Raw genomic sequence first — 288,358 nt, 5'->3', positions numbered from 1 at the left:
TCACTATTGTGCCGAAATTTCAGCTTCCTAGCTCAAAGGATGGCTGAGATATCGCCCGGACAAACAAACAAACAAACAAGAAAGAAAGAAAACAAACAAACAGAGTGAAAACTGAGTACTCCCTTTCAGCGTGCGTCACTGCGGAGCCCACTTCGGTGCCCTGCAATGACGATTTGCAATACCCGGAGATGGCATAGGAAAGGTGCGGTGCACAATACAATCGCAGTCAACAAAAAGATTTAAATCAAGGCACAGTTAGACATGAGATTAATTAGAGCACCACAAAAAGTTCATCTCCCTCCACCTTACACAGGACTTCAGCTTTGCACCATTTTTGAACAAAGTGATGAACCCGAGAAGTCTCTCGGTAAAAGTGAAATTCAGTTTTAAGACGGGCAAACACAAAGCCTTGGAAGGCCAACAAAACACTGCATTCCTGTGAACTTATCCCGGAAACCCTTCTCTCCCGTGTAATATATATCGCGAGTTTCGCCTCAGCAAGCAAGAAATTTACAATTTGAGATCCGACATTCTCATTAGATACAGGCATGCAGTACACAAAATGATAGAAGGAAAAACAAAAACCGAAATTCCGGAAAGTATATTGCAGGAGTTGAAAAAGTGGAGCCAGCCTTTGGCATCCGAAATATGTGTGGAAAGTGTCCTCGGGTGATGGCAAAAAGGGCATTCATCAGATAACACGAGGTTCATTCTTTTGAGAAACACGTTGGAAGGCAAGGAATAGTGTGCAAGCCTCCACTGTATGTCTCCGGCACGTTTAGACACAGGTGACGTGCACATCGAGGACCAGGTAGGAGGAGATGGAGCCCCTGCAGGCAGAAGACCTTTCCAATGGGTGGTCAGTGGGCTATTGGGGTTGGCAGACATAACAACATTAAGACATTGCACGTACAGAGTAGCCTTTGCACAGGCTTGTCGAGGCTTTGTGGAAGGAGCGCCAGAAAAACAACAATCAGGGAAGTCAGGGTGCATCGTTTTTGTGTTTTGAACATCGTGTAGTGGAGGCCACGATAAATTAAAAGAGTTAAACACTTTAACAATTGAACGAATAAGTTGTCCAATTAGTCGAGCTGAGGTAACATTGCAAACTTCCAAAATCTGGTTTGGGGTCTGCCATCCAGAACAAGTATGGTTAACAAATTCCCTGACAAGGGAAAAACCAGATTCACTAAAGGATTCTGAGTATTGCGCTGCAATACATGTCCCTACCAAAGTTCAAAGTGCCATAACTTTGTCAAAAATGATCGAATATGTAAATTTATGCATGGCTGATGCTGGTTTTCAACCTTGATCTGAGGTATGCTGAGACACATGTGTGTCATGCCTGGCCTCGTTGATAAGCCTGCAAGGTCGCTCCGTGGAGCAACCTGCACGTGTTGCACTGTGTGAATGATAGGTTCATGCTTTAAAACGTCATAACTCTGAAACCATGTGATGCATGACGTCATGCTCGCTGCCTTTTTTTCGTCATGGGTATGCGATTCTGCCTGCAAAGTTTGGCCTCGATCTGTTCAGCCGTTGCAGAGAAAAAGGGGTTTTTGTGTTTTCACGAAAAACAATATGGCGGCCGAACGACGTGACCTGTGACGTCATAATTACCATTAAGATATTCTACAGACCGAGTCCCTCCAGCGGTGAAAATTTGATCTCAATCGGTCCTATTATTGCGGAGAAATTTCTTTTTTGAAGGAAATTAAAACTTAAAATGGCACTGAGTGAAGGATCATCAGAATTATCAGAATTCCCAAAGTTCAAAGTGCCATATCTTTGTCAAAAATGATCGATACGTCTTGAAGTTCGAACTTGATCTGTAACTTATCATGAGGAAACCATATGCCAAGTTTGAAATTATTTGCATTAAGAGTTTAGAAAAAAAGTCCGGAAAACTGTTCTTTGCGTGACGGACTGACAGACTGACAGACTGACAGACTGACAGACTGACGGACAGACGGACAGACGGACAGACGGAGGGACGGCGTGTCAACCTATAGTCCCGTCCGGTGTACACCGGTAGGGGACTACTAAGATACAGTACAAGTCATTGATTATTGGGATTATTGCTCACATGCCCAGCAAGGATCAGGACATCACTTGCGTTTTTGAGGGTTGTTCGAATTCGAAACTGAGGCTGGAGGTTCCTTGAGGATGAGCGATGAGGATGAGCCAGCTTGATGACCAACAAGATGAACGATACAACCATGGAAACGGATCAACCGTTCGGAATCCAATATAAAAGCTCCCAGGTAATCGGGTGTATTTTCCTTTTCATCATTGCCAGAGTTCTCAAGTTTCATTTTATCCTTTCACAACACTCACAAACATTATTCTGTGTATAACTGAGAATGCGGAAAAGAGCCGATCAGGGTTGAGAGCCGCACTCTTAATAAAGTCCTTATAAAGATCCGCAGGTTCCAAACCACTGTTCTGACAAGACACCTGAAACAAGACCAAAAGTCTAACAGCGGCGTAGACGGGCTTGTAAAATATTATCAACCACAAACACATATGTTTAGCTTTTTAAACAGTCGCTAATGCCGTGTATAACATTAAACAAAGAAATTTGGAGGATCCCGACATCCGTGAGGGAGGTTTTCTTACAGAACTGTGGGAAGATCTACTGTACTCTAGATTATACCCCACAAGGTTTGGGTAAATAACATGACCGTTCCTGGCGCTAATGTGGCGTTTTTCGAAGCGAACTTTTGAAACTCGCTCCTGCTGTTTAACACTAAACTGAAAGGGAGAAGCCCGGGTTGTGCTCATTTACCAAGCAGCTAGCTAGCACTTGCCAAGCCAGCCGTTCCTTAACGGGTTTGAATGGAGTGCTTGCTCGAATGCTTAAACCACTTGGCGATCTCTCCACAAGAAACTTGGTAAATGAACACACACCCAATGTTCTTGAGACCCGACCATAGGTCGACTGTAATCTATATACCCAATAAGACGAATGACTCTTCCTGCCGCTCCCGTCGTGAGCGGGTGTACGCCAACTAATAAATTAAAATGTCGGTCGGTTGACTCGGTGGAGTCAGCCGTCGTCATGACATCATAGACGTAATGACGTAACGGACATACAACTGACAGAACGGGTTTTTCAACTTCCAGTACGTTTGCAGTCGCGACGAAGAGATTAGTGTTATAAATAGATTTACTGTAATATTAGCGTTACGTTATCATTATTTCAAAAATGATTTTACCATTAAAAAACCGAGGCTAATTCCTGACTTCCTTGGTTATTAGTATTCGTGCTGAACACCGCTCATCATTGATCATGAACCGCACACCGCTTCAATCCATCAACCTTCCTTTCACGACATTGGGATTAAAGTATTATGGTTATATTTTCTATATTATTATAACGAAAACGATACAACTGAAACGACACACTACTGTATGAAGAAACCTGGGCTAATTTGTCCGAAGCGGTCCGAAGGTGAAGCATAACGCCTGAGGCCTATACGTGCCGTACGGTTTTGTTGGAAGAGCGGAAACGCCGATGCTTTCGATATCTGATGGTCATTTTAACAATCGGTTTGTTTGTGGTTCACACTGAGTGAAAAACATCAAGGTAGAGCATGGCGATTGTGACATATGACAGGTTCGACAATAAGTTCGGCCTGAACGGCATATAAATCAAAATGGCGACGTGTGTCGAGTCAGCTGCCATACCGCCGTAATAACATCAGACGTAATTACATCACCCTGTCATGTGAAGTGACCAGATCCTCAGCTCTGATTGGTATAAGTTTGAGGGGACATACATACGGACGGACAAACAGTTCGAGACGGCTTCGACCGATAGGCGACACATTAAAAACATGAAATTATATATTACGCCCGTCCGTCAGTCCGGCAGCAGACTTAAAATCGACACTATAAGAGAACCTTTAAACCTCGACTCTGATTCTGCAACTGGACCAGACGGCATCAGCCCACGGGTCTTAAAATCCTGCTCTGCCGCTCTATCTCACCCTCTCTCTGTTCTTTTCACCCTATCTTTTGCTCAAGGTCATCTGCCAGCATCCTGGAAATCAGCTAACATTACCGCTTTACACAAAAAAGGTGCAAAAACAGATCCTTGCAACTACAGACCAATCAGCCTGCTCCCAATTTATCAGCAAAGTCATGGAATCCATCATTGCTTCGGATATGAAATCTTTCCTCTTCTCCAATGGCTTGATCTCTGATCATCAATTTGGTTTCAGACCAGGTCACTCTACTCTGGACATGCTGCTTCTGCTGTCTCAACAATGGATGGAGGTCCTCAATGCCAAACAGGAAATCAGAGCTGTCTCCCTTGACATATCAAGGGCCTTTGATACGGTCTGGCACCCAGCTCTGCTCACCAAACTCTCCTCCTATGGTATCCATGGAAATCTCCATGCATGGCTTGCGGACTTCCTCTCTGGTCGTAGTCAACGTGTGGCCCTGAATGGATTTCTCTCATCTCCCCTTCCTGTTCAGGCTGGAGTTCCCCAAGGAAGTGTGCTGGGCCCTGTGCTTTTTCTGGTCTTTATCAATGATCTCTCTGACTCTCTGGAAAATCCTCTCTATCTCTTTGCTGATGACTCCACTCTCTGCCGCTCCATTCCTCTTCCCTCAGATCGGCAGTCTGCAGCCTCCTCACTCTCTGAAGACCTGGACAAAATCACAGACTGGTCAAACAAGTGGAACATGTCTTTCAATCCTGCCAAATCTCACTCTCTTACTATGTCTCTCCGAAAAGATCGACTGGACAACCCTCCCATCTACTTTCTCAACAATCCTCTCCAAGAAGTTCTGTCACTCAAGCTTTTGGGTCTCACTATCTGCCATGATCTTTCTTGGGAAAACCACATTTCCAAGCTGGCCTCCAAAGCCAGTCGCCGACTGGGCATCCTCCGTCGTGCGAAGTCCTTCCTCGGCACACCTGAGCTCCTCACCACTTACAAGGCTTTCATCCGCAGCTCAATGGAATACTGTTCTCCCCTATGGGCTGGTGCTCCTGCCTCACACCTGGCTCGGCTTCACGCTGTTGAATCCAAAGCTTTCAAAATCATTGGAATCTCCCGCGATGAAGCTATCTCTGAGGGCCTTTCACTCACTCACCGCAGGCAGGTAGGTGGTCTTTCTGTCTTCTACCGACTCCTCTCCGGCCTTGCTCCCCCAGCTCTCTCTGTGCTCTGTCCCCCAAATATTCCTACAGGTCGCACAAGATCTGCCAGCAACCCTCTGATGGTTAAGCTGCCGAAATCTCGGCTCTCTGCTCACCTTCACTCTTTCATTCCTCTTTTCTCCCGCCTGTGGAACAAACTCCCACACTCCCTTCAATCCCTCTCCTCCCTCCAGGTCTTTAAAACAGCTGTTCACCACCATCTCTTATCTTCCCCCATCCATAACCTTGATCTTTTCTACCCCCACTAATTCACCCCAGATCCACCTTGTTTGAAATTCCAACTTATTTCCTGGAAATCCTGGCAGTGTCCATATGTTTATACCTCTCCCACCCCCCCCCCCCCCTTCACATGCCTCCCCCCCTTCACATGCCTCCCCCCCTTCACATGCCTCCCCCCCAAAGCCCTCTCCCTCCCACAGATCTCTCGATGTCTCCATGTCTCTCGGTCCCTGCTCTCAAATGTTGTGTTTGTGTCCTTCCCCCTCTCTCCCCATCTTGTCTACCGCTCCCGATGTTATTTGTTTTATGTGTCTGTTTGTCTTTCTGTGTGATTAATGTTCGCTCTTTCACGAGCCTCGATCTTGTATACAAAAAAAAAAAAAAAAAAAAAAAAAAAAAAAACCTTCTGTGTGTGTGTGTGTGTGTGTGTGTGTGTGTGTGTGTGTGTGTGTCTGTCTGTCTGTCTGTCTGTCAGTGTGTTTGTCTGTATTTGTATGTGTGTGTGTCTTTGTCCTTGTGTGGATGTGTGTCTGTCTGTGTGTGTATGTGTGTGTGTGTGTGTGTGTGTGTGTGTGTGTGTGTGTGTGTCTGTGTGTGGATGTGCATCTGTCTGTGTCTGCCTGTCTGTGTGTATGTTTGTGTTTGTGTGTGTGTGTGTGTGTGTCTGTCTGTGTGTGGATGTGCGTCTGTCTGTGTGTGTGTGTCTGTCTGTGTGTGTATATGCGCGTGTGTGTGTCTGTCTGTGTGTGTATGTGTGTGTGTGTGTGTGTGTGTGTCTGTGTATGTATGTGCGTGTGTGTGTCTGTCTGTGTGTGTATGTGCGTGTGTGTGTGTCTGTCTGTGTGTGTGTGTGTGTGTGTGTGTGTGTGTGTGTCTGTGTGTGGATGTGCGTCTGTCTGTGTGTGTGTATGTCTGTATGTGTGTATGTCTGTGTGTGCATGTGTGTGTGTGTGTGTGTGTGTCTGTGTTGCTATTTTTCTCAGAGATGGCTGAACGGATCTTTGTCAAACTTTCAGAGGTTTATCCGTGAGTGCCGGAGAGTGTTTTAAGGGGGAATTAGTTTTGAAAAAAAAAAATTAGTTTTTTTTGGAATTCTTTTTAAATCACTTTATAGTACCTGAGCCTTTATATAGCTGTATAAAAGGTGATATTAAATTGTCCCCAATTGGGGTGCGTGTGTGTAATATCATATTAAATAATAATTTTCCTTATTAGGTGCAGGTAGAGAAGTGTTTTATGCACGTGCAAAAAAAATAGAAAAAAAAATCAAATATATTTCTTCAAAACGCCAAAAGGATCAGAACATCACCGGGAAACGTCGGGTATTCCTGCTAGTTCACAATAAATAAAGGATTATAATATAAAGTAGTTGATACTTTTGCGTCAGTGCACGTTGCGTCTTCGAGGTACCTGCGTCGTTACCCAGCGACGACATCAACAAATTGACGTCGTAAACATTTACAGTTGGCACACTTTGCCGACGCTTTTTGGAAACCTCCTCAAAGACAAGCGAGACGTATAGAGGAAGAAAATAACGGCGGAGAACGGGAAAGTCTAATCTCGGTGGTGGAAAGGAATCCGAGTTCGACAGAGGGAGATAAACGGCAGGTGCATTTAATATTTTGTACAGGTCAGTATCGCTGTCATGAGTGTCATGTGCCTTTTTCTCAGGGATGGTTTCTGTCTGGCCACGTTCCCATAAAGCCTAGACTTGTGAAATGCTGCAGAGACTGTTGTCCTTCCGGTAGGTTCTCCCATCCCAGCAAAGCAACTCTGTAGTTCTGTCGGTATGGCCATCGTGTTCTATTTTTACTCCCGCCAGGGGGTAATGCATTCGATGTGTCCGTCCGTGTGTGTGTGTGTGTGTGTGTGTTCGTGTGTTTGTGAACAAGATATCTGGAAAAGTTCTGAACGGATTTGGATGAATGTTGGTGGGATGATTGCCCTTGGGATAAGGAAGAATTGATTAGTTTTTGGTGAAGCTCAGGATTTTATTCCGGATCCAGGAATTTTTTGAAGGATTTTTTACCATTGGAAGATCGGGCTCCAACTTGACCGACGGCGGGAGTATGCGCTCTACTGAGTGGCGTTCTAGTTTTATTTTGTGTACAAGATCGAGGCTCGTGTAAGAGCTAACATTAGTCACCTAAAAATAAACAGACACAAAAAACATATGATCAAGGGAGCGGGAGACAAGATGGGCAGAGAGAGGGAAGAACAGAAGTGCAACAGGAGAGAACAGGGACATCGGGAGATCTATGGGAGGGAGAGGGCGTGGGGGGAGGGGGTGGGAGAGGTTAAAAAAAAAACACATGGACACTGCTAGGACTTCCAAGAAAGAAGTCGGTATTTCAAAAGAGTGGATCTGGGGTGAATTAACGAAGGTAGAAAAGATCTAGGTTTTGGATGGGGGAAGATAAGAGATGGCAGTGAATAGATGTTTTAAAGACCTGGAGGGAGGAGGAGGACCAAGGTCCTTCTTGCCCAGTTGCTCAGTTTGGTTGGACGCCTCGCTCTAGGAAGAGTCAGGGTCGTTCCATATTTTTTCCATTAAGTAATGATTTAGCTTACCATGCTCTTGGGAACTTTCAACACTCCAGAAATTGTTTATACCCTTCCCCAGATCTACGCCTCCTCACAATTCTATCTCGGATTGCTCCAAACGGTTCCTTGGACTTCATGGTAGAGTTCCTGCTCTGACATGCACTTTTTATATTATATTATATATTATATTATACACACATATATAATATCTAATATATATAAAGCATATTGCATTTCGACCTCTCCTGTCAACTTTTCCATCAATTTCAATCATTCTCCTTATCCCAGCAGCTGAGCAGATCGAGATGCCGCCGATTCGTGGCCAGAAAGAGCACATCAAGCGACCAATGAATGCATTCATGGTGTGGGGACGTTGTCACCGCAAGCAAATGGCCAAGGAAATGCCGGGAGCGAGCAATATCGAGGTGAGCAAGGCCCTGGGAGCAGCGTGGCGTTCCATCACGGAGCAGGAGAAACGTCCATACTATGAAGAGTCCCACAGGCTGAAACTTGAACATGATAAGATGTATCCGAGTAAGTTCTTATTCATTAATTTCGCCACCCAAGGTGGATGGACGTTATGTTTTCACCCTGGCTGTTTGTTTGTCTGTCTGTGAACAGGATATCTCAAAACGTTGTGGACGGATTCGAACAGAATTTAACAGAGATGTAGCACATGTCACAAGGGCGAAATGATTAGATTTTGGTGAAGATCCGGATTCGCATCCGGCTACTGGAAAATTTTAAGTAATTCTTCACCATTGGGAGATTTGGCCAAAAACGATACACTGCAGGATATCTCAAAAAGTTGTGGACGGATTTGGACGAAGCTTGGTGGACCGTTTGGGTGTCTGACAAGGACAAATAGATCCGGGCTTCTGGTTGGCCATGGAACATCTCCAAATCGTGAAATGTTTTCATTTTCATACATGAATCATGTAATGCTCCAGAAATGTTTCTCGCAGTTTCCTGAAATCTCTTGGCATATAATAATATTGTGTTCCTGGAAGGATATTTTGCGGCATTGTAAATTAATTTAGTCTCTTTGGGCCTGCATTATTGAACCTGATTTGAAGTGGAGTTTCCAGGATTCTTGTTCTTTCGATATTTGTCAACTTGTCCATGTTCATAAATTGTGCTGGAATCCTTTATCATTTGCAATGTAATAAATAAGTAAATTCGCATTTCCTCGGATTTTACTTGAATTTACTATGTATCAGGTATATTTTGGCATGTTCTATGTACGTTATATGTGATTGCACAGTAGAAACTGTTTTTCAGTCCAACAGTTTACATCGAATGATATTCCGCAGCTAATCTCTCGATCGTATCGTTTCACTTTCAGATTGGGTCTACAAACCAAGACAATCTCGCACTAAACTCTCCAAAAACATTGTCGACTGTCATAACGTTGAGAAAGTGCAGGAGGATAGTCAAGGTATTGAACACTCAAAGTGTGGTAAGTGAGTGTCAGATACCAGCTTGACCTCAAGGTGAATTTGTTAAATTATTTCAAGGTTTTCTCCACTGGAGTATGAGTTTGGAGATAACCTTGTATGTATACCACCACTGACCGTTTGTTGTATTTCCATAACATTCATCCAACTTGCGATTTTTCTTCCCACAGCTCATTCAACGCCATCTCATGATAATCACATCACCTGCAACAGTGATGAAAGGGAGATATCATTACCTGTCCATCAGTTCCAATTCTATATGACTTGCCCTTCGACAAACTCATCCACGGTGTTTGCGACATCTGTGTTTCAGAGTGTCGCACAAGATAACCCATGTAGTTCTGTTCCAGTCTTGTTTCAGGACAACTTTGAAAATATTGAGAAGGGTCAATCCTTATGGCTGCAGGAACCTTCACAGCCAGTCCCTCTCGCTGTGCTGGGAAGTCCTCCACTGGAGCACGAGATAATCCCGTCGCAGTTGCAGAACCTTTTAGTTGTCCTCCAACCACAATACCATCAGGTTTATGGAGCATCTCCTGAGTGCACACATCGAGTGAATAATATAAGTCAGAACGCAGGAAACATTTTACCAACTATTCAACCCCAAGGTCAACATGGGATTGACAACATTGCACTGGACAACGATCAGCACCAGCCCAACAGGTAAGTTCACTGTAAAAACATCATAGCCTTGGACAACCTGAGGCAGGAATAAATAGCTCATTAACAACCTCTCTATTTTGTTTTCACAGTGGTACCTGCAATTTCAGCCCTTGCCTTTTAAATGAAGTTGATCGACAGCATGAAATGTTGCACTTTATGAACCACAATGTCCTTCAGACAAATGAAAATACCAACCAAGAAAGCACGGCGGCACTCAACTCCCACCGTGAGGCTAACCTCGCAACAGATTCTGAACTTCTAAACTCAGTCGAATTGATGGCAAGCTCTTTGCTATCTGATGTTGATTGGCACAAGTCAGCTGAACTGCCTGAAGAATATTTGCCAGCTGACTTTCAACACTTGCTGGAACTGCCTGCAATGTCTCTGCCAACCGACTCAAACGAGTCCGTGAGGCGGCCTGTGGACTGTTTCAGTTTTCCAGCTGAGCTCAACTGGTCAGCAGAACTGTCAGACCTTTTGCTATCTGAAACCATATTCATGAGTGAACTTCCAGAATGAATACTAGCTGACTGATTCCTTCGGTTATCTTCAGGATTCGAATGCTCAGGATTCGAATTTCTTCTTGGATTTTGAATTGCTGACAAGCATCGAGACCTGTACCGAGCCTGATTTAGTTGTTTATTATATTGATGTGTGCATGCAGATTCAGCACTGCAGATTCCATGTTAACAGCTCTGAGTCCATTTGGCAATAAATAAAGTTTCTGTTTTCCAAGATTTTGACATCTCAAGTCTCTTTTGCTTCAATAAAATTGGCATAATCGGAACATTACAATCGATGGGCATTTATGGTCTTTTTGTAAAACGAGAAACAGCCGCTCCACGCGGAGGTAGCCACGGTGGGTCATTATTACCTATATTATTTTTGCCAAAAGTGGATGGAGTTTATGTTTCTCCACCTGTCTGTTTGTCTGTGAGCACAATACCTCCAAAAGTATTGGACTGATTCAGACTAAACATGGTGGATAATTTGGATGTCTGACAAGGACGAATTGATTTGATTTTAATGAAGATCCTGATCTAGATATGAGAATATTTTAATTTTTCAAGTGATTCTTCCCCATTGAGAGATAAACCCAAAAACAATACTGAATAGAGCACGATATCTCAAAACGCTATTGACGGATTAATACAAAACTTGGTGGATGAGTTGGGTAAGTAACAAGAACAAGCCGAAGAGATTTTTGGTTCAGGTCCGGATGGTCAGCGCTCTACTGAGTGTTGTTCAAGTTGTTGTTGTATAGCCCTGGACAGTTCTCTCGAACAATCCCACGTCATGGAGACAGCCGATCGATCTCACCGGAGTGACCCAGCGATCCCCCACATCCAGGATGGTGTACCCTCCACCATCACGAAGTCAGGATCACGACAGAGTTAGAGACAGTCAGAGAGAGAGAGTTAGAGAGATAGAAAAGGAGAGAGAGAGAGAGAGAAAGGGAGAGAGAAAGAGAGAGAGAGAGAAAGAGAGAGAGAGAAAGGGAGAGATAAAGAAAGGGAGAGAGGGAGAAAGGGAGAGAGAAAGAAAGGGAGAGAGAGAGAAATGGAGAGAAAGGGAGAGAAAGAGAGAGAGAGAGAGAGAGAGAGAGAGAGAGAGAGAGAGAGAGAGAGAGAGAGAGAGAGAAAGAGAGAGAGAGAGACTGACTGTTTCTTCCTTTTATTACAAGAGTACAAAAAATCAGTTATGTTCAGTCATAAAGAAACAAAACACAATAAAAATGGTCTCAAGGAAAAGTTATTATCAAATCATCATCATCAAGTGTGCATATGACATCATTAAAAACCCACTTTTCTTTAAAACATGTTAAATTCTTGTTCATTTTAAAAAACCGGTATTCTAGCTTTAGTCTTGCATTTACAAGAGCCTTAAAGGTGAGCAGTACATCATATGACGAGTCAGAAGCGTTTCCCATTTTTTTCTTCCTGGATTTATAAATTGCAAACTTGGCCTGGCCAATTAAAAAATTCATTAAAACCACATTTCTAAGGGAAGACGGTCCTAAAACACCATAAATAAAAACATTGTGATTGAAGAGGGAACCAAGCTTCACAAAGCGTTCCTGAAGGAATGTAAAAAGAGGTTGCAATCGTTCACACTCAAGGTATATATGCGGTAGGGTTTCAATGGATGCACAGAAAGGGCATAGATTAGAGTTAGCAGTAGAAAACCGGTTCAGTAAAACATTATAAGGTAAAATCCAGTGTACAAGTTTCCATTGAATATCTCCAACATACTTTGGAGTAGGCAAGAGATAAAAACTTCACCAATTGGGGTAATTGGGGGGTATTGGGGGTAAAACATCCCGCCATCGAAGCCTCGGGTGCTCAGAAAATGTTTTTGCGTATAAAATTTTAACGTACGCGTTGTACAAAGTTTTCTTTGGAAAGGCGGGAAGGGATAATGCAGTATCATCAGGGCTGTTCAGGCCAGGGGACAGATTAAGTGGCGGGCTGAAGACTAGGAGTTTGGGGAAGTCACCCGCTGTTTCCTCGGGGGAAGGGCCAAGTTCCTTGCAGGTATTACGATACGTTGTGGATATCCCTTGAAGGAACCGAGAGATGATCCTGACAGATTTTATTCCGGTTTTTTGTGCCACAGCGGCAGCACTCAGCCGGCAGCTCCCAGACTCTGTCATGAGGTCTTTCACTCGCAGCAGCTTGGCATCAACAAAACGTTGAACGAGTCCCCTATTATTCAAGCTGTTTTCCAGGAAGGGGTTGTAGCATAGGGGCTCATTCAACAACATTTCCATGTTGTATGTTGCCATTTCACGGGAAAAGGACAGGGCTTGCCAGGCGTTCATCACCCCTTGGTAAAAGGTGGGCAGCAAGGATGAATCGATTTGATGAGGGTTCATCAAGAAAAGTTCTCGGTCGTAACCCAGCTTGCATGTAAGTTGCAATATGCAGTTAGCCAGAGGCCTCCAGAGTAGGGCTTCATCTCCATATACAAGTTGGCGCACGATATGAAGCCGGAAGACCATAATCCGGCTGCGGATATCAATAAGACCTTGGCCACCTTCAGTGAGTGGTAAGTATGCCACGGGGGGTTGGAGCCAGTGTTTCCCGCTCCAGAAAAAGTCGACAATGCTCTTTTGCAGTGTAATAAGAAGGCTCCCGGGCGGTTGTAGGCATATCATCTTATGCCATAGCATAGAGGCGACAAGATTGTTAATGACGAGAGTTCTTCCGCGGTACGAAAGTTGAGAAAGAAGTCCTTTCCAGTGGGCCAGTTTTGCCATTACCTTGTCCGGTAATCCCACCCAGTTCTGCTGCTCAAAGGTGTTGTCTCCTAGGAAAATACCGAGGTATTTAATGCCACTTTTCTGCCAGTTCACTCCTCCTGGTAGGACAATTGGCGGGCAATCTCCAGGTCCTATCCAAAGGGCTTCACTCTTCTTCCAGTTTACCTGGCCTGAACAAGCCTGACAATATGTTTTTAGTGCCTGAGCCACCGCAGTGACGTCAGCACTATTTTTTATATAAATACAGACATCATCTGCATAGGCAGAGACTTTTAGCGGTGTGGTAAGAATTGATCCAGTGAAGCCAGAAATGTGCGTACGTAATTGGAGCAGAAGAGGTTCGATGGCAAGAGAGTATAAAAGTCCAGATAGCGGGCAACCTTGCCGTACTCCCCGTTGTACAGCAATGGGGCTACACAATAGTTCATTAATTTTAAGAACACTGGATATATTACAATACAAAAGTTTAACGTACGAGATAAAAATAGGTCCAAACCCAAAATTCTCTAAAACTCTAAAAAGGTACATGTGGTCAATACAGTCAAAGGCTTTTCCTTGGTCAATAAAAAACAGACCAACATTCATATTAAAATTGTTACAAAACCGAATGGTATCACGGATAAGAAAGATATTATTAAAAATAGTACGTCCAGGAATACAAAAGGATTGATGTTCTCCTATTAGTACATTCATAAAAGGTTTCATTCGATTAGACAAGGCTTTGGCTAAAATTTTATAATCCGTACATAAAACAGAAATAGGACGCCAGTTCTCTATAAGTTGAGTGTCCGCTTTCTTAGGAATTAAGGTGGTGACTGCTCTCCGGCAACTCCACGGCAGTTGTCCATCCTCTAAACATTCATTCAATACCCGCAGTAGGTGAGGTCCAATGGCGTCCCAAAAAAACTGGAAAAATTCACTAGTCAGCCCATCCAGTCCAGGGGCTTTATCAGGTTCCAAGGCCTTCAAGGCAGCGGTGAGCTCAGGTAACCTAAGAGGATCCTCCAACTGCTGCTTCTGATCCTCCGCCAATGTTGGAAGGTTAGAAACAAGTTCCGATATTGCATCCTGGTTAATGTCATGCCGCATAAACCGTTGTTTAAAATGTTTCCGGGCACATTCCCTGATTCTGCCATCTTCATAAAGGAGTTCCCCATCATGGAGCAAGCGTGTAATCATTGACGAAGAGGCCCCCCTTTTAAGGCTGAAGAAGAATTTGGTTGGAGCATCAAGGTCGTGTATGTACCTCATCTTCAGGCGCAATAAAGCATTTTGTGCTCGCCTTTCGGATATGGAATTCAGTAAGGCCGTTTTTCCATGGATTTGTTGCCTCTCCCTGGTAGCTCACACTTGCAGTTCCCTGAAGCTGTTCCTGTAATTCCAGGATTTCATCTTCAAGTAAGGTTGTGGTTTTTCTTTCCTCTTGAACACCATACGCACGATATTGTTGGCAGAACAGTCTGATGTGCGTTTTGGCATTATCCCACCATTGTCTGAGGTTTGAGAAATTCCCTTGGGAGGCAACCAGAATATTCCAAATTTCCAGAAAAATGTCCTTAAAGGTACTATCATCAAGTAAGTTGTTATTAAATTTCCAAAAAGCACTCTTGTGTTTCGGGCAGGGGGCAGAAATTTTGAGAAATGTTGCGCTGTGGTCCGAGAATCCTGATGGGCAAATTTTGGATGACAGAACGAGGCGTTCAAGTGGAGGATTAATATAAAACTTGTCCAAGCGAGCAAGTACAATATTACCCTGAATGCATCGACACCATGTGTATTGCCTGATTGATGGGTGCTGTACCCGCCATATATCTGTCAAATTCATTTGTTTTAAAAATTTGGTGAGAGGGATTGTGGAGGCAGGATGGGGCTCTCCACTGTTCCTGTCTAGTTGGGGTTGGAGGGTGCAGTTAAAATCTCCACCAATACAAACATGATTGTCTTGGTTTTTTAGGGCGTTTTGGCTGTCGAGGGACGTTAGGTGTGTCCCAAGGTCATTAAAAAAAACTCGCCGAGCTACAGGCGTACTTGGGGCATAGATATTAAAAATAGTATAGCATTTTCCACAGTAGTGGAATTCTAGGGATGCTAGGGATCCCTTGTGTATTTCGTCGAATTTAAGCGATGAAGGCAAAAAGGATGGGCTAAGAATTATTGCGACACCGCCTTTGCGGGAGTCACCGTTACTAAAGAAGGACAGGCCGAGGAAGAGCCTACACCACTCTGCGACACAGCAGTCGTTGGCATGGGTCTCTTGTAAGAGGGCAATGTCAACTTTCTTCTGTAATAAAAAATCCCTTACTTGAACTTTACAGACAGAGCTACATCCTCCGTTAATATTCAAGCTACAAATGGAAAAACTCATTACAGCTATAAGGAGGAGTGACCACAACTCAATTTTTTGATAGCAGTTCATTCTTAGCTTTTTGCAACCACTTCTTTAAACAGTGACGTTGGGAGTGTAGTGGAAATGGTGCGGGAGACTCAAGACTCCAATGACCGGACACAGGTTTTACAAAAGGTCATGACTTTATTATTAACTGGTTGTTCACTTTTATTCCAATACCAAATAACTACCGTTTAACTCAATGGACCAGGTCACTCTATCCGCATGGTCCTTCTCGTTCGGCCGATGTTCCTCCGCCATTCCCGTCGGGCAGAGGTTCTGAGTATGAGTGCTCTCTCTCAGCGCTGTTCACAGGGTTCCGTTCCGTTCCGTAGGTCAGAGCTTCTGGTCACAAGTCTCCTGACTCATCGTTTGCCCTGGTTTTTATGGGTCTTGTCGCGCTAATCCTTTCTCCGCTAATGCCCCGAGGTCATGCATGCACCGAGTCCTGGCATCAGCTCGCTCCCCTCCTGCTGCGAGTTCCGTTTACCAAACGATAGGGGGGTGCTCCAGCCTGGGGCTGTGACCAGGTGGACAAGAGATTACCATGTTCATGCACATTCTTGGCATCCATTTACGAAATCGTTACCAGTCTTTAATCAATGAGTTACCAGTGCCAATCAATAAGTTACACTGAGTTACACTTCCACAATTCCCTCATCTTTTTGTTTTTGTTTATATTAACCATTAATCTAAACATCAATATAAGTAAACAGTCAATCACTACAAGTAAACATCATTACAAGTATAAGTAAATAATCAATCACTGCAAGTAAACATCATTACAAGTATAAGTAAATAATCAATCACTGCAAGTAAACATCATTACAAGTATAAGTAAATAATCATAACTTTGGTAATCAAATTCCCTTAGGCATACACCGTCATCCTGCAAGAATCACAAAACATTTCGTTGGTCATTGACTTCTTCCATATTGTTCAATCTATTGCATTTGCATCACAAATATATTTTCAAAACAACACTTCACCATCACCAAGATACAACAATTTCACTTCATTTTCAAGTTTTGTAAAGCATCTGCACCCTCTGGCAAAAACGTTTGCCTCCACACAAATGTTGACTTTGTTTGAAAGGAAGGGCTGATCACTTGTGTTTGAATCCAGGTATGAAACATTTTCTCCTAATGTCTTCATAGCTCCTGCACTACTTCGTGTAGGATTTCGCTGTTGTGGTAACATTGCGGAGTCATAGACTGACCCTGCTCTCCTTGTAGCATTCTTGCCACTTTTTGCTGTAAACCATTGTAATTCCTGAACAAGGCCTTCACCCAGTTGTAGTCGACTTGCCTCCTCCCTCATTGTGAGTGGGCAGCAAGTATTGGTGTGACGTTGATTGGCCAGCAAGATGTGGAACAGGGATGCCGGATGCATCCACAATGATGTTGGGACCATGGTGTTCAGGTCATCCATGGTCCATACCAGGAGTGGCCCGCAGAATCGCGCACAGCTGTTGTGAAAAGGCACAGCCATTGGTTTGCAGCTCCATGCTGGCTCCCCGGAAGTTGGTGAAGTAATAACATATGTCCCCGCATTTCACAGAGGTTGCGGGTCAAATGTCGTTGTCCTGCAACTTCTGATGTGATGAATGTTCGAAGCCTTCGAACAAGAGTAAGTGATCGCCTTTCTTTCATATGTTGCAGTGTGATCCAGGCAAATGGTCACATAAATTTCCTTGGTGAAGGTAAGCATTCATCTCCAAGTTACACGGGAGAATGTCTTCATCATTCTTTGAGGAAGAGGGTGTATGCCATGATTAACTTCATTTTTTAGCCACAAATTTTCTTTCTCGAACTTCTTCCCAATTCCGTTAGCACTTCCTTCAAAATGTGATCTCGTCTTATCCTTATGCTCAGTCACATCTGAATCTGCTTTCCGCACACACTGAATCAGATAGGGTACATCTTACCATGAAATCAGCATAATCATGTATATCTTCCGACAGTTTCACATTCAACAATTTGTTGTTTTTCCTTAACACAAAAAGTTATATTCATTTATATGCGTCACACAAATAATATTCAATCAGGTATGTATTTTATTACTAAACTAAGAATAGCATCCACAATTGCTTTCAGGTTAATATAGTTCAAAAATTAACTCATGCAGGTATTTAACACTACTCTAAGAAAATAAATTGTATATGATTACAATCACAAACGGGAATACCTAATTCCCAACAACAATTTTCCCAAACCAACAAATTAAGCATAATGTGTTATTACCATAATTCCTCTCCACTTTTTTTCTTTTCCCTCTTTTTTTTTTTTCCTAACAGTGTGTCACTCGTGGTGATATGAGTTCACTGATATTGTAATTGACACAACTCATAACATTGTCGTTATGCCATTATCTTAATTCTACTGTATTCATTTGCAACATCACTTGATTTAATCTTTTAATCTCAGTATTTATGCCGCCATAAAAGTCTTCCTTTTCTGGTTCCACATTTCTTTCCTCATTTGTCACTTCATGCGTTATCATCGTGTTGTTGGTTACCTTATTCAAATACACCGTCACTAAGGCTTTCAAGCAAGCCACCACTAAAACAATTGCCAATATAACTACTAAACCAACAAACAAGTCTGCTACTCCTTGTATATATTCATACCTATGACATAATTATATGTTGATGACATTCAACATTATATACCTCGATTCAGTATACAAAAAAAAAAAAAAAAAACAAAAAAAAAACTAACAAGCTTCCTAAAAGGTAAATAAAGAAAATCCCTTAATATGTAACATAAATCAGATTATTTGTCTTACCCTGATCCCCCTATCTCCCGGGGTTGAACTCAATCCCCTGATCATGAGTGTAGTTGTGATACCTTTTTCACTCATGTTGTATTAATATCAGCAGGTAATTGTATGTCATGTAGGCAAATAAATGTCACTATCCCAAGTAGGAATATCACATGTTGAAAATGTAATGTTTATCAATGCAAGGGGTGTTAAAATGTAATTCAAATGACTGTAAATCACGACTATCATTTATCTGCCACTGAATGTTCTGCTGGGCTGCTAGGTGCAGCCTCATTTTCTGTGGGATCGTCCACCTTAGCCCCATGTGCTTTCTTGCAATGAGAGGTGTTGAAGAATTTGTAGCTGAGAGACTCAAGACTCCAATAATCGGAAACAGGTTTTACAAAAGGTCATGACTTTATTAACTAGTTGTTCACTTCATTCAAATACTAATAACTACCGTTAACTCAATGGACCAGATAACTCTATCCGCATGGTCCTTCTCGTTCGGCCGATGTTCCTCCGCCATTCCCGTCGGGCAGGGGTTATCGTGGCAAGTCCTGTCGACTCCACGTTTGCTCTCGTTTATATGGACAAACTGGACTTAATCCCCTCTCCGCTAATGCCCCGAGGTCATGCATGTACCAAGTCCTGGTATCAGCTCGCTCCCCTCCTGTTGTGAGTTCCGTTTACCAAACGATAGGGGGGTGCTTCAGCCAGGGGCTGTGACCAGGTGGATGAGATTATCATGTTCGGGCGCATTCCTGAGACACTCATTTACAAACTCGTCTTTCACAGAGTTTGTATGTAAAATGTATCTGCTTCGTTACCAGTTTAATTAATAAGTTACCAGTGCCAATTAATAAGTTACACTGAGTTACACTTCCACAATTCCCTCATCTTTTTGTTTTTGTTTATATTAACCATTAATCTAAACATCAATATAAGTAAACAATCAATCACTACAAGTAAACATCATTACAAGTATAAGTAAATAATCAATCACTTTGGTAATCAAATTCCCTTGGGCATACACCGTCATCCTGCAAGAATCACAAAACATTTCGTTGGTCATTTACTCCTTCCATATCGTTCAATCTATTGCATTTGCATCACAAATATATTTTCAAAACAACACTTCACCATCACCAAGATACAACAATTTCACTTCATTTTCAAGTTTTGTAAAGCATCTGCACCATCTGGCAAAAAACGTTTGCCTCCACACAAATGTTGACTTTGTTTGAAAGGAAGGGCTGATCACTTGTGTTTGAATCCTGGTATGAAACATTTTCTCCTAATGTCTTCATAGCTCCTGCACTACTTCGTGTAGGATTTCGCTGTTGTGGTAACATTGCGGAGTCATAGACTGACCCTGCTCTCCTTGTAGCATTCTTGCCACTTTTTGCTGTAAACCATAGTAATTCCTGAACAAGGCCTTCACCCAGTTGTAGTCGACTTGCCTCCTCCCTCATTGTGAGTGGGCAGCAAGTATTGGTGTGACGTTGATTGGCCAGCAAGATGTGGAACAGGGGTGCCGGATGCATCCACAATGATGTTGGGACCATGGTGTTCAGGTCATTCATGGTCCTTACCAGGAGCAACCAGCAGAATCGTGCACAGCTGTTGTGACAAGGGCACAGCCGTTTTTTGCAGCTCCATGCTGGTTCCCCGGACGTTGGTGAAGTAAAAACATATGTCCCCGCATTTCACAGAGGTTGCAGGTAAAATGTCGTTGTCCTGCAACTTCTGATGTGGTGAATGTTCGAAGCCTTCGAACAAGAGTAAGTGATCGCCTTTCTTTCATATGTTGCAGTGTGATCCAGGCAAATGGTCACATAAATTTCCTTGGTGAAGGTAAGCATTCATCTCCAAGTTACACGGGAGAATGTCTTCATCATTCTTTGAGAAAGAGGGTGTATGCCACGATTAACTTCATTTTTTAGCCACAAATTTTCTTTCTCGAACTTCTTCCCAATTCCGTTAGCAATCCCTCCAAAATGTGATCTCGTCTTATCCTTATGCTCAGTCACATCTGAATCTGCTTTCCGCACACACTGAATCAGATAGGGTACATCTTACCATGAAATCAGCATAATCATGTATATCTTCCGACAGTTTCACATTCAACAATTTGTTGTTTTTCCTTAACACAAAAAGTTATATTCATTTATATGCGTCACACAAATAATATTCAATCAGGTATGTATTTTATTACTAAACTAAGAATAGCATTGTATGTGATTACAATCACAAACGGGAATACCTAATTCCCAACAACAATTTTCCCAAACCAACAAATTAAGCATAATGTATTATTACCATAATTCCTCTCCACTTTTTCTTTTCCCTCTTTTTTCCTAACAGTGTGTCACTCGTGGTGATATGAGTTCATTGATATTGTAATTGACACAACTCATAACATTGTCGTTATGCCATTATCTTAATTCTACTGTTTATGTCGCCATAAAAGTCTTCCTTTTCTGGTTCCACATTTCTTTCCTCATTTGTCACTTCATGCGTTATCATCGTGTTGTTGGTTACCTTATTCAAACACACCGTCACTAAGGCTTTCAAGCAAGCCACCACTAAAAGAATTGCCAATATAACTACTAAACCAACAAACAAGTCTGCTACTCCTTGTATATATTCATACCTATGACATAGTTATATGTCGATGACATTTAACATTATATACCAAACTAACAAGCTTCCTAAAAGGTAAATAAAGAAAATCCCTTAATATGTAACATAATCAGATTATTTGTCTTACCCTGATCCCCCTATCTCCCGGGGTTGAACTCAATCCCCTGATCATGAGTGTAGTTGTGATACATTTTTTTCACTCATGTTGTATTAATATCAGCAGGTAATTGTATGTCATGTAGGCAAATAAATGTCACTATTCCAAGTAGGAATATCACATGTTGAAAATGTAATGTTTATCAATGCAAGGGGTGTTAAAATGTAATTCAAATGACTGTAAATCACGACTATCATTTATCTACCACTGAATGTTCTGCTGGGCTGCTAGGTGCAGCCTCATTTTCTGTGGGATCGTCCACCTTAGCCCCATGTGCTTGTTTGCAATGAGGGGCATGAATCCAACTTTCTATTTTGGGTCCATATTTTTTCTATTCTTATCAATCTCCTATGGTTTATCATTTCGTTCCAAGATACCGCAACCAAAGGTTTTAACCAAAGCTCTACCAAACTATTTCCAATTTGAACAAAAAATGCCAGTGAAACAATGATTCGAAGAATTAACTTCAAGGGGTCAATAAATTTATTCTATAGCCAGATCTAATTTTCCCATCCAATAGTTTGCCTTGCCACATGTCATATTATAACACCTTAATAAACCTTCGAAAAATGTTTCCCATCTCAACAAATTTCCTTTTTTCAAATAGCCATGTGTAACTTACGTATTTAACTACAATTTCCTCTCAATTTGTTTGGCCTAACTGGCCGCAAAAGTGGCTGCCAGCATGCACTACCGTTTTTTATCTACCAAGGAAGTGTTCCACACAAGACCTCTACCAAAATGTTGTTTGTAAAAAACAAATCTGGGATTTCTGATTACATGGATGCACACTCTCAGGACATTTTCAGGCTGCTGTTAACAATCCACTACGATGACTTAATTCCTTTACCCACAATCAAATAATTAGTACAAATTGAGGATATTATCCCTATCACATTCTTTTATAGATTCATTATGTTGGATCTAATTTTTTCCCAATAATTTTCCACTGCTGTAAGGCGGAACAATAGCTCTCATAAGTCTTAGTAATATCGTACTTAATTTGCCCAGCAGAGAATAATTTATTTACTATCCTTTCTCATCTGTTAACCAGTGACTTTGTTTAAACTCCAGAACTGAAAACCCACAATAGTTCAAACCAGCAAAATTTTCTTTACTATTTTCCCATATCATCTATGCCTAAAACACATCCATACATACAGCACAATTTATATGCTGATAAAATTCAAGTTTATATATATAAAAATCCATGAGCAGAGTATTCTGGGAAGTCAGTGTAAGACCTCTCCCAAATTTGGATGATTTTGTACTTCCTCATTTCCTTTTATGAAGCTCATATCCATAAATAGATGTTATTCTCATACACATTCTATCAAAAATGGAATCCCAAAATTACTCACAATTTTACTATTAATTAATGGCTGCTCATAACCCAGCACATCAAATTTTTATATTCCATTTCCCTTGACAAAAGAGATAATGTTCATAATCAAATTATATTTCTATTTTATTTTACGGATTCTCTGGATATTTAATCCCATCCACATATCCCAATCCCATCCACATAAAACTATCCATTTCCAGACAGGCACACTGTCGGTGTCAACAATCTTGTAAGATTGATATACAAAACAACAAAAACAAAAAACACTAACATTGACACACATAAACACACACACACATACATTATGCGTATTTGTTTGCGTTGGAACCATTATTTACAGATCAAGATGGGTGTCAATTTTATTTCAATTTCATAAAATTTGTCCTTCAATTTTATAAATGCTAATACACAAATAGACCAAAAAGTTTATTCTTAGAAAACCCCTATAATGTCACATTGAAATTACCCTTTCAGTTCCCACCATAATTTATCCTAATTTGACTACACACCCATTTGCATGTCAGTCGACCACTGACCTATCAATCATGCGGAACACTAGTCCGAAATTCCCACCTGATCATCATGTGACTCTTGTCACTTAGTTTCAAAAATTTGCAAAGCAATTGTTCCAACTTTGTAAATTTAAAATTGTGTGTCCAACATAAAAGATCCAATTTCGGCATTTGATCAATTAATTACTAATTTGTTTACAAGCAAAAGAAAGAATGAATAATTCTTGCTCCGAAAACTTTTCAGACCCAAAAATCATCGACAGTTATTCATGTTTGTCCAGTAATCGAATCTGTTGAGGCCAATCATAATTTGGGATTTGCAGCAATGAAGGCCTAATCATTGTCTGAGGTACCGGTACGCACTGGTACCCTTGATCTTGGTTTGCCCCATGACCTTGTCCTCCTGTTGACGTACGGACATCTTCTTCTCCAATGTCCCATCTTTCCACACTCGAAACACCGGTTTCTGTCGTTTTCTGGTCTGTGCACCTGTGCATTTGTATTGCTGGGCTGCATCTCTACATCCCTGAGTTGCCACTGCAATCTCTCGTTGTCTCCTGAAACACGAAAAAATTCTCTGTACCGTCCTTTTTGGGGAGACAACTGGAAATCAGATGGGACAACCATCACTTTCATTCCTAATTTCGAGGGCAGTTGTGCATTTGTCTCCTCCACTGTATCCTGTATCCTTTTTATTTTAAGTTCTAGATCCGTTATCCGTTCTTGCTGTTCCCGTTGTCTGGATTCACCATCCCAAAGATGGAATGCAAGCCAGTCTACCGTTAGATTCTGTCTCTTCCTGGCTTTCAATCTTTGTTCCAATCTTTCCAATCGACTTCGCTCAAATGTACCATCTCTTGGAAACTTCTCATCATGTCCCTTTGTCCACAAATACCAATTCTCGACCTGCCTTATAGCTTCGGCACCATAACGGTCGTACATATGATGTGTACAAGTATCTTTTTGTGGAATCTCTGGTTGTCCTTGTGTATTCTTGCAGGCTCCATTTCCCATTCTGCCTTTTATCAAAGTAGCGTTGGATGTGTTGTAGCTTGTTCCAGGTTCCTCTAAAGCTTCACTCGTACCTCCAGGAAGGATCTCTCTACCTGTTCACACGGTGATTTCCAGAGAGTCTCCCTCAGTTGTGGCTTTTGCACAATCCAATCTGACAGATCAGTATTTGCAGATGAGCCGGAGGGTCAGTATGAAATGGGTGAATCCTCAGGTGTCCGCTCTGTTGACGGGGAGATCACACAATGGTAACCGCACATATATATCTGTATATAAACTCACCACCTTGCTCATTTTCCCAGGTTGTCTCCACATTGTTAATATCTCGCAAAGATATCAAAGCTTCTTTCTTGAGACCGCATTTTCATCAATCAAACAATCAATATATTCAATTCAATTTATTTAGTTCAATTTATTCAGTTAAATTTATTCAGTTAAATTTATTCAATTAAATTTATTCAATTAAATTCAATCAATTAGATTCAATCAATTAATAATTCAATCAATTATTCAATTTCAATTAATTCATCAATATTCATCAATAAATCAAATTAATCATTTTGGATGACTCCTTGCATAAGCCCTTTCCCCAATGATGTCAGGACAGGTCCATCCATTGTCCGTCACCTCTGGTTCGTACCTCATGTTAATTGATGAATCACCGTCCTGTCCTAGGGTCATATCTGACATATTTCCCCATTTTGCCTGGTCTCCACAAATTTTCTTTGCAACCACTAAAGGCAACTCATCCTTCATTCGTGAGACAGCCAAAATGGATGGCAGATATGAAAGTTCTTTGGGAAAAATATCTCATCATTTTCCTTTTAATAGTACCCAAAATCTCTTGGCAATATAAATTTCGTAAAACTCCTGAAATGGGACTGTCAAATTCCTTCAATCATGCTAAATTTTGAAACTCCATCGCTTGTAATACCCAATTTATCCCATAGGGCTTGAAAGTTCTTTCCCAAGTTCATGCAGCATTCTGCATTTGAACCCTATGATATCATTCATAATAATCATCATGATTTTATAGTCATGGTCCTATCATAATCATCTATTTAAACGAACATTTCCTTTATCACCACAGCTATGTGGTATAATCAACAATAGAATAAAACTGTACATAGCAACAGGCTACCTCATGGCCACTTAGTATACCTATTGACAATAAGTCATAACAATATCGAATAATCATTGAACAATTCAAAAATCGCTTCCACTGCTCTAGCCGCAGCATCCGTGATATTTGTTTGCTCATTCACTATTCCTGATTCGTCATCAAGGATCTCCATCATCACACAGCGTACTTAATTCCGCATTTTAATGAGAATTCAACAGGAATTTACGACTCAAAGGAAAAAGAACGAGCAGACCTTTTGCAGGATGATCGTTACAAAAATCGTTACATATTTTAAAGTATTTATAATGTCGACAAATCATATCTTAATTCTTACAAGATTTTGTTTTGGTTCTTTGAATAAATCACAGCACCGGGAGAACCAGCTCCAAAAAATGGATCTTTGTGTTTATTCAGCACCCTAGTAATTGGCTCTTTGTGTACTAATTACACAGCACCCAGGCCCCGCTCATATGGATCTTTGTGCAGCGCTACACAGCACCTGAGCAAAAGGGGTTTCATCTACATTTTCCCTATCCGGTGTACCATCCGTGATATTTGTTTGCTCATTCACTCTTCCTGATTCGTCATCAAGGATCTCCATCATCACACAGCATACTTAATTCCGCATTTTAATGAGAGTTCAACAGGAATTTACGACTCAAAGGAAAAAGAACGAGCAGACATTTTGCAGGACGATAACTGGAATTAGTCGTGAAAATATATCCAAATACACAAAAATACACATCCACACAAATAAACAACATTTATTCCGTTTAACAGAACAAACATTTCCTCTATCATGACATGCATGTCTTCAAAATTATATGACCAAGAGAAAAAGTAAAATTAATTAAAAACTGCGAGCAGTGATAATCCGGGGACCATACCGCTCAATCCTGATTGGACGAGTGCGTGCTAGAGTCGTTAACAGCGACAGTCCAGATCCGATTGTTCAAAATTTCAACTCAATCGATCGAAAAATGAACGCAGGGATGCATTTTAAAGGTGCAGTGGCACTAACTGAGTTGCCACGAATATGGCCACGAAATTGCCAATATGGCCATCACAAAATATTTTCCTTAATCAATTGGCTCATAGCATAACCAATCTGTAAGTATTTCATCCGAAGATGTATTTCTGAGGACTTTTAATTAAATAAGTCATTTATAAATCAACGAGTTAATTTATTAAATGATTAATCAATAAATCAATATTTTCCTTGACAGCCACATCACTTGGTCAGTGTCATATCCAAATATCAGCTTCCTTACTCAAAAGGTGCCTGAGTTAATGTAATGTAATTACTGTAATAAGATTACTGCAATTACTGTAATGATTACTGTAATTTAATAAGAAATGTAATTAATTAAATAAGTACTTCATTAATCGCTCATAATTCACCCTTTGCATTGTTGAAAGCAATTAATTCCATACTCAATATTACCTCAATTTATATATACTAGGGCGTGCCCGCACGTACGTGCTTGCAAAAAGAAACATGCGTGCAAACAACAACAAAAACTTTGAAACCACGTGGCAGTAACGACCACAGAACCCCCCTTCTATTTACATGCAATGGTTTGGTCCATTCGCAAAGCCAAAACGAACGACCACAGAACCCCCCCCCCCCCTCTATTTACATGAAATGGTTTGGTCCATTCGCAGAGCCAAAGCGAACGGCTTGCGAGTACGGTGACCATACCTTGGGACCCACTTGTCCGATTAATTTCAAACCTTAACAAATTTTCCATTCCTTCCCTTCCTGATTTTTCGATGTAGGGATGGGTTCTTTTTAGGATCATGTTGCATCGAGCATTATTTTCCAAAACAGTGTGAACATTAACCCACACCAAAACATCTGACATCCCACCATTAACACCTATTGTAAGCGTGCCGAATCAGTAAGCATCACCCCTTCTATGAGCCTCGACCAGAGGGTGGTTGTTACTTACAAACACTCGTCGCTAGCTGTTCCATTGTCTGCCGATTCCCACTCTGCTGTTTTTGTCTCATAATCACCAAACAAGAACAGTACACATTTCCTGTAATTATCTCTCATAATCAGGATAAATTTGGAACAGCCCTTAAACTAACACCAAGCAGATCAATTTTTATATTTAGGTTGAGGTTTCACACAAACTGGTTAACCAAATAATACAGAATTATTTTATTATTATTATTATTATTTTTCAAAAGCACTTGTTCACCAATTTCCCCAAATTTCAGCTTCCTATCTCAAAGGATGGCTAAGATATCGCCCAGACGAACAAACACACAACTAGAACGACGCTCACTAGAGAGCATATTTCCGCCTTGGTGAACAGTTTATGTTTTGTATCCCACTGATAGGCCGGATCTGGATTCGGACCTGAACCCAAAATGGAATCGGCGTGTTTTTGTCACCTTTTTTAATATATGAATAATATTAAAATAATAACATTAATAAGTATATTATGTTAAATATCATGTATATCGCTTTTCACCCGATTTCTTTATGGTGAAGAATCACTTTAAACAATTCTCGTAGCCGGATTCGCACCTGGGTCTTCACCAAAATCCAATCATTTTGTCCGTGTCACCCATGCTATTTATCTGGCAAATTTCGTCAAAAAAAAAACAACAGCACTGGTTCCGTGTCACCCATGCTATTTATCTGGCAAATTTCGTCAAAAAAAACAACAGCACTGGTTTTGTTTCCTGGAAGCGTCCTGCAAAACGCTTTGCTTCTCGCAAAACGTCCGCCAATGGGAAGTAAAGGGAGGGAAAAAGAGCGGGAGCAAGAGACAGGGTGCCGGAATGGACATGAGGGACAATGAGGGACAGTGAGGGAGTGTTGGTATGCAATTTTTTATCCAATCGCCATCTTTCACAGTAATTCTGGACCGGCATGAGGTGGGATTGTCTGTCATGAATTTATTTGTTGATCGAACGAGTTTTAATTTGTCTAAATCCGACCAGTCGTTTCCAAAGATATAAGCCTTTTTGTCGCAATACCATAAATTGGAATGAGGTAAAATATTTATATAAATATAATTCCCTTTCCCGGTTCCCGCTCGCTCGCCGAGCAAGTCGAGTGCTTTGACCAAGTGCAAAAAAAAGAAGTACTTTATACGTGTACGGGTGGGTAAACGAGTGTACCGGCCTTACACGTCCTGGAAGCAAATGGTCGCAAGGTGCACGCTTGCTCCGTTTGCTCCCAGGTCACAGTAAGACCCTTAATGACCAGCGCAAAAATACGTATTTACAGAAATCATTTAGAGAAAAAAAAAACACGAATAAATTGCTACAGTCGTTTAACACGTTTCATCCTTGTATTTCCTATGGACAATCGCCAGTCCCACACACCAAATCCTCCATCTTCAGAATTCATATTTCATAATGGACAGATCCCCAAGAGGTCATGCTCACCTTGACCCTTGACGACGTCCACTCGAAATTCCAGCGGTGCCTCCAGATTGTTGAAGAATTTGTAGCTGAGAGACTCAAGACTCCAATAATCTGAAACAGGTTTTACAAAAGGTCATGACTTTATTAACTAGTTGTTCACTTCATTCAAATACTAATAACTACCGTTAACTCAATGGACCAGATAACTCTATCCGCATGGTCCTTCTCGTTCGGCCGATGTTCCTCCGCCATTCCCGTCGGGCAGGGGTTATCGTGGCAAGTCCTGTCGACTCCACGTTTGCTCTCGTTTATATGGACAAACTGGACTTAATCCCCTCTCCGCTAATGCCCCGAGGTCATGCATGTACCAAGTCCTGGTATCAGCTCGCTCCCCTCCTGTTGTGAGTTCCGTTTACCAAACGATAGGGGGGTGCTTCAGCCAGGGGCTGTGACCAGGTGGATGAGATTATCATGTTCGGGCGCATTCCTGAGACACTCATTTACAAACTCGTCTTTCACAGAGTTTGTATGTAAAATGTATCTGCTTCGTTACCAGTTTAATTAATAAGTTACCAGTGCCAATTAATAAGTTACACTGAGTTACACTTCCACAGAGGCATGAATCCAACTTTCTATTTTGGGTCCATATTCGTTTCTATTCTTATCAATCTCCTATGGTTTATCATTTCGTTCCAAGATACCGCAACCAAAGGTTTTAACCAAAGCTCTACCAAACTATTTCCAATTTGAACAAAAATGCCAGTGAAACAATGATTCGAAGAATTAACTTCAAGGGGTCAATAAATTTATTCTATAGCCAGATCTAATTTTCCCATCCAATAGTTTGCCTTGCCACATGTCATATTATAACACTTTAATAAACCTTCGAAAAATGTTTCCCATCTCAACAAATTTCCTTTTTTCAAATAGCCATGTGTAACTTACGTATTTAACTACAATTTCCTCTCAATTTGTTTGGCCTAACTGGCCGCAAAAGTGGCTGCCAGCATGCAGTACCGTTTTTTATCTACCAAGGAAGTGTTCGTCCACACAAGACCTCTACCAAAATGTTGTTTGTAAAAACAAATCTGGGATTTCTGATTACATGGATGCACACTCTCAGGACATTTTCAGGCTGCTGTTAACAATCCACTACGATAAATTAATTCCTTTACCCACAATCAAATAATTAGTACAAATTGAGGATATTATCTCTATCACATTCTTTTATAGCCACACACATACAAATACCCACACACACGTGCATTATGCGTATTTGTTTGAGTTGGAACCCTTATTTACAGATCCGGATGGGTGTCAACTTTATTTCAATTTCTCAAAATTTGTCCTTCAATTTTATAAGTGCTAATACACAAATGGACCAAAAAGTTTATTCTTAGAAAACCCCTATGACGTCACATTGACATTACCCTTTCAGTTCCCATAATAATTTATCCAAATTTGACTACCCACCCATTTGTATGTCAGTCGACCACTGACCTATCAATCATGTGGAATAATAGTCCGAAATTCCCACCTGATCATGATGTCACTCTTGTCACTTGGTTTGCCAAAAAATTGCAAGCAATTGTTCCAAACTTTGTAAATTTAAAATTTTGTGCCCAACATAAAAGATCCAATTTCGGCATTTGATCAATTAATTATCAATTTGCTTACAAGCAAAAGAAAAAATGAATAATTCTTGCTCCGAAAACTATTCAGACCCAAGAATCATCGACAGTTATTCATGTTTGTCCAGTAATCTAATTTGTTGAGGCCATATCGTCATTTGGGATTTGTCGCAATGAAGGCCTAATCATTGTCTGAGGTATCGGTCAGCACTGGTACCCTTCATCTTGGTTTACCCTATGAACTTGTCTTCCTTTTGGTATACGGACATCCTCTTTTCCAATGTCCCATCCGTCCACACTTGAAACACCGGTTTCTGTCATTGCCTGGTCTGTGCACCTGTGCACTTGTATTGCTGGGCTGCATCTCTACATCCCTGAGTTGCCACTGCAATCTCTCGTTATCTCCTGAAACACGAAAAAATTCTCTGTACCGTCCTTTTTGGGGAGACAACTGGAAATCAGATGGGACAACTGTCACTTTCATTCCTAATTTCGAGGGCAGTTGTGCATTTGTCTCCTCCACTGTATCCTGTATCCTTTTTATTTTAAGTTCTAGATCCGTTATCCGTTCTTGCTGTTCCCGTTGTCTGGATTCACCATCCCAAAGATGGAATGCAAGCCAGTCTACCATTAGATTCTGTCTCTTCCTGGCTTTCAATCTTTGTTCCAATCTTTCCAATCGACTTCGCTCAAATGTACCATCTCTTGGAAACTCCTCATCATGTCCCTTTGTCCACAAATACCAATTCTCGACCTGCCTTATAGCTTCGGCACCATAACGGTCGTACATATGATATGTACAAGTACCTTTTTGTGGAATCTCTGGTTGTCCTTGTGTGTTCTTGCAGGCTCCATTTCCCATTCTGCCTTTTATCAAAGTAGCGTTGGATGTGTTGTAGTTTGTTCCTCTAAAGCTTCACTCGTACCTCCGGGAAGGATCTCTCCACCTGTTCAAACGGTGATTTCCAGAGAATCTCCCTCACCTGTGGCTTTTGCACAATCCAATCTCACAGATCAGTATTTGCAGATGAGCCGGAGGGTCAGTATGAAATGGGTGAATCCTCAGGTGTCCGCTCTGTTGACGGGGAAATCACACAATGGTAACCGCACATATATATCTGTATATAAACTCACCACCTTGCTCAATTTTCCAAGGTTGTCTTCACATTGATAATATCTCACAAAGATATCAAAGCTTCTTTCTTGAGACCGCATTTTCATCAATCAAACAATCAATATATTCAATTCAATTTATTCAGTTCAATTTATTCAGTTAAATTTATTCAATTAAATTTATTCAATTAAATTCAATCAATTAGATTAAATCAATCAACAATTCAATCAATTATTCAATTTCAATTAATTCATCAATATTCATCAATAAATCAAATTAATCATTTTGGATGACTCCTTGCATAAGCCCTTTCCCCAATGATGTCAGGACAGGTCCATCCATTGACTGAGATCGAATCTCATCGGTCGTCACCTCTGGTTCGTACCTCATGTCAATTGATGAATCACCGTCCTGTCCTAGGGTCATATCTGACATATTTCCCCATTTTGCCTGGTCTCCACAAATTTTCTTTGCAACCACTAAAGGCAACTCATCCTTCCTTCGTGAGACAGCCAAAATGGATGGCAGATATTAAAGTTCTTTGGGAAAAATATCTCATCATTTTTCTTTTAATAGTACCCAAATCTCTTGGCAATATAAATTTCGTAAAACTCCTGAAATAAGACTGTAAAATTCCTTCAATCATGCTAAATTTTGAAACTCCATCGCTTGTAACACCCAATTTATCCCATAGGGCTTGAAAGTTCTTTCCCAAGTTCATGCAATCATTCTGCATTTGAACCCTATGATATCATTCATAATAATCATCATGATTTTATAGTCATGGTCCTATCATAATCATCTATTTAAAACGAACATTTCCTTTATCACCACAGCTATGTGGTATAATCAACAATAGAATAAAACTGTACATAGCAACAGGCTACCTCATGGCCACTTAGTATACCTATTGACAATAAGTCATAACAATATCGAATAATCATTGAACAATTCAAAAATCGCTTCCACTGCTCCAGCCGCAGCATTCGTCATTTTGTCTGCTCATCCGCGTGACCAAAACGAAATAAAGGGAGCTCAACCATTACACAGCGCTTTTAATGGCGCATGCCATAGGAACTCAACGCAATTTCGACTCGGCCAGAAAACGAGCAAATTTTGCAGGATGTTAACTGGAATTAGCCGTGAAAATATATCCAAAATACACAAAAATACCCACCCACAAAATAAACAACAAAACCCAAACAAACCCAAGGTCGACCATATTACACAATTAAATTACACATTCAATTACTCATTAAATTACTCATTAAATTACTCATTAAATTACTCATTGAATTACTCATTTCAGCATCGTATTGATTGCTGAACTGTTCATGGGTTTATACACACCTTAAAAGAGGTATGCTTTGTGGTGTTGCCCACCTACCACGTTTAATTAAATTAATTGATTGCTGAACTGTTCATGGGTTTATACACACCTTAAAAGAGGTATGCTTTGTGGTGTTGCCCACCTACCACGTTGAATTAAATTACATCATTTCAGCATCGTATTGATTGCTGAAATGTTCATGGGTTTGAACACACCTTAAAAGAGGTATGCTTTGTGGTGTTGCCCACCTACCACGTTGAATTAAATTACATCATTTCAATTAAAAAAAACATCGCTTCTACTGCTCCAGCCGCAGCATTCGTCACTTTGTCTGCTCATCCGCATGACCAAAACGAAATAAAGGGAGCTCAACCATTACACAGCGCTTTTAATGGCGCATGCCATAGGAACTCAACGCAATTTCGACTCGGCCAGAAAACGAGCAAATTTTGCAGGATGTTAACTGGAATTAGTCGTGAAAATATATCCAAAATACACAAAAATACACACCCATAAAAATAAACAACATTTATTCCGTTCAACAGAACAAACATTTCCTATATCATGACATGCATGTCTTCAAAATTATATGACCAAGAGAAAAAGTAAAACTAATTTAAAAACTGCGGGCAGTGATGATCCGGGGACCATACCGCTCCATCCTGATTGGACGAGTGCGTGCTAGAGTCGTTAACAACGACAGTCCAGATCCGATTGTTCAAAATTTCAACTCAATCGATCGAAAAATGAACGCAGGGATGCATTTTAAAGGTGCAGTGGCACTAACTGAGTTGCCACAAATATGGCCACGAAATTGCCAATATGGCCATCACAAAATAGTTTCCTTAATCAATTGGCTCATAGCATAACCAATCTGCAAGTATTTCATCCGAAGATGTATCTCTGAGGACTTTTAATTAAATAAGTCATTTATAAATGAACGAGTTAATTTATTAAATGATTAATCAATAAATCAAAATTTTCCTTGACAGCCACATCACTTGGTCAGTGTCATGTCCAAATATCAGCTTCCTTACTCAAAAGGTGCCTGAGTTAATGTAATGTAATTACTGTAATAAGATTACTGCAATTACTGTAATGATTACTGTAATTACTGTAATTACCGGAACTGTAATTACTGTAATTAATAAGAAATGTAATTAATTAAATAAGTACTTCATTAATCGCTAATAATTAAATAACTCGTGAATTCTTATCCGATTTACTTAACATTTGAGTGTCCCCAAAACGTTGGAGCAAAACGTTGCAACAACGAAAGTGAAACGTTGTAGCGACGTTGTGGAAACGTCAGCAAAACCCAACATTTGAATGTTCCCAAAACGTTGGAGCAAAACGTTGCAACAACGAAAGTGAAACGTTGTGGCGACGTTGTGGAAACGTTAGCAAAACCCAACATTTGAATGTTCCCAAAACGTTGGAGCAAAACGTTGCAACAACGAAAGTGAAACGTTGTAGCGACATTGTGGAGACGTTTTACAACAACATTATTTCAATGTTGCAGGAAAGTAATGTGAAAAACGTTCCCAAAAATGTTCTCTCTCTGTCTGTCTCTCTTTCTGTCTGTCTGTGTCTCTCTCTCACTTTCTGTCTCTCTCTGTCTATCTCTCTCTGTCTGTCTGTCTGTCTCTCTCTATGTGTCTGAATATCATCTTTATCTCTGTCTGTCTCTATGTCTCTCTCTCTTTCTTTCTGTCTCTCTCTCTCTGTCTGTCTGTCTGTCTCTCTCTATGTGTCTGAATATCATCTTTATCTCTGTCTGTCTCTATGTCTCTCTCTCTTTCTTTCTGTCTCTCTCTGTCTCTCTCTGTCTATCTCTCTCTGTCTGTCTCTCTTTCTCACTTTCTGTCTCTCTCTGTCTATCTCTCTCTGTCTGTCTGTCTGTCTCTCTCTATGTGTCTGACTATCATCTTTATCTCTGTCTGTCTCTATGTCTCTCTCTCTTTCTTTCTGTCTGTCTCTCTCTCTCTGTCTCTCTCTGTCTATCTCTCTCTGTCTGTCTGTCTGTCTCTCTTTCTGTCTCTCTCTGTCTATCTCTCTCTGTCTGTCTGTCTGTCTCTCTCTATGTGTCTGAATATCATCTTTATCTCTGTCTGTCTCTATGTCTCTCTCTCTTTCTCTCTCTGTCTATCTCTCTCTGTCTGTCTCTCTTTCTCACTTTCTGTCTCTCTCTGTCTATCTCTCTTTGTCTGTCTGTCTGTCTCTCTCTATGTGTCTGAATATCATCTTTATCTCTGTCTGTCTCTATGTCTCTCTCTCTTTCTTTCTGTCTCTCTCTCTCTGTCTGTCTGTCTGTCTCTCTCTATGTGTCTGAATATCATCTTTATCTCTGTTTGTCTCTATGTCTCTCTCTCTTTCTTTCTGTCTCTCTCTCTCTCTGTCTCTCTCTGTCTATCTCTCTCTGTCTGTCTCTCTCTGTCTGTCTGTCTGTCTCTCTTTCTGTCTCTCTCTGTCTATCTCTCTCTGTCTGTCTGTCTGTCTCTCTCTATGTGTCTGAATATCATCTTTATCTCTGTCTGTCTCTATGTCTCTCTCTCTTTCTTTCTGTCTCTCTCTCTCTGTCTGTCTGTCTGTCTCTCTCTATGTGTCTGAATATCATCTTTATCTCTGTTTTTCTCTATGTCTCTCTCTTTTTCTTTCTGTCTCTCTCTCTCTGTCTGTCTGTCTGTCTCTCTTTCTGTCTCTCTCTGTCTGTCTCTCTCTGTCTGTCTGTCTGTCTCTCTCTTTCTGTCTCTCTCTGTCTATCTCTCTCTGTCTGTCTGTCTGTCTCTCTCTATGTGTCTGAATATCATCTTTATCTCTGTCTGTCTCTATGTCTCTCTCTCTTTCTCTCTCTGTCTATCTCTCTCTGTCTGTCTCTCTTTCTCACTTTCTGTCTCACTCTGTCTATCTCTCTCTGTCTGTCTGTCTGTCTCTCTCTATGTGTCTGACTATCATCTTTATCTCTGTCTGTCTCTATGTCTCTCTCTCTTTCTTTCTGTCTGTCTCTCTCTCTCTGTCTCTCTCTGTCTATCTCTCTCTGTCTGTCTGTCTTTCTCTCTCTATGTGTCTGACTATCATCTTTATCTCTGTCTGTCTCTATGTCTCTCTCTCTTTCTTTCTGTCTCTCTCTCTCTGTCTGTCTGTCTGTCTCTCTCTATGTGTCTGACTATCATCTTTATCTCTGTCTCTCTCTATGTCTCTCTCTCTTTCTGTCTGTCTCTCTCTCTCTGTCTCTCTCTGTCTATCTCTCTCTGTCTGTCTGTCTTTCTCTCTCTATGTGTCTGACTATCATCTTTATCTCTGTCTGTCTCTATGTCTCTCTCTCTTTCTTTCTGTCTCTCTCTCTCTGTCTGTCTGTCTGTCTCTCTCTATGTGTCTGACTATCATCTTTATCTCTGTCTGTCTCTATGTCTCTCTCTCTTTCTTTCTGTCTCTCTCTCTGTCTCTCTCTGTCTATCTCTCTCTGTCTGTCTCTCTTTCTCACTTTCTGTCTCTCTCTGTCTATCTCTCTCTGTCTGTCTGTCTGTCTCTCTCTATGTGTCTGAATATCATCTTTATCTCTGTCTGTCTCTATGTCTCTCTCTCTTTCTTTCTGTCTCTCTCTCTCTGTCTCTCTCTGTCTATCTCTCTCTGTCTGTCTCTCTTTCTCACTTTCTGTCTCTCTCTGTCTATCTCTCTCTGTCTGTCTGTCTGTCTCTCTCTATGTGTCTGACTATCATCTTTATCTCTGTCTGTCTCTATGTCTCTCTCTCTTTCTTTCTGTCTGTCTCTCTCTCTCTGTCTCTCTCTGTCTATCTCTCTCTGTCTGTCTGTCTTTCTCTCTCTATGTGTCTGACTATCATCTTTATCTCTGTCTGTTTCTATGTCTCTCTCTCTTTCTTTCTGTCTCTCTCTCTCTGTCTGTCTCTCTTTCTCACTTTCTGTCTCACTCTGTCTATCTCTCTCTGTCTGTCTGTCTGTCTCTCTCTATGTGTCTGACTATCATCTTTATCTCTGTCTGTCTCTATGTCTCTCTCTCTTTCTTTCTGTCTGTCTCTCTCTCTCTCTGTCTCTCTCTGTCTATCTCTCTCTGTCTGTCTGTCTTTCTCTCTCTATGTGTCTGACTATCATCTTTATCTCTGTCTGTCTCTATGTCTCTCTCTCTTTCTTTCTGTCTCTCTCTCTCTGTCTGTCTGTCTGTCTCTCTCTATGTGTCTGACTATCATCTTTATCTCTGTCTGTCTCTATGTCTCTCTCTCTTTCTTTCTGTCTCTCTCTCTCTGTCTCTCTCTGTCTATCTCTCTCTGTCTGTCTCTCTTTCTCACTTTCTGTCTCTCTCTGTCTATCTCTCTCTGTCTGTCTGTCTGTCTCTCTCTATGTCTGTCTCTATGTCTCTCTCTCTCTATGTCTCTCTCTCTTTCTGTCTGTCTCTCTCTCTCTGTCTCTCTCTGTCTATCTCTCTCTGTCTGTCTGTCTTTCTCTCTCTATGTGTCTGACTATCATCTTTATCTCTGTCTGTCTCTATGTCTCTCTCTCTTTCTTTCTGTCTCTCTCTCTCTGTCTGTCTGTCTGTCTCTCTCTATGTGTCTGACTATCATCTTTATCTCTGTCTGTCTCTATGTCTCTCTCTCTTTCTTTCTGTCTCTCTCTCTCTGTCTCTCTCTGTCTATCTCTCTCTGTCTGTCTCTCTTTCTCACTTTCTGTCTCTCTCTGTCTATCTCTCTCTGTCTGTCTGTCTGTCTCTCTCTATGTGTCTGAATATCATCTTTATCTCTGTCTGTCTCTATGTCTCTCTCTCTTTCTTTCTGTCTCTCTCTCTCTCTGTCTCTCTCTGTCTATCTCTCTCTGTCTGTCTCTCTTTCTCACTTTCTGTCTCTCTCTGTCTATCTCTCTCTGTCTGTCTGTCTGTCTCTCTCTATGTGTCTGACTATCATCTTTATCTCTGTCTGTCTCTATGTCTCTCTCTCTCTTTCTTTCTGTCTGTCTCTCTCTCTCTGTCTCTCTCTGTCTATCTCTCTCTGTCTGTCTGTCTGTCTCTCTCTATGTCTGTCTCTATGTCTCTCTCTCTCTATGTCTCTCTCTCTTTCTTTCTGTCTCTCTCTATGTGTGGTTCTCTCTCTCTGTCTATCCAAATATCATCTTTAAGCTAATGTCCTTTACTGGGACAAGCAATCTCATAGCGATTTTATATTATAATAAATAGTATTTCATTTCTCTTGAAGCAATCCAGCCCCAACTTTCTTTGGAAGTCTTTTGCTGTCTGTCTCTCTCTCTCTCTCTGTCTGCCTGTGTCTCTCTCTGTCTGTCTCTCTCTCTCTGTCTGTCTATGTCTCATAATCACCAAACAAGAACAGTACACATTTCCTGTAATTATCTCTCATAATCAGGATAAATTTGGAACAGCCCTTAAACTAACACCAAGCAGATCAATTTTTATATTTAGGTTGAGGTTTCACACAAACGCTTTGCTTCTCGCAAAGCATCCGCCAATGGGAACTAGAGGGAGGGAGAAGGAGCGGGAGCAAGAGACAGGGTGCCGGAATGGACATGAGGGACAATGAGGGACAGTGAGGGAGTGTTGGTATGCAATTTTCATCCAATCGCCATCTTTCACAATAATTCTGGACCGGCATGAGGTGGCGTTGTCTGTCATGAATTTATTTGTTGATCGAACGAGTTTTAGACATGGCGGGAAAACTGAAAAAAATTATTTATTTAAAACGGGTGTACACGATTGTACACGTGTACGGACCTTACCGAACCTTACCGAACCGGCAAACAAATCGCCTCATGGTGCACTTCATGAGCCGATTTGCCTGCAGACCAGAGCACGGCTTTCAATACCCAGCGTATAATGTCCTCGCAAGCTCACGAATAAATAGAATCATTTAAAACGTTCCATCCTTGGATTACCTATGGACAATCACAAGTCCCACACACCAAATCCTCATTTTATATACACATAACTATTCCCAAGTTCGTAAATCATACTGGACAAAAACAAGACACACTCACCTTTAAAGGTCTTGTATGTGTCCAATTGATCTCAGCGGTGCCTCCAAATTGTAGTGGAAATGGTGCGGGAGACTCAAGACTCCAATGACCGGACACAGGTTTTACAAAAGGTCATGACTTTATTATTAACTGGTTGTTCACTTTCATTCCAATACCAAATAACTACCGTTTAACTCAGGGGTCAGGAACCTTTTTAACTGGGAGAGCCATAAAAGCCAAATATTTCTAAATATATTTCATTGAGAGCCATATAGTATTTTTAACGTATAATAAATTAAATATGTCTTACTTTTAATGCGACTTCTGGTGCTGCATGGTTTTGCTGATGGCCTTGTAGTCTGGTTCATACGTGGTGAGGTTGAGCTTCATGCAGGCGTTGAGGCTTCCATCAGTTAAACGTTAGCGTAGGTTGGTCTTAATGTTCCTCATATGCGAGAATGACTGCTCACATGCATATGTAGAGCCAAACATGGTCAATACGGCAATACTCACACGCTGCATTGTGTGGTATGTCACAGGAAGCTCGTTCCAAGTTTTAAGAATCAGCTGGTCTTCAGGTTGAAGATTTTTCATTTCTGTCCACTTGTGTTCCCTCGCCAGCTCTGCTCGCTGTCGCGCAAGACTTTCCAACTCTCCATTAAGTGACTTGAACTTACTCATCCACATGTCTGATGCCTTCAGGTCAGCAACTTCCAGCTCAAAGTCTCCGATAGAGACCCCGGGGATGCATGTCAGGTCGATTTTGTCCACTGCACACTCATGTGGATGAGTGATGAACTTGAAAAGACCAGTGCGCAAGAAATATCACAAGTATTTTAAAATCAGTTCCAAACTGTTTTTTTTTTTTTTTTTGTTTTTTTCAACTCAAAATTGTCTGGGAGCCATATGCCGTCCCCGGAAGAGCCATATATGGCTCGCGAGCCATAGGTTCCCGACCGCTGGTTTAACTCAATGGACCAGGTCACTCTATCCGCATGGTCCTTCTCGTTCGGCCGATGTTCCTCCGCCATTCCCGTCGGGCAGAGGTTCTGAGTATGAGTGCTCTCTCTCAGCGCTGTTCACAGGGTTCCGTTCCATTCCGTAGGTCAGAGCTTCTGGTCACAAGTCTCCTGACTCATCGTTTGCCCTGGTTTTTATGGGTCTTGTCGCGCTAATCCTTTCTCCGCTAATTCCCCGAGGTCATGCATGCACCGAGTCCTGGCATCAGCTCGCTCCCCTCCTGCTGCGAGTTCCGTTTACCAAACGATAGGGGGGTGCTCCAGCCTGGGGCTGTGACCAGGTGGACAAGAGATTACCATGTTCGTGCACATTCTTGGCATCCATTTACGAAATCGTTACCAGTCTTTAATCAATGAGTTACCAGTGCCAATCAATAAGTTACACTGAGTTACACTTCCACAGGAGGAATTGAAATAAAAAACGTGGGGCCGTTTTACCATCAGTCTAGCGGAATGTATAAAATCAGGTAGCTCCGGAAAAAAGGTTTCTATAACAACATTCCTTTTTCGGAATGTGTCCTTAAGAAACCTTTTTATCTCGGAGGGAGGGATTGGAGGGGTTTCTTCTTCCTTAAGGCTACCACATTCACTAACAGAGTCATCTATATCAGATGGCTCAGATGGTGTGTCACACTGGTTTTCATCATTTATCTCCTCACCGTCATCACATCCCTCCACGTTATCGGATGGGGCATAGTCCATAGAGGGAGGGGATGGGGAGGGAGAGAAATGAGCCATCTTCAGGGGATGGGGGGAATGGGGGGGGGGTACTAATTTTTGCGGTTCAACCATATCAGTTTCTAGGTCAGTAGACAAGGGCAAGGATTCAGCCACATCTATGTCCTCCAATACCGAGAAACGATTTTCTGTGACGAGGGACAAATCTAGGGCAGAGAGGAGGGGCTGTCGGTTTTCAGTTGTAGGTTTTTTAAAGAGATGACCGTTTTCATCTGTTGTTTGCAGATGTCTTTTTCCTTTTGGGCAGACTAATTGAAACTCATCCTGGTTAGTGGGAAGAGATTGCAAGGGTTTGGGGGGAGGGGGGGGGGGAGGGAGGACGTGATCATCGGGAGGGGATTCCCATCGGCTACCACGGCGAGAGAGGTAGGATCAGTTATAGCAGGCAACAAGCTGTGATTGGACGATGTCGCCTGGGGGATGAGATCTATCGTTAACAGACGATGGCTGCAATTAGATCCTTCAGTAGAGGGAGGGGGCCCTGTTTCAAGGGGAGGGGAAGGGGGTACGGCGGGGGGGTTTGGATTGGTGGTAAGAGGGCTTGGGTCGGTGGTGGACAGATTGGGATCAGTGGTGGTAAGGCTTGGGTCGATGGTGGGAAGGTTCGGGTCGGTGGTGGGAGGGCTTGGTTCGGCGGCGGGAAGGCTTGGTTCGGTGGTGGGAAGGTTTGGTTCGGTGGTGGGAAGGCTTGGGTCGGTGGTGGAAGGGTTTGGATCGGTGGTGGGAAGGTGGGGGGGGTTGCTTATTCCCGGTTCGGAGGGGAGGTTGTACTTGTGGAGAATTCTCTTTTCGGGGGCAGTCATGCTTAACATGCCCAAATTGTCCGCAGCCAAAACATTTTAGAACGTTGGTGGACACGTACACTGTATATTCGTTCTGTTGATGTTTTAATTTTATTATAAGGTTTAAATCTTTCTGGGAATTTTTTAAAATCATAAACACTTGCCGCCGGAATGAAACCACGTGCCTTAAATCGTTGTTTCGTGACCCGAAGGGAATCATGGAGATACGAGACACGATGGTACCGTATCGGGACAACTCTTTAATTAGTACATCGTCGGATACAAATGGGGGGCAATTTGATATCACGACTTTTATCGCTGGGCTATCTAGTGGGGAAATCATTACAAATAAATCTGGATCGATTGTCAAACCCTGTTCGACAATTTGTGGGACACAATCCGCGTCGGACAAAAAAATAACGATCCGCTTGTTCATCCGCGAAGCGGCAACAACCTTGTCGATCCCGACAACACGACCGGTTGCGAGGACAACGTCCTCGACACTAACCTCACGTTCCGGAGGTACACAAAAGAACCCGTGCTTACGGGTCAGGCTCTGAAAGGCTGTAAATCGAGATAGTGCAGCTGCCATGCTGGAACAGCTGCACTTACAACCCCTCCCCAACTCGGGGAGGGTGAATATGTAATATAATCTTCCCTACCCGAACTCTGGGAATGGGAAGTAATCAGACCTCTCAGATTTCCCTAACTTCGGAAAAGGGAGGCAACAAAACAAACTGAAGGAAAGATAAACGAAAGGAAAAAAAGGAAATAGAGGTTTAAGATGAAGGAGCAAACACCGATCGGGCGACGCCCAAAAACGGCGAACCCTTACCAGCGATCACCCTGTGCTCTCCGGCTCTCTCTCCCGTCTCAACGTATATGGGAATCACCAGGACGACTCCACGAACAGGCACAAGGACACGGAAGGGGGAGAACGGGGGGGGGGGGGGGGGGGAATGGAGCAACAACACAGAGCACTCACAGGCCTCCACAAGCAGACGCCATGACAGCACAACCAGCATACAAGAGAGAGAGACAGAGACAGAGAGAGAGATTTGAATTTTAGGGTCTTTTATTACAAAAGTATAAAAGAAAAACAAGTAATACAATAGCAGTCAACAAAAGTAATTAAATCAAGGAACAGAAAGACATGAGATTAATTAGAGCAGCAAAAAAAGTTCATCTCCCTCCACCTTACACAGGACTTCAGCTTTGCACCATTTTTGAACAAAGTGATTAACCCGAGAAGTCTCTCGGTAAAAGTGAAATTCAGTTTTAAGACGGGCAAACACAAAGCCTTCGAAGGCCAACAAAACACTGCATTCCTGTGAACTTATCCCGGAAACCCTTCTCTTCCGTGTAATATATATCGCGAGTTTTGCCTCAGCAAGCAAGAAATTAACAATTTGAGATCCGACATTCTCATTAGATACAGGCATGCAGTACACAAAATGATAGAAGGAAAAACAAAAACCGAAATTCCGGAAAGTATATTGCAGGAGTTGAAAAAGTGGAGCCAGCCTTTGGCATCCGACATATGCGTGGAAAGTGTCCTCGAGTGATGGTCAAAAAGGGCATTCATCAGATAACACGAGGTTCATTCTTTTGAGCAACACGTTGGAAGGCAAGGAATAGTCTGCAAGCCTCCACTGTTTGTCTCCGGCACGTTTAGACACAGGTGACGTGCACATCGAGGACCAGGTAGGAGAAGATGGAGCCCCTGCAGGCAGAAGACCTTTCCAATGGGTGGTCAGTGGGCTATTGGGGTTGGCAGAAATAACAACATTAAGACATTGCACATACAGAGTAGCCTTTGCACAGGCTTGTCGAGGTTTTGTGGAAGGAGCGCCAGAAAAACAACAATCAGGGAAGTCAGGGTGCATCGTTTTTGTGTTTTGAACATCGTGTGGTGGAGGCCACGATAAATTAAAAGAGTTAAACACTTTAACAATTGAACGAATAAGTTGTCCAATTAGTCGAGCTGAGGTAACATTACAAACTTCCAAAATCTGGTTAGGGGTCTGCCATCCAGAACAAGTATGGTTAACAAAGTCCCTGACAAGGAAAAAAACAGATTCACTGAAGGATTCTGAGTATTGCGCTGCAATACATGTCCCCTACCAAAGTTCAAAGTGCCATAACAGTAGGTGATAAATGTTGCTTCTGGGACACCTCCGTTTAACATGGGAAATCCCTATCTAATGTCATTTACCCCCCTGTCTTTTTCAAAAACCATAAACACCTCTATTTCTCCCTCTATGAACCTATAATCCTTCTCACCTTATGAACCTATAATCCTTCTCGCCTTATGAACCTATAATCCTTCTCACCTTATGAACCTATAATCCTTCTAGCCTTATGAACCTATGATTTTCTTCCTTTATGAACCTATAATCCTTCTAGCCTTATGAACCTATGATCCTTCTCACTTAGATGTAATTTTTACCCTATTCCCCCCACTACCCCCTTAATGTAGTTCCTTAGACCACTCTACTAATGAGCCTATAAATATATTATCTCTTTCTTACTTTTTAAAGAGTTCCATTCTCCTATAGAACTCATCCCCATCAAGTATATTTATAAAGTATACAGGTTCCTTAACCTTTTGTTGTGAAAGTATAAAGTGGTATGTTTCACAGAGGGTTCTTGTTTGACCTCCTCCTCTCCCACATACCATTTTAAAATTATAATATTTATTATCCGATTGATAACCATTAAAGTTTCACTCCACTCTAATATATTTTTCTTCCCGCCCTCCATTACCCCACTTAACAAATGAATACGTTTATCCGTCTTGAGAACCTTCTGACCAGTGATTCTCTCAACCTCTTGAATCTGATATTTTTCACATTCGTTATGTTTTCCATTTATATACCAAGGTTGATTACACCTCCACTCATTAGTCTGGTTGATACTTGGTTCTATCATTTATATAATCGTAAAAAAGGCGGCGGTAGCCCGTTAAAATCCCTAACCCCCCCTTTTTAGCTTATCACTTATATATATATATATATATATATATATATATATATATATATATATATATATATATATATATATATATATATATATATCTTATCACTTATATATATCTTATCACTTATATATCTTATCACTTATATATCTTATCACTTATATATCTTATCACTTATATCATATCACTTATATATCTTATCACTTATATATCTTATCACTTATATACTTATATAACCATAAGGGAGACTATCAATTCCATTTTCTAAAATAAACCTCTTATCATCAAAAGCCCCCAATGCTTTCATATTCACCTCTTCTGAATATAATTGATGTTTATAACTTCTTATTCCATTAATCTTTCTAAACTCTTCTTTCTTTGTTGTTAAACAGTTATAATAATCCTTAAAGTTTATTGTTTCTTTAATGACATTTTTATTTACACCTTTTAACTTCTTATCAGTCTTTTCAACGTTATTCACAATGTATTTATAAGCATAAGCCTTCGACCTCAATCCCACAAATTCACTCATAACATTTCCTCCCAATTCATCCTTGAACTTTCCAATCACCTTTTTATTTTTAGAAGAGAACAACTCACTCTCTGGACTGTAATTACTTGTATCATAGATATTAATGTCCTTTTTCATGTCTGAATAAACATCATCAGTATTAATTTTCAAAATAAAACTATCAGTATCCATATACAACAATGACACATTATCCTTATACTTTGATTTTAGATTAATATAAAAGTAATCATACATTAATGACTTTGACAAGTCAAGAATTGATGTTCCAATGTAAATAGGTTTGTCCATTTCAATACTCTCTTTAACCAAATGGATCGCACAAAAGTTCTCAGGAAAGACCTCAGCTCTAGTAAAACTCGGTCTATTAATTAATTTTGATGCTTGTTCCCAAGATGTTGCTAGTCTGATATTTTGTCTTTTCCTCACATTCTCCATGGTCTTACCAAAGACCGCATTATTCATCAATTTATAAAAGTCTTTCTCAAAATCTGTTTGTGACTCTGTTCTTCTTTGTGTATTAAAATCAATGTACCCCTTTAACCAATGACTTTGATTGAACTTTAGAACCCTGTGGATCTTCTCTACTCTTAGACCTTTTGATAAATATTGTCGCAAATTTCTTTGGTGTAGTACATAATTTTTCTTGTTATATAATGTAGTAAGTAATTTTTCTGTTGATTCACCTATATCAAACGATCGTTGATAATCACTCAACCATTCTTTCTTTGGACTTTCTTTCTCACAAGCAAATGGAAGATCTTTATGTTTGATATGAAGTTCTTCAGGATATTTTAAATCGACCTCAAAATAATAACCAACCTTTGAATCATCCAATTCTTTTTGTGTAGAGATACATACATATTGTAAAACCTTTGTGTAGTCTTTTTCCTTTACCCATCTTAGTTTCCTATAAGGAAGAGCTTGAGACATTGCCCAGCCATACAAGTTGTTTGCGTCATAGTACATCAAGTAAGAACTCTCTTTCGTTGAATCATAATTTGGAAGATATTTGTTATTTGCTTTTGCGTATCTGCTCGAGCATACTTGTGAAATTCCACCTCTTTTTGCCTTTTCAATCATCAAAAGCATATCGACATCGGTTATCAAATCCAAAGCTTGTTTTGTCATTTTCAACATCACGCTCCAAGCCAATCCAGGTGCTGTGTAGTAGTGAGCAGGATCCAATCCATATCCAGTGCGACAAACAGATCTAAAGGCTGCAAATACATCGGCCAATAAAAGCACATCAGTTTTGAGATACAAATCGTGATACTCGCCAAGATTCTTGATGTTATATTTTTCCCAAACATTTTGTGCGTGTACATAATCTTTATCAGATATATGACTGTTGTTTAATTTGTTATAGAAATTTTCTTTTAAAGGAAGTTGTGTTTCATTGAATCTCTCAAATGAGTCCATATAGTCATAGGGGTAAATTCCCTTTTGTGTTAGAAAATCTTTATCTGAAAAATACTCTGAAAGACATGGAAACTCTTTTAGATTTTGAACCAAGTTAGCCAATGGACTTGCCATGAATTTAAATGTATCAAGAAATCTGATATGAGTAATAGGAGATGTGTGAATTGTTTTTGTGAATGAAATGTATTTCTGATCCGTGTTAGGAATTGCTGAAATGTGTCCAGATGTCTTTGAAAGTTCATTAATAAATAGATGCGTATCATAATGAGCGTTGTTATGAAGAAAGACAGGAATGAAAGAGGGGGGTTTATAATTAATATTACAACTTTGATGAGCTGGACCTCTATATTTACCAGTGAGATGACAATGATCTCTAACCTTTAGACCTTCACCAATGTTTTCCTCACAAATATGACAAACATTGTTTTTTCTAAATTCCCTTTTCTGTTCACTCGTCAAGGACATTGGTTTATTGGTTTCTCTCATTATCTTGGTTAATCGGACACAGTCTTTTTCTAGTCGTTTCACAAACTCCTCTGGGGTATTTGAGCCTCTATACTCCTCTAACTTGTTATATTTATCACCAACGGATGATTTGATATAATAACAAAAACCGCAAGGAGTATGTTTTTGATATTTATTTGTGTATGATTCTTTTGGATCTGGAGAAGCAGTATCTATTTTTTCTAGAATACTTTCAAAATCAGCATATATAACAAATGGATGTTTGATCTTTTTCTTTTCATCTTTGAATGTGATCTTTGAGCCTTCTTTAGGCATATTGATTACCGTTTATTTATGTTCACCACAATAATTTGAATGTTTATCTAATCTTTCTTGTGTATGGAAGAAGTTAAGACAACGCAAACAAATATATATTTTATTTGTTCTTTTACATACTTGTGGTTTTATTAATTTAGCAATATCTTTGATGTATGTATAATGTGAATTTTCCTCTGAATTAAAATATAGAAGATTAATATGAGTTTGTTTACAATTGTCAGAAAGCTTTAAAACCTGAATGCTGTTTGTTTCTGTTAGACCATAAACATTAACTGATAAATTATTTATCTTTTCAAATTTAGGAATATCATTTAAAGCCATAGGAAACTTTAGATCTTTCGTATTTAATGTATTCTCATATTTTTTATAATGAGATACTCTTTCATCATGAAAATGTGGAGGATGTAAGTGTGCTAGAATAGACCAGAGAAAACATTTATTGTCTTTATTTTTGATATTGATAACTGCTTTTCTATTTTTGATAACACTGGGTAAATCAATGTAGGAAGAAGCTTTTAGAGGATCTGATTTAAGAATATGAATGTCTATGTAAATAATTTTTCCTATATTGAATCCACTTCCTACGATTGAATTATCCACATCTTGCTCTTGTTTAATAAGTTCATCATAGACTCCTGATGTTTTAAAATCTTGATATGAAGATATAAAGTGTGGCTCAGTTCTCATGTATGGTGTATCTATAACTCCTTTGTCCTTTGTCATTTCTAATTTTACTCCCATATAAAATTTAACTGGTTTCATTTCTTTTAGTGTTTTTTCAATCAACGTTTGAACAGCAGGTTTAACTATTTCTACAGCATCAACTATAGACTCTGGTTCAGGAGGTTTGAAGTTAAAGACTCTTATTTTAATATGTCCTTTGAATGCGCCATCAGAGTTTTTAGTTGTGATAAAATTTGATAAATGTAGAATTGTTTTAAGATGTATTTCGAAGCCTTTCTTGAGGATATTTTTATTACATGCAGAACAGTGTTTTGTTTCCTTCTGAATAGGAGATAGTAGGTGAAGTAGATTAAATGTGTGTTTGTTAGTTTTAAGGTGTCTTTTGTATTGTTTATATTCTTGTTCACAAACGTCACAATATGTTGCTTTGATCATATTAATTTATATAGTAAAATTATACTTAAAACAAAGTGCCTTTTTTAGAGGCTTTTTTAAAGATGAAACTGTGCTTAAAGTAAAACACCTTTGAGCTTTTCAACTCGTTTTATGTATATAACTTTACTTAAAGTAAAGCGTCTATGTATTAGCCAGAAAGTTTAGATACTCTAGTTCATCAATTTCAATTTCACTATCTGAGTCATCAATAAAGCTACTCTCATAACTATCATTTGAACACAAACTATTAGTATCATAACTATTTTCAGATCCTAGACTCTCAGTATAATAACTCTCAGAGTATTGACTGTTAATATCACTCATTTACATACCATTAAACTTCCATCAATATCTATATATTTTCTTTCATTAGAACTAATAACCACAATATTTTTTACATTAAATGTTATTTTCAAATAATCTCTAATAATCAGAGTACGGAATGATAGTTCACCACTAATATTCATATTATTAATTTCACCCACATCTTTGGGTCTATTAAAGAATATACAAATGTTTCCTCTAGAATTGTTGATGGTCTTATCATTCATTTTCAAAGCTTCTTTATCAATGACCTTTTCAAGCTTTGAGTAAATTGTTAGTAGTAGTGGAGAAACTTTTGTCAAATTTACTTTAATAGAGTTATTAATTAACATAGCTTGTCCCGTAAATTTAATAAAAGGACACATGTTATTCTCCATTATGGGTTTAATCCAAAAATTTCCATATTTATCTTTGTTCAATTTAACATCTTTGACATATTTTTCTATATCTTCCACCGAAGTAGAGATTGATTGAAATCCTCTAATAAAGGCACTTTGTTTTAAGTATAATTTTACTTTATAAATATGATAAATTCTGAAGGATTTAGAATTTCCAGACTCTCCATATGATAATTTAGAAATCTGCCACCGTTGTGGTAGAATAGGGCTTAATAATGAGGGTTCATATAAACAATGTATTTTCTGTGATTTAATTTTAATTAATGATAATAAAAAATATAGAAAAATATATAACTCTTTTAAATTAGAACCAAAAATGAATTACTTTACCAGATTAATAAGAGAGATGAATGTGAAGTATTATGGTGATAATACACCATTTCTTACAAGGGAAGAGACTATTTGTATTGAGGAAATGTATAAGGGTTTAATGATATTTATTATTCAAAATAATTTTAATGGAAATGTTAATACAAGATACTATATAAACAAAATAATGGATTATTTTGAAATTAAACCTGAACTCAGGATAAAATATAGAGTTTCTCAAAAAACTCAAAAAAAGTTAGATGACTTGTTTTCCAAATATATAAATGAATGATTTTTTACCCGTTTGGGAAAATAAGATAAAATTTAATAACCATAAAAATCTTCCAAATTCATTGAGATGTCTAATAGTCGGTTCAAGCGGATGTGGAAAAACCTGTTTACTTTTAAAGATGCTCCTTAGTCCTAATTTTTTAGCTTATGATAATTTAATAATTTTTACAAAGTCAAGTTTTCAACCTGAGTATCAACTACTCTCACAGGGTTTTAATGCGGGTCTTAAAAAGGAAGACATTATCGGTTTATTTAAACTTCAAAACAAACTAAATGATTATAATATTGATGATATAATACAATTATTTTGTGATACACAGAAATCAAAATCAAAACCAAAACCCATAACTTGTATTCTCAGTGATAATACGGATGATATACCTTCACCTCAAGATTTAGATAAATCAAAAAAGAACCTCGTTATCTTTGATGATTGTGTTAATGAGAGAAACCAAACAGTAATGGACAGCTACTATACAAGAGGGAGACATTCTTCTTGTAATTGTATTTATCTTAGTCAGTCATATTTTCAACTCCCTCGGCGCTCAATAAGAAACAATGCTAATACTTTTATTTTATTTAAGTTAAATTCAATAGATACAAATAATTTTTGGAGAGATAATTGTTCTACATTATGTAGTAAGAAGGAATTTGAAAATAATATGAAACACACGATTGGAAAATATAAATATATTGTTGTGAAACAAGATGAGATACTAAATGATATTTTTCAATAAATAAATACAGAAAATGAATACCGAAGAAAGAGTAAGAAAGTTTAAAGAACATCAAGAGTTGGTTTCAAAAGTTGTAAAGCAACAGGAAGACATAAAGAAGAAAAGGAGACAGAAACTAACTGGTGAAGAAGCCTTTGAAAGAAAACAAGAGAAATTTTTTAAACCACTTTTAAAAACTCAACAAACGATTTCACCTACAGTTCCCATGATAGAATTTACTCCGAAAAAATTTCAAATGCTCAAAGATTTTAGTCAAATGACAGAGCAAGAACTTGGAGAATTAGAATATGATGATGAAGGATTATTTCAGCATCTTGAGAAGGTAAATAAACTTTCCAAATTATATTGTAGAAGTTCTTCAAAACAATGAATATTTGAAGGGTTCAAAAACCAGAGCAGGTCTCATTCCAACAGAAGAACCAGCACAGTTCCATCTTGTGAAAGAAAAGTTATTGATATTTAATGATAAATTGGTGTTCTTAAGTTCTGACCAACCAAATGTTGAATTAACCCCAAGATTAATGTTTCTTCTAACAAAAGATGGACATGCTAATTCACCTTATTTTGATGAACCGCTTGATATGGAAAGAGAGGAAGATAGAGAGTATATTGAGTTGCTAAACGCACTTGATTATGGAGTTTCTGTTGCTGGTAAAAGTAAGAAGAATGAGAAGGAGAAACATATTATTGATGCTTTAAGTAAGCTTGGTTCGGGTGTTAGTTTTCTTCCAAATGACCCATCACAATTAGTTAATAGGTTATTATTGTTGTTAGGTAGTAAGAAGGCTGGAAACAACAATTGTTTTAATGAAGCATCCGCCATTTTAGATCAGTTGATGAATATGAAAATAATTAATAAATGTCAATACAAAGATATTTTATTAGATATTAAATAAGATGAGAAGCACAATTCTTAGTTTTAATTTCACAACGAGTGATTACACAGCTTCATTCCCTTACCCACTACAACTTGACCCCACAAAAGAATATGAGGCTTCTTTGTTGTCAATGGAGACTTACAATACCCTTTTTAATATCACAGAGAAAAACAACAAGTTTAGTTATAATCCAGGAAGTGGATATAAAACTATAACCGTTTCACCCGGTGCTTACGAGATTTCTCAAATATCTTCAGAAGTCTCTCGCCTTATGAAAGAAAAAGGTGATGAACCAAAAAATATTGCAATAGATATTCAAAAACACACTTCAAAATCAACTATTAAACTTAAAAATAATTATAAAGTTGATTTCACGATTGAAAATTCGTTCAGAGAGCTATTGGGTTTCTCTTCTAAAAAGATTGAAACTAACGGGACGTCTTACAGTGATAATGTCATTCAAATATCCTCCGGTATAAATTCAGTATTAATTCATTGTGATTTGATTGATGGTGCTTATAACGATGGAATAAGAACAAATACAATATTTTCATTCAGCGCATACTCAACCCCGATTGGTTATAAATTTAATATGGAACCAAAAAAATCTTGTCTATTTACCTGTGTCAGGAAAAACCATACACAGAGTAAATTTTAGGATAACCGACCAAGATAATCGTATGATATCCTTTAATGATGAAATTATATCCATCAGAATTCACCTACGTGAAGTTTTTCAATAAATAAATAATAGTTATTGTGAGAAAACACGAGTTGGGAAAATATAAAATAATTACAGGGGATGGGATGTTCCTTTCACCATACTATAAGGGTGAAGGTATGTTTCTTGGTAGAGGATACTATAAACCAAAGAGACAACGGGGTGTGGGACATCAATTTAGAAATAAAGGAGATGGGATAATTGATACTCTAATGGGTATTGGTTCAACCATCCTTAAACATAAAGACCTAATTGGTTCAACTGCTTCAGCCGTGGGCTCAGTTGCGGGTGCTATAAAGAGTATAAAAGATGCTCAAAAGGAGTCTCATAAATTACAAGCAATCAAAGAAATTAAAAAAGGTAAAACTCAACTATCTTCACAAGAATTTCGCTCCTTCACGAGCCTCGATCTTGTATACAAAAAGAAAAAAAAAAAAAAAAAAAAAGAACGACAAAAAATCATTAAAATACTTGGGTCAGGGTTTCAACGATTTTAATGCTATATAAATACAAGTATGGAAGCGATTGATAGTATCTATGATTTGGATGATACGATTATCATTTCAAACTCTACTAAAAAGGAAGACTATTTTAAGGTAAATGCTATAACAGGAACAGACTGGAATTCAAATGGAACATAAAGTTTTGAAATAAATAATCAACAAACTTAGTTGAATATAGCTGATAGTTTCTTGCTGTGTAAATTTAAATTCACTAAGGCCGCGAATAATACTAATGCTACACTCGTAAATGATTTCTTCTGGAAAATGTTTGATAGTGTCCGCCTGTATATTGGAACACAAGAGGTTGAAGTGGTTGATTATGTCTCTGCTATATCTGAAATGATGAAATTTACACTATATTCGTTTTGTGATAGAATGGGTAAGGGAGCTGTTGAAGGTTTTATTCCTGATATGTCAACGGGAACAAATGCTGACCCTGGTTATAGTCAAAGGAAGTCAATGTATAATGATGATACAAAAGCAGAGAATAGTTTTACCGTAGCAGTACCTCTGAAAGGTATATTTGGATTTTGTGATTATGATAAAGTTTTGTATGGTCTTAAAATTAGATTTCAACTACAAAGGAATGATAATGTAAATAGGTTGCTTTTTGGGGCTGAAAATGCTTTTGGCGACAATAATAAATTTGTTATTAATGATTTGTGTTGGTATATTAGTGAATATACTCCTAATCTTAAAACGGAAGAGATGTTAAATAGAAACCGCTAAATGTATCATACCTTAAAAGAAGATGTCAACACGTTAAACTGGAACACACTACCTACACTTGGAATTTGGGTGTTCTTGAAGGAAAGCCACGATACCTATGGCTCATTTTTAAGAAACCAGATGGAGAGGAGGGTACTGATAAGAATAATGCGCTGAGTGATAATGCTAAGGTGAAACAACTTCGGGTTTCTCTTGATGGAACATTTTATCCGCGAGATAGATTGGAAATTGATTGGGAAAAAAATGATTATGCGGAAGCCTACAAGTCTTACCAAATGGTGTGTGAAAGCAACGGTAATAATGAACCTATTTTGGATATGGTTGCGTTTCAAAAACTTTATACAATCTACGCAATTGACCTGAGTTCTCAAAAGGAAACTATAAAGTCTAATAGAGTGGATACTTCTCTATACATTGAAAGAGGAGAGAATGAAGAAGTTGATGCTTATTGTTTGCTTTTGGAGGAAACAGAATTACAGATTAATACAGATAATGGTGTTATGATTAATATCACATAGGTTTTTTCTCATAAATAAATGAGTAGGAAAGAACTGGTATATGTTAGTCAAATCAATCTTAATAAATTAACATCTTGTATTCAAAATCAAAAGCCTTGTATTATTAACGTTAATACAATTCAAAGAAAAGGAGCAGTAAGAATTGATGTTTTACTCACAAGAGAGCAGGTAAAAACACTAAATGATGCTGGTTCACTTAAAATTAAAATGACAAAACCTATGTTAAAGAAATATTCAATACAAGAGGGAGGATTTCTCCCGTTTCTAATTCCTTTATTTGCTGGTTTAAGTGCGGCGGGAGCATTGACTGGTGGTATTTCAGCAGCGGTAAAAACTGCTAACGAAAGGAAGGCACAACTAAAAGCTCAAAAAGAATTGGAAAGACATAACAAGGAGTTGGAGAAACAAATTAGTGGAAGTGGTGTAATTGTGGATTTTGCTCAAATCTTGAAAGTCTACCTGATAAAGCTAGATTGTTAGTTGGAGATATGCTTTCCTCTATCGCTCAAGCGGGTGTTAAACTAACTAAAAGGGGTAATGGGTTATATCTTTCTCATAAATAAATGGATAAATGGTTTAAACAATTTGGAAAGAATACAACGTCAAATATAGAATTTACTAAATATTTTTAAAAACTAAAAATTGATAATGTGGTTATTTGTATGAGAGATGAATTAAAAAAGTTGTCCAAGAATACAATGAATATTATTATGAATTTAGACACACAGAATGGTTCTCATTGGGTTTGTATTCATAATAGTCAGGATAAATATTATTTTGATAGTTATGGTATGCCACCGCCTGTTGAAGTAATACAATTCTTACAGAATGGTGTTTATCAAACATTTCAAGTTCAAGAAATTAATTCTAAATGTTGTGGTCAATTATGTTTATATGTATTATTTCAACTCAACAATAATGAAAATTTTTATGATATCATTTTTAATCTAATATAAATGACTTATGTTGGAAAAGATGGTTCTATCTTTGGAAAATCCTCTCAGGATATTGATTTATCAAATTATTATACAAAGGCACAGGCTGAACGACAAAAATATAGTATAAGTAAAAATATTAATATGAAGAATACTTATAAATTAATCAATTATCCAAACCCTACAGATGCGAATGACTTAATTAGATTCAGTGATTTATCACAATATATATATTTTAAATAAAACAGCACGTTTTGTTAAACAAGTAAAATTTACAACCACAACACCCGGTTATACTGACCATACACCTTTCCTCATTCAATTTAACTATCTGCTTACAATTGAATTTTATAAAGAAGGACATATAGTTAATATGCGAATCAATAAATGGGGGTATGATATGCCTGATTGAGGGTATAATTGGTATTTTTCAATAAACTTAGAAGACCTACATGATTTGAATCAGTCTCGTAAATAAGAATATTATCCGCTTGGGGAGGATAAGGATTTATGTGGAAGTACAATTAGTAAACAACAAATACATGATTTTAAGAAAAGAAAAATATATGATAGTATAGCGATGGTTAACATGACAAAGAAGGAAGGTAATGAGATAAGGATAGAAAGCCGAGGAATACAAACCGATTTGGTAGTGGGAAGATGGGGTGGTATTACCTGTTATAATATTAATCTCACATATATTTCTGATACATAAATGGCAGGAAAAAGACTGCAAGAGAATTATAATTTTTGTATTCAGGGATACCTACAAGAAAAGGGTGCTCGGTATTACATACCTTATGATTTGGAGCATATACATGGAAATTTTGTCATTAAAAACTGGCCTTATACTGATATTGCTAAACCCACAAATAGAGACTTGTTTAAAATATTAAATAAAAATGAACTTCTCAAAGTTATGAAATATAAAACTCTTTTAGAAATCGTCAACAAATCTTATTGGTATCCTATTATGAGAAAAATAATTATAGATACAAGAATATCTCAAAATCCAGATGAGTATATGTATAATATTCTTTGGGGCTCAAGCTCAAGGGTAGCAAGGGATGAGGAAGGAGTTGAAGAAGAGAAGGAGGAAGGAGTTGAAGAAGAGAAGGAGGAAAGAGAGAAGGAGGAGAAGGAGGAAAGGGAGAAGGAGGAGAGGGAGAAAAAGGAGAAGGAGGAGAAGGATGAAAGGGAGAAAAAGGAGAAGGAGGAGAGGGAGGAAAGGGAGAAAAAGGAGGAGGAGGAGAGGGAGGAAAGAGAGAGGGGGGAAAAATATAAAAAATATGACCATTCCTGAGATTAATGAAAGATTGAAGTTATTACGGCAAATAAATCAATCTCAACGCACCGAAGAGGAAAATAAAGAACTAATGACTCTTATGAAGATATTGGTTTTTTAATTTGCTATAATAAATTCAGAGAGCAGATATACAACATATAGTTGATGATGTTGGTGTTATTGACTTTAGTTAGTTTTATTTGTAAATAAATGGAGGAGAGAGTGAAGGCATTCCTAAGGATTCTTTATGTTTTAAAAATCAAGATAGAAATGTATATGTTGAAAACCCAAAAGGCTTTGGCACTATGTAGGACTTTTTCTCATAAATAAATATGAGTTATTGTCTCAAATGTAAAAAGAAAACTAAATCTAAAAATATCTCCTTTGTTAAAGCTAAAAATAATAGAGTTTATCAAAAAGGAATATGTCAAGTGTGTGGCTCTAAAAAGTGCCAATTCATCTCTCCTAAAAGTGGAGGAGACATACAAAAGTTTTTGTCAGGAAGTAAATTTACAACAACTGGAATTCCAGGGGAACTACATCTACCTGGATATTCTTTCTGTGGTCCTGGAACAAACCTGGATAAAAGATTAGATGAGGCTGACAATCCTAAACCTTGGTCTAAACCTACAAATAGGGTTGACGAAGTGTGTATGAAGCATGATATTGCTTATGGGAAAACCACTACGTTGACTGAAAAACATAAAGCCGACAGAGAAATGTTGTATAATTTGTCTTTGATACAAAATCCAACGTTGAGAGAGAAAGTTGATAGGTTTATTGTGAGAAATTTGATAAATGCTAAATTGAAACTTGGCCTTGGTTATTCACCCTCAAAAAACTATTAGGCTCTAATGATGTCATCAAGACTGAGGAGCTTTTGGCTGATGAATTACATAAACCTAAAATAACAAAGTTTACAAGAAGGAAAGTTTATTCAAAAGACACAGACCACATCTGGTCCGCTGATTGAATTGAATTGAATAATGATAGGGGATACAAGTATGCTTTAACCGTTATTGATTTGAGGAGTAGATATGCCTGGGTTGTTCCTTTAAAAAATAAAAAGGGTGATACTTTAATGTTAGCCTTCCAACAAATATTTAATAAAAGTAAAAGGAAACCAAAGAAATTATGGACTGATGAGGGAACAGAGTTCTATAACAAAATATTTATGAAATTTCTAAAGGGGGAGGGTATTCAATTATACAGCACCTTTAATGAAGGAAAAGCAGTTGTTATTGAGCGTTTTAATCATACTTTAAAAGAGAAATTATATAAAAAATTCACACAACTCGATTCTCAACAATGGGTGTATTTTATTCAGGATATTGTAGATAATTACAATAATACAGTTCATTCATCAACAAAATCAAAACCATCGGAAACATTTACAAAATTAGAATATGAAAAGGAGATTAATTTGAGAAAGCCAAAGTTCAAAGTTGGTGATATTGTAAGAATATACAGATGGAAAAGTCATTTTGAGAAAGGTTATACAAAGAGATGGACTAATGAATTATTCAAAATCGTTGATGTAATGGATACTATGCCTTGGACTTACAAATTATATGATATGAATTGGGAAGAAATCTTGGGTTCATTTTACTCACAAGAATTACAAAAAACAAAACTGATAATTCATTAAACAACAACCATCCATACTTTCATCCACCCAGATTAGCTAATTTAATTAGTAGTAATAAAAAAAATTAAATAAATAAATAAAAATCATAAGCCACACCCACACAGACCCCACCCACAAACCCCGCCCACACAGACCCTGCCCACAGACCCCGCCCACACAGACCACACCCACACAGACCCCGCCCACACAGACCACACCCACACAGACCACACCCACACAGACCACACCCACACAGACCACACCCACACAGACCCTGCCCACACAGACCACGCCCACACAGACCCTGCCCACACAGACCCCGCCCACACAGACCACACCCACACAGACCACACCCACACAGACCACACCCATCATCCCCCACCCCCTGTGCACCCCCACCCTTGATCCCCCCTCATCCCACCCCCACCTTCCCCACACACACAAGGGGAGGGGAGGGGTGGGATGAGGGGGGATCAAGGGTGGGGGTGCACCTTCCCATCTTTTTTCCTTTATTCTCTTTTTGTAATTAAGAATTAAATAATTCTGGACAAAGCAAATAAAATCAAAATTATTAAATAACATTAAAAACATAAAAATTATAATAAAACATTTTTCACAAGGTATAAATTCAGTTTCTTTCATAAATTCAGTTTCTTCCAAGGTATCATGTGGTATAAATACAGTTTCTTCCAGGGTAGTCCAACAGAATGTTGTCTCCCATGTTGGCTTCACCAATTCCTTCACAACTATTGGCTGCTTGGCCAAGGGTGATACAAATTGCATTGGTTGTGTCTGCAAGGCACAAAAGGGATGTTAAATTAAATTCACCAAACACAGTATTTGCCTGCCGTGCCATCCCGAGCCACGCGAGGGCAGTCTAAGACCATAAATGAGAAACTCCATTTATACCACACACATTGTAAGATGGAAATTTTAAACTCACATGGGCAGGGAATGAGTTGAATTCAGTTTCTTCCAAGGCAGTCCAACAGAATGTTGTCTCCCATGTTGGCTTCACCAATTCCTTCACAACTATTGGCTGCTTGGCCAAGGGTGATACAAATTGCATTGGTTGTGTCTGCAAGGCACAAAAGGGATGTTAAATTAAATTCACCAAACACAGTATTTGCCTGCCGTGCCATCCCGAGCCACGCGAGGGCAGTCTAAGACCATAAATGAGAAACTCCATTTATACCACACACATTGTAAGATGGAAATTTTAAACTCACATAGGCAGGGAATGAGTTTAATTCAGTTTCTTCCAAGGCAGTCCTCCGGTCGTGATCGTCGAGGTTGTGAAATCCCTGGGTTTCATCAAACTTCATGTTGCTTGGCTGGTTTTTCATGCTGGAATAAAACAAACAGTTAGTTAAAGGAAATAACACACAGCTCACTTTGCCACCAGTCCTTTAACACACAGTTATTCCAACCACCAGCTTTGATAAAAAGGAGAAAATTAATGGATTGAAGTTTGTGAATAATTAATTATATCTCTTACCTCTCGCATAAAATTTCAAACAAGGTGTTTAATTCGTTGTCAGTCATTGGTTCTGTTGTTGAGACAACCTTGGAGAATATGAACGGGTGAGAGAGGCTTTCTAAACACTCAACCATCTCATTATGAAGACCCCTCCGAACTTCAGTGAATTCTGTAAGAGTTTCATTCAAATCCTCCCTTTGTTGGTGATAATCATTGGCTTCATTTTCAACATCAATCACCAGCTTTGATAAAGATAGACTGCAAAAGAGAAAAAACAATAATTATTGAGAGGCTGTTAATGATGTTCCATATAAGACAATGAATAATTAATCGTGAGAACAAAAAAACTTACCTGTCTTCTGATAAAGCTTCATCCTCCATCCTCCAGAGAAACATAACGTGTGTTTAAAAAAGCAAGTGTGGTTAGAGCCTTTATAGGCAAGGCTGAGTCATTGGCAAGGCTGAGTCATTTCCTGTGCCACGTTGGCAACTGGCTCAACAAAAGATGATGCAATGTTTCGCCATAAATGATAGAACCAAGTATGGCCAGTGGTTAGAGCCTTTAAAGGCAAGGCTGAGTCATTGGCAAGGCTGAGTCATTTCCTGTGCCACGTTGGCAACTGGCTCAACAAAAGATGATGCCATAAATGATAGAACCAAGCATGAGCCTGACTAAAGAGTGGAGGTGAGAAGGATTATAGGTTCATAAGGTGAGAAGGATTATAGGTTCATAAGGCGAGAAGGATTATAGGTTCATAAGGTGAGAAGGATTATAGGTTCATAGAGGGAGAAATAGAGGTGTTTATGGTTTTTGAAAAAGACAGGGGGGTAAATGACATTAGATAGGGATTTCCCATGTTAAACGGAGGTGTCCCAGAAGCAACATTTATCACCTACTCATAACTTTGTCAAAAATGATCGAATATGTAAATTTATGCACGGCTGATGCTGGTTTTCAACCTTGATCTGAGGTATGCTGAGACACATGTGTGTCACGCCTCGCCTCGTTTGATAAGCCCACAAGGTCGCTCCGTGGAGCAACCTGCACGTGTTGCACTGTGTGAATTATAGGTTCATGCTTTAAAACGTCATAACTCTGAAACCATGTGATGCATGACGTCATGCTCACTGACTTTTTTTTCGTCATGGGCATGCGATTGTGCCTGCAAAGTTTGGCCTCAATCTGTTCAGCCGTTGCAGAGAAAAAGGGGTTTTCATGTTTTCACGAAAAACAATATGGCGGCCGAACCACGTGACCTGTGATGTCATAATTACCATTAAGATATTCTCCCGACCGAGTCCCCCCTACGGTGAAAATTTGATCTCAATCGGTCCTATTATTGCAGAGATTGTTTTTTAAAGGAAATTAAAACTTAAAATGGCACCGAGTTAAGGATCATCAGAATTATCAGAATTCCAAAAGTTCAAAGTGCCATAACTTTGTCAAAAATAATCGATACGTCTTGAAGTTCGAACTTGATCTGGAACTTATCATGAGGAAACCATATGCCAAGTTTGAAATCATTAACATTAAGAGTTTGGAAAAAAAAGTCCAGAAAACTGTTCTTTGTGTGATGGACTGACAGACTGACAGACGGACAGACGGACAGACTGACAGACTGACGGACAGACGGACAGACGGAGCGACGGCGTGTAAACCTATAGTCCCCTCCGGTGTACACCGTAGGGGACTAATAAGATACAGTACAAGTCATTGATTATTGGGATTATTGCTCACATGCCCAGCAAGGATCAGGACATCACTTGCGTTATTGAAGGTTGTTCGAATTCTAAACTGAGGATGGAGGTTCCTTGAGGATGAGCGATGAGGATGAGCCAGCTTTATGACCAACAAGATGGACGATACAACCATGGAAACGGATCAACCGTTCGGAATCCAATACAAAAGCTCCCAGGTAATCGGGTGTATTTTCCTTTTCATCATTGCCAGAGTTCTCAAGTTTCATTTTATCCTTTCACAACACTCACAAACATTATTCTGTGTATAACTGAGAATGAGGAAAAGAGCCGATCAGGGTTGAGAGCCGCACTCTTTATAAAGTCCTGATAAAGATCCGCAGGTTCCAAACCACTGTTCTGACAAGTTATGGCACCTGAAACAAGACCAAAAGTCAAACAGCGGTGCAGATGGGCTTGTAAAATATTATGAACCACAAACACATATGTTTAGCTTTTTAAACAGTCGCTAATGTCGTGTATAACATTAAACAAAGAAATTTGGAGGATCCCGACATCCGTGAGGGAGGTTTTCTTACAGAACTGTGGGAAGATCTACTGTACTCTAGATTATACCCCACAAGGTTTGGGTAAATAACATGACCGTCCTGGCGCTAATGTGGCGTTTTTCGAAGCGAACTTTTGAAACTCGCTCCTGCTGTTTAACACGAAACTGAAAGGGAGAAGCCCGGGTTGTGCTCATTTACCAAGCAGCTAGCTAGCGCTTGCCAAGCCAGCCGTTCCTTAACGGTTTTGAATGGAGGGCTTGCTCGAATGCTTAAACCGCTTGGCGATCTCTCCACAAGAAACTTGGTAAATGAACACACACCCAATGTTCTTGAGACCCGACCATAGATCGACTGTAATCTATATACCCCATAAGACGAATGACTCTTCCTGCCGCTCCCGTCGTGAGCGGGTGTCGGCCAACTAATAAATTAAAATGTTGGTCGGTGGAGTCAGCCGTCATCATGACATCATAGACGTAATGACGTAACAGACATAAAACTGATAGAACGGCATTTAAACTTCCAGTACATTTGCAGTCACGACAAAGGGATGAGTGTTATGAATAGATTTACTATAATATTAGCGTTACGTTAACATTATTTCGAAAATGATTTTACCATTAAAAAACCAAGGCTAATTCCCTACTTCCTCGGTTATTATTATGAGTGCTGAACACCGCTCATCATTGATCATGAACCACACACCGCTTCAATCCATTAACCTTTCTTTCACGACATCGGGATTAAAGTATGATGGTTATATTTTCTATATTATTATGACGAAAACGATACAACTGAAACGACACACTACTGTATGAGGAAACCTGGGCTAATTTGTCCGAAGCGGTCCGAAGGTGAAGCATAACGCCTGAGGCCTGTACGTACCATACCGTTTTGTTGGAAGAGCCGAAACGCCGATGCTTTCGTTATCTGATGGTCATTTTAACAATCGGTTTGTTTGTGGTTCACACTGAATGAAAAACGTCAAGGTAGAGCATGGCGATTGTGACATATCACAGGTTCGACAATAAGTTCGGCCTGAACGGCATATAAATCAAAATGGCGGCATGTGGAGAGTCAGCCGCCATACCGCCGTAATAACATCAGACGTAATTACATCACCCTGTCATGTGAAGTGACCAGATCCTCAGCTCTGATTGGTATAAGTTTGAGGGGACACACATACGGACGGACAAACTGTACGAGACGGCTTCGACCGATAGGCGACACGTTAAAAACATGAAATTATATATTACGCCCGTCCGTCAGTCCGTCAGTCCGGCAGCAGACTTAAAATCGACACAATAAGAGAACCTTCTGTGTGTGTGTGTCTGTCTGTCTGTCTGTCTGTCAGTGTGTTTGTCTGTATTTGTATGTGTGTGTGTATATGTCTTTGTGTGGATGTGCGTCTGTCTGTGTGTGTATGTTTGTGTATATGTGTGTGTGTGTGTGTGTGTGTGTGTCAGTGTTTTTGTCTGTATGTGTATGTGTGTGTGTGTGTGTGTGTGTGTGTGTGTGTGTGTCTGTCTGTGTGTGGATGTGCCTCTGTGTGTGTGTGTATGTATGTGTTTGTGTGCGTGTGTGTGTGTGTGTCTGTCTGTGTGTGGATGTGCATCTGTCTGTGTGTGTGTCTGTCTCTGTGTGTGTGTGTGTGCGTGTGTCTGTCTGTCTGTGTGTATATGTGCGTGTGTGTCTGTCTGTGTATGTATGTGCGTGTGTGTGTGTCTGCCTGTGTGTGTATGTGCGTGTGTCTGTGTCTGTCTGTGTGTGTGTGTGTGTGTGTGTGTGTCTGTGTGTGGATGTGCGTCAGTCTGTGTGTGTGTATGTCTGTGTGTGCATGTGCGTGTGTGTGTGTGTGTGTGCATGTGCATGTGTGTGTGTGTGTGTGTGTCTGTGTTGCTATTTTTCTCAGAGATGGCTGAACGGATCTTCGTCAAACTTTCAGAGGTTCATCCGTGAGTGCCGGAGAGTGTTTTAAGGGGGAATTAATTTTGGAAAAAAAAGTTAGTTGTACTTGGAATTTTTTGAAATCACTTTATCGTACCTGAGCCTTTGTATAGCTGTATAAAAGGTGATATGAAATTGTCCCTAATTGGTGTGCATGTGTGTAATATATTAAATGAAAAATTTTCCTTATTAGGTGCAGGTCGAGAAGTGTTTTATGCACCTGCAAAAAAATAGAAAAAAAATCAAATATATTTCTTCAAAACGCCAAAAGGATTAGAACATGACTGGGCAACGTCGGGTATTCCTGCTAGTTTATAAAAAATAAAGGATTATAATATAAAGTAGTTGATACTTTTGCGTCAGTGCACGTTGCGTCTTCGAGGCACCTGCGTTGTTACCCAGCAACGACGTAAACAAATTGACGTCGTAAACATTTACAGTTGGCACACTTCGCCGACGCTTTTTGGACACCTCCTCAAAGACAAGCGAGACGTATAGAGGAGGAAAATAACGGCGGAGAACGGCAAAGTCTAACCTCGGTGGTGGAAAGGAATCTGAGTTCGACAGAGGGAGATAAACGGCAGGTGCATTTAATTGTACAGGTCAGTATCGTTGTCATGTGCCTTTTTCTCAGAGATGGTTTCTGTCTGGCCACGTTCCCATAAAGCCTAGACTTGTGAGGTGCTGCAGGGACTGTTGTCTTTCCGGTAGGTTCTCCCATCCCAGCCAAGCAACTCTGTAGTTCTGTCAGAATGGCCATTGGGTTCTGCGGGAGTAATGCATTCGATCGTGTCCGTCCGTGTGTGTGTGTGTGTGTGTGTGTGTGTGTGTGTGTGTGTGTGTGTGTTTGTGTGTGTGTGTGCGCGTATGTGTGTTCGTGTGTTCGTGGGTTTGTGTACAAGATATCTGGAAAAGTTCTGAACGGATTTGGATGAAGGTTGGTGGGATGATTGCCCTTGGGATAAGGAAGAATTGATTAGTTTTTGGTGAAGCTCAGGATGTTATTCCTGATCCAGGAATTTTTTGAAGGATTTTTTACCATTGGAAGATCGGGCTCCAACTTGACCCACGGCGGGAGTATGTGCTCTGCTGAGTGGCGTTCTAGTTTTATTTTGTGTACAAGATCGAGGCTCGTGTAAAAGCTAACATTAGTCACATAAAAACAAACAGACACAAAAAACATATGATCAAGGGAGCGGGAGACAAGATGGGCAGAGAGAGGGAAGAACACAAGTGCAACAGGAGAGAACAGGGACATCGGGAGATCTATGGGAGGGAGAGGGCGTGGGGGGAGGGGGTGGGAGAGGTTAAAAAAATCCACATGGACACTGCTAGGACTTCCAAGAAAGAAGTCGGTATTTCAAAAAAGTGGATCTGGGGTGAATTAACGAAGGTAGAAAAGATCTAGTTTTTGGATGGGGGAAGATAAGAGATGGCGGTGAACAGATGTTTTAAAGACCTGGAGGGCGGAGTAGGACCAAGGTCCTTTTTGCCCAGTTGCTCAGTTTGGTTGGACGCCTCGCTCTAGGAAGAGTCAGGGTAGTTCCATATTTTTTCCATTAAGTAATGATGTAGCTTACCATGCTCTTGGGAACTTTCAACACTCCAGAAATTGTTTATACCCTTCCCCAGATCTATGCCTCCTCACAATTCTATCTCGGATTGCTCCAAACGGTTCCTTGGACTTCATGGTAGAGTTCCTGCTCTGACATGCACTTTTTATATTATATTATATATTATATTATACACACATATATAATATCTAATATATATAAAGCATATTGCATTTCGACCTCTCCTGTCAACTTTTCCATCAATTTCAATCATTCTCCTTATCCCAGCAGCTGAGCAGATCGAGATGCCGCCGATTCGTGGCCAGAAAGAGCACATCAAGCGACCAATGAATGCATTCATGGTGTGGGGACGTTGTCACCGCAAGCAAATGGCCAAGGAAATGCCGGGAGCGAGCAATATCGAGGTGAGCAAGGCCCTGGGAGCAGCGTGGCGTTCCATCACGGAGCAGGAGAAACGTCCATACTATGAAGAGTCCCACAGGCTGAAACTTGAACATGATAAGATGTATCCGAGTAAGTTCTTATTCATTAATTTCGCCACCCAAGGTGGATGGACGTTATGTTTTCACCCTGGCTGTCTGTTTGTCTGTCTGTGAACAGGATATCTCAAAACGTTGTGGACGGATTCGAACAGAATTTAACAGAGATGTAGCGCATGTCACAAGGGCGAAATGATTAGATTTTGGTGAAGATCCGGATTCGCATCCGGCTACGAGAAAATTTTAAGTAATTCTTCACCATTGGGAGATTTGGCCAAAAACGATACACTGCAGGATATCTCAAAAAGTTGTGGACGGATTTGGACGAAGCTTGGTGGACCGTTTGGGTGTCTGACAAGGACAAATAGATCCGGGCTTCTGGTTGGCCATGGAACATCTCCAAATCGTGAAATGTTTTCATTTTCATACATGAATCATGTAATGCTCCAGAAATGTTTCTCGCAGTTTCCTGAAATCTCTTGGCATATAATAATATTGTGTTCCTGGAAGGATATTTTGCGGCATTGTAAATCAATTTAGTCTCTTTGGGCCTGCATTATTGAACCTGATTTGAAGTGGAGTTTCCAGGATTCTTGTTCTTTCGATATTTTTCAACTTGTCCATGTTCATAAATTGTGCAGGAATCCTTTATCATTTGCAATGTAATAAATAAGTAAATTCGCATTTCCTCGGATTTTACTTGAATTTACTATGTATCAGGTATATTTTGGCATGTTCTATGTACGTTATATGTGATTGCACAGTGGAAACTGTTTTTCAGTCCAACAGTTTACATCGAATGATATTCCGTAGCTAATCTCTCGATCGTATCGTTTCACTTTCAGATTGGGTCTACAAACCAAGACAATCTCGCACTAAACTCTCCAAAAACATTGTCGACTATCCTAACGTTGAGAAAGTGCAGGAGGATAGTCACGGTATTGAACACTCAAAGTGTGGTAAGTGAGTGTCAGATACCAGCTTGACCTCAAGGTGAATTTGTTAAATTATTTCGAGGCTTTCTCCACTGGAGTATGAGTTTGGAGATAACCTTGTATGTATACCACCACTGACCGTTTGTTGTATTTCCAAAACATTCATTCAACTTGCGATTTTTCTTCCCACAGCTCATTCAACTCCATCTCATGATAATCACATCACCTGCAACAGTGATGAAAGGGAGATATCATTACCTGTCCATCAGTTCCAATTCTATCTGACTTGCCCTACGACAAACTCATCCACGGTGTTTGCGACATCTGTGTTTCAGAGTGTCGCACAAGATAACCCATGTAGTTCTGTTCCAGGCTTGTTTCAGGACAACTTTGAAAATATTGAGAAGGGTCAATCCTTATGGCTGCAGGAACCTTCACAGCCAGTCCCTCTCGCTGTGCTAGGAAGTCCTCCACTGGAGCACGAGATAATCCCGTCGCAGTTGCAGAACCTTTTAGTTGTCCTCCAACCACAATACCATCAGGTTTATGGAGCATCTCCTGAGTGCACACATCGAGTGAATAATATAAGTCAGAACGCAGGAAACATTTTACCAACTATTCAACCCCAAGGTCAACATGGGATTGACAACATTGCACTGGACAACGATCAGCACCAGCCCAACAGGTAAGTTCACTGTAAAAACATCATAGCCGTGGACAACCTGAGGCAGGAATAAATAGCTCATTAACAACCTCTCTATTTTGTTTTCACAGTGATACCTGCAATTCCATCCCTTGCCTTTTAAATGAAGGTGATCGACAGCATGAAATGTTGCACTTTATGAACCACAATGTCCTTCAGACAAATGAAAATACCAACCAAGAAAGCACGGCGTCACTCAACTCCCACCGTGAGGCTAACCTCGCAACAGATTCTGAACTTCTAAACTCAGTCGAATTGATGGCAAGCTCTTTGCTATCTGATGTTGATTGGCACAAGTCAGCTGAACTGCCTGAAGAATATTTGCCAGCTGACTTTCAACACTTGCTGGAACTGCCTGCAATGTCTCTGCCAACCGACTCAAACGAGTCCGTGGGGCGGCCTGTGGACTGTTTCAGTTTTCCAGCTGAGCTCAACTGGTCAGCAGAACTGTCAGACCTTTTGCTATCTGAAACCACATTCATGAGTGAACTTCCAGAATGAATACTAGCTGACTGATTCCTTCGGTTATCTTCAGGATTCGAATGCTCAGGATTCGAATTTCTTCTTGGATTTTGAATTGCTGACAAGCATCGAGACCTGTACCGAGCCTGATTTAGTTGTTTATTATATTGATGTGTGCATGCAGATTCAGCACTGCAGATTCCATGTTAACAGCTTTGAGTCCATTTGGCAATAAATAAAGTTTCTGTTTTCCAAGATTTTGACATCTCAAGTCTCTTTTGCTTCAATAAAATTGGCATAATCGGAACATTACAATCGATGGGCATTTATGGTCTTTTTGTAAAACGAGAAACAGCCGCTCCACGCGGAGGTAGCCACGATGGGTCATTATTACCTATATTATTTTTGCCAAAAGTGGATGGAGTTTATGTTTCTCCACCTGTCTGTTTGTCTGTGAGCACGATACCTCCAAAAGTATTGGACTGATTCAAACTAAACATGGTGGATAATTTGGGTGTCTGACAAGGACGAATTGATTTGATTTTAATGAAGATCCTGATCTAGATATGAGAATATTTTAATTTTTCAAGTGATTCTTCCCCATTGAGAGATAAACCCAAAAACAATACTGAATAGAGCACGATATCTCAAAACGCTATTGACGGATTAATACAAAACTTGGTGGATGAGTTGGGTAAGTAACAAGAACAAGCCGAAGAGATTTTTGGTTCAGGTCCGGATGGTCAGCGCTCTACTGAGTGTTGTTCAAGTTGTTGTTGTATAGCCCTGGACAGTTCTCTCGAACAGGCCCACGTCATGGAGACAGCCGATCGATCTCGCCGGAGTGACCCAGCGATCCCCCACATCCAGGATGGTGTACCCTCCACCATCACGAAGTCAGGTTCACGACACAGTTAGAGACAGTCAGAGAGAGAGAGTTAGAGAGATAGAAAAGGAGAGAGAGAGAGAGAGAAAGGGAGAGAGAAAGAGAGAGAGAGAGAAAGAGAGAGAGACTGACTGTTTCTTCCTTTTATTACAAGAGTACAAAAAATCAGTTGTGTTCAGTCATAAAGAAACAAAACACAATAAAAATGGTCTCAAGGAAAAGTTATTATCAAATCATCATCATCAAGTGTGCATATGACATCATTAAAAACCCACTTTTCTTTAAAACATGTTAAATTCTTGTTCATTTAAAAAAACCGGTATTCTAGCTTTAGTCTTGCATTTACAAGAGCCTTAAAGGTGAGCAGTACATCATATGACGAGTCAGAAGCGTTTCCCATTTTTTTCTTCCTGGATTTATAAATTGCAAACTTGGCCTGGCCAATTAAAAAATTCATTAAAACCACATTTCTAAGGGAAGACGGTCCTAAAACACCATAAATAAAAACATTGTGATTGAAGAGGGAACCAAGCTTCACAAAGCGTTCCTGAAGGAATGTAAAAAGAGGTTGCAATCGTTCACACTCAAGGTATATATGCGGTAGGGTTTCAATGGATGCACAGAAGGGGCATAGATTAGAGTTAGCAGTAGAAAACCGGTTCAGTAAAACATTATAAGGTAAAATCCAGTGTACAAGTTTCCATTGAATATCTCCAACATACTTTGGAGTAGGCAAGAGATAAAAACTTCGCCAATTGAGGCAATTGGGGGGTATTGGGGGTAAAACATCCCGCCATCGAAGCCTCGGGTGCTCAGAAAATGTTTTTGCGTTTAAAATTTTAACGTACGCGTTGTACAAAGTTTTCTTTGGAAAGGCGGGAAGGGATAATGCAGTATCATCAGGGCTGTTCAGGCCAGGGGACAGATTAAGTGGCGGGCTGAAGACTAGGAGTTTGGGGAAGTCACCCGCTGTTTCCTCGGGGGAAGGGCCAAGTTCCTCGCAGGTATTACGATACGTTGTGGATATCCCTTGAAGGAACCGAGAGATGATCCTGACAGATTTTATTCCGGTTTTTTGTGCCACAGCGGCAGCACTCCGCCGGCAGCTCCCAGACTCTGTCATGAGGTCTTTCACTCGCAGCAGCTTGGCATCAACAAAACGTTGAACGAGTCCCCTATTATTCAGGCTGTTTTCCAGGAATGGGGTTGTAGCATAGGGGCTCATTCAACAACATTTCCATGTTGTATGTTGCCATTTCACGGGAAAAGGACAGGGCTTGCCAGGCGTTCATCACCCCTTGGTAAAAGGTGGGCAGCAAGGATGAATCGATTTGATGAGGGTTCATCAAGAAAAGTTATCGGTCGTAACCCAGCTTGCATGTAAGCTGCAATATGCAGTTAGCCAGAGGCCTCCAGAGTAGGGCTTCATCTCCATATACAAGTTGGCGCACGATATGAAGCCGGAAGACCATAATCCGGCTGCAGATATCAATAAGACCTTGACCACCTTCAGTGAGTGGTAAGTATGCCACGGGGGGTTGGAGCCAGTGTTTCCCGCTCCAGAAAAAGTCGACAATGCTCTTTTGCAGTGTAATAAGAAGGCTCCCGGGCGGTTGTAGGCATATCATCTTATGCCATAGCATAGAGGCGACAAGATTGTTAATGACGAGAGTTCTTCCGCGGTACGAAAGTTGAGAAAGAAGTCCTTTCCAGCGGGCCAGTTTTGCCATTACCTTGTCCGGTAATCCCACCCAGTTCTGCTGCTCAAAGGTGTTGTCTCCTAGGAAAATACCGAGGTATTTAATGCCACTTTTCTGCCAGTTCACTCCTCCTGGTAGGACAATTGGCGGGCAATCTCCAGGTCCTATCCAAAGGGCTTCACTCTTCTTCCAGTTTACCTGGCCTGAACAAGCCTGACAATATGTCTTTAGTGCCTGAGCCACCGCAGTGACGTCAGCACTATTTTTTTATATAAATACAGACATCATCTGCATAAGCAGAGACTTTTAGTGGTGTGGTAAGAATTGATCCAGTGAAGCCAGAAATGTGCGTACGTAATTGGAGCAGAAGAGGTTCGATGGCAAGAGAGTATAAAAGTCCAGATAGCGGGCAACCTTGCCGTACTCCCCGTTGTACAGCAATGGGGCTACACAATACTTGATTAATTTTAAGAACACTGGATATATTACAATACAAAAGTTTAACGTACGAGATAAAAATAGGTCCAAACCCAAAATTCTCTAAAACTCTAAAAAGGTACATGTGGTCAATACAGTCAAAGGCTTTTCCTTGGTCAATGAAAAACAGACCAACATTCATATTAAAATTGTTACAAAACCGAATAGTATCACGGATAAGAAAGATATTATTAAAAATAGTATGTCCAGGAATACAAAAGGATTGATGTTCTCCTATTAGTACATTCATAAAAGGTTTCATTCGATTAGACAAGGCTTTGGCTAAAATTTTATAATCCGTACATAAAACAGAAATAGGATGCCAGTTCTCTATAAGTTGAGTGGCCGCTTTCTTAGGAATTAAGGTGGTGACTGCTCTCCGGCAACTCCACGGCAGTTGTCCATCCTCTAAACATTCATTCAATACCCGCAGTAGGTGAGGTCCAATGGCGTCCCAAAAAAACTGGAAAAATTCGCTAGTCAGCCCATCCAGTCCAGGGGCTTTATCAGGTTCCAAGGCCTTTAAGGCAGCGGTGAGCTCAGGTAACGTAAGAGGATCCTCCAACTGCTGCTTCTGATCCTCCGCCAATGTTGGAAGGTTAGAAACAAGTTCCGATATTGCATCCTGGTTAGTGTCATGCCGCATAAACCGTTGTTTAAAATGTTTCCGGGCACATTCCCTGATTCTGCCATCTTCATAAAGGAGTTCCCCATCATGGAGCAAGCGTGTAATCATTGACGAAGAGGCCCCCCTTTTAAGGCTGAAGAAGAATTTGGTTGGAGCATCAAGGTCGTGTATGTACCTCATCTTCAGGCGCAATAAGGCATTTTGTGCTCGCCTTTCGGATATGGAATTCAGTAAGGCCGTTTTTCCATGCATTTGTTGCCCCATTTCCTGGTAGCTCACACTTGCAGTTCCCTGAAGCTGTTCCTGTAATTCCAGGATTTCATCTTCAAGTAAGGTTGTGGTTTTTCTTTCCTCTTGAACACCATACACACGCTATTGTTGGCAGAACAGTCTGATGTGCGTTTTGGCATTATCCCACCATTGTCTGAGGTTTGAGAAATTCCCTTGGGAGGCAACTAGAATATTCCAAATTTCCGGAAAAATGTCCTTAAAGGTACTATCATCAAGTAAGTTGTTATTAAATTTCCAAAAAGCACTCTTGTGTTTCGGGCAGGGGGCAGAAATTTTGAGAAATGTTGCGCTGTGGTCCGAGAATCCTGATGGGCAAATTTTGGATGACAGAACGAGGCGTTCAAGTGGAGGATTAATATAAAACTTGTCCAAGCGAGCAAGTACAATATTACCCTGAATGCATCGACACCATGTGTATTGCCTGATTGATGGGTGCTGTACCCGCCATATATCTGGCAAATTCATTTGTTTTAAAAATTTGGTGAGAGGGATTGTGGAGGCAGGATGGGGCTCTGCACTGTTCCTGTCTAGTTGGGGTTGGAGGGTGCAATTAAAATCTCCACCAATACAAACATGATTGTCTTGGTTTTTTAGGGCGTTTTGGCTGTCGAGGGACGTTAGGTGTGTCCCAAGGTCATTAAAAAACCCTCGCCGAGCTACAGGCATACTTGGGGCATAAATATTAAAAATAGTATAACATTTTCCACAGTAGTGGAATTCTAGGGATACTAGGGATCCCTTGTGTATTTCGTCAAATTTAAGCGATGAAGGCGAAAAGGAGGGGCTAAGAATTATTGCGACACCGCCTTTGCGGGAGTCACCGTTACTAAAAAAAGGACAGGCCGGGGAAGAGCCTACACCATTCTGCGACACAGCAGTCGTTGGCATGGGTCTCTTGTAAGAGGGCAATGTCAACTTTCTTCTGTTATAAAAAATCCCTTACTTGAACTTTACGGACAGAGCTACATCCTCCGTTAATATTCAGGCTAAAAATGGAAAAACTCATTACAGCTACAAGGAGGAGTGACCACCACTCATTTTTTGATAACAGTTCATTCTTAGCTTTTTGCAACCACTTCTTTAAACGGTGACGTTGGGAGGAATTGAAATTAAAAACGTGGGGCCGTTTAACCATCAATCTAGCGGAAAGTATAAAATCAGGTAGCTCCGGAAAAAAGGTTTCTATAACAACATTCCTTTTACGGAATGTGTCCTTAAGAAACCTTTTTATCTCGGAGGGAGGGATTGGAGGGGTTTCTTCTTCCTTAAGGCTACCACATTCACTAACAGAGTCATCTATATCAGATGGCTCAGATGGTGTGTCACACTGGTTTTCATCATTTATCTCCTCACCGTCATCACATCCCTCCACGTTATCGGATGGGGCATAGTCCATAGAGGGAGGGGACGGGGAGGGAGAGAAATGAGCCATCTTCGGGGGAGGGGGGGGGAGGGGGTGGGGTACTAATTTTTGCGGTTCAATCATATCAGTTTCTAGGTCAGTAGACAAGAGCGAGGGTTCATCCACATCTATGTCCTCCAATACCGAGAAACGATTTTCTGTGACGAGGGACAAATCTTGGGCAGAGAGGAGGGGCTGTCGGTTTTCAGTTGTAGGTTTTTTAAAGAGATGACCGTTTTCATCTGTTGTTTGCAGATGTCTTGTTCCTTTTGGGCAGACTAATTGAAACTCGTCCTGGTTAGTGGGAAGAGATTGCAAGGGTTTGGGGGGAGGGGGGACGGGGGGCGTGATCATCGGGAGGGGATTCCCATCGGCTACCACGGCGAGAGAGGTAGGATCAGTTATAGCAGGCAACAAGCTGTGATTGGACGATGTCGCCTGGGGGGTGAGGTCTATCGTTAACAGGAGATGGCTGCAATTAGATCCTTCAGTAGAGGGAGGGGCCCCTGTTTCAATGGGAGGGGAAGGGGGTACGGCGGAGGGGTTTGGATCGGTGGTAGGAGGGCTTGGGTCGGTGGTAGGAGGGCTTGGGTCGGTGGTAGACAGATTGGGATCAGTGGTGGTAAGGCTTGGGTCGATGGTGGGAAGGTTCGGGTCGGTGGTGGGAGGGCTTGGTTCGGTGGCGGGAAAGCTTGGTTCGGTGGTGGGAAGGTTTGGTTCGGTGGTGGGAAGGTTTGGTTCGGTGGCGGGAAGGCTTGGTTCGGTGGTGGGAAGGCTTGGGTCGGTGGTGGAAGGGTTTGGATCGGTGGTGGGAAGGTGGGGGGGTTGCTTATTCCCGGTTCGGAGGGGAGGTTGTACTTGTGGAGAATTCTCTTTTCGCGGGCAGTCATGCTTAACATGCCCAAATTGTCCGCAGCCAAAACATTTTAGAACGTTGTTGGACACGTACACTGTATATTCGTTCTGTTGATGTTTTAATTTTATTATTAGGTTTAAATCCTTCTGGGAATTTTTTTAAATCATAAACACTTGCCGCCGGAATGAAACCACGTGCCTTAAATTGTTGTTTCGTGACCCGAAGGGTATCATGGAGATACGAGACACGATGGTACCGTATCGGGACAACTCTTTAATTAGTACATCGTCGGATACAAATGGGGGGCAATTGGATATCACGACTTTTATCGCTGGGCTATCTAGTGGGGAAATCATAACAAATAAATCTGGATCGATTGTCAAACCCTGTTCGACAATTTGTGGGACACAATCCACGTCGGACAAAAAAATAACGATCCGCTTGTTCATCCGCGAAGCGGCAACAACCTTGTCGATCCCGACAACATGACCGGTTGCGAGGACAACGTCCTCGACACTCACCTCACGTTCCGGAGGTACACAAAAGAACCCGTGCTTACGGGTCAGGCTCTGAAAGGCCGTAAATCGAGATAGTGCAGCTGCCATGCTGGAACAGCTGCACTTACAACCCCTCCCCAACTCGAGGAGGGTGAATATAGAATATAATCTTCCCTACCCGAACTCCGGGAATGGGAAGTAATCAGACCTCTCCGATTTCCCTAACTTCGGAAAAGGGAGGCAACAAAACAAACTGAAGGAAAGATAAACGAAAGGAAAAAGGAAATAGAGGTTTAAGATGAAGGAGCAAACACCGATCGGGCGACGCCCAAAAACGGCGAACCCTTACCAGCGATCACCCTGTGCTCTCCGGCTCTCTCTCCCGTCTCAACGTATATGGGAATCACCAGGAAGACTCCACGAACAGGCACAAGGACACAGAGGGGGGAAGGGGGGGGGGGATGGAGCAACAACACAGAGCACTCACAGGCCTCCACAAGCAGACGCCATGACAGTACAACCAGCATACAAACGGCCAGCAGGTGGCGACAGAGAGAGAGAGAAAGAAAGGGAGAGAGGGAGAAAGGGAGAGAGAGAGAAAGGGAGAGAAAGAGAGAGAAAGAGAGAGAAAGAGAGAGAAAGAGAGAGAAAGAGAGAGAAGAGAGAGAGAGAGAGAGAGAGAGAGAGAGAGACTTTTTGTGCCCTTTTATTATAAAAATATAAGCCATTACACAAAGCGGTTGTAAGCAAAGCAACCAGTTTAAAGAAACATTTCGTAAGGATCATGAATTCACCAAAAGGAGCAAAGGATATTTAAAGGAAACCAGCAAGTATAAAAATTTTACAAACCAAAGGTGAAGACACAAACAAAAACCACAAACAATTTTTAAAGGAAATGCTCATGCAAGAGCTATGAAGACATCAAGAGCAAATTAAGCGTTTAATTAAATTAAGCGAAAAAATTGAGAGAGGGAGAGACTGACTGTTTCTTCCTTTTATTACAAGAGTACAAAAAATCAGTTATGTTCAGTCACAAAGAAAACAAAACACAATAGAATGGTCTCAAGGAAAAGTTATTATCAAATCATCATCATCAAGTGTGCATATGGCATCATTAAAAACCCACTTTTCTTTAAAACATGTTAAATTCTTGTTCATTTAAAAAAACCGGTACTCTAGCTTTAGTCTTGCATTTACAAGAGCCTTAAGGGTGAGCAGTACATCATATGACGAGTCAGAAGCGTTTCCCATTTTTTTCTTTCTGGATTTGTAAATTGCAAACTTGGCCTGGCCAATTAAAAAATTCATTAAAACCACATTTCTAAGGGAAGACGGTCCTAAAACACCATAAATAAAAACATTGTGATTGAAGAGGGAACCAAGCTTCACAAAGCGTTCCTGAAGGAATGTAAAAAGAGGTTGCAATCGTTCACACTCAAGGTATATATGCGGTAGGGTTTCAATGGATGCACAGAAAGGGCATAGATTAGAGTTAGCAGTAGAAAACCGGTTCAGTAAAACATTATAAGGTAAAATCCAGTGTACAAGTTTCCATTGAATATCTCCAACATACTTTGGAGTAGGCAAGAGATAAAAACTTCGCCAATTTGGGGCAATTGGGGGGTATTGGGGGTAAAACATCCTGCCATCGAAGCCTCGGGTGCTCAGAAAATGTTTTTGCGTATAAAATTTTAATGTACGCGTTGTACAAAGTTTTCTTTGGAAAGGCGGGAAGGGATAATGCAGTATCATCAGGGCTGTTCAGGCCAGGGGACAGATTAAGTGGCGGGCTGAAGACTAGGAGTTTGGGGAAGTCACCCGCTGTTTCCTCGGGGGAAGGGCCAAGTTCCTCGCAGGTATTACGATACGTTGTGGATATCCCTTGAAGGAACCGAGAGATGATCCTGACAGATTTTATTCCGGTTTTTTGTGCCACAGCGGCAGCACTCAGCCAGCAGCTCCCAGACTCTGTCATGAGGTCTTTCACTCGCAGCAGCTTGGCATCAACAAAACGTTGAACGAGTCCCCTATTATTCAAGCTGTTTTCCAGGAAGGGGTTGTAGCATAGGGGCTCATTCAACAACATTTCCATGTTGTATGTTGCCATTTCACGGGAAAAGGACAGGGCTTGCCAGGCGTTCATCACCCCTTGGTAAAAGGTGGGCAGCAAGGATGAATCGATTTGATGAGGGTTCATCAAGAAAAGTTCTCGGTCATAACCAAGCTTGCATGTAAGCTGCAATATGCAGTTAGCCAGAGGCCTCCAGATTAGGGCTTCATCTCCATATACAAGTTGGCGCACGATATGAAGCCGGAAGACCATAATCCGGCTGCGGATATCAATAAGACCTTGGCCACCTTCAGTGAGTGGTAAGTATGCCACGGGGGGTTGGAGCCAGTGTTTCCCGCTCCAGAAAAAGTCGACAATGCTCTTTTGCAGTGTAATAAGAAGGCTCCCGGGTGGTTGTCGGCATATCATCTTATGCCATAGCATTGAGGCGACAAGATTGTTAATGACGAGAGTTCTTCCGCGGTACGAAAGTTGAGAAAGAAGTCCTTTCCAGCGGGCCAGTTTTGCCATTACCTTGTCTGGTAATCCCACCCAGTTCTGCTGCTCAAAGGTGTTGTCTCCTAGGAAAATACCGAGGTATTTAATGCCACTTTTCTGCCAGTTCACTCCTCCTGGTAGGACAATTGGCGGGCAATCTCCAGGTCCTATCCAAAGGGCTTCACTCTTCTTCCAGTTTACCTGGCCTGAACAAGCCTGACAATATGTTTTTAGTGCCTGAGCCACCGCAGTGACGTCAGCACTATTTTTTATATAAATACAGACATCATCTGCATAGGCAGAGACTTTTAGCGGTGTGGTAAGAATTGATCCAGTGAAGCCAGAAATGTGCATACGTAATTGGAGCAGAAGAGGTTCGATGGCAAGAGAGTATAAAAGTCCAGATAGTGGGCAACCTTGCCGTACTCCCCGTTGTACAGCAATGGGGCTACACAATACTTGATTAATTTTAAGAACACTGGATATATTACAATACAAAAGTTTAACGTACGAGATAAAAATAGGTCCAAACCCAAAATTCTCTAAAACTCTAAAAAGGTACATGTGGTCCATACAGTCAAAGGCTTTTCCTTGGTCAATGAAAAACAGACCAACATTCATATTAAAATTGTTACAAAACCGAATGGTATCACGGATAAGAAAGATATTATTAAAAATAGTACGTCCAGGAATACAAAAGGATTGATGTTCTCCTATTAGTACATTCATAAAAGGTTTCATTCGATTAGACAAGGCTTTGGCTAAAATTTTATAATCCGTACATAAAACAGAAATAGGACGCCAGTTCTCTATAAGTTGAGTGTCCGCTTTCTTAGGAATTAAGGTGGTGACTGCTCTCCGGCAACTCCACGGCAGTTGTCCATCCTCTAAACATTCATTCAATACCCGCAGTAGGTGTGGTCCAATGGCGTCCCAAAAAAACTGGAAAAATTCGCGAGTCAGCCCATCCAGTCCAGGGGCTTTATCAGGTTCCAAGTCCTTCAAGGCAGTGGTGCGTGCGCTCAGGTAACCTAAGAGGATCCTCCAACTGCTGCTTCTGATCCTCCGCCAATGTTGGAAGGTTAGAAACAAGTTCCGATATTGCATCCTGGTTAATGTCATGCCGCATAAACCGTTGTTTAAAATGTTTCCGGGCAAATTCCCTGATTCTGCCATCTTCATAAAGGAGTTTCCCATCATGGAGCAAGCGTGTAATCATTGACGAAGAGGCCCCCCTTTTAAGGCTGAAGAAGAATTTGGTTGGAGCATCAAGGTCGTGTATGTACCTCATCTTCAGGCGCAATATAGTCTAGTAGGAAGACTAGGTCCCCCTGCACCCCCCGGAGATATACTTCTAATCAGTGTTTCTAGATTGGAAAAAATGTGTAGAAAATGACTAGCTATGGCCCCAAGCTGAAACAATGTCCCACATACCATTTTTATGCAAATTACTGCTGCCATTATCAAAAAAACGATTTTTGACATATCTCAGCCAATATTGCAGATAATTGAAAAAATAAGGTGTCTAGACTCATGTTTTGACGGGTGTAGATCATGATAGAACTATTCATAACAAGATCACCTGTGTCTATGGTTTGCTAGTATGCTAATTAGTGCTTTATTTACAAAATAATCACAGTTTTACGAAATAATAGACTCATATTAAGGTCCGTCTACACAGACGTTAACACAAAGTTTTATTTTTCTAAATATTACAACTGTCAAAATAGTCCTAGCACTCAATGTGACCACTCTTCTCTTGCTTGTTTTAGATAAACATCATTAGCATTAGTGATTCTACACTGAGTCAGTCATCATCATTTTCATCGAAATCGTCAGAGTCAAACTCTTCTTCTCCTTCCTCTTCCTCCTCCTCTTCGTGCTCTCCTGTGTTCAGAAGATCCACCAGTGAGGTTGGTAGGATGGGACCACTGGACCACATTGGTTTCAACAGTCCTTCATCAGTCCTTATCCATCCTTGCTCCTCATAAGGTTTTGGCTTTTCGATGATAGGTTGATCGGCTCTTTTGTACAATGCTACGCGGTGGTTCACACGCTGGATGTGCGGCTTCAGGGCAGACTGGCATGGAGGAAGGCGAGCCAGATCAACCTTGGACTTGGATGTGAGGGTCTTGTCCTCTCCCACCATTTTTCGTAGCAGCTTGGCACGGACAATGTCCACTGATGACTCGCGACTCTGGCCGTACATCACACAGGTGAATTTTTCTAACTGCCTCTCCACCTCAGGGTTGGCATCCCAGTTGTCACCCAGTTCACCGAATGCCCTGTGAAACCTGGGATTCTTCTCCAGCTTTTTCAAGGGCCCGACTTTTCCCTTCCCTTTGAAGGCACTGGTGCAGTCTTCTCCGCTGAACACATAGTACCCCAGGAGAGTGGCACAGTAGTCCTCTCCCAGGGATTCTGCCAGCTCAGAGACGTTGACAAGTTGGCGATGCTTCCCTGACCCTGTATCCAGGTACACCGTCAGCTTGATGTTGTGGGCATGGTGGAGCAGGATCAGGAGGATGTCTGTGTCCGGTGTTCTGACTACAGCGTTCTTGTATCCGATGGTAGCAGCATGATGGAGGTACAGAACCACCCTGGTATCAGTCTCTTCCTGGTTGCTGTAGATCGTGGGGAGTTCACGTACCTCGACCTGAAACACAAAAAGGCACCGCATTTCAATCACCAGTCACTGCCAGTTTCAGATCTAGACAAACATCACAGGTAATCACCTTTTTTTCAGGAAAAATTACAAATTGAATCGCCATTCACGAAGGGCTTTCAATTTTACCTTGCCATTCGTTGAGGCAAGTTGGTGGGCCTTCCCCTCCACGATCAGCACAGCCATCTCTGTTCTCTCCAGCCTGGTAGCTGCCTCTTGTCCACTCCACACTTTCAGAAGAAGCTGGCACATCTGCTTTTTGTTGTCGTCATTTGCAAGGAACATTTTGAAGTCATATGGCTTCCTGGTTGCTGGTCCAGCCAGAATGATCTTCTCTGAGCTGCCCCGCCTCAGCCTTTCCTGCGCTTTGATTGACTCAGGATGGTAACTGTCAGTGGAGAACAGAAAGTGCTGCTTGGCCACCATCTGATCAAGCACCTGCAAGCATATCTCACCACATGTTGGGGGAAGGTTGGCAAGGGTATGCAGCAGCGCCATTCCATCCTGGATGAACAGGGCATCCTTGGGGTATTGCAGATCTTGTGGTGTGGTGTCCTCTAAAAGGTAGTGCAGAATGGAGGCTTTGTTGGTTTTGCAGAAGAACCCATCTGGTGTCCCAAGGCTAGGAGGCACTGGCATCAGGCAGTACTTCATGAGTTCTCCCAGGTCTAATGGCTCATCTTGACTCTGAGACTTGACAAGGAGCAGGAATGCAAGGTTGCTTTGCTCCTGATACTGGATGACCTGGAATGATAAATGGTGATTGGTTGATATGTACTACAGGAAGGACTACAGGTGAAAATTATTCATGTGCTATAAATTGGCATATTTACAATCTTTACATTGTTCATTGATGTGCACTGTCTTTAATAAACAAATTTGGAGTTCAATCTTGTATCTCAATATAGCATGTACAGGACGCCATTTAAAAATACAACATAAAATACAAAAGCACTTGGGTATTGGATTACATCCTTACCTTGCCCTGTGAGGATGTTAGTGTGATCTTCTTGTTACTAGCCTCCATGGTCTTGAGTTTCTTTCTCTTGATTGGGTTGAAGAAGCTCTCAGGTTCTCCGCTTTCCAGGCGCCTGATGAAGTCAGCTTTCGCAGCTTTCCCCACAGCTTCTGCTTGTAACACATCCATCTCAACATCCATGGGGACGGGAGCACCAGAGGCCAGGCAGTAGAGTTTGTCCTTATCAATGATGGTGAACGGATTGGTGAAGTTCTTGATAGTAGTTAGGGTTCGCTGAACGGCCTCCTCGCCTTTTCTGATCTCTGCCTTCTCTAGTTCACGATGTCTCCCTGCTCTTGGGCAGTCTGGGTCATCGATGAGATCCACCATCTCAAGGGTCTTTTCATAGAACTGTGCCCGTGCTGTGGTTGTTCGGCACCATCTCTGGTATGCCCCAAACTGACTGTACAGGCCAGCAAAGCCACCTGAAAAGTGAACATATTTTAATTGCATAACCCAATCATTAAAAGGGAAATGTTTTGTAAGAGCAGTTTACATCATATAAAGCTGGTTTCTACAGTTTCAAATGTATAATGTACTGAAAGAAAATGATGTACCTGATGATTTAGCAAAGCGCATGAACGTTTCTTCCATTGTCTTGTCGACAGCACTGAGTGCCCCTGGTATCATCGAGCGAGCCACTGCGATTGCACCCATAGTAAGCAGGTCCTTGGCCCCTGGGTGCGTGCTTTCCAGATTTGTCAGGTGGACTTCCAGCCAAGTCAGATATCTGTAAAGTACAGAGAGGGAAATACTGTAGACATTTATTGGAATAGCTCCTCTCATAATACATGAACCCAAGTATCAATTAAAATCTACTCAGTGATGGTTATACATTTTACCATGTATGCTACACAAACCTGGAGTAGTTGTGTCCGTCAAAGGCGAAGAAGATATCTGCCATCTCTCCGTTACACTTGTGAAACAGCTGGAGGTTGTTGGTCTTCACAGAGTGGAGGAGCATGAAGACAAGATGGCAGTGGGTAATGAACGACATCCAGAAGGCAGCTGTCTTCCCCAGGTGGCCCTTGCGCACCTTTTCCTCAAAGGCATGGTACTTTTTGATGAGGAGTAGAGTTGAGGGGTCTTTGAGGGCTTCATCGAGGTGCTCTCGGTTGCAAGACTGGGTCATTCTGAGAAGCACAGCAGGGTCAGAGATCATGATGTTCTCCTCCTCAGTGAATCTCTCCATCAACAGCCTCTCCATTGCCTCACACACTGTTTTGAGGCAAAAGAGGGACTTTGCGTAGGCCTTTCCACTGAGAACACCTTTGAGAGATCCACTTGTTACTAGTTGTGCCTCAAAGAGAATCTCTGCATATCCAGAACCACGCATCTTGTGTCCAGTGAGCATCCCGATGTAGTTCATGGATGTGTGGAAGGGTCCAATCGTTACTACATGACTAGCAAATTCATTTGGCCAGCGCCAGATGATGGGAAGGGCTTTCATGCAGACACCCAGATCAAATGTATTCAGGACCCATCTCTGACCCACCTCAGCAGTTGCTGCCTCGGAACGCTTCAGTAGCTCACGAACAACTGCGTTGTCTGTGATCGGTTGGTGGATAGGCGTGCAGTAGTCGACTGTTGATTTGCTGGGTGGGGGAGAACCAGTTGCAGAGGTGAAACCCCCTAGCCCAGGCACAGGCTGCAGGCCACAGCTTCCGATGTATCTGATGAAGAGCCAGATGTAGTACTCTTGCATCGTAGTGGCATAGACTGTGTCATTCTCTGCTGGCGGTGTGAATGATGAGCCTTCAGGGAACTTCGGGCCAACGCGAGTAAAGTGCAAGGGTGGGAGAGTTTTTGGTGTGTCGACCTTCAGGCTACGCTGTTGTGACCTATTGATGGTAGGTAGCATTCGGTCCTTGCTGCTCTCGAACCCGGGCTTGACCTCCTGCACCATGATTCCTCCAGCACTGTTTACAATGTTGCTGCCGTGCACACTGGTAGTGGTTTTATTCAAGTTGTCCCACTCACAGTGGAATACAAGGTTGCCCTCTCCTGTCACAATTTGTGGTGTACGATAAGTTGAGACTTCATCCAGGACCTTGGCGAGAGCAGTTTCCAACTCCAAGGCAAAATCGTAGCTCTCAGAGTGTCCAAGCCTGTGTAGTATTGTGGTGAGCTGTTTGCTTCGGAACAGGTGCCTTACAGTCACACAGAGGAGAATGTGCTTTGGTAACTTCCATTTTCCATCTGACACTGCACGGCACAGATCTTGTCCAATGGAGAAGACCAGACGCTTCACCTTTTCTGTCTCGATGCCCTCCTTGCCAGTCATTAGCACGCTGAGAAAGCGGACAAGGTCTGGAGGTAGGATGTCTTCAGGATTGAGCTCCATGTCTTCAGCTGTTGGTGGCCATGGTTGGTCTTTACACTCTCTGAAAGCCTGTAGAATACCCTGGCGAAGTTGGAGGGCAACATTTTGGTTCTTGTTTGTGCTTCCGAGTGTGAATGCTCGTGCGAGAGCATTGGAAACTGTTATGTTTGAGCTGTGCACAAGCCAGAAAGAAATGACATCACATTTGTCATGATCAACCTTCGTGAAGTGGATATGCTCCTTGATTGGGTCATTCTGTAGGCGTTTCAGTAGTTTCTCTGACCGATAATTTGAGTTCTCATATCCATTCAGTTTCAGTTCCTCGACATAGAGCAAGCGCAAGGAAGAAAGCTGTAGAACTTTATTCTGCTGGATGACCTGGGTTTGAATGTGTTCCAGTACTGAGTTGAATGCCTTTTCATGGGCGGCTGACATGCAAGCCTGCTCCTTTGGTGCTTCGGCTCTGTGAATCGCACGCTCATAGTTGTAGAATGCTGTGCGGAAAGCTTTAAAACATGACGGATGGTGTTTGGCCTCACATGCAAAGAGGTCTTTGTTTTTCACCTTTCGATGGAGTCGATAGAGACCCATTTTCTCAGCCCGTGTTTCGATTTGCTCCCATGCATTTTCTTTGTTTTTAAAGGATGGGAAGGTTGTAGGCCTCTCAGTATTGCGATGAGCATCTTTGGTCTCAACTTTCTCACAAAATATACACTCTGGCGGGAAGATGGGTTCAGCAGAACCTCCTGGTTTACGAGGAGAGTGATGCCATGATGAGGTTGATGGCCCTGGTTCTGTATCATCTCCCAGACGATGAAAGTGGCGGACAAAGTGCTTATAACACTTGCTGTGATATCCTACTCTTTCTAGGTCATCAGGAAGAGTTGCCGGGATCTGATCACATACTGATTGCATACGACATGGGGAGTCATGCGGTTGGTTGAGACGTCTATCCCGGATCTTTTGAAGCAGTTGCAGTTTTTCTGAAGCAGATCCTTTAATTTTACGGAGGGGCGTGAAATCCCCATGATCAGACATGGATGGTACATGAAGGATGCATGTAGGAGGAGAGCTTTGGGCTGCAGGTTCTACACTCCGTTTTCTTTTGGGCATGCTTGCTGTCGATGTCTACCATCACTGTTAAATGACAAATAAGAAATCACGAATGATGTTAAAAGTGCCTGTGAAAGGAGGCTCTGAGTTTTCAGTGAGGTAACAGAGGTTCTGAGTCATGTTCTACACTAGGGTACTTTTTAGCTGACTAAACCATGTTTAGTGGCATCAAAAGTGCTAATAGCTAAAACATCTAAATTCTTCCACACTAACGTTAGCTATCTAGGCCAATGAAACATTGTGCTAAGTTACTGTAGCTAGCTCAGCTGTCGTGCCTCTTTCTGGTTCAATTCATATACAGAAGTCAACAGATATGTCTCATGTTTGGCATTAACAAAAGTTTAAGTTACACCGACATTAGGAACATACTGTACATAGATGAGGCTAGCTTTAACGTTAGCTAACATGGTGCTAGCTGGCTCAGCTGTTATTCTGCCTGTTTATGATTTCATGCAGAAACTGAAGTCAAGAGTGTGAGTAACATTATAGTTAGCATCTTACCTGGCTAGATTGGAGGATGAATACCAAGAACAACACACAGATGGAATGGAAGACTGAACTTTCAACTGAGGTATTCAATAACATCAACGTTACCAATTGATACGAGCGCGCGACATTACCAATTGATACGAGCGCGCGAGCGCGCATGTTACATGGATGGAAATGTAAAATGGCAGCTATAGCAGCACTAATTTGGATCTCTAGTCTGTCATTTCTGCACTGTGATTGGATAACATAAAAAAATATGTTTGGGAGTTAACAGCAGGAGTTGGTAGATTTTACGTGGGCTGGGTGAGAAACCTTTAAATAAGCAAGTGAAAATCTCTCGCAATACAAAGTCAATGGTGGGAAGAAAAGTTGAGTGGTACCAATGTTACTGCCAATGTCCCGCCCCTATGCAAGACTCAGGAGCATCTTGTTGACATTTAACCTTGAAAATACCTGGGTTTAGACCCCTTAAATACCATGTTAAGTTATCTGCAGTATTAACGTATCCTTATCATTTGTAAAACTGATTATTTTGTAATTACAGCATTAATATGCATACTAGTATACCATAGACACATGTAATCATGTTATGAATAGTTCTATCATGATCTATGCCCTTCAAAACATGAGTCTAGACACCTTATTTTTTCAATTATCTGCAATATTGGCTGAGATATGTCAAAAATCGTTTTTTTGATAATGGCAGCAGTAATTTGCATAAAAATGGTATGTGGGACATTTTTTCAGCTTGGGGCCATAGCTAGTCATTTTCTACACATTTTGTCCAATCTAGAAACACTGATTAGAAGTATATCTCCGGGGGGTGCAGGGGGACCTAGTCTTCCTACTAGACTAATAAGGCATTTTGTGCTCGCCTTTCGGATATGGAATTCAGTAAGGCCGTTTTTCCATGCATTTGTTGCCCCATTTCCTGGTAGCTCACACTTGCAGTTCCCTGAAGCTGTTCCTGTAATTCCAGGATTTCATCTTCAAGTAAGGTTGTGGTTTTTCTTTCCTCTTGAACACCATACGCACGATATTGTTGGCAGAACAGTCTGATGTGCGTTTTGGCATTATCCCACCATTGTCTGAGGTTTGAGAAATTCCCTTGGGAGGCAACTAGAATATTCCAAATTTCCGGAAAAATGTCCTTAAAGGTACTATCATCAAGTAAGTTGTTATTAAATTTCCAAAAAGCACTCTTGTGTTTCGGGCAGGGGGCAGAAATTTTGAGAAATGTTGCGCTGTGGTCCGAGAATCCTGATGGGCAAATTTTGGATGACAGAACGAGGCGTTCAAGTGGAGGATTAATATAAAACTTGTCCAAGCGAGCAAGTACAATATTACCCTGAATGCATCGACACCATGTGTATTGCCTGATTGATGGGTGCTGTACCCGCCATATATCTGTCAAATTCATTTGTTTTAAAAATTTGGTGAGAGGGATTGTGGAGGCAGGATGGGGCTCTGCACTGTTCCTGTCTAGTTGGGGTTGGAGGGTGCAATTAAAATCTCCACCAATACAAACATGATTGTCTTGGTTTTTTAGGGCGTTTTGGCTGTCGAGGGATGTTAGGTGTGTCCCAAGGGCATTAAAAAAACTCGCCGAGCTACAGGCGTACTTGGGGCATAAATATAAAAAATAGTATAAAATTTTCCACAGTAGTGGAATTCTAGGGATGCTCGGGATCCCTTGTGTATTTCGTCGAATTTAAGCGATGAAGGCGAAAAGGAGGGGCTAAGAATTATTGCGACACCGTCTTTGCGGGAGTCACCGTTACTAAAAAAGGACAGGCCGGGGAAGAGCCTACACCACTCTGCGACACAGCAGTCGTTGGCATGGGTCTCTTGTAAGAGGGCAATGTCAACTTTCTTCTGTAATAAAAAATCCCTTACTTGAACTTTACGGACAGAGCTACATCCTCCGTTAATATTCAAGCTTCAAATGGAAAAACACATTACAGCTACAAGGAGGAGTGACCACCACTCAATTTTTTGATAGCAGTTCATTCTGAGCTTTTTGCAACAACTTCTTTAAACGGTGACGTTGGGAGGAATTGAAATTTAAAACGTGGGGCCGTTTTACCATCAAACTAGCGGAATGTATAAAATCAGGTAGCTTCGGAAAAAAGGTTTCTATAACAACATTCCTTTTTCGGAATGTGTCCTTAAGAAACCTTTTTATCTCGGAGGGAGGGATTGGAGGGGTTTCTTCTTCCTTAAGGCTACCACATTCACTAACAGAGTCATCTATATCAGATGGCTCAGATGGTGTATCACACTGGTTTTCATCATTTATCTCCTCACCGTCATCACATCCCTCCACGTTATCGGATGGGGCATAGTCCATAGAGGGAGGGGACGGGGAGGGAGAGAAATGAGCCATCTTCGGGGGAGGAGGGGGAGGGGGGGGGGTACTAATTTTTGCGGTTCAACCATATCAGTTTCTAGGTCAGTAGACAAGAGCGAGGATTCATCCACATCTATGTCCTCCAATACCGAGAAACGATTTTCTGTGACGAGGGACAAATCTCGGGCAGAGAGGAGGGGCTGTCGGTTTTCAGTTGTAGGTTTTTTAAAGAGATGACCGTTTTCATCTGTTGTTTGCAGATGTCTTTTTCCTTTTGGGCAGACTAATTGAAACTCGTCCTGGTTAGTGGGAAGAGATTGCAAGGGTTTGGGGGGAGGGGGGGGAGTGGGGGGGGGGGGGGGGAGGACGTGATCATCGGGAGGGGATTCCCATCGGCTACCGCGGCGAGAGACGTAGGATCAGTTATAGCAGGCAACAAGCTGTGATTGGACGATGTCGCCTGGGGGGTGAGGTCTATCGTTAACAGGAGATGGCTGCAATTAGATCCTTCAGTAGAGGGAGGGGCTCCTGTTTCAAGGGGAGGGGAAGGGGGTACGGCGGGGGGGTTTGGATTGGTGGTAAGAGGGCTTGGGTCGGTGGTGGACAGATTGGGATCAGTGGTGGTAAGGCTTGGGTCGATGGTGGGAAGGTTCGGGTCGGTGGTGGGAGGGCTTGGTTCGGCGGCGGGAAGGCTTGGTTCGGTGGTGGGAGGGTTTGGTTCGGTGGTGGGAAGGCTTGGGTCGGTGGTGGAAGGGATTGGATCGGTGGTGGGAAGGTGGGGGGGTTGCTTATTCCCGGTTCGGAGGGGAGGTTGTACTTGTGGAGAATTCTCTTTTCGGGGGCAGTCATGCTTAACATGCCCAAATTGTCCACAGCCAAAACATTTTAGAACGCTGGTGGACACGTACACTGTATATTCGTTCTGTTGATGTTTTAATTTTATTATAAGGTTTAAATCCTTCTGGGAATTTTTTAAAATCATAAACACTTGCCACCGGAATGAAACCACGTGCCTTAAATCGTTGTTTCGTGACCCGAAGGGAATCATGGAGATACGAGACACGATGGTACCGTATCGGGCCAACTCTTTAATTAGTACATCGTCAGATACAAATGGGGGGCAATTGGATATCACGACTTTTATCACTGGGCTATCTTGTGGGGAAATCATAACATATAAATCTGGATCGATTGTCAAACCCTGTTCGACAATTTGTGGGACACAATCCGCGTCGGACAAAAAAATAACGATCCGCTTGTTCAGCCGCGAAGCGGCAACAACCTTGTCGATCCCGACAACACGACCGGTTGCGAGGACAACGTCCTCGACACTAACCTCACGTTCCGGAGGTACACAAAAGAACCCGTGCTTACGGGTCAGGCTCGGAAAGGCCGTAAATCGAGATAGTGCAGCTGCCATGCTGGAACAGCTGCACTTACAACCCCTCCCCAACTCGGGGAGTGTGAATATCTAATATAATCTTCCCTACCCGAACTCCGGGAATGGGAAGTAATCAGACCTCTCCGATTTCCCTAACTTCAGAAAAGGGAGGCAACAAAACAAACTGAAGGAAAGATAAATGAAAGGAAAAAAAGGAAATAGAGGTTTAAGATGAAGGAGCAAACACCGATCGGGCGACGCCCAAAAACGGCGAACCCTTACCAGGGGTCACCCTGTGCTCTCCAGCTCTCTCTCCCGTCTCAACGTATATGGGAATCACCAGGAAGACTCCACGAACAGGCACAAGGACACAGAGGGGGGAAACGGGGGGGGGGAGGGATGGAGCAACAACACAGAGCACTCACAGGCCTCCACAAGCAGACGCCATGACAGTACAACCAGCATACAAACGGCCAGCAGGTGGTGACAGAGAGAGAGAGAGAGAGAGAGAGAGAGAGACTTTTGTGCCCTTTTATTATAAAAATACAAGCAATTCCACAAATCGGTTGTAAGCAAAGCAACCAGTTTAAAGAAACATTTCGTAAGGATCATGAATTCACCAAAAGGAGCAAAGGATATTTAAAGGAAACCAGCAAGTATAAAAATTTTACAAACCAAAGGTGAAGACACAAACAAAAAACCACAAACAATTTCAAAGGAAATGCTCATGCAAGAGCTATGACCACATCAAGAGCAAAAATTAAGCGTTTAATTAAATTAAGCGAAACATTGAGAGAGGGAGAGAGAGGGAGAGAGAGAAAGAAAGGGAGAGAGAGAGAGAGAGAGGGAGAGAGAGAGAGAGAGGGAGAGGGAGAGAGAGAGAGGGAGAGAGAGAGAGAGAGGGAGAGAGAGAGAGCGAGACAGAGAGATTTCATGCCTTTTTTTGAAGGAAAAAACCTTTTCCACCAATGCAGACAGGTAAAACAAAAAATATTTACAGGTCATGAGAGCATTTCTACAAATACAGACAGTGAGAAAAAAGAAAACCATGGTTACAAATCAATACAGATAGCAAATAAAGTTGATATAAACAGTCATAAAAAGGTACCATTTCGAAGCATTTCACATTACGCCAAATAAGAGAGCAATGCTATATTACAAGTTTAATGTAAGGACTCCGTCAGTTAAACTGCACAAGGAACGCCGAACACACCATCGTTTCTGGAAGTCCCCACAGTTATCAAAAGACAATTCCAGGTTCAGCCGAGATGACACCAATGACCTAAGAAAGACTACAGCGTCATCCACTGGAACAACACTGTTCCGGATTTTCCTTTTCCTGGACATATATATAGCAAGTTTTGCCTCAGAAATTAAAAAGTTGGCTAAAAAACATTCATGCCTACATCTGGGTTTAATACTAAAACCAAATATAAAAACACAGTGTGTAAAAACCAACCCCAACCCTTGAATGACATGCGATAAAACAGTAAAAAGTGGTGTCAATCTTGGGCATCCAACAAAGGCATGAAAAAGAGTTTCCTGGGCATCACAAAAAGGGCACTTTTCAAGGACATGTGGACACATTCGGTGTATCAAAACGTTTGAGGGTAAAATGTGATGTGCCAATCGCCACTGCAGGTCTCCGGAGCGTTGGGCAATGGGTACCTTGTACATAACAAGCCAGTTTATCGAAGTAGAATGAGTAATCTGGAGCATTCTCCTCCAGTGCGCTTGTGGTTCTGCAGGTCTATCAGAAACAAGGGTTTTGACACACATGCCATAAACAGAGGATTTTTCCATCAACTTAAAGGAGGTGAAACCTTGAAAAAGAAGCAAAAGCTCTGGAAAGGGGTGTTGGGATGAGAGAGGGCCAGCTTCCACCTGTGGAGCCCATTTTAGCTTGGTTTGCTTGAAAAGGCGCAGAATCACAGAAAATATCCTCCCAATGACCCGAATGGACCTAACTCCAGTGGCAACAGCGATGTCAGCAGCTGGTTTCCACTTGTAAGGAGGAGGGGTTCTAAAATCTTTAACCTTGGTGCATCCAGCATCAATAAACTTTTGCATAAAAGTGCGATCACTGCAGACCCCTTCAAAAATGGGGTTTAAAAAAATTGGCTCGTTTAAGAACATTTCAAGGGAATAATTACTGTTATCACGGCGAACGGTAACTGCCTGCCATGCCTCCAGCACACTCCTGTAGAACAGGGGGACTGATGCCATATCGACTTTCTTGCTGCCAATAAGGAACAGCTCCTGATCGTAGCCGAGTCTCCCTGCCTGCCGAAGCAGGCAGTGAGCCAATGCCTTCCACGGGACGTCAGTGTACAGCAGTCGACGAAGCGACAGGAGGCGAAAAGCCATAACTTTACTGGTAATGGCAATCAGACCCTGTCCTCCTTCAGCAACGGGTAGGTTTAACACACCAGGTTTGAGCCAGTGCTTCCCCCCCCCAAAAGAAGTCAATAAAAATAGATTGCAGTTTTTTAAGAATAAAATCTGGGGGCTGCAGTGCCATAAAAACGTGCCAAAGCATCGATGCTGCAAGGTTATTTATAATGAGGGTTCGGCCCCGATAGGAGAGTTGGCAGAGTAAGCCCTTCCATTTTAGCAGCCGCCTCTCAGTTTTAATTATGAGAGATTCCCAGTTTCTCAAAATGAAGTTTTCGGTACCAAGAAAGACACCATGGTAAAGAACGCCATCCCATGCCCATTCGAGTTGCTCCGGCAGAGTCGGAGGAGTGGCGCCATTTTGCGGACCAAGGTAGAGAGCTCTGCTCTTTTTCCAATTCACTTTTGCCGAACTTGCCAAACTGAATTCATGGACGCATTGGACCAAGGCCAAGACGTCCTCATCCGAGTGAACGATTGCACAAAGATCGTCTGCATAAGCAATCACCTTGAACGGGTTCGCAGTTGGTTGAGGAACGAAACCGGGAAGACGTGCGCGCAAACGAACGAGCAAAGGCTCAATCGCGAGGGAGTACAGGAGGCCGGAAAGAGGGCAACCTTGACGAATGCCTCTACTAGCCGGGAAAGGCTGACATAAAATGTTGTTAACTTTTGCTAAACTAAAAATGTTATTATACAGTAGCTGTACGTGAGAGATAAAAAATTCACCAAAACCAAACCCCCGTAAAACAGAGAAAAGATAAAAGTGATCGATGGCATCGAAGGCCTTTTCCTGATCGAGGAACACCAGACCAACATTTCTTTGTTCGAGAGAGCAGATATCAATCATGTCACGTACAATAAAGATACTGTCGTGAATTGACCTTTTAGGGACACAGTAAGATTGATCTGAGTGTATGATCTCCCCAATCACGACTCTGAGCCGGTTGGTGAGAGCCTTAGAAAAGATTTTATAATCCACGCATAGCAAGGATATCGGACGCCAATTTTCCACCCGATGCAGATCTCCCTTCTTGGGTATTAGGGCAAGCACCGCTCTACGGCAGCTGAGTGGCAGTTGGTTGAGTCGTAAACTGTCAGAAAATATTTCCAACAGTTCCGTCCCAAAGAGGTCCCAGAAAGCTTTGTAGAACTCTACGGGGAGTCCATCCAAGCCAGAGGCTTTTCCATTCGGCAAGGCTTGTAGTGCAACAAACAGTTCCTCCATAGTTATCTTTCTGTCCAGCTCTTGACCTGCAGTAGCTGACAAGGTGGGCAAGGACGCGGTTAAAAAATGCACCATTTCGTCATCAATGTCTTTCCTACAATACAGATCAGAGAAGTAATCTTTAACCAGGGTTCTAATGCCCTTGTGATCCTTTATCATATTGCCCTGCACAGTCCGTAACAAGGTGAGCTGCTCGCTACCCTTTGAAGTGTGTTCAAGTCGAAAGAAGAAACTAGAAGGCACGTCCAGATGACGCAAATTCTCCACACGGAGACGAACCATGGCACCTCTAGCTTGTTTTACACATAGCCTGTTGAGAATAGCTTTCTTTTTGGCCAATGAAAGATTCGTTTCCATTGTGTTGGAAGGTGACAGATGGCTTTGCAAAGCTAAAATTTATTTTTCAATAACACTTTTAAAGAGAGACTCATCTTTTGTACAAAAGAATCAATACTGCTGACAAAAGGTTTTAATTTGCGCCTTAGCATTATCCCACCATTGATTGAGGGAAGAAAAAGAAGGTTTCCGCAAAAGCAGTGTACCCCAGAAAGCCCGGAAGGCTTTAAGGAAAGCTTGATCCTCTAAAAGGTCCACATTAAAAATCCAATGTGCAGCTCCATAGTTCCGTATCGGAGAGAGAAGAGAAAAGGTGACCATGTGATGATCGGAGAAACCGATTGGTAAAATTTGCACATTGCCCATCATGTTAAGAAAGTTACTATTTATGTAAACACGATCTAGCCGAGCGAAGGAAAGCCGACCGTCAAGACAGCGACACCATGTATACTGGCGTATGAGGGGGTTGTGAAGTCTCCATGCATCAACGAAAGAGAATTTAGATAAAACCCTTGCCAGTGGGATGGTACTAGCTAGATGAGGTTCTTTACCGTTCCGGTCCATGGCAGAGTCTAGAGTACAATTAAAATCCCCACTCAAGCAAACAAGATTATTAAAATCTGCATGAGTGAGTGATGTTTCTAACTGTGTGAAGAAGGTGACCCTGTCAGTGCTGTCACTGGGTGAGTAGACATTAAAAAGTGTGTGCTTGTAACCATTGAAGGTGAAAGACACAGAAATTAGATACCCCTTAATTATGTCTTCAAAAACAATGTCAGTTTGGAGGAAAAAAGAAGATGAGAAGAATATAGCTACCCCGGCTCTAGGGCAAGTCAAGCTACTGAAAAACCATTGGCCGTTCATCAACCTTCGCCATTGGCTTTCGCACGAAGGACTGCATCTCGTCTCCTGTAAAAGCATGACATCAATATGCTTTTCCTCAGTGAGTAATTTCACCTGGGTCTTGCGCAATGGGGACCGCCCCCCATTGATATTCAAGGTAGCTACAGAAAAGGTCATGTGAAGAAGAAGGGGAAGGGGTTATATAGCGGAGGGTTGGTCTACTTGTAGCTCTTCCTTCGCTTTGACGATGTACTTCTTGAGGCGGAATACTTCTCGTTCCCCAACTCCGAACTGGCTGGACTTCAGGACGAGATATTTCGCGGATGTTATGAAGATTTTTAGGTCTGGAAAGAAATCTTTCACCTTTACTCGCCTCTTCCGAAAAGTGTCTTTCAGGAATTTTAGAATTTCTGCAGGTGTGATGCCCGGGTCACCCTCCGGCCCATGAGACAACAACACTTCGTTCCAAGCCCCGATGCTGATGCCAGACGTGAGGGATGAGGCTCCATCGGAGTCATAGTCCAATTGATCAGCGTGAGTCTCACCCTCTAACGATAAAGCAGGTGCCGGTGCAGCAGATGCTGTGTGTGCCATCCCCTGAATGTCTGCAGGTTTTGGACACGTCTGCAAATCAGACAATGATGCAACAGGTGTTGCGAGATTCACCTCTTCATGACCCGCTATGGTCATGCCACGCTCCGGAATTATATGAGGCGTTTCAACGACAGAACTTGTATATGTCTTGAGGGCACAGCCTGGGACATCCTGAGGCACAACCTCCTCAGGTGCGCCATGCCCAGCTGATACAGAAACTGCGCATTCCATGTCTGCGCAGCCCGGGACATTCTGAGGCACGGCCTCCTCAGGTGCCTCACGCCCCGCACGGACAGAAACTGTACAATCCGCACAGCCTTGGACATTCTGAGACACGACCTCCTCAGGTGCCTCACGCCCCGCACAGACAGAGACTGTACATTCTATGTCAGCACAGCCTGGGGCATTCTGAGGCACGACCTCTTCAGGTGCCTCATGCCCCGCACAGACAGAAACTGTGCATTCCATGTCCGCACAGCCCAGGCCATTCTGAGGCACGACCTCCTCAGGTTCCTCACGCCCCGCAGAGGCGGAGGCTAAAATGGGCTCTGTAGGTCCATTATTGTCATCACAAGCAGCTTTCACTCTGATTCATTAATTCTTTGTCATCATCAGGAGTTAGAGATGCAAATCTATTGTGTAAGGCTATGCCGGTAACACAAGGAGCCACCTCAGTGAGGGGTCCATTGTCGCTTCCAGTCAACACAATCTTTTTTGAATCCCTCGTTGCTGCTTCGTCATTAACGTTCGGCCGTTTGTGCTTCTTCCGAGCAGTAACAACAGTGAAACCTTCATCATTCACGGAGGAATCCCTCACTGCTGCTGTCGATGTCGACGGCTGATTGTCCACAGCCTTACCAGGTGCCGCCTGTTTAGGCGTGCCCACGGGGACAGTTACCATCGTACAGGTATCTCTCGCTGCTGCCGCCGATGTGGACGGCTGATCGTCCACAGCATTACCAGGTTCTGCCTGCTCGGTTGTTCTCACGGGGACAGTTACCTTCGTGCAGGCACCTTTAACATGTCCGTGTTGCCCGCAAATGAAACAGGTCGTCGTTTCGGTCGACACATATATTTGATAGTTATGACCATTGAGCGACAGCGTCATGGTCGCATTAAGCGTCTGAGCGTTGTCTTTGAGGATAATATAACAATGACGCCGGAAGGTCATGACGTGTCGGAGCGAGGCGTCTGCTCGAAGTCGCAGGGGGATCATCGATATCCGGGACACGACGGTGCCGAAACGATTAAGCGAAGAGACAATGTGCTCGCTCTTTATAAACGGCGGTAAGTTCGACAAAATGATTCGGACCGCCGGTGTGTCCATCGGACTAACACTTAAATAAATGCCCTGGGATAAGGACAAACCGTGTTCCACCACCTCATTAACGAGGTGTTCCTTTGATACAAAAACCACAATTCTGTGGTTCATCCTGGAAGCAGCGAGGACATTATCCAGGCCGACAATGTTACCAATACTGGTTACCACGTCCTCGACGCTCACTCCGTCAGGCGGGCAAGCAATAAGCCCGTGTTTGCGAGTCAATGACTCATACCTGCTATTGTGCAAACGAACGTTCGCCATAGCTAAAAATAAATGAAACTAAAGAAACGGTTTCGAAATAAAATAAAAGAGAACCTGTCGCGAGCAAAACCTGCAGGCGAAGGTAAAATGAAAAGAAATAGAATAAGGGAGCCGATAAACGACGATGATGAAGAACACGGCAAACAGAGCACAGGCCCGAAGAACACAAGGTTCTTTAGGACTCGCACCAAACTCACCGTGCGCGCTCTCTTTCTCTCTCTTGTCTCAACAAAGAAGGAAAACACGGGGAAAACTTCACAAGCACGTACAAGGACACAGAGGGAGTGAAATGGGGGATGGGAAAGGCAAACAACACAACACAGTACTCACAGCTCCTCACACACAGCAGCCATGATTGCCACACCCATGCACGACTCACCAACGACCAGCAGAGAAGAGAGAGAGAGCGAGAAAGAGAGAGACAGAGAGGCAGAGAGGCAGAGAGAAAGAGAGACAGAGAGAGAGAGAGAGAGAGAGAGAGAGAGAGAGAGAGGGAGAGGGAGAGAGAGGGAGAAAGAGAAAGAGAAAGAGAAAGAGAAAGAGAAAGAGAGATATTTGAATTTTAGGGTCTTTTATTACAAAAGTATAATAGAAAAACAAGTATTACAATAGCAGTCAACAAAAGTAATTAAATCAAGGAACAGAAAGACATGAGATTAATTAGAGCAGCAAAAGAAGTTCATCTCCCTCCACCTTACACAGGACTTCAGCTTTGCACCATTTTTGAACAAAGTGATTAACCCGAGAAGTTTCTCGGTAAAAGTGAAATTCAGTTTTAAGACGGGCAAACACAAAGCCTTCGAAGGCCAACAAAACACTGCATTCCTGTGAACTTATCCCGGAAACCCTTCTCTCCCGTGTAATATATATCGCGAGTTTCGCCTCAGCAAGCAAGAAATTTACAATTTGAGATCCGACATTCTCATTAGATACAGGCATGCAGTACACAAAATGATAGAGGGAAAAACAAAAACCGAAATTCCGGAAAGTATATTGCAGGAGTTGAAAAAGTGGAGCCAGCCTTTGGCATCCGACATATGTGTGGAAAGTGTCCTCGAGTGATGGAAAAAAGGGCATTCATCAGATAACACGAGGTTCATTCTTTTGAGAAACACGTTGGAAGGCAAGGAATAGTGTGCAAGCCTCCACTGTATGTCTCCGGCACGTTTAGACACAGGTGACGTGCACATCGAGGACCAGGTAGGAGAAGATGGAGCCCCTGCAGGCAGAAGATCTTTCCAGTGGGTGGTCAGTGGGCTATTGGGGTTAGTCGAAATAACAACATTAAGACATTGCACGTACAGAGTAGCCTTTGCACAGGCTTGTCGAGGCTTTGTGGAAGGAGCGCCAGAAAAACAACAATCAGGGAAGTCAGGGTGCATCGTTTTTGTGTTTTGAACATCGTGTGGTGAAGGCCACGATAAATTAAAAGAGTTAAACACTTTAACAATTGAACGAATAAGTTGTCCAATTAGTCGAGCTGAGGTAACATTGCAAACTTCCAAAATCTGGTTAGGGGTCTGCCATCCAGAACAAGTATGGTTAACAAATTCCCTGACAAGGGAAAAACCAGATTCACTAAAGGATTCTGAGTATTGCGTTGCAATACATGTCCCTACCAAAGTTCAAAGTGCCATAACTTTGTCAAAAATGATCGAATATGTAAATTTATGCACGGCTGATGCTGGTTTTCAAACTTGATCTGAGGTATGCTGAGACACATGTGTGTCATGCCTGGCCTCGTTGATAAGCCCGGAAGGTCGCTCCGTGGAGCAACCTGCACGTATTGCACTGTGAATTATAGGTTCATGCTTTAAAACGTCATAACTCTGAAACCATGTGACGCATGACGTCATGCTCGCAGACTTTTTTTTCGTCATGGGTATGCGATTGTGCCTGCAAAGTTTGGCCTCGATCTGTTCAGCCGTTGCAGAGAAAAAGGGGTTTTCGTGTTTTCACGAAAAACAATATGGCGGCCGAACCACGTGACCTGTGCTGTCATAATCACCATTAAGATATTCTCCAGACCGAGTCCCTCCAGCGGTGAAAATTTGATCTCAATCGGTCCTATTATTGCAGAGAAATTGTTTGTTAAAGGAAATTAAATGTTAAAATGGCACTGAGTGAAGGATCATCAGAATTATCAGAATTCCCAAAGTTCAAAGTGCCATAACTTTGTCAAAAATGATCGATACGTCTTGAAGTTCGAACTTGATCTGTAACTTATTATGAGGAAACCATATGCCAAGTTTGATATCATTAGCATTAAGAGTTTAGAAACAAAGTCCAGAAAACTGTTCTTTGTGTGACGGACTGACAGACTGACAGACGGACGGACTGACAGACTGACAGACTGACAGACTGACGGACAGACGGACAGACGGACAGACGGACAGACGGAGGGACGGCGTGTAAACCTATAGTCCCGTCCGGTGTACACCGGTAGGGGACTAATAAGATACAGTACAAGTCATTGATTATTGGGATTATTGCTCACATGCCCAGCAAGGATCAGGACATCACTTGCGTTTTTGAAGGTTGTTCGAATTCTAAACTGAGGCTGGAGGTTCCTTGAGGATGAGCCATGAGGATGAGCCAGCTTGATGACCAACAAGATGGACGATACAACCATGGAAACGGATCAACCGTTCGGAATCCAATACAAAAGCTCCCAGGTAATCAGGTGTATTTTTCCTTTTCATCATTGCCAGAGTTCTCAAGTTTCATTTTATCCTTTCACAACACTCACAAACATTATTCTGTGTATAACTGAGAATGAGGAAAAGAGCCGATCAGGGTTGAGAGCCGCACTCTTAATAAAGTCCTTATAAAGATCCGCAGGTTCCAAACCACTGTTCTGACAAGTCACCTGAAACAAGACCAAAAGTCTAACAGCGGCGTAGACGGGCGTGTAAAATATTATCAACCACAAACACATATGTTTAGCTTTTTAAACAGTCGCTAATGCCGTGTATAACATTAAACAAAGAAATTTGGAGGAATCGCGACATCCGTGAGGTAGGTTTTACTTACAGAACTGTGGGAAGATCTACTGTACTCTAGATTATACCCCACAAGGTTTGGGTAAATAACATGACCGTTCCTGGCGCTAATGTGGCGTTTTTCGAAGCGAACTTTTGAAACTCGCTCCTGCTGTTTAACACGAAACTGAAAAGGAGAAGCCCGGGTTGTGCTCATTTACCAAGCAGCTAGCTAGCGCTTGCCAAGCCAGCCGTTCCTTAACGGTTTTGAATGGAGTGCTTGCTCGAATGCTCAAACCACTTGGCGATCTCTCCACAAGAAACTTGGGAAATGAACACACACCCAATGTTCTTGAGACCCGACCATAGATCGACTGTAATCTATATACCCCATAAGACGAATGACTCTTCCTGCCGCTCCCGTCGTGAGCGGGTTTACGCCAACTAATAAATTAAAATGTCGGTCGGTTGACTCGGTGGAGTCAGCCGTCGTCATGACATCATAGACGTAATGACGTAACGGACATACAACTGACAGAACGGTTTTTCAACTTCCAGTACGTTTGCAGTCGCGACGAAGAGATTAGTGTTATAAATAGATTTACTGTAATATTAGCGTTACGTTATCATTATTTCAAAAATGATTTTACCATTAAAAAACCGAGGCTAATTCCTGACCTGACTTCCTCGGTTATTAGTATTCGTGCTGAACACCGCTCATCATTAATCATGAACCTCACACCGCTTCAATCCATCAACCTTCCTTTCACGACATTGGGATTAAAGTATTATGGTTATATTTTCTATATTATTATTACGAAAACGATACAACTGAAACGACACCACTACTGTATGAAGAAACCTGGGCTAATTTGTCCGAAGCGGTCCGAAGGTGAAGCATAACGCCTGAGGCCTATACGTGCCGTACGGTTTTGTTGGAAGAGCCGAAACGCCGATGCTTTCGATATCTGATGGTCATTTTAACAATCGGTTTGTTTGTGGTTCACACTGAGTGAAAAACATCAAGGTAGAGCATGGCGATTGTGACATATGACAGGTTCGACAATAAGTTCGGCCTGAACGGCATATAAATCAAAATGGCGACGTGTGTCGAGTCAGCTGCCATACCGCCGTAATAACATCAGACGTAATTACATCACCCTGTCATGTGAAGTGACCAGATCCTCAGCTCTGATTGGTATAAGTTTGAGGGGACATACATACGGACGGACAAACAGTTCGAGACGGCTTCGACCGATAGGCGACACATTAAAAGCATGAAATTATATATTACGCCCGTCCGTCAGTCCGTCAGTCCGGCAGCAGACTTAAAATCGACACTATAAGAGAACCTTCTGTGTGTGTGTGTGTGTGTGTGTGTGTGTGTGTGTGTGTCTGTCTGTCTGTCTGTCTGTCAGTGTGTTTGTCTGTATTTGTATGTGTGTGTGTCTATGTCCTTGTGTGGATGTGTGTCTGTCTGTGTGTGTATGTGTATGTGTGTGTGTCTGTGTGTGGATGTGCATCTGTCTGTGTCTGCCTGTCTGTGTGTGTATGTTTGTGTTTGTGTGTGTGTGTGTGTGTGTGTGTGTGTGTGTGTGTCTGTCTGTGTGTGGATGTGCGTCTGTCTGTGTGTGTGTGTCTGTCTGTGTGTGTATGTGCGTGTGTGTGTGTCTGTCTGTGTGTGTATGTGTGTGTGTGTGTGTGTGTGTGTCTGTGTATGTATGTGCGTGTGTGTGTCTGTCTGTGTGTGTATGTGCGTGTGTGTGTGTCTGTCTGTGTGTGTGTGTGTGTGTGTGTGTCTGTGTGTGTCTGTGTGTGGATGTGCGTCTGTCTGTGTGTGTGTATGTCTGTGTGTGTGTGTATGTCTGTGTGTGCATGTGCGTGTGTGTGTGTGTGTGTGTGTGTGTGTGTCTGTGTTGCTATTTTTCTCAGAGATGGCTGAACGGATCTTCGTCAAACTTTCAGAGGTTTATCCGTGAGTGCCGGAGAGTGTTTTAAGGGGGAATTAATTTTGAAAAAAAAAAAGTTAGTTTTTTTTGGAATTCTTTTTAAATCACTTTATAGTACCTGAGCCTTTGCATAGCTGTATAAAAGGTGATATTAAATTGTCCCCAATTGGTGTGCGTGTGTGTAATATCATATTAAATAATAATTTTCCTTATTAGGTGCAGGTAGAGAAATGTTTTATGCACGTGCAAAAAAAATAGAAAAAATAATCAAATATATTTCTTCAAAACGCCAAAAGGATCAGAACATCACCGGGAAACGTCGGGTATTCCTGCTAGTTCACAATAAATAAAGGATTATAATATAAAGTAGTTGATACTTTTGCGTCAGTGCACGTTGCGTCTTCGAGGTACCTGCGTCGTTACCCAGCGACGACATCAACAAATTGACGTCGTAAACATTTACAGTTGGCACACTTCGCCGACGCTTTTTGGACACCTCCTCAAAGACAAGCGAGACGTATAGAGGAAGAAAATAACGGCGGAGAACGGGAAAGTCTAACCTCGGTGGTGGAAAGGAATCCGAGTTCGACAGAGGGAGATAAACGGCAGGTGCATTTAATATTTTGTACAGGTCAGTATCGTTGTCATGAGTGTCATGTGCCTTTTTCTCAGGGATGGTTTCTGTCTGGCCACGTTCCCATAAAGCCTAGACTTGTGAAATGCTGCAGAGACTGTTGTCCTTCCGGTAGGTTCTCCCATCCCAGCCAAGCAACTCTGTAGTTCTGTCGGTATGGCCATCGGGTTCTATTTTTACTCCCGCCAGGGGGTAATGCATTCGATCGTGTCAGTCCGTCCGTGTGTGTGTGTGTGTGTGTGTGTGTGTTCATGTGTTTGTGTGTGTTCGTGTGTTTGTGAACAAGATATCTGGAAAAGTTCTGAACGGATTTGGATGAATGTTGGTGGGATGATTGCCCTTGGGATAAGGAAGAATTGATTAGTTTTTGGTGAAGCTCAGGATATTATTACGGATCCAGGAATTTTTTGAAGGATTTTTTTACAATTGGAAGATCGGGCTCCAACTTGACCCACGGCGGGAGTATACGCTCCACTGAGTGGCGTTCCAGTTTTATTTTGTGTACAAGATCGAGGCTCGTGTAAGAGCTAACATTAGTCACCTAAAAACAAACAGACACAAAAAACATATGATCAAGGAAGCGGGAGACAAGATGGGCAGAGAGAGGGAAGAACAGAAGTGCAACAGGAGAGAACAGGGACATCGGGAGATCTATGGGAGGGAGAGGGCGTGGGGGGAGGGGGTGGGAGAGGTTAAAAAAAAAACACATGGACACTGCTCGGACTTCCAAGAAAGAAGTCGGTATTTCAAAAGAGTGGATCTGGGGTGAATTAACGAAGGTAGAAAAGATCTAGGTTTTGGATGGGGGAAGATAAGAGATGGCGGTGAACAGATGTTTTAAAGTCCTGGAGGGAGGAGGAGGACCAAGGTCCTTCTTGCCCAGTTGCTCAGTTTGGTTGGACGCCTCGCTCTAGGAAGAGTCAGGGTCGTTCCATATTTTTTCCATTAAGTAATGATGTAGCTTACCATGCTCTTGGGAACTTTCAACACTCCAGAAATTGTTTATACCCTTCCCCAGATCTATGCCTCCTCACAATTCTATCTCGGATTGCTCCAAACGGTTCCTTCGACTTCATGGTAGAGTTCCTGCTCTGACATGCACTTTTTATATTATATTATATATTATATTATACACACATATATAATATCTAATATATATAAAGCATATTGCATTTCGACCTCTCCTGTCAACTTTTCCATCAATTTCAATCATTCTCCTTATCCCAGCAGCTGAGCAGATCGAGATGCCGCCGATTCGTGGCCAGAAAGAGCACATCAAGCGACCAATGAATGCATTCATGGTGTGGGGACGTTGTCACCGCAAGCAAATGGCCAAGGAAATGCCTGGAGCGAGCAATATCGAGGTGAGCAAGGCCCTGGGAGCAGCGTGGCGTTCCATCACGAAGCAGGAGAAACGTCCATACTATGAAGAGTCCCACAGGCTGAAACTTGAACATGATAAGATGTATCCGAGTAAGTTCTTATTCATTAATTTCGCCACCCAAGGTGGATGGACGTTATGTTTTCACCCTGGCTGTCTGTTTGTCTGTCTGTGAACAGGATATCTCAAAACGTTGTGGACGGATTCGAACAGAATTTAACAGAGATGTAGCACATGTCACAAGGGCGAAAGGATTAGATTTTGGTGAAGATCCGGATTCGCATCCGGCTACTGGAAAATTTTAAGTAATTCTTCACCATTGGGAGATTTGGCCAAAAACGATACCCTGCAGGATATATCAAAAAGTTGTGGACGGATTTGGACGAAGCTTGGTGGACCGTTTGGGTGTCTGACAGGGACAAATAGATCCGGGCTGCTGGTTGGCCATGGAACATCTCCAAATCGTGAAATGTTTTCATTTTCATACATGAATCATGGAATGTTCCAGAAATGTTTCTCGCAGTTTCCTGAAATCTCTTGGCATATAAGAATATTGTGTTCCTGGAAGAATATTTTGTAGCATTGTAAATTAATTTAGTCTCTTTGGGCCTGCATTATTGAACCTGATTTGAAGTGGAGTTTCCAGGATTCTTGTTCTTTCGATATTTGTCAACTTGTCCATGTTCATAAATTGTGAAGGAATCCTTTATCATTTGCAATGTAATAAATAAGTAAATTCGCATTTCCTCGGATTTTACTTGAATTTACTATGTATCAGGTATATTTTGGCATGTTCTATGTACGTTATATGTGATTGCACAGTGGAAACTGTTTTTCAGTCCAACAGTTTACATCGAATGATATTCCGTAGCTAATCTCTCGATCGTATCGTTTCACTTTCAGATTGGGTCTACAAACCAAGACAATCTCGCACTAAACTCTCCAAAAACATTGTCGACTATCATAACGTTGAGACCGGACCAAATTCAGATCCTGGGGGGACAGGGCCTTCTCCATCGCTGCTCCCACCCTCTGGGACTCACTACCTCACACCATCAGAGACTCCTCCTCACTCACCACATTCAAAACATCACTAAAGACCCACCTGTTCAACACTGCATTCAACATTCAACCCACAGCATTTAACCCCTGACTATCTCTTCTCCTTCTCCCTCCTTTTGCTTTAAATATTTCCCTATTGATTCTTGTCTTTTTGCAATTGTTGTTTTCATGTATTGTTATGCATTATGTTTGCCACTCTGTCAAAGCGCCTTTGGGCTTCTGGAAAAGCGCTATATAAAATAAATGAATTATTATTATTATTATTAAAGTTGTTACGTGGTCCCCTCGGTGAATACCTGGTCTCGGTGACCCCCGGACCGTGAGAGGAACTTCGCCAGAAAGTTGTATTATATATGCGCTTTCGCCACACAATCCAGATGAATTCCACCCAAGAGAAAACTGATGTTCAAGAATATATTTCAATGACCATACAATTTCAATGATACAACCACGGAGATTTTCCCCGAGCAATCGACAACAAACAACCATCAACCCTTCACAATCCCCAATATGATTAAGATGGCCATCTTATATATGTGTGTCCACTTCTGTACTCACGACCCCCTTTTGGTCTCTGCCCCTCACAATGTCTCTGGGCCCCTCCTGACCGAGATGCTGGTCGGCGTCGCCGCACTCGGGCGGTTGAACGAACCCCGGGTGGACGTCTCCACCGGGCAGGTATCGTACCAGGCCCCGCGGCTGCAGCCTCTCATGGCTACGCGAAGCGGGTTCGGTAAAGCAAGCCAAAAGCCCCACGCCGCTTGCCAGGCGTGTTAGGCCCCAACGTGCGACTCGTACGCGTCTTTTTAGACGGTGCCGCGAACGGTGCCAGACGCGGGGTCGATGCACGGCCCCACGTCAACTTGACGTCTCCACCGGGTCGGTACACGTCCCGGTAACTCCTCTCGCCAGACGGGCTTCGGAACGCCGCTTTTTCACGCAGCGCAAGGTCGATCCCACCTTTTTTCCGAGCGGGGCGAGGAAGACGAATCGTCGCTTTTTCTTCCTCGTGTCTTTTCTCTTCCGTTTTCGGTCACTTCCGTTTCCGGACACTTTTCAGAAGGGCTCCTGACCCTCCAACCACAACAACCCTTAATCTATTACACATGTTACGTGGTCCCCTCGGTGACTACCTGTTCTCGGTGACCCCCGGACCGTGAGAGGACCTTCGCCAGAAAGTAGTATTATATAGATGCGCTTTCGCAACGCAATCCCTATGAATTCCACCCACGAGACACTGATGTTCAAGAATATATTTCCCAATGGTACTGATACCATACAATTTCCAATGACACAACCACGGAGATTTTCCCCGAGCAATCAACAATACACCACCATCAACAATATTTCAATAACAATCAATTCCCTATGAATAAGATGGCCATCTTATATACGTGTGTCCCGGTGAGTACTCACGACACCCTTATGGTCTCGGTCCCGCACAATGTCTCTGGGCCCCTCCTGACCAAGATGATAGTCGGCGTCGCCGCACTCGGGCGGTTGAACGAACTCCGGGTGGACGTCTCCACCGGGCAGGTATCGTACCAGGCCCCGCGGCTGCAGCCTCTCGTGGCTACGCGAAGCGGGTGCGGTAAAGCAAGCCAAAAGCCCCACGCCGCTTGCCAGGCGTGTTAGGCCCCAACGTGCGACTCGTACGCGTCTTTTTAGACGGTGCCGCGAACGGTGCCAGACGCGGGGTCGATGCACGGCCCCACGTCAACTTGACGTCTCCACCGGGTCGGTACACGTCCCGGTAACTCCTCTCGCCAGACGGGCTTCGGAACGCCGCTTTTTCACGCAGCGCAAGGTCGATCCCACCTTTTTTCCGAGCGGGGCGAGGAAGACGAATCGTCGCTTTTTCTTCCTCGTGTCTTTTCTCTTCCGTTTTCGGTCACTTCCGTTTCCGGACACTTTTCAGAAGGGCTCCTGACCGTCCAACCACAACAACCCTTAATCTATTACACATGTTACGTGGTCCCCTCGGTGACTACCTGGTCTCGGTGACCCCCGGACCGTGAGAGGACCTTCGCCAGAAAGTAGTATTATATAGATGCGCTTTCGCAACGCAATCCCTATGAATTCCACCCACGAGACACTGATGTTCAAGAATATATTTCCCAATGGTACTGATACCATACAATTTCCAATGACACAACCACGGAGATTTTCCCCGAGCAATCAACAATACACCACCATCAACAATATTTCAATGACAATCAATTCCCTATGAATAAGATGGCCATCTTATATCCGTGTGTCCCGGTGAGTACTCACGACACCCTTATGGTCTCGGTCCCGCACAATGTCTCTGGGCCCCTCCTGACCAAGATGATAGTCGGCGTCGCCGCACTCGGGCGGTTGAACGAACTCCGGGTGGACGTCTCCACCGGGCAGGTATTGTACCAGGCCCCGCGGCTGCAGCCTCTCGTGGCTACGCGAAGCGGGTGCGGTAAAGCAAGCCAAAAGCCCCACGCCACTTGCCAGGCGTGCTAGGCCCCAACCTGCGACTCGTACGCGTCTTTTTAGACGGGGCCGCGAACGGTACCAGACGCGGGGTCGATGCACGGCCCCACGTCAACTTGACGTCTCCACCGGGTCGGTATCGTACCAGGCCCCGCACTCCTCTCGCCAGACGGGCTTCGGAACGCCGCTTTGTCACGCAGCGCAAGGTCGAGGCCACCTTTCGTCCGAGCGGGGCGAGGAAGAACCAGAAGAATACTCGTCCTTTTTTTTCTCGTGTCGTTCCTCTTCCGTTTCCGGTCACTTCCGTTTCCGGCCACTGGTTCAGAAGGGCTCCTGACCCTCCAATCACAACAACCCTTAATATACTACACACGGATAAGCAAAGATCTGAATATTAATTCACATAGATATGTAACACTCCCCCCCTTCAAGAAAGAAAGTTTGACCCCAGCGAAAACTTTCGTTGCCGGCCAACTTGGATAAATAAACCAGATAACTCAACCCCCAAATCCTCAGTTCCCCTGGGCAACAATTATCCCAACTCAAAAATAAAGCAACAAACTCTCACAAAACCCCCAGATTACTCCCTCTGGACTAAACACCAGCAACGACATTGTCCCTGCCAAATCAAACTCCCTCTCATGACCCTCTGACTTTGACCGTCAGCTTCTTGTGAATGAAGGTTAAGGGGTTGATCAAAGATCCAAAGTTACGCAACTCGATAGCACTTTTTCCGGGAGGCCAAGCCGAGTATTCACTACATGGATGCCTTTAGGAACGTGAAGTTCACGGTTAGTCCGTGCAGGAAAGTTCTCTACATGGGCGCCTTGAGGAACGTGGAGTTCACGGTTAGTCCGTGCATGAAAGTTCCCTATATGGACGCCTTTAGGAACGGCGTTCACGGTTAATCCGTGTAGGAATCTTGGCTCAGCGGCTCCGCCGCATTCAGTGCTTCAACTTCTCAGAACTTCCCTAATAATTATGGTGGGACCCCTTGTCCCTGTAGTCCCACGAATAGCGGTCTCCTTCTCGGCCACTACTTTGCCAATCCTTCCTTCGGGAGCTGCTGTCACTCAGGGAGCCTCCATAATAATATTGATTGCGGCCACCACCAAAACTACCGCCCAGTTGTCCTCTCCTGTCGACCTCTCGACGCCTACGAAATGCCTTCCCTACTGTTATGGTCCGACCCTCCAAATCCTTGCCATTCCAATTCTCCTCTGCCTCTCTGGCGTCTTTGGTGCTGGCAAACGTGACAAAGCCGAACCCTCTGGACTGTTGCGTTTCCCAGTCTCTTACCAACCGCACGTCCACCAGCGGCCCATATCTGTTGAAGACAGAGGTCAGAACTTCTTCCTCTGTTTTGAAGTTCAGTCCCCCTACAAATAACTTGGCACTTTTGTCGCCATCCCGAGCTGGGGTGGTGTTATTTTCCCTGCTGGGCTCTTGACCAACCCTCAGGTTACCATAAACTTGACCCCCGGCCAAATCATTCCCGATAACCACAGATACACCCTCTACAGGAAGCGTGGCTTGTAAACCGACGGTGACCGGTCCTGACACCAAATCGGACTCCAAATGGATGACATGAAGGGGAGCACTAACACCGCCCCCAATCCCCTGTAAACGAACACTATCCCCCGTTGCCGTCTCCTCGGACCATGGCAAAATGCCTTCAAGCATTAAAGATTGATGTGCCCCTGTGTCCCTCAATATCCTAACCGGTTTCCGGTTAGTCGAGGCTCCATCCCGTGACACAAACCCCTCTGAAATAAATGGTTGGTAACCCTTTTGATGGCGATTTCTTACGCTAGCCATCGCATTCGGAGTGGTAATAGTCGGACTCCGCTCTGGGTTGTCCCTTTTCATGAGGTAACAACTGGACATCAAGTGTCCAGGTTTCTTGCAAAACGCGCAAGTAGGGCCGGAGGAAAAACTCGTGGTCTGCCTCGGGCCCCCTGAAAAATAAGTTGGTCTTGGGCCCACAGCCCTCTGACTTCGAACAGGTGGGGTATCCGCGTTGTCCCCCTCATCCTCTCGAGGCCGCCGCCATGTATTGTCGTTCTCCGCACCTGCTGTTCCCCACCTCCCCTGCGGAGATCGAGGCGAGGAGGTAGGTTCATGGACCCCTATTCGGTGGGTTAAGGCATAATCATCTGCCATGGTGGCTGCATCCCACAACTTTGGTACTTTCTTTTCCTGCAGGTACACTTTGATGTCCTCGTGGACACACTGCTGGAATTCCTCCACCAGGATCAAGTCCCGCAATGTTTCGAAGTCTTTCCCGACTCCTTTTGACTCACACCACCGATCAAACATGTTTTCTTTCACTCTGGCAAACTCCACATGGGTCTCACTCTCCCTCTTCCTGGCATTCCTGAATTTTTGCCTGTAAGCTTCCGGAACCAACTCATAGGCCTTGAGGATGTGCTTCTTCAGTACCTCATAATCTGCACATTGGTCCATTGGTAGCGCCGAATAAATTTCCTGAGCTTTCCCCACCAGCACACTTTGCACGAGTATGGTCCAGGCCTCCTCCGGCCAGTTTAATTGTCGAGCCACTTTCTCAAAGTGTGGGAAAAATTTCGCGACTTCCTTTTCACTGAACGGTGGAACCAGCCTCACATGTCTGCCCACATCCCAGGTTCTCTGGTTAGGTGTCGACCCCGTCAGCAAGGGTGGTGCCTCTCCCCGTTCTCTCATTAACTCCAGCTCCTTGAATTTGATTTCTTGCTGAAGCTCCATGTCACGTTCCTTTAATTCCCTTTCCGCTTTTCTCTCCTCTGCTTTTCTCCCTTCTAACCTTTCCTGGAGTTCTCGTTCCACTCTCCTTTCCTCTGCTTGTTTATCTTCTCTCCTCTCTTCTGCTTTCCTTTCTTCTTCTGCTAACCTTTCCTGGAGTTCTCGTTCCACTCTCCTTTCCTCTGCTTGTTTCTCTTCTCTCCTCTCTTCTGCTTTCCTTTCTTCTTCTGCTCTTTCCTTTTCTGCTTTCCTTTCTTCTTCTTTTAACCTTTCCTGGAGTTCTCGTTCCACTCTCCTTTCCTCTGCTTGTTTCTCTTCCCTCCTCTCTTCTGCTTTCCTTTCTTCTTCTTTGATCCGTTCCTGGCTCCGTAACTGCAACTCCAGTTTCCGGAGCTCCACGTCTTCTGGTTCTTCGGGTAGCCACTCCCAGGCTAACTCGTCCCATGTTCCTAATCCCACCATAGATTGTATCACCGTGGCCTGCAACTCTGCCTTCCTCAAATTAGTTCGGACCTCCAAGTTAAAATGTTTGGCCAATTTCAAGAGGTCCGACTTTAGCAACGCTCGGAACTGTGCCTCACTCGGGGTTACCCCAAAGTTCTGTGCCACAAACGCCATGGTGCCTATCGTTAACACCTGTTAACCTTCACCCAAGACTTTACCCCAATTTCTCACAAATTTTTCCAATTAATAATTAATTAATAAATTTTAATTAATAAAAAATTCTTATTTTATTATTTTATACAATTTTAAATCCCGGACGTAGACCCAATTGCGAATCGTAATTTGGACGAGCCCCCAATTCTGTAACGTGGTCCCCTCGGTGACTACCTGGTCTCGGTGACCCCCGGACCGTGAGAGGACCTTCGCCAGAAAGTAGTATTATATAGATGCGCTTTCGCAACGCAATCCCTATGAATTCCACCCACGAGACACTGATGTTCAAGAATATATTTCCCAATGGTACTGATACCATACAATTTCCAATGACACAACCACGGAGATTTTCCCCGAGCAATCAACAATACACCACCATCAACAATATTTCAATGACAATCAATTCCCTATGAATAAGATGGCCATCTTATATCCGTGTGTCCCGGTGAGTACTCACGACACCCTTATGGTCTCGGTCCCGCACAATGTCTCTGGGCCCCTCCTGACCAAGATGATAGTCGGCGTCGCCGCACTCGGGCGGTTGAACGAACTCCGGGTGGACGTCTCCACCGGGCAGGTATCGTACCAGGCCCCGCGGCTGCAGCCTCTCGTGGCTACGTGAAGCGGGTGCGGTAAAGCAAGCCAAAAGCCCCACGCCACTTGCCAGGCATGCTAGGCCCCAACCTGCGACTCGTACGCGTCTTTTTAGAAGGGGCCGCGAACGGTACCAGACGCGGGGTCGATGCACGGCCCCACGTCAACTTGACGTCTCCACCGGGTCGGTATCGTACCAGGCCCCGCACTCCTCTCGCCAGACGGGCTTCGGAACGCCGCTTTGTCACGCAGCGCAAGGTCGAGGCCACCTTTCGTCCGAGCGGGGCGAGGAAGAACCAGAAGAATACTCGTCCTTTTTTTTCTCGTGTCGTTTCCTCTTCCGTTTCCGGTCACTTCCGTTTCCGGCCACTGGTTCAGAAGGGCTCCTGACCCTCCAATCACAACAACCCTTAATATACTACACACGGATAAGCAAAGATCTGAATATTAATTCACATAGATATGTAACACACATGGATAAGCAAAGACCTGAATGGTAATTCACATACATTCACATAAATATGTAACACTCCCCCCCTTCAAGAAAGAAAGTTTGAACCCAGCGAAAACTTTCTTTGCCGGCCAATTTGGAGAAACAAACCAGATAACTCAACCCCCCCACATTATCAGTTCCCCCCCGGGCACAGTTATCACTTAAATATAAAGCAACCAAAATTTCCCCACAACCCCTCCAGATTACTCCCTCTGGACTAAACACCAGCAACGACATTGTCCCTGCCAAATCAAACTCCATCTCATGACCCTCTGACTTTGACCGTCAGTTTCTTGTGAATGAAGGTTAAGGGGTTGATCAAAGATCCAAAGTTAAGCAACTCGATAGCACTTTTTCCGGGAGGCCAAGCCGAGTATTCACTACATGGATGCCTTTAGGAACGTGGAGTTCACGGTTAGTCCGTGCAGGAAAGTTCTCTACATGGGCGCCTTGAGGAACGTGGAGTTCACGGTTAGTCCGTGCATGAAAGTTCCCTACATGGACGCCTTTAGGAACGGCGTTCACGGTTAATCCGTGTAGGAATCTTGGCTCGGCGGCTCCGCCGCATTCAGTGCTTCAACTTCTTAGAACTTCCCTAATAATTATGGTGGGACCCCTTGTCCCTGTAGTCCCATGAATAGTGGTCTCCTTCTCGGCCACTACTTTGCCAATCCTTCCTTCGGGAGCTGCCGTAACTCAGGGAGCCTCCATAATAATATTGATTGCGGCCACCACCAAAACTACCGCCCAGTTGTCCTCTCCTGTAGACCTCTCGACGCCTACGAAATGCCTTCCCTACTGTTATGGCCCGACCCTCCAAATCCTTGCCATTCCAATTCTTCTCTGCCTCTCTGGCGTCTTTTGTGCTGGCAAACGTGACAAAGCCGAACCCTCTGGACTGTTGCGTTTCCCAGTCTCTTACCAACCGCACGTCCACCAGCGGCCCATATATGTTGAAGACAGAGGTCAGAACTTCTTCCTCTGTTTTGAAGTTCAGTCCCCCAACAAATAACTTGGCACTTTTGTCGCCATCCCGAGCTGGTGTGGTGTTATTTTCCCTGCGGGGCTCTTGACCAACCCTCAGGTTACCATAAACTTGACCCCCGGCCAAATCATTCCCGATAACCACAGATACACCCTCTACAGGAAGCGTGGCTTGTAAACCGACGGTGACCGGTCCTGACACCAAATCGGACTCCAAATGGATGACATGAAGGGGAGCACTAACACCGCCCCCGATCCCCTGTAAACGAACACTATCCCCCGTTGCCGTCTCCTCGGACCATGGCAAAATGCCTTCAAGCATTAAAGATTGATGTGCCCCTGTGTCCCTCAATATCCTAACCGGTTTCCGGTTAGTCGAGGCTCCATCCCGTGACACAAACCCCTCTGAAATAAATGGTTGGTAACCCTTTTGATGGCGATTTCTTACGCTAGCCATCGCATTCGGAGTGGTAATAGTCGGACTCCGCTCTGGGTTGTCCCTTTTCATGAGGTAACTACTGGACATCAAGTGTCCAGGTTTCTTGCAAAACGCGCAAGTAGGCCCGGAGGAAAAACTCGTGGTCTGCCTCAGGCCCCCTGAAAAATAAGTTGGTCTTGGGCCCGCAGCCCTCTGACTTCGAACAGGTGGGGTATCCGCGTTGTCCCCCTCATCCTCTCGAGGCCGCCGCCATGTATTGTCGTTCTCCGCACCTGCTGTTCTCCACCTCCCCTGCGGAGATCTAGGCGAGGAGTTAGGTTCATGGACCCCTATCCGGTGGGTTAAGGCATAATCATCTGCCAGGGTGGCTGCTTCCCACAACTCCGGTACTTTCTTTTCCTGCAGGTACACTTTGATGTCCTCGTGGACACACTGCTGAAATTCCTCCACCAGGATCAAGTCCCGCAATGTTTCGAAGTCTTTCCCGACTCCTTTTGACTCACACCACCGATCAAACATGTTTTCTTTCACTCTGGCAAACTCTACATGGGTCTCACTCTCCCTCTTCCTGGCATTCCTGAATTTTTGCCTGTAAGCTTCCGGAACCAACTCATAGGCTTTGAGGATGTGTTTCTTCAGTACCTCATAATCTGCACATTGGTCCATTGGTAGCGCCGAATAAATTTCCTGAGCTTTCCCCACCAGCACACTTTGCACGAGTATGGTCCAGGCCTCCTCCGGCCAATTTAATTGTCGAGCCACTTTCTCAAAGTGTGGAAAAAATTTCGCGACTTCCTTTTCACTGAACGGTGGAACCAGCCTCACATGTCTGCCCACATCCCAGGTTTTCTGGTTAGGTGTCGACCCCGTCAGCAAGGGTGGTGCCTCTCCCCGTTCTCTCATTAACTCCAGCTCCTTGAATTTGATTTCTTGCTGAAGCTCCATGTCACGTTCCTTTAATTCCCTTTCCGCTTTTCTCTCCTCTGCTTCGAGGTCCCTTGCAGCTCTCCTCTCCTCTGCTTTTCTCCCTTCTAACCTTTCCTGGAGTTCTCGTTCCACTCTCCTTTCCTCTGCTTGTTTCTCTTCTCTCCTCTCTTCTGCTTTCCTTTCTTCTTCTGCTCTTTCCTTTTCTGCTTTCCTTTCTTCTTCTGCTCTTTCCTTTTCTGCTTTCCTTTCTTCTTCTGCTCTTTCCTTTTCTGCTTTCCTTTCTTCTTCTTTTAACCTTTCCTGGAGTTCTCGTTCCACTCTCCTTTCCTCTGCTTGTTTCTCTTCTCTCCTCTCTTCTGCTTTCCTTTCTTCTTCTTTGATCCGTTCCTGGCTCCGTAATTGCAACTCCAGTTTCCGGAGCTCCACGTCTTCTGGTTCTTCGGGTAGCCACTCCCAGGCTAACTCGTCCCATGTCCCTAATCCCACCATAGATTGTATCACCGTGGCCTGCAACTCTGCCTTCCTCAAATTAGTTCGGACCTCCAAGTTAAAATGTTTGGCCAATTTCAAGAGGTCCGACTTTAGTAACGCTCGGAACTGTGCCTCACTCGGTGTTACCGCAAAGTTCTGTGCCACAAACGCCATGGTGACTATCATTAACACCTGTTAACCTTCACCCCAGACTTTACCCCAATTTCCCCAAAAATTTACCAATTAATACTTAATTAATAAATTTTAATTAATAAAAATATTATTTTATTATTTTATACAACTACACTTTTAGATCCCGGACGTAGACCCAATTGCGAATCGTAATTTGGACGAGCCCCCAATTCTTTTACGTGGTCCCCTCGGTGAATACCTGGTCTCGGTGACCCCCGGACCGTGAGAGGAACTTCGCCAGAAAGTTGTATTATATATGCGCTTTCGCCACACAATCCAGATGAATTCCACCCAAGAGAAAACTGATGTTCAAGAATATATTTCAATGACCATACAATTTCAATGATACAACCACGGAGATTTTCCCCGAGCAATCGACAACAAACAACCATCAACCCTTCACAATCCCCAATATGATTAAGATGGCCATCTTATATATGTGTGTCCACTTCTGTACTCACGACCCCCTTTTGGTCTCTGCCCCTCACAATGTCTCTGGGCCCCTCCTGACCGAGATGCTGGTCGGCGTCGCCGCACTCGGGCGGTTGAACGAACCCCGGGTGGACGTCTCCACCGGGCAGGTATCGTACCAGGCCCCGCGGCTGCAGCCTCTCGTGGCTACGCGAAGCGGGTTCGGTAAAGCAAGCCAAAAGCCCCACGCCGCTTGCCAGGCGTGTTAGGCCCCAACGTGCGACTCGTACGCGTCTTTTTAGACGGTGCCGCGAACGGTGCCAGACGCGGGGTCGATGCACGGCCCCACGTCAACTTGACGTCTCCACCGGGTCGGTACACGTCCCGGTAACTCCTCTCGCCAGACGGGCTTCGGAACGCCGCTTTTTCACGCAGCGCAAGGTCGATCCCACCTTTTTTCCGAGCGGGGCGAGGAAGACGAATCGTCGCTTTTTCTTCCTCGTGTCTTTTCTCTTCCGTTTTCGGTCACTTCCGTTTCCGGACACTTTTCAGAAGGGCTCCTGACCCTCCAACCACAACAACCCTTAATCTATTACACATGGATAAGCAAAGACCTGAATGGTAATTCACATACATTCACATAAATATGTAACAAAGTGCAGGAGGATAGTCACGGTATTGAACACTCAAAGTGTGGTAAGTGAGTGTCAGATACCAGCTTGACCTCAAGGTGAATTTGTTAAATTATTTCGAGGCTTTCTCCACTGGAGTATGAGTTTGGAGATAACCTTGTATGTATACCACCTCTCACCGTTTGTTGTATTTCCAAAACATTCATCCAACTTGCGATTTTTCTTCCCACAGCTCATTCAACTCCATCTCATGATAATCACATCACCTGCAACAGTGATGAAAGGGAGATATCATTACCTGTCCATCAGTTCCAATTCTATCTGACTTGCCCTACGACAAACTCATCCACGGTGTTTGCGACATCTGTGTTTCAGAGTGTCGCACAAGATAACCCATGTAGTTCTGTTCCAGTCTTGTTTCAGGACAACTTTGAAAATATTGAGAAGGGTCAATCCTTATGGCTGCAGGAACCTTCACAGCCAGTCCCTCTCGCTGTGCTGGGAAGTCCTCCACTGGAGCACGAGATAATCCCGTCGCAGTTGCAGAACCTTTTAGTTGTCCTCCAACCACAATACCATCAGGTTTATGGAGCATCTCCTGAGTGCACACATCGAGTGAATAATATAAGTCAGAACGCAGGAAACATTTTACCAACTATTCAACCCCAAGGTCAACATGGGATTGACAACATTGCACTGGACAACGATCAGCACCAGCCCAACAGGTAAGTTCACTGTAAAAACATCATAGCCTTGGACAACCTGAGGCAGGGATAAATAGCTCATTAACAACCTCTCTATTTTGTTTTCACAGTGATACCTGCAATTCCATCCCTTGCCTTTTAAATGAAGGTGATCGACAGCATGAAATGTTGCACTTTATGAACCACAATGTCCTTCAGACAAATGAAAATACCAACCAAGAAAGCACGGCGGCACTCAACTCCCACCGTGAGGCTAACCTCGCAACAGATTCTGAACTTCTAAACTCAGTCGAATTGATGGCAAGCTCTTTGCTATCTGATGTTGATTGGCACAAGTCAGCTGATCTGCCTGAAGAATATTTGCCAGCTGACTTTCAACACTTGCTGGAACTGCCTGCAATGTCTCTGCCAACCGACTCAAACGAGTCCGTGAGGCGGCCTGTGGACTGTTTCAGTTTTCCAGCTGAGCTCAACTGGTCAGCAGAACTGTCAGACCTTTTGCTATCTGAAACCACATTCATGAGTGAACTTCCAGAATGAATACTAGCTGACTGATTCCTTCGGTTATCTTCAGGATTCGAATGCTCAGGTTTCGAATTTCTTCTTGGATTTTGAATTGCTGACAAGCATCGAGACCTGTACCGAGCCTGATTTAGTTGTTTATTATATTGATGTGTGCATGCAGATTCAGCACTGCAGATTCCATGTTAACAGCTTTGAGTCCATTTGGCAATAAATAAAGTTTCTGTTTTCCAAGATTTTGACATCTCAAGTCTCTTTTGCTTCAATAAAATTGGCATAATCGGAACATTACAATCGATGGGCATTTATGGTCTTTTTGTAAAACGAGAAACAGCCGCTCCACGCGGAGGTAGCCACGATGGGTCATTATTACCTATATTATTTTTGCCAAAAGTGGATGGAGTTTATGTTTCTCCACCTGTCTGTTTGTCTGTGAGCACGATACCTCCAAAAGTATTGGACTGATTCAGACTAAACATGGTGGATAATTTGGGTGTCTGACAAGGACGAATTGATTTGATTTTAATGAAGATCCTGATCTAGATATGAAAATATTTTAATTTTTCAAGTGATTCTTCCCCATTGAGAGATAAACCCAAAAACAATACTTAATAGAGCACGATATCTCAAAACGCTATTGACGGATTAATACAAAACTTGGTGGATGAGTTGGGTAAGTAACAAGAACAAGCCGAAGAGATTTTTGGTTCAGGTCCGGATGGTCAGCGCTCTACTGAGTGTTGTTCAAGTTGTTGTTGTATAGCCCTGGACAGTTCTCTCGAACAAGCCCACGTCATGGAGACAGCCGATCGATCTCGCCGGAGTGACCCAGCGATCCCCCACATCCAGGATGGTGTACCCTCCACCATCACGAAGTCAGGATCACGACAGAGTTAGAGACAGTCAGAGAGAGAGAGTTAGAGAGATAGAAAAGGAGAGAGAGAGAGAGAGAGAAAGGGAGAGAGAAAGAGAGAGAGAGAGAGAGAGAGAGAGAGAGAGAGAGAGAGAGAGAGAGAGAGAGAGAGAGAGAGAGAGAAAGAGAGAGAGACTGACTGTTTCTTCCTTTTATTACAAGAGTACAAAAAATCAGTTGTGTTCAGTCATAAAGAAACAAAACACAATAAAAATGGTCTCAAGGAAAAGTTATTATCAAATCATCAACATCAAGTGTGCATATGACATCATTAAAAACCCACTTTTCTTTAAAACATGTTAAATTCTTGTTCATTTTAAAAAACCGGTATTCTAGCTTTAGTCTTGCATTTACAAGAGCCTTAAAGGTGAGCAGTACATCATATGACGAGTCAGAAGCGTTTCCCATTTTTTTCTTCCTGGATTTATAAATTGCAAACTTGGCCTGGCCAATTAAAAAATTCATTAAAACCACATTTCTAAGGGAAGACGGTCCTAAAACACCATAAATAAAAACATTGTGATTGAAGAGGGAACCAAGCTTCACAAAGCGTTCCTGAAGGAATGTAAAAAGAGGTTGCAATCGTTCACACTCAAGGTATATATGCGGTAGGGTTTCAATGGATGCACAGAAGGGGCATAGATTAGAGTTAGCAGTAGAAAACCGGTTCAGTAAAACATTATAAGGTAAAATCCAGTGTACAAGTTTCCATTGAATATCTCCAACATACTTTGGAGTAGGCAAGAGATAAAAACTTCGCCAATTGGGGCAATTGGGGGGTATTGGGGTGTAAAACATCCCGCCATCGAAGCCTTGGGTGCTCAGAAAATGTTTTTGCGTTTAAAATTTTAACGTACGCGTTGTACAAAGTTTTCTTTGGAAAGGCGGGAAGGGATAATGCAGTATCATCAGGGCTGTTCAGGCCAGGGGACAGATTAAGTGGCGGGCTGAAGACTAGGAGTTTGGGGAAGTCACCCGCTGTTTCCTCGGGGGAAGGGCCAACTTCCTCGCAGGTATTACGATACGTTGTGGATATCCCTTGAAGGAACCGAGAGATGATCCTGACAGATTTTATTCCGGTTTTTTGTGCCACAGCGGCAGCACTCCGCCGGCAGCTCCCAGACTCTGTCATGAGGTCTTTCACTCGCAGCAGCTTGGCATCAACAAAACGTTGAACGAGTCCCCTATTATTCAGGCTGTTTTCCAGGAATGGGGTTGTAGCATCGGGGCTCATTCAACAACATTTCCATGTTGTATGTTGCCATTTCACGGGAAAAGGACAGGGCTTGCCAGGCGTTCATCACCCCTTGGTAAAAGGTGGGCAGCAAGGATGAATCGATTTGATGAGGGTTCATCAAGAAAAGTTCTCGGTCGTAACCCAGCTTGCATGTAAGCTGCAATATGCAGTTAGCCAGAGGCCTCCAGAGTAGGGCTTCATCTCCATATACAAGTTGGCGCACGATATGAAGCCGGAAGACCATAATCCGGCTGCAGATATCAATAAGACCTTGACCACCTTCAGTGAGTGGTAAGTATGCCACGGGGGGTTGTAGCCAGTGTTTCCCGCTCCAGAAAAAGTCGACAATGCTCTTTTGCAGTGTAATAAGACGGCTCCCGGGCGGTTGTAGGCATATATCTTATGCCATAGCATAGAGGCGACAAGATTGTTAATGACGAGAGTTCTTCCGTGGTACGAAAGTTGAGAAAGAAGTCCTTTCCAGCGGGCCAGTTTTGCCATTACCTTGTCCGGTAATCCCACCCAGTTCTGCTGCTCAAAGGTGTTGTCTCCTAGGAAAATACCGAGGTATTTAATGCCACTTTTCTGCCAGTTCACTCCTCCTGGTAGGACAATTGGCGGGCAATCTCCAAGTCCTATCCAAAGGGCTTCACTCTTCTTCCAGTTTACCTGGCCTGAACAAGCCTGACAATATGTCTTTAGTGCCTGAGCCACCGCAGTGACGTCAGCACTATTTTTTATATAAATACAGACATCATCTGCATAAGCAGAGACTTTTAGCGGTGTGGTAAGAATTGATCCAGTGAAGCCAGAAATGTGCGTACGTAATTGGAGCAGAAGAGGTTCGATGGCAAGAGAGTATAAAAGTCCAGATAGCGGGCAACCTTGCCGTACTCCCCGTTGTACAGCAATGGGGCTACACAATACTTGATTAATTTTAAGAACACTGGATATATTACAATACAAAAGTTTAACGTACGAGATAAAAATAGGTCCAAACCCAAAATCCTCAAAAACTCTAAAAAGGTACATGTGGTCAGGGCAATACAGTCAAAGGCTTTTCCTTGGTCAATGAAAAACAGACCAACATTCATATTAAAATTGTTACAAAACCGAATGGTATCACGGATAAGAAAGATATTATTAAAAATAGTATGTCCAGGAATACAAAAGGATTGATGTTCTCCTATTAGTACATTCATAAAAGGTTTCATTCGATTAGACAAGGCTTTGGCTAAAATTTTATAATCCGTACATAAAACAGAAATAGGACGCCAGTTCTCTATAAGTTGAGTGTCGGCTTTCTTAGGAATTAAGGTGGTGACTGCTCTCCGGCAACTCCACGGCAGTTGTCCATCCTCTAAACATTCATTCAATACCCGCAGTAGGTGAGGTCCAATGGCGTCCCAAAAAAACTGGAAAAATTCGCTAGTCAGCCCATCCAGTCCAGGGGCTTTATCAGGTTCCAAGGCCTTTAAGGCAGCGGTGAGCTCAGGTAACCTAAGAGGATCCTCCAACTGCTGCTTCTGATCCTCCGCCAATGTTGGAAGGTTAGAAACAAGTTCCGATATTGCATCCTGGTTAGTGTCATGCCGCATAAACCGTTGTTTAAAATGTTTCCGGGCACATTCCCTGATTCTGCCATCTTCATAGAGGAGGTCCCCATCATGGAGCAAGCGTGTAATCATTGACGAAGAGGCCCCCCTTTTAAGGCTGAAGAAGAATTTGGTTGGAGCATCAAGGTCGTGTATGTACCTCATCTTCAGGCGCAATAAGGCATTTTGTGCTCGCCTTTTGGATATGGAATTCAGTAAGGCCGTTTTTCCATGCATTTGTTGCCCCATTTCCTGGTAGCTCACACTTGCAGTTCCCTGAAGCTGTTCCTGTAATTCCAGGATTTCATCTTCAAGTAAGGTTGTAGTTTTTCTTTCCTCTTGGACACCATACACACGATATTGTTGGCAGAACAGTCTGATGTGCGTTTTGGCATTATCCCACCATTGTCTGAGGTTTGAGAAATTCCCTTGGGAGGCAACCAGAATATTCCAAATTTCCGGAAAAATGTCCTTAAAGGTACTATCATCAAGTAAGTTGTTATTAAATTTCCAAAAAGCACTCTTGTGTTTCGGGCAGAGGGCAGAAATTTTGAGAAATGTTGCGCTGTGGTCCGAGAATCCTGATGGGCAAATTTTGGATGACAGAACGAGGCGTTCAAGTGGAGGATTAATATGAAACTTGTCCAAGCGAGCAAGTACAATATTACCCTGAATGCATCGACACCATGTGTATTGCCTGATTGATGGGTGCTGTACCCGCCATATATCTGTCAAATTCATTTGTTTTAAAAATTTGGTGAGAGGGATTGTGGAGGCAGGATGGGGCTCTGCACTGTTCCTGTCTAGTTGGGGTTGGAGGGTGCAATTAAAATCTCCACCAATACAAACATGATTGTCTTGGTTTTTTAGGGCGTTTTGGCTGTCGAGGGACGTTAGGTGTGTCCCAAGGTCATTAAAAAACCCTCGCCGAGCTACAGGCGTACTTGGGGCATAAATATTAAAAATAGTCTAAAATTTTCCACAGTAGTGGAATTCTAGGGATACTAGGGATCCCTTGTGTATTTCGTCAAATTTAAGCGATGAAGGCGAAAAGGAGGGGCTAAGAATTATTGCGACACCGCCTTTGCGGGAGTCACCGTTACTAAAAAAGGACAGGCCGGGGAAGAGCCGACACCATTCTGCGACACAGCAGTCGTTGGCATGGGTCTCTTGTAAGAGGGCAATGTCAATTTTCTTCTGTAATAAAAAATCCCTTACTTGAACTTTACGGACAGAGCTACATCCTCCGTTAATATTCAGGCTAAAAATGGAAAAACCCATTACAGCTACAAGGAGGAGTGACCACCACTCAATTTTTTGATAACAGTTCATTCTTAGCTTTTTGCAACCACTTCTTTAAACGGTGACGTTGGGAGGAATTGAAATTAAAAACGTGGGGCCGTTTTACCATCAATCTAGCGGAAAGTATAAAATCAGGTAGCTCCGGAAAAAAGGTTTCTATAACAACATTCCTTTTTCGGAATGTGTCCTTAAGAAACCTTTTTATCTCGGAGGGAGGGATGGGAGGGGTTTCTTCTTCCTTGAGGCTACCACATTCACTAACAGAGTCATCTATATCAGATGGCTCAGATGGTGTGTCACACTGGTTTTCATCATTTATCTCCTCACCGTCATCACATCCCTCCACGTTATCGGATGGGGCATAGTCCATAGAGGGAGGGGACGGGGAGGGAGAGAAATGAGCCATCTTCGGGGGAGGGGGGGGGGGGTACTAATTTTTGCGGTTCAATCATATCAGTTTCTAGGTCAGTCGACAAGAGCGAGGGTTCATCCACATCTATGTCCTCCAATACCGAGAAACGATTTTCTGTGACGAGGGACAAATCTAGGGCAGAGAGGAGGGGCTGTCGGTTTTCAGTTGTAGGTTTTTTAAAGAGATGACCGTTTTCATCTGTTGTTTGCAGATGTCTTTTTCCTTTTGGGCAGACTAATTGAAACTCGTCGTGGTTAGTGGGAAGAGATTGCAAGGGTTTGGGGGGAGGGGGGAGGGGGGGACGGCGGGCGTGATCATCGGGAGGGGATTCCCATCGGCTACCACGGCGAGAGAGGTAGGATCAGTTATAGCAGGCAACAAGCTGTGATTGGACGATGTCGCCTGGGGGGTGAGGTCTATCGTTAACAGGAGATGGCTGCAATTAGATCCTTCAGTAGAGGGAGGGGCCCCTGTTTCAAGGGGAGGGGAAGGGGGTACGGCGGGGGGGTTTGGATCGGTGGTAGGAGGGCTTGGGTCGGTGGTAGACAGATTGGGATCAGTGGTGGTAAGGCTTGGGTCGATGGCGGGAAGGTTCGGGTCGGTGGTGGGAGGGCTTGGTTCGGTGGCGGGAAAGCTTGGTTCGGTGGTGGGAAGGTTTGGTTCGGTGGTGGGAAGGTTTGGTTCGGTGGCGGGAAGGCTTGTTTCGGTGGTGGGAAGGCTTGGGTCGGTGGTGGAAGGGTTTGGATCGGTGGTGGGAAGGTGGGGGGGTTGCTTATTCCCGGTTCGGAGGGGAGGTTGTACTTGTGGAGAATTCTCTTTTCGGGGGCAGTCATGCTTAACATGCCCAAATTGTCCGCAGCCAAAACATTTTAGAACGTTGGTGGACACGTACACTGTATATTCGTTCTGTTGATGTTTTAATTTTATTATAAGGTTTAAATCCTTCTGGGAATTTTTTTAAATCATAAACACTTGCCGCCGGAATGAAACCACGTGCCTTAAATTGTTGCTTCGTGACCCGAAGGGTATCATGGAGATACGAGACAGATGGTACCGTATCGGGACAACTCTTTAATTAGTACATCGTCGGATACAAATGGGGGGCAATTGGATATCACGACTTTTATCGCTGGGCTATCTAGTGGGGAAATCATAACAAATAAATCTGGATCGATTGTCAAACCCTGTTCGACAATTTGTGGGACACAATCCACGTCGGACAAAAAAATAACGATCCGCTTGTTCATCCGCGAAGCGGCAACAACCTTGTCGATCCCGACAACAAGACCGGTTGTGAGGACAACGTCCTCGACACTAACCTCACGTTCCGGAGGTACACAAAAGAACCCGTGCTTACGGGTCAGGCTCTGAAAGGCCGTAAATCGAGATAGTGCAGCTGCCATGCTGGAACAGCTGCACTTACAACCCCTCCCCAACTCGAGGTGGGTGAATATATAATATAATCTTCCCTACCCGAACTCCGGGAATGGGAAGTAATCAGACCTCTCCGATTTCCCTAACTTCGGAAAAGGGAGGCAACAAAACAAACTGAAGGAAAGATAAACGAAAGGAAAAAGGAAATAGAGGTTTAAGATGAAGGAGCAAACACTGATCGGGCGACGCCCATAAACGGCGAACCCTTACCAGCGATCACCCTGTGCTCTCCGGCTCTCTCTCCCGTCTCAACGTATATGGGAATCACCAGGAAGACTCCACAAACAGGCACAAGGACACAGAGGGGGGAAACGGGGGGGGGGGGGGGGATGGAGTAACAACACAGAGCACTCACAGGCCTCCACAAGCAGACGCCATGACAGTGCAACCAGCATACAAACGGCCAGCAGGTGGCGACAGAGAGAGAGAGAAAGAAAGGGAGAGAGGGAGAAAGGGAGAGAGAAAGAAAGGGAGAGAAAGAGAGAGAAAGAGAGAGAAAGAGAGAGAAAGAGAGAGAAAGAGAGAGAAAGAGAGAGAGAGAGAGAGAGAGAGAGAGAGAGAGAGAGACTTTTTGTGCCTTTTTATTATAAAAATATAAGCCATTACACAAAGCGGTTGTAAGCAAAGCAACCAGTTTAAAGAAACATTTCGTAAGGATCATGAATTCACCAAAAGGAGCAAAGGATATTTAAAGGAAACCAGCAAGTATAAAAATTTTACAAACCAAAGGTGAAGACACAAACAAAAACCACAAACAATTTTTAAAGGAAATGCTCATGCAAGAGCTATGAAGACATCAAGAGCAAATTAAGCGTTTAATTAAATTAAGCGAAAAAATTGAGAGAGGGAGAGACTGACTGTTTCTTCCTTTTATTACAAGAGTACAAAAAATCAGTTATGTTCAGTCACAAAGAAAACAAAACACAATAGAATGGTCTCAAGGAAAAGTTATTATCAAATCATCATCATCAAGTGTGCATATGGCATCATTAAAAACCCACTTTTCTTTAAAACATGTTAAATTCTTGTTCATTTAAAAAAACCGGTACTCTAGCTTTAGTCTTGCATTTACAAGAGCCATAAGGGTGAGCAGTACATCATATGACGAGTCAGAAGCGTTTCCCATTTTTTTCTTCCTGGATTTGTAAATTGCAAACTTGGCCTGGCCAATTAAAAAATTCATTAAAACCACATTTCTAAGGGAAGACGGTCCTAAAACACCATAAATAAAAACATTGTGATTGAAGAGGGAACCAAGCTTCACAAAGCGTTCCTGAAGGAATGTAAAAAGAGGTTGCAATCGTTCACACTCAAGGTATATATGCGGTAGGGTTTCAATGGATGCACAGAAAGGGCATAGATTAGAGTTAGCAGTAGAAAACCGGTTCAGTAAAACATTATAAGGGAAAATCCAGTGTACAAGTTTCCATTGAATATCTCAAACATACTTTGGAGTAGGCAAGAGATAAAAACTTCGCCAATTTGGCGCAATTGGGGGGTATTGGAGGTAAAACATCCTGCCATCGAAGCCTCGGGTGCTCAGAAAATGTTTTTGCGTATAAAATTTTAACGTACGCGTTGTACAAAGTTTTCTTTGGAAAGGCGGGAAGGGATAATGCAGTATCATCAGGGCTGTTCAGGCCAGGGGACAGATTAAGTGGCGGGCTGAAGACTAGGAGTTTGGGGAAGTCACCCGCTGTTTCCTCTGGGGAAGGGCCAACTTCCTCGCAGGTATTACGATACGTTGTGGATATCCCTTGAAGGAACCGAGAGATGATCCTGACAGATTTTATTCCGGTTTTTTGTGCCACAGCGGCAGCACTCAGCCAGCAGCTCCCAGACTCTGTCATGAGGTCTTTCACTCGCAGCAGCTTGGCATCAACAAAACGTTGAACGAGTCCCCTATTATTCAAGCTGTTTTCCAGGAAGGGGTTGTAGCATAGGGGCTCATTCAACAACATTTCCATGTTGTATGTTGCCATTTCACGGGAAAAGGACAGGGCTTGCCAGGCGTTCATCACCCCTTGGTAAAAGGTGGGCAGCAAGGATGAATCGATTTGATGAGGGTTCATCAAGAAAAGTTCTCGGTCGTAACCCAGCTTGCATGTAAGCTGCAATATGCAGTTAGTCAGAGGCCTCCAGAGTAGGGCTTCATCTCCATATACAAGTTGGCGCACGATATGAAGCTGGAAGACCATAATCCGGCTGCAGATATCAATAAGACCTTGACCACCTTCAGTGAGTGGTAAGTATGCCACGGGGGGTTGGAGCCAGTGTTTCCCGCTCCAGAAAAAGTCGACAATGCTCTTTTGCAGTGTAATAAGAAGGCTCCCGGGCGGTTGTCGGCATATCATCTTATGCCATAGCATTGAGGCGTCAAGATTGTTAATGACGAGAGTTCTTCCGCGGTATGAAAGTTGAGAAAGAAGTCCTTTCCAGCGGGCCAGTTTTGCCATTACCTTGTCTGGTAATCCCACCCAGTTCTGCTGCTCAAAGGTGTTGTCTCCTAGGAAAATACCGAGTTATTTAATGCCACTTTTCTGCCAGTTCACTCCTCCTGGTAGGTCAATTGGCGGGCAATCTCCAGGTCCTATCCAAAGGGCTTCACTCTTCTTCCAGTTTACCTGGCCTGAACAAGCCTGACAATATGTTTTTAGTGCCTGAGCTACCGCAGTGATGTCAGCACTATTTTTTATATAAATACAGACATCATCTGCATAGGCAGAGACTTTTAGCGGTGTGGTAAGAATTGATCCAGTGAAGCCAGAAATGTGCGTACGTAATTGGAGCAGAAGAGGTTCGAAGGCAAGAGAGTATAAAAGTCCAGATAGCGGGGAACCTTGCCGTACTCCCCGTTGTACAGCAATGGGGCTACACAATACTTGATTAATTTTAAGAACACTGGATATGTTACAATACAAAAGTTTAACGTACGAGATAAAAATAGGTCCAAACCCAAAATTCTCTAAAACTCTAAAAAGGTACATGTGGTCAATACAGTCAAAGGCTTTTCCTTGGTCAATGAAAAACAGACCAACATTCATATTAAAATTGTTACAATACCGAATGGTATCACGGATAAGAAAGATATTATTAAAAATAGTACGTCCAGGAATACAAAAGGATTGATGTTCTCCTATTAGTACATTCATAAAAGGTTTCATTCGATTAGACAAGGCTTTGGCTAAAATTTTATAATCCGTACATAAAACAGAAATAGGACGCCAGTTCTCTATAAGTTGAGTGTCCGCTTTCTTAGGAATTAAGGTGGTGACTGCTCTCCAGCAACTCCACGGCAGTTGTCCATCCTCTAAACATTCATTCAATACCCGCAGTAGGTGAGGTCCAATGGCATCCCAAAAAAACTGGAAAAATTCGCGAGTCAGCCCATCCAGTCCAGGGGCTTTATCAGGTTCCAAGGCCTTCAAGGCAGTGGTGAGCTCAGATAACCTAAGAGGATCCTCCAACTGCTGCTTCTGATCCTCCGCCAATGTTGGAAGGTTAGAAACAAGTTCCGATATTGCATCCTGGTTAATGTCATGCCGCATAAACCGTTGTTTAAAATGTTTCCGGGCACATTCCCTGATTCTGCCATCTTCATAAAGGAGTTTCCCATCATGGAGCAAGCGTGTAATCATTGACGAAGAGGCCCCCCTTTTAAGGCTGAAGAAGAATTTGGTTGGAGCATCAAGGTCGTGTATGTACCTCATCTTCAGGCGCAATAAGGCATTTTGTGCTCGCCTTTCGGATATGGAATTCAGTAAGGCCGTTTTTCCATGCATTTGTTGCCCCTTTTCCTGGTAGCTCACACTTGCAGTTCCCTGAAGCTGTTTCTGTAATTCCAGGATTTCATCTTCAAGTAAGGTTGTGGTTTTTCTTTCCTCTTGAACACCATACGCACGATATTGTTGGCAGAACAGTCTGATGTGCGTTTTGGCATTATCCCACCATTGTCTGAGGTTTGAGAAATTCCCTTGGGAGGCAACTAGAATATTCCAAATTTCCGGAAAAATGTCCTTAAAGGTACTATCATCAAGTAAGTTGTTATTAAATTTCCAAAAAGCACTCTTGTGTTTCGGGCAGGGGGCAGAAATTTTGAGAAATGTTGCGCTGTGGTCCGAGAATCCTGATGGGCAAATTTTGGATGACAGAACGAGGCGTTCAAGTGGAGGATTAATATGAAACTTGTCCAAGCGAGCAAGTACAATATTACCCTGAATGCATCGACACCATGTGTATTGCCTGATTGATGGGTGCTGTACCCGCCATATATCTGTCAAATTCATTTGTTTTAAAAATTTGGTGAGAGGGATTGTGGAGGCAGGATGGGGCTCTGCACTGTTCCTGTCTAGTTGGGGTTGGAGGGTGCAATTAAAATCTCCACCAATACAAACATGATTGTCTTGGTTTTTTAGGGCGTTTTGGCTGTCAAGGGACGTTAGGTGTGTCCCAAGGTCATTAAAAAACCCTCGCCGAGCTACAGGCGTACTTGGGGCATAAATATTAAAAATAGTCTAAAATTTTCCACAGTAGTGGAATTCTAGGGATACTAGGGATCCCTTGTGTATTTCGTCAAATTTAAGCGATGAAGGCGAAAAGGAGGGGCTAAGAATTATTGCGACACCGCCTTTGCGGGAGTCACCGTTACTAAAAAAGGACAGGCCGGGGAAGAGCCGACACCATTCTGCGACACAGCAGTCGTTGGCATGGGTCTCTTGTAAGAGGGCAATGTCAACTTTCTTCTGTAATAAAAAATCCCTTACTTGAACTTTACGGACAGAGCTACATCCTCCGTTAATATTCAGGCTAAAAATGGAAAAACCCATTACAGCTACAAGGAGGAGTGACCACCACTCAATTTTTTGATAACAGTTCATTCTTAGCTTTTTGCAACCACTTCTTTAAACGGTGACGTTGGGAGGAATTGAAATTAAAAACGTGGGGCCGTTTTACCATCAATCTAGCGGAAAGTATAAAATCAGGTAGCTCCGGAAAAAAGGTTTCTATAACAACATTCCTTTTTCGGAATGTGTCCTTAAGAAACCTTTTTATCTCGGAGGGAGGGATGGGAGGGGTTTCTTCTTCCTTAAGGCTACCACATTCACTAACAGAGTCATCTATATCAGATGGCTCAGATGGTGTGTCACACTGGTTTTCATCATTTATCTCCTCACCGTCATCACATCCCTCCACGTTATCGGATGGGGCATAGTCCATAGAGGGAGGGGACGGGGAGGGAAAGAAATGAGCCATCTTCGGGGGAGGGGGGGGAGGGGGGGGTACTAATTTTTGCGGTTCAACCATATCAGTTTCTAGGTCAGTAGACAAGAGCGAGGATTCATCCACATCTATGTCCTCCAATACCGAGAAACGATTTTCTGTGACGAGGGACAAATCTCGGGCAGAGAGGAGGGGCTGTCGGTTTTCAGTTGTAGGTTTTTTAAAGAGATGACCGTTTTCATCTGTTGTTTGCAGATGTCTTTTTCATTTTGGGCAGACTAATTGAAACTCGTCCTGGTTAGTGGGAAGAGATTGCAAGGGTTTGGAGGGAGGGGGGGGAGGGGGGGGGGAGGACGTGATCATCGGGAGGGGATTCCCATCGGCTACCGCGGCGAGAGACGTAGGATCAGTTATAGCAGGCAACAAGCTGTGATTGGACGATGTCGCCTGGGGGGTGAGGTCTATCGTTAACAGGAGATGGCTGCAATTAGATCCTTCAGTAGAGGGAGGGGCCCCTGTTTCAAGGGGAGGGGAAGGGGGTACGGCGGGGGGGTTTGGATTGGTGGTAAGAGGGCTTGGGTCGGTGGTGGACAGATTGGGATCAGTGGTGGTAAGGCTTGGGTCGATGGTGGGAAGGTTCGGGTCGGTGTTGGGATGGCTTGGTTCGGCGGTGGGAAGGCTTGGTTCGGTGGTGGGAAGGTTTGGTTCGGTGGTGGGAAGGCTTGGGTCGGTGGTGGAAAGGTTTGGATCGGTGGTGGGAAGGTGGGGGGGGGTTGCTTATTCCCGGTTCGGAGGGGAGGTTGTACTTGTGGAGAATTCTCTTTTCGGGGGCAGTCATGCTTAACATGCCCAAATTGTCCGCAGCCAAAACATTTTAGAACGTTGTTGGACACGTACACTGTATATTCGTTCTGTTGATGTTTTAATTTTATTATAAGGACTGTCGTTGTTAACGACTCTAGCATGCACTCGTCCAATCAGGATGGAGCGGTATGGTCCCCGGATTATCACTGCCCGCAGTTTTAATTAATTTTACTTTCCTCTTGGTCATATAATTTTGAAGACATGCATGTCATGATAGAGGAAATGTTTGTTCTGTTGAACGGAATAAATGTTGTTTATTTGAGTGGATGGGTATTTTTGTGTATTTTGTATATATTTTCACGACTAATTCCAGTTAACATCCTGCAAAATTTGCTCGTTTGCTGGCCGAGTCGAAATTGCGTTGAGTTTCTATGGCATGCGCCATTAAAAGCGCTGTGTAATGGTTGAGCTCCCTTTATTTCGTTTTGGTCATGCGGATGAGCAGACAAAGTGACGAATGCTGCGGCTGGAGCAGTAGAAGCGATGTTTTTTAATGGAAACGATGTAATGAGTAATAAACGTGGGAGGGGGCAACACCACGCATACCTCTTTTAAGGTGTGTATAAACCCTGGAATATTTCAGCAATCAATACAATGCTGAAACTATGTAAGTGAAGTGAATGAGTAATTTAATAAGTAATTTAATGAGTAATTTAATAAGTAATTTAATAAGTAATTTAATAAGTAATTTAATAAGTAATTTAATAAGTAATTTAATAAGTAATTTAATAAGTAATTTAATAAGTAATTTAATGAGGAATAAACGTGGGAGGGGGCAACACCACGCATACCTCTTTTAAGGTGTGTATAAACCCTGGAATAAACGTGGGAGGGGGCAACACCACGCATACCTCTTTTAAGGTGTGTATAAACCCTGGAATATGTCAGCAATCAATACGATGCTGAAATGATGTAATTTACTGTGTAAGATGGTCGACCTTAGGTTTTGTTTGGGTTTTGTTGTTTATTTTTGTGGGTGTGTATTTTTGTGTATTTTTGATATATTTTCACGACTAATTCCAGTTAACATCCTGCAAATTTGCTCGTTTTCTGGCCGAGTCGAAATTGCGTTGAGGTCCTATGGCATGCGCCATTAAAAGCGCTGTGTAATGGTTGAGCTCCCTTTATTTCGTTTTGGTCATGCGGATGAGCAGACAAAATGACGAATGCTGTGGCTGGAGCAGTGAAAGAGAATTTGAATTGTTCAATGATTATTCGATATTGTTATGACTTATTGTCAATAGGTATACTAAGTGGCCATGAGGTAGCCTGTTGCTATGTACAGTTTTATTCTATTGTTGATTATACCACATAGCTGTGGTGATAAAGGAAATGTTCGTTTTAAATAGATGATTATGATAGGACCATGACTATAAAATCATGATGATTATTATGAATGAAATCATAGGGTTCAAATGCAGAATGATTGCATGAATTTGGGAAAGAACTTTCAAGCCCTATGGGATAAATTGGGTGGTACAAGCGATGGAGTTTCAAAATTTAGCATGATTGAAGGAATTTTACAGTCTTATTTCAGGAGTTTTACGAAATTTATATTGCCAAGAGATTTTGGATACTATTAAAAAAAAAAAAAAAAAAAAAAATTTTTCCCAATGAACTTTAATATCTGCCATCCATTTTGGCTGTCTCACGAATGAAGGATGAGTTGCCTTTAGTGGTTGCAAAGAAAATTTGTGGAGACCAGGCAAAATGGGGAAATATGTCAGATATGACCCTAGGACAGGACGGTGATTCATCAATTGACATGAGGTACGAACCAGAGGTGACGGTCAATGGATGGACCTGTCCTGACATCATTGGGGAAAGGGCTTATGCAAGGAGTCATCCAAAATGATTAATTTAATTTATTGATGAATATTGATGAATTAATTGAGATTGAATCTAATTGATTGAATTTAATTGAATAAATTTAACTGAATAAATTGAATTGAATATATTGATTGTTTGATTGATGAAAATGCGGTCTCAAGAAAGAAGCTTTGATATCTTTGCGTGATATTAACAATGTGGAGACAACCTGGGAATATTGAGCAAGGTGGTGAGTTTATATACAGATATATATGTGCGGTTACCATTGTGTGATTTCCCCGTCAACAGAGCGGACACCTGAGGATTCACCCATTTCATACTGACCCTCCGGCTCATCTGCAAATACTGATCTGTGAGATTGGATTGTGCAAAAGCCACAGCTGAGGGAGATTCTCTGGAAATCACCGTGTGAACAGGTGGAGAGATCCTTCCTGGAGGTACGAGTGAAGCTTTAGAGGAACCTGGAACAAGCTACAACGCATCCAACGCTACTTTGATAAAAGGTGGAACAAACTCCAGTAGATTTATTTATAGGACATATAATATAGGTGTGTACAGGTGCATTCCAAAGCGCAGATCCTAGTAATCTACCTGGTACATTGAGGGAATATTGAGTGTTATTCACATACAGGCAAAATGGGAAATGGAGTCTGCAAGGGTAAACAAGGTCAGCTAGACTTGTCCCAAAGAGGCGCTTGCGTCAACCACATGTATCAGCAATATGGTCCACATTCACTTAAAGATTTGGAATCTTGGCATGAATGGACAAAAGGGAGAAAGAAGGAATTCCCCAAGGATGGCACGTTTGACAGGAACACATTGGAAACACTCAGAGAAGAATTAGAAGCAAGAGACAGACAGAAGTTGAAGGTGGATTGGAAACCATTTTATTACTGGGACATCGAGTCTAGGGACAGGGAGACCAAAACGAAAATGGGGGGTGTGAAGAAAGAAATGAAGCAGATACAACATAGGTTGGAAAAGGTATCCACTCAAATGCCTCTTGAAGTTAGCAATGGAAAGCGATCCCAGTCCAGATTGTACCCAGACGCAAGGTCATATGAGATAAATGAACTAGAAGAGGAAACTCCTCCACCCTATCGGCGACATATTGTATATCAGCCACAGGAAGTACAGGCACCCGTACCTCTACCTGCCGAAGGGCCAGTACAGAGTGAAACGATTGGCTCTAGCCGACAGAGGACAGGTGAAAGCAGTGCCCCAGTTGAGGTAACTACCCCAGAGGGTGCAACTGGAGGACAGGAACTGACTCAAAGTGGGCAAGCGATACAACCAGCTGCAACAACTTCAACATACTCCCCATGGCACCATACAAGGAGTAAGGGTCCTGTGATGAATGCCAATCTATCCAACGATCAATATGATTTGCCAATGAACATTCAAAACTTGACTCTCCCACAGGAAGGTTTTGAACAATGTGGCGTTATGAATTTCCCGCAACGGCAATTTCCAGGGGCAAATGAGGAACGCCCAGATTTGATGTATAGACCTTGGCAAATACACCAATTGAAGGCATTACAGAGCGGTATGCCATCAATCAAAACAGATCCACTTCAATTCGCAGAAGAGCTACGATTGATTGTGGAGACGCAATTGCCGACTATAAGAGACATGGAAATACTCTTAAAGTGGGTAATTCCTAATACCACCACTTTGAAGACATTAATGAGTGAGGCAAACTGGGTACATGCAATAAATGGACAATTAGACATACCCGCGGAGGCTAAAATGGCACAGATAAATAAATTAATAGAGGCCATACAAAAATTGCCGCCCGTGACTGATTGGAATAAAGTGGTGACGTGCAAACAGAAAACAGGAGAGGATGCTAGTGATTATTTAGACAGATTGCGAGATGTTTTTCGACTATATTCGGGAATAGACCGGGCACAAATCGACAATGCCCTAAAACCCCTTTTTATTAATGGTCTGTTGCCGAAATTGAAGAGTGAAGTGGAAAGACAGTGCATTGCTTGGGAAGGCAAGCCGATGCAAGAAATATTGAATTATGCTTTGCATCATCAGCGAATTCAGGCCAGGAACAGTGCTATAAATGCCGAAAAATTGATGCAACTACAGACACAAGCCCTGATGACTACGAACCAACGCAATAGGTTTTCTATGCAACAACGCAACAATGCAACAGACAACAACTATGAGTCAGGAGAAAACCAGAGGTCAAAATGGCAACCCGGAGACCCAGACATGCAACCCAGCAAGACAAGCCAACAAGTGGACATACCAGGTAACGACAGGAACCGGTGTTTCAATTGTGGAAAGAGGGGACATTGGAAAAGGGCATGCCCATACCCCAACAGAAGACAATTTCGACAGGGAAACCAAGGACAGGGACACTACCAACTACCACCACCTCAGCCAACATATAGGGCTCCATTGAAGAACGCCCCAATTAAGGGAGGACCTCAGCAGAATAGATGGTCTGAAACGCCCTTCTGACTAGACCAGAATGACCAAGTGGCAGCACTTCCGTTAATTTCAAGGTCGGCTGCACAGGAACCAAATGTTAGTTTGACAATAGGCGGACGCAAGGCTCCTTTCCTAGTTGATACGGGAGCCACTCGTTCCACGTTGCGTCGAGCAGATTTTCCCAATATACCTGTTGTGGAAAACCATTCAGGTCCGCACAACTTTAGTCCAACGGTTTGGTTTAATTGCATTTAGATCATCACATCATTCCTGTAAGTAGAAATACACAATAAGCATACGATGCGACATCTCATAAAGCCATTCATATCAGTCAATGCAAGCAAGCTAGATATTCTATAAAGGCGTACCATTAACGAGGCTACCGATGTAACATGTCTCAAGGGAGAAGTCTCGGAGCACTGACACAGCAACGGGTCTTATAGTCACGCCCCTAGCGGGGACAACAATGACAGCGAGCAGCGAGCATCCCCACCCGGGTTCAGTACGGATATGATTTCACTACATTCACCCCCCCCGTCAGAATTATACGGCCGCGTGGCTAAAAGCGAGTGAGCGTCAGCATGGGCGCGGAGTATCAGTCGGCCCAACCGTAGCGGGCCGGGCGGCGAATTCCTCTGCCAGCACGCGTTCGAAATTCCCCGGGTACGGCGTCTCGTAACCCTGTATCCCCGGTGTCAGAGGCGTCAACAGGGTCGGGTGATGAAGGGGGTAACGCCAAGTCGTCGGACCCGGGCAGTCTCGACGGGGGGAGGGTCGGTGGACTGTCGGCGATGGGAGCGTCGGGAGAGGCCATAGTCTCATAGATGGGTTCGACCGGTTCGTCCGATTCCCTGCTAAGGTCGTCGACCCCGCAAGGGGCAAGATGACGAATGGAGACAGTAGTCTCACGACCATCAGACGTCATCACACGAGCATGCTCAGGATTAGCCTGGAGAATCTGCACTTTGTCCACAAGGGGGTCGTACTTGCTCGCGCGAACCGCCCATTTAAGGTAGGCCGGCCCGGGCCCAGCGAGCCAACTGGGCAAAGACCGTATACACCCCGAGCTCCTGGGGTGGTGGAAAAGACGCTCGTGGGGAGTTTGGTTAGTTGCCGTACTCAGGAGTGCCCGGATTGAGTTCAACGCCGCAGGTAGCGACCAAGCCCATTTATCGAGGCCCCGGCCGTGGGTCCGGAGATGGAGCATGACGGCCCTCCAGATAATCCCGTTGAAGCGTTCGATCTGCCCATTAGCCTGGGGTCTATACGGCGTGGTGTAACTAGACGCAATGTTGTTTTGGAGCAGATAGCCGCGCACCTCCTGAGACAAGAAGACTGCACCCCGGTCGGTATGGACATAGGCCGGGTAACCGAACATTGAGAACAAGTTCTGTAAGCATCGCATCACCGTGGCAGCAGTCATGTCCGCGCACATATAAGCAAAGGGGAATCGTGAGTACTCATCAACGATAGTGAGCAGATAGCGAGAGCCGCTCGACACCGGCAAAGGGCCCTTGAAATCCATCGCCAAGCGTTCCCACGGGCGTGTAGCCTTCACCAGAGTCCCCATAGGGGGGTTATAGAAACGCGGTTTGATTTCCGCGCAGATAGCGCAGTCGCGACAGATACGGCGGATATCGTCAATCGAGTAAGGGAGATTCCCACTCCGCACGAAATGAGCGAAACGCGTTACGCCGGGATGGCCCGCAGTAGCATGCAGCACCCGTAGGCCCTCCAACGAGGTGATACCAGCACATGTAGTGGGGCGCGATAAGGCATCGGCGGCCTGGTTATCCTTCCCTGGGCGATATTTGATGGTGTAACAGAAGTCGGCGAGTTCGATACGCCAGCGAGTGATTTTCTCGTTCTTAATGCGCTGGGCGTGTAAGGTGTCGTACATGAACGCAACGCTTTGCTGGTCCGTGATGATTTGGAAGCTCCGCCCGAGTAGGTACGGGCACCATCGCCGAATAGACTCGACGATCGCATACGCTTCCTTTTCAACGGACGAGTGCCTCCGCTCAGCGGAGGTAAGAGTCCGTGAAAAGAAAGCCACGGGACGTTCCCCTTGGGAGAGGGTCGCCGCGATGGCCTGATCCGAGGCGTCGCTTTCGAGGACGAACGAGCCGCTCTCGTCGATGGTTGCTACGGCGGCTCGGGCGATGTCGGTCTTAAGACCTTCAAAGGCCGTCAATGCGGCCGAACTCAGGGGAAAAGTGTCGCAGGCCACAAGGGGGCGAAGTTTCGCGGAGAAATTTTGCACCCATTTGGAGTAATGGGCGAACAGCCCAAGGGCGCGTTTCAGGGACGCCCGATCGCAGGGAGGGGCCATGTCGAGCAAAGGTCGCAGACGTTCCTTATCCGGAGAGACAGAGCCATGGGTCACGGTGTACCCCAGAAGATCTATGGTGCGTAGGGAGTATCGGCACTTATCCTCGTTCATAGTTAAGTGATACCGTTGCGCGACCTCAAGGAAGCGCTTCAGATTAGCGTCATGGTGCCCTTGGTCATATCCACAAACCGTAAGGTTATCGAGGTAGACGAATACATCGGTTAAGTGCTCCCGCGCAACGAGGTCATCCATGGCCCTCTGGAAACAAGCGACCCCGTTCGTCACCCCAAAGGGCAATCGTGTAAATTGGTACAACCGCTGCCCCGACTCGAAAGCGGTATAGATACGATCCGCCCTAGAGATAGGGATCTGGTGGTACGCACTACGGAGATCGAGAGTACTATAGACCGAATACTGGGACACCTGTTGCACTAGCGCGTCCATCCCCGGAAGGGGGTAGGCATCCAGCTGTGTAAAGCGGTTAATCGTTTGGGAATAGTCGATTACCATGCGTTTGCGATGGGCCTCACTGCTCACCACTAAGACCTGGGCACGCCACGGCGACCTACTAGGTTCTATGATGCCGTCTTTCAAGAGCTGAGTCGTTTCGTCCGCAATGAATTGCATGTCCGCGCGAGAGTAGCGTCTCGATTTTACCGCGACAGGGGTACAGTCGGAGGTTAGATTGGGGAACAGCGAAAGCGGACGGACGTCCATTTGCGCTAGGGCGCACACCGTTAGCGCGTCGTCCGCCCCCACAACAAGAGTGTCAGGCCCACCGAACTCCATTACCAGACGTCCATGCAGCTTAAGAAAATCGTGTCCTAGCAGAATATCAGCACATAATGCGGGTAAAACCATAAGGTGTACATCAGGGAAAACCCGTCCCTTTAGCACTAGTTTCAATCGGCATTCCCCTTTTGTGCTGAGCCGGAGTCCCTGGGAAGCCATGAAGATCCGTCTCGTAGACCGCCCGATCCGCCATCCATGCCTGAGCACAAGTCGCTGGTCGATAAAACTATCCGTAGATCCGGTATCCACCAAGGCCTGAACACAATGGCCCTCAACCATAAGGGGAATAAGGGCTTGAGCCAGGCCAGACGAGGCAGCTGGGAGCGGGACTGAGCCCCCCGAATGGGTCGGACCAGCCTCGTGGGTGGATCCTACACCAGCAGCAGTTTTGCGATCGTGGCCGGAGTCTGCGTTGACCATGGGGAATCCATTATCGTCATCAGAGGGCTTTCCCCAGCATTCCGGTGTTTCGCGATTCAAAATCCGACGAGAAAAGGCCTCCGTAGTATTTGGCATCGCCTTTTGACACTCCTGGCAGATAAAGGCTTCCGTAGTATCCGAAATCGTCTTTTTCGTTTGGTCGCTTTGACAAAAGGCTTCCGTAGTATTCGAAATCGCCTTTTTCGTGTTTTTCCTTTTCGTTTGGTCGCTTTGACAAAAGGCTTCCGTAGTATTCGAAATCGCCTTTTTCGTTTGGTCGCTTTGACAAAAGGCTTCCGTAGTATTCGAAAGCTGTTTCTTCCCTTGCGTGGCCCGAGGTTTGGCCAAGGACACGGCCTTTGTCCCCGATGGAGAATGAGACGGTGGTGGCTGTCCGGTGGCGCCAGTCAAGGTTGTCTGAGCGCCCAGCGGGCCGCAGAGAGGGGCCCTCCCCTTCGAAGTCGGGTAAGGCGCTGGGCTCGTGGGTTCTGCTACAAGCCCGTTCAAGGTTGCCGCGCCTGCGCGACCGCGGCTGCGCGAGTCGAAGGGCCGCGAGCCGCGTGCCGATTTCTTGCACACTTTCGCGTAATGTCCCTTTAGCGAGCACAAATGGCAAATAGCGTCACGTGCCGGACACACGACTCGGGCATGACGAGGCCCTCCACAAAAAAAACATGCGGCCCCGCGCAAGGCCTTGGGTCTGCTGGTCATAACGGCAGCTGTCAGGGTAGGGTCATCCTCCGGAGCATCCCGGAGTTCAGCAGGCGGATCCACGTCCTCGTCAGTGGTACTCTCCGGCCGGGCGTGTAGTGAGGTGCCCGCCAAAAGGCGCGTGCGATCATAGGCGTTCGATTGCATCCGCGCTTCGGTATACACCGTCGCTTGCTCAACCGCCGTAGCGAAGGTCAGGTCGGTCTTCTCCAAGAGTTTGAGACGTAGTTCCTGGGAGGAAACCCCTGCTATGAAGGCATCTAAAAGTCGATCATCCTTAGCTTGCTCGGGAGTCCGTGGCTCCTTGGTGCTGTCCAGCATGAGCTGCCGGAGCTCCTGGGCGTAATGATCCATAGGCTCGTTGGGCTGCTGCCGTCGCGTCTGCAGCAAATAACGCGCATACACAGGGCTTTTTTCTTTTATATAAAGCCGCTTGAGCTCCGCGATGGTAAGATCATACGTCGTGCATTGAGCGACCGCGTGGTAGACCCGGTAGTCGATTTTTGAGTGTAATATCGCCAGCTTCGCGGCAGGCGTCGGAGCGGTCTCAGGCTCATCAAAGAGATGCTCCAGTTGTCGGAGCCAGTGCTTGAGTTGCAAGCCTCCGTCCGTGGCTTGTGGGTCGGCGCTGAAAATGGACACCGTCAACGTCTTGTTGCCAGCCATGTCAGCAGATCTTAAATGCAATTAAGTGTTGTGGAAAACCATTCAGGTCCGCACAACTTTAGTCCAACGGTTTGGTTTAATTGCATTTAGATCATCACATCATTCCTGTAAGTAGAAATACACAATAAGCATACGATGCGACATCTCATAAAGCCATTCATATCAGTCAATGCAAGCAAGCTAGATATTCTATAAAGGCGTACCATTAACGAGGCTACCGATGTAACATGTCTCAAGGGAGAAGTCTCGGAGCACTGACACAGCAACGGGTCTTATAGTCACGCCCCTAGCGGGGACAACAATGACAGCGAGCAGCGAGCATCCCCACCCGGGTTCAGTACGGATACGATTTCACTACAATACCATTGTCAAAACACTATACGACGGTGGTAGGAGTATCAGGGGTTCCCATACATACGCCTGTCACAAAGGAATTGCGTGTCCAACTTGGCCCATTGACTGCACAACATGCCTTTCTTGTGGCATCTGGCGTTCCAGTAAATTTGATGGGAAGAGATTTATTGTGCAAATTGAACTGTACTGTCATATGTAAGAAAAACGGAGTGTATCTAGAAATGCCAGAACATTCCCACGACTTCGTCATTGATATGCTACAAAGCGCAATAGAACCAAGAACACATCGATGGGAAATCAATGATACACAAAAGGCAGAACTTTTGTACCATAGTTTTATGACATTGAAGGTTGCAATGCCCAAAGTACAGGAGTGGGTAGACAGCTACTTGATGGATTCTCTGAAATGGCAGACTGATCTTCACTGTACGACATGTCATGACCCTATAGGGAAGGAGGTGTCCTATGCAGAGTACGTTTCTAGATACCTGGACACAAGGTATGATGTACATATAACATCACTGTGGGTAGGAGAACAGGGAATTGGCATGTCAGTGTCTTTGACGCCAGATCAACAACTCCTGTGGAATCAACCAGAAACAACAACCCCACACGTCACCTTAGCGGTGGCACAAGGATATGAAGCAAAAGATGTTGGAACAATGATTGCAACTTTGAAAGATTGCAAAAACATGAGATACATGGGAGAAATTCAACAAGCCCCACTTTATGACTTAGATGGAGAAGGATTTTGCTGGCAGCTTGTAGAGCAGGCGCTTTCTTCAACCTTCATCATGATTGATGAACCAATTAACACTAAAAATGTTGGGCTATACCTACTCAGCTCCGACACCAATGGGGATCCGGACCCACTCGATCAAATACCAACATGCTTGTGGACAACGCATCCGAATGATGTGGGACGAATCAAGAGTGTGGCACCGGTAAGGATCACAGTAGATGATTCTAAGCCACTGCCTAGAAAGCGCCAATATCCATTGAGACCAGAGGCAAAAGCTGGTATTGCACCAGTGATTCGATCATTGGCGGATCAGGGAGTTATAGTTCGCACCGTGAGCATGTGCAACACTCCTATTTTACCTGTGAAGAAGCCAGGCAAGACTACCTGGAGATTTGTACAGGATCTTCGAGCAATTAATGATTGTGTCATCCCAGCCTATCCGGTGGTCCCTAATCCCATCACTGTACTGTCAAGTATTCCAAGCAATACAAAGTTCTACTCCGTGGTGGACTTATGTTCGGCGTTCTTTAGTGTACCCATTCATGAGGATTCGCGTTATTTGTTCGCGTTCACGTACGAAGGCTCACAATTCACTTGGACTGTTCTACCACAAGGGTACACAGAGAGCCCAACTTTGTTTTCACGTGCTCTACATGAAGACCTCAGCGACATTGAGTTTCCTGGAGGCTCAGTGATGGTACAATATGTTGACGACCTTCTCATATGCTCGACTTCAAAGGAAGCATGTAAACAGGACACTGTTGTGCTACTGACAGCATTAGCAGACAAAGGCCACAAGGCCTCGAGAGATAAGTTGCAATTCTGTAAGGAAGAGGTGAAATACTTAGGACATATTCTGAAAGGAGATACGAGACGACTTTGCCCTGAACGTGTAAAGGCGATCAGGGCACTCCCAAAACCTACAACTGTCAAGCAGATGAAATCTTTCCTGGGGACAACAGGGTTTTGCCATCAGTGGATTGCTGATTATGCATCACTGACTCGCCCTCTGCTGGACATCAGCTTACCAAACAGTCCAATTCCTTTGAAATGGACCCCGGAGGCTGAACGAGCTTTTACGACATTGAAAGATACCTTAGCATCAGCTCCTGCTTCAGGACTGCCGGATTATGAGAAAAATTTCTTTCTCTACTCACATGAGAAAGGAGGATTTGCCCAATCGGTGTTGGCGCAAAAACATGGGGGAAAACTGCGCCCTATAGCGTATCACAGCACTCGATTGGATCCAGTAGCACGAGGGTTTCCACAGTGCTTGCGAGCAGTGGCAGCAGCATCGTATGCAGTAGAAGCCACAGCTACAATAGTCCTGGGGTGCCCCTTAATTCTCCTTGTTGAGCATGCCGTGGCGACGGTTTTGCTGAAGGCAGGAACACAGCACCTTTCAGCATCAAAGGCTACAACGTATGAACTAGGATTGTTGGCACCGTCAAACCTCACCATTCAGCGTTGCCCAACGCTGAACCCAGCATCTATGTTGCCAACAGAGGAAGATGGTGAGCCCCATGATTGTGCAGAGGTATTGGCACATGCACTAGTGCCTCGCATTGACTTGAAGGACATTCCCATCCCAGACGCAGATCTGGTACTGTATGTTGATGGATCATCATCAAGAGCATTGGACGGTACACTACTGACAGGATATGCAGTATGCACAGATGCTGAGACATGGGAGAGTGGGAAATTACCAAACACTTACTCGGCTCAACAGGCAGAACTGTATGCATTAACTAGAGCCTGTCATTTAGCGGAAAGCCAGAGAGTAACCATTTATACAGACTCCAGGTACGCGCATGGGGTCGTTCATGATTATGGTGCTCTCTGGAAACAGAGAGGATTTTTGACATCTTCGGGAAGCCAAATAAAAAACGGGAGGTTGATTGCTAGCCTCTTGGAAGCAATCCTTCTACCATCGGCCATTGCAGTGGTAAAATGTGAGGCCCATACACAAGGAAGAGATGAGGTCTCACAGGGAAATGCAAGGGCGGATGAAGCAGCGAAGCTTGCGGCACATTTGGAACAAGACCCGGTGATCATACAGGGACCTGTAAGGGTTCCTGAAAATACCCCGACGCTGCAAGACATCAGCGCTATGCAAGAAGTGGTGGAAGACCGGGAAAAAGAGATGTGGGTACAGACTGGATGCACATTTGACAAAGAATCTAAATTATGGACTACTCCTGATGGACGTGTTGTCGCCCCTCGCCAATTGTTGCCATGGATTGCTCGTCTGGCTCATGGAGTGAGTCATACAGGTAAAGGAGGAATGTGTGCATCAGTGTTAAAACAATGGTATGCACCTGGGTTTACACGTGTGGCAGAGCAATGTTGTGCTACATGTCAGGTGTGTCAGACGTATAATCCAGGCAAAGGTGAAAAGACTACACCAGGAGCTCATCCCGCACCGACAGGTCCGTTTGTACATTTACAGATGGATTTTATCCAAATGGAAAAGTGCGCTGGATTTCAGTTTGTCTTAGTGATTGTAGACATGTTTACAAAATGGGTAGAAGCTTACCCTTGTCGACATGCAGATGCCAAAACAGTGGTGAAGATTCTGTTGAAGGACTTCATATGTCGCTTTGGAGTTCCTTGCAGGATTTCTTCTGATCAGGGTACGCATTTCACAGCAGATGTTATTAAGGAATTGGGTAAGACAATGCAGATAAACCTTCATCTTCACTGTCCTTATCACCCCCAATCGGCGGGAGCAGTGGAACGACACAACGGAGTAATAAAGAACAAGCTGGCCAAAATCTGTGCGGACACTAACTTGAAATGGCCAGATGCCATTCCACTTGCACTCCTCGCAATGAGGGCTACTCCCAATAGGAGAACGGGATTATCCCCGCATGAAATCTTGATGGGGAGACCAATGCGGGTACCTCATTCACCTCCCCTGATGATCAAGGAGATGGATATTCACCAGATGGATGATTTGATGTACTCTTTCTGTATTGAATTGACCAAAATCGTGAAGATGTTTCATTCCCAGGTGAAGGAAGCTTTACCAGAACCTGCAGAGAATGAGTGTCATTCTTTTCAACCTGGAGATTATGTGTACATCAAAATTTTCAAACGAAAAACTGCGTTGACACCACGATGGTCAGGACCACATCAGGTGCTGTTGACAACGCATACTGCAGTAAAATGCCAAGGCAGACCAAGTTGGATTCATGCCTCTCATTGCAAGCGAGCACATGGTGCTAAAGTGGATGGCCCCACAGAAAACGAGGCTGCACCTAGCAGCCCAGCAGAACATTCAGTGGCGGATAAATGATACTCGTGATTTACATTCATTTGAATTACATTTTAACGCCCCTTGTAGTGATTGATTATTTCATCATATAGTAGTCCTACTTGAGTTAGTGACATTTATTTGCCTACATGACATACAATTACCTACTGATATTAGTACAGCATCAGTGATAATGTAGCACAATTACACTCATGATCAAGGGAGTTAGGTGGACCCCGGGATATAAGGGAATCAGGGAAAGGCAAATAATCAGACTTATGTTAAATAATAAGGAATTTTTAGGGATTTTCTTTCATTAACCTGTTAGGAAGTTTGTTAGTTACGATGTTGAATTTTATTGCCATGTAATTATGTTATAGGTACGGACATATACAAGGGGTAGCTCACATGTTTTACAGATGGATACAGGTGGGACAAAGGGAAACACCGTATCAAGACAAGCCGACCAATCAAGGGAAACCAGAGACTTCTACTTCAGATACTCCTTGAAAATGGTGATATTTATCCTAGGAATGGGTTCTCTGGTAGTGGGGACTCTGTGTTGTATGGATTATTTTGGGGTAATGAGGGAACAAAACGCAACACCAGCAAATGAGACACAGATATATGATCATGCGGAACGACAAAAGCAGAAGAGAAGTTTGATGAAGGATAAAGACACACCTTTAGAATCCGATGGATTACACGGGATTAATACTTTTTTACATTTAGCCCATACAAGGGCTGCTATAGCAAATGAAAGTAATTGTTGGATATGTACACAAATGCCGCATTCTAGTGAGATCGGAGTACCATTGGAGGCAGTTCCTTTTGGTTGGGCGGAATTATGTAGCCGCTTCCCTCACACCCTGATAGCATCAGATTTTAACGGCCAACTGTCCGGGGAAGAGGGATGGAAAAAAGGGGGATATAATTGTAACCAATTTGAGGACAGTTATAGACCTACATATGATAAGAACAAAATGCCCTCTTACATGACCGTCCAGCAGCAAATAACAGGATTAATGTGTATCACCAGACCCCAAACGCCTACGCATAACAGGTCTATGGGAACCTCTAAATGCCACAATTATGGTCACAAAGAAGGCTGGATGAGAACACCTGTCCCACTAGGACCAAATGGCACGAAGGGTTTAGCTTTATATTGGGAAGGTATGTGGGGAATGGACAACACATGGACATATAATAATACGTATTTTATATGTGGACACAAGGCATATCCGTATCTTCCCTCGGGATGGTTCGGAACATGTTTTCTGGGGTTTGTGCTTCCACACATGCGCCTGTTAACAAAGTCACCAACGCATATCCTGCATTCTAGGCAGAGAAGAACTATTAGCATGGGGGAATGGATTGGAATGGTAATATTTCCATTTTATGGAACCTGGAAGGCAGGGCGAGAACTCAGGCACATGGCATTGGCTATGGAGAAGTTGGCAAATAAAACAGCTAGTGGATTGGAAAAACTTACAAGAGAGCTGGCAGCAACAAGAACGATGGCATTACAAAATCGTATGGCATTAGATATGCTGTTAGCAGAAAAAGGAGGTACATGTGCAGTCATTGGTACAGATTGCTGTACGTACATACCTGATGAGTCAGAAGAAATTTATAACATAGCCGATACAATCAGACAAGAGGGAGCAAGATACCACGATTATATAAAAGGGGGTGCCTTTGCATGGTTGGGAAACACATTTGGAGGGGTGGTAGCTAAGATACTCCAATATTTGTTTGTTGGTTTAGTAGTTATATTGGCAATTGTTTTAGTGGTGGCTTGCTTGAAAGCCTTAGTGACGGTGTGTTTGAATAAGGTAACCAACAACACGATGATAACGCATGAAGTGACAAATGAGGAAAGAAATGTGGAACCAGAAAAGGAAGACTTTTATGGCGACATAAATACTGAGATTAAAAGATTAAATCAAGTGATGTTGCAAATGAATACAGTAGAATTAAGATAATGGCATAACGACAATGTTATGAGTTGTGTCAATTACAATATCAGTGAACTCATATCACCACGAGTGCCACACTGTTAAGGGAAAAAGAGGGAAAAGAAAAAGTGGAGAGGAATTATGGTAATAATACATTATGTTTAATTTGTTGGTTTGGGAAAATTGTTGTTGGGAATTAGGTATTCCCGTTTGTGATTGTAATCATATACAATTTATTTTCTTAGAGTAGTGCTAAAATACCTGCATGAGTTAATTTTTGAACTATATTAACCTGAAAGCAATTGTGGATGCTATTCTTAGTTTAGTAATAAAATACATACCTGATTGAATATTATTTGTGTGACGCATATAAATTAATATAACTTTTTGTGTTAAGGAAAAACAACAAATTGTTGAATGTGAAACTGTCGGAAGATATACATGATTATGCTGATTTCATGGTAAGATGCACCCTATCTGATCCAGTGTGTGCGGAAAGCAGATTCAGATGTGACTGAGCATAAAGATAAGACGAGATCACATTTTGGAGGGATTGCTAACGGAATTGGGAAGAAGTTCGAGAAAGAAAATTTGTGGCTAAAAAAAATGAAGTTAATCGTGGCATACACCCTCTTTCTCAAAGAATGATGAAGACATTCTCCCGTGTAACTTGGAGATGAATGCTTACCTTCACCAAGGAAATTTATGTGACCATTTGCCTGGATCACACTGCAACATATGAAAGAAAGGCGATCACTTACTCTTGTTCGAAGACTTCGAACATTCACCACATCAGAAGTTGCAGAACAACGACATTTTACCTGCAACCTCTGTGAAATGCGGGGACATATGTTATTACTTCACCAACGTCCGGGGAACCAGCATGGAGCTGCAAAAAACGGCTGTGCCCTTGTCACAACAGCTGTGCACGATTCTGCTGGTTGCTCCTGGTAAGGACCATGAATGACCTGAACACCATGGTCCCAACATCAGTGTGGATGCATCCGGCATCCCTGTTCCACATCTTGCTGGCCAATCAACGTCACACCAATACTTGCTGCCCACTCACAATGAGGGAGGAGGCAAGTCGACTACAACTGGGTGAAGGCCTTGTTCAAGGAATCATTATGGTTCACAGCAAAAAAGTGGCAAGAATGCTACATGGAGAGAAGGGTCAGTCTATGACTCCGCAGTGTTACCACAACAGCGAAATCCTACACGAAGTAGTGCAGGAGCTATGAAGACATTAGGAGAAAATGTTTCATACCTGGATTCAAACACAAGTGATCAGCCCTTCCTTTCAAACAAAGTCAACATTTGTGTGGAGGCAAACGTTTTTTGCCAGATGGTGCAGATGCTTTACAAAACTTGAAAATGAAGTGAAATTGTTGTATCTTGGTGATGGTGAAGTGTTGTTTTGAAAATATATTTGTGATGCAAATGCAATAGATTGAACAATATGGAAGGAGTCAATGACCAACGAAATGTTTTGTGATTCTTGCAGGATGACGGTGTATGCCTAAGGGAATTTGATTACCAAAGTGATTGATTATTTACTTATACTTGTAATGATGTTTACTAGTAGTGATTGATTATTTACTTATACTTGTAATGATGTTTACTAGTAGTGATTGATTGTTTACTTATATTGATGTTTAGATTAATGGTTAATATAAACAAAAACAAATAGATGAGGGAATTGTGGAAGTGTAACTCAGTGTAACGTATTGATTGGCCCTGGTAACTCATTGATTAAATCTGGTCATCCGATTAAATAACGAAGCAGAATGTGCATGAACATGATAATCTCTTGAAACACCTGGTCAAGGCCCCAGGCTAGAGCACCCTCCTACTGTGTAAATGGAAATCACAGCAGGAGGGGAGCGAGTTGATGCCAGGACTTGGTGCAATACATGACCTCGGGGCATCAGCGGAGAAAGGATTAACGTTTCAGCGGACAGAGGATTAAGTCCAGTTTGTGGATATAAACTAGAGCAAACGTGGAGTCGACAGGACTTGCTACGTGAAGCGCTGACCGAACGGGAGTGTCGGATGAACGAGAAGGACCAGCGAAAAGAGTTAACCTGATCCATTATATTATGCGGTATCATTTTGGTAATTGGAATGAAATAAATACAGTTAATAAACCAGACATTTTGTAAACCTGTGTGCGGTCATTGGAGTCCTGTGAGTCATACACAAAATTCTTCCACAGTACCGTATCGGGACAACTCTTTAATTAGTACATCGTCGGATACAAATGGGGGGCAATTTGATATCACGACTTTTATCGCTGGGCTATATAGTGGGGAAATCATTACAAATAAATCTGGATCGATTGTCAAACCCTGTTCGACAATTTGTGGGACACAATCCACGTCGGACAAAAAAATAACGATCCGCTTGTTCATCCGCGAAGCGGCAACAACCTTGTCGATCCCGACAACACGACCGGTTGCGAGGACAACGTCCTCGACACTAACCTCACGTTCCGGAGGTACACAAAAGAACCCGTGCTTACGGGTCAGGCTCTGAAAGGCCGTAAATCGAGATAGTGCAGCTGCCATGCTGGAACAGCTGCACTTACAACCCCTCCCCAACTCGGGGAGGGTGAATATATAATATAATCTTCCCTACCCGAACTCCGGGAATGGGAAGTAATCAGACCTCTCCGATTTCCCTAACTTCGGAAAAGGGAGGCAACAAAACAAACTGAAGGAAAGATAAACGAAAGGAAAAAAAGGAAATAGAGGTTTAAGATGAAGGAGCAAACACCGATCGGGCGACGCCCAAAAACGGCGAACCCTTACCAGCGATCACCCTGTGCTCTCCGGCTCTCTCTCCCGTCTCAACGTATATGGGAATCACCAGGAAGACTCCACGAACAGGCACAAGGACACAGAGGGGGGAAACGGGGGGAATGGAGCAACAACACAGAGCACTCACAGGCCTCCACGACAGTACAACAAGAGAGAGAGAGAGAGAGAGAGAGAGACAGAGAGAGAGAGAGAGAGAGAGACAGAGAGAGAGATAGAGAGAGAGAGAGAGACAGAGAGAGAGAGAGAGAGAGAGAGAGAGAGAGAGAGAGAGAGAGAGACTTGACTTTTATGTGCTTTTATTATAAAAGTATCAAAACACACATGGAAGAACACCACAAAATTTTTACAAGAAAAAGAAAGTTGTACAAGCAAAAAGAATGTATATACATGTATATGTGGACATTGAGCGTAAGTATAATTTACAAAAACAAACTCAACACCTCATCTGTAAAACAATCGTCGTTCACAATGCCGAAACTTATCCGGGCCGACACTATTCCTTTGAAGCAAAACAGCACATTTTCATCTCTGCCACTCAATTTGATCTTTCTAGTTTTATATATTGCGAGTTTAGCAATTCCGCACAGAAAATTCAAGAAAGGGACCGCTGTCTTGTTCTTGGTGCTCCTTTCAATGCCATACACAAAAATTGCAACAGAAAAAACAAACTGAAATTTATAAAAGAGCTGTTGGAGGAAACAAAAAAGGGGTACCAATCTCTTACATTTCACAAAAGCATGGGTCACATTTTCAGCCTCTTCACAAAAAGGACAAACATTCAGTACAGAAGGATCAAACTTATTAAGTAAGTATTTGGTGACCAGGGCCTGATGAACTAGTCTCCAATTTAAGTCTCCGGTTCGACCTAAGGTCGGAGACCTATACATCTCTTTCCACACTGGAGATAGGAACGAATTAGCCGGAATGATCTCATCCCACCGATTTTTTAAAGGTTTTGTGAAACCCGGTATAAGCACCTCTTGGCATATCCCATAAATAACTTTTTTCCCCATCACATGGAACACACCGCAACCATCTGACTTTGAGAAGACACCCTGTTGTTTTTTTGAGGTGACTTGGAGCTCGGGGAAATAGAGACGAGAGTCCACCACTTCATCTGCCCCAGTCCACCCGATATTTAATTCCCTGAAAGTTTTAATCACAACTCTCAAAACTTTGTCCACCATTCTAGATGACCGAACCCCCACTTTTGATGTGAGAGAACCGGTGGATAACCATCCATTTAGGGAAGGCTTCATCAGGTCTCGCACTCTGTTTATTCCATTACAGGTGAAGCAATGCATAAATGACCTGGAGGTTGAAATTTCAGGGAATAAAGGATTCAGAACCAATGGCTCATGCATATATTTTTTTGCATCGTAGGACACCTCTAATCGTTGTATTCCAAGGACTTGCCAGGCATTCAGAAGGCTCTGATGAAACTCGGGGAGCAGAGTCGTGTTGACATGCTGCAGGTCCATGAGGAAGAGCTCTCGGTCATACTTCAACCCATCTGCTTCCTGCAGCCAAGCGTTTGTGAGAGGCCGCCACGGGACACACTCACCATACAATAAACGCTTTATCGTCCACATGCGGAAAGCCATTATCCGACTCGGAACATGTATCAAGCTTTGGCCACCTGCATTTCGGGGTCTGCACACCGTGTCTGGTCCAAGCCAATGGTGGCCTCCCCAGAAAAACTGAGTTAGAACCCTCTGAATGCCTGTGACCAAGTATCTCGGAGGTTGGAGGGGGATAACTTTATGCCAAATAAAAGGAACCACCAGGTTATTTATTATTGTCACCCTTGCCTTAAGCGATAGAAGGTGGTGCAACCGTTTCCATCTAGCCAGTTTCTGCTTAATTCTTTCCAAGAAACCCTCCCAATTTTTTTTGTTCATATGCTTGGACTCCAAGAAATAACCCTAAATATTTAAACCCCTCTTTGTTCCACTGCATTCCTCCTGGTAACACAGGCAGAGCTGAGGAAGGTGGACTGGGGCCCACCCATAAGGCAACACTTTTGTTCCAATTTACTTTTGCCGTGGAGGCGAGCTCAAACTGGGACAGACATCGAAAGACCCCACCCACATCATTTTGGCTGGAAACAGCAACACAAATGTCATCCGCATAAGCTGAAGTAACCATTTTGTGGTTTTTTGTTAAGGAGACTCCTTCCACTGAGTTTCGGAGCAAAGCTAGTAAAGGTTCGACCGAGAGACTGTATAGCATTCCTGAAAGCGGGCAGCCCTGACGGATGCCTCGCTGAAAGGGAAAAGGGCAACATAAGCTGTTGTTTACCTTCAACAGACAGGATGCATTTTCATACAACAACTTAACATAGGAAACAAAATTTTGTCCAAAACCAGCTCTCTGTAGTACAGCAAACAAAAAAGAATGGTCAACACTGTCAAAAGCTTTTTCTTGATCTAAAAGAACCAAACCAAAACCATGAGATGTAGTACGACCGAGACTGATCAAATCTCTCACCAAAAAAATGTTATCGTAAATAGAACGCTCAGGAACACAATAAGACTGATCAATATCAATCAAAAGGGGGATGACTTCCTTTAGACGTATCGCGAGCGCCTTCGACAATATTTTATAGTCCGTATTTAGGAGTGACACAGGCCGCCAATTTGTGGCGTCTTGCAAGTTCCCTTTTTTTGGAAGGAGACACAAAACTGACCTCCGACAACTTAGTGGCAATTCACCTTGTTCAAGGCTATCATGAAAGATGTCAAGTAGAGTAGGGCCTAGAATGTCCCAAAAGGCCTTGTAAAATTCAACTGGGAGGCCGTCAAGTCCAGGGGCTTTCCCATCTTGAATTCCTTTAAGAGCAACAGTAAGTTCTCCGAGAGAGATGCCAGGCTCCAGTTGTTGTCGCTGGTCTTCAGACAAAGATGGGAGCAGTTCAAACATCTCGTTTCTGTTTTCCTGGTTCACAGTTCTCAAGGCAAACAGCTTTGAATAAAAGTTTCGTAATTCATCTTTGATGTCACTTTGAGAAGACAGAAGCGCACCGGCAGAAGAGCGCAAAGCGTGAATTTGTTGAGGGGTCTTGGCTGTCTTTTCCAGGTTGAAAAAGTCTTTGTTTGGTTTGTCAAGTTGGATATTGTCCATTCGCAGTCGGACGAAAGCACCAGATGCACGCTCTCTCACCATTTCAGCCAGTAGTGTTCTTTTCTCTGACAACTGCTGGACATTTTCGTTGGACATTCCAGATTTCTGCTCACAATAAAGTATATCGTTTTTTAAGGCAGTTATCACACCGAGTGTGTTACAGGTATTATAACGACAGTATTGCTGGCAAAAACACTTAATTTGGGATTTTGTGCAATCCCACCATTGCCTTAAATTTAGGTAGGAAAACTTTTGCATTTCACATTCCTTCCATACCATTCTGAATGCCTCTTTGAAATGCTCACTTTGTAAAAGTTTGACATTGAAAGTCCAATATGCACTTCTACACACGTGATGAGGTAGGCCACATACAACAACAACCATGTGATGATCAGAAAAACCAGATGGCCTTATATATGAATTCTTGACAAGATTTACCTTATCATGGTTAACATAAATTCTATCCAAACGAGCCATTGTCAAAAGATTTCTTGCGGCACAAACCCACGTGTACTGCCGGATATTAGGGTTCTGTACCCGCCACACATCCACAAGTTGAAATTTTTTAATGAGCTGTGCCAAAGGCCTTGCACTCGGTGGATGAGGCTCAGGAGTGTTTCTATCAAGTTGTGGGTTGAGGGTACAGTTGTAGTCTCCCCCCAAGCAAACCAACATGGACAGGTCAATAGTGCTTAAAAAACCTGCTAACTTGTGAAGAAAAGCACTTCTTGCAGAGTTCGCACTAGGGCAGTATACATGAGTCGTGCAAATCTTTTGGTTACCGCTGACAAACTCCACAGATAGTAAATGGCCCTTGCAAATTTCTCTACATCTGATCTCCAATGGCTGGAGTCTAGGATGTAAGACTACTGCAACACCAGCCTTGGCATCAACAAAAGCACTGGAGAAAAAGTGACAACCTTTAAAGATTTTACGCCACTCAACCTCAGAAGACTGATTTGCATGCGTCTCTTGTAACATCAGCACATCAATTTTTTCATTCTGAAACATTTGAAACACCTGGAGGCGACGCACACAACTGCGACCACCGTTGATGTTTAAGGATGCTACTTTTATCTCCACTCTGTTAACTATTCATAAAGTTCCTTGCCCGCTCGAGTTACACATTTTCTTAGCCTCTGGAATTGAGGTTCAGACATGTTAACCTGATAAGGTTCACGAATCATGTTCTTTGCAGTCAAAATAAAATCATGCAGATTCGGAAAGTAGTCTTTGATTTTTACATGTCTTTTCCTGAACGTTTCTTCAAGGAACTTGATAACATTTTCTTGAGAAGCCCTGGTGATGGTATTGTCATCACAAGCCTCACTCTCTTGAGCACTTGAAGCACTAAAGAGTGGAGTAGAAGAGGTTTCATCAGAATCAAGTGCTTCATCTTGATCTGCATCTTTTCCCCCTATTTGCTGAACACTTAGTTTTGGAAACAGCAATTCTACAGGGTCAAGGACCTCCGCACTCTTTGCAGACCCTTCCAAATTTACCATATCCTCTGTGGCTATAAGTATGTCCCCCACCTCATCATCCCTTTCATTTTTATCTGTCAGGGAAGGGTTAACGTTATCCTCACAGTCGCAAGGACTTTCCCCTTTATCTATTTTTTCCTCACTAGCAGATCCAGCTGCTAACTCGTCTGAGCGAGTTTGGTTATCAGGACAAGGACTTACCACACCCTGAGAGGATCGACTATTTTCCGGGTCAAACTCAATCTCAGCAAGTGGTGCCAGCGAATCTTCCTCATGTACACACACTTCCTGTACCATCTCCATTACCGCCAAGGAGTTTCCGGTGTAGGCCTCACCCTGGAGGTCCTGCGAACCTGACACGATCTGAATCTTATTTTGTTTTTCTTCGGAATCACAGGATTCATCACTTGAACGCTTCTGACCTTTTTTCCTGGTGTCCACTACGGATACTTCCATGGTATCGTCCGCACTGTCGTGTACCGTGGACGAAATGAGAGAGGGTTCAACCACTTTTATTCCCACCTTAAGTGGAGGGGCAGGGTTAGTCACCTCACGTTCTAAGTCTATCACTCCCTCCCCCACCCCCCCCCCCCCCCGGTCGGGGGGGATGGGTCTGGCGCTTCACTCACCGCAGTCGGTGCGGTGGGTGGATTAACCACTCGATCCGCCTCCTCCCCTTCATGGTGCGGTGAAGAGGAGTCGCTCCTCACCAATCCTCCGCGTTCCTGCGGTTTAACCGCATTGGGACAGGCACTCCTCACATGCCCATAAGCCCCACACTCGAAACACGTCATAGCCTCCGAGGAGGCATACATTTTGTATTCAAAGCCGTTGATTTTCACACTCAACACGACATTGAGCGTTTTTACATTTGCAGGCAGTATCATGTACACCACTCTCTTAAAGGACATGACATGTTTGAATCGATCGCAAACATTTCGCATCGGCACCATCGAAATCCTCGATACGACCTTACCGAACTTGTTTAATTGTTCACGTAACTCCTCATTTCTAATAAATGGCGGGATATTACTGATGTTAATCTTTACCGTCGGGGCTTGTAAAGCGAACACAGAGAGGAACGTGTTCGGTTCAATGAACAAGCCTTGTTCGACTACACTCGCTACCATGTGCTCCTCGGACAAAAAAACGACAAATTTCTTATTCATACGAGAGGCAGCACGAATACTGTGTGCACCAACGATGTTTCCAATGGCGGAAAGCACATCGTTAATTTCCACCTCGTTGGGAGGAACACAAGCGAGCCCGTGTTTACGAGTTAGCGATTCGTACGTATCAATGCGGAAACGTTCGCCCGCCATTCTAACTTGACCAAATAAAGGTTCGTAGCCAAGAACCGAGAGAACCCAATGTTTGTCGAACACCAACAAATAGATCAAATTCCCCCCCCCCCCCCCCCCCTTGTCCGGACCGGACAAGAGGGTATCAAACCTAAATAATCGAGCTAAAGTAAATAAAAAACGTGCGTTCTAAGCACAAAAATGGCTTACAAAGCGCCGTCAAAGCCAGTAGGCCGCACCCAACAAGGGCCCGCTCTCAATCCTCTCTCTCTCGAAGACAAGGGTGCAGAACGGATGAAAACACAATGCCGAAGCACACAGGATGGAGAAGGAGAGGGAGGGGGGCAGGGGAGGGGAGGGGAAAAACGCAACGGCCTCACCAAAGCACAGAGCAGTTGCTCACAGCCGCCATGACGCCACACCCAACGCACCGACAGCCAATAGGTGGCGACAGAGAGAGAGAGAGAGAGAGAGAGAGAGAGAGAGACAGAGACAGAGAGAGAGAGAGAGAGAGAGAGAGAGAGAGAGATTTGAATTTTAGGGTCTTTTATTACAAAAGTATAAAAGAAAAACAAGTAATACAATAGCAGTCAACAAAAGTAATTAAATCAAGGAACAGAAAGACATGAGATTAATTAGAGCAGCAAAAAAAGTTCAGCTCCCTCCACCTTACACAGGACTTCAGCTTTGCACCATTTTTGAACAAAGTGATTAACCCGAGAAGTCTCTCGGTAAAAGTGAAATTCAGTTTTAAGACGGGCAAACACAAAGCCTTCGAAGGCCAACAAAACACTGCATTCCTGTGAACTTATCCCGGAAACCCTTCTCTTCCGTGTAATATATATCGCGAGTTTTGCCTCAGCAAGCAAGAAATTAACAATTTGAGATCCGACATTCTCATTAGATACAGGCATGCAGTACACAAAATGATAGAAGGAAAAACAAAAACCGAAATTCCGGAAAGTATATTGCAGGAGTTGAAAAAGTGGAGCCAGCCTTTGGCATCTGACATATGCGTGGAAAGTGTCCTCGAGTGATGGCAAAAAGGGCATTCATCAGATAACACGAGGTTCATTCTTTTGAGCAACACGTTGGAAGGCAAGGAATAGTCTGCAAGCCTCCACTGTTTGTCTCCGGCACGTTTAGACACAGGTGACGTGCACATCGAGGACCAGGTAGGAGAAGATGGAGCCCCTGCAGGCAGAAGATCTTTCCAGTGGGTGGTCAGTGGGCTATTGGGGTTGGCAGAAATAACAACATTAAGACATTGCACGTACAGAGTAGCCTTTGCACAGGCTTGTCGAGGTTTTGTGGAAGGAGCGCCAGAAAAACAACAATCAGGGAAGTCAGGGTGCATCGTTTTTGTGTTTTGAACATCGTGTGGTGGAGGCCACGATAAATTAAAAGAGTTAAACACTTTAACAATTGAACGAATAAGTTGTCCAATTAGTCGAGCTGAGGTAACATTGCAAACTTCCAAAATCTGGTTAGGGGTCTGCCATCCAGAACAAGTATGGTTAACAAAGTCCCTGACAAGGAAAAAAACAGATTCACTGAAGGATTCTGAGTATTGCGCAGCAATACATGTCCCCTACCAAAGTTCAAAGTGCCATAACAGTAGGTGATAAATGTTGCTTCTGGGACACCTCCGTTTAACATGGGAAATCCCTATCTAATGTCATTTACCCCCCTGTCTTTTTCAAAAACCATAAACACCTCTATTTCTCCCTCTATGAACCTATAATCCTTCTCACCTTATGAACCTATAATCCTTCTCGCCTTATGAACCTATAATCCTTCTCACCTTATGAACCTATAATCCTTCTAGCCTTATGAACCTATGATTTTCTTCCTTTATGAACCTATAATCCTTCTAGCCTTATGAACCTATGATCCTTCTCACTTACATGTAATTTTTACCCTATTCCCCCCACTACCCCCTTAATGTAGTTCCTTAGACCACTCTACTAATGAGCCTATAAATATATTATCTCTTTCTTACTTTTTTAAGAGTTCCATTCTCCTATAGAACTCATCCCCATCAAGTATATTTATAAAGTATACAGGTTCCTTAACCTTTTGTTGTGAAAGTATAAAGTGGTATGTTTCACGGAGGGTTCTTGTTTGACCTCCTCCTCTCCCACATACCATTTTAAAATTATAATATTTATTATCCGATTGATAACCATTAAAGTTCTCACTCCACTCTAATATATTTTTCTTCCCGCCCTCCATTACCCCACTTAACAAATGAATACGTTTATCCGTCTTGAGAACCTTCTGACCAGTGATTCTCTCAACCTCTTGAATCTGATATTTTTCACATTCGTTATGTTTTCCATTTATATACCAAGGTTGATTACACCTCCACTCATTAGTCTGGTTGATACTTGGTTCTATCATTTATATAATCGTAAAAAAGGCGGCGGTAGCCCGTTAAAATCCCTAACCCCCCCTTTTTAGCTTATCACTTATATATATATATATATATATATATATATATATATATATATATATATATATATATATATATATATATATATCTTATCACTTATATATATCTTATCACTTATATATCTTATCACTTATATATCTTATCACTTATATATCTTATCACTTATATCATATCACTTATATATCTTATCACTTATATATCTTATCACTTATATATCTTATCACTTATATATCTTATCACTTATATCATATCACTTATATATCTTATCACTTATATATATCTTATCACTTATATACTTATATAACCATAAGGGAGACTATCAATTCCATTTTCTAAAATAAACCTCTTATCATCAAAAGCCCCCAATGCTTTCATATTCACCTCTTCTGAATATAATTGATGTTTATAACTTCTTATTCCATTAATCTTTCTAAACTCTTCTTTCTTTGTTGTTAAACAGTTATAATAATCCTTAAAGTTTATTGTTTCTTTAATGACATTTTTATTTACACCTTTTAACTTCTTATCAGTCTTTTCAACGTTATTCACAATGTATTTATAAGCATAAGCCTTCGACCTCAATCCCACAAATTCACTCATAACATTTCCTCCCAATTCATCCTTGAACTTTCCAATCACCTTTTTATTTTTAGAAGAGAACAACTCACTCTCTGGACTGTAATTACTTGTATCATAGATATTAATGTCCTTTTTCATGTCTGAATAAACATCATCAGTATTAATTTTCAAAATAAAACTATCAGTATCCATATACAACAATGACACATTATCCTTATACTTTGATTTTAGATTAATATAAAAGTAATCATACATTAATGACTTTGACAAGTCAAGAATTGATGTTCCAATGTAAATAGGTTTGTCCATTTCAATACTCTCTTTAACCAAATGGATCGCACAAAAGTTCTCAGGAAAGACCTCAGCTCTAGTAAAACTCGGTCTATTAATTAATTTTGATGCTTGTTCCCAAGATGTTGCTAGTCTGATATTTTGTCTTTTCCTCACATTCTCCATGGTCTTACCAAAGACCGCATTATTCATCAATTTATAAAAGTCTTTCTCAAAATCTGTTTTTGACTCTGTTCTTCTTTGTGTATTAAAATCAATGTACCCCTTTAACCAATGACTTTGATTGAACTTTAGAACCCTGTGGATCTTCTCTACTCTTAGACCTTTTGATAAATATTGTCGCAAATTTCTTTGGTGTAGTACATAATTTTTCTTGTTATATAATGTAGTAAGTAATTTTTCTGTTGATTCACCTATATCAAACGATCGTTGATAATCACTCAACCATTCTTTCTTTGGACTTTCTTTCTCACAAGCAAATGGAAGATCTTTATGTTTGATATGAAGTTCTTCAGGATATTTTAAATCGACCTCAAAATAATAACCAACCTTTGAATCATCCAATTCTTTTTGTGTAGAGATACATACATATTGTAAAACCTTTGTGTAGTCTTTTTCCTTTACCCATCTTAGTTTCCTATAAGGAAGAGCTTGAGACATTGCCCAGCCATACAAGTTGTTTGCGTCATAGTACATCAAGTAAGAACTCTCTTTCGTTGAATCATAATTTGGAAGATATTTGTTATTTGCTTTTGCGTATCTGCTCGAGCATACTTGTGAAATTCCACCTCTTTTTGCCTTTTCAATCATCAAAAGCATATCGACATCGGTTATCAAATCCAAAGCTTGTTTTGTCATTTTCAACATCACGCTCCAAGCCAATCCAGGTGCTGTTTAGTAGTGAGCAGGATCCAATCCATATCCAGTGCGACAAACAGATCTAAAGGCTGCAAATACATCGGCCAATAAAAGCACATCAGTTTTGAGATACAAATCGTGATACTCGCCAAGATTCTTGATGTTATATTTTTCCCAAACATTTTGTGCGTGTACATAATCTTTATCAGATATATGACTGTTGTTTAATTTGTTATAGAAATTTTCTTTTAAAGGAAGTTGTGTTTCATTGAATCTCTCAAATGAGTCCATATAGTCATAGGGGTAAATTCCCTTTTGTGTTAGAAAATCTTTATCTGAAAAATACTCTGAAAGACATGGAAACTCTTTTAGATTTTGAACCAAGTTAGCCAATGGACTTGCCATGAATTTAAATGTATCAAGAAATCTGATATGAGTAATAGGAGATGTGTGAATTGTTTTTGTGAATGAAATGTATTTCTGATCCGTGTTAGGAATTGCTGAAATGTGTCCAGATGTCTTTGAAAGTTCATTAATAAATAGATGCGTATCATAATGAGCGTTGTTATGAAGAAAGACAGGAATGAAAGAGGGGGGTTTATAATTAATATTACAACTTTGATGAGCTGGACCTCTATATTTACCAGTGAGATGACAATGATCTCTAACCTTTAGACCTTCACCAATGTTTTCCTCACAAATATGACAAACATTGTTTTTTCTAAATTCCCTTTTCTGTTCACTCGTCAAGGACATTGGTTTATTGGTTTCTCTCATTATCTTGGTTAATCGGACACAGTCTTTTTCTAGTCGTTTCACAAACTCCTCTGGGGTATTTGAGCCTCTATACTCCTCTAACTTGTTATATTTATCACCAACGGATGATTTGATATAATAACAAAAACCGCAAGGAGTATGTTTTTGATATTTATTTGTGTATGATTCTTTTGGATCTGGAGAAGCAGTATCTATTTTTTCTAGAATACTTTCAAAATCAGCATATATAACAAATGGATGTTTGATCTTTTTCTTTTCATCTTTGAATGTGATCTTTGAGCCTTCTTTAGGCATATTGATTACCGTTGATTTATGTTCACCACAATAATTTGAATGTTTATCTAATCTTTCTTGTGTATGGAAGAAGTTAAGACAACGCAAACAAATATATATTTTATTTGTTCTTTTACATACTTGTGGTTTTATTAATTTAGCAATATCTTTGATGTATGTATAATGTGAATTTTCCTCTGAATTAAAATATAGAAGATTAATATGAGTTTGTTTACAATTGTCAGAAAGCTTTAAAACCTGAATGCTGTTTGTTTCTGTTAGACCATAAACATTAACTGATAAATTATTTATCTTTTCAAATTTAGGAATATCATTTAAAGCCATAGGAAACTTTAGATCTTTCGTATTTAATGTATTCTCATATTTTTTATAATGAGATACTCTTTCATCATGAAAATTTGGAGGATGTAAGTGTGCTAGAATAGACCAGAGAAAACATTTATTGTCTTTATTTTTGATATTGATAACTGCTTTTCTATTTTTGATAACACTGGGTAAATCAATGTAGGAAGAAGCTTTTAGAGGATCTGATTTAAGAATATGAATGTCTATGTAAATAATTTTTCCAATATTGAATCCACTTCCTACGATTGAATTATCCACATCTTGCTCTTGTTTAATAAGTTCATCATAGACTCCTGATGTTTTAAAATCTTGATATGAAGATATAAAGTGTGGCTCAGTTCTCATGTATGGTGTATCTATAACTCCTTCGTCTTTGTCATTTCTAATTTTACTCCCATATAAAATTTAACTGGTTTCATTTCTTTTAGTGTTTTTTCAATCAACGTTTGAACAGCAGGTTTAACTATTTCTACAGCATCAACTATAGACTCTGGTTCAGGAGGTTTGAAGTTAAAGACTCTTATTTTAATATGTCCTTTGAATGCGCCATCAGAGTTTTTAGTTGTGATAAAATTTGATAAATGTAGAATTGTTTTAAGATGTATTTCGAAGCCTTTCTTGAGGATATTTTTATTACATGCAGAACAGTGTTTTGTTTCCTTCTGAATAGGAGATAGTAGGTGAAGTAGATTAAATGTGTGTTTGTTAGTTTTAAGGTGTCTTTTGTATTGTTTATATTCTTGTTCACAAACGTCACAATATGTTGCTTTGATCATATTAATTTATATAGTAAAATTATATTTAAAACAAAGTGCCTTTTTTAGAGGCTTTTTTAAAGATGAAACTGTGCTTAAAGTAAAACACCTTTGAGCTTTTCAACTCGTTTTATGTTTATAACTTTACTTAAAGTAAAGCGTCTATGTATTAGCCAGAAAGTTTAGATACTCTAGTTCATCAATTTCAATTTCACTATCTGAGTCATCAATAAAGCTACTCTCATAACTATCATTTGAACACAAACTATTAGTATCATAACTATCTTCAGATCCTAGACTCTCAGTATAATAACTCTCAGAGTATTGACTGTTAATATCACTCATGTACATACCATTAAACTTCCATCAATATCTATATATTTTCTTTCATTAGAACTAATAACCACAATATTTTTTACATTAAATGTTATTTTCAAATAATCTCTAATAATCAGAGTACGGAATGATAGTTCACCACTAATATTCATATTATTAATTTCACCCACATCTTTGGGTCTATTAAAGAATATACAAATGTTTCCTCTAGAATTGTTGATGGTCTTATCATTCATTTTCAAAGCATCTTTATCAATGACCTTTTCAAGCTTTGAGTAAATTGTTAGTAGTAGTGGAGAAACTTTTGTCAAATTTACTTTAATAGAGTTATTAATTAACATAGCTTGTCCCGTAAATTTAATAAAAGGACACATGTTATTCTCCATTATGGGTTTAATCCAAAAATTTCCATATTTATCTTTGTTCAATTTAACATCTTTGACATATTTTTCTATATCTTCCACCGAAGTAGATATTGATTGAAATCCTCTAATAAAGGCACTTTGTTTTAAGTATAATTTTACTTTATAAATATGATAAATTCTGAAGGATATTTAGAATTTCCAGACTCTCCATATGATAATTTAGAAATCTGCCACCGTTGTGGTAGAATAGGGCTTAATAATGAGGGTTCATATAAACAATGTATTTTCTGTTATTTAATTTTAATTAATGATAATAAAAAATATAGAAAAATATATAACTCTTTTAAATTAGAACCAAAAATGAATTACTTTACCAGATTAATAAGAGAGATGAATGTTAAGTATTATGGTGATAATACACCATTTCTTACAAGGGAAGAGACTATTTGTATTGAGGAAATGTATAAGGGTTTAATGATATTTATTATTCAAAATAATTTTAATGGAAATGTTAATACAAGATACTATATAAACAAAATAATGGATTATTTTGAAATTAAACCTGAACTCAGGATAAAATATAGAGTTTCTCAAAAAACTCAAAAAAAGTTAGATGACTTGTTTTCCAAATATATAAATGAATGATTTTTTACCCGTTTGGGAAAATAAGATAAAATTTAATAACCATAAAAATCTTCCAAATTCATTGAGATGTCTAATAGTCGGTTCAAGCGGATGTGGAAAAACCTGTTTACTTTTAAAGATGCTCCTTAGTCCTAATTTTTTAGATTATGATAATTTAATAATTTTTACAAAGTCAAGTTTTCAACCTGAGTATCAACTACTCTCACAGGGTTTTAATGCGGGTCTTAAAAAGGAAGACATTATCGGTTTATTTAAACTTCAAAACAAACTAAATGATTATAATATTGATGATATAATACAATTATTTTGTGATACACAGAAATCAAAATCAAAACCAAAACCCATAACTTGTATTCTCAGTGATAATACGGATGATATACCTTCACCTCAAGATTTAGATAAATCAAAAAAGAACCTCGTTATCTTTGATGATTGTGTTAATGAGAGAAACCAAACAGTAATGGACAGCTACTATACAAGAGGGAGACATTCTTCTTGTAATTGTATTTATCTTAGTCAGTCATATTTTCAACTCCCTCGGCGCTCAATAAGAAACAATGCTAATACTTTTATTTTATTTAAGTTAAATTCAATAGATACAAATAATTTTTGGAGAGATAATTGTTCTACATTATGTAGTAAGAAGGAATTTGAAAATAATATGAAACACACGATTGGAAAATATAAATATATTGTTGTGAAACAAGATGAGATACTAAATGATATTTTTCAATAAATAAATACAGAAAATGAATACCGAAGAAAGAGTAAGAAAGTTTAAAGAACATCAAGAGTTGGTTTCAAAAGTTGTAAAGCAACAGGAAGACATAAAGAAGAAAAGGAGACAGAAACTAACTGGTGAAGAAGCCTTTGAAAGAAAGCAAGAGAAATTTTTTAAACCACTTTTAAAAACTCAACAAACGATTTCACCTACAGTTCCCATGGTAGAATTTACTCCGAAAAAATTTCAAATGCTCAAAGATTTTAGTCAAATGACAGAGCAAGAACTTGGAGAATTAGAATATGATGATGAAGGATTATTTCGGCATCTTGAGAAGGTAAATAAACTTTCCAAATTATATTGTAGAAGCTCTTCAAAACAATGAATATTTGAAGGGTTCAAAAACCAGAGCAGGTCTCATTCCAACAGAAGAACCAGCACAGTTCCATCTTGTGAAAGAAAAGTTATTGATATTTAATGATAAATTGGTGTTCTTAAGTTCTGACCAACCAAATGTTGAATTAACCCCAAGATTAATGTTTCTTCTAACAAAAGATGGACATGCTAATTCACCTTATTTTGATGAACCGCTTGATATGGAAAGAGAGGAAGATAGAGAGTATATTGAGTTGCTAAACGCACTTGATTATGGAGTTTCTGTTGCTGGTAAAAGTAAGAAGAATGAGAAGGAGAAACATATTATTGATGCTTTAAGTAAGCTTGGTTCGGGTGTGAGTTTTCTTCCAAATGACCCATCACAATTAGTTAATAGGTTATTATTGTTGTTAGGTAGTAAGAAGGCTGGAAACAACAATTGTTTTAATGAAGCATCCGCCATTTTAGATCAGTTGATGAATCTGAAAATAATTAATAAATGTCAATACAAAGATATTTTATTAGATATTAAATAAGATGAGAAGCACAATTCTTAGTTTTAATTTCACAACGAGTGATTACACAGCTTCATTCCCTTACCCACTACAACTTGACCCCACAAAAGAATATGAGGCTTCTTTGTTGTCAATGGAGACTTACAATACCCTTTTTAATATCACAGAGAAAAACAACAAGTTTAGTTATAATCCAGGAAGTGGATATAAAACTATAACCGTTTCACCCGGTGCTTACGAGATTTCTCAAATATCTTCAGAAGTCTCTCGCCTTATGAAAGAAAAAGGTGATGAACCAAAAAATATTGCAATAGATATTCAAAAACACACTTCAAAATCAACTATTAAACTTAAAAATAATTATAAAGTTGATTTCACGATTGAAAATTTGTTCAGAGAGCTATTGGGTTTCTCTTCTAAAAAGATTGAAACTAACGGGACGTCTTACAGTGATAATGTCATTCAAATATCCTCTGGTATAAATTCAGTATTAATTCATTGTGATTTGATTGATGGTGCTTATAACGATGGAATAAGAACAAATACAATATTTTCATTCAGCGCATACTCAACCCCGATTGGTTATAAATTTAATATGGAACCAAAAAAATCTTGTCTATTTACCTGTGTCAGGAAAAACCATACACAGAGTAAATTTTAGGATAACCGACCAAGATAATCGTATGATATCCTTTAATGATGAAATTATATCCATCAGAATTCACCTACGTGAAGTTTTTCAATAAATAAATAATAGTTATTGTGAGAAAACACGAGTTGGGAAAATATAAAATAATTACAGGGGATGGGATGTTCCTTTCACCATACTATAAGGGTGAAGGTATGTTTCTTGGTAGAGGATACTATAAACCAAAGAGACAACGGGGTGTGGGACATCAAATCAGAAATAAAGGAGATGGGATAATTGATACTCTAATGGGTATTGGTTCAACCATCCTTAAACATAAAGACCTAATTGGTTCAACTGCTTCAGCCGTGGGCTCAGTTGCGGGTGCTATAAAGAGTATAAAAGATGCTCAAAAGGAGTCTCATAAATTACAAGCAATCAAAGAAATTAAAAAAGGTAAAACTCAACTATCTTCACAAGAATTTCGCTCCTTCACGAGCCTCGATCTTGTATACAAAAAAAAAAAAAAAAAAAAAAAAACGACAAAAAATCATTAAAATACTTGGGTCAGGGTTTCAACGATTTTAATGCTATATAAATACAAGTATGGAAGCGATTGATAGTATCTATGATTTGGATGATACGATTATCATTTCAAACTCTACTAAAAAGGAAGACTATTTTAAGGTAAATGCTATAACAGGAACAGACTGGAATTCAAATGGAACAAAAAGTTTTGAAATAAATAATCAACAAACTTACTTGAATATAGCTGATAGTTTCTTGCTGTGTAAATTTAAATTCACTAAGGCTGCGAATAATACTAATGCTACACTCGTAAATGATTTCTTCTGGAAAATGTTTGATAGTGTCCGCCTGTATATTGGAACACAAGAGGTTGAAGCGGTTGATTATGTCTCTGCTATATCTGAAATGAAGAAATTTACACTATATTCGTTTTGTGATAGAATGGGTAAGGGAGCTGTTGAAGGTTTTATTCCTGATATGTCAACGGGAACAAATGCTGACCCTGGTTATAGTCAAAGGAAGTCAATGTATAATGATGATACAAAAGCAGAGAATAGTTTTACCGTAGCAGTACCTCTGAAAGGTATATTTGGATTTTGTGATTATGATAAAGTTTTGTATGGTCTTAAAATTAGATTTCAACTACAAAGGAATGATAATGTAAATAGGTTGCTTTTTGGGGCTGAAAATGCTTTTGGCGACAATAATAAATTTGTTATTAATGATTTGTGTTGGTATATTAGTGAATATACTCCTAATCTTAAAACAGAAGAGATGTTAAATAGAAACCGCTAAATGTATCATACTTTAAAAGAAGATGTCAACACGTTAAACTGGAACACACTACCTACACTTGGAATTTGGGTGTTCTTGAAGGAAAGCCACGATACCTATGGCTCATTTTTAAGAAACCAGATGGAGAGGAGGGTACTGATAAGAATAATGCGCTGAGTGATAATGCTAAGGTGAAACAACTTCGGGTTTCTCTTGATGGAACATTTTATCCGCGAGATAGATTGGAAATTGATTGGGAAAAAAATGATTATGCGGAAGCCTACAAGTCTTACCAAAAGGTATGTGAAAGCAACGGTAATAATGAACCTATTTTGGATAAGGTTGCGTTTCAAAAACTTTATACAATCTACGCAATTGACCTGAGTTCTCAAAAGGAAACTATAAAGTCTAATAGAGTGGATACTTCTCTATACATTGAAAGAGGAGAGAATGAAGAAGTTGATGCTTATTGTTTGCTTTTGGAGGAAACAGAATTACAGATTAATACAGATAATGGTGTTATGATTAATATCACATAGGTTTTTTCTCATAAATAAATGAGTAGGAAAGAACTGGTATATGTTAATCAAATCAATCTTAATAAATTAACATCTTGTATTCAAAATCAAAAGACTTGTATTATTAACGTTAATACAATTCAAAGAAAAGGAGCTGTAAGAATTGATGTTTTACTCACAAGAGAGCAGGTAAAAACACTAAATGATGCTGGTTCACTTAAAATTAAAATGACAAAACCTATGTTAAAGAAATATTCAATACAAGAGGGAGGATTTCTCCCGTTTCTAATTCCTTTATTTGCTGGTTTAAGTGTGGCGGGAGCATTGACTGGTGGTATTTCAGCAGCGGTAAAAACTGCTAACGAAAGGAAGGCACAACTAAAAGCTCAAAAAGAATTGGAAAGACATAACAAGGAGTTGGAGAAACAAATTAGTGGAAGTGGTGTAATTGTGGATTTTGCTCAAAAATTTGAAAGTCTACCTGATAAAGCTAGATTGTTAGTTGGAGATATGCTTTCCTCTATCGCTCAAGCGGGTGTTAAACTAACTAAACGGGGTAATGGATTGTATCTTTCTCATAAATAAATGGATAAATGGTTTAAACAATTTGGAAAGAATACAACGTCAAATATAGTACTTACTAAGTATTGTAAAACACTAAAAATTGATAATGTGGTTATTTGTATGAGAGATGAATTAATACATATAAATAAGAATACAAAGAATATTATTATGAATTTAGACACACAGAATGGTTCTCATTGGGTTTGTATTCATAATAGTCAGGATAAATATTATTTTGATAGTTATGGTATGCCACCACCTGTTGAAGTAATGCAATTCTTACAGAATGGTGTTTATCAAACATTTCAAGTTCAAGAAATTAATTCTAAATGTTGTGGTCAATTATGTTTATATGTATTATTTCAACTCAACAATAATGAAAATTTTTATGATATCATTTTTAATCTAATATAAATGACTTATGTTGGAAAAGATGGTTCTATCTTTGGAAAATCATCTCAGGATATTGATTTATCAAATTATTATACAAAGGCACAGGCTGAACGACAAAAATATAGTATAAGTAAAAATATTAATATGAAGAATACTTATAAATTAATCAATTATCCAAACCCTACAGATGCGAATGACTTAATTAGATTCAGTGATTTATCACAATATATATTTTTAAATAAAACAGCACGTTTTGTTAAACAAGTAAAATTTACAACCACAACACCCGGTTATACTGACCATACACCTTTCCTCATTCAATTTAACTATCTGCTTACAATTGAATTTTATAAAGAAGGACATATAGTTAATATGCGAATCAATAAATGGGGGTATGATATGCCTGATTGAGGGTATAATTGGTATTTTTCAATAAACTTAGAAGACCTATATGATTTGAATCAGTCTCGTAAAGAAGAATATTATCCGCTTGGTGAGGATAAGGATTTATGTGGAAGTACAATTAGTAAACAACAAATACATGATTTTAAGAAAAGAAAAATATATGATAGTATAGCGATGGTTAACATGACAAAGAAGGAAGGTAATGAGATAAGGATAGAAAGCCGAGGAATACAAACCGATTTGGTAGTGGGAAGATGGGGTGGTATTACCTGTTATAATATTAATCTCACATATATTTCTGATACATAAATGGCAGGAAAAAGACTGCAAGAGAATTATAATTTTTGTATTCAGGGATACCTACAAGAAAAGGGTGCTCGGTATTACATACCTTATGATTTGGAGCATATACATGGAAATTTTGTCATTAAAAACTGGCCTTATACTGATATTGCTAAACCCACAAATAGAGACTTGTTTAAAATATTAAACAAAAATGAACTTCTCAAAGTTATGAAATATAAAACTCTTTTAGAAATCGTCAACAAATCTTATTGGTATCCTATTATGAGAAAAATAATTATAGATACAAGAATATCTCAAAATCTAGATGAGTATATGCATAATATTCTTTGGGGCTCAAGCTCAAGGGTAGCAAGGGATGAGGAAGGAGTTGAAGAAGAGAAGGAGGAAGGAGTTGAAGAAGAGAAGGAGGAAAGAGAGAAGGAGGAGAAGGAGGAAAGGGAGAAGGAGGAGAGGGAGAAAAAGGAGAAGGAGGAGAAGGATGAAAGGGAGAAAAAGGAGAAGGAGGAGAGGGAGGAAAGGGAGAAAAAGGAGGAGGAGGAGAGGGAGGAAAGAGAGAGGGGGGAAAAATATAAAAATATGACCATTCCTGAGATTAATGAAAGATTGAAGTTATTACGGCAAATAAATCAATCTCAACGCACCGAAGAGGAAAATAAAGAACTAATGACTCTTATGAAGATATTGGTTTTTTAATTTGCTATAATAAATTCAGAGAGCAGATATACAACATATAGTTGATGATGTTGGTGTTATTGACTTTAGTTAGTTTTATTTGTAAATAAATGGAGGAGAGAGTGAAGGCATTCCTAAGGATTCTTTATGTTTTAAAAATCAAGATAGAAATGTATATGTTGAAAACCCAAAAGGCTTTGGCACTATGTAGGACTTTTTCTCATAAATAAATATGAGTTATTGTCTCAAATGTAAAAAGAAAACTAAATCTAAAAATATCTCCTTTGTTAAAGCTAAAAATAATAGAGTTTATCAAAAAGGAATATGTCAAGTGTGTGGCTCTAAAAAGTGCCAATTCATCTCTCCTAAAAGTGGAGGAGACATACAAAAGTTTTTGTCAGGAAGTAAATTTACAACAACTGGAATTCCAGGGGAACTACATCTACCTGGATATTCTTTCTGTGGTCCTGGAACAAACCTGGATAAAAGATTAGATGAGGCTGACAATCCTAAACCTTGGTCTAAACCTACAAATAGGGTTGACGAAGTGTGTATGAAGCATGATATTGCTTATGGGAAAACCACTACGTTGACTGAAAAACATAAAGCCGACAGAGAAATGTTGTATAATTTGTCTTTGATACAAAATCCAACGTTGAGAGAGAAAGTTGATAGGTTTATTGTGAGAAATTTGATAAATGCTAAATTGAAACTTGGCCTTGGTTATTCACCCTCAAAAAACTATTAGGCTCTAATGATGTCATCAAGACTGAGGAGCTTTTGGCTGATGAATTACATAAACCTAAAATAACAAAGTTTACAAGAAGGAAAGTTTATTCAAAAGACACAGACCACATCTGGTCCGCTGATTGAATTGAATTGAATAATGATAGGGGATACAAGTATGCTTTAACCGTTATTGATTTGAGGAGTAGATATGCCTGGGTTGTTCCTTTAAAAAATAAAAAGGGTGATACTTTAATGCTAGCCTTCCAACAAATATTTAATAAAAGTAAAAGGAAACCAAAGAAATTATGGACTGATGAGGGAACAGAGTTCTATAACAAAATATTTATGAAATTTCTAAAGGGGGAGGGTATTCAATTATACAGCACCTTTAATGAAGGAAAAGCAGTTGTTATTGAGCGTTTTAATCGTACTTTAAAAGAGAAATTATATAAAAAATTCACACAACTCGATTCTCAACAATGGGTGTATTTTATTCAGGATATTGTAGATAATTACAATAATACAGTTCATTCATCAACAAAATCAAAACCATCGGAAACATTTACAAAATTAGAATATGAAAAGGAGATTAATTTGAGAAAGCCAAAGTTCAAAGTTGGTGATATTGTAAGAATATACAGATGGAAAAGTCATTTTGAGAAAGGTTATACAAAGAGATGGACTAATGAATTATTCAAAATCGTTGATGTAATGGATACTATGCCTTGGACTTACAAATTATATGATATGAATTGGGAAGAAATCTTGGGTTCATTTTACTCACAAGAATTACAAAAAACAAAACTGATAATTCATTAAACAACAACCATCCATACTTTCATCCACTCAGATTAGCTAATTTAATTAGTAGTAATAAAAAAAATTAAATAAATAAATAAATATCATAAGCCACACCCACACAGACCCCACCCACAAACCCCGCCCACACAGACCCTGCCCACAGACCCCGCCCACACAGACCACACCCACACAGACCCCGACCACACAGACCACACCCACACAGACCACACCCACACAGACCACACCCACACAGACCCCACCCACACAGACCACGCCCACACAGACCCCGCCCACACAGACTCCGCCCACACAGACCCCGCCCACACAGACCACACCCACACAGACCACACACACACAGACCACACCCATCATCCCCCACCCCCTGTGTGCCCCCACCCTTGATCCCCCCTCATCCCACCCCCACCTTCCCCACACACACAAGGGGAGGGGAGGGGAGGGGTGGGATGAGGGGGGATCAAGGGTGGGGGTGCACCTTCCCATCTTTTTTCCTTTATTCTCTTTTTGTAATTAAGAATTAAATAATTCTGGACAAAGCAAATAAAATCAAAATTATTAAATAACATTAAAAACATAAAAATTATAATAAAACATTTTTCACAAGGTATAAATTCAGTTTCTTTCATAAATTCAGTTTCTTCCAAGGTATCATGTGGTATAAATACAGTTTCTTCCAGGGCAGTCCAACAGAATGTTGTCTCCCATGTTGGCTTCACCAATTCCTTCACAACTATTGGCTGCTTGACCAAGGGTGATACAAATTGCATTGGTTGTGTCTGCAAGGCACAAAAGGGATGTTAAATTAAATTCACCAAACACAGTATTTGCCTGCCGTGCCATCCCGAGCCACGCGAGGGCAGTCTAAGACCATAAATGAGAAACTCCATTTATACCACACACATTGTAAGATGGAAATTTTAAACTCACATGGGCAGGGAATGAGTTGAATTCAGTTTCTTCCAAGGCAGTCCAACAGAATGTTGTCTCCCATGTTGGCTTCACCAATTCCTTCACAACTATTGGCTGCTTGGCCAAGGGTGATACAAATTGCATTGGTTGTGTCTGCAAGGCACAAAAGGGATGTTAAATTAAATTCACCAAACACAGTATTTGCCTGCCGTGCCATCCCGAGCCACGCGAGGGCAGTCTAAGACCATAAATGAGAAACTCCATTTATACCACACACATTGTAAGATGGAAATTTTAAACTCACATGGGCAGGGAATGAGTTTAATTCAGTTTCTTCCAAGGCAGTCCTCCGGTCGTGATCGTCGAGGTTGTGAAATCCCTGGGTTTCATCAAACTTCATGTTGCTTGGCTGGTTTTTCATGCTGGAATAAAACAAACAGTTAGTTAAAGGAAATAACACACAGCTCACTTTGCCACCAGTCCTTTAACACACAGTTATTCCAACCACCAGCTTTGATAAAAAGGAGAAAATTAATGGATTGAAGTTTGTGAATAATTAATTATATCTCTTACCTCTCGCATAAAATTTCAAACAAGGTGTTTCATTCGTTGTCAGTCATTGGTTCTGTTGTTGAGACAACCTTGGAGAATATGAACGGGTGAGAGAGGCTTTCTAAACACTCAACCATCTCATTATGAAGACCCCTCCGAACTTCAGTGAATTCTGTAAGAGTTTCATTCAAATCCTCCCTTTGTTGGTGATATATAATCATTGGCTTCATTTTCAACATCAATCACCAGCTTTGATAAAGATAGACTGCAAAAGAGAAAAAACAATAATTATTGAGAGGCTGTTAATGATGTTCCATATAAGACAATGAATTAATTAATCGTGAGAACAAAAAAACTTACCTGTCTTCTGATAAAGCTTCATCCTCCATCCTCCAGAGAAACATAACGTGTGTTTAAAAAAGCAAGTGTGGTTAGAGCCTTTATAGGCAAGGCTGAGTCATTGGCAAGGCTGAGTCATTTCCTGTGCCACGTTGGCAACTGGCTCAACAAAAGATGATGCAATGTTTCGCCATAAATGATAGAACCAAGTATGGCCAGTGGTTAGAGCCTTTAAAGGCAAGGCTGAGTCATTGGCAAGGCTGAGTCATTTCCTGTGCCACGTTGGCAACTGGCTCAACAAAAGATGATGCCATAAATGATAGAACCAAGCATGAGCCTGACTAAAGAGTGGAGGTGAGAAGGATTATAGGTTCATAAGGTGAGAAGGATTATAGGTTCATAAGGCGAGAAGGATTATAGGTTCATAAGGTGAGAAGGATTATAGGTTCATAGAGGGAGAAATAGAGGTGTTTATGGTTTTTGAAAAAGACAGGGGGGTAAATGACATTAGATAGGGATTTCCCATGTTAAACGGAGGTGTCCCAGAAGCAACATTTATCACCTACTCATAACTTTGTCAAAAATGATCGAATATGTAAATTTATGCACGGCTGATGCTGGTTTTCAACCTTGATCTGAGGTATGCTGAGACACATGTGTGTCACGCCTCGCCTCGTTTGATAAGCCCACAAGGTCGCTCCGTGGAGCAACCTGCACGTGTTGCACTGTGTGAATTATAGGTTCATGCTTTAAAACGTCATAACTCTGAAACCATGTGATGCATGACGTCATGCTCGCTGACTTTTTTTTCGTCATGGGTATGCGATTGTGCCTGCAAAGTTTGGCCTCAATCTGTTCAGCCGTTGCAGAGAAAAAGGGGTTTTCATGTTTTCACGAAAAACAATATGGCGGCCGAACCACGTGACCTGTGATGTCATAATTACCATTAAGATATTCTCCCGACCGAGTCCCCCCTACGGTGAAAATTTGATCTCAATCGGTCCTATTATTGCAGCGATTGTTTTTTAAAGGAAATTAAAACTTAAAATGGCACCGAGTTAAGGATCATCAGAATTATCAGAATTCCAAAAGTTCAAAGTGCCATAACTTTGTCAAAAATAATCGATACGTCTTGAAGTTCGAACTTGATCTGGAACTTATCATGAGGAAACCAAATGCCAAGTTTGAAATCATTAGCATTAAGAGTTTGGAAAAAAAAGTCCAGAAAACTGTTCTTTGTGTGACGGACTGACAGACTGACAGACGGACAGACGGACAGACTGACAGACTGACGGACAGACGGACAGACGGAGCGACGGCGTGTAAACCTATAGTCCCCTCCGGTGTACACCGGTAGGGGACTAATAAGATACAGTACAAGTCATTGATTATTGGGATTATTGCTCACATGCCCAGCAAGGATCAGGACATCACTTGCGTTATTGAAGGTTGTTCGAATTCTAAACTGAGGATGGAGGTTCCTTGAGGATGAGCGACGAGGATGAGCCAGCTTGATGACCAACAAGATGGACGATACAACCATGGAAACGGATCAACCGTTCGGAATCCAATACAAAAGCTCCCAGGTAATCGGGTGTATTTTCCTTTTCATCATTGCCAGAGTTCTCAAGTTTTATTTTATCCTTTCACAACACTCACAAACATTATTCTGAGTATAACTGAGAATGAGGAAAAGAGCCGATCAGGGTTGAGAGCCGCACTCTTAATAAAGTCCTTATAAAGATCCGCAGGTTCAAAACCACTGTTCTGACAAGACACCTGAAACAAGACCAAAAGTCTAACAGCGGCATAGACGGGCGTGTAAAATATTATCAACCACAAACACATATGTTTAGCTTTTTAAACAGTCGCTAATGCCGTGTATAACATTAAACAAAGAAATTTGGAGGAATCGCGACATCCGTGAGGTAGGTTTTACTTACAGAACTGTGGGAAGATCTACTGTACTCTAGATTATACCCCACAAGGTTTGGGTAAATAACATGACCGTTCCTGGCGCTAATGTGGCGTTTTACGAAGCGAACTTTTGAAACTCGCTCCTGCTGTTTAACACGAAACTGAAAGGGAGAAGCCCGGGTTGTGCTCATTTACCAAGCAGCTAGCTAGCGCATGCCAAGCCAGCCGTTCCTTAACGGTTTTGAATGGAGTGCTTGCTCGAATGCTCAAACCACTTGGCGATCTCTCCACAAGAAACTTGGGAAATGAACACACACCCAATGTTCTTGAGACCCGACCATAGATCGACTGTAATCTATATACCCCATAAGACGAATGACTCTTCCTGCCGCTCCCGTCGTGAGCGGGTGTCGGCCAACTAATAAATTAAAATGTCGGTCGGTGGAGTCAGCCGTCATCATGACATCATAGACGTAATGACGTAACAGACATAAAACTGATAGAACGGCATTTAAACTTCCAGTACGTTTGCAGTCGCGACAAAGGGATGAGTGTCATGAATAGATTTACTATAATATTAGCGTTACGTTAACATTATTTCGAAAATGATTTTACCATTAAAAAAACGAAGGCTAATTCCCTACTTCCTCGGTTATTATTATGAGTGCTGAACACCGCTCATCATTGATCATGAACCACACACCGCTTCAATCCATTAACCTTTCTTTCACGACATCGGGATTAAAGTATGATGGTTATATTTTCTATATTATTATGACGAAAACGATACAACTGAAACGACACACTACTGTATGAGGAAACCTGGGCTAATTTGTCCGAAGCGGTCCGAAGGTGAAGCATGATGCCTGAGGCCTATACGTACCATACCGTTTTGTTGGAAGAGCCGAAACGCCGATGCTTTCGTTATCTGATGGTCATTTTAACAATCGGTTTGTTTGTGGTTCACACTGAATGAAAAACGTCAAGGTAGAGCATGGCGATTGTGACATATCACAGGTTCGACAATAAGTTCGGCCTGAACTGCATATAAATCAAAATGGCGGCATGTGGAGAGTCAGCCGCCATACCGCCGTAATAACATCAGACGTAATTACATCACCCAGTCATGTGAAGTGACCAGATCCTCAGCTCTGATTGGTATAAGTTTGAGGGGACACACATACGGACGGACAAACTGCACGAGACGGCTTCGACCGATAGGCGACACGTTAAAAACATGAAATTATATATTACGCCGTCCGTCAGTCCGTCAGTCCGGCAGCAGACTTAAAATCGACACAATAAGAGAACCTTCTGTGTGTGTGTGTCTGTCTGTCTGTCTGTCTGTCAGTGTGTTTGTCTGTATTTGTATGTGTGTGTGTATATGTCTTTGTGTGGATGTGCGTCTGTCTGTGTGTGTATGTTTGTGTATATGTGTGTGTGTGTGTGTGTGTGTGTGTGTGTCAGTGTTTTTGTCTGTATGTGTATGTGTGTGTGTGTGTGTGTGTGTGTGTGTGTGTGTGTGTGTGTGTGTCTGTGTGTGGATGTGCCTCTGTGTGTGTGTATGTATGTGTTTGTGTGCGTGTGTGTGTGTGTGTCTGTCTGTGTGTGAATGTGCATCTGTCTGTGTGTGTGTCTGTCTGTGTGTGTGTGTGTGTGCGTGTGTGTGTGTCTGTCTGTCTGTGTGTATATGTGCGTGTGTGTCTGTCTGTGTATGTATGTGCGTGTGTGTGTGTCTGTCTGTGTGTGTATGTGCGTGTGTGTGTCTGTCTGTGTGTGTGTGTGTGTGTGTGTGTGTGTGTGTGTGTGTCTGTGTGTGGATGTGCGTCAGTCTGTGTGTGTGTATGTCTGTGTGTGCATGTGCGTGTGTGTGTGTGTGTGTGTGTGTCTGTGTTGCTATTTTTCTCAGAGATGGCTGAACGGATCTTCGTCAAACTTTCAGAGGTTCATCCGTGAGTGCCGGAGAGTGTTTTAAGGGGGAATTAATTTAGGAAAAAAAAGTTAGTTCTACTTGGAATTTTTTGAAATCACTTTCTCGTACCTGAGCCTTTGTATAGCTGTATAAAAGGTGATATGAAATTGTCCCTAATTGGTGTGCATGTGTGTAATATATTAAATGAAAAATTTTCCTTATTAGGTGCAGGTCGAGTAGTGTTTTATGCACCTGCAAAAAAATAGAAAAAAAATCAAATATATTTCTTCAAAACGCCAAAAGTATTAGAACATGACCGGGCAACGTCGGGTATTCCTGCTAGTTTATAAAAAATAAAGGATTATAATATAAAGTAGTTGATACTTTTGCGTCAGTGCACGTTGCGTCTTCGAGGCACTTGCGTCGTTACCCAGCAACGACGTAAACAAATTGACGTCGTAAACATTTACAGTTGGCACACTTCGCCGACGCTTTTTGGAAACCTCCTCAAAGACAAGCGAGACGTATAGAGGAGGAAAATAACGGCGGAGAACAGCAAAGTCTAACCTCGGTGGTGGAAAGGAATCTGAGTTCGACAGAGGGAGATAAACGGCAGGTGCATTTAATTGTACAGGTCAGTATCGTTGTCATGTGCCTTTTTTCAGAGATGGTTTCTGTCTGGCCACGTTCCCATAAAGCCTAGACCTGTGAGGTGCTGCAGGGACTGTTGTCTTTCCGGTAGGTTCTCCCATCCCAGCCAAGCAACTCTGTAGTTCTGTCAGAATGGCCATTGGGTTCTGCGGGAGTAATGCATTCGATCGTGTCCGTCCGTGTGTGTGTGTGTGTGTGTTTGTGTGTGTGTGTGCGCGTATGTGTGTTCGTGTGTTCGTGGGTTTGTGTACAAGATATCTGGAAAAGTTCTGAACGGATTTGGATGAAGGTTGGTGGGATGATTGCCCTTGGGATAAGGAAGAATTGATTAGTTTTTGGTGAAGCTCAGGATGTTATTCCTGATCCAGGAATTTTTTGAAGGATTTTTTACCATTGGAAGATCGGGCTCCAACTTGACCCACGGCGGGAGTATGCGCTCTACTGAGTGGCGTTCTAGTTTTATTTTGTGTACAAGATCGAGGCTCGTGTAAAAGCTAACATTAGTCACATAAAAACAAACAGACACAAAAAACATATGATCAAGGGAGCGGGAGACAAGATGGGCAGAGAGAGGGAAGAACACAAGTGCAACAGGAGAGAACAGGGACATCGGGAGATCTATGGGAGGGAGAGGGCTTGGGGGGAGGGGGTGGGAGAGGTTAAAAAAATCCACATGGACACTGCTAGGACTTCCAAGAAAGAAGTCGATATTTCAAAAAAGTGGATCTGGGGTGAATTAACGAAGGTAGAAAAGATCTAGGTTTTGGATGGGGGAAGATAAGAGATGGCGGTGAACAGATGTTTTAAAGACCTGGAGGGAGGAGTAGGACCAAGGTCCTTCTTGCCCAGTTGCTCAGTTTGGTTGGACGCCTCGCTCTAGGAAGAGTCAGGGTAGTTCCATATTTTTTCCATTAAGTAATGATGTAGCTTACCATGCTCTTGGGAACTTTCAACACTCCAGAAATTGTTTATACCCTTCCCCAGATCTATGCCTCCTCACAATTCTATCTCGGATTTCTGCAAACGGTTCCTTGGACTTCATGGTAGAGTTCCTGCTCTGACATGCACTTTTTATATTATATTATATATTATATTATACACACAGATATAATATCTAATATATATAAAGCATATTGCATTTCGACCTCTCCTGTCAACTTTCCCATCAATTTCAATCATTCTCCTTATCCCAGCAGCTGAGCAGATCGAGATGCCGCCGATTCGTGGCCAGAAAGAGCACATCAAGCGACCAATGAATGTATTCATGGTGTGGGGACGTTGTCACCGCAAGCAAATGGCCAAGGAAATGCCGGGAGCGAGCAATATCGAGGTGAGCAAGGCCCTGGGAGCAGCGTGGCGTTCCATCACGGAGCAGGAGAAACGTCCATACTATGAAGAGTCCCACAGGCTGAAACTTGAACATGATAAGATGTATCCGAGTAAGTTCTTATTCATTAATTTCGCCACCCAAGGTGGATGGACGTTATGTTTTCACCCTGGCTGTTTGTTTGTCTGTCTGTGAACAGGATATCTCAAAACGTTGTGGACGGATTCGAACAGAATTTAACAGAGATGTAGCGCATGTCACAAGGGCGAAATGATTAGATTTTGGTGAAGATCCGGATTCGGATCCGGCTACTAGAAAATTTTAAGTAATTCTTCACCATTGGGAGATTTGGCCAAAAACGATACACTGCAGGATATCTCAAAAAGTTGTGGACGGATTTGGACGAAGCTTGGTGGACCGTTTGGGTGTCTGACAAGGACAAATAGATCCGGGCTTCTGGTTGGCCATGGAACATCTCCAAATCGTGAAATGTTTTCAGTTTCATCTTCAAATCGTGAAATGTTTTCATTTTCATACATGAATGATGTAATGTTCCAGAAATGTTTCTCGCAGTTTCCTGAAATCTCTTGGCATATAATAATATTGTGTTCCTGGAAGAATATTTTGTAGCATTGTAAATTAATTTAGTCTCTTTGGGCCTGCATTATTGAACCTGATTTGAAGTGGAGTTTCCAGGATTCTTGTTCTTTCGATATTTTTCAACTTGTCCATGTTCATAAATTGTGCTGGAATCCTTTATCATTTGCAATGTAATAAATAAGTAAATTCGCATTTCCTCGGATTTTACTTGAATTTACTATGTATCAGGTATATTTTGGCATGTTCTATGTACGTTATATGTGATTGCACAGTGGAAACTGTTTTTCAGTCCAACAGTTTACATCGAATGATATTCCGCAGCTAATCTCTCGATCGTATCGTTTCACTTTCAGATTGGGTCTACAAACCAAGACAATCTCGCACTAAACTCTCCAAAAACATTGTCGACTATCATAACGTTGAGAAAGTGCAGGAGGATAGTCACGGTATTGAACACTCAAAGTGTGGTAAGTGAGTGTCAGATACCAGCTTGACCTCAAGGTGAATTTGTTAAATTATTTCGAGGCTTTCTCCACTGGAGTATGAGTTTGGAGATAACCTTGTATGTATACCACCACTGACCGTTTGTTGTATTTCCAAAACATTCATCCAACTTGCGATTTTTCTTCCCACAGCTCATTCAACTCCATCTCATGATAATCACATCACCTGCAACAGTGATGAAAGGGAGATATCATTACCTGTCCATCAGTTCCAATTCTATCTGACTTGCCCTACGACAAACTCATCCACGGTGTTTGCGACATCTGTGTTTCAGAGTGTCGCACAAGATAACCCATGTAGTTCTGTTCCAGTCTTGTTTCAGGACAACTTTGAAAATATTGAGAAGGGTCAATCCATATGGCTGCAGGAACCTTCACAGCCAGTCCCTCTCGCTGTGCTGGGAAGTCCTCCACTGGAGCACGAGATAATCCCGTCGCAGTTGCAGAACCTTTTAGTTGTCCTCCAACCACAATACCATCAGGTTTATGGAGCATCTCCTGAGTGCACACATCGAGTGAATAATATAAGTCAGAACGCAGGAAACATTTTACCAACTATTCAACCCCAAGGTCAACATGGGATTGACAACATTGCACTGGACAACGATCAGCACCAGCCCAACAGGTAAGTTCACTGTAAAAACATCATAGCCTTGGACAACCTGAGGCAGGAATAAATAGCTCATTAACAACCTCTCTATTTTGTTTTCACAGTGGTACCTGCAATTTCATCCCTTGCCTTTTAAATGAAGGTGATCGACAGCATGAAATGTTGCACTTTATGAACCACAATGTCCTTCAGACAAATGAAAATACCAACCAAGAAAGCACGGCGGCACTCAACTCCCACCGTGAGGCTAACCTCGCAACAGATTCTGAACTTCTAAACTCAGTCGAATTGATGGCAAGCTCTTTGCTATCTGATGTTGATTGGCACAAGTCAGCTGAACTGCCTGAAGAATATTTGCCAGCTGACTTTCAACACTTGCTGGAACTGCCTGCAATGTCTCTGCCAACCGACTCAAACGAGTCCGTGAGGCGGCCTGTGGACTGTTTCAGTTTTCCAGCTGAGCTCAACTGGTCAGCAGAACTGTCAGACCTTTTGCTATCTGAAACCACATTCATGAGTGAACATCCAGAATGAATACTAGCTGACTGATTCCTTCGGTTATCTTCAGGATTCGAATGCTCAGGATTCGAATTTCTTCTTGGATTTTGAATTGCTGACAAGCATCGAGACCTGTACCGAGCCTAATTTAGTTGTTTATTATATTGATGTGTGCATGCAGATTCAGCACTGCAGTTTCCATGTTAACAGCTTTGAGTCCATTTGGCAATAAATAAAGTTTCTGTTTTCCAAGATTTTGACATCTCAAGTCTCTTTTGCTTCAATAAAATTGGCATAATCGGAACATTACAATCGATGGGCATTTATGGTCTTTTTGTAAAACGAGAAACAGCCGCTCCACGCGGAGGTAGCCACGATGGGTCATTATTACCTATATTATTTTTGCCAAAAGTGGATGGAGTTTATGTTTCTCCACCTGTCTATTTGTCTGTGAGCATGATACCTCCAAAAGTATTGGACTGATTCAGACTAAACATGGTGGATAATTTGGGTGTCTGACAAGGATGAATTGATTTGATTTTAATGAAGATCCTGATCCAGATATGAGAATATTTTAATTTTCCAAGTGATTCTTCCCCATTGAGAGATAAACCCAAAAATAATACTGAATAGAGCACAATATCTCAAAACGCTATTGACGGATTAATACAAAACTTGGTGGATGAGTTGGGTAAGTAACAAGAACAAGCCGAAGAGATTTTTGGTTCAGGTCCGGATGGTCGGCACTCTACTGAGTGTTGTTCAAGTTGTTGTTGTATAGCCCCGGACAGTTCTCTCGAACAAGCCCACGTCATGGAGACAGCCGATCGATCTCGCCGGAGTGACCCAGCGATCCCCGACATCCAGGATGGTGTACCCTCCACCTTCACGATGTCAGGATCACGACAGAGTTAGAGAGAGAGAGTTTTGGGAGAGAAGGGGAGAGAAAGGGAGAGAAAGGGAGAGAAAGAGAAAGAGAAAGAGAAAGAAAGAGAGAGAGAGAGAGAGAGAGAAAGAAAGGGAGAGAAAGAGAGAGAGAGAGAAAGACTTTGATGTGCTTTTATGATAAAAGTATCAAATAACACACGGGAAAACACCGCAAAATTTTTTACAAGAAAAGAAAGTTGTACAAGCAAAAAGGATGTATATACATGTATATGTGGACATTGAGCATAAGTAAAATTTACAAAAGCAAACTCAACACCTCATCTGTAAAAAAAATCGTCGTTCACACTGCCGAAACTTATCCGGGCCGACACTATTCCTTTAAAGCAGACGAGCACATTTTCATCTCTGCCACTCAATTTGATCTTCCTCGTTTTATTAATTGCAAGTTTAGCAATTCTGCACAGAAAATTCAAGAAAGGGACCGCTGTCTTGCTCCTTTCAATGCCATACACAAAAATTGCAACAGAAAAAACAAACTTAAATTTATAAAATAACTGTTGGAGGAAACAAAAAAGGGGTACCAATCTCTTACATTTCACGAAAGCATGGGTCACATTTTCAGCCTCTTCACAAAAAGGACAAACATTCTGTACAGAGGAACCAAACTTATTAAGTAAGTGTTTGGTGACCAGGGCCTGATGAACTAATCTCCAATTTAAGTCTCCGGTTCGACCTAACGTTGGAGACCTATACATCTCTTTCCACACTGGAGATAGGAACGAACGAGCCGGAATGATCTCCTCCCACCGATTTTTTAAAGGTTTTTGTGAAACCCGGTATAAGCACCTCTTGGCATGTCCCATAAATAGCTTTTTCCCCATCACATGAAACACACCGCAACCATCTGACTTTGAGAAGACACACTGTTGTTTTTTTGAGGTGACTTGGAGCTCGGGGAAATAGAGACGAGAGTCCACCACTTCATCTGCCCAGTCCACCCGATATTTAATTCCCTGAAAGTTTTAATCACAACTCTCAAAACTTTGTCCCCCATTCTCGATGACCGAACCCCCACTTTTGATGTGAGAGAACTGGTGGGTAACCATCCATTTAGGGAAGGCTTCATCAGGTCTCGCACTCTGTTTATTCCATTGCAGGAAATGACCTGGAGGTTGAAATTTCAGGGAATAAAGGATTCAGAACCAATGGCTCATGCATATATCTTTTGGCATCATAGGACACCTCTAATCGTTGTATTCCAAGGACTTGCCAGGCATTCAGAAGGCTCTGATGAAACTCGGGGAGCAGAGTCGTGTTGACATGCTGCAGGTCAATGAGGAAGAGCTCTCGGTCATACTTCAACCCATCTGCTTCCTGCAGCCAAGCATTTGTGAGAGGCCGCCACGGGACACACTCACCATACAATAAACGCTTTATCGTCAACATGCGGAAAGCCATTATCCGACTCGGAACATGTATCAAGCTTTGGCCACCTGCATTTCGGGGTCTGCACACCATGTCTGGTCCAAGCCAATGGTGGCCTCCACAGAAAAACTGAGTTAGAACCCTCTGAATGTCTGTGACCAAGTATTTTGGAGGTTGGACGGGGATAACTTTATGCCAAATAAAAGGAACCACCAGGTTATTTATTATTGTTACCCTTGCCTTAAGCGATCGAAGGTGGTGCAACCATTTCCATCCAGCCAGTTTCTGCTTAATTCTTTCCAAGAAACCCTCCCAATTTTTTTGTTCATATGCTTGGACTCCGAGAAATAACCCTAAATATTTAAACCCCCTCTTTGTTTCACTGCATTCCTCCTGGTAACACAGGCAGAGCTGAGGAAGGTGGACTGGGGCCCACCCATAAAGCAACACTTTTGTTCCAATTTACTTTTGCCGTGGAAGCGAGCTCAAACTGGGACAGACATCGAGAGACCTCACCCACATCATTTTGGCTGGAAACAGCAACACAAATGTCATCCGCATTAGCTGAAGTAACCATTTTGTGGTTTTTTGTTAAGGAGACTCCTTCCACTGAGTTTCGGAGCAAAGCTAGTAAAGGTTCGACCGAGAGACTGTATAGCATTCCTGAAAGCGGGCAGCCCTGACGGATGCCTCGCTGAAAGGGAAAAGGGCGACATAAGCTGTTGTTTACCTTCAACAAACAAGATGAATTTTCATACAACAACTTAACATAGGAAACAAAATTTTGTCCAAAACCAGCTCTCCTTAGTACAGCAAACAAAAAAGAATGGTCAACACTGTCAAAAGCTTTTTCTTGATCTAAAATAAACAAACCAAAACCATGAGATGTAGAACGACCGAGATTGATCAAGTCTCTCACCAAAAAAATGTTATCGTAAATAGAACGCTCAGGAACACAACAAAACTGATCAATATCAATCAAAAGGGGGATGACTTCCTTTAGACGTATCGCGAGCGCCTTCGACAATATTTTATAGTCCGTATTTAGGAGTGACACAGGCCGCCAATTTGTGACGTCTTGCAAGTTCCCTTTTTTTGGAAGGAGACACAAAATTGACCTCCGGCAACTTAGTGGCAATTCACCTTGTTCAAGGCTATCATGAAAGATGTCAAGTAGAGTAGGGCCTAGAATGTCCCAAAAGGCCTTGTAAAATTCAACTGGGAGGCCATCAAGTCCAGGGGCTTTCCCATCTTGGATTCCTTTCAGAGCAGCAGTAAGTTCTCCGAGAGAGATGCCAGGCTCCAGTTGTTGTTGCTGGTCTTCAGACAGAGATTGGAGCAGTTCAAACATCCCGTTTCTGTTTTCCTGGTTCACCGTTCTCAAGGCAAACAGCTTTGAATAAAAGTTTTGTAATTCATTCTTGATGTCACTTTGAGAAGACAGAAGCGCACCGGCAGAAGAGCGCAAAGCGTGAATTTGTTGAGGGATCTTGGCTGTCTTTTCCAAATTGAAAAAGTCTTTGTTTGGTTTGTCAAGTTGGATATTGTCCATTCGCAGTCGGACGAAAGCACCAGATGCACGCTCTTTCACCATTTCAGCCAGTAGTGTTCTTTTCTCTGACAACTGCTGGACATTTTCGTTGGACATTCCAAATTTCTGCTCACAATAAAGTGTATCGTTTTTTAAGGCAGTTATCACACCGAGTTTGTTACAGCTATTATAACGGCAGTATTGCTGGCAAAAGCACTTAATTTGGGATTTTGTGCAATCCCACCATTGCCTTAAATTTAGGGAGGAAAACTTTTGCATTTCACATTCCTTCCATACCATTCTGAATGCTTCTTTGAAATGCTCACTTTGTAAAAGTTTGACATTGAAAGTCCAATATGCACTTCTCCAAACGTGATGAGGTAAGCCACATACAACAACAACCATGTGATGATCAGGAAAACCAGATGGCCTTATATAAGAATTCTTGACAAGATTTACCTTATCATGGTTAACATAAATTCTATCCAAACGAGCCATTGTCAAAAGATTTCTTGCGGCACAAACCCACGTGTACTGCCGGATGTTAGGGTTCTGTACCCGCCACACATCCACAAGCTGAAATTTTTTTATGAGCTGTGCCAAAGGCCTTGCACTCGGTGGATGAGTCTCAGGAGTGTTTCTATCAAGTTGTGGGTTGAGGGTACAGTTGTAGTCTCCCCCCAAACAAACCAACATGGACAGGTCAATAGTGCTTAAAAAACCCACTAAATTGTGAAGAAAAGCACTTCTTGCAGAGTTAGCACTAGGGCAGTATACATTAGTCGTGCAAATCTTTTGGTTACCACTGACAAACTCCACAGATAGTAAATGGCCCTTGCAAATTTCCCTACATCTGATCTCCAATGGCTGGAGTCTAGGATGTAACACTACTGCCACACCAGCCTTGGCATCAACGAAAGCACTGGAGAAAAAGTGACAACCTTTAAAGATTTTACGCCACTCAACCTCAGAAGACTGATTTGCGTGCGTCTCTTGTAACATCAGCACATCAATTTTTTCATTCTGAAACATTTGAAACACCTGGAGGCGACGCACACAACTGCGACCACCGTTGATGTTTCAGGATGCTACTTTCATCTCCACTCTGTTAACTATTCATACAGTTCCTTGCCCGCTCGAGTTACACATTTTCTTAGCCTCTGGAATTGAGGTTCTGACATGTTAACCTGATAGGGTTCACGAATCATGTTCTTTGCAGTCAAAATAAAATCATCCAGATTCGGAAAGTAGTCCTTGATTTTTTATATGTCTTTTCCTGAACGTTTCTTCAAGGAACTTAATAACATTTTCTTGAGAAACCCTGGTGATGGTGTTGTCATCACCCGCCTCACTCTCTTGAGCACTTAAAGCACTAAAGAGTGGAGTAGAAGAGGTTTCATCAGAATCAAGTGCTTCGTCTTGATCTGCACCTTTCCCTACGATTTGTTGAGCACTTAGTTTTGGAAACAGCAATTCTACAGGGTCAAGGACCTCCATGCTCTTTGCAGACCCTTCCAAATTTACCATATCCCCTGTGGCTATAGGTATGTCCCCACCTCATCATCCCTTTCATTTTCATCTGTCGGGGAAGGGTTAACGTTATCCTCACAGTCGCAAGGACTTTCCCCTTTATCTATTTTTTCCTCACTAGCAGATCCAGCTGCTAACTCGTCTGAGTGAGTTTGGTTATCAGGACAAGGACTTACCACATCCTGAGAGGATCGACTATTTTCCGGGTCATGCAGAATCTCGGCAAGTTGGCAAGCGAATCTTCCTCACGTACACACACTTCCGGTACCATCTCCATTACCGCCAAGGATTTTCCGGTGTAGGCCTCACCCTGGAGGTCCTGCGAGCCTGACACGATCTGAATCTTATTTTGTTTTTCTTTGAAATCACAGGATTCATCACTTGAACGCTTCTGACCTTTTTTCCTGGTGTCCACTACAGATACTTCCATGGTATCGTCCGCACTGTCGTGTGCAGTGGACGAAATGGGAGAGGGTTCAACCACTTTCATTCCCACCTTAGGTGGAGGGGCGGGTTAGTCACCTCATGTTCTAAGTCTATCACTCCCTCCCCCACCCCCCCCCCCCCCCCCGGTCAGAGTGGTCGGGTCTGGCGCTTTGCTCACCACAGTCGGTGCGGTGGGTGGATTAACCGCTCGATCCACCTCCTCCCCTTCAGTGTGCGGTGAAGAGGAGTCGCTCCTCACCAATCCTCCGCTTTCCTGCGGTGTACCGCATTGGGGCAGGTACTCCTCACATGCCCGTAAGCCCCACACTCGAAACACGTCATAGCCTCCGAGGAGGCATACATTTTGTATTCAAAGCCGTTGATTTTCATACTCAACACGACATTGAGCGTTTTTACATGTGCAGGCAGTATCATGTACACCACTCTCTTAAAGGACATGACACGTTTGAATCGATCGCAAACATTTCACATCGGCACCATCGAAATCCTCGATACGACCTCACCAAACTTGCTTAATTGTTCACGTAAATCCTCATTTCTAATAAATGGCGGGATATTACTGATGTTAATCTTTACCGTAGGGGCTGGTAAAGCGAACACAGAGAGGAACGTGTTCGGTTCAATGAACAAGCCTTGTTCAACTACACTCGCTACCATGTGCTCCTCGGACAAAAATACGACGAATTTCTTATTCAGACGAGAGGCAGCGTGAATACTGTGTGCACCAACGATGTGTCCAATGGCGGAAAGCACATCGTTAATTTCCACCTCGTTCGGAGGAACACAAACTAGCCCGTGTTTACGAGTTAGCGATTCGTACGTATCAATGCGGAAATGTTCGCCCGCCATTTTAACTCGACCAAAAACAAGTTCGTGAAGCGCGGTGCTACGCGCGCTTGCTTGCACAACAAGAAGGAAGCAGACAACGCCGTGAGTTTAAGAGTCTTTATTAAACGAGCTCAACTGTAGCACTGGCAGGCTCCGGGCTGCGCGCCCGGTGTATATCCCGCGGCCACGCCTACCCCTCAGGTGTAGCCGCCGCCCACTTGGTGCGTGGAATGATGCCCTCACGCCAGTGAGCTTTCGTGTCCGCCACACGCGCCCCCCCCAGAATTCCCGCGCACCTGGAGGGCCAGTTTGCGGGGCAAACAGATGACCCGGCCAAAGCGCCCTCTGGCGACCGGCAGCGTCCGGGGTGCAGGGATGCCAGCTGGGATGCCTCCAGCTGCACCCGGGATGGGTGCAGGACTGGGGGGCGGCGTGCCCGCGGGCCTGGGCGGTGCCAGGGGTCCGCCCGCAGGGGGGCGGCCCCGACGCGGGAGCCGAGACACCGGCGGTGAGTGGTCCGCGTCGAGGTGGGCCGGTTTGAGGCGATCCACCGAGACGCGGTCGGGAGTACCGCCGATGTCCAAGGTGAAATGTTTCACCCTGGTCTCCAGCACGCGGAAAGGCCCATCGTACGGGGGCTGCAGTGGTGTCCGGTGGGCGTCGTGCCAGACGAAGACGTACTCCGCGGTGCGGAGCTCCGGGGCGATGTGGGTAGGCGGGTGCCCGTGGTGCGCCGTCAGCACCGGGGCGAACCTCCGGGCCGTCTCCTGCAGCGCGGAGCGCTCCTGCGCCGCGGACCATGGTGCCGTGGGGTCGGGGAGGAACTCGCCCAGCACCCGCAGCGGTTGTCCGAAGACCAACTCCGCCGCGGATGCGCGCGGGTCGTCCTTGGGCGCCGTCCGGAGGCCCAGCAGGACCCAGGGGAGCCTGTCGACCCAGCCGCCGTCACGGAGGGTGGCCCGGAGCGCGGCCTTCAACGAGCAATGGAACCGCTCGCACAGGCCGTTGGCCTGGGTGTGGTAGGCCGTGGTTCGGTGCAGCTGGACCCCGAGCCCCCGCGCGACTGCCCCCCAGAGCTCCGAGGTGAACTGGGGGCCGCGGTCGGACGATATGTCCGAGGGGGCGCCGAACCGGGCGACCCAGGTGGCTATGAACGCCTGTGCGACGTCCGCCGCCATCGTCGCCGCCAAAGGCACGGCCTCCGGCCACCGGGTGGTGCGGTCCACCATCGTCAGGACATGGGTGAAACCCCGCGAGGTGGGCAGAGGTCCCACCAGGTCCACGTGTACGTGGTCGAACCGTCGTTCCGGCACCGTGAATGGGGCCAATGGGGCCAATGGGGCCAATGGGGCCTGGGTGTGCCGGTGCACCTTCGCGCGCTGGCACGCGAGGCACGTCCTGGTCCAGCCACGGACGGCCTTCCGGCGGCCATGCCAGACAAACTTGTCGGCGACCAACCTCTGGGAGGCCTTCGTGCCCGGGTGGGACAGGCCGTGGATGGCGTCAAAAACCTGGCGCTGCCACCCCGCGGGCACGATGGGGCGAGGCCGCCGAGGGAGATGTCGCACAAGAGGGCCGCGCCATCGAACGGCACCTCAGTGACGCGGAGGCCCGTGATGGCGGTCCGCAAGGCCTGGACGTCAGGGTCAGCGGTCCGGTCCGCCACCATCCGGGCATAGTCGATGCCAAGGTGGACTGCATGGGTGACGGACCGGGAAAGGCAATCCGCCACGGGGTTGTCCTTCCCCGCGACGTGCCGGATGTCCGTCATGTACTCGGACACGGCCGAGAGGTGACGCTGCTGCCGGGCTGACCACGGCTCGGCGACCTTGCCCATCGCGAAGACCAGTGGCTTGTGGTCGACGAAGGCCGTGAACGCATGGCCCTCGAGCAGATGGCGGAAGTGCCTGACCGCCAGGTGAAGCCCGAGCAACTCGCGGTCGAAGGTACTATAGCGGCGTTCGGGCGGGCGAAGCTGCCGGCTGAAGAACGCCAGCGGTTGCCAAGCACCACGCACCCATTGCTCGTGCACCGCACCCACCGCGTAGTCCGAGGCGTCGGTGGTGAGGGCAATCAGTGCATCGGGCGCCGGGTGCGCGAGCATGGTGGCGTTAGCCAAGGCGAGCTTCGCGCCTGCGAACGACGCGTCCATCTGCTCGGTCCAGGTAATGTCACCTTTGCCCGGCTTCCCTCGGAGGGCCTCGTGCAAGGGGCGCAGGAGCTGGGTGATGCGGGGCAGGAACCGATGGTAAAGTTTACCATGCCCAGGAACTCCTGGAGCCCCTTGATCGTGAGGGGGCACGGAAACCCCTTCACCGCCTCCACCTTGGCCGGTAGGGGGACGGCCCCGTGCCTGGTGACGCGGTGCCCCAAAAAGTCGATGTCAGCGATGCCGAACCGGCACTTGGCGGGGTTCACGATGAGGCCATGCTGGCCCAGACGTTTGAAGAGCATGCGGAGATGGTGAAGGTGCTCTTCGCGGGACGCGCTGGCGACGAGGATGTCGTCCAGGTATACGTACACAAAATCCAAGTCGCGCAAGACGCTGTCCATGAGTCGCTGGAACGCCTGAGCCGCATTCTTCAAACCGAAGGGCATCCGAAGAAATTCGAACAGTCCGAACGGCATGATGACCGCCGTCTTCGGGATGTCCTCCGGCCTGATGGGGACATGATGGTAGCCGCGTATGAGGTCCACCTTCGAAAAGAAGGACATGCCCACCAACCGGGCGGAGAAGTCCTGGATGTGGGGGACGGGGTAGCGGTCGGGGGTGGTGGCGTCGTTGAGGCGCCGGTAGTCCCCGCACGGTCGCCATCCCCCGCCGGGCTTGGGCACGATGTGAAGCGGCGATGCCCAAGCACTCTGAGCACCGCACGATGCCGAGCCGCTCCAGCATAGCGAACCCCGCTTTAGCCACCGCGAGCTTCGTCGGCTCGAGGCGGCATGCCCGGGCGTAGACCGGTGGACCGGCGGTGGGGATGTGGTGTTCCACCCCGTGCTTGACGGCCCCCGCCAAGAAGGTGGGCCGCGTAAGGGCCGGGAAGCTGGCGAGGAGGCGGGTGAAGTCGTCCACTGCCGGAAGCGTACAAACTAACCTCGCCGGGACCGAACCGCTCAGCAAGCCGCTTGGCGAGCCGCTCGGTGAGCTGCTCAACGAGCTGCTCGGCATGCAAGCAAGCGAGCTGAACGTTTCAGCCTGGACGTGACGTCTGTTCTTCACATCTACCAACAACCCATGTGCACAGAGGAAGTCCGCACCGAGCAGTGCCATGGGGACACTAGCGGTTACGAACGTCCACTCGAAGCGTTGCCTTCCGAACCGCAGGGAGAGGCAGCACTTCCCGAATGTGCCTATGGGTGTTCCGTTCGCGGCAAGCAACGCGGGGCCCCGGCCTGCGGTGTGCTTGTCGGATGTAGAGGCAGGGATAACGCTCACCTGTGCCCCCGTATCGCATAGGAAACGGTGCCCGGACAAGGTGTCCATTACAAAAAGAAGGCTGCCGGAATGGCCGACGCTCAGGGCCGCTACCGAGCGCCGGCTTTGTAGTTTCCTGACTTGACGAAGGAGCAAGGCGGGCAACAATTCCTCGCCTTGTGGCCAAACCTGGCGTGGAAATGGCACCAGGTTTGCGGCGAAGGCGGAGGCCGCTGTGTTCGCGGTGGTGGTGGGCGTGGCGGGGCGGCGGCCACGCGGCGTGCATCAGCCTCGGGATCCCCGAGGTGTGGTGCATCAGCATCAGGGTCAGCCTCGGGATGCGCGACGGCTGCGCCAAAACTCGCCTGCGCGTCCAAAGCTGCGAAGAACCTGTCGGCCTCGGCAGCGAGAGCCCGGGGTTCTGTCGTCACAGAACCGGCCAACGCGAGGCGGACTCATGCCGGGAGCTGGCGTCGAAATAACGCCCGGAAAAGAGCGTTCGGGGTTTCGTCGCCCAACAACGACAGCATATGGTCCATGCGGACCGACGGTCGCGTGTCACCGAGCTCGGGGAGGTCCAGGAGGCGGTCGGCCCGTGCGTCCACCGTGAGGCCGAACGTGGCGAGGAGGAGATGCTTGATCGCCTCGTACCTGCCGTCGGCCGGTGGATTCCTCAGGACCGACACGACGCGGGCGGCCGTGCCGGGCCCGAGGGAAGCGACCACGTGGCAGTACATGGTCTCGTCCACCGTGATGCCTCGAAGTCGGTACTGGGCTTCTGCCTGCAGGAACCAGACTTCGGCTTGCGTCTCCCAGAACTCGGGGAGTTTCATTTGGACCGCGTTGTTTGCCATTGCGATGGCGTATTCGGGTGTTCAGCGACGGCTGACCATAACGTCGGAGGGTCATCAATGAAGCACGGTGCTACGCGCGCTTGCTTGCACAACAAGAAGGAAGCGGACAACGCGGTGAGTTTAAGAGTCTTTATTAAACGAGCTCAACTGTAGCACTGGCGCGCTCCGGGCTGTGCGCCCGGTGTATATCCCGTGGCCATGCCTACCCCTCGGGCGTGGCCGCCGCCCACGGTGCCCTCACGCCAGTGAGCTTTCGTGTCTGCCACATTCATAGCTAAGAACCGAGAGAACCCAATGTTTGTCGAACACCAACAAACAGATCAAATTCCCCCCCCCCCCCACCCCCCCTTGTCGGAACCGGACAAGAAGGTATCAAACCTAAATAATCGAACTAAAGTAAATAATAAACGTGCATTATAAGCACAAAAATGGCTTAGAAAGCGCCGTCAAAGCCAGTAGGCCGCACCCACAATGGGCCCGCTCTCAATCCTCTCTCTCTCGAAGACAAGGGTGCACAACGGATGAAAACACAATGCCGAAGCACACAGGATGGAAAAGGAGAGGGAGGGGGGCAGGGGAGGGGGGGGAGAGGGAGGGGGGCAGGGGAGGGGGGGGGGGAAACGCAACGGGCTCACCAAAACACAGAGCAGTTGCTCACAGCCACCATGATGCCACACCCAACGCACCGACAGCTGACAGGTGGAGAGAGATATAGAGATATAGAGAGAGATGAGAGAGATGAGAGAGATGAGAGAGATGAGAGAGATGAGAGAGATGAGAGAGATGAGAGAGATGGGAGAGATGGGAGAGATGGGAGAGATGGGAGAGATGGGGAGATGGAGAGATGGAGAGATGGAGAGATGGAGAGATGGAGAGATGGAGATAGAGAGAGAGAGAGAGAGAGAGAGAGAGAGAGAGAGAGAGAGAGAGAGAGAGAGACTTTTGACTTTTGTATCTTTTTATTGTAAAAATAAAAAATAAAACCCCCAAATAGGGGTCACATTCTCATTTCAACGAGAAAAACAGACCAAAAAATATTAATACAGTAAAGTTATGCAGAAAACATTTCACAAAACAATAAACCTTTCTCCAGGATTTTACAAATGACTTCTTTCACACACCATTTGGCCTCAAACTGTGGCAGCCTTCCTGTTATGGGGGAAAAAAGCTAAGTCTAACTTTACACGGCTCGTCTCAAGATTTTTAAACAAGAACAAGGCATTTTCCTCATTAGCTCCAAGATCATCAACTTTTCTTTTTCTTGATTTATACACTGCCATTTTTGCCTGTGCAAGCAGGAAATTACCGAACACATCATTCAAATTCTTGTGTGAGATGTCTAAGCCATAAATGAAAACACAAGTGTTGAAAACCAAACCAATCCTGCCAAAACAATTCTTAAGAAAAATAAATAAAGGAGCCAACCGTTGACATTCAACATAAATATGAAAGAGGTTTTCAGGCTTTTCGCAAAAGGGACATTCATCTGCCAGGAGACTTGAGAAGCGGTGCAGCAAGTGGTTAGAAGGGAGGATCCAGTGTGCAAGTCTCTATTGGAGGTCGCCATGTCGTGGCCGCACAGGAGGATGATAGAATCCTTTCCAATTAGGAAAATATGGGGGGGAACAAGGTAAGAGGTCTCTCCATCGAACCCTCTGCTGTGTCATCTGCCCTTGTAAAAGAAAACTTACGCAACCCAAATAGAGGTCTTTTTGTTGAAGAAACCCGTTGAATCCTATGCTAAAGGGGGTACAAGGAGGAGAGTTGGCAAGAGAAAACTTGCAAATAAGTTCAGGAAAGGTAGCAGGAGAAGCACCTTGTTCGTTGTCTGCTTGGACTTGCTCCCAGTTAGGTGCAAGCTGTGCATAGGTATGAAGCACACAGCGTAACATCCGTGCCACAACTCTGGAGGATCGCATGCCAACCAGGCTTGCCAGTGCATCAGCTCCAACCCAACTGCCATTTGGGCTTAAAAGATCGGCGACAGATTTTATGTTCTTCGCGACAAAGCATTGAACGAGACACCTATCAGCAGGCATATCATGGAAAATTGAATTGTAAAACAAAGGCTCCATCAAGAACATTTGCTTTGTGTACGAATGCGTAGCTCTTGTTGTCGTTAGAGCTCGCCATGCGTTTAGTACACTCTGATAAAACCTCGAGAGGGGAGACATATCAAGACGCGAGAGATCCGTCAAGAATATAGCGTGGTCATAGCCTAGTCTCCCCGCCTGCTGCAAAAGGCGACGAGCGACGTCGACCCAAGGTGGAGAGGGGTGCATGTACAGCATGCGTAGAGCAACCGAAAGTCGAAAGGCCATTAACCGGCTCTTTATGTCAACCAGGCCTTGGCCTCCATCGGTCAGTGGCAAGCTGAGGACCTCGGGTCGCAACCAGTGCTTTCCATCCCAGAAGAAAGACACAAAGCACTTCTGGAGCTGTTGAAGCAACACTACCGGAGGGTGCAGCACAAAGAACCTGTGCCATAGGGTAGAGGCCACCAAACTGTTGATCACCAAGACCTTTCCACGATAAGACAGTTGTGTTATTAGGTTTCTCCATTTTTGCAGTTTTCCTTCAACAAAATCCAACAGACCAGCCCAATTCTTTGCTACTGTGGCGTCATTACCCAAGAACACTCCAAGGTATTTCACGCCATCAGTGGCCCATGCAAGAGGAGCAGGAAGTCTTGGTGCCAAGTGACGTGACGGACCAAGCCAAAAGGCGCTCGTTTTGTCCCAATTCACTTTGGCTGAAGAAGCCTTTTCAAACACGGATAGACAATAACGGACAACGTTAATGTCATTGAGGTTCCGCACAAAGACACACACATCATCGGCATATGCCAGCATCTTAATGGGCTATTCAAGATGAGGAAACCCAACCCCGGTTAGTCTAGCACGCAAATAACCCAGTAAGGGTTCGATGGAGAGAGCATAGAGCAAGCCAGAGAGGGGGCAACCTTGTCGAATTCCCCTGTTGACAGGCAAGGGTGTAACAAGTTCATTGTTTATCTAAAGCACACTAGAAATATTGTTATACAGTATCTTAATGTAAGAAATGAAGGTCGGACCAAGTCCAAACCGTTCAAGCACTTTGAAGAGGTACCGATGATCGACGCGGTCAAAGGCCTTCTCCTGATCAAGGAGAAGTCCCAAATCTGTGGGGTTTTCTTTGCACAGTTCAATCATGTCTCTTACGAGGGAGATGTTGTCATAGATGGAGCGTTTGGGTACAACTATTGTTGAATTTCCAGTGAGAACTCCCTGGACACGGTTTAGAGAGTTGAACGAATGCTCGAGCTAGGGAGTGATCGGAGAAACCGGAAGGCACGATGTCAGATTTGCAAACTCCATGTAACAGGTGAGAATTTACATAAATGCGATCAAGCCTCGCAAGTGAGATGTGGTTGTTGGAACAACGACACCATGTATAGGATTGTTCAGAAGGGTGTTGCAAGCGCCAGACATCATGGAGATTATATTTTGCGATGATATTTGCAAAAAGTTTTTCGGTACATGGTTGAGGTTCCGGCCCGTTTCGGTCGCATGAGGCATTAACAGTACAGTTAAAGTCGCCACCAATAATTAGACAAGTCTGCAGATCCAGTGTTTGGAGGAACTTTCTCAATTCAGCAAAGAAGGAGATCCGCTCACCATTTTTGCTTGGAGCATACACATTAAGGATTGTAAACTTGACCTGATTGAGATAGAAGGTCACAGAGGCAAGATGACCATCAATGATATTCGCAAATTGAAGCGAGGATGGTTGTAAATGTTTCCCTAAGACAAACATGCTTCCTGCCTTAGACGAGGAGCTGTTACTAAAGAAACACTCCTTATCCATAATGAGTCGCCACTGGGCCTGAACAGATCTGACGGCATGGGTCTCCTGCAACAAAGCTATGTCGAGACCGTTAGCATCTATCAGCTGCTTGGTCTGGATCTGGCGGAGTGAACTTCCACCACCATTGACATTTATTGTTCCAATCTTGAAACTCACTATGAGTTAACTTAGAGTCTTTTTCGTCTTGGCGATCAATTTTCTTAAACGGTGACAATGTGTCTGACGAAAGTTGAATGAGTCAGGCCTGCGTATAATAGCCTGAGCACACTCAAGGAAGGATGGTAAATCGGGAAAGTATTCTGTTAGGTTTATACTGCGTTTCCTGTACGTATTTTGCAAGAAAAATCTTATTTGTTCAGTGGAAGTAGGACCGAGACTGGTAAGCTTCTCCATTGCTTCCACCTGGCTGTTTGCTTCCTCCAGGTCAGATTCGTCAGAGTCAGTTTTAATTTCCGAATCACACAAGCTTGTATAGTCCTGCATGTCACTACTGTCATCAATATTGGTACACGGACCTGCACTAGTTGTAACATCTGTGTGCTCTCCCACCGTGGTAACATTGCTTTGAGGAATAACAGCAATAATCTGTGGATTTGGTGAAACAGAAACAGCATCAGCATATGCAGCGATGTTGCTTCCCGCGACTGCAACAACCTCTGATGGTGTGGCGGTATCTAGCAGAATAGGAGTCTCTTGCAAAACATTTATTCCTGCGATTCCAGCTTCACCAGGTGATGAAGTGAGAGCAGTAACTGGGACAGTTTCGCTATTTTCTGCTGACAGGAATTCAGCATTATCATGCTCAGGATTAACATTTTCCAAAGTGACAGCAGGTTCATCACCAATGGTCTCGGCAGGTTCATCACCAGTGGTCTCGGCAGGTTCATCACCAGTGGTCTCGGCAGGTTCATCACCAGTGGTCTCGGCAGGTTCATCACCAGTGGTCTCGGCAGGTTCATCACCAGTGGTCTCGGCAGGTTCATCACCAGTGGTCTCGGCAGGTTCATCACCAGTGGTCTCGGCAGGTTCATCACCAGTGGTCTCGGCAGGTTCATCACCAGTGGTCTCGGCAGGTTCATCACCAGTGGTCTCGGCAGGTTCATCACCAGTGGTCTCGGCAGGTTCATCACCAGTGGTCTCGGCAGGTTCATCACCAGTGGTCTCGGGCAGGTTCATCACCAGTGGTCTCGGCAGGTTCATCACCAGTGGTCTCGGCAGGTTCATCACCAGTGGTCTCGGCAGGTTCATCACCAGTGGTCTCGGCAGGTTCATCACCAGTGGTCTCGGCAGGTTCATCACCAGTGGTCTCGGCAGGTTCATCACCAGTGGTCTCGGCAGGTTCATCACCAGTGGTCTCGGCAGGTTCATCACCAGTGGTCTCGGCAGGTTCATCACCAGTGGTCTCGGCAGGTTCATCACCAGTGGTCTCGGCAGGTTCATCACCAGTGGTCTCGGCAGGTTCATCACCAGTGGTCTCGGCAGGTTCATCACCAGTGGTCTCGGCAGGTTCATCACCAGTGGTCTCGGCAGGTTCATCACCAGTGGTCTCGGCAGGTTCATCACCAGTGGTCTCGGCAGGTTCATCACCAGTGGTCTCGGCAGGTTCATCACCAGTGGTCTCGGCAGGTTCATCACCAGTGGTCTCGGCAGGTTCATCACCAGTGGTCTCGGCAGGTTCATCACCAGTGGTCTCGGCAGGTTCATCACCAGTGGTCTCGGCAGGTTCATCACCAGTGGTCTCGGCAGGTTCATCACCAGTGGTCTCGGCAGGTTCATCACCAGTGGTCTCGGCAGGTTCATCACCAGTGGTCTCGGCAGGTTCATCACCAGTGGTCTCGGCAGGTTCATCACCAGTGGTCTCGGCAGGTTCATCACCAGTGGTCTCGGCAGGTTCATCACCAGTGGTCTCGGCAGGTTCATCACCAGTGGTCTCAGCAGGTTCATCACCAGTGGTCTCAGCAAAATCATCAGAGGACTTTCCAATAGCCGAGTCCGTAACAGGTGAGACGATTCTATTTGATTTGTTAACAGGTAAACTAGTCCATGCATGTGGAACGTCTATGTCCTCACATGAAAGGGGGCCGAACTTGTTAGCTGTAGGTACAGGGTTTGTACCAGGTAAGCCTTGTAGAGTGGCATCGGTCACGACTGGGGGGGTGTTACCGACAGGTTGCTTATTGTTAAATGCTACCTTTTTCTGAGTTAAATGACCCTCGGGAAAGGTCTTTCTCTTCCTTGACGGAACAATGGTGAAACCATCCCTGACGTTCGTTGTGCTGTTTGGATTATCGGGATGGGAAGGCTGAGCGTCATTACCGGACATGGAAAATGTTCCCTTCACAGCCGAAGCCAAAGACGAACAAGATGAAGCCTTGTTGTTTACACGGTTTGTCCCATCATTCGACGAAGCTGCTTTTGGGCAAGAGCGTTTCAGGTGTCCGAATTTACCACATTCAAAACATTTCAAGGTGTCAGTGGTTACGTATAATTGGTAATCATGATTATCAATTTTGAATTTTAAAACAATGTTCAGCGTTCTTTCGACGTTAGAAGGAGGAAGTACAAGATAAGCTTGTCTCCTGAAAGACATCACATGTTTAGCCCGGTCATCCTGGCAACGTAAAGGTAACATAGTGACTTGCGAAACCACAGTACCATAACGAGATAGTTCGGAGACCAGTCTCTCGTTCTTCAGGAATGGAGGACAGTTCGAGATGATGACCTTAACGGCCGGAGTGTCGAGAGGGGACACGAGTACGAAATGTCCGTCATCTGTCGATAATCCTGTAGATACAATCTCGTGAACCAGTTCAGCCTCGGATACGAAAATAACGACACGTTTGTTCATTCGCGAGGCTGCACGAACTTTATCAATATCGATTATGTTGCCGACAGCAATAACGAGGTCCTCGACGCTGACATCGTTCGCCGGGACACAAACGACGCCATGTCTACGCGTTAACGCTTCATATGCCGCGTAACGCGAAAACGAAGTCATAATTTACAAGGGACGAGGGTGGGGTGGGGTGGGGTGGGGGGAGGGAGGGAGGGACGAGGGAGGGGGGAGGGAGGGAGGGACGAGGGAGGGGGGAGGGAGGGAGGCACGAGGGAGGGGGGAGGGAGGAGGGAGGGGGGAGGGAGGAGGGACGAGGGCGGGGGGAGGGAGGCGGGACGAGGGCGGGGGGAGGGAGGCGGGACGAGGGCGGGGGGAGGGAGGCGGGACGAGGGCGGGGGAGGGAGGAGGGACGAGGGCGGGGGGAGGGAGGAGGGACGAGGGCGGGGGGAGGGAGGAGGGACGAGGGCGGGGGGAGGGAGGAGGGACGAGGGAGGGGGGAGGGAGGAGGAACGAGGGCGGGGGGAGGAAGGAGGAACGAGGGCGGGAGGAGGGAGGAGGGACGTGGGCGGGGGGGGGGAGGAGGGACGAGGGCGGGGGGGGGGAGGAGGGACGAGGGCGGGGGGGGGAGGAGGGACGAGGGCGGGGGGGGGAGGAGGGACGAGGGCGGGGGGGAGGAGGGACGAGGGCGGGGGGGGAGGAGGGACGAGGGCGGGGGGGGAGGAGGGACGAGGGCGGGGGGGGGAGGAGGGACGAGGGCGGGGGGGAGGAGGGACGAGGGCGGGGGGGAGGGACGAGGGCGGGGGGGGAGGAGGGACGAGGGCGGGGGGGAGGAGGGACGAGGGCGGGGGGGAGGAGGGACGAGGGCGGGGGGGGAGGAGGGACGAGGGCGGGGGGGAGGAGGGACGAGGGCGAGGGGGGAGGAGGGACGAGGGCGGGGGGGAGGAGGGACGAGGGCGGGGGGGGAGGAGGAACGAGGGCGGGGGGGAGGAGGAACGAGGGCGGGGGGAGGAGGAGGGACGAGGGCGGGGAGGGAGGAGGGACGAGGGTGGGGGGGAGGAGGGACGAGGGCGGGGGGGAGGAGGGACGAGGGCGGGGGGGAGGAGGGACGAGGGCGGGGGGGAAGGAGGAGCGGGGGGGAGGAGGGACGAGGGGGGAGGAGGGACGAGGGAGGGGGGAGGGACGAGGGAGGGGGGAGGAGGGACGAGGGCGGGGGGAGGAGGAGGGACGAGGGCGGGGGGAGGAGGAGGGACGAGGGCGGGGGGGGAGGAGGGACGAGGGCGGGGGGGGCGGGACGAGGGCGGGGGGGAGGAGGGGGGAGGGCGGGGGGGAGGAGGGACGAGGGCGGGGGGGAGGTGGGAGGAAGGGACGAGGGCGGGGGGGGAGGGACGACGGCGGGGGGGAGGGGGGAGGAGGGACGACGGCGGGGGGGAGGGGGGAGGAGGGACGAGGGCGGGGGGGACGAGGGCGGGGGGGAGGGGGAGGAGGGCGGGGGGGAGGGACGAGGGCGGGGGGGGGAGGCGGGACGAGGGCGGGGGGGGAGGAGGGACGAGGGCGGGGGGGGAGGAGGGACGAGGGCGGGGGGGAGGAGGGACGAGGGCGGGGGGGAGGAGGGACGAGGGCGGGGGGGAGGAGGGACGAGGGCGGGGGGGGAGGAGGGACGAGGGCGGGGGGGGGAGGAGGAGCGGGGGGGAGGAGGGACGAGGGGGGAGGAGGGACGAGGGAGGGGGGAGGAGGGACGAGGGCGGGGGAAGGAGGAGGGACGAGGGCGGGGGGGAGGAGGGACGAGGGCGGGGGGGAGGAGGGACGAGGGCGGGGGGGAGGAGGGACGAGGGCGGGGGGGAGGAGGGACGAGGGCGGGGGGGCGGGACGAGGGCGGGGGGGGAGGAGGGACGAGGGCGGGGGGGAGGAGGGACGAGGGCGGGGGGGAGGTGGGAGGAAGGGACGAGGGCGGGGGGGGAGGGACGACGGCGGGGGGGAGGGGGGAGGAGGGACGAGGGCGGGGGGGAGGGGGGACGAGGGCGGGGGGGAGGGGGGACGAGGGCGGGGGGGGAGGGGGACGAGGGCGGGGGGGGAGGGGGACGAGGGCGGGGGGGAGGGGGGACGAGGGCGGGGGGGAGGGGGAGGAGGGCGGGGGGGACGAGGGCGGGGGGGAGGGGGAGGAGGGCGCGGACGGAGGAGAAGGGACGAGGGCAGGGGGGGAGGGACGAGGGCAGGGGGGGAGGGACGAGGGGTGGGGGGGAGGAACGAGGAGCGGGGGAGGAGGGACGATGGACGAGGGCGGGGGGGCGGGACGAGGAGGAGGGACGAGGGCGGGGTGGAGGGACGAGGAGGGGGGGAGGGACGAGGGTGGAGGGACGAGGGCGGTGGGGGAGGGACGAGGGCGGGGGGGAGGGACGAGGGAGGGATGGGAGGAGGGTGAATATCGCTCTCGAACAGTGATTAATTAATTACGAGCCGAGACAGATTTTCAAAGGCGAAAAACAAACACAGCTGGTGGAGAAAAAGCGATCAGCTGAAGGACGGGATAGGCCGCCGATTAATGCAAAAGTTATCCACAAACAGCTGCGGGCTCTCTTTCTCTCTCTCAGAAAAGGAAAGGAAACAAAGGACACGCAGTGAAAATAAATACAAACAAGATAAGAAAAAGTAAATCGAGAAGGGAAAAGGGAGGCAGAAGGGGGTGGGGGTGGGGGAGTGGGGGTGGGGGTGGGGGAGTGGGGGTGGGGGTGGGGGAGTGGGGGTGGGGGTGGGGGTGGGGGAGTGGGGGTGGGGGTGGGGGACTGGGGGTGGGGGTGGGGGTGGGGGTGGGGGAGTGGGGGTGGGGGTGGGGGAGTGGGGGTGGGGGAGTGGGGGTGGGGGTGGGGGGGTGGGGGAGTGGGGGTGGGGGGTGGGGGAGTGGGGGTGGGGGAGTGGGGGTGGGGGAGTGGGGGTGGGGGTGGAGGTGGAGGTGGGGGAGTGGGGGTGGAGGTGGAGGTGGAGGTGGGGGGGTGGGGGTGGAGGTGGAGGTGGGGGGGTGGGGGTGGAGGTGGAGGTGTGGGGGTGGAGGTGTAGGTGGGGGAGTGGGGGTGGGGGAGGGGGGGAGTGGGGGTGGGGGAGTGGGGGTGGGGGAGGGGGGAGTGGGGGTGGGGGAGGGGCGGGGGAGGGGGGGGAGGCCGAAGCCCCGAAGTGTTGGGTCTGATCAAAGGGGAGGGGTTGGGGCACAAATGCAGAGTAAGGATGTGAAGATAAACGAACAGGGGGAGGGAAAAGGTGAAATACGACGTGGAAAGGGACAACAGAGTCGAACAGCAGAGCAGCTCGTACCTCACCACACATGCACAGCCGCCATCTTGCCGCGCCCAAAACACACCGACAGCCAGCAGGGAGAGAGACAGAAAGACAGAGACTTTGACTTTTTAGTCCTTTTATTACAAAAGTATAAAGGTAACAATATACACGTTTTGCAATGAAATCAATAATGCCACCAAAAAGAAAAAGAAGAAGAAGAAGAAGTACCCAATGATCATCAAATAAGAAACATAATCAGTATCTCATAACAGTATTCTCAATTCGTTTTCTTTAACCTCACAAAAACCACCACCACACCAAGTATCAACAAAGTTTTGAAAATTTCCGGCCTCGTTGGAAAGGGTAAACTCAAGTTTCAATCTTGCTGAGACTAATGCATTAAAAGACAACATGATATTGCAGTGCTCTATCGGTTTGCCAGATAGTTTGTCTTTTCTTGTCAAATAAACAGCAAGTTTCGCAGTTGCTATTAGGAAACTAAACAGTTTAGATGCAGGATCTTGTTTAGGAGCAAAACAAAAGACGAAATTTCTCAAAGAAAAAGTAACATGCATTTCGTGTGCAATGTAATTCAACCAATGAAACAAAGGAAATAATCGGATACAGTCTATGAATGCATGAAACAAGTCCTCATTGACTGTACAGAAGGGACAACAAACAGATACAGGAGAAAAATGTCTCATAAACGTGTTGGAGGGAACAATCCAGTGGGCCAAACGCCACTGGAGATCACCTGTTCTTTTTGATATGGGCTCACTAAACATGACTTCCCAGATAGGTTCAGAGGGGGGTCCTCCGGGTAGCAATCCTTTCCATCGGGTAACTCCATTTAACGAAGGGTTCCCATTTAACAACTTGAGGCACATCTTATATGTGCCCTTGCTGTCCATTGTCTGGAAAAGCTTTGACCCATCGCTAACAGGGGGCAAATCATTTTGAATGGGTTCAACAATCAATTTAGGCACTGTTGGCTCATTTAGATCTTCTTCTGTACCTCGAGTCCAAGTTAGGCCAAGTTGCCGTCCCACCTGAATCATTTTCCTCAAAATTTTTGCAATCACCCTATGGGACCAAATCCCTGTTAGGTCTGCGATTTCACTTACGGATTTCCAACCATACCCTGAGTCATGTCGGAGATGCCGCACCTTCACGATACCAGCTGCTATAAAGTGTTGGCAAAAATCTCGACTCTTTGGAATGTCGGGAAAGAGAGGGTTATAGAACAAAGGCTCGTGTGCCAGCATTTTCATGACATATGTGTCCGCCTGGCGACTCACAGAAAGGCTCTGCCAGGCATTTAAGAGGCTTTGGTAAAAAGCAGGGAGAACTGATATGTCGACATGTTGGAGGTTCATTTGAAAGAGTTCAAACCCGTACCCGAGCCTACCCGCTCGCTGCAGCACAAGGCGTGCAGGGAGCCGGCCTGGCAGATGTTCCATGTAGAGGAGACGTTGAATGGACCGCAGCCGGAAGGCCATTAGGCGGGCTTTGATGTCGACGAGGTTGTGGCCACCCTCAGCCGAGGGGCGACATATCACATCGGGTCATAGCCAGTGGTAGCCTCCCCAGAAGAAGTCCCCCAGTTTGCCCTGGAGTGCTTTGAGTAGGGCCTCCGGCGGTTGCAGGCAGATGAACCTATGCCACAACATTGTGGCAACTAAGTTGTTGATCACTAGCACACGGCCCTTGAAGGACAAATGGGGTAAAACCCTTTTCCATCGGTTCAATCTTTCTCCCACTTGCTCAATTACCCCATCCCAATTTCTCTGAGCATACTGTGGGGAACCAAGGAATATGCCCAAGTACTTAATTCCCTCACTTCCCCCACAGCAGCCCTGCGGGGAGGGATGGGGGCGGCAGTGGTACAGGCTGAGGGAAGGTTGCGATAAAGAGAGTGTATCCATAACGTCTTGCTCTTGTTCCAATTGATTTTTAAAGAGGAGGCAGAGTGAAACTTTGATAGGCACTCAACAAGGATATCAATATCATCCTTATCTTTTACAAAGATGCAGACGTCATCCGCATAAGCACATAGGGTTAGCGGTGCACTCATGGGAGAAAGTGCTATTCCAGAAATCTTTTCTCAGTAGATTGAGAAGAGGCTCTAACGAAAGAGCAAACAATAAACCAGAGACTGGGCACCCTTGCCGAACCCCTCTCCGAACCTTGATGGGGGGGGGGGGGGGGGGGGAAACACATTATTAATCTTAATTAAACGAAATACATCTGTGTATAGCAAGGAAATGTAGGAACGAAAGTTTGCTCTGAGGCCGCATGCCTGTAACACATAATGCATAAACTTATGGTCAATACCGTCAAATGCCTTTTCAAGATCAAGCGACATCATTCCAAAGTCTTCTTTAACACGGTTACCATCAATGAGATCTCTGATTAAAGAAATATTATCATGGATGGATCTTCCAGGAACACAGTAACTCTGTTCTGGTTGTACTAGATCACCAATAACCTTTTTTAGTCGATTAGCTAGTACTTTTGAAAAAAGCTTGTAGTCCGTGCACAGCAGGGAGATCGGTCGCCAGTTCACCAAAAGTCGGGGATCTTCAGTTTTCGGGAGCAAGCACACTACGGCTCTTCTTAGACTCAGCGGCATTATACCAGTCTGTATAGAAGTGTCCAAAACATTCAGCAACTCAGGGCCTAAAAGGTCCCAGAATGTCAGAAAGAATTCGGGAGGTAGACCGTCAATACCCGGAGCTTTCCCTGAATCCATGGCAGCAAGAGCACAGGTTAGCTCAAGGAGGGTGATTGGTAGGTCAAGCTCCAACCGTTGAGCCTCCGTTAGGGAGGGGAAGTGAGAGGTTAGATCCATCATTGTACCATTACAAACAGTCTGCTCCTCAAAAAGTTTTGTAAAGAATTCAATAATGTTTAGTCTAACATCATCCTCGTTGACAACAACGTTGCCTCTTGAGTCCAAAACAGAAGAGATTAGCCGTGATGGCTTGCTTAAAGATTCTAAATGAAAGAAAGACTTATTTGGGATGTCTGATAATTTTACATTCTGTATTCTAAGTCTAATTAATGTACCGGCTGCTTTCTCTTGAACTAACTCCCTTAAAAGAGCTTTATTTACAAGCAATAACCGGTAATTGGCATCATTATTTTCATGAGCCAATTTACTCTCCAATTGTAGAATATCTAATTCCAACCGGGCCATTGTAATGTGCTTGTCGTTTGTGCTGTGTGATTGGAAACATTGACAAAAAACCCGAATTTGAGATTTCATGTTATCCCACCATATGCTGGATGAAGGAAAGGAGGATTTCTTTGCTACTAGACTTGCCCAGAAAACACGAAAGGCTTCTTTAAACATACCATCTTCTAGAAGTCTAACATTAAACTTCCAATAAGCGCTCCTATTTGCGGGTTGAGGAAAGGAAAGGTTTAGGGTTACCATATGATGGTCTGAAAACACGGAAGGGAAAAGATTTGAAGAAACCGCAGTATTTTTAAAAGGTACGTTGATGTACCATCTGTCAAGCCTTGCCAAGGATACTCGACTATTGGCGCATCGACACCAGGTGTACTGGGATGTGTTTGAGTGGTGCAACCGCCAAACATCCACGAAACCCATTGTGCTAAAAAAAATTGGATAAGTGTACATGGGACTCAGGATGGGGTTCGACAGAGTTTCTGTCAATCGATGGGTCGAAGGTGCAATTAAAATCACCTCCGACACACACACAATGATCAAAATCAACCGATCTTAAGTGATTTATCATTGAGGTGAAGAAGGACTTACGCTCTATGCCATCACTTGGCGCATACACATTAAAAATGGTGTAATGGAAGTTATGGCTTACTAGTTTAAGAGAGCTAAGCCGACAATTTATTACCTCCTGAAAATGGCATGACTCACACACGAGGCCTGGCTTCAGCAAGAAGCCCATTCCAGCAGATGAAGCTGATAAATTGCTGAAATAGCATTGGCTCTTAAAAAGTTGATGCCAGTCATGTTCCACATAAGGTGTGATGTGAGTTTCTTGAAGTAAGATCACATCCACCTTTTTCCATTGAAATATGTTTTTTACTTGAACCTGGCGGTGGTGGCTAGCACCACCACCGTTAATATTTAAAGTTGCAAGTTTTATAGTTTTCATCCTGTATTGATGAAATCAGCCTGTGGCTGGGAACACTCTACACCTGCACGTGTGATGAATTTTCTTAACCTGTAGTATTGTGACTTATTCAGGTCAAATTGTTCAGGCGTTTTAATTATGGATTTTGCAGTATGGATGAATGCAACCAAATCGTCAAAATGGTCTTTAATGACTATGTTACGCTGTCTGTACGTTTTGGCTAGAAACGACACGATGTGTTGGGGGGGGGGGGGGGGTATCTGTGACGGAGATGCTGATGACTGTGACAGCTCAGTCACTTCCACCTCGTCCTCAGACTCTGACAAGTCTGATAATGTCCCACCTGGATCTTGGGCCTTACTTGCAGCTCTCACGAGCTCCTCTGGAGGCATCTCCTGAGATTTCGTTGGGTACTCTGGTACACACTCACGAGCAGACTGGTGCTTACTTTCTTTATGTGTGCTTTGGCAAATGGCTGCAGATCTCTGCGTAGCCGGAGTTATGATTTCTGTTTGTAAGACAGAGCAATTTGTTTGGTCACAAGTCCGCTCAGTTACTGGAGGGGGGACCAGTAGGGCTTCGCGTTCAGGCTCAAAAATGGCCGTATTGTTCCGATCAATGCAGGCTTCATTCTCAGAGCCTGGGAAATCAGTAACATCCTCTTTTCCACTTTGGCGTTCGATATTTTCGTTTGCTGTAGACGTTTTGCTCTCTTTTGCAGAGACAGTGTCTCTGCCCAAGACAGCCTTCTTTATCGCACCATCAGGGCTATTTGTTAGTGGTGCTTTCCGTTTTTTGGTCAGTACGGCAAGTTCTTCATTCATGGGTTCGCCAGCAGTACTAGCATCACCAAGTGCCATCTCGCTGGGTTTGGGTAGCACCGGGGCGTCGGGAAGAACGGTCGGGGCATCGGGAAGCACAGTCGTGGCGTCGGGAAGCACAGTCGTGGTGTCGGGAAGCACAGTCGGGGCTACGGGTAGCACGGTTGGGGCTTCGGGTAGCACTGTTGGGGCTTCGGGAAGCATAGTCGCGACCTCGGGAAGCACAGTTGGGACATCAGGAAGCACAGTCGGGGCGTCGGGAAGCACGGTCGGGGCTTCAGGTAGCACGGTTTGAGCATCAGGAAGCACTGTTTGAGCGTCGGGGAGCACGGTCAGGAAGTGAGGAAGCACGGTCGAGGCGTGAGGAAGCACGGTCGAGGCGTGAGGAAGCACGGCCGAGGCGTGAGGAAGCACGGTCGGGGCGTTTTCTTTTTTACAGGCCATATCGGTGTGTCCCAATTTGCCGCACTTCGTACAAGATGCTTTGGGACAAAACCTTTTAACGTGTCCGAAGGCTCCACAAAGGAAGCACGTTAAGGTGCCTGACGAAGCGTACATTTGATATTGACGATCATTTACCGAAATTTTAAACGAGATGTTTTGTCCTGTATCGTCACCACGATCAGGAAGCACCATGAATAGCCTACCTGTCTCCGGAAACTCATAACATGTTTCACTCGTTCATCCCGACATCCCAGGGGAATCATCGAGATTCGGGAAACAACAGTTCCATACCGGGTCAGAACAGCCATTAACTTATCATCTGTGATAAACGGAGCGACATTTGAAATAATTACTTTCATCGCCGGGGTGTCCATCGGGGAGACCATGACGAACTGCCCACCTTTCAATGACAGACCGGTACTAACAACATCATGCACGAACTTCTCGTCCGACACGAAAACAACAAACTTTTGGTTCATCCGCGACGCGGCGCGGACATTTTCATCGCCGATAACATTCCCTACAGCGAGGATAATGTCCTCGGTAGGAACACCTTCGGGAGGGACACACACGAAAGCATGCTTCCTTGTTAGGGTTTCAAACCCTTCCTGCCGTGCACGAACACTCGCCATAACGGCGGTGTCTCACCTTTCCACCTTGACCAGGCGGAAAGGACACGAAATAAATAAAGTCAAAATGAAATAATAAATAATAAAGTTCTCACGACGCGAATAAGGTAAACAGCGCCGACGGAGCAGGTAAACTGAACCGAACGGGTCTGCTCTCACCTTTGGGCTCTTCTCTCACTCTCTCTGCCTCAAGGGAGGGGAAAGAGGGACAGGTGGTAACGAAGGACATGACAAAAGCACGATTGGAAAAAGGAATGGGGGGGGGGGGGAAACCAACACAAGCACAGAGCTACAGCACACGAACACGAGTGCACGCCATCTTGCCACGCCCAACACAAAATGGCCTGCAGGGGGAGAGAGAGAGACTGACTGTTTCTTCCTTTTATTACAAGAGTACAAAAAATCAGTTATGTTCAGTCATAAAGAAACAAAACACAATAAAAATTGTCTCAAGGAAAAGTTATTATCAAATCATCATCAAGTGTGCATATGACATCATTAAAAACCCACTTTTCTTTAAAACATGTTAAATTCTTGTTCATTTTAAAAAACCGGTATTCTAGCTTTAGTCTTGCATTTACAAGAGCCTTAAAGGTGAGCAGTACATCATATGACGAGTCAGAAGCGTTTCCCATTTTTTTCTTCCTGGATTTATAAATTGCAAACTTGGCCTGGCCAATTAAAAAATTCATTAAAACCACATTTCTAAGGGAAGGCGGTCCTAAAACACCATAAATAAAAACATTGTGATTGAAGAGGGAACCAAGCTTCACAAAGCGTTCCTGAAGGAATGTAAAAAGAGGTTGCAATCGTTCACACTCAAGGTATATATGCGGTAGGGTTTCAATGGATGCACAGAAAGGGCATAGATTAGAGTTAGCAGTAGAAAACCGGTTCAGTAAAACATTATAAGTTAAAATCCAATGTACAAGTTTCCATTGAATATCTCCAACATACTTTGGAGTAGGCAAGAGATAAAAACTTCGCCAATTGGGGCAATTGGGGGGTATTGGGGGTAAAACATCCCGCCATCGAAGCCTCGGGTGCTCAGAAAATGTTTTTGCGTATAAAATTTTAACGTACGCGTTGTACAAAGTTTTCTTTGGAAAGGCGGGAAGGGATAATGCAGTATCATCAGGGCTGTTCAGGCCAGGGGACAGATTAAGTGGCGGGCTGAAGACTAGGAGTTTGGGGAAGTCACCCGCTGTTTCCTCGGGGGAAGGGCCAAGTTCCTCGCAGGTATTACAGTACGTTGTGGATATCCCTTGAAGGAACCGAGAGATGATCCTGACAGATTTTATTCCGGTTTTTTGTGCCACAGCGGCAGCACTCAGCCAGCAGCTCCCAGACTCTGTCATGAGGTCTTTCACTTGCAGCAGCTTGGCATCAACAAAACGTTGAACGAGTCCCCTATTATTCAAGCTGTTTTCCAGGAAGGGATTGTAGCATAGGGGCTCATTCAACAACATTTCCATGTTGTATGTTGCCATTTCACGGGAAAAGGACAGGGCTTGCCAGGCGTTCATCACCCCTTGGTAAAAGGTGGGCAGCAAGGATGAATCGATTTGATGAGGGTTCATCAAGAAAAGTTCTCGGTCGTAACCCAGCTTGCATGTAAGCTGCAATATGCAGTTAGCCAGAGGCCTCCAGAGTAGGGCTTCATCTCCATATACAAGTTGGTGCATGATATGAAGCCGGAAGACCATAATCCGGCTGCGGATATCAATAAGACCTTGGCCACCTTCAGTGAGTGGTAAGTATGCCACGGGGGGTTGGAGCCAGTGTTTCCCGCTCCAGAAAAAGTCGACAATGCTCTTTTGCAGTGTAATAAGAAGGCTCCCAGGCGGTTGTAGGCATATCATCTTATGCCATAGCATAGAGGCGACAAGATTGTTAATGACGAGAGTTCTTCCGCGGTACGAAAGTTGAGAAAGAAGTCCTTTCCAGCGGGCCAGTTTTGCCATTACCTTGTCCGGTAATCCCACCCAGTTCTGCTGCTCAAAGGTGTTGTCTCCTAGGAAAATACCGAGGTATTTAATGCCACTTTTCTGCCAGTTCACTCCTCCTGGTAGGACAATTGGCGGGCAAACTCCAGGTCCTATCCAAAGGGCTTCACTCTTCTTCCAGTTTACCTGGCCTGAACAAGCCTTACAATATGTCTTTAGTGTCTGAGCCACCGCAGTGACGTCAGCACTATTTTTTATATAAATACAGACATCATCTGCATAGGCAGAGACTTTTAGTGGTGTGGTAAGAATTGATCCAGTGAAGCCAGAAATGTGCGTACGTAATTGGAGCAGAAGAGGTTCGATGGCAAGAGAGTATAAAAGTCCAGATAGCGGGCAACCTTGCCGTACTCCCCGTTGTACAGCAATGGGGCTACACAATACTTGATTAATTTTAAGAACACTGGATATATTACAATACAAAAGTTTAACGTACGAGATAAAAATAGGTCCAAACCCAAAATTCTCTAAAACTCTAAAAAGGTACATGTGGTCAATACAGTCAAAGGCTTTTCCTTGGTCAATGAAAAACAGACCAACATTCATATTAAAATTGTTACAAAACCGAATGCTATCACGGATAAGAAAGATATTATTAAAAATAGTACGTCCAGGAATACAAAAGGATTGATGTTCTCCTATTAGTACATTCATAAAAGGTTTCATTCGATTAGACAAGGCTTTGGCTAAAATTTTATAATCCGTACATAAAACAGAAATAGGACGCCAGTTCTCTATAAGTTGAGTGTCCGCTTTCTTAGGAATTAAGGTGGTGACTGCTCTCCGGCAACTCCACGGCAGTTGTCCATCCTCTAAACATTCATTCAATACCCGCAGTAGGTGAGGTCCAATGGCATCCCAAAAAAACTGGAAAAATTCACTAGTCAGCCCATCCAGTCCAGGGGCTTTATCAGGTTCCAAGGCCTTCAAGGCAGCGGTGAGATCAGGTAACCTAAGAGGATCCTCCAACTGCTGCTTCTGATCCTCCACCAATGTTGGAAGGTTAGAAACAAGTTCCGATATTGCATCCTGGTTAATGTTTCCGGGCACATTCCCTGATTCTGCCATCTTCATAAAGGAGTTCCCCATCATGGAGCAAGCGTGTAATCATTGACGAAGAGGCCCCCCTTTTAAGGCTGAAGAAGAATTTGGTTGGAGCATCAAGGTCGTGTATATACCTCATCTTCAGGCGCAATAAAGCATTTTGTGCTCGCCTTTCGGATATGGAATTCAGTAAGGCCGTTTTTCCATGAATTTGTTGCCTCATTCCCTGGTAGATCACACTTGCAGTTCCCTGAAGCTGTTCCTGTAATTCCAGGATTTCATCTTCAAGTAAGGTTGTGGTTTTTCTTTCCTCTTGAACACCATACGCACGATATTGTTGGCAGAACAGTCTGATGTGCGTTTTGGCATTATCCCACCATTGTCTGAGGTTTGAGAAATTCCCTTGGGAGGCAACTAGAATATTCCAAATTTCCGGAAAAATGTCCTTAAAGGTACTATCATTAAGTAAGTTGTTATTAAATTTCCAAAAAGCACTCTTGTGTTTCGGGCAGGGGGCAGAAATTTTGAGATATTGTTGCACTGTGGTCCGAGAATCCTGATGGGCAAATTTTGGATGACAGAACGAGGCGTTCAAGTGGAGGATTAATATAAAACTTGTCCAAGCGAGCAAGTACAATATTACCCTGAATGCATCGACACCATGTGTATTGCCTGATTGATGGGTGCTGTACCCGCCATATATCTGTCAAATTCATTTGTTTAAAAAATTTGGTGAGAGGGATTGTAGAGGCAGGATGGGGCTCTGCACTGTTCCTGTCTAGTTGGGGTTGGAGGGTGCAATTAAAATCTCCACCAATACAAACATGATTGTCTTGGTTTTTTAGGGCGTTTTGGCTGTCGAGGGACGTTAGGTGTGTCCCAAGGGCATTAAAAAAAACTCGCCGAGCTACAGGCGTACTTGGGGCATAGATATTAAAAATAGTATAGAATTTTCCACAGTAGTGGAATTCTAGGGATGCTAGGGATCCCTTGTGTATTTCGTCGAATTTAAGCGATGAAGGCGAAAAGGAGGGGCTAAGAATTATTGCGACACCGCCTTTGCGGGAGTCACCGTTACTAAAAAAGGACAGGCCGGGGAAGAGCCTACACCACTCTGCGACACAGCAGTCGTTGGCATGGGTCTCTTGTAAGAGGGCAATGTCAACTTTCTTCTGTAATAAAAAATCCCTTACTTGAACTTTACGGACAGAGCTACATCCTCCGTTAATATTCAGGCTACAAATGGAAAAACTCATTACAGCTACAAGAAGGAGTGATCACCACTCAATTTTTTGATAGCAGTTCATTCTTAGCTTTTTGCAACCACTTCTTTAAACGGTGACGTTGGGAGGAATTGAAATTAAAAACGTGGGGCCGTTTTACCACCAAACTAGCGGAATGTATAAAATCAGGTAGCTCCGGAAAAAAGGTTTCTATAACAACATTCCTTTTTCGGAATGTGTCCTTAAGAAACCTTTTTATCTCGGAGGGAGGGATTGGAGGGGTTTCTTCTTCCTTAAGGCTACCACATTCACTAACAGAGTCATCTATATCAGATGGCTCAGATGGTGCGTCACACTGGTTTTCATCATTTATCTCCTCACCGTCATCACATCCCTCCACGTTATCGGATGGGGCATAGTCCATAGAGGGAGGGGACGGGGAGGGAGAGAAATGAGCCATCTTCAGGGGAGGGGGGGGGGGAGGGGGGGGGTACTAATTTTTGCGGTTCAACCATATCAGTTTCTAGGTCAGTAGACAAGAGCGAGGATTCATCCACATGTATGTCCTCCAATACCGAGAAACGATTTTCTGTGACGAGGGACAAATCTAGGGCAGAGAGGAGGGGCTGTCGGTTTTCAGTTGTAGGTTTTTTAAAGAGATGACCGTTTTCATCTGTTGTTTGTAGATGTCTTTTTCCTTTTGGGCAGACTAATTGAAACTCGTCCTGGTTAGTGGGAAGAGATTGCAAGGGTTTGGGGGGAGGGAGGAGGGGGGGAGGACGTGATCATCGGGAGGGGATTCCCATCGGCTACCACGGCGAGAGAGGTAGGATCAGTTATAGCAGGCAACAAGCTGTGATTGGAGGATGTCGCCTGGGGGGTGAGGTCTATCGTTAACAGGAGATGGCTGCAATTAGATCCTTCAGTAGAGGGAGGGGCCCCTGTTTCAAGGGGAGGGGAAGGGGGTACGGCGGGGGGGTTTGGATCGGTGGTAGGAGGGCTTGGGTCGGTGGTAGACAGATTGGGATCAGTGGTGGTAAGGCTTGGGTCGATGGTGGGAAGGTTCGGGTCGGTGGTGGGAGGGCTTGGTTCGGCGGCGGGAAGGCTTGGTTCGGTGGTGGGAGGGTTTGGTTCGGTGGTGGGAAGGCTTGGGTCGGTGGTGGAAGGGTTGGGATCGGTGGTGGGAAGGTGGGGGGGTTGCTTATTCCCGGTTCGGAGGGGAGGTTGTACTTGTGGAGAATTCTCTTTTCGGGGGCAGTCATGCTTAACATGCCCAAATTGTCCGCAGCCAAAACATTTTACAACGTTGGTGGACACGTACACTGTATATTCGTTCTGTTGATGTTTTAATTTTATTATAAGGTTTAAATCCTTCTGGGAATTTTTTAAAATCATAAACACTTGCCGCCGGAATGAAACCACGTGCCTTAAATCGTTGTTTCGTGACCCGAAGGGAATCATGGAGATACGAGACACGATGGTACCGTATCAGGACAATTCTTTAATTAGTACATCGTCGGATACAAATGGGGGGCAATTGGATATCACGACTTTTATCGCTGGGCTATCTAGTGGGGAAATCATAACAAATAAATCTGGATCGATTGTCAAACCCTGTTCGACAATTTGTGGGACACAATCCACGTCGGACAAAAAAAATAACGATCCGCTTGTTCATCCGCGAAGCGGCAACAACCTTGTCGATCCCGACAACACGACCGGTTGCGAGGACAACGTCCTCGACACTAACCTCACGTTCCGGAGGTACACAAAAGAACCCGTGCTTACGGGTCAGGCTCTGAAAGGCCGTAAATCGAGATAGTGCAGCTGCCATACTGGAACAGCTGCACTTACAACCCCTCCCCAACTCGGGGAGGGTGAATATATAATATAATCTTCCCTACCCAAACTCCGGGAATGGGAAGTAATCAGACCTCTCCGATTTCCCTAACTTCGGAAAAGGGAGGCAACAAAACAAACTGAAGGAAAGATAAACGAAAGGAAAAAAATGAAATAGAGGTTTAAGATGAAGGAGCAAACACCGATCGGGCGACGCCCAAAAACGGCGAACCCTTACCAGCGATCACCCTGTGCTCTCCGGCTCTCTCTCCCGTCTCAATGTATATAGGAATCACCAGGAAAACTCCACGAACAGGCACAAGGACACGGAGGGGGGAGAACGGGGGGGGGGGGGGTGGGAATGGAGCAACAACACAGAGCACTCACAGGCCTCCACAAGCAGACGCCATGACAGTACAACCAGCATACAAATGGCCAGCAGGTGGCGACAGAGAGAGAGAGAGAGAGAGAGAGAGAGAGATTTGAATTTTAGGGTCTTTTATTACAAAAGTATAAAAGAAAAACAAGTAATACAATAGCAGTCAACAAAAGTAATTAAATCAAGGAACAGAAAGACATGAGATTAATTAGAGCAGCAAAAAAAGTTCATCTCCCTCCACCTTACACAGGACTTCAGCTTTGCACCATTTTTGAACAAAGTGATTAACCCGAGAAGTCTCTCGGTAAAAGTGAAATTCAGTTTTAAGACGGGCAAACACAAAGCCTTCGAAGGCCAACAAAACACTGCATTCCTGTGAACTTATCCCGGAAACCCTTCTCTTCCGTGTAATATATATCGCGAGTTTTGCCTCAGCAAGCAAGAAATTAACAATTTGAGATCCGACATTCTCATTAGATACAGGCATGCAGTACACAAAATGATAGAAGGAAAAACAAAAACCAAAATTCCGGAAAGTATATTGCAGGAGTTGAAAAAGTGGAGCCAGCCTTTGGCATCCGACATATGCGTGGAAAGTGTCCTCGAGTGATGGCAAAAAGGGCATTCATCAGATAACATGAGGTTCATTCTTTTGAGCAACACGTTGGAAGGCAAGGAATAGTCTGCAAGCCTCCACTGTTTGTCTCTGGCACGTTTAGACACAGGTGACGTGCACATCGAGGACCAGGTAGGAGAAGATGGAGCCCCTGCAGGCAGAAGACCTTTCCAATGGGTGGTCAGTGGGCTATTGGGGTTGGCAGAAATAACAACATTAAGACATTGCATGTACAGAGTAGCCTTTGCACAGGCTTGTCGAGGTTTTGTGGAAGGAGCGCCAGAAAAACAACAATCAGGGAAGTCAGGGTGCATCGTTTTTGTGTTTTGAACATCGTGTGGTGGAGGCCACGATAAATTAAAAGAGTTAAACACTTTAACAATTGAACGAATAAGTTGTCCAATTAGTCGAGCTGAGGTAACATTGCAAACTTCCAAAATCTGGTTAGGGGTCTGCCATCCAGAACAAGTATGGTTAACAAAGTCCCTGACAAGGAAAAAAACAGATTCACTGAAGGATTCTGAGTATTGCGCTGCAATACATGTCCCCTACCAAAGTTCAAAGTGCCATAACAGTAGGTGATAAATGTTGCTTCTGGGACACCTCCGTTTAACATGGGAAATCCCTATCTAATGTCATTTACCCCCCTGTCTTTTTCAAAAACCATAAACACCTCTATTTCTCCCTCTATGAACCTATAATCCTTCTCACCTTATGAACCTATAATCCTTCTCGCCTTATGAACCTATAATCCTTCTCACCTTATGAACCTATAATCCTTCTAGCCTTATGAACCTATGATTTTCTTCCTTTATGAACCTATAATCCTTCTAGCCTTATGAACCTATGATCCTTCTCACTTACATGTAATTTTTACCCTATTCCCCCCACTACCCCCTTAATGTAGTTCCTTAGACCACTCTACTAATGAGCCTATAAATATATTATCTCTTTCTTACTTTTTTAAGAGTTCCATTCTCCTATAGAACTCATCCCCATCAAGTATATTTATAAAGTATACAGGTTCCTTAACCTTTTGTTGTGAAAGTATAAAGTGGTATGTTTCACGGAGGGTTCTTGTTTGACCTCCTCCTCTCCCACATACCATTTTAAAATTATAATATTTATTATCCGATTGATAACCATTAAAGTTCTCACTCCACTCTAATATATTTTTCTTCCCGCCCTCCATTACCCCACTTAACAAATGAATACGTTTATCCGTCTTGAGAACCTTCTGACCAGTGATTCTCTCAACCTCTTGAATCTGATATTTTTCACATTCGTTATGTTTTCCATTTATATACCAAGGTTGATTACACCTCCACTCATTAGTCTGGTTGATACTTGGTTCTATCATTTATATAATCGTAAAAAAGGCGGCGGTAGCCCGTTAAAATCCCTAACCCCCCCTTTTTAACTTATCACATATATATATATATATATATATATATATATATATATATATATATATATATATATATATCTTATCACTTATATATATCTTATCACTTATATATCTTATCACTTATATATCTTATCACTTATATATCTTATCACTTATATCATATCACTTATATATCTTATCACTTATATATCTTATCACTTATATACTTATATAACCATAAGGGAGACTATCAATTCCATTTTCTAAAATAAACCTCTTATCATCAAAAGCCCCCAATGCTTTCTTATTCACCTCTCCTGAATATAATTGATGTTTATAACTTCTTATTCCATTAATCTTTCTAAACTCTTCTTTCTTTGTTGTTAAACAGTTATAATAATCCTTAAAGTTTATTGTTTCTTTAATGACATTTTTATTTACACCTTTTAACTTCTTATCAGTCTTTTCAACGTTATTCACAATGTATTTATAAGCATAAGCCTTCGACCTCAATCCCACAAATTCACTCATAACATTTCCTCCCAATTCATCCTTGAACTTTCCAATCACCTTTTTATTTTTAGAAGAGAACAACTCACTCTCTGGACTGTAATTACTTGTATCATAGATATTAATGTCCTTTTTCATGTCTGAATAAACATCATCAGTATTAATTTTCAAAATAAAACTATCAGTATCCATATACAACAATGACACATTATCGTTATACTTTGATTTTAGATTAATATAAAAGTAATCATACATTAATGACTTTGACAAGTCAAGAATTGATGTTCCAATGTAAATAGGTTTGTCCATTTCAATACTCTCTTTAACCAAATGGATCGCACAAAAGTTCTCAGGAAAGACCTCAGCTCTAGTAAAACTCGGTCTATTAATTAATTTTGATGCTTGTTCCCAAGATGTTGCTAGTCTGATATTTTGTCTTTTCCTCACATTCTCCATGGTCTTACCAAAGACCGCATTATTCATCAATTTATAAAAGTCTTTCTCAAAATCTGTTTTTGACTCTGTTCTTCTTTGTGTATTAAAATCAATGTACCCCTTTAACCAATGACTTTGATTGAACTTTAGAACCCTGTGGATCTTCTCTACTCTTAGACCTTTTGATAAATATTGTCGCAAATTTCTTTGGTGTAGTACATAATTTTTCTTGTTATATAATGTAGTAAGTAATTTTTCTGTTGATTCACCTATATCAAACGATCGTTGATAATCACTCAACCATTCTTTCTTTGGACTTTCTTTCTCACAAGCAAATGGAAGATCTTTATGTTTGATATGAAGTTCTTCAGGATATTTTAAATCGACCTCAAAATAATAACCAACCTTTGAATCATCCAATTCTTTTTGTGTAGAGATACATACATATTGTAAAACCTTTGTGTAGTCTTTTTCCTTTACCCATCTTAGTTTCCTATAAGGAAGAGCTTGAGACATTGCCCAGCCATACAAGTTGTTTGCGTCATAGTACATCAAGTAAGAACTCTCTTTCGTTGAATCATAATTTGGAAGATATTTGTTATTTGCTTTTGCGTATCTGCTCGAGCATACTTGTGAAATTCCACCTCTTTTTGCCTTTTCAATCATCAAAAGCATATCGACATCGGTTATCAAATCCAAAGCTTGTTTTGTCATTTTCAACATCACGCTCCAAGCCAATCCAGGTGCTGTGTAGTAGTGAGCAGGATCCAATCCATATCCAGTGCGACAAACAGATCTAAAGGCTTCAAATACATCGGCCAATAAAAGCACATCAGTTTTGAGATACAAATCGTGATACTCGCCAAGATTCTTGATGTTATATTTTTCCCAAACATTTTGTGCGTGTACATAATCTTTATCAGATATATGACTGTTGTTTAATTTGTTATATAAATTTTCTTTTAAAGGAAGTTGTGTTTCATTGAATCTCTCAAATGAGTCCATATAGTCATAGGGGTAAATTCCCTTTTGTGTTAGAAAATCTTTATCTGAAAAATACTCTGAAAGACATGGAAACTCTTTTAGATTTTGAACCAAATTAGCCAATGGACTTGCCATGAATTTAAATGTATCAAGAAATCTGATATGAGTAATAGGAGATGTGTGAATTGTTTTTGTGAATGAAATGTATTTCTGATCCGTGTTAGGAATTGCTGAAATGTGTCCAGATGTCTTTGAAAGTTCATTAATAAATAGATGCGTATCATAATGAGCGTTGTTATGAAGAAAGACAGGAATGAAAGAGGGGGGTTTATAATTAATATTACAACTTTGATGAGCTGGACCTCTATATTTACCAGTGAGATGACAATGATCTCTAACCTTTAGACCTTCACCAATGTTTTCCTCACAAATATGACAAACATTGTTTTTTCTAAATTCCCTTTTCTGTTCACTCGTTAAGGACATTGGTTTATTGGTTTCTCTCATTATCTTGGTTAATCGGACACAGTCTTTTTCTAGTCGTTTCACAAACTCCTCTGGGGTATTTGAGCCTCTATACTCCTCTAACTTGTTATATTTATCACCAACGGATGATTTGATATAATAACAAAAACCGCAAGGAGTATGTTTTTGATATTTATTTGTGTATGATTCTTTTGGATCTGGAGAAGCAGTATCTATTTTTTCTAGAATACTTTCAAAATCAGCATATATAACAAATGGATGTTTGATCTTTTTCTTTTCATCTTTGAATGTGATCTTTGAGCCTTCTTTAGGCATATTGATTACCGTTGATTTATGTTCACCACAATAATTTGAATGTTTATCTAATCTTTCTTGTGTATGGAAGAAGTTAAGACAACGCAAACAAATATATATTTTATTTGTTCTTTTACATACTTGTGGTTTTATTAATTTAGCAATATCTTTGATGTATGTATAATGTGAATTTTCCTCTGAATTAAAATATAGAAGATTAATATGAGTTTGTTTACAATTGTCAGAAAGCTTTAAAACCTGAATGCTGTTTGTTTCTGTTAGACCATAAACATTAACTGATAAATTATTTATCTTTTCAAATTTAGGAATATCATTTAAAGCCATAGGAAACTTTAGATCTTTCGTATTTAATGTATTCTCATATTTTTTATAATGACATACTCTTTCATCATGAAAATGTGGAGGATGTAAGTGTGCTAGAATAGACCAGAGAAAACATTTATTGTCTTTATTTTTGATATTGATAACTGCTTTTCTATTTTTGATAACACTGGGTAAATCAATGTAGGAAGAAGCTTTTAGAGGATCTGATTTAAGAATATGAATGTCTATGTAAATAATTTTTCCTATATTGAATCCACTTCCTACGATTGAATTATCCACATCTTGCTCTTGTTTAATAAGTTCATCATAGACTCCTGATGTTTTAAAATCTTGATATGAAGATATAAAGTGTGGCTCAGTTCTCATGTATGGTGTATCTATAACTCCTTCGTCCTTTGTCATTTCTAATTTTACTCCCATATAAAATTTAACTGGTTTCATTTCTTTTAGTGTTTTTTCAATCAACGTTTGAACAGCAGGTTTAACTATTTATACAGCATCAACTATAGACTCTGGTTCAGGAGGTTTGAAGTTAAAGACTCTTATTTTAATATGTCCTTTGAATGCGCCATCAGAGTTTTTAGTTGTGATAAAATTTGATAAATGTAGAATTGTTTTAAGATGTATTTCGAAGCCTTTCTTGAGGATATTTTTATTACATGCAGAACAGTGTTTTGTTTCCTTCTGAATAGGAGATAGTAGGTGAAGTAGATTAAATGTGTGTTTGTTAGTTTTAAGGTGTCTTTTGTATTGTTTATATTCTTGTTCACAAACGTCACAATATGTTGCTTTGATCATATTTATTTATATAGTAAAATTATACTTAAAACAAAGTGCCTTTTTTAGAGGCTTTTTTAAAGATGAAACTGTGCTTAAAGTAAAACACCTTTGAGCTTTTCAACTCGTTTTATGTATATAACTTTACTTAAAGTAAAGCGTCTATGTATTAGCCAGAAAGTTTAGATACTCTAGTTCATCAATTTCAATTTCACTATCTGAGTCATCAATAAAGCTACTCTCATAACTATCATTTGAACACAAACTATTAGTATCATAACTATCTTCAGATCCTAGACTCTCAGTATAATAACTCTCAGAGTATTGACTGTTAATATCACTCATGTACATACCATTAAACTTCCATCAATATCTATATATTTTCTTTCATTAGAACTAATAACCACAATATTTTTTACATTAAATGTTATTTTCAAATAATCTCTAATAATCAGAGTACGGAATGATAGTTCACCACTAATATTCATATTATTAATTTCACCCACATCTTTGGGTCTATTAAAGAATATACAAATGTTTCCTCTAGAATTGTTGATGGTCTTATCATTCATTTTCAAAGCATCTTTATCAATGACCTTTTCAAGCTTTGAGTAAATTGTTAGTAGTAGTGGAGAAACTTTTGTCAAATTTACTTTAATAGAGTTATTAATTAACATAGCTTGTCCCGTAAATTTAATAAAAGGACACATGTTATTCTCCATTATGGGTTTAATCCAAAAATTTCCATATTTATCTTTGTTCAATTTAACATCTTTGACATATTTTTCTATATCTTCCACTGAAGTAGAGATTGATTGAAATCCTCTAATAAAGGCACTTTGTTTTAAGTATAATTTTACTTTATAAATATGATAAATTCTGAAGGATATTTAGAATTTCCAGACTCTCCATATGATAATTTAGAAATCTGCCACCGTTGTGGTAGAATAGGGCTTAATAATGAGGGTTCATATAAACAATGTATTTTCTGTGATTTAATTTTAATTAATGATAATAAAAAATATAGAAAAATATATAACTCTTTTAAATTAGAACCAAAAATGAAATACTTTACCAGATTAATAAGAAAGATGAATGTTAAGTATTATGGTGATAATACACCATTTCTTACAAGGGAAGAGACTATTTGTATTGAGGAAATGTATAAGGGTTTAATGATATTTATTATTCAAAATAATTTTAATGGAAATGTTAATACAAGATACTATATAAACAAAATAATGAATTATTTTGAAATTAAACCTGAACTCAGGATAAAATATAGAGTTTCTCAAAAAACCCAAAAAAAGTTAGATGACTTGCTTTCCAAATATATAAATGAATGATTTTTTACCCGTTTGGGAAAATAAGATAAAATTTAATAACCATAAAAATCTTCCAAATTCATTGAGATGTCTAATAGTCGGTTCAAGCGGATGTGGAAAAACCTGTTTACTTTTAAAGATGCTCCTTAGTCCTAATTTTTTAGATTATGATAATTTAATAATTTTTACAAAGTCAAGTTTTCAACCTGAGTATCAACTACTCTCACAGGGTTTTAATGGGGGTCTTAAAAAGGAAGACATTATCGGTTTATTTAAACTTCAAAACAAACTAAATGATTATAATATTGATGATATAATACAATTATTTTGTGATACACAGAAATCAAAATCAAAACCAAAACCCATAACTTGTATTCTCAGTGATAATACGGATGATATACCTTCACCTCAAGATTTAGATAAATCAAAAAAGAACCTCGTTATCTTTGATGATTGTGTTAATGAGAGAAACCAAACAGTAATGGACAGCTACTATACAAGAGGGAGACATTCTTCTTGTAATTGTATTTATCTTAGTCAGTCATATTTTCAACTCCCTCGGCGCTCAATAAGAAACAATGCTAATACTTTTATTTTATTTAAGTTAAATTCAATAGATACAAATAATTTTTGGAGAGATAATTGTTCTACATTATGTAGTAAGAAGGAATTTGAAAATAATATGAAACACACGATTGGAAAATATAAATATATTGTTGTGAAACAAGATGAGATACTAAATGATATTTTTCAATAAATAAATACAGAAAATGAATACCGAAGAAAGAGTAAGAAAGTTTAAAGAACATCAAGAGTTGGTTTCAAAAGTTGTAAAGCAACAGGAAGACATAAAGAAGAAAAGGAGACAGAAACTAACTGGTGAAGAAGCCTTTGAAAGAAAACAAGAGAAATTTTTTAAACCACTTTTAAAAACTCAACAAACGATTTCACCTACAGTTCCCATGGTAGAATTTACTCCGAAAAAATTTCAAATGCTCAAAGATTTTAGTCAAATGACAGAGCAAGAACTTGGAGAATTAGAATATGATGATGAAGGATTATTTCGGCATCTTGAGAAGGTAAATAAACTTTCCAAATTATATTGTAGAAGCTCTTCAAAACAATGAATATTTGAAGGGTTCAAAAACCAGAGCAGGTCTCATTCCAACAGAAGAACCAGCACAGTTCCATCTTGTGAAAGAAAAGTTATTGATATTTAATGATAAATTGGTGTTCTTAAGTTCTGACCAACCAAATGTTGAATTAACCCCAAGATTAATGTTTCTTCTAACAAAAGATGGACATGCTAATTCACCTTATTTTGATGAACCGCTTGATATGGAAAGAGAGGAAGATAGAGAGTATATTGAGTTGCTAAACGCACTTGATTATGGAGTTTCTGTTGCTGGTAAAAGTAAGAAGAATGAGAAGGAGAAACATATTATTGATGCTTTAAGTAAGCTTGGTTCGGGTGTGAGTTTTCTTCCAAATGACCCATCACAATGAGTTAATAGGTTATTATTGTTGTTAGGTAGTAAGAAGGCTGGAAACAACAATTGTTTTAATGAAGCATCCGCCATTTTAGATCAGTTGATGAATATGAAAATAATTAATAAATGTCAATACAAAGATATTTTATTAGATATTAAATAAGATGAGAAGCACAATTCTTAGTTTTAATTTCACAACGAGTGATTACACAGCTTCATTCCCTTACCCACTACAACTTGACCCCACAAAAGAATATGAGGCTTCTTTGTTGTCAATGGAGACTTACAATACCCTTTTTAATATCACAGAGAAAAACAACAAGTTTAGTTATAATCCAGGAAGTGGATATAAAACTATAACCGTTTCACCCGGTGCTTACGAGATTTCTCAAATATCTTCAGAAGTCTCTCGCCTTATGAAAGAAAAAGGTGATGAACCAAAAAATATTGCAATAGATATTCAAAAACACACTTCAAAATCAACTATTAAACTTAAAAATAATTATAAAGTTGATTTCACGATTGAAAATTCGTTCAGAGAGCTATTGGGTTTCTCTTCTAAAAAGATTGAAACTAACGGGACGTCTTACAGTGATAATGTCATTCAAATATCCTCCGGTATAAATTCAGTATTAATTCATTGTGATTTGATTGATGGTGCTTATAACGATGGAATAAGAACAAATACAATATTTTCATTCAGCGCATACTCAACCCCGATTGGTTATAAATTTAATATGGAACCAAAAAAATCTTGTCTATTTACCTGTGTCAGGAAAAACCATACACAGAGTAAATTTTAGGATAACCGACCAAGATAATCGTATGATATCCTTTAATGATGAAATTATATCCATCAGAATTCACCTACGTGAAGTTTTTCAATAAATAAATAATAGTTATTGTGAGAAAACACGAGGTGGGAAAATATAAAATAATTACAGGGGATGGGATGTTCCTTTCACCATACTATAAGGGTGAAGGTATGTTTCTTGGTAGAGGATACTATAAACCAAAGAGACAACGGGGTGTGGGACATCAATTTAGAAATAAAGGAGATGGGATAATTGATACTCTAATGGGTATTGGTTCAACCATCCTTAAACATAAAGACCTAATTGGTTCAACTGCTTCAGCCGTGGGCTCAGTTGCGGGTGCTATAAAGAGTATAAAAGATGCTCAAAAGGAGTCTCATAAATTACAAGCAATGAAAGAAATTAAAAAAGGTAAAACTCAACTATCTTCACAAGAATTTCGCTCCTTCACGAGCCTCGATCTTGTATACAAAAAGAAAAAAAAAAAAAAAAAAAAGAACGACAAAAAATCATTAAAATACTTGTGTCAGGGTTTCAACGATTTTAATGCTATATAAATACAAGTATGGAAGCGATTGATAGTATCTATGATTTGGATGATACGATTATCATTTCAAACTCTACTAAAAAGGAAGACTATTTTAAGGTAAATGCTATAACAGGAACAGACTGGAATTCAAATGGAACAAAAAGTTTTGAAATAAATAATCAACAAACTTACTTGAATATAGCTGATAGTTTCTTGCTGTGTAAATTTAAATTCACGAAGGCTGCGAATAATACTAATGCTACACTCGTAAATGATTTCTTCTGGAAAATGTTTGATAGTGTCCGCCTGTATATTGGAACACAAGAGGTTGAAGCGGTTGATTATGTCTCTGCTATATCTGAAATGATGAAATTTACACTATATTCGTTTTGTGATAGAATGGGTAAGGGAGCTGTTGAAGGTTTTATTCCTGATATGTCAACGGGAACAAATGCTGACCCTGGTTATAGTCAAAGGAAGTCAATGTATAATGATGATACAAAAGCAGAGAATAGTTTTACCGTAGCAGTACCTCTGAAAGGTATATTTGGATTTATTTTTATTTATTTATTTTTTTTTTTTTGTATACAAGATCGAGGCTCGTGAAAGAGCGAACATTAATCACACAGAAAGACAAACCGACACATAAAACATATAACATCGGGAGCGGTAGACAAGATGGGGAGAGAGGGGGAAGGACACAAACACAACATTTGAGAGCAGGGACCGAGAGACATGGAGACATCGAGAGATCTGAGAGAGGGCGAGAGCTATGGGAGGGAGGCATGGGAAGGGGGGGGGGGGGGGTGGGAGAGGTATAAAACATATGGACACTGCCAAGACTTCCAGGAAAGAAGTTGGAATTTCAAACAAGGTGGATCTGGGGTGAATTAGCGGGGGTAGAAAAGATCAAGGTTTTGGATGGGGGAAGATAAGAGATGGTGGTGAACAGCTGTTTTAAAGACCTGGAGGGAGGAGTGGGATTGAAGGGAGTGAGGGAGTTTGTTCCAGAGGCGGGACAAAAGAGTAATGAAAGAGTGAAGGTGAGCAGAGAGCCGAGATTTCGGCAGTTTAACCATCAGAGGGTTGCTGGCAGATCTTGTGCGACCTGTAGGAATATTTGGGGGACAGAGCACAGAGAGAGCTGGGGGTGCAAGGCCGGAGAGGAGTCGGTAGAAGACAGAAAGACCACCTACCTGCCTGCGGTGAGTGAGTGAAAGGCCCTCAGAGATAGCTTCATCACGGGACATTCCAATAATTCTGAAAGCTTTGGTTTCAACAGCGTGAAGCCGAGCTAGGTGTGAGGCAGGAGCACCGGCCCATAGGGGAGAACAGTATTCCATTGAGCTGCGGATGAAAGCCTTGTATGTGGTGAGGAGCTCAGGTGTGCCGAGGAAGGACTTCGCACGACGGAGGATGCCCAGTCGGCGACTGGCTTTGGAGGCCAGCTTGGAAATGTGGTTTTCCCAAGAAAGATCATGGCAGATAGTGAGACCCAAAAGCTTGAGCGACAGAACTTCTTGGAGAGGATTGTTGAGAAAGTAGATGGGAGGGTTGTCCAGTCGATCTTTTCGGAGAGACATCGTAAGAGTGTGAGATTTGTCAGGATTGAAAGACATGTTCCACTTGTTTGACCAGTCTGTGATTTTGTCCAAGTCTTCAGAGAGTGAGGAGGCTGCAGACTGCCGATCTGAGGGAAGAGGAATGGAGCGGCAGAGAGTGGAGTCATCAGCAAAGAGATAGAGAGGATTTTCGAGAGAGTCAGAGAGATCATTGATGAAGACCAGAAAAAGCACGGGGCCCAGAACACTGCCTTGGGGAACTCCAGCCTGAACAGGAAGAGGAGATGAGAGAAACCCATTCAGGGCCACACGTTGACGACGACTAGAGAGGAAGTCCGCCAGCCATGCGTGGAGATTTCCATGGATACCAAAGGAGGAGAGTTTGGTGAGCAGAGCGGGGTGCCAGACCGTGTCGAAGGCACGTGATATGTCGAGGGAGACAGCTCTAATTTCCTGTTTGGCATTGAGGACCTCCATCCATTGTTGAGACAGCAGAAGCAGCATGTCCAGAGTAGAGTGGCCTGGTCTGAAACCAAATTGATGATCAGAGATCAAGCCATTGGAGAAGAGGAAAGATTTCATATCCGAAGCAATGATGGATTCCATGACTTTGCTGATAATTGGGAGAAGGCTGATTGGTCTGTAGTTGCTAGGATCTGTTTTTGCACCTTTTTTGTGCAAAGCGGTGATGTTGGCTGATTTCCAAGCAGATGGCAGTTGACCTTGAGCAAAAGAGAGGGTGAAGAGAACAGAGAGAGGGTGAGATAGAGCAGCAGAGCACGATTTTAGGACCCGTGGGCTGATGCCGTCGGGTCCAGTTGCAGAATCAGAGTCGAGGGTTGACAGAAACTTTTCCACCTTGTCAGGAGGAAAGGACACGGAGTCCAGGAGCAGCAGGGTACGACTGGGTATGGTGGGTACAGAGAGGGATGGGTTTGGGACACAAGATTTAGAGGCAAACACAGAGTTGAGGCATTCAGCTTTTTCACGTGCGGAGTCAGCTGTGTAGCCGTTTGAGGTAAGGGAGGGGATGGAGGGGGAACAAACACCAGAAACGGATTTGACCAGACGCCACCAGGATTTGGAAGAGGGAGACAGATAAGAGAGTTCGGTCTTGAGAATGGAGAGATATTGTTTCCTGGCTCTCCTGAGGGTGGACACACACTTGTTTCGGGCTTTGTGAAAGGAAATGAGATTTCCTTCTGTTGGATTTGCTTTCCAGGAGACGAAGGCAAGTTGTTTCTGGGCAACAGCCTCACCACAAGATTCCGTGTACCATGGACGGGAGGAAGGGTATGACAATTGAAGACGAGATGGGATAAATCTGTGCATGAGAGAGAGCAATTTACTTTGGAAGAATTCCCAGGATGAGTTGATGTCAGAGGTGGTAGAGATGGGAGACCAGTCCAGATGATTGATGGCTGCTTGAAGACCGTGCCAGTTGGCCTGAGTGAAATGCCAGACTCGTCGACGCTGAGCAGGCTCCCTGAGGATGGTCAGAGAGATGTCCACTTTAACAAGGACATGATCAGATGATCCGATTGGAGCAGAAGAAGAGCAGCAGACATTTTCAGGGAAGTTAGTCATAACCAAGTCCAGAAGAGAAGATGTTCCGTTGACTGAGATCCGGGAGATCCGTCGGGAAATTGACAGATTGTGTCAGTCCCAGGGAGTCGCAGAAGTCCTTTGCTGAGGAGCCATGGCTGGTGAGAGAGGTACCCACACCCAGCCAACTGGCATGATGACAGTTGAAATCACCACATATGAGGAAGAGAGAGTTGGGATGAGTAGATAGAAGTTGGTCCATATTATCAGACAGCGAGATGTAGATGGAGTCATCACAGTTTGGTGGACGGTACAACACACATATGAACAAGAGGTGGGAGCGAAGGGGAAGCTGTAGCCAGAGGTATTCCTGGGGGTGAGGTGGAGAGAGTGCAGTGCAGGGCGAGTGAGGAAGAGAGTTTTTGATAAAGATAGCAACCCCACCTCCAGGACGAGGCTCAGGTCTATCATACCGGAGGAGGGAGTAGCCCGGGAGAGATACTAAGGAATCAGAGACATCATAAAGGAGGAAAGTTTCTGTTCAGCAGATCACGTCTGGTTTGACAGAAGCAACCTGTATGGAGAGATCAGTTAAGTTTGAACGGAGGCCCCGGATGTTTGAGGTCCATACCGTTAATGAAGAGGAAGGGGGAGCATCAGATACAGAACAGGGGGGAGGAGAGGTAGGGTAAGATGTGGAAGAGGTGGAAGAGGTGGAAGAGGTAGGGAGAGCTGTTGAAGGTGTGTCAGAGATTTCAGAATAGCTCGGAGAAAGGGAAGGATGGGGCGGACAAAAGGTTTGATGGTGATTGGGTGAGGCACAACGAGGTGTTATTTGAGGAGGGGGAACAGCGAGGCAGAAGGTTGGGGGAGATGGAGGTGAGAGTTGGAAGGGGGAAGAAGTGGGGAGGACGCTTTGAGGAGGGGGAGTGAGAGGGGGGAAATTGAGAAGCAATGAGGGTGGGGAGATTTGAAGGGAAGGGGTGAGGGGGGAGTTTGGGAGGGAAGGGACAAGGGGAGGGATTTGAAAGGGATGGGATATGGGGGAGATTTGGAGGGGAGGGGTGAGGCAGGAGTCTAGGAGGGGAGGGACGAGGGGGCGTCTTGGCGGGGAGGGGTGAGGGGGTAGTTTAGGAGGGAGGGGGCAAGGGGGGAGATTTGAAAGGGATGGGTGATGGGGAAGATTTGGAGGGGAGGGGTGATGGGGAAGATTTGGAGGGGAGGGGTTATGGGGAAGATTTGGAGGGGAGGGGTGAGATTGGATTTTAGAAAGTGTACGATTTATGGGAAACGAACATTTATTGCAAAATGAGTTTCTTGTGACCTTCGAGTTAAAAATACATTTAAGGACGCTGGATGGAGGATGGAGTGCAGGAGAGTTTAGGGAATGTAGAAAAAAGGCACTATAGGAGATGGATATTTTTTTGGGGATGAATTGATTTGGTGAGCAAGTCGAAAGCAGCCTTTTAAAGAAGAAGAAGAAAAAGGTGTTATAAAATATGACGGAATACATAACTTGAGGGGAAAGTGTAAACATTGAAGGTTAATAACAGTGAAAACTATCTGGGGAAATGGGGGAGAAACACGTGGTCGAAGAACGAACGAACGAATAAGAATGAATAAACGAATGAGAACAGAGAAGGAAATGTTTTTTTTTTTTGTTTTGTTTTTTTTTGAGTTGAGATTTACACAAGGAAGTAGGCTATGGGTGAAAAAACTGGGAATACAGAGAACGAAAGTTATTGGATCATAAACGACGGACCGCTGAGAGAAAAACAAAGCCTCAAGGTTGTACAGTGTACACTGTACAAGGCCTCAAGACACAACACGAATTAACACGATTTTCAATACAGGTATGAAAGATTTGCACTGAAAAATCTTCGTCGGGACACAATATACATACAACACCATAAATAAATAGTTTTAACGAAAATACAAATGGGAACAATCACTTAACTTCGATTTCAAATCGTTCGCGACGCGGCAAAGGCCTTGCTCGCGACACGGCAAACAGACGATCAATTTATGAAGGATAAACACCGAGAAACAACCAAAGTTGCACACAATAACTTCACACACCGAAAGATAAATACAGTTTCGACAAAATACAATTGTGAACAGACTTAACTTCGAAAAACGTGGAGACCGTGTGGAGCTTCGAAAATCCCTCCCACCGTCTCCGAGATCTCGCGAGATCTCGCGATTTGTGATTATGATAAAGTTTTGTATGGTCTTAAAATTAGATTTCAACTACAAAGGAATGATAATGTAAATAGGTTGCTTTTTGGGGCTGAAAATGCTTTTGGCGACAATAATAAATTTGTTATTAATGATTTGTGTTGGTATATTAGTGAATATACTCCTAATCTTAAAACGGAAGAGATGTTAAATAGAAACCGCTAAATGTATCATACCTTAAAAGAAGATGTCAACACGTTAAACTGGAACACACTACCTACACTTGGAATTTGGGTGTTCTTGAAGGAAAGCCACGATACCTATGGCTCATTTTTAAGAAACCAGATGGAGAGGAGGGTACTGATAAGAATAATGCGCTGAGTGATAATGCTAAGGTGAAACAACTTCGGGTTTCTCTTGATGGAACATTTTATCCGCGAGATAGATTGGAAATTGATTGGGAAAAAAATGATTATGCGGAAGCCTACAAGTCTTACCAAAAGGTGTGTGAAAGCAACGGTAATAATGAACCTATTTTGGATATGGTTGCGTTTCAAAAACTTTATACAATCTACGCAATTGACCTGAGTTCTCAAAAGGAAACTATAAAGTCTAATAGAGTGGATACTTCTCTATACATTGAAAGAGGAGAGAATGAAGAAGTTGATGCTTATTGTTTGCTTTTGGAGGAAACAGAATTACAGATTAATACAGATAATGGTGTTATGATTAATATCACATAGGTTTTTTCTCATAAATAAATGAGTAGGAAAGAACTGGTATATGTTAATCAAGTCAATCTTAATAAATTAACATCTTGTATTCAAAATCAAAAGCCTTGCATTATTAACGTTAATACAATTCAAAGAAAAGGAGCAGTAAGAATTGATGTTTTACTCACAAGAGAGCAGGTAAAAACACTAAATGATGCTGGTTCACTTAAAATTAAAATGACAAAACCTATGTTAAAGAAATATTCAATACAAGAGGGAGGATTTCTTCCATTTCTAATTCCTTTATTTGCTGCTTTAAGTGCGGCGGGAGCATTGACTGGTGGTATTTCAGCAGCGGTAAAAACTGCTAACGAAAGGAAGGCACAACTAAAAGCTCAAAAAGAATTGGAAAGACATAACAAGGAGTTGGAGAAACAAATTAGTGGAAGTGGTGTAATTGTGGATTTTGCTCAAAAACTTGAAAGTCTACCTGATAAAGCTAGATTGTTAGTTGGAGATATGCTTTCCTCTATCGCTCAAGCGGGTGTTAAACTAACTAAAAGGGGTAATGGGTTATATCTTTCTCATAAATAAATGGATAAATGGTTTAAACAATTTGGAAAGAATACAACGTCAAATATAGAATTTACTAAATATTTTTAAAAACTAAAAATTGATAATGTGGTTATTTGTATGAGAGATGAATTTAAAAAGTTGTCCAAGAATACAATGAATATTATTATGAATTTAGACACACAGAATGGTTCTCATTGGGTTTGTATTCATAATAGTCAGGATAAATATTATTTTGATAGTTATGGTATGCCACCGCCTGTTGAAGTAATACAATTCTCACAGAATGGTGTTTATCAAACATTTCAAGTTCAAGAAATTAATTCTAAATGTTGTGGTCAATGATGTTTATATGTATTATTTCAACTCAACAATAATGAAAATTTTTATGATATCATTTTTAATCTAATATAAATGACTTATGTTGGAAAAGATGGTTCTATCTTTGGAAAATCCTCTCAGGATATTGATTTATCAAATTATTATACAAAGGCACAGGCTGAACGACAAAAATATAGTATAAGTAAAAATATTAATATGAAGAATACTTATAAATTAATCAATTATCCAAACCCTACAGATGCGAATGACTTAATTAGATTCAGTGATTTATCACAATATATATATTTTAAATAAAACAGCACGTTTTGTTAAACAAGTAAAATTTACAACCACAACACCCGGTTATACTGACCATACACCTTTCCTCATTCAATTTAACTATCTGCTTACAATTGAATTTTATAAAGAAGGACATATAGTTAATATGCGAATCAATAAATGGGGGTATGATATGCCTGATTGAGGGTATAATTGGTATTTTTCAATAAACTTAGAAGACCTACATGATTTGAATCAGTCTCGTAAAGAAGAATATTATCCGCTTGGTGAGGATAAGGATTTATGTGGAAGTACAATTAGTAAACAACAAATACATGATTTTAAGAAAAGAAAAATATATGATAGTATAGCGATGGTTAACATGACAAAGAAGGAAGGTAATGAGATAAGGATAGAAAGCCGAGGAATACAAACCGATTTGGTAGTGGGAAGATGGGGTGGTATTACCTGTTATAATATTAATCTCACATATATTTCTGATACATAAATGGCAGGAAAAAGACTGCAAGAGAATTATAATTTTTGTATTCAGGGATACCTACAAGAAAAGGGTGCTCGGTATTACATACCTTATGATTTGGAGCATATACATGGAAATTTTGTCATTAAAAACTGGCCTTATACTGATATTGCTAAACCCACAAATAGAGACTTGTTTAAAATATTAAATAAAAATGAACTTCTCAAAGTTATGAAATATAAAACTCTTTTAGAAATCGTCAACAAATCTTATTGGTATCCTATTATGAGAAAAATAATTATAGATACAAGAATATCTCAAAATCCAGATGAGTATATGTATAATATTCTTTGGGGCTCAAGCTCAAGGGTAGCAAGGGATGAGGAAGGAGTTGAAGAAGAGAAGGAGGAAGGAGTTGAAGAAGAGAAGGAGGAAAGGGAGAAGGAGGAGAAGGAGGAAAGGGAGAAGGAGGAGAGGGAGAAAAAGGAGAAGGAGGAGAAGGATGAAAGGGAGAAAAAGGAGAAGGAGGAGAGGGAGGAAAGGGAGAAAAAGGAGGAGGAGGAGAGGGAGGAAAGAGACAGGGGGGAAAAATATAAAAATATGACCATTCCTGAGATTAATGAAAGATTGAAGTTATTACGGCAAATAAATCAATCTCAACGCACCGAAGAGGAAAATAAAGAACTAATGACTCTTATGAAGATATTGGTTTTTTAATTTGCTATAATAAATTCAGAGAGCAGATATACAACACATAGTTGATGATGTTGGTGTTATTGACTTTAGTTAGTTTTATTTGTAAATAAATGGAGGAGAGAGTGAAGGCATTCCTAAGGATTCTTTATGTTTTAAAAATCAAGATAGAAATGTATATGTTGAAAACCCAAAAGGCTTTGGCACTATGTAGGACTTTTTCTCATAAATAAATATGAGTTATTGTCTCAAATGTAAAAAGAAAACTAAATCTAAAAATATCTCCTTTGTTAAAGCTAAAAATAATAGAGTTTATCAAAAAGGAATATGTCAAGTGTGTGGCTCTAAAAAGTGCCAATTCATCTCTCCTAAAAGTGGAGGAGACCGACAAAAGTTTTTGTCAGGAAGTAAATTTACAACAACTGGAATTCCAGGGGAACTACATCTACCTGGATATTCTTTCTGTGGTCCTGGAACAAACCTGGATAAAAGATTAGATGAGGCTGACAATCCTAAACCTTGGTCTAAACCTACAAATAGGGTTGACGAAGTGTGTATGAAGCATGATATTGCTTATGGGAAAACCACTACGTTGACTGAAAAACATAAAGCCGACAGAGAAATGTTGTATAATTTGTCTTTGATACAAAATCCAACGTTGAGAGAGAAAGTTGATAGGTTTATTGTGAGAAATTTGATAAATGCTAAATTGAAACTTGGCCTTGGTTATTCACCCTCAAAAAACTATTAGGCTCTAATGATGTCATCAAGACTGAGGAGCTTTTGGCTGATGAATTACATAAACCTAAAATAACAAAGTTTACAAGAAGGAAAGTTTATTCAAAAGACACAGACCACATCTGGTCCGCTGATTGAATTGAATTGAATAATGATAGGGGATACAAGTATGCTTTAACCGTTATTGATTTGAGGAGTAGATATGCCTGGGTTGTTCCTTTAAAAAATAAAAAGGGTGATACTTTAATGTTAGCCTTCCAACAAATATTTAATAAAAGTAAAAGGAAACCAAAGAAATTATGGACTGATGAGGGAACAGAGTTCTATAACAAAATATTTATGAAATTTCTAAAGGGGGAGGGTATTCAATTATACAGCACCTTTAATGAAGGAAAAGCAGTTGTTATTGAGCGTTTTAATCGTACTTTAAAAGAGAAATTATTTAAAAAATTCACACAACTCGATTCTCAACAATGGGTGTATTTTATTCAGGATATTGTAGATAATTACAATAATACAGTTCATTCATCAACAAAATCAAAACCATCGGAAAAATTTACAAAATTAGAATATGAAAAGGAGATTAATTTGAGAAAGCCAAAGTTCAAAGTTGGTGATATTGTAAGAATATACAGATGGAAAAGTCATTTTGAGAAAGGTTATACAAAGAGATGGACTAATGAATTATTCAAAATCGTTGATGTAATGGATACTATGCCTTGGACTTACAAATTATATGATATGAATTGGGAAGAAATCTTGGGTTCATTTTACTCACAAGAATTACAAAAAACAAAACTGATAATTCATTAAACAACAACCATCCATACTTTCATCCACCCAGATTAGCTAATTTAATTAGTAGTAATAAAAAAAATTAAATAAATAAATAAAAATCATAAGCCACACCCACACAGACCCCACCCACAAACCCCGCCCACACAGACCCTGCCCACAGACCCCGCCCACACAGACCACACCCACACAGACCCCGCCCACACAGACCACACCCACACAGACCACACCCACACAGACCACACCCACACAGACCCCGCCCACACAGACCACGCCCACACAGACCCCGCCCACACAGACCCCGCCCACACAGACCACACCCACACAGACCACACCCACACAGACCACACCCATCATCCCCCACCCCCTGTGCGCCCCCACCCTTGATCCCCCCTCATCCCACCCCCACCTTCCCCACACACACAAGGGGAGGGGAGGGGTGGGATGAGGGGGGATCAAGGGTGGGCGTGCACCTTCCCATCTTTTTTCCTTTATTCTCTTTTTGTAATTAAGAATTAAATAATTCTGGACAAAGCAAATAAAATCAAAATTATTAAATAACATTAAAAACATAAAACTTATAATAAAACATTTTTCACAAGGTATAAATTCAGTTTCTTTCATAAATTCAGTTTCTTCCAAGGTATCATGTGGTATAAATACAGTTTCTTCCAGGGCAGTCCAACAGAATGTTGTCTCCCATGTTGGCTTCACCAATTCCTTCACAACTATTGGCTGCTTGACCAAGGGTGATACAAATTGCATTGGTTGTGTCTGCAAGGCACAAAAGGGATGTTAAATTAAATTCACCAAACACAGTATTTGCCTGCCGTGCCATCCCGAGCCACGCGAGGGCAGTCTAAGACCATAAATGAGAAACTGTAGCGGCTGCCGCTGGGGTTACACAATCGCCTTGCACCTATCAAGGACGCGGAGCGATCACCAGGCCGGGCTCGTCCAGGACGCCCGGGCAGGCCCGCGCTCGACTTGCCAGGCCTCGGTCGGGACGCCCGGGCAGGCTCGCCCTCGGCTTGCCAGGCCGCAGCCGGCCCGCGGGGCCACGCCCCCTGGCGCCAGGCCTGGGCAAACCCCCTGGCGGAATAGATATATATTGCCGACCGTAAAACGTTTTTCCCAGAGTGCCTGAGTGTTTGATTCTAATAAAGCAGCTCAGATGAATTCAAGCTTTTTGTCGCGTCCATTCTTTCGATCGACGTGGGAGCCACAGCTCCTTCATTGGTGACCTACCGACATGGACACGGCAGTCGCCCTTAAACTGCCTACCTTCTGGGAGGCTCACGCGGCGGTTTGGTTCGCACAAGCGGAGTCCCTGTTCGCCCTGCGGGGCATCACGGCGGACGACACCCGCTTCCACCACGTGGTCGCTGTGCTCGGTTCAGCCACCGCAGCCCGCGCCCTGAGCCTCCTCGAGAGCCCGCCAGCCGTGGACAAATACGGCGCGATTAAGAAGCTTCTCCTCGATGCTTTCGCCCTCCCAGCGGCGGAACGCGCACGGCGCCTGCTCGATTTGCCGGAGCTCGGCGACACGCGCCCTTCCGAGCGAATGGACTACATGCTTTCGCTGCTCGGCGAGCACTCTCCGGCATTCCTGTTCCGGGAGCTGTTCCTCCGTCAGCTGCCTAACCCGGTACGCCTCGCCCTGGCAAGCACGACGATCACAGATCCCCGGGCCCTTGCCAGAGAAGCCGACAAAATCTCCGCCGCGGGACAGCGCATCGCAGCGGCGACATGGGACCCGCCGCCGCCTGATGCACCATCCATGGCGCCCGAGCACCCGTCGCGTTCGACGGCCGAACTGCCGACGCAATTGGCGGCCGCTATACCGAGCCGACCACGTTCAGCACGACGTCCGAAGCCTCCACCCGACCAAGCGTGGTGTTCCTATCATGCCAGGTTCGGACAGAAGGCCCGGACATGCCGACCCCCGTGCACCTTCGGCGGGTCGGGAAACGGCCAGGCCGGCGTTCATTACCTGCCATGAGCGCCGGCCACAGTCACACGGGCAACTTACTGTTCATCACGGATAAAGCGTCCGGACGGCGCTTCCTGTGCGACACCGGCGCCCAAGTGAGCGTCATGCCCGCCTCTGACCAGGACAGGCAATCCGCGGTTTGCGGCCCCTCCTTGGTTGCGGCCAACGGATCGACTATCCGCACCTTCGGCCCGCGCAACGTCACCCTCTGCTTCGGCGGCCAACGCTTCGCTTGGACGTTTGTAACCGCCAACGTGCCCATGGCTCTGCTCGGCGCCGACTTCCTCTGCGCACACGGACTGCTGGTGGACGTCCAACGGCGTCGTTTAATCAACGCTGAAACCTTCAGCTCCCTGGTATGCACATTGAGCAACTCCGCGCCGACCGAGCTGGCATGCACCGTCCCGGCGGCGAACGAGTTTGCTCGCCTGCTCGCGGAGTTCCCGGCCCTCACGCGGCCGACGTTTTCGGCCGTCGCAGTACGGCATGGGATCGAGCACCACATACCAACCACGGGCCCGCCGGTCTACGCCAGGGCCCGCCGCCTCGACCCAGCCAAGCTTGCCGTTGCGAAGGCCGAATTCGACGCGTTGGAGCACCTCGGCATCGTGCGGCGCTCCGATAGCGCGTGGGCCTCGCCACTGCACATCGTGCCAAAGCCGGGGGGTGGATGGCGCCCGTGTGGCGACTACCGCCGTCTTAATGACGCTACAACACCCGACAGGTACCCGATCCCGCATATCCAAGACTTCTCCGCCCGTCTGGCGGGACGGGTCATTTTTTCAAAAATTGATCTCATACGGGGATATCACCAGGTACCTGTCAGGGCGGCCGACGTCCCTAAAACGGCAGTCATCACGCCGTTCGGCTTATTCGAGTTCTTGCGGATGCCGTTTGGTCTCAAGAACGCGGCTCAGGCGTTCCAGCGCTTGATGGACGGCGTGCTGCGTGACCTGCCGTTCCTTTTCGTTTACCTGGACGACATCCTCGTCGCCAGCACGTCCCGGGCCGAGCACCTCCTCCACCTCCGAACACTGTTCGGGCGCCTCAGCGAGCACGGCCTCATCGTCAACCCGGCCAAATGCCACTTCGGCACGACGGCCGTTGATTTTTTGGGCCACCACATCACCAAGAACGGGGCTGTGCCGCTGCCAACCAAGGTCGAGGCCATCACCACTTTCCCGCGTCCCCGCACCATAAAGGCCCTGCAGGAATTCCTGGGAATGGTGAATTTTTATCACCGCTTCGTGCCCCGCGCTGCTCAACTCATGCGGCCCCTCTACGAAGCCCTCCGGGGCAAGCCGGCCAAGCACGACATCGCCTGGTCCGCAGCAATGGATGCGGCCTTCCAAAGCTCAAAGCGGGCCCTTGCCGACGCAACACTGCTCGCTCACCCGGTGCTCAACGCTCCCATCGCCCTCACCACGGATGCCTCCGACTACGCGGTGGGCGCCGTACATGAGCAATGGGTGAACGGGGTTTGGCAGCCACTCGCTTTTTTCAGCCGGCAGCTCCGGCCGAACGAGCTCAAATACAGCACGTTTGACCGGGAGCTCCTCGGTCTACACCTGGCCGTCCGCCATTTCCGCCACCTCCTGGAGGGCCGACCTTTCACGGCGTTCGTCGACCACAAGCCGTTGGTTTACGCCATGGCCAAGGTCACGGAGCCATGGTCGGCCCGCCAACAGCGCCACCTCTCCGCCGTGTCGGAGTTTACCACGGACATCCGGCACGTCGCCGGCAAAAACAACGCCGTGGCCGACTGTCTTTCCCGGGCCAGCGCGAACGCGGTCCACCTGGGCGTGGATTTTGCGCTCATGGCGGCGGACCAAACCACCGACACCACGGTGCAAGCCCTCCGGGCGGCGGACACGGGCCTCCGCCTGGCCGACATCCCCTGCGCGGACACTGTCCTGCTCTGCGACGTCTCCCAAGGCCGGCCTCGCCCCATCGTGCCCGTCACCTGGCAACGCCGCATCTTCGCCTCCCTCCACGGCCTTTCCCACCCGGGCCGGAAAGCTTCCCAGAAGCTGGTGTCGGCGCGTTTCGTCTGGCACGGCCTTCGTCGGGACGTCCGCGATTGGACCAGCGCCTGCACCGCCTGCCAACGGGCCAAGGTCCACCGACACACCCAGGCCCCGCTGGCACCTTTCACCGTGCCCGAACGACGTTTCGACCACGTCAACGTGGATCTGGTGGGCCCCCTTCCCCCATCACGAGGGTTCACACACCTGCTCACCATGGTGGACAGGACCACCAGGTGGCCGGAGGCCGTTCCCCTCGTCTCCACCACCACCGCCGACGTGGCGCAGGCCTTCATCGCCACCTGGGTCGCCCGCTTCGGCGCACCGGCGGACATCTCGTCAGACCGCGGACCACAGTTCACCTCCGAGCTGTGGGGCGCGGTCGCCCGCAACCTGGGGGTCAAGCTCCACCGTACTACGGCCTACCACCCCCAAGCAAACGGGTTGTGCGAGCGATTCCACCGCTCCATGAAGGCCGCGCTCATGGCCGGCCTTCAAGACGGCGGTTGGGCCGACCGGCTGCCGTGGGTCCTTTTGGGCCTTCGCACGGCCCCCAAGGAGGACCTCCAGGCATCCACCGCCGAGCTGGTCTATGGCCAGGTGCTACGCGTCCCGGGCGAATTCGTGCCCGACGCTACCAGCCCCTGGTCCGCAGCTCGCCAGCGCTCGGACCTCCAGGAGGCCGCCCGACGGTTTGCCCCCGTGCCGACATCCCACCACGGTGACCCCCAGTCCTACGTCCCCCCAGCACTCCGCACCGCGGAGTATGTTTTTGTGCGTCACGACGCACATCGGCGGCCACTCCAGCCGCCGTACGACGGGCCCTTCCGGGTGCTGCGACGGGACGACAAGTCGTTCGTCATCGACATCGGCGGCAGGTCGGACCGGATTGCAGTGGACCGCCTCAAGCCGGCGCACGTGGACGTCGACCACCCACCACGGGTGGCCCTCCCGCCGCGGCGAGGCCGCCCCCCGTCCACGGTACCCCCCACTCGACCGCCCACCACCTCACCGGACCCCCTCCCACGACCCACCAGGGGTCGCTTCGGCCGGGTCATCAGGACCCCCCTCAAGTTGACCCTGCCGGTGCAAGTCGATTCTGGGGGGACGTGTGTAGCGGCTGCCGCTGGGGTTACACAATCGCCTTGCACCTATCAAGGACGCGGAGCGATCACCAGGCCGGGCTCGTCCAGGACGCCCGGGCAGGCCCGCGCTCGACTTGCCAGGCCTCGGTCGGGACGCCTGGGCAGGCTCGCCCTCGGCTTGCCAGGCCGCAGCCGGCCCGCGGGGCCACGCCCCCTGGCGCCAGGCCTGGGCACACCCCCTGGCGGAATAGATATATATTGCCGACCGTAAAACGTTTTTCCCAGAGTGCCTGAGTGTTTGATTCTAATAAAGCAGCTCAGATGAATTCAAGCTTTTTGTCGCGTCCATTCTTTCGATCGACGTGGGAGCCACAGCTCCTTCAAAACTCCATTTATACCACACACATTGTAAGATGGAAATTTTAAACTCACATGGGCAGGGAATGAGTTGAATTCAGTTTCTTCCAAGGCAGTCCAACAGAATGTTGTCTCCCATGTTGGCTTCACCAATTCCTTCACAACTATTGGCTGCTTGGCCAAGGGTGATACAAATTGCATTGGTTGTGTCTGCAAGGCACAAAAGGGATGTTAAATTAAATTCACCAAACACAGTATTTGCCTGCCGTGCCATCCCAAGCCACGCGAGGGCAGTCTAAGACCATAAATGAGAAACTCCATTTATACCACACACATTGTAAGATGGAAATTTTAAACTCACATGGGCAGGGAATGAGTTTAATTCAGTTTCTTCCAAGGCAGTCCTCCGGTCGTGATCGTCGAGGTTGTGAAATCCCTGGGTTTCATCAAACTTCATGTTGCTTGGCTGGTTTTTCATGCTGGAATAAAACAAACAGTTAGTTAAAGGAAATAACACACAGCTCACTTTGCCACCAGTCCTTTAACACACAGTTATTCCAACCACCAGCTTTGATAAAAAGGAGAAAATTAATGGATTGAAGTTTGTGAATAATTAATTATATCTCTTACCTCTCGCATAAAATTTCAAACAAGGTGTTTAATTCGTTGTCAGTCATTGGTTCTGTTGTCGAGACAACCTTGGAGAATATTAATGGGTGAGAGAGGCTTTCTAAACACTCAACCATCTCATTATGAAGACCCCTCCGAACTTCAGTGAATTCTGTAAGAGTTTCATTCAAATCCTCCCTTTGTTGGTGATAATCATTGGCTTCATTTTCAACATCAATCACCAGCTTTGATAAAGATAGACTGCAAAAGAGAAAAAACAAGAATTATTGAGAGGCTGTTAATGATGTTCCATATAAGACAATGAATAATTAATCGTGAGAACAAAAAAACTTACCTGTCTTCTGATAAAGCTTCATCCTCCATCCTCCAGAGCAACATAACGTGTGTTTAAAAAAGCAAGTGTGGTTAGAGCCTTTATAGGCAAGGCTGAGTCATTGGCAAGGCTGAGTCATTTCCTGTGCCACGTTGGCAACTGGCTCAACAAAAGATGATGCAATGTTTCGCCATAAATGATAGAACCAAGTATGGCCAGTGGTTAGAGCCTTTAAAGGCAAGGCTGAGTCATTGGCAAGGCTGAGTCATTTCCTGTGCCACGTTGGCAACTGGCTCAACAAAAGATGATGCCATAAATGATAGAACCAAGCATGAGCCTGACTAAAGAGTGGAGGTGAGAAGGATTATAGGTTCATAAGGTGAGAAGGATTATAGGTTCATAAGGCGAGAAGGATTATAGGTTCATAAGGTGAGAAGGATTATAGGTTCATAGAGGGAGAAATAGAGGTGTTTATGGTTTTTGAAAAAGACAGGGGGGTAAATGACATTAGATAGAGATTTCCCATGTTAAACGGAGGTGTCCCAGAAGCAACATTTATCACCTACTCATAACTTTGTCAAAAATGATCGAATATGTAAATTTATGCACGGCTGATGCTGGTTTTCAACCTTGATCTGAGGTATGCTGAGACACATGTGTGTCACGCCTCGCCTCGTTTGATAAGCCCACAAGGTCGCTCCGTGGAGCAACCTGCACGTGTTGCACTGTGTGAATTATAGGTTCATGCTTTAAAACGTCATAACTCTGAAACCATGTGATGCATGACGTCATGCTCGCTGACTTTTTTTTCGTCATGGGTATGTGATTGTGCCTGCAAAGTTTGGCCTCAATCTGTTCAGCCGTTGCAGAGAAAAAGGGGTTTTCATGTTTTCACGAAAAACAATATGGCGGCCGAACCACGTGACCTGTGATGTCATAATTACCATTAAGATATTCTCCCGACCGAGTCCCCCCTACGGTGAAAATTTGATCTCAATCGGTCCTATTATTGCAGAGATTGTTTTTTAAAGGAAATTAAAACTTAAAATGGCACCGAGTTAAGGATCATCAGAATTATCAGAATTCCAAAAGTTCAAAGTGCCATAACTTTGTCAAAAATAATCGATACGTCTTGAAGTTCGAACTTGATCTGGAACTTATCATGAGGAAACCATATGCCAAGTTTGAAATCATTAGCATTAAGAGTTTGGAAAAAAAAGTCCAGAAAACTGTTCTTTGTGTGACGGACTGACAGACTGACAGACGGACAGACGGACAGACTGACAGACTGACGGACAGACGGACAGACGGACAGACGGCGTGTAAACCTATAGTCCCCTCCGGTGTACACCGGTAGGGGACTAATAAGATACAGTACAAGTCATTGATTATTGGGATTATTGCTCACATGCCCAGCAAGGATCAGGACATCACTTGCGTTATTGAAGGTTGTTCGAATTCTAAACTGAGGATGGAGGTTCCTTGAGGATGAGCGATGAGGATGAGCCAGCTTTATGACCAACAAGATGGACGATACAACCATGGAAACGGATCAACCGTTCGGAATCCAATATAAAAGCTCCCAGGTAATCGGGTGTATTTTCCTTTTCATCATTGCCAGAGTTCTCAAGTTTCATTTTATCCTTTCACAACACTCACAAACATTATTCTGTGTATAACTGAGAATGAGGAAAAGAGCCGATCAGGGTTGAGAGCCGCACTCTTTATAAAGTCCTGATAAAGATCCGCAGGTTCCAAACCACTGTTCTGACAAGTTATGGCACCTGAAACAAGACCAAAAGTCAAACAGCGGTGCAGACGGGCTTGTAAAATATTATGAACCACAAACACATATGTTTAGCTTTTTAAACAGTCGCTAATGTCGTGTATAACATTAAACAAAGAAATTTGGAGGATCCCGACATCCGTGAGGGAGGTTTTCTTACAGAACTGTGGGAAGATCTACTGTACTCTAGATTACACCCCACAAGGTTTGGGTAAATAACATGACCGTCCTGGCGCTAATGTGGCGTTTTTCGAAGCGAACTTTTGAAACTCGCTCCTGCTGTTTAACACGAAACTGAAAGGGAGAAGCCCGGGTTGTGCTCATTTACCAAGCAGCTAGCTAGCGCTTGCCAAGCCAGCCGTTCCTTAACGGTTTTGAATGGAGGGCTTGCTCGAATGCTTAAACCGCTTGGCGATCTCTCCACAAGAAACTTGGTAAATGAACACACACCCAATGTTCTTGAGACCCGACCATAGATCGACTGTAATCTATATACCCCATAAGACGAATGACTCTTCCTGCCGCTGCCGTCGTGAGCGGGTGTCGGCCAACTAATAAATTAAAATGTTGGTCGGTGGAGTCAGCCGTCATCATGACATCATAGACGTAATGACGTAACAGACATAAAACTGATAGAACGGCATTTAAACTTCCAGTACGTTTGCAGTCGCGACAAAGGGATGAGTGTTATGAATAGATTTACTATAATATTAGCGTTACGTTAACATTATTTCGAAAATGATTTTACCATTAAAAAACCAAAGCTAATTCCCTACTTCCTCGGTTATTATTATGAGTGCTGAACACCGCTCATCATTGATCATGAACCACACACCGCTTCAATCCATTAACCTTTCTTTCACGACATCGGGATTAAAGTATGATGGTTATATTTTCTATATTATTATGACGAAAACGATACAACTGAAACGACACACTACTGTATGAGGAAACCTGGGCTAATTTGTCCGAAGCGGTCCGAAGGTGAAGCATAACGCCTGAGGCCTATACGTACCATACCGTTTTGTTGGAAGAGCCGAAACGCCGATGCTTTCGTTATCTGATGGTCATTTTAACAATCGGTTTGTTTGTGGTTCACACTGAATGAAAAACGTCAAGGTAGAGCATGGCGATTGTGACATATCACAGGTTCGACAATAAGTTCGGCCTGAACGGCATATAAATCAAAATGGCGGCATGTGGAGAGTCAGCCGCCATACCGCCGTAATAACATCAGACGTAATTACATCACCCTGTCATGTGAAGTGACCAGATCCTCAGCTCTGATTGGTATAAGTTTGAGGGGACACACATACGGACGGACAAACTGTACGAGACGGCTTCGACCGATAGGCGACACGTTAAAAACATGAAATTATATATTACGCCCGTCCGTCAGTCCGTCAGTCTGGCAGCAGACTTAAAATCGACACAATAAGAGAACCTTCTGTGTGTGTGTGTCTGTCTGTCTGTCTGTCTGTCAGTGTGTTTGTCTGTATTTGTATGTGTGTGTGTATATGTCTTTGTGTGGATGTGCGTCTGTCTGTGTGTGTATGTTTGTGTATATGTGTGTGTGTGTGTGTGTGTGTGTGTGTGTGTGTGTGTGTGTCAGTGTTTTTGTCTGTATGTGTATGTGTGTGTGTGTGTGTGTGTGTGTGTGTGTGTGTGTCTCTCTGTGTGTGGATGTGCCTCTGTGTGTGTGTGTATGTATGTGTTTGTGTGCGTGTGTGTGTGTGTGTGTGTCTGTCTGTCTGTGTGTGTGTGTGTGTGTGTGTCTGTCTGTGTGTGGATGTGCATCTGTCTGTGTGTGTGTCTGTCTGTGTGTGTGTGTGTGTGTGTGCGTGTGTGTGTGTCTGTCTGTCTGTGTGTATATGTGCGTGTGTGTCTGTCTGTGTATGTATGTGCGTGTGTGTGTGTCTGTCTGTGTGTGTATGTGCGTGTGTGTGTGTCTGTCTGTCTGTGTGTGTGTGTGTGTGTGTGTGTCTGTGTGTGGATGTGCGTCAGTCTGTGTGTGTGTGTATGTCTGTGTGTGCATGTGCGTGTGTGTGTGTGTGTGTGTGTGTGTGTGTGTCTGTGTTGCTATTTTTCTCAGAGATGGCTGAACGGATCTTCGTCAAACTTTCAGAGGTTCATCCGTGAGTGCCGGAGAGTGTTTTAAGGGGGAATTAGTTTTGAAAAAAAAAAAGTTAGATTTTTTGGAATTCTTTTGAAATCACTTTATAGTACCTGAGCCTTTGTATAGCTGTATAAAAGGTGATATTAAATTGTCCCCAATTGGTGTGCGTGTGTGTAATATCATATTAAATAATAATTTTCCTTATAAGGTGCAGGTCGAGAAGTGTTTTATGCACGTGCAAAAAAAATAGAAAAAAAAATCAAATATATTTCTTCAAAACGCCAAAAGGATCAGAACATCACCGGGAAACGTCGGGTATTCCTGCTAGTTCACAATAAATAAAGGATTTTAATATAAAGTAGTTGATACTTTTGCGTCAGTGCACGTTGCGTCTTCGAGGTACCTGCGTCGTTACCCAGCGACGACATAAACAAATTGACGTCGTAAACATTTACAGTTGGCACACTTCGCCGACGCTTTTTGGAAACCTCCTCAAAGACAAGCGAGACGTATAGAGGAAGAAAATAACGGCGGAGAACGGGAAAGTCTAATCTCGGTGGTGGAAAGGAATCCGAGTTCGACAGAGGGAGATAAACGGCAGGTGCATTTAATTGTACAGGTCAGTATCGTTGTCATGTGCCTTTTTCTCAGAGATGGTTTCTGTCTGGCCACGTTCCCATAAAGCCTAGACCTGTGAGGTGCTGCAGGGACTGTTGTCTTTCCGGTAGGTTCTCCCATCCCAGCCAAGCAACTCTGTAGTTCTGTCAGAATGGCCATTGGGTTCTGCGGGAGTAATGCATTCGATCGTGTCCGTCCGTGTGTGTGTGTGTGTGTGTGTGTATGTGTGTGTGTGTGCGCGTATGTGTGTTCGTGTGTTCGTGGGTTTGTGTACAAGATATCTGGAAAAGTTCTGAACGGATTTGGATGAATGTTGGTGGGATGATTGCCCTTGGGATAAGGAAGAATTGATTAGTTTTTGGTGAAGCTCAGGATGTTATTCCTGATCCAGGAATTTTTTGAAGGATTTTTTACCATTGGAAGATCGGGCTCCAACTTGACCCACGGCGGGAGTATGCACTCTATTGAGTGGCGTTCCAGTTTTATTTTGTGTACAAGATCGAGGCTCGTGTAAAAGCTAACATTAGTCACATAAAAACAAACAGACACAAAAAACATATGATCAAGGGAGCGGGAGATAAGATGGGCAGAGAGAGGGAAGAACACAAGTGCAACAGGAGAGAACAGGGACATCGGGAGATCTATGGGAGGGAGAGGGCTTGGGGGGAGGGGGTGGGAGAGGTTTAAAAAATCCACATGGACACTGCTAGGACTTCCAAGAAAGAAGTCGGTATTTCAAAAAAGTGGATCTGGGGTGAATTAACGAAGGTAGAAAAGATCTAGGTTTTGGATGGGGGAAGATAAGAGATGGCGGTGAACAGATGTTTTAAAGACCTGGAGGGAGGAGTAGGACCAAGGTCCTTCTTGCCCAGTTGCTCAGTTTGGTTGGACGCCTCGCTCTAGGAAGAGTCAGGGTAGTTCCATATTTTTTCCATTAAGTAATGATGTAGCTTACCATGCTCTTGGGAACTTTCAACACTCCAGAAATTGTTTATACCCTTCCCCAGATCTATGCCTCCTCACAATTATATCTCGGATTTCTCCAAACGGTTCCTTGGACTTCATGGTAGAGTTCCTGCTCTGACATGCACTTTTTATATTATATTATATATTATATTATACACACATATATAATATCTAATATATATAAAGCATATTGCATTTCGACCTCTCCTGTCAACTTTCCCATCAATTTCAATCATTCTCCTTATCCCAGCAGCTGAGCAGATCGAGATGCCGCCGATTCGTGGCCAGAAAGAGCACATCAAGCGACCAATGAATGCATTCATGGTGTGGGGACGTTGTCACCGCAAGCAAATGGCCAAGGAAATGCCGGGAGCGAGCAATATCGAGGTGAGCAAGGCCCTGGGAGCAGCGTGGCGTTCCATCACGGAGCAGGAGAAACGTCCATACTATGAAGAGTCCCACAGGCTGAAACTTGAACATGATAAGATGTATCCGAGTAAGTTCTTATTCATTAATTTCGCCACCCAAGGTGGATGGACGTTATGTTTTCACCCTGGCTGTTTGTTTGTCTGTCTGTGAACAGGATATCTCAAAACGTTGTGGACGGATTCGAACAGAATTTAACAGAGATGTAGCACATGTCACAAGGGCGAAATGATTAGATTTTGGTGAAGATCCGGATTCGGATCCGGCTACTAGAAAATTTTAAGTAATTCTTCACCATTGGGAGATTTGGCCAAAAACGATACACTGCAGGATATCTCAAAAAGTTGTGGACGGATTTGGACGAAGCTTGGTGGACCGTTTGGGTGTCTGACAAGGACAAATAGATCCGGGCTTCTGGTTGGCCATGGAACATCTCCAAATCGTGAAATGTTTTCATTTTCATACATGAATCATGTAATGTTCCAGAAATGTTTCTCGCAGTTTCCTGAAATCTCTTGGCATATAATAATATTGTGTTCCTGGAAGAATATTTTGTAGCATTGTAAATCAATTTAGTCTCTTTGGGCCTGCATTATTGAACCTGATTTGAAGTGGAGTTTCCAGGATTCTTGTTCTTTCGATATTTTTCAACTTGTCCATGTTCATAAATTGTGCTGGAATCCTTTATCATTTGCAATGTAAAAAATAAGTAAATTCGCATTTCCTCGGATTTTACTTGAATTTACTATGTATCAGGTATATTTTGGCATGTTCTATGTACGTTACATGTGATTGCACAGTGGAAACTGTTTTTCAGTCCAACAGTTTACATCGAATGATATTCCGTAGCTAATCTCTCGATCGTATCGTTTCACTTTCAGATTGGGTCTACAAACCAAGACAATCTCGCACTAAACTCTCCAAAAACATTGTCGACTATCATAACGTTGAGAAAGTGCAGGAGCATAGTCAAGGTATTGAACACTCAAAGTGTAGTAAGTGAGTGTCAGATACCAGCTTGACCTCAAGGTGAATTTGTTAAATTATTTCGAGGCTTTCTCCACTGGAGTATGAGTTTGGAGATAACCTTGTATGTATACCACCACTGACCGTTTGTTGTATTTCCAAAACATTCATCCAACTTGCGATTTTTCTTCCCTCAGCTCATTCAACTCCATCTCATGATAATCACATCACCTGCAACAGTGATGAAAGGGAGATATCATTACCTGTCCATCAGTTCCAATTCTATCTGACTTGCCCTACGACAAACTCATCCACGGTGTTTGCGACATCTGTGTTTCAGAGTGTCGCACAAGATAACCCATGTAGTTCTGTTCCAGTCTTGTTTCAGGACAACTTTGAAAATATTGAGAAGGGTCAATCCTTATGGCTGCAGGAACCTTCACAGCCAGTCCCTCTCGCTGTGCTGGGAAGTCCTCCACTGGAGCACGAGATAATCCCGTCGCAGTTGCAGAACCTTTTAGTTGTCCTCCAACCACAATACCATCAGGTTTATGGAGCATCTCCTGAGTGCACACATCGAGTGAATAATATAAGTCAGAACGCAGGAAACATTTTACCAACTATTCAACCCCAAGGTCAACATGGGATTGACAACATTGCACTGGACAACGATCAGCACCAGCCCAACAGGTAAGTTCACTGTAAAAACATCATAGCCTTGGACAACCTGAGGCAGGAATAAATAGCTCATTAACAACCTCTCTATTTTGTTTTCACAGTGATACCTGCAATTCCATCCCTTGCCTTTTAAATGAAGGTGATCGACAGCATGAAATGTTGCACTTTATGAACCACAATGTCCTTCAGACAAATGAAAATACCAACCAAGAAAGCACGGCGGCACTCAACTCCCACCTTGAGGCTAACCTCGCAACAGATTCTGAACTTCTAAACTCAGTCGAATTGATGGCAAGCTCTTTGCTATCTGATGTTGATTGGCACAAGTCAGCTGATCTGCCTGAAGAATATTTGCCAGCTGACTTTCAACACTTGCTGGAACTGCCTGCAATGTCTCTGCCAACCGACTCAAACGAGTCCGTGAGGCGGCCTGTGGACTGTTTCAGTTTTCCAGCTGAGCTCAACTGGTCAGCAGAACTGTCAGACCTTTTGCTATCTGAAACCACATTCATGAGTGAACTTCCAGAATGAATACTAGCTGACTGATTCCTTCGGTTATCTTCAGGATTCGAATGCTCAGGATTCGAATTTCTTCTTGGATTTTGAATTGCTGACAAGCATCGAGACCTGTACCGAGCCTAATTTAGTTGTTTATTATATTGATGTGTGCATGCAGATTCAGCACTGCAGATTCCATGTTAACAGCTTTGAGTCCATTTGGCAATAAATAAAGTTTCTGTTTTCCAAGATTTTGACATCTCAAGTCTCTTTTGCTTCAATAAAATTGGCATAATCGGAACATTACAATCGATGGGCATTTATGGTCTTTTTGTAAAACGAGAAACAGCCGCTCCACGCGGAGGTAGCCACGATGGGTCATTATTACCTATATTATTTTTGCCAAAAAATTGGAGTTTATGTTTCTCCACCTGTCTGTTTGTCTGTAAGCACGATACCTCCAAAAGTATTGGACTGATTCAGACTAAACATGGTGGATAATTTGGGTGTCTGACAAGGATGAATTGATTTGATTTTAATGAAGATCCTGATCTAGATATGAGAATATTTTAATTTTTCAAGTGATTCTTCCCCATTGAGAGATAAACCCAAAAACAATACTGAATAGAGCACGATATCTCAAAACGCTATTGACGGATTAATACAAAACTTGGTGGATGAGTTGGGTAAGTAACAAGAACAAGCCGAAGAGATTTTTGGTTCAGGTCCGGATGGTCAGCGCTCTACTGAGTGTTGTTCAAGTTGTTGTTGTATAGCCCTGGACAGTTCTCTCGAACAAGCCCACGTCATGGAGACAGCCGATCGATCTCGCCGGAGTGACCCAGCGATCCCCCACATCCAGGATGGTGTACCCTCCACCATCACGAAGTCAGGATCACGACAGAGTTAGAGACAGTCAGAGAGAGAGAGTTAGAGAGATAGAAAAGGAGAGAGAGAGAGAGAGAGAGAGAGAGAGAGAGAGAGAGAGAGAGAGAGAGAGACTTGATACTTTTATAATAAAAGCACATAAAAGTCAAAACACACATGGAAGAACACCGCAAAATTTTTACAAGAAAAAGAAAGTTGTACAAGCAAAAAGAATGTATATACATGTATATGTGGACATTGAGCGTAGGTATAATTTACAAAAACAAACTCAACACCTCATCTGTAAAACAATCGTCGTTCACACTGCCGAAACTTATCCGGGCCGACACTATTCCTTTGAAGCAAAACATCACATTTTCATCTCTGCCACTCAATTTGATCTTTCTAGTTTTATATATTGCGAGTTTAGCAATTCCGCACAGAAAATTCAAGAAAGGGACCGCTGTCTTGTTCTTGGTGCTCCTTTCAATCCCATACACAAAAATTGCAACAGAAAAAACAAACTGAAATTTATAAAAGAGCTGTTGGAGGAAACAAAAAAGGGGTACCAATCTCTTACATTTCACAAAAGCATGGGTCACATTTTCAGCCTCTTCACAAAAAGGACAAACATTCAGTACAGAAGGATCAAACTTATTAAGTAAGTATTTGGTGACCAGGGCCTGATGAACTAGTCTCCAATTTAAGTCTCCGGTTCGACCTAAGGTTGGAGACCTATACATCTCTTTCCACACTGGAGATAGGAACGAATTAGCCGGAATGATCTCATCCCACCGATTTTTTAAAGGTTTTGTGAAACCCGGTATAAGCACCTCTTGGCATATCCCATAAATAACTTTTTTTCCCATCACATGGAACACACCGCAACCATCTGACTTTGAGAAGACACCCTGTTGTTTTTTTGAGGTGACTTGGAGCTCGGGGAAATAGAGACGAGAGTCCACCACTTCATCTGCCCCAGTCCACCCGATATTTAATTCCCTGAAAGTTTTAATCACAACTCTCAAAACTTTGTCCACCATTCTAGATGACCGAACCCCCACTTTTGATGTGAGAGAACCGGTGGATAACCATCCATTTAGGGAAGGCTTCATCAGGTCCCGCACTCTGTTTATTCCATTACAGGTGAAGCAATGCATAAATGACCTGGAGGTTGAAATTTCAGGGAATAAAGGATTCAGAACCAATGGCTCATGCATATATTTTTTTGCATCGTAGGACACCTCTAATCGTTGTATTCCAAGGACTTGCCAGGCATTCAGAAGGCTCTGATGAAACTCGGGGAGCAGAGTCGTGTTGACATGCTGCAGGTCCATGAGGAAGAGCTCTCGGTCATACTTCAACCCATCTGCTTCCTGCAGCCAAGCGTTTGTGAGAGGCCGCCACGGGACACACTCACCATACAATAAACGCTTTATCGTCCACATGCGGAAAGCCATTATCCGACTCGGAACATGTATCAAGCTTTGGCCACCTGCATTTCGGGGTCTGCACACCGTGTCTGGTCCAAGCCAATGGTGGCCTCCCCAGAAAAACTGAGTTAGAACCCTCTGAATGCCTGTGACCAAGTATCTCGGAGGTTGGAGGGGGATAACTTTATGCCAAATAAAAGGAACCACCAGGTTATTTATTATTGTCACCCTTGCCTTAAGCGATAGAAGGTGGTGCAACCGTTTCCATCTAGCCAGTTTCTGCTTATTTCTTTCCAAGAAACCCTCCCAATTTTTTTGTTCATATGCTTGGACTCCGAGAAATAACCCTAAATATTTAAACCCCTCTTTGTTCCACTGCATTCCTCCTGGTAACACAGGCAGGGCTGAGGAAGGTGGACTGGGGCCCACCCATAAGGCAACACTTTTGTTCCAATTTACTTTTGCCGTGGAGGCGAGCTCAAACTGGGACAGACATCGAAAGACCTCACCCACATCATTTTGGCTGGAAACAGCAACACAAATGTCATCCGCATAAGCTGAAGTAACCATTTTGTGGTTTTTTGTTAAGGAGACTCCTTCCACTGAGTTTCGGAGCAAAGCTAGTAAAGGTTCGACCGAGAGACTGTATAGCATTCCTGAAAGCGGGCAGCCCTGACGGATGCCTCGCTGAAAGGGAAAAGGGCAACATAAGCTGTTGTTTACCTTCAACAGACAGGATGCATTTTCATACAACAACTTAACATAGGAAACAAAATTTTGTCCAAAACCAGCTCTCTGTAGTACAGCAAACAAAAAAGAATGGTCAACACTGTCAAAAGCTTTTTCTTGATCTAAAAGAACCAAACCAAAACCATGAGATGTAGTACGACCGAGACTGATGAAGTCTCTCACCAAAAAAATGTTATCGTAAATAGAACGCTCAGGAACACAATAAGACTGATCAATATCAATCAAAAGGGGGATGACTTCCTTTAGACGTATCGCGAGCGCCTTCGACAGTATTTTATAGTCCGTATTTAGGAGTGACACAGGCCGCCAATTTGTGGCGTCTTGCAAGTTCCCTTTTTTTGGAAGGAGACACAAAACTGACCTCTGGCAACTTAGTGGCAATTCACCTTGTTCAAGGCTATCATGAAAGATGTCAAGTAGAGTAGGGCCTAGAATGTCCCAAAAGGCCTTGTAAAATTCAACTGGGAGGCCGTCAAGTCCAGGGGCTTTCCCATCTTGAATTCCTTTAAGAGCAACAGTAAGTTCTCCGAGAGAGATGCCAGGCTCCAGTTGTTGTCGCTGGTCTTCAGACAGAGATGGGAGCAGTTCAAACATCTCGTTTCTGTTTTCCTGGTTCACAGTTCTCAAGGCAAACAGCTTTGAATAAAAGTTTCGTAATTCATCTTTGATGTCACTTTGAGAAGACAGAAGCGCACCGGCAGAAGAGCGCAAAGCGTGAATTTGTTGAGGGGTCTTGGCTGTCTTTTCCAGGTTGAAAAAGTCTTTGTTTGGTTTGTCAAGTTGGATATTGTCCATTCGCAGTCGGACGAAAGCACCAGATGCACGCTCTCTCACCATTTCAGCCAGTAGTGTTCTTTTCTCTGACAACTGCTGGACATTTTCATTGGACATTCCAGATTTCTGCTCACAATAAAGTATATCGTTTTTTAAGGCAGTTATCACACCGAGTGCGTTACAGGTATTATAACGACAGTATTGCTGGCAAAAACACTTAATTTGGGATTTTGTGCAATCCCACCATTGCCTTAAATTTAGGTAGGAAAACTTTTGCATTTCACATTCCTTCCATACCATTCTGAATGCTTCTTTGAAATGCTCACTTTGTAAAAGTTTGACATTGAAAGTCCAATATGCACTTCTACACACGTGATGAGGTAGGCCACATACAACAACAACCATGTGATGATCAGAAAAACCAGATGGCCTTATATATGAATTCTTGACAAGATTTACCTTATCATGGTTAACATAAATTCTATCCAAACGAGCCATTGTCAAAAGATTTCTTGCGGCACAAACCCACGTGTACTGCCGGATATTAGGGTTCTCTGCCCGCCACACATCCACAAGTTGAAAATTTTTAATGAGCTGTGCCAAAGGCCTTGCACTCGGTGGATGAGGCTCAGGAGTGTTTCTATCAAGTTGTGGGTTGAGGGTACAGTTGTAGTCTCCCCCCAAGCAAACCAACATGGACAGGTCAATAGTGCTTAAAAAACCTGCTAACTTGTGAAGAAAAGCACTTCTTGCAGAGTTCGCACTAGGGCAGTATACATTAGTCGTGCAAATCTTTTGGTTACCGCTGACAAACTCCACAGATAATAAATGGCCCTTGCAAATTTCTCTACATCTGATCTCCAACGGCTGGAGTCTAGGATGTAAGACTACTGCAACACCAGCCTTGGCATCAACAAAAGCACTGGAGAAAAAGTGACAACCTTTAAAGATTTTACGCCACTCCTCAGAAGACTGATTTGCATGCGTCTCTTGTAACATCAGCACATCAATTTTTTCATTCTGAAACATTTGAAACACCTGGAGGCGACGCACACAACTGCGACCACCGTTGATGTTTAAGGATGCTACTTTTATCTCCACTCTGTTAACTATTCATAAAGTTCCTTGCCCGCTCGAGTTACACATTTTATTAGCCTCTGGAATTGAGGTTCTGACATGTTAACCTGATAAGGTTCACGAATCATGTTCTTTGCAGTCAAAATAAAATCATGCAGATTCGGAAAGTAGTCTTTGATTTTTACATGTCTTTTCCTGAACGTTTCTTCAAGGAACTTGATAACATTTTCTTGAGAAACCATGGTGATGGTATTGTCATCACACGCCTCGCTCTCTTGAGCACCTGAAGCACTAAAGAGTGGAGTAGAAGAGGTTTCATCAGAATCAAGTGCTTCATCTTGATCTGCATCTTTTCCTCCTATTTGCTGAACACTTAGTTTTGGAAACAGCAATTCTACAGGGTCAAGGACCTCCGCACTCTTTGCAGACCCTTCCAAATTTACCATATCCTCTGTGGCTATAGGTATGTCCCCCTCCTCATCATCCCTTTCATTTTTATCTGTCAGGGAAGGGTTAACGTTATCCTCACAGTCGCAAGGACTTTCCCCTTTATCTATTTTTTCCTCACTAGCAGATCCAGCTGCTAACTCGTCTGAGCGAGTTTGGTAATCAGGACAAGGACTTACCACATCCTGAGAGGATCGACTATTTTCCGGGTCATACTCAATCTCAGCAAGTGGTGCCAGCGAATCTTCCTCATGTACACACACTTCGTGTACCATCTCCATTACCGCCAAGGAGTTTCCGGTGTAGGCCTCACCCTGGAGGTCCTGCGAACCTGACACGATCTGAATCTTATTTTGTTTTTCTTCGGAATCACCGGATTCATCACTTGAACGCTTCTGACCTTTTTTCCTGGTGTCCACTACGGATACTTCCATGGTATCGTCCGCACTGTCGTGTACCGTGGACGAAATGAGAGATGGTTCAACCACTTTTATTCCCACCTTAAGTGGAGGGGCAGGGTTAGTCACCTCACGTTCTAAGTCTATCACTCCCTCCCCCATCCCCCCGGTCGGGGGGGACGGGTCAGGCGCTTCACTCACCGCAGTCGGTGCGGTGGGTGGATTAACCACTCGATCCGCCTCCTCCCCTTCATGGTGCGGTGAAGAGTCGCCGCTCCTCACCAATCCTCCGCGTTCCTGCGGTTTAACCGCATTGGGACAGGCACTCCTCACATGCCCGTAAGCCCCACACTCGAAACACGTCATAGCCTCCGAGGAGGCATACATTTTGTATTCAAAGCCGTTGATTTTCACACTCAACACGACATTGAGCGTTTTTACATTTGCAGGCAGTATCATGTACACCACTCTCTTAAAGGACATGACATGTTTGAATCGATCGCAAACATTTCGCATCGGCACCATCGAAATCCTCGATACGACCTTACCAAACTTGTTTAATTGTTCACGTAACTCCTCATTTCTAATAAATGGCGGGATATTACTGATGTTAATCTTTACCGTCGGGGCTTGTAAAGCGAACACAGAGAGGAACGTGTTCGGTTCAATGAACAAGCCTTGTTCGACTACACTCGCTGCCATGTGCTCCTCGGACAAAAAAACGACAAATTTCTTATTCATACGAGAGGCAGCGCGAATACTGTGTGCACCAACGATGTTTCCAATGGCGGAAAGCACATCGTTAATTTCCACCTCGTTGGGAGGAACACAAGCTAGCCCGTGTTTACGAGTTAGCGATTCGTACGTATCAATGCGGAAACGTTCGCCCGCCATTCTAACTCGACCAACTAAAAGTTCGTAGCCAAGAACCGAGAGAACCCAATGTTTGTCGAACACCAACAAACAGATCAAATTCCCCCCCCCCCCCCCTTGTCCGGACCAGACAAGAGGGTATCAAACCTAAATAACCAAACTAAAGTAAATAATAAACGTGCATTATAAGCACAAAAAGGGCTTACAAAGCGTCGTCAAAGCCAATAGGCCGCACCCAAAATGGGCTCGCTCTCAATCCTCTCTCTCTCGAAGACAAGGGTGCAGAATGGATGAAAACACAATGCCGAAGCACACAGGATGGAAAAGGAGAGGGAGGGGGGGCAGGGGAGGGCAGGAGAGGGGGGGAAACTCACAACGGACTCACCAAAACACCGAGCAGTTGCTCACAACCGCCATGACCCTACACCCAACGCACCGACGGCCGATAGGTGGCGCCAGAGAGAGAGAGAGAGAGAGAGAGAGAGAGAGAGAGAGAGAGAGAGAGACTGACTGTTTCTTCCTTTTATTACAAGAGTACAAAAAATCAGTAATGTTCAGTCATAAAGAAACAAAACACAATAAAAATGGTCTCAAGGAAAAATTATTATCAAATCATCATCATCAAGTGTGCATATGACATCATTAAAAACCCACTTTTCTTTAAAACATGTTAAATTCTTGTTCATTTTAAAAAACCGGTACTCTAGCTTTAGTCTTGCATTTACAAGAGCCTTAAAGGTGAGCAGTACATCATATGACGAGTCAGAAGCGTTTCCCATTTTTTTCTTCCTGGATTTATAAATTGCAAACTTGGCTTGGCCAATTAAAAAATTCATTAAAACCACATTTCTAAGGGAAGACGGTCCTAAAACACCATAAATAAAAACATTGTGATTGAAGAGGGAACCAAGCTTCACAAAGCGTTCCTGAAGGAATGTAAAAAGAGGTTGCAATCGTTCACACTCAAGGTATATATGCGGTAGGGTTTCAATGGATGCACAGAAAGGGCATAGATGAGAGTTAGCAGTAGAAAAACGGTTCAGTAAAACATTATAAGGTAAAATCCAGTGTACAAGTTTCCATTGAATATCTCCAACATACTTTGGAGTAGGCAAGAGATAAAAACTTCGCCAATTGAGGCAATTGGGGGGTATTGGGGGTAAAACATCCCGCCATCGAAGCCTCGGGTGCTCAGAAAATGGTTTTGCGTATAAAATTTTAACGTACGCGTTGTACAAAGTTTTCTTTGGAAAGGCGGGAAGGGATAATGCAGTATCATCAGGGCTGTTCAGGCCAGGGGACAGATTAAGTGGCGGGCTGAAGACTAGGAGTTTGGGGAAGTCACCCGCTGTTTCCTCGGGGGAAGGGCCAAGTTCCTCGCAGGTATTACGATACGTTGTGGATATCCCTTGAAGGAACCGAGAGATGATCCTGACAGATTTTATTCCGGTTTTTTGTGCCACAGCGGCAGCACTCAGCCGGCAGCTCCCAGACTCTGTCATGAGGTCTTTCACTCGCAGCAGCTTGGCATCAACAAAGCGTTGAACGAGTCCCCTATTATTCAAGCTGTTTTCCAGGAAGGGGTTGTAGCATAGGGGCTCATTCAACAACATTTCCATGTTGTATGTTGCCATTTCACGGGAAAAGGACAGGGCTTGCCAGGCGTTCATCACCCCTTGGTAAAAGGTGGGCAGCAAGGATGAATCGATTTGATGAGGGTTCATCAAGAAAAGTTCTCGGTCGTAACCCAGCTTGCATGTAAGCTGTAATATGCAGTTAGCCAGAGGCCTCCAGAGTAGGGCTTCATCTCCATATACAAGTTGGCGCACGATATGAAGCCGGAAGACCATAATCCGGCTGCGGATATCAATAAGACCTTGGCCACCTTCAGTGAGTGGTAAGTATGCCACGTGGGGTTGGAGCCAGTGTTTCCCGCTCCAGAAAAAGTCGACAATGCTCTTTTGCAGTGTAATAAGAAGGCTCCCGGGCGGTTGTAGGCATATCATCTTATGCCATAGCATAGAGGCGACAAGATTGTTAATGACGAGAGTTCTTCCGCGGTACGAAAGTTGAAAAAGAAGTCCTTTCCAGCGGGCCAGTTTTGCCATTACCTTGTCTGGTAATCCCACCCAGTTCTGCTGCTCAAAGGTGTTGTCTCCGAGGAAAATACCGAGGTATTTAATGCCACTTTTCTGCCAGTTCACTCCTCCTGGTAGGACAATTGGCGGGCAATCTCCAGGTCCTATCCAAAGGGCTTCACTCTTCTTCCAGTTTACCTGGCCTGAACAAGCCTGACAATATGTTTTTAGTGCCTGAGCCACCGCAGTGACGTCAGCACTATTTTTTATATAAATACAGACATCATCTGCATAGGCAGAGACTTTTAGCGGTGTGGTAAGAATTGATCCAGTGAAGCCAGAAATGTGCGTACGTAATTGGAGCAGAAGAGGTTCGATGGCAAGAGAGTATAAAAGTCCAGATAGCGGGCAACCTTGCCGTACTCCCCGTTGTACAGCAATGGGGCTACACAATACTTGATTAATTTTAAGAACACTGGATATATTACAATACAAAAGTTTAACGTACTAGATAAAAATAGGTCCAAACCCAAAATTCTCTAAAACTCTAAAAAGGTACATGTGGTCAATACAGTCAAAGGCTTTTCCTTGGTCAATAAAAAACAGACCAACATTCATATTAAAATTGTTACAAAACCGAATGGTATCACGGATAAGAAAGATATTATTAAAAATAGTACGTCCAGGAATACAAAAGGATTGATGTTCTCCTATTAGTACATTCATAAAAGGTTTCATTCGATTAGACAAGGCTTTGGCTAAAATTTTATAATCCGTACATAAAACAGAAATAGGACGCCAGTTCTCTATAAGTTGTGTCCGCTTTCTTAGGAATTAAGGTGGTGACTGCTCTCCGGCAACTCCACGGCAGTTGTCCATCCTCTAAACATTCATTCAATACCCGCAGTAGGTGAGGTCCAATGGTGTCCCAAAAAAACTGGAAAAATTCACTTGTCAGCCCATCCAGTCCAGGGGCTTTATCAGGTTCCAAGGCCTTCAAGGCAGCGGTGAGCTCAGGTCACCTAAGAGGATCCTCCAACTGCTGCTTCTGATCCTCCGCCAATGTTGGAAGGTTAGAAACAAGTTCCGATATTGCATCCTGGTTAATGTCATGCCGCATAAACCGTTGTTTAAAATGTTTCCGGGCACATTCCCTGATTCTGCCATCTTCATAAAGGAGTTCCCCATCATGGAGCAAGCGTGTAATCATTGACGAAGAGGCCCCCCTTTTAAGGCTGAAGAAGAATTTGGTTGGAGCATCAAGGTCGTGTATGTACCTCATCTTCAGGCGCAATAAAGCATTTTGTGCTCGCCTTTCGGATATGGAATTCAGTAAGGCCGTTTTTCCATGGATTTGTTGCCTCATTCCCTGGTAGCTCACACTTGCAGTTCCCTGAAGCTGTTCCTGTAATTCCAGGATTTCATCTTCAAGTAAGGTTGTGGTTTTTCTTTCCTCTTGAACACCATACGCACGATATTGTTGGCAGAACAGTCTGATGTGCGTTTTGGCATTATCCCACCATTGTCTGAGGTTTGAGAAATTCCCTTGGGAGGCAACCAGAATATTCCAAATTTCCGGAAAAATGTCCTTAAAGGTACTATCATCAAGTAAGTTGTTATTAAATTTCCAAAAAGCACTCTTGTGTTTCGGGCAGGGGGCAGAAATTTTGAGAAATGTTGCGCTGTGGTCCGAGAATCCTGATGGGCAAATTTTGGATGACAGAACGAGGCGTTCAAGTGGAGGATTAATATAAAACTTGTCCAAGCGAGCAAGTACAATATTACCCTGAATGCATCGACACCATGTGTATTGCCTGATTGATGGGTGCTGTACCCGCCATATATCTGTCAAATTCATTTGTTTTAAAAATTTGGTGAGAGGGATTGTGGAGGCAGGATGGGGCTCTGCACTGTTCCTGTCTAGTTGGGGTTGGAGGGTGCAGTTAAAATCTCCACCAATACAAACATGATTGTCTTGGGTTTTTAGGGCGTTTTGGCTGTCGAGGGATGTTAGGTGTGTCCCAAGGTCATTAAAAAAAACTCGCCGAGCTACAGGCGTACTTGGGGCATAGATATTAAAAATAGTATAGAATTTTCCACAGTAGTGGAATTCTAGGGATGCTAGGGATCCCTTGTGTATTTCGTCGAATTTAAGCGATGAAGGCGAAAAGGAGGGGCTAAGAATTATTGCGACACCGCCTTTGCGGGAGTCACCGTTACTAAAGAAGGACAGGCCGGGGAAGAGCCTACACCACTCTGCGACACAGCAGTCGTTGGCATGGGTCTCTTGTAAGAGGGCAATGTCAACTTTCTTCTGTAATAAAAAATCCCTTACTTGAACTTTACGGACAGAGCTACATCCTCCGTTAATATTCAGGCTACAAATGGAAAAACTCATTACAGCTATAAGGAGGAGTGACCACCACTCAATTTTTTGATAGCAGTTCATTCTTAGCTTTTTGCAACCACTTCTTTAAACGGTGACGTTGGGAGGAATTGAAATTAAAAACGTGGGGCCGTTTTACCATCAGTTTAGCGGAATGTATAAAATCAGGTAGCTCCGGAAAAAAGGTTTCTATTACAACATTCCTTTTTCGGAATGTGTCCTTAAGAAACCTTTTTATCTCGGAGGGAGGGATTGGAGGGATTTCTTCTTCCTTAAGGCTACCACATTCACTAACAGAGTCACCTATATCAGATGGCTCAGATGGTGTGTCACACTGGTTTTCATCATTTATCTCCTCACCGTCATCACATCCCTCCACGTTATCGGATGGGGCATAGTCCATAGAGGGGGGGGACGGGGAGGGAGAGAAATGAGCCATCTTCAGGGGAGGGGGGGGGACGGGGGGAGGGGGGGGGGTACTAATTTTTGCGGTTCAACCATATCAGTTTCTAGGTCAGTAGACAAGGGCGAGGATTCATCCACATCTATGTCCTCCAATACCGAGAAACGATTTTCTGTGACGAGGGACAAATCTAGGCCAGAGAGGAGGGGCTGTCGGTTTTCAGTTGTAGGTTTTTTAAAGAGATGACCGTTTTCATCTGTTGTTTGCAGATGTCTTTTTCCTTTTGGGCAGACTAATTGAAACTCGTCCTGGTTAGTGGGAAGAGATTGCAAGGGTTTGGGGGGAGGGGGGGGGAGGGAGGACGTGATCATCGGGAGGGGGATCCCATCGGCTACCACGGCGGGAGAGGTAGGATCAGTTATAGCAGGCAACAAGCTGTGATTGGACGATGTCGCCTGGGGGGTGAGATCTATAGTTAACAGGAGATGGCTGCAATTAGATCCTTCAGTAGAGGGAGGGGCCCCTGTTTCAAGGGGAGGGGAAGGGGGTACGGCGGGGGGGTTTGGATTGGTGGTAAGAAGGCTTGGGTCGGTGGTGGACAGATTGGGATCAGTGGTGGTAAGGCTTGGGTCGATGGTGGGAAGGTTCGGGTCGGTGGTGGGAGGGCTTGGTTCGGCGGCGGGAGGGCTTGGTTCGGTGGCGGGAAGGTTTGGTTCGGTGGTGGGAAGGCTTGGGTCGGTGGTGGGAAGGCTTGGGTCAGTGGTGGAAGGGTTTGGACCGGTGGTGGGAAGGTGGGGGGGGTTGCTTATTCCCGGTTCGGAGGGGAGGTTGCACTTGTGGAGAATTCTCTTTTCGGGGGCAGTCATGCTTAACATGCCCAAATTGTCCGCAGCCAAAACATTTTAGAACGTTGGTGGACACGTACACTGTATATTCGTTCTGTTGATGTTTTAATTTTATTATAAGGTTTAAATCCTTCTGGGAATTTTTTAAAATCATAAACACTTGCCGCCGGAATGAAACCACGTGCCTTAAATCGTTGTTTCGTGACCCAAAGGGAATCATGGAGATACGACACACGATGGTACCGTATCCGGACAACTCTTTAATTAGTACATCGTCGGATACAAATGGGGGGCAATTTGATATCACGACTTTTATCGCTGGGCTATCTAGTGCGGAAATCATTACAAATAGATCTGGATCGATTGTCAAACCCTGTTCGACAATTTGTGGGACACAATCCACGTCGGACAAAAAAATAACGACCCGCTTGTTCATCCGCGAAGCGGCAACAACCTTGTCGATCCCGACAACACGACCGGTTGCGAGGACAACGTCCTCGACACTAACCTCACGTTCCGGAGGTACACAAAAGAACCCGTGCTTACGGGTCAGGCTCTGAAAGGCCGTAAATCGAGATAGTGCAGCTGCCATGCTGGAACAGCTGCACTTGCAACCCCTCCCCAACTCGGGGAGGGTGAATATATAATACAATCTTCCCTACCCGAACTCCGGGAATGGGAAGCAATCAGACCTCTCCGATTTCCCTAACTTCGGAAAAGGGAGGCAACAAAACAAACTGAAGGAAGGATAAACGAAAGGAAAAAAAGGAAATAGAGGTTTAAGATGAAGGAGCAAACACCGATCGGGCGACACCCAAAAACGGCGAACCCTTACCAGCGATCACCCTGTGCTCTCCGGCTCTCTCTCCCATCTCAACGTATATGGGAATCGCCAGGAAGACTCCACGAACAGGTACAAGGACACAGAGGGGGGAAAACGGGGGGGGGGGGGGATGGAGCAACAACACAGAGCACTCACAGGCCTCCACAAGCAGACGCCATGACAGTACAACCAGCATACAAACGGCCAGCAGGTGGCGTCAGAGAGGAGGGGGGGAGAGAGAGAGAGAGAGAGAGAGAGAGAGAGAGAGAGAGGGAGACTGACTGTTTCTTCCTTTTATTACAAGAGTACAAAAAATCAGTTATGTTCAGTCATAAAGAAACAAAACACAATAAAAATGGTCTCAAGGAAAAGTTATTATCAAATCATCATCATCAAGTGTGCATATGACATCATTAAAAACCCACTTTTCTTTAAAAACATGTTAAATTCTTGTTCATTTTAAAAAACCGGTATTCTAGCTTTAGTCTTGCATTTACAAGAGCCTTAAAGGTGAGCAGTACATCATATGACGAGTCAGAAGCGTTTCCCATTTTTTTCTTCCAGGATTTATAAATTGCAAACTTGGCCTGGCCAATTAAAAAATTCATTAAAACCACATTTCTAAGGGAAGACGGTCCTAAAACACCATAAATAAAAACATTGTGATTGAAGAGGGAACCAAGCTTCACAAAGCGTTCCTGAAGGAATGTAAAAAGAGGTTGCAATCGTTCACACTCAAGGTATATATGCGGTAGGGTTTCAATGGATGCACAGAAAGGGCATAGATTAGAGTTAGCAGTAGAAAACCGGTTCAGTAAAACATTATAAGGTAAAATCCAGTGTACAAGTTTCCATTGAATATCTCCAACATACTTTGGAGTAGGCAAGAGATAAAAACTTCACCAATTGGGGTAATTGGGGGGTATTGGGGGTAAAACATTCCGCCATCGAAGCCTCGGGTGCTCAGAAAATGTTTTTGCGTATAAAATTTTAACGTACGCGTTGTACAAAGTTTTCTTTGGAAAGGCGGGAAGGGATAATGCAGTATCATCAGGGCTGTTCAGGCCAGGGGACAGATTAAGTGGCGGGCTGAAGACTAGGAGTTTGGGTAAGTCACCCGCTGTTTCCTCGGGGGAAGGGTCAAGTTCCTTGCAGGTATTACGATACGTTGTGGATATCCCTTGAAGGAACCGAGAGATGATCCTGACAGATTTTATTCCGGTTTTTTGTGCCACAGCGGCAGCACTCAGCCAGCAGCTCCCAGACTCTGTCATGAGGTCTTTCACTCGCAGCAGCTTGGCATCAACAAAACGTTGAACGAGTCCCCTATTTATTCAAGCTGTTTTCCAGGAAGGGGTTGTAGCATAGGGGCTCATTCAACAACATTTCCATGTTGTATGTTGTCATTTCACGGGAAAAGGACAGGGCTTGCCAGGCGTTCATTACCCCTTGGTAAAAGGTGGGCAGCAAGGATGAATCGATTTGATGAGGGTTCATCAAGAAAAGTTCTCGGTCGTAACCCAGCTTGCATGTAAGCTGCAATATGCAGTTAGCCAGAGGCCTCTAAACATTCATTCAATACCCGCAGTAGGTGAGGTCCAATGGCGTCCCCAAAAAACTGGAAAATTCACTCGTCAGCCCATCCAGTCCAGGGGCTTTATCAGGATCCAAGGCCTTCAAGGCAGCGGTGAGCTCAGGTAACCTAAGAGGATCCTCCAACTGCTGCTTCTGATCCTCCGCCAATGTTGGAAGGTTAGAAACAAGTTCCGATATTGCATCCTGGTTAATGTCATGCCGCATAAACCGTTGTTTAAAATGTTTCCGGGCACATTCCCTGATTCTGCCATCTTCATAAAGGAGTTCCCCATCATGGAGCAAGCGTGTAATCATTGACGAAGAGGCCCCCCTTTTAAGGCTGAAGAAGAATTTGGTTGGAGCATCAAGGTCGTGTATGTACCTCATCTTCAGGCGCAATAAAGCATTTTGTGCTCGCCTTTCGGATATGGAATTCAGTAAGGCCGTTTTTCCATGAATTTGTTGCCTCATTCCCTGGTAGATCACACTTGCAGTTCCCTGAAGCTGTTCCTGTAATTCCAGGATTTCATCTTCAAGTAAGGTTGTGGTTTTTCTTTCCTCTTGAACACCATACGCACGATATTGTTGGCAGAACAGTCTGATGTGCGTTTTGGCATTATCCCACCATTGTCTGAGGTTTGAGAAATTCCCTTGGGAGGCAACTAGAATATTCCAAATTTCCGGAAAAATGTCCTTAAAGGTACTATCATTAAGTAAGTTGTTATTAAATTTCCAAAAAGCACTCTTGTGTTTCGGGCAGGGGGCAGAAATTTTGAGATATTGTTGCGCTGTGGTCCGAGAATCCTGATGGGCAAATTTTGGATGACAGAACGAGGCGTTCAAGTGGAGGATTAATATAAAACTTGTCCAAGCGAGCAAGTACAATATTACCCTGAATGCATCGACACCATGTGTATTGCCTGATTGATGGGTGCTGTACCCGCCATATATCTGTCAAATTTATTTGTTTTAAAAATTTGGTGAGCGGGATTGTGGAGGCAGGATGGGGCTCTGCACTGTTCCTGTCTAGTTGGGGTTGGAGGGTGCAGTTAAAATCTCCACCAATACAAACATGATTGTCTTGGTATTTTAGGGCGTTTTGGCTGTCGAGGGACGTTAGGTGTGTCCCAAGGTCATTAAAAAACCCTCGAGCTACAGGCGTACTTGGGGCATAGATATTAAAAATAGTATAAAATTTTCCACAGTAGTGGAATTCTAGGGATGCTAGGGATCCCTTGTGTATTTCGTCGAATTTAAGCGATGAAGGCGAAAAGGAGGGGCTAAGAATTATTGCGACACCGCCTTTGCGGGAGTCACCGTTACTAAAAAAGGACAGGCCGGGGAAGAGCCTACACCACTCTGCGACACAGCAGTCGTTGGCATGGGTCTCTTGTAAGAGGGCAATGTCAACTTTCTTCTGTAATAAAAAATCCCTTACTTGAACTTTACGGACAGAGCTACATCCTCCGTTAATATTCAGGCTACAAATGGAAAAACTCATTACAGCTACAAGGAGGAGTGACCACCACTCAATTTTTTGATAGCAGTTCATTCTTAGCTTTTTGCAACCACTTCTTTAAACGGTGACGTTGGGAGGAATTGAAATTAAAAACGTGGGGCCGTTTTACCATCAAACTAGCGGAATGTATAAAATCAGGTAGCTCCGGAAAAAAGGTTTCTATAACAACATTCCTTTTTCGGAATGTGTCCTTAAGAAACCTTTTTATCTCGGAGGGAGGGATTGGAGGGGTTTCTTCTTCCTTAAGGCTACCACATTCACTAACAGAGTCATCTTTCTCAGATGGCTCAGATGGTGTGTCACACTGGTTTTCATCATTTATCTCCTCACCGTCATCACATCCCTCCACGTTATCGGATGCGGCATAGTCCATAGAGGGAGGGGACGGGGAGGGAGAGAAATGAGCCATCTTCAGGGGAGGGGGGGGGAGGGGGGGGTACTAATTTTTGCGGTTCAACCATATCAGTTTCTAGGTCAGTAGACAAGAGCGAGGATTCATCCACATCTATGTCCTCCAATACCGAGAAAAGATTTTCTGTGACGAGGGACAAATCTAGGGCAGAGAGGAGGGGCTGTCGGTTTTCAGTTGTAGGTTTTTTAAAGAGATGACCGTTTGCATCTGTTGTTTGTAGATGTCTTTTTCCTTTTGGGGAGACTAATTGAAACTCGTCCTGGTTAGTGGGAAGAGATTGCAAGGGTTTGGGGGGAGGGGGAGGACGTGATCATCGGGAGGGGATTCCCATCGGCTACCACGGCGAGAGAGGTAGGATCAGTTATAGCAGGCAACAAGCTGTGATTGGAGGATGTCGCCTGGGGGGTGAGGTCTATCGTTAACAGGAGATGGCTGCAATTAGATCCTTCAGTAGAGGGAGGGGCCCCTGTTTCAAGGGGAGGGGAAGGGGTACGGCGGGGGGGTTTGGATCGGTGGTAGGAGGGCTTGGGTCGGTGGTAGACAGATTGGGATCAGTGGTGGTAAGGCTTGGGTCGATGGTGGGAAGGTTCGGGTCGGTGGTGGGAGGGCTTGGTTCGGCGGCGGGAAGGCTTGGTTCGGTGGTGGGAGGGTTTGGTTCGGTGGTGGGAAGGCTTGGGTCGGTGGTGGAAGGGTTGGGATCGGTGGTGGGAAGGTGGGGGGGTTGCTTATTCCCGGTTCGGAGGGGAGGTTGTACTTGTGGAGAATTCTCTTTTCGGGGGCAGTCATGCTTAACATGCCCAAATTGTCCGCAGCCAATACATTTTAGAACGTTGGTGGACACGTACACTGTATATTCGTTCTGTTGATGTTTTAATTTTATTATAAGGTTTAAATCCTTCTGGGAATTTTTTAAAATCATAAACACTTGCTGCCGGAATGAAACCACGTGCCTTAAATCGTTGTTTCGTGACCCGAAGGGAATCATGGAGATACGAGACACGATGGTACCGTATCGGGACAATTCTTTAATTAGTACATCGTCGGATACAAATGGGGGGCAATTGGATATCACGACTTTTATCGCTGGGCTATCTAGTGGGGAAATCATAACAAATAAATCTGGATCGATTGTCAAACCCTGTTCGACAATTTGTGGGACACAATCCACGTCGGACAAAAAAAATAACGATCCGCTTGTTCATCCGCGAAGCGGCAACAACCTTGTCGATCCCGACAACACGACCGGTTGCGAGGACAACGTCCTCGACACTAACCTCACGTTCCGGAGGTACACAAAAGAACCGGTGCTTACGGGTCAGGCTCTGAAAGGCCGTAAATCGAGATAGTGCAGCTGCCATACTGGAACAGCTGCACTTACAACCCCTCCCCAACTCGGGGAGGGTGAATATATAATATAATCTTCCCTACCCAAACTCCGGGAATGGGAAGTAATCAGACCTCTCCGATTTCCCTAACTTCGGAAAAGGGAGGCAACAAAACAAACTGAAGGAAAGATAAACGAAAGGAAAAAAAGGAAATAGAGGTTTAAGATGAAGGAGCAAACACCGATCGGGCGACGCCCAAAAACGGCGAACCCTTACCAGCGATCACCCTGTGCTCTCCGGCTCTCTCTCCCATCTCAACGTATATAGGAATCACCAGGAAAACTCCACGAACAGGCACAAGGACACGGAGGGGGGAGAACGGGGGGGGGGGGGGAATGGAGCAACAACACAGCACTCACAGGCCTCCACAAGCAGACGCCATGACAGTACAACCAGCATACAAATGGCCAGCAGGTGGCGACAGAGAGAGAGAGAGAGAGAGAGAGAGAGAGAGACAGAGAGAGAGAGACAGAGAGAGAGAGAGAGAGAGATTTGAATTTTAGGGTCTTTTATTACAAAAGTATAAAAGAAAAACAAGTAATACAATAGCAGTCAACAAAAGTAATTAAATCAAGGAACAGAAAGACATGAGATTAATTAGAGCAGCAAAAAAAGTTCATCTCCCTCCACCTTACACAGGACTTCAGCTTTGCACCATTTTTGAACAAAGTGATTAACCCGAGAAGTCTCTCGGTAAAAGTGAAATTCAGTTTTAAGACGGGCAAACACAAAGCCTTCGAAGGCCAACAAAACACTGCATTCCTGTGAACTTATCCCGGAAACCCTTCTCTTCCGTGTAATATATATCGCGAGTTTTGCCTCAGCAAGCAAGAAATTAACAATTTGAGATCCGACATTCTCATTAGATACAGGCATGCAGTACACAAAATGATAGAAGGAAAAACAAAAACGGAAATTCCGGAAAGTATATTGCAGGAGTTGAAAAAGTGGAGCCAGCCTTTGGCATCCGACATATGCGTGGAAAGTGTCCTCGAGTGATGGCAAAAAGGGCATTCATCAGATAACACGGGGTTCATTCTTTTGAGAAACACGTTGGAAGGCAAGGAATAGTCTGCAAGCCTCCACTGTTTGTCTCCGGCACGTTTAGACACAGGTGACGTGCACATCGAGGACCAGGTAGGAGAAGATGGAGCCCCTGCAGGCAGAAGACCTTTCCAATGGGTGGTCAGTGGGCTATTGGGGTTGGCAGAAATAACAACATTAAGACATTGCACATACAGAGTAGCCTTTGCACAGGCTTGTCGAGGTTTTGTGGAAGGAGCGCCAGAAAAACAACAATCAGGGAAGTCAGGGTGCATCGTTTTTGTGTTTTGAACATCGTGTGGTGGAGGCCACGATAAATTAAAAGAGTTAAACACTTTAACAATTGAACGAATAAGTTGTCCAATTAGTCGAGCTGAGGTAACATTGCAAACTTCCAAAATCTGGTTAGGGGTCTGCCATCCAGAACAAGTATGGTTAACAAAGTCCCTGACAAGGAAAAAAACAGATTCACTGAAGGATTCTGAGTATTGCACTGCAATACATGTCCCCTACCAAAGTTCAAAGTGCCATAACAGTAGGTGATAAATGTTGCTTCTGGGACACCTCCATTTAACATGGGAAATCCCTATCTAATGTCATTTACCCCCCTGTCTTTTTCAAAAACCATAAACACCTCTATTTCTCCCTCTATGAACCTATAATCCTTCTCACCTTATGAACCTATAAATCCTTCTCGCCTTATGAACCTATAATCCTTCTAGCCTTATGAACCTATGATTTTCTTCCTTTATGAACCTATAATCATTCTAGCCTTATGAACCTATGATCCTTCTCACTTACATGTAATTTTTACCCTATTCCCCCCACTACCCCCTTAATGTAGTTCCTTAGACCACTCTACTAATGAGCCTATAAATATATTATCTCTTTCTTACTTTTTTAAGAGTTCCATTCTCCTATAGAACTCATCCCCATCAAGTATATTTATAAAGTATACAGGTTCCTTAACCTTTTGTTGTGAAAGTATAAAGTGGTATGTTTCACGGAGGGTTCTTGTTTGACCTCCTCCTCTCCCACATACCATTTTAAAATTATAATATTTATTATCCGATTGATAACCATTAAAGTTCTCACTCCACTCTAATATATTTTTCTTCCCGCCCTCCATTACCCCACTTAACAAATGAATACGTTTATCCGTCTTGAGAACCTTCTGACCAGTGATTCTCTCAACCTCTTGAATCTGATATTTTTCACATTCGTTATGTTTTCCATTTATATACCAAGGTTGATTACACCTCCACTCATTAGTCTGGTTGATACTTGGTTCTATCATTTATATAATCGTAAAAAAGGCGGCGGTAGCCCTTTAAAATCCCTAACCCCCCCTTTTTAACTTATCACTTATATATATATATATATCTTATCACTTATATATATCTTATCACTGATATATCTTATCACTTATATATCTTATCACTTATATATCTTATCACTTATATCATATCACTTATATATCTTATCACTTATATATCTTATCACTTATATACTTATATAACCATAAGGGAGACTATCAATTCCATTTTCTAAAATAAACCTCTTATCATCAAAAGCCCCCAATGCTTTCTTATTCACCTCTTCTGAATATAATTGATGTTTATAACTTCTTATTCCATTAATCTTTCTAAACTCTTCTTTCTTTGTTGTTAAACAGTTATAATAATCCTTAAAGTTTATTATTTCTTTAATGACATTTTTATTTACACCTTTTAACTTCTTATCAGTCTTTTCAACGTTATTCACAATGTATTTATAAGCATAAGCCTTCGACCTCAATCCCACAAATTCACTCATAACATTTCCTCCCAATTCATCCTTGAACTTTCCAATCACCTTTTTATTTTTAGAAGAGAACAACTCACTCTCTGGACTGTAATTACTTGTATCATAGATATTAATGTCCTTTTTCATGTCTGAATAAACATCATCAGTATTAATTTTCAAAATAAAACTATCAGTATCCATATACAACAATGACACATTATCCTTATACTTTGATTTTAGATTAATATAAAAGTAATCATACATTAATGACTTTGACAAGTCAAGAATTGATGTTCCAATGTAAATAGGTTTGTCCATTTCAATACTCTCTTTAACCAAATGGATCGCACAAAAGTTCTCAGTAAAGACCTCAGCTCTAGTAAAACTCGGTCTATTAATTAATTTTGATGCTTGTTCCCAAGATGTTGCTAGTCTGATATTTTGTCTTTTCCTCACATTCTCCATGGTCTTACCAAAGACCGCATTATTCATCAATTTATAAAAGTCTTTCTCAAAATCTGTTTTTGACTCTGTTCTTCTTTGTGTATTAAAATCAATGTACCCCTTTAACCAATGACTTTGATTGAACTTTAGAACCCTGTGGATGTTCTCTACTCTTAGACCTTTTGATAAATATTGTCGCAAATTTCTTTGGTGTAGTACATAATTTTTCTTGTTATATAATGTAGTAAGTAATTTTTCTGTTGATTCACCTATATCAAACGATCGTTGATAATCACTCAACCATTCTTTCTTTGGACTTTCTTTCTCACAAGCAAATGGAAGATCTTTATGTTTGATATGAAGTTCTTCAGGATATTTTAAATCGACCTCAAAATAATAACCAACCTTTGAATCATCCAATTCTTTTTGTGTAGAGATACATACATATTGTAAAACCTTTGTGTAGTCTTTTTCCTTTACCCATCTTAGTTTCCTATAAGGAAGAGCTTGAGACATTGCCCAGCCATACAAGTTGTTTGCGTCATAGTACATCAAGTAAGAACTCTCTTTCGTTGAATCATAATTTGGAAGATATTTGTTATTTGCTTTTGCGTATCTGCTCGAGCATACTTGTGAAATTCCACCTCTTTTTGCCTTTTCAATCATCAAAAGCATATCGACATCGGTTATCAAATCCAAAGCTTGTTTTGTCATTTTCAACATCACGCTCCAAGCCAATCCAGGTGCTGTGTAGTAGTGAGCAGGATCCAATCCATATCCAGTGCGACAAACAGATCTAAAGGCTTCAAATACATTGGCCAATAAAAGCACATCAGTTTTGAGATACAAATCGTGATACTCGCCAAGATTCTTGATGTTATATTTTTCCCAAACATTTTGTGCGTGTACATAATCTTTATCAGATATATGACTGTTGTTTAATTTGTTATAGAAATTTTCTTTTAAAGGAAGTTGTGTTTCATTGAATCTCTCAAATGAGTCCATATAGTCATAGGGGTAAATTCCCTTTTGTGTTAGAAAATCTTTATCTGAAAAATACTCTGAAAGACATGGAAACTCTTTTAGATTTTGAACCAAGTTAGCCAATGGACTTGCCATGAATTTAAATGTATCAAGAAATCTGATATGAGTAATAGGAGATGTGTGAATTGTTTTTGTGAATGAAATGTATTTCTGATCCGTGTTAGGAATTGCTGAAATGTGTCCAGATGTCTTTGAAAGTTCATTAATAAATAGATGCGTATCATAATGAGCGTTGTTATGAAGAAAGACAGGAATGAAAGAGGGGGGTTTATAATTAATATTACAACTTTGATGAGCTGGACCTCTATATTTACCAGTGAGATGACAATGATCTCTAACCTTTAGACCTTCACAAATGTTTTCCTCACAAATATGACAAACATTGTTTTTTCTAAATTCCCTTTTCTGTTCACTCGTCAAGGACATTGGTTTATTGGTTTCTCTCATTATCTTGGTTAATCGGACACAGTCTTTTTCTAGTCGTTTCACAAACTCCTCTGGGGTATTTGAGCCTCTATACTCCTCTAACTTGTTATATTTATCACCAAACGGATGATTTGATATAATAACAAAAACCGCAAGGAGTATGTTTTTGATATTTATTTGTGTATGATTCTTTTGGATCTGGAGAAGCAGTATCTATTTTTTCTAGAATACTTTCAAAATCAGCATATATAACAAATGGATGTTTGATCTTTTTCTTTTCATCTTTGAATGTGATCTTTGAGCCTTCTTTAGGCATATTGATTACCGTTGATTTATGTTCACCACAATAATTTGAATGTTTATCTAATCTTTCTTGTGTATGGAAGAAGTTAAGACAACGCAAACAAATATATATTTTATTTGTTCTTTTACATACTTGTGGTTTTATTAATTTAGCAATATCTTTGATGTATGTATAATGTGAATTTTCCTCTGAATTAAAATATAGAAGATTAAAATGAGTTTGTTTACAATTGTCAGAAAGCTTTAAAACCTGAATGCTGTTTGTTTCTGTTAGACCATAAACATTAACTGATAAATTATTTATCTTTTCAAATTTAGGAATATCATTTAAAGCCAGAGGAAACTTTAGATCTTTCGTATTTAATGCATTCTCATATTTTTTATAATGAGATACTCTTTCATCATGAAAATGTGGAGGATGTAAGTGTGCTAGAATAGACCAGTGAAAACATTTATTGTCTTTATTTTTGATATTGATAACTGCTTTTCTATTTTTGATAACACTGGGTAAATCAATGTAGGAAGAAGCTTTTAGACTTTTAGAGGATCTGATTTAAGAATATGAATGTCTATGTAAATAATTTTTCCTATATTGAATCCACTTCCTACGATTGAATTATCCACATCTTGCTCTTGTTTAATAAGTTCATAATAGACTCCTGATGTTTTAAAATCTTGATATGAAGATATAAAGTGTGGCTCAGTTCTCATGTATGGTGTATCTATAACTCCTTTGTCCTTTGTCATTTCTAATTTTACTCCCATATAAAATTTAACTGGTTTCATTTCTTTTAGTGTTTTTTCAATCAACGTTTGAACAGCAGGTTTAACTATTTCTACAGCATCAACTATAGACTCTGGTTCAGGAGGTTTGAAGTTAAAGACTCTTATTTTAATATGTCCTTTGAATGCGCCATCAGAGTTTTTAGTTGTGATAAAATTTGATAAATGTAGAATTGTTTTAAGATGTATTTGGAAGCCTTTCTTGAGGATATTTTTATTACATGCAGAACAGTGTTTTGTTTCCTTCTGAATAGGAGATAGTAGGTGAAGTAGATTAAATGTGTGTTTGTTAGTTTTAAGGTGTCTTTTGTATTGTTTATATTCTTGTTCACAAACGTCACAATATGTTGCTTTGATCATATTAATTTATATAGTAAAATTATACTTAAAACAAAGTGCCTTTTTTAGAGGCTTTTTTAAAGATGAAACTGTGCTTAAAGTAAAACATCTTTGAGCTTTTCAACTCGTTTTATGTATATAACTTTACTTAAAGTAAAGCGTCTATGTATTAGCCAGAAAGTTTAGATACTCTAGTTCATCAATTTCAATTTCACTATCTGAGTCATCAATAAAGCTACTCTCATAACTATCATTTGAACACAAACTATTAGTATCATAACTATCTTCAGATCCTAGACTCTCAGTATAATAACTCTCAGAGTATTGACTGTTAATATCACTCATTTACATACCATTAAACTTCCATCAATATCGATATATTTTCTTTCATTAGAACTAATAACCACAATATTTTTTACATTAAATGTTATTTTCAAATAATCTCTAATAAATCAGAGTACAGAATGATAGTTCACCACTAATATTCATATTATTAATTTCACCCACATCTTTGGGTCTATTAAAGAATATACAAATGTTTCCTCGAGAATTGTTGATGGTCTTATCATTCATTTTCAAAGCATCTTTATCAATGACCTTTTCAAGCTTTGAGTAAATTGTTAGTAGTAGTGGAGAAACTTTTGTCAAATTTACTTTAATAGAGTTATTAATTAACATAGCTTGTCCCGTAAATTTAATAAAAGGACACATGTTATTCTCCATTATGGGTTTAATCCAAAAATTTCCATATTTATCTTTGTTCAATTTAACATCTTTGACATATTTTTCTATATCTTCCACCGAAGTAGAGATTGATTGAAATCCTCTAATAAAGGCACTTTGTTTTAAGTATAATTTTACTTTATAAATATGATAAATTCTGAAGGATATTTAGAATTTCCAGACCCTCCATATGATAATTTAGAAATCTGCCACCGTTGTGGTAGAATAGGGCTTAATAATGAGGGTTCATATAAACAATGTATTTTCTGTGATTTAATTTTAATTAATGATAATAAAAAATATAGAAAAATATATAACTCTTTTAAATTAGAACCAAAAATGAATTACTTTACCAGATTAATAAGAGAGATGAATGTTAAGTATTATGGTGATAATTCACCATTTCTTACAAGGGAAGAGACTATTTGTATTGAGGAAATGTATAAGGGTTTAATGATATTTATTATTCAAAATAATTTTAATGGAAATGTTAATACAAGATACTATATAAACAAAATAATGGATTATTTTGAAATTAAACCTGAACTCAGGATAAAATATAGAGTTTCTCAAAAAACTCAAAAAAAGTTAGATGACTTGTTTTCCAAATATATAAATGAATGATTTTTTACCCGTTTGGGAAAATAAGATAAAATTTAATAACCATAAAAATCTTCCAAATTCATTGAGATGTCTAATAGTTGGTTCAAGCAGATGTGGAAAAACCTGTTTACTTTTAAAGATGCTCCTTAGTCCTAATTTTTTAGATTATGATAATTTAATAATTTTTACAAAGTCAAGTTTTCAACCTGAGTATCAACTACTCTCACAGGGTTTTAATGCGGGTCTTAAAAAGGAAGACATTATCGATTTATTTAAACTTCAAAACAAACTAAATGATTATAATATTGATGATATAATACAATTATTTTGTGATACACAGAAATCAAAATCAAAACCAAAACCCATAACTTGTATTCTCAGTGATAATACGGATGATATACCTTCACCTCAAGATTTAGATAAATCAAAAAAGAACCTCGTTATCTTTGATGATTGTGTTAATGAGAGAAACCAAACAGTAATGGATAGCTACTATACAAGAGGGAGACATTCTTCTTGTAATTGTATTTATCTTAGTCAGTCATATTTTCAACTCCCTCGGCGCTCAATAAGAAACAATGCTAATACTTTTATTTTATTTAAGTTAAATTCAATAGATACAAATAACTTTTGGAGAGATAATTGTTCTACATTATGTAGTAAGAAGGAATTTGAAAATAATATGAAACACACGATTGGAAAATATAAATATATTGTTGTGAAACAAGATGAGATACTAAATTATATTTTTCAATAAATAAATACAGAAAATGAATACCGAAGAAAGAGTAAGAAAGTTTAAAGAACATCAAGAGTTGGTTTCAAAAGTTGTAAAGCAACAGGAAGACATAAAGAAGAAAAGGAGACAGAAACTAACTGGTGAAGAAGCCTTTGAAAGAAAACGAGAGAAATTTTTTAAACCACTTTTAAAAACTCAACAAACGATTTCACCTGCAGTTCCCATGGTAGAATTTACTCCGAAAAAATTTCAAATGCTCAAAGATTTTAGTCAAATGACAGAGCAAGAACTTGGAGAATTAGAATATGATGATGAAGGATTATTTCGGCATCTTGAGAAGGTAAATAAACTTTCCAAATTATATTGTAGAAGCTCTGCAAAACAATGAATATTTGAAGGGTTCAAAAACCAGAGCAGGTCTCATTCCAACAGAAGAACCAGCACAGTTCCATCTTGTGAAAGAAAAGTTATTGATATTTAATGATAAATTGGTGTTCTTAAGTTCTGACCAACCAAATGTTGAATTAACCCCAAGATTAATGTTTCTTCTAACAAAAGATGGACATGCTAATTCACCTTATTTTGATGAACCGCTTGATATGGAAAGAGATGAAGATAGAGAGTATATTGAGTTGCTAAATGCACTTGATTATGGAGTTTCTGTTGCTGGTAAAAGTAAGAAGAATGAGAAGGAGAAACATATTATTGATGCTTTAAGTAAGCTTGGTTCGGGTGTTAGTTTTCTTCCAAATGACCCATCACAATTAGTTAATAGGTTATTATTGTTGTTAGGTAGTAAGAAGGCTGGAAACAACAATTGTTTTAATGAAGCATCCGCCATTTTAGATCAGTTGATGAATATGAAAATAATTAATAAATGTCAATACAAAGATATTTTATTAGATATTAAATAAAATGAGAAGCACAATTCTTAGTTTTAATTTCACGAGTGATTACACAGCTTCATTCCCTTACCCACTACAACTTGACCCCACAAAAGAATATGAGGCTTCTTTGTTGTCAATGGAGACTTACAATACCCTTTTTAATATCACAGAGAAAAACAACAAGTTTAGTTATAATCCAGGAAGTGGATATAAAACTATAACCATTTCACCCGGTGCTTACGAGATTTCTCAAATATCTTCAGAAGTCTCTCGCCTTATGAAAGAAAAAGGTGATGAACCAAAAAATATTGCAATAGATATTCAAAAACACACTTCAAAATCAACTATTAAACTTAAAAATAATTATAAAGTTGATTTCACGATTGAAAATTCGTTCAGAGAGCTATTGGGTTTCTCTTCTAAAAAGATTGAAACTAACGGGACGTCTTACAGTGATAATGTCATTCAAATATCCTCCGGTATAAATTCAGTATTAATTCATTGTGATTTGATTGATGGTGCTTATAACGATGGAATAAGAACAAATACAATATTTTCATTCAGCGCATACTCAACCCCGATTGGTTATAAATTTAATATGGAACCAAAAAAATCTTGTCTATTTACCTGTGTCAGGAAAAACCATACACAGAGTAAATTTTAGGATAACCGACCAAGATAATCATATGATATCCTTTAATGATGAAATTATATCCATCAGAATTCACCTACGTGAAGTTTTTCAATAAATAAATAATAGTTATTGTGAGAAAACACGAGTTGGGAAAATATAAAATAATTACAGGGGATGGGATGTTCCTTTCACCATACTATAAGGGTGAAGGTATGTTTCTTGGTAGAGGATACTATAAACCAAAGAGACAACGGGGTGTGGGACATCAATTTAGAAATAAAGGAGATGGGATAATTGATACTCTAATGGGTATTGGTTCAACCATCCTTAAACATAAAGACCTAATTGGTTCAACTGCTTCAGCCGTGGGCTCAGTTGCGGGTGCTATAAAGAGTATAAAAGATGCTCAAAAGGAGTCTCATAAATTACAAGCAATCAAAGAAATTAAAAAAGGTAAAACTCAACTATCTTCACAAGAATTTCGCTCCTTCACGAGCCTCGATCTTGTATACAAAAAGAAAAAAAACAAACAAAAAAAAAGAACGACAAAAAATCATTAAAATACTTGGGTCAGGGTTTCAACGATTTTAATGCTATATAAATACAAGTATGGAAGCGATTGATAGTATCTATGATTTGGATGATACGATTATCATTTCAAACTCTACTAAAAAGGAAGACTATTTTAAGGTAAATGCTATAACAGGAACAGACTGGAATTCAAATGGAACAAAAAGTTTTGAAATAAATAATCAACAAACTTACTTGAATATAGCTGATAGTTTCTTGCTGTGTAAATTTAAATTCACTAAGGCTGCGAATAATACTAATGCTACACTCGTAAATGATTTCTTCTGGAAAATGTTTGATAGTGTCCACCTGTATATTGGAACACAAGAGGTTGAAGCGGTTGATTATGTCTCTGCTATATCTGAAATGATGAAATTTACACTATATTCGTTTTGTGATAGAATGGGTAAGGGAGCTGTTGAAGCTTTTATTCCTGATATGTCAACGGGAACAAATGCTGACCCTGGTTATAGTCAAAGGAAGTCAATGTATAATGATGATACAAAAGCAGAGAATAGTTTTACCGTAGCAGTACCTCTGAAAGGTATATTTGGATTTTGTGATTATGATAAAGTTTTGTATGGTCTTAAAATTAGATTTCAACTACAAAGGAATGATAATGTAAATAGGTTGCTTTTTGGGGCTGAAAATGCTTTTGGCGACAATAATAAATTTGTTATTAATGATTTGTGTTGGTATATTAGTGAATATACTCCTAATCTTAAAACGGAAGAGATGTTAAATAGAAACCGCTAAATGTATCATACCTTAAAAGAAGATGTCAACACGTTAAACTGGACCACACTACCTACACTTGGAATTTGGGTGTTCTTGAAGGAAAGCCACGATACCTATGGCTCATTTTTAAGAAACCAGATGGAGAGGAGGGTACTGATAAGAATAATGCGCTGAGTGATAATGCTAAGGTGAAACAACTTCGGGTTTCTCTTGATGGAACATTTTATCCGCGAGATAGATTGGAAATTGATTGGGAAAAAAATGATTATGCGGAAGCCTACAAGTCTTACCAAAAGGTGTGTGAAAGCAACGGTAATAATGAACCTATTTTGGATATGGTTGCGTTTCAAAAACTTTATACAATCTACGCAATTGACCTGAGTTCTCAAAAGGAAACTATAAAGTCTAATAGAGTGGATACTTCTCTATACATTGAAAGAGGAGAGAATGAAGAAGTTGATGCTTATTGTTTGCTTTTGGAGGAAACAGAATTACAGATTAATACAGATAATGGTGTTATGATTAATATCACATAGGTTTTTTCTCATAAATAAATGAGTAGGAAAGAACTGGTATATGTTAATCAAATCAATCTTAATAAATTAACATCTTGTATTCAAAATCAAAAGCCTTGTATTATTAACGTTAATACAATTCAAAGAAAAGGAGCAGTAAGAATTGATGTTTTACTCACAAGAGAGCAGGTAAAAACACTAAATGATGCTGGTTCACTTAAAATTAAAATGACAAAACCTATGTTAAAGAAATATTCAATACAAGAGGGAGGATTTCTCCCGTTTCTAATTCCTTTATTTGCTGGTTTAAGTGCGGCGGGAGCATTGACTGGTGGTATTTCAGCAGCGGTAAAAACTGCTAACGAAAGGAAGGCACAACTAAAAGCTCAAAAAGAATTGGAAAGACATAACAAGGAGTTGGAGAAACAAATTAGTGGAAGTGGTGTAATTGTGGATTTTGCTCAAAAACTTGAAAGTCTACCTGATAAAGCTAGATTGTTAGTTGGAGATATGCTTTCCTCTATCGCTCAAGCGGGTGTTAAACTAACTAAAAGGGGTAATGGGTTATATCTTTCTCATAAATAAATGGATAAATGGTTTAAACAATTTGGAAAGAATACAACGTCAAATATAGAATTTACAAAATATTTTTTAAAACTAAAAATTGATAATGTGGTTATTTGTATGAGAGATGAATTTAAAAAGTTGTCCAAGAATACAATGAATATTATTATGAATTTAGACACACAGAATGGTTCTCATTGGGTTTGTATTCATAATAGTCAGGATAAATATTATTTTGAGAGTTATGGTATGCCACCGCCTGTTGAAGTAATACAATTCTTACAGAATGGTGTTTATCAAACATTTCAAGTTCAAGAAATTAATTCTAAATGTTGTGGTCAATTATGTTTATATGTATTATTTCAACTCAACAATAATGAAAATTTTTATGATATCATTTTTAATCTAATATAAATGACTTATGTTGGAAAAGATGGTTCTATCTTTGGAAAATCCTCTCAGGATATTGATTTATCAAATTATTATACAAAGGCACAGGCTGAACGACAAAAATATAGTATAAGTAAAAATATTAATATGAAGAATACTTATAAATTAATCAATTATCCAAACCCTACAGATGCGAATGACTTAATTAGATTCAGTGATTTATCACAATATATATATATTTTAAATAAAACAGCACGTTTTGTTAAACAAGTAAAATTTACAACCACAACACCCGGTTATACTGACCATACACCTTTCCTCATTCAATTTAACTATCTGCTTACAATTGAATTTTATAAAGAAGGACATATAGTTAATATGCGAATCAATAAATGGGGGTATGATATGCTTGATTGAGGGTATATTGGTATTTTTCAATAAACTTAGAAGACCTGCATGATTTGAATCAGTCTCGTAAAGAAGAATATTATCCACTTGGTGAGGATAAGGATTTATGTGGAAGTACAATTAGTAAACAACAAATACATGATTTTAAGAAAAGAAAAATATATGATAGTATAGCGATGGTTAACATGACAAAGAAGGAAGGTAATGAGATAAGGATAGAAAGCCGAGGAATACAAACCGATTTGGTAGTGGGAAGATGGGGTGGTATTACCTGTTATAATATTAATCTCACATATATTTCTGATACATAAATGGCAGGAAAAAGACTGCAAGAGAATTATAATTTTTGTATTCAGGGATACCTACAAGAAAAGGGTGCTCGGTATTACATACCTTATGATTTGGAGCATATACATGGAAATTTTGTCATTAAAAACTGGCCTTATACTGATATTGCTAAACCCACAAATAGAGACTTGTTTAAAATATTCAATAAAAATGAACTTCTCAAAGTTATGAAATATAAAACTCTTTTAGAAATCGTCAACAAATCTTATTGGTATCCTATTATGAGAAAAATAATTATAGATACAAGAATATCTCAAAATCCAGATGAGTATATGTATAATATTCTTTGGGGCTCAAGCTCAAGGGTAGCAAGGGATGAGGAAGGAGTTGAAGAAGAGAAGGAGGAAGGAGTTGAAGAAGAGAAGGAGGAAAGAGAGAAGGAGGAGAAGGAGGAAAGGGAGAAGGAGGAGAAGGAGGAAAGGGAGAAGGAGGAGAGGGAGAAAAAGGAGAAGGAGGAGAAGGATGAAAGGGAGAAAAAGGAGAAGGAGGAGAGGGAGGAAAGGGAGAAAAAGGAGGAGGAGGAGAGGGAGGAAAGAGAGAGGGGGGAAAAATATAAAAATATGACCATTCCTGAGATTAATGAAAGATTGAAGTTATTACGGCAAATAAATCAATCTCAACGCACCGAAGAGGAAAATAAAGAACTAATGACTCTTATGAAGATATTGGTTTTTTAATTTGCTATAATAAATTCAGAGAGCAGATATACAACATATAGTTGATGATGTTGGTGTTATTGACTTTAGTTAGTTTTATTTGTAAATAAATGGAGGAGAGAGTGAAGGCATTCCTAAGGATTCTTTATGTTTTAAAAATCAAGATAGAAATGTATATGTTGAAAACCCAAAAGGCTTTGGCACTATGTAGGACTTTTTCTCATAAATAAATATGAGTTATTGTCTCAAATGTAAAAAGAAAACTAAATCTAAAAATATCTCCTTTGTTAAAGCTAAAAATAACAGAGTTTATCAAAAAGGAATATGTCAAGTGTGTGGCTCTAAAAAGTGCCAATTCATCTCTCCTAAAAGTGGAGGAGACATACAAAAGTTTTTGTCAGGAAGTAAATTTACAACAACTGGAATTCCAGGGGAACTACATCTACCTGGATATTCTTTCTGTGGTCCTGGAACAAACCTGGATAAAAGATTAGATGAGGCTGACAATCCTAAACCTTGGTCTAAACCTACAAATAGGGTTGACGAAGTGTGTATGAAGCATGATATTGCTTATGGGAAAACCACTACGTTGACTGAAAAACATAAAGCCGACAGAGAAATGTTGTATAATTTGTCTTTGATACAAAATCCAACGTTGAGAGAGAAAGTTGATAGGTTTATTGTGAGAAATTTGATAAATGCTAAATTGAAACTTGGCCTTGGTTATTCACCCTCAAAAAACTATTAGGCTCTAATGATGTCATCAAGACTGAGGAGCTTTTGGCTGATGAATTACATAAACCTAAAATAACAAAGTTTACAAGAAGGAAAGTTTATTCAAAAGACACAGACCACATCTGGTCCGCTGATTGAATTGAATTGAATAATGATAGGGGATACAAGTATGCTTTAACCGTTATTGATTTGAGGAGTAGATATGCCTGGGTTGTTCCTTTAAAAAATAAAAAGGGTGATACTTTAATGTTAGCCTTCCAACAAATATTTAATAAAAGTAAAAGGAAACCAAAGAAATTATGGACTGATGAGGGAACAGAGTTCTATAACAAAATATTTATGAAATTTCTAAAGGGGGAGGGTATTCAATTATACAGCACCTTTAATGAAGGAAAAGCAGTTGTTATTGAGCGTTTTAATCGTACTTTAAAAGAGAAATTATATAAAAAATTCACACAACTCGATTCTCAACAATGGGTGTATTTTATTCAGGATATTGTAGATAATTACAATAATACAGTTCATTCATCAACAAAATCAAAACCATCGGAAACATTTACAAAATTAGAATATGAAAAGGAGATTAATTTGAGAAAGCCCAAGTTCAAAGTTGGTGATATTGTAAGAATATACAGATGGAAAAGTCATTTTGAGAAAGGTTATACAAAGAGATGGACTAATGAATTATTCCAAATCGTTGATGTAATGGATACTATGCCTTGGACTTACAAATTATATGATATGAATTGGGAAGAAATCTTGGGTTCATTTTACTCACAAGAATTACAAAAAACAAAACTGATAATTCATTAAACAACAACCATCCATACTTTCATCCACCCAGATTAGCTAATTTAATTAGTAGTAATAAAAAAAATTAAATAAATAAATAAAAATCATAAGCCACACCCACACAGACCCCACCCACAAACCCCGCCCACACAGACCCTGCCCACAGACTCCGCCCACACACACCACACCCACACAGACCCCGCCCACACAGACCACACCCACACAGACCACACCCACACAGACCACACCCACACAGACCCCGCCCACACAGACCACGCCCACACAGACCCTGCCCACACAAATCCCGCCCACACAGACCACACCCACACAGACCACACCCACACAGACTACACCCATCATCCCCCACCCCCTGTGCGCCCCCACCCTTGATCCCCCCTCATCCCACCCCCACCTTCCCCACACACACAAGGGGAGGGGAGGGGTGGGATGAGGGGGGATCAAGGGTGGGGGTGCACCTTCCCATCTTTTTTCCTTTATTCTCTTTTTGTAATTAAGAATTAAATAATTCTGGACAAAGCAAATAAAATCAAAATTATTAAATAACATTAAAAACATAAAAATTATAATAAAACATTTTTCACAAGGTATAAATTCAGTTTCTTTCATAAATTCAGTTTCTTCCAAGGTATCATGTGGTATAAATACAGTTTCTTCCAGGGCAGTCCAACAGAATGTTGTCTCCCATGTTGGCTTCACCAATTCCTTCACAACTATTGGCTGCTTGACCAAGGGTGATTCAAATTGCATTGGTTGTGTCTGCAAGGCACAAAAGGGATGTTAAATTAAATTCACCAAACACAGTATTTGCCTGCCGTGCCATCCCGAGCCACGCGAGGGCAGTCTAAGACCATAAATGAGAAACTCCATTTATACCACACACATTGTAAGATGGAAATTTTTAACTCACATGGGCAGGGAATGAGTTGAATTCAGTTTCTTCCAAGGCAGTCCAACAGAATGTTGTCTCCCATGTTGGCTTCACCAATTCCTTCACAACTATTGGCTGCTTGGCCAAGGGTGATACAAATTGCATTGGTTGTGTCTGCAAGGCACAAAAGGGATGTTAAATTAAATTCACCAAACACAGTATTTGCCTGCCGTGCCATCCCGAGCCACGTGAGGGCAGTCTAAGACCATAAATGAGAAACTCCATTTATACCACACACATTGTAAGATGGAAATTTTAAACTCACATGGGCAGGGAATGAGTTTAATTCAGTTTCTTCCAAGGCAGTCCTCCGGTCGTGATCGTCGAGGTTGTGAAATCCCTGGGTTTCATCAAACTTCATGTTGCTTGGCTGGTTTTTCATGCTGGAATAAAACAAACAGTTAGTTAAAGGAAATAACACACAGCTCACTTTGCCACCAGTCCTTTAACACACAGTTATTCAACCACCAGCTTTGATAAAAAGGAGAAAATTAATGGATTGAAGTTTGTGAATAATTAATTATATCTCTTACCTCTCGCATAAAATTTCAAACAAGGTGTTTAATTCGTTGTCAGTCATTGGTTCTGTTGTTGAGACAACCTTGGAGAATATGAACGGGTGAGAGAGGCTTTCTAAACACTCAACCATCTCATTATGAAGACCCCTGCGAACTTCAGTGAATTCTGTAAGAGTTTCATTCAAATCCTCCCTTTGTTGGTGATAATCATTGGCTTCATTTTCAACATCAATCACCAGCTTTGATAAAGATAGACTGCAAAAGAGAAAAAACAATAATTATTGAGAGGCTGTTAATGATGTTCCATATAAGACAATGAATAATTAATCGTGAGAACAAAAAAACTTACCTGTCTTCTGATAAAGCTTCATCCTCCATCCTCCAGAGAAACATAACGTGTGTTTAAAAAAGCAAGTGTGGTTAGAGCCTTTATAGGCAAGGCTGAGTCATTGGCAAGGCTGAGTCATTTCCTGTGCCACGTTGGCAACTGGCTCAACAAAAGATGATGCAATGTTTCGCCATAAATGATAGAACCAAGTATGGCCAGTGGTTAGAGCCTTTAAAGGCAAGGCTGAGTCATTGGCAAGGCTGAGTCATTTCCTGTGCCACGTTGGCAACTGGCTCAACAAAAGATGATGCCATAAATGATAGAACCAAGCATGAGCCTGACTAAAGAGTGGAGGTGAGAAGGATTATAGGTTCATAAGGTGAGAAGCATTATAGGTTCATAAGGCGAGAAGGATTATAGGTTCATAAGGTGAGAAGGATTATAGGTTCATAGAGGGAGAAATAGAGGTGTTTATGGTTTTTGAAAAAGACAGGGGGGTAAATGACATTAGATAGGGATTTCCCATGTTAAACGGAGGTGTCCCAGAAGCAACATTTATCACCTACTCATAACTTTGTAAAAATGATCGAATATGTAAATTTATGCACGGCTGATGCTGGTTTTCAACCTTGATCTGAGGTATGCTGAGACACATGTGTGTCACGCCTCGCCTCGTTTGATAAGCCCACAAGGTCGCTCCGTGGAGCAACCTGCACGTGTTGCACTGTGTGAATTATAGGTTCATGCTTTAAAACGTCATAACTCTGAAACCATGTGATGCATGACGTCATGCTCGCTGACTTTTTTTTCGTCATGGGTATGCGATTGTGCCTGCAAAGTTTGGCCTCAATCTGTTCAGCCGTTGCAGAGAAAAAGGGGTTTTCATGTTTTCACGAAAAACAATATGGCGGCCGAACCACGTGACCTGTGATGTCATAATTACCATTAAGATATTCTCCCGACCGAGTCCCCCCTACGGTGAAAATTTGATCTCAATCGGTCCTATTATTGCAGAGATTGTTTTTTAAAGGAAATTAAAACTTAAAATGGCACCAAGTTAAGGATCATCAGAAATATCAGAATTCCAAAAGTTCAAAGTGCCATAACTTTGTCAAAAATAATCGATACGTCTTGAAGTTCGAACTTGATCTGGAACTTATCATGAGGAAACCATATGCCAAGTTTGAAATCATTAGCATTAAGAGTTTGGAAAAAAAAGTCCAGAAAACTGTTCTTTGTGTGACGGACTGACAGACGGACAGACGGACAGACTGACAGACTGACAGACAGACGGACAGACGGAGCGACGGCGTGTAAACCTATAGTCCCCTCCGGTGTACACCGGTAGGGGACTAATAAGATACAGTACAAGTCATTGATTATTGGGATTATTGCTCACATGCCCAGCAAGGATCAGGACATCACTTGCGTTATTGAAGGTTGTTCGAATTCTAAACTGAGGATGGAGGTTCCTTGAGGATGAGCGATGAGGATGAGCCAGCTTTATGACAAACAAGATGGACGATACAACCATGGAAACGGATCAACCGTTCGGAATCCAATATAAAAGCTACCAGGTAATCGGGTGTATTTTCCTTTTCATCATTGCCAGAGTTCTCAAGTTTCATTTTATCCTTTCACAACACTCACAAACATTATTCTGTGTATAACTGAGAATGAGGAAAAGAGACGATCAGGGTTGAGAGCCGCACTCTTTATAAAGTCCTGATAAAGATCCGCAGGTTCCAAACCACTGTTCTGACAAGTTATGGCACCTGAAACAAGACCAAAAGTCAAACAGCGGTGCAGACGGGCTTGTAAAATATTATGAACCACAAACACATATGTTTAGCTTTTTAAACAGTCGCTAATGTCGTGTATAACATTAAACAAAGAAATTTGGAGGATCCCGACATCCGTGAGGGAGGTTTTCTTACAGAACTGTGGGAAGATCTACTGTACTCTAGATTATACCCCACAAGGTTTGGGTAAATAACATGACCGTCCTGGCGCTAATGTGGCGTTTTTCGAAGCGAACTTTTGAAACTCGCTCCTGCTGTTTAACACGAAACTGAAAGGGAGAAGCCCGGGTTGTGCTCATTTACCAAGCAGCTAGCTAGCACTTGCCAAGCCAGCCGTTCCTTAACGGTTTTGAATGGAGGGCTTGCTCGAATGCTTAAACCGCTTGGCGATCTCTCCACAAGAAACTTGGTAAATGAACACACACCCAATGTTCTTGAGACCCGACCATAGATCGACTGTAATCTATATACCCCATAAGACGAATGACTCTTCCTGCCACTCCCGTCGTGAGCGGGTGTCGGCCAACTAATAAATTAAAATGTCGGTCGGTGGAGTCAGCCGTCATCATGACATCATAGACGTAATGACGTAACAGACATAAAACTGATAGAACGGCATTTAAACTTCCAGTACGTTTGCAGTCGCGACAAAGGGATGAGTGTTATGAATAGATTTACTATAATATTAGCGTTACGTTAACATTATTTCGAAAATGATTTTACCATTAAAAAACCAAGGCTACTTCCCTACTTCCTCGGTTATTATTATGAGTGCTGAACACCACTCATCATTGATCATGAACCACACACCGCTTCAATCCATTAACCTTTCTTTCACGACATCGGGATTAAAGTATGATGGTTATATTTTCTATATTATTATGACGAAAACGATACAACTGAAACGACACACTACTGTATGAGGAAACCTGGGCTAATTTGTCCGAAGCGGTCCGAAGGTGAAGCATAACGCCTGAGGCCTATACGTACCATACCGTTTTGTTGGAAGAGCCGAAACGCCGATGCTTTCGTTATCTGATGGTCATTTTAACAATCGGTTTGTTTGTGGTTCACACTGAATGAAAAACGTCAAGGTAGAGCATGGCGATTGTGACATATCACAGGTTCGACAATAAGTTCGGCCTGAACGGCATATAAATCAAAATGGCGGCATGTGGAGAGTCAGCCGCCATACCGCCGTAATAACATCAGACGTAATTACATCACCCTGTCATGTGAAGTGACCAGATCCTCAGCTCTGATTGGTATAAGTTTGAGGGGACACACATACGGACGGACAAACTGCACGAGACGGCTTCGACCGATAGGCGACACGTTAAAAACATTAAATTATATATTACGCCCGTCCGTCAGTCCGTCAGTCCGGCAGCAGACTTAAAATCGACACAATAAGAGAACCTTCTGTGTGTGTGTGTCTGTCTGTCTGTCTGTCTGTCAGTGTGTTTGTCTGTATTTGTATGTGTGTGTGTATATGTCTTTGTGTGGATGTGCATCTGTCTGTGTGTGTATGTTTGTGTATATGTGTGTGTGTGTGTGTGTGTGTGTGTGTGTGTCAGTGTTTTTGTCTGTATGTGTATGTGTGTGTGTGTGTGTGTGTGTGTGTGTGTGTGTGTGTGTGTGTGTGTGTGTGTGGATGTGCCTCTGTGTGTGTGTGTATGTATGTGTTTGTGTGCGTGTGTGTGTGTGTGTGTGTGTCTGTCTGTGTGTGGATGTGCATCTGTCTGTGTGTGTGTCTGTCTGTGTGTGTGTGTGTGTGTGCGTGTGTGTGTGTCTGTCTGTCTGTGTGTATATGTGCGTGTGTGTCTGTCTGTGTATGTATGTGCGTGTGTGTGTGTCTGTCTGTGTGTGTATGTGCGTGTGTGTGTGTCTGTCTGTGTGTGTGTGTGTGTGTGTGTGTGTCTGTGTGTGGATGTGCGTCAGTCTGTGTGTGTGTATGTGTGTGTGTGCATGTGCGTGTGTGTGTGTGTGTCTGTGTTGCTATTTTTCTCAGAGATGGCTGAACGGATCTTCGTCAAACTTTCAGAGGTTCATCCGTGAGTGCCGGAGAGTGTTTTAAGGGGGAATTAATTTTGGAAAAAAAAGTTAGTTCTACTTGGAATTTTTTGAAATCACTTTATCGTACCTGAGCCTTTGTATAACTGTATAAAAGGTGATATGAAATTGTCCCTAATTGGTGTGCATGTGTGTAATATATTAAATGAAAAATTTCCCTTCTTAGGTGCAGGTCGAGAAGTGTTTTATGCACCTGCAAAAAAATAGAAAAAAAATCAAATATATTTCTTTAAAACGCCAAAAGGATTAGAACATGACCGGGCAACGTCGGGTATTCCTGCTAGTTTATAAAAAAATAAAGGATTATAATATAAAGTAGTTGATACTTTTGCGTCAGTGCACGTTGCGTCTTCGAGGCACCTGCGTCGTTACCCAGCAACGACGTAAACAAATTGACGTCGTAAACATTTACAGTTGGCACACTTCGCCGACGCTTTTTGGACACCTCCTCAAAGACAAGCGAGACGTATGGAGGAGGAAAATAACGGCGGAGAACGGCAAAGTCTAACCTCGGTGGTGGAAAGGAATCTGAGTTCGACAGAGGGAGATAAACGGCAGGTGCATTTAATTGTACAGGTCAGTATCGTTGTCATGTGCCTTTTTCTCAGAGATGGTTTCTGTCTGGCCACGTTCCCATAAAGCCTAGACCTGTGAGGTGCTGCAGGGACTGTTGTCTTTCCGGTAGGTTCTCCCATCCCAGCCAAGCAACTCTGTAGTTCTGTCAGAATGGCCATTGGGTTCTGCGGGAGTAATGCATTCGATCGTGTCCGTCCGTGTGTGTGTGTGCGTGTGTGTGTGTGTTTGTGTGTGTGTGTGCGCGTATGTGTGTTCGTGTGTTCGTGGGTTTGTGTACAAGATATCTGGAAAAGTTCTGAACGGATTTGGATGAAGGTTGGTGGGATGATTGCCCTTGGGATAGGGAAGAATTGATTAGTTTTTGGTGAAGCTCAGGATGTTATTCCTGATCCAGGAATTTTTTGAAGGATTTTTTTACCATTGGAAGATCGGGCTCCAACTTGACCCACGGCGGGAGTATGCGCTCTACTGAGTGGCGTTCTAGTTTTATTTTGTGTACAAGATCGAGGCTCGTGTAAAAGCTAACATTAGTCACATAAAAACAAACAGACACAAAAAACATATGATCAAGGGAGCGGGAGACGAGATGGGCAGAGAGAGGGAAGAACACAAGTGCAACAGGAGAGAACAGGGACATCGGGAGATCTATGGGAGGGAGAGGGCTTGGGGGGAGGGGGCTTGGGGGGAGGGGGTGGGAGAGGTTAAAAAAATCCACATGGACACTGCTAGGACTTCCAAGAAAGAAGTCGGTCTTTCAAAAAAGTGGATCTGGGGTGAATTAACGAAGGTAGAAAAGATCTAGGTTTTGGATGAGGGAAGATAAGAGATGGCGGTGAACAGATGTTTTAAAGACCTGGAGGGAGGAGGAGGACCAAGGTCCTTCTTGCCCAGTTGCTCAGTTTGGTTGGACGCCTCGCTCTAGGAAGAGTCAGGGTAGTTCCATATTTTTTCCATTAAGTAATGATGTAGCTTACCATGCTCTTGGGAACTTTCAACACTCCAGAAATTGTTTATACCCTTCCCCAGATCTACGCCTCCTCACAATTCTATCTCGGATTGCTCCAAACGGTTCCTTGGACTTCATGGTAGAGTTCCTGCTCTGACATGCACTTTTTATATTATATTATATATTATATTATACACACATATATAATATCTAATATATATAAAGCATATTGCATTTCGACCTCTCCTGTCAACTTTCCCATCAATTTCAATCATTCTCCTTATCCCAGCAGCTGAGCAGATCGAGATGCCGCCGATTCGTGGCCAGAAAGAGCACATCAAGCGACCAATGAATGCATTCATGGTGTGGGGACGTTGTCACCGCAAGCAAATGGCCAAGGAAATGCCGGGAGCGAGCAATATCGAGGTGAGCAAGGCCCTGGGAGCAGCGTGGCGTTCCATCACGGAGCAGGAGAAACGTCCATACTATGAAGAGTCCCACAGGCTGAAACTTGAACATGATAAGATGTATCCGAGTAAGTTCTTGTTCATTAATTTCGCCACCCAAGGTGGATGGACGTTATGTTTTCACCCTGGCTGTTTGTTTGTCTGTCTGTGAACAGGATATCTCAAAACGTTGTGGACGGATTCGAACAGAATTTAACAGAGATGTAGCGCATGTCACAAGGGCGAAATGATTAGATTTTGGTGAAGATCCGGATTCGGATCCGGCTACTAGAAAATTTTAAGTAATTCTTCACCATTGGGAGATTTGGCCAAAAACGATACACTGCAGGATATCTCAAAAAGTTGTGGACGGATTTGGACGAAGCTTGGTGGACCGTTTGGGTGTCTGACAAGGACAAATAGATCCGGGCTTCTGGTTGGCCATGGAACATCTCCAAATCGTGAAATGTTTTCATTTTCATACATGAATCATGGAATGTTCCAGAAATGTTTCTCGCAGTTTCCTGAAATCTCTTGGCATATAATAATATTGTGTTCCTGGAAGAATATTTTGTAGCATTGTAAATTAATTTAGTCTCTTTGGGCCTGCATTATTGAACCTGATTTGAAGTGGAGTTTCCAGGATTCTTGTTCTTTCGATATTTTTCAACTTGTCCATGTTCATAAATTGTGCTGGAATACTTTATCATTTGCAATGTAATAAATAAGTAAATTCGCATTTCCTCGGATTTTACTTGAATTTACTATGTATCAGGTATATTTTTGGCATGTTCTATGTACGTTATATGTGATTGCACAGTGGAAACTGTTTTTCAGTCCAACAGTTTACATCGAATGATATTCCGCAGCTAATCTCTCGATCGTATCGTTTCACTTTCAGATTGGGTCTACAAACCAAGACAATCTCGCACTAAACTCTCCAAAAACATTGTCGACTATCATAACGTTGAGAAAGTGCAGGAGGATAGTCACGGTATTGATCACTCAAAGTGTGGTAAGTGAGTGTCAGATACCAGCTTGACCTCAAGGTGAATTTGTTAAATTATTTCGAGGCTTTCTCCACTGGAGTATGAGTTTGGAGATAACCTTGTATGTATACCACCACTGACCGTTTGTTGTATTTCCAAAACATTCATCCAACTTGCGATTTTTCTTCCCACAGCTCATTCAACTCCATCTCATGATAATCACATCACCTGCAACAGTGATGAAAGGGAGATATCATTACCTGTCCATCAGTTCCAATTCTATCTGACTTGCCCTACGACAAACTCATCCACGGTGTTTGCGACATCTGTGTTTCAGAGTGTCGCACAAGATAACCCATGTAGTTCTGTTCCAGTCTTGTTTCAGGACAACTTTGAAAATATTGAGAAGGGTCAATGCTCATGGCTGCAGGAACCTTCACAGCGAGTCCCTCTCGCTGTGCTGGGAAGTCCTCCACTGGAGCACGAGATAATCCCGTCGCAGTTGCAGAACCTTTTAGTTGTCCTCCAACCACAATACCATCAGGTTTATGGAGCATCTCCTGAGTGCACACATCGAGTGAATAATATAAGTCAGAACGCAGGAAACATTTTACCAACTATTCAACCCCAAGGTCAACATGGGATTGATAACATTGCACTGGACAACGATCAGCACCAGCCCAACAGGTAAGTTCACTGTAAAAACATCATAGCCTTGGACAACCTGAGGCAGGAATAAATAGCTCATTAACAACCTCTCTATTTTGTTTTCACAGTGGTACCTGCAATTTTATCCCTTGCCTTTTAAATGAAGGTGATCGACAGCATGAAATGTTGCACTTTATGA

General features: G+C 42.9%; 1 protein-coding gene across 1 annotated transcript; it reads right to left on the bottom strand.

Annotated features, from left to right (window-relative positions):
• Positions 1 to 78,023: 78,023 nt before the first annotated feature.
• On the bottom strand, positions 78,024 to 83,670 carry LOC137439371 (uncharacterized). The gene is made up of 5 exons (XM_068135088.2): positions 80,978 to 83,670; positions 80,675 to 80,847; positions 80,079 to 80,542; positions 79,229 to 79,843; positions 78,024 to 79,090 (listed from the first exon to the last, which is right to left on the bottom strand). Exons 1-5 carry the CDS (start codon positions 83,551 to 83,553, stop codon positions 78,242 to 78,244), a joined length of 4,677 nt encoding a protein of 1,558 aa, XP_067991189.2. The 5' UTR covers positions 83,554 to 83,670; the 3' UTR covers positions 78,024 to 78,241.
• Between the last annotated feature and the right edge of the window lie 204,688 nt (positions 83,671 to 288,358).

Source organism: Myxine glutinosa, chromosome 1 (genome assembly GCF_964187855.1).
Source record: "Myxine glutinosa chromosome 1, kmMyxGlut1.1, whole genome shotgun sequence".
Taxonomy (NCBI): domain Eukaryota; kingdom Metazoa; phylum Chordata; class Myxini; order Myxiniformes; family Myxinidae; genus Myxine; species Myxine glutinosa.
Note: the sequence above shows the minus strand (reverse complement) of the source record. Positions and strands in the feature narration are given on the sequence as shown.

What these genes read in the sequence shown, in the direction of transcription:
- LOC137439371 (XM_068135088.2), bottom strand. Translation starts at nt 83,553, where the DNA reads ATGCCCAAAAGAAAACGGAGTGTAGAACCTGCAGCCCAAAGCTCTCCT. An exon ending in GACGGACACAACTACTCCAG is followed by an intron (nt 80,848 to 80,977) that starts GTTTGTGTAGCA and finishes TGTACTTTACAG; the next exon opens with ATATCTGACTTGGCTGGAAG. An exon ending in GCGCTTTGCTAAATCATCAG is followed by an intron (nt 80,543 to 80,674) that starts GTACATCATTTT and finishes TTCACTTTTCAG; the next exon opens with GTGGCTTTGCTGGCCTGTAC.